This window comes from Triturus cristatus, chromosome 10 (assembly GCF_964204655.1).
Source record: "Triturus cristatus chromosome 10, aTriCri1.1, whole genome shotgun sequence".
In the NCBI taxonomy this organism is placed as follows: Eukaryota; Metazoa; Chordata; class Amphibia; order Caudata; family Salamandridae; genus Triturus; species Triturus cristatus.
In genome coordinates this window covers 50,989,436-51,222,793 of record NC_140593.1, presented here as the reverse complement: position 1 = coordinate 51,222,793, position 233,358 = coordinate 50,989,436, and the positions used below count along the sequence as shown (strand labels likewise).

The window sequence follows — 233,358 nt, the reverse complement described above, 5'->3', positions numbered from 1 at the left end:
GAACCATCTGAGCCCTGCTGACGCCGTCGCAGCTCCTGAGAATCTGAAACCACCTGTGCCTGCTGAGGGACTCGCGGCGCTCCTATCCAGAAAGATCGGCGGAGAGTGCCAAGTGAACCCAAATCCCCCAGCTCGAGGATTGAGAGCTGTGCGAAGGATACTCCGCAGAGACACTGAACTTAAAGACTGTCCCGCTACCCCAATACCCCAATCCCGAGACCGCCGCCGCTTGCGGCATTGATCTACGGCTGTATCACGGATCATAAAGATCCCCTGACCTTCTGATAAAGTATACTGTCTTACTAAGAACTACTGTGTGGTGTCCCTCTGTCAGAGAGTGTAAGTTCAGCGTGTACGATCCTAGGAAAGAGTCCCTTCCCGGAAGGGCCGCCCCGCCAGTGCTCGGCCTAACTCTGGGAGAGGTGGGTCAACGGGTGGTCAGGAACGTATTCCGAAGCCCCCCGGAGAACGCCCCTTCCAACACGGTCCATTTTGAGATCTGAGTCCATGATGGTTCCCAGGTTGCGTGTGTGGTCCGTGGGGGTGGGTGGGCTTAAAAGGGCAGGGGCACACCAGGTGTAATTCCAGGCGTTGGTGTTTTGGAGCATGATGAGTACTTACGTTTTGTTGTTGTTTAGTTGTAGGCAGCTGTTTGTCATCCATTTGGCGAGGGCTTCTATGCCTTCAAAATAGTTGTGTCTGGCGGTGTTGTGTTAGTTGGATGGGTAGAGGAGGAGTTGGGTGTCGTCTGCGTATGTTACAATGTTGAGTCCGTTGCTTATGACGATTGGGGCGGGCGGAGCCATGTAGATGTTGAAGTGCGTGGGGCTGAAGGAGGATCCCTGGGGGACTCCGCAGGTGGTTGGTGTAGGGTCCGAGAGGAAAGGGGGGAGTCTGACCCACTGCATTCTGCCGGAGAGGAAGGAGATGATCCAGTTGAGGGCCTTGTCTTGGATCCCTGCGTTGTGGAGTCTGCATATTGGCGTGCGGTGAGAGACAGTGTTGAACGCCGCTGAGAGGTCGAGGAGGATGAGGGCAGCAGTTTTTCCTTTGTCCAGTAGGGTGCGGATGTCATCTGTTCCGGCGAGGAGGGCGGTTTATGTACTGTGGTTTTTCCTGATGCCGGATTGTGAGGAGTCAAGGATGTTGTGCTATTTGATGAATGTTGGAAGTTGGCTGTTGATGGCTTTCTCAATTACTTTCTTGGGAAAGGGGAAATGGATCTGTAGTTTGGGATGTGGGTGGGGTCTGCCTAGGGTTCCTTCAGGAGGGGGTTGATCTCGGCGTGTTTCCAGCCGTTGGGGAACGAGGCGTTTGCCAGGGAGCGTTTCATGGTGTGGCAGAGCATGGGTGCAATGTTGTTGGCGGCCCTGTTGAAAATGTGGTGGGGGCAGGGGTACGTGCTGCCCCCGGAGTGGATTGACTCCATCGTCTTCAGTGTGTCTTCGTGGAGATGGCTGTCCAGTTGTCGATCGCTGACTTCCGGTTGTCGGTGTTGGTTGGTGAGGGTTCAGTGTGTTGGTTGTCTTCGTCAAAGTTGTCGTACATGCTCATGGTTTTGTGTTGGAAAAAGATGCTGAGTTTGTCGCAGAGGTCTTGTGAGGGAGGGATGTCGGTGGACTCGCTGGTGTTTTGGGCTAACTCCTTGGATGATGTTGAATATTCCTTTGCTGTTGTGTGCATGAGTGGAGATTCTGTCTACAATGTCTTTTTTCTGTTTTTCCTGATGAGTTGGTGGTGGCCGTTGGTGGCGGCTCTGAAGTTGTTGTGGTCTTCTGTGGTTTGGTGTTCTTCCATGCCTTTTTGATGCGGCGGCAAGTGCGTCTGGACTCTCGATGTTTGTTGGCAAACCATCTTGCTTCCTTGGGGTGTGTGTTGTACATTTTCTTCTGAAGGGCTATGGTGTTGTCACTGTTGTAGATGCATCTGTGCATGTTTCGTGCTGCGGTGTTGTGGTTGTAGTTTTCCACAATGGTTGGGGTGGAGTCGCTGAGTGATGAGGTTAGCTGTTGAGTGGTGATTCTGGTGCTGTATCTTCATGGGAGTAGGTGCTGGGGCCAATGGATGGTGGGTGTTCGGAAGGTGAAGTGGACACATCGATGGTCAGTCCATGGAAGTTCGGTGGCGTGGCTGAAGCTGATTGAGTTTCCTGTTGTGAAGAGTGGCTCACGGGTGGGTCCTGATGAGTGCGTGGGTTTGGTAACGATCTTGCAGAGTACAATGTGGTGAGGTTTGTCCAGGAGGGATGTGGTGCTGGGGTGCAGTTGTTTGTCGAGGTGGAAGTTGAGGTCTCCCAGTGGGTTGCAGTTGGTGGACACAATGGCATGTGGGGAGATGATGTCAGTGATGGAGTTGGCGAGAGGTCCGCGGGGGCAGCAGCAGTGGCCGAGAAACAGGCATCAAAGGAGGAAAAGTAGGTAGAAAGGGAAAACAGAGTAAGCAGCAGAAAGCCGGAAAGTGCCGAACAATAGATTAGGTATGAGGGTGGAAACAAGTGAAGTAACAAGATGAAAAGAGTGAAAAATGGAGCGGAATGTGTGAGACAGAGGTCCACTGGACTACCAGGGATGAGGCGCAGGTGAACCTGCGGGTGGAGGAGGGCTTCAAACACTCAGACTAGAGAGAGCATGGGCTTGGGGAAGGCCTTATTCAATGGTGGAGCTGCGAGGCTGGGAGAGCAATTTCACTGAAAAATAGTCTGTGGTCTTGCTCGTGTCTCCCCGCAGCGGACGTCAATAAGTAGGGGTCCAATTGCAAAACATTTGCTGTGTGAGGTGCAATGTGTTTACGCATGATGTGGGTACATCAGAGACACAACGCTGCATCATGTGGAGAAGTATAGGGTGCTACTTTGGGTGACCCACTGCGCTGGATCAACACTTAGCAATGTGGTGCCAAAGCTGGCACACTTGTGCAAAAACTGCGTGCAGGATGACGTTTGTGTACAGTAAGGGTGACTGTACATGTACAATCCAAGCCATTGTGTGCGTGAGCTGTGTGCTGGCCAGAATCGAGTGTAATAAATTGGTCCTCCATAAATTGTGGAACCGTAGCTACGCTGCCCCTGTACATAGTTTGTGTGAGAATGAATTTGAGAGGTCAAAAGACACAAAGGACATAGGACATCTCCAGAGTATCATACCCCACAAATCTCTGTGTAACTGTTATCTCATGGCCGTGTAGAAATGGGGCCTTGACATTGTGTCACACAACTCATATGTGCATGTCTGCCAGCAGTAATGTATTGTGTGGGCCGCCTCTGCATTCACAGGTCTTGTGTGAATGGCAGTCAAAGTAGTCACAGCCATGTGGCCAACATGAAAGGCAACACCACAGTTATGTTGCTTTATCAGTTACTGTAATTTCATTATGAATATGTCACGTTTGTTTACGTCTGGTAACAGCACATATTTACATTTGTTGTCTCACAGATGGTCGTCAACGTATTACACAGGGGGACATAGACAGATTCCGGGACCCACACGCCACTGGTGAGTATGGACATTAAATATTGGCATGTTGCGGTGTCATGAATGTCTCTGCAAAATGCTACACGTTGTCGATTAGCAGTATGGGTGTGTATCGCATGTCCCTTGCCTACAATGTGGAGATGCATTGTGTAAGTCAGATTTGTGTACAAATTGGTAGGTGAAGGTGGGGCAATGCATCTGATTCACAGTTGTGACTTTGCCCATCAACAGTCAGTGATACACATTTCAGTTGAGGGGCATAATTTCAAGCCACTAACGCCGCCACTGCGTCACTTTCACTGAAGTTGTGTTGGCAATAGGGTCCTCGGCTTATTGCCGATGTTGAGTTACGCTGCCTTGTCAATAAGGCACACTTTCATGCTGTGTTTATCGTCAAAGGGGCGTGCAGTGGGTGTTGCGTTGTGCACAAGGAGGCAGTGCTTTTCAGGGCGTGCAAGCTCACAGACATGTTGGCACAGTGATTTATTAGGTATGCTGCATAGCAGCTTCACAGAAGTGGCAGTGCGTAGCTGAGAGCCAAATATCAATGGCATGTTACACAAACAAATATCAAAGATGTGTATGTTAATTGCGATTGCATCTTTGTGCGCTGCAGTGGTGTCAGGCTGTGTCCGGGGGTACATTCCATGCTTGACTCTGGATCATGTGTGCAAACTCCTCTGTCACAATTGGTGACATCACTCCACACGCATTTTCAACACATGCTTTAGCTCTGCATTATTTGCTGATCCATATATTTAACAATGCAGGGCTCTACAACACTATCTGTGAGTAAGCATTAGCCATAACAATCACACAACCCTCATGACCCCAGGGTGCAGTTACAATGTGGATTGCATTATAACAGTTTGCGTTGTACAGGCATGCGTGTTCTTATTTACTACGGAGTGAGATTAGCGGTTACAAGACCTGCATGAGTGACAATTTTGGTGAATTGATGTCTCCGCCTCTCAGTGGCAAAACATCACCTATTGTATAGTAATGGTGGAGTGAGGAACAGTGCATCATGTAAAAGTAAGCGTTCAGACACCAAACATGTTTCCATGTGTGCTGCATGACTGAAAGTGTGAGTAGGGTGTCCCAGTCTTGTTCCTGTGCATGTAGGGTGACCTTACAATAGATTGACAAGCACACCTGCACACAGACACCCTCGCACTCTTGTGCAAGAGTGCCTGTCTTGGCGCTGACTTGATGAATTGCACACAGTTGCTGGGGGACACACAGGGCTGCACATGTGCATTGTACATAAGATGCAGCAGTGTGTCACAGGAGAGGATGAGGGTGGTGCTGTACACGGAGGGCTAATGCCTCCCTCCTCCAATTATTTGTACATGTCACCCTCAGTCTGGGTGTCCAATGGTGCCATGTTTTGACCGTGTCAGTCTCATTTTGTCTTGACAGTACATGTCCCATGCCGTGCACTGTCCTCTCAGTCTCCACAGCATGTAGTCAATGATTCATGCTTCGACATTTGGTTGACCAGGCCAGTCTCTGACTTCACATAGTTACGCTGGTGTGTTGGCTCCCATGTTGATTTGATCTTGGAATACAGATTTCATGATGAACATTGACATAGTCTAAAGGACTGAACATTGACAGTGATTATATTTTACAGACAACATGACACCAGCAGAGCAACATGCCTTCCAGGTGGCCAAGGACCGGTACCTTCATGTCAAGAAGGTTGCCAAAGGTTACAGACAGATGGTGAGGAGGTATTGAAACGAGAGAAAGGCAGTAACATGGAAGGCGTTGCAGGGTTATGAACAAACCGGAAGCCAGCCCATCCCCGTACCCTATGGTGCCAGTGTGGTGTCTCAGCCTGTCATTCTCCCTCAGACCACACCCGCCCAGGTGCCAATACCACCTGCACCTGCACCTGCGGATCACGTGGTGCATTTTAATGACATGTACAGGAGGGCGATCACTGTGAACAATTCCTTGCTCTTGGACATTCGGCGAGAATTGTTGTACCTTAACAGGAACTTGCATGACATTCGGACACACCTTGGACTGGAGTGACTCCTCCCCATGTTGGCCCCCATCCCCCTCTTCTCCCTTCCCACAATGTTTATGTTTTAATTTTAGGTAGTGTTAGGGAAGTTTTGTAAGTTTTAGGTAGAGTAGTTTTAGCATAGGCCTAGTTAGTGGTAGATTTTAACTAATTTGTTTGATTTTTACAAGTTTATGGTATTTGGGGATAAGTTTCATTTGCCCTTGGGTGGGGGGTTGATGTCTAAAATGTTGTTGCGTGTTTAGGATTAGTTAGGGTAGAGTGTTAAGGTAAGTAAAATATTTATAGTCAGTTTAGATTTAGTATTAGTGATTAGTGGTAGTGTAGGAAATTTTAATATTTTATATTGTTCAATAAATAATGTTCTTTTTGATTTCTGCTTGCACTTATGTCAGGGATGATGTGGGGGAGTGGGGCTTGTTCCATTGTATCCAACTCATAACATCACTGGACAAATCCTTCAATGTGTAACTATGGTCATGACCTGTTACTTAGCAGGATGGATTGTGTCAGGATAGCTTAGATGCGAGCACAGTGAACTTGCATGGCTGATAGGTTGGCAAGTATGGTTTACGGCCTAGCCTAGGGACATTTTTTTGTGACGTTCTACATCTTAAGTGTGACGCACAGAGTTGTACTGAGCATTGTTGCACATTTACAACACAACGTAGGGACATTGCATTGTGAGTATATTGAAGTTGCTACAGTTATCCATCATGGAGATGGATGTATGCACCGGCTACCACATATAGCGACAAACACATGCGTATCAGATGCTCCGGGCTCGGAGTCCATCTACATTGCACAGACCGTGGCACACTCGATGCGTGGTGCCAGTGTATCAGCTTGCTTTGCCTTACATGTCCTGTGCATGGACGCTCAATCTCCATGCCATGCATGATGTAGATATTTTGTGTCCATTGATAACGTCACATGGCACAACAGTGTTTGTGATTCACATGAGTTATGTGAGAATGTGTTATTGAGGTTATTCACAAATGTCATTTAGGAGTTGCACTGTCAGTTACACTGACTTAACTTCTACTATCTTCCTTTTATGACTCCCTTAATTAGTTATTGCAAGACCTGGGGTCTCCAGGCCCTAAGGGGGTAACGTGACACGAGCGGCTGGGCACCCAAAGGCCTATGTGTTAAGCGACCATACAACACACACATCCTCTGAAGCAGTAAACGCACACAATAAGGGACGCCACACAGTAAGGTGAATGCAAATTAATCAGATTTATCTAATCAAAGGAGCACACACGGTAATCTTGTAGGGCAATGTATCTTAACTTGTACACATTAACATTTGCATTACAGCATCTCATTACGGTTACCTCCGCAATCCCTGCAGTATGAACTTCCCTAGTGCTTCGGGCCTTGGCCTGCACACGTGGCGCTACTGGTGTCTACGGAGAAACAAAGGCACATGAGCATATCATGGCATTACAGCTCTTCTTGTATACCTTGAACCTTAGGCACCCCTGAGCATAACTTGAGGTTGAAGCGCTGATCGTTTACCTTAAGGACTAGGCACTCCTAGGCATATCGTACGGAGAACGCGTTACCCGCCTGCCTAATACCCTGAGCACTTCCAAGCCTACCCTGAGGATAAAGCGTTATTGGTACATGGAGCGTACTGCACTTCTAGACACCCTTTAGAGACGAGGCGCCGCTCATACACGGAGCGCCTTGCACTTGGGACCTCAACTGGAGAATGGAGCGCTTGAGACCACAACCTGAGGTTACACGCTATTTGGACTTAGCACGCACTGAGCACTTGTGAATACAACATGTGGGGTCAGCGCTCCTTAGACATTGAGTACGGATGCCTACAAATGACGGATCAGCGCTATTGCAACATAGAACGCATTGAGCACTGGTAAATACAAATGAATGATCAGCGCTACTTAGACATAGAACGCATTGAGCACTGGTGGATACAATTGAATGATCAGCGCTACTCCAACATAGAACGCATTGAGTACTGGTGGATACAATTGAATGATCAGCGCTACTCCAACATAGAACACATTGAGTACTGGTAAATACAATTGAATGAGCCGCGCTTCTTAGACATAGAACGCATTGAGCACCGGTGAATACAATTGAATGATCAACGCTACTTCAACATAGAACGCATGGAGCACTGGTGAGTCCTGCGAACGGCAGACCCCAGGAGAGGGTAATCCCACAGAGGGGAGACTCAACAGTACAGAGGGAAATCCCACGGAGGGGGAAAGTCACAGTCTCTGCATGCGGTGTCGCTCCCACTCGGCAGGGGGCGCACCGGGCCTTCCCACGACTCCCGGGAAGCAGGGGGGGGCGAGTCTCAGGCCGCCACTCGGCCGCGCTACCTCCCAGCCCCCGGGGGTTACCTTTGTCTCGTCGCTCGGTTCCGCTCCGGGCCGTTCGTCAGATGTGCGCAACGGCACGGGACACTCGCTCCTCCTTCTCACGCTGCGACGGCAGCGGCGGGGCCCCGGGCTTCTCCGTAGGCCCCGACTTGGAGCTGACACGTCCCTGAGGCCTACGGGCCGCGGCGGTGATCGCGTGGCGGGTCCTCGCACCAGGGGGGGTCACAAGTTAAGCGGGGGCTTGGCCAGCTCCGCGCTTGACGGCAGATCCGTGCAGGGGGTCCCAGGCCGGGTCTGGCAGTGCAGGAGACACAGCGCCAGTACCTGGTCGATCCCCAGCAGTCAGGCAATCAGTCGTTTCATGAAGTTGCAATATTCAGCTTTGGCATGAAATTTCAGGATTCCGCTTTTGCAGTTTCCGTATTCAGTCTTTGTGGCGCAGATGATACTGGTGCCCTTGGGGTTCTGTTCCTTGGGGGGTAGGGGATGAGTTGGCGACTAGGTCCTTCCTAGTCAGGCTGGGCAGAGGTTCCTTGGGTCCTCCTACTGCTGGGCAAGATCAGTAGGTTTCACAGGATCCCTCACTCACTTAAGAGGCAGCACCCAAGCCTTGTCACTCTCAGAGGCATAAGTCCCTGGCTAGGCCCTACTGCCTAAAACTCCTGCATGGATTCTCCAGCTCTGCTTCACCCCAACTGGCCAACTGACTGGATAAAGTTCCCTCCCTCACTTAAGTAGCCCTAGGTCAGGTGACCTCTAGCCAAGGCGGCAAAAGTAAAACCACACCTCCCTTCTAGAAGGTTCCAGCACATTCCAGGAGCTTCCCCATTCTACCTATGGGACAAAAAAGGCGGGCTGGTGTCGCAACATTGTTGTGGGGTTCCAGCCAGCTCCTGGCAGCTAGGGTGCTACTAATAAAGACCACTCTGCAGTAGCAGGGGCCTGTGGCAGCCATCTTGGGAGAAGGGAGCACCTGCACCTTAACACTGATTGGCAATAAAAAGGCGCCCAGAGACCTAGTCCAACATAAAAATGAGGGTGAAAAAAATGAAGCACGATCAAAAATAAATGGGGAGACCACCCTAGGGCTGACAGGTCTAACACACGTCCCCCCCAGCCGAAAGAGGGGAGAGCTACCCAACCTCTAGGGAGTTCTCATCGCTAAGGCGGAAAAACCTGGAGAGACCGTCAGCATTGGCGTGGTCAACTCCGGGCCGGTGTTCCACCCGAAAATCCATCCCCTGTAGGGAAATGGACCACCTCAACAACTTGGGGTTTTCGCCTCTCATCTGCATGAGCCAGCGAAGGGGGCGGTGGTCGGTCTGAATGAGGAAGTGAGTTCCAAAGAGATATGGTCTCAACTTCTTCAGAGCCCAGACAACCGCGAAGGCTTCTCTCTCAATGGTGCTCCATCGCCGTTCCCGAGGGAGGAGTCTCCTGGATATGAAGGCCACTCGTTGATCTTGGCCCTCGGTGTTGAGTTGCGAGAGCACCGCACCTATGCCGTGCTCTGAGGCGTCTGTCTGCACAATGAATTCCTTGCTGAAATCTGGTGTTGCTAGTACTGGAGCGGTACACATCGCATGTTTCAGCGTGTCAAAGGCTTCTTGGCAAGCAGCTGTCCATATGACCTTGCGAGGTTGCTTCTTCGAGGTCAATTCCGTCAAGGGGGTTACGATGGTACCATATCCCTTGACGAACCGGCGGTAATACCCAGTGAGGCCGAGGAAAGCTCGGACCTCTGTTTGGGTCTTGGGGGGCTCCCAAGCCAAGATGGTCTCTATTGTGACCTGGAGGTGTTGCACCTTACCTCCGCCCACCAGGTGTCCCAGGTACACGACAGTTCCCTGTCCAATCTGGCACTTGCTGGCTTTAATGGTTAGGCCAGCGCGCTCCTGGAGGTGTTGCAGATGGTCCTCCCAGGTGCTACTGAAGACAGCTATGTCATCCAGGTAGGCCGCTGAGAAGGACTCCAGACCAGATAGTACCTGATTCACTAACCGCTGAAATGAGGCCGGAGCATTTTTGAGCCCAAAGGGCATCACTCGGAACTGGTAGTGGCCCTCGGGGGTGGAGAACGCTGTCTTCTCCCTTGCTCCTTCGGCCATGGCAATCTGCCAATATCCGGATGTCAGATCAATGGTGCTGAGGTACCGGGCTGCTCCCAGCCGGTCCACCAGCTCGTCTGCACGTGGGATGGGGTGAGCATCTGTCTTCGTGACAGAGTTCAACCCCCGGTAGTCCACACAGAATCAAAGCTCCGGCGTCGTACCCGGTGGGGCCGCTTTCGGCACCAACACCACTGGACTAGCCCACGGGCTGCTGGAAGGTTCTATCACCCCCAGCTCCAGCATTTTTGCCACCTCATGCTGGATGCTATCCTTCACTCGTTCAGAGAGCCGGTAAGACTTGTTCTTCACCGGGGGGCTGTCCCCTGTGTCCACATCATGGGTACACAGATGAGTGATTCCAGGCGTGAGGGAGAACAACGAGGCGAACCGTCCCAGGACATGGCGACAGTCCCTCTGTTGCTCTGGGGTCAAGGATGGGGAGAGGACTACACCTTCCACTGAACCATCCTTCTCTTGTACCGCTAGAAGGTCAGGAAGAGCTTCACTCTCTTCCTCTTCGCTCCCATCCGTCACCATAGGGAGAGCAAGCTCTGATCGCTCATGGTGCGGCTTCAGGCGGTTGACGTGGAACACCCTGAGGGGCTGTCGGGGGGTCTTCAAATCCACTACGTAGGTGGTCTGGCCTCGTCGCTCCACAATCGGCAGATCTCCTCGTGTTTCGCCGCCATCTTGGAGAGGATCTGAGAATCTCTCGTGGCGCCATCGCGCTGAGCGCTCTAGTGCTCAGGCGGAGGTGAGGGGAGTCACTATTTAAGACGAGCATTGGGTCACTGTGTCCGAAGGGAAAGGTGGACTCACTGACCGCGGCGCCTTGTACTTAGCCTGCGCTTAAGCGAGCTTGGTTTGTGAATTTAAGCGTGTTTTTAATATTGTTCCCAATTCTGGTATCTTAGTTAGTTTCATTTATTCTTTCCCCTGTTTTTAACTGGACCTATTGCCCACACTCTTGCACTATAATCTGTGCCCCCACCGCTGCTTTAGCGGGTTGAATCGGCAGATCTCCTCGTGTTTCGCCGCCATCTTGGAGAGGATCTGAGAATCTCTCGTGGCGCCATCGCGCTGAGCGCTCTAGTGCTCAGGCGGAGGTGAGGGGAGTCACTATTTAAACCTCGCATTGGTCGCGCAGCGGTAGCGCCTGACCCGCGCCTGAGTCGGGCCAGAGTCTTGCCCGTCTGCGCCCGTCAGCGCTAAGGAGGCGCGGAGGCGGGAGACTTTGCATTAGGTAAGATCAATTATATACTATCTCAGGGATGTCATCTGCCCTCGTATCGCCGTGTTGCGTACCGCTTTCGGATTGCCATAAGGCTGCACCCCCTGACAATCAGCCTGTGCCCGCTTGCTGTGATCAAAACATGGTTGTGTCTACCACTAAGACTCCGCCTATTACTTCGGTATTGCGAGGCGGTCTCATCAACGCCCGCTCGCTTTGTAAAAATGCTCAAAATATACACGATCTCATCATTGATAATGAGCTCGATTGGCTCTTGATCACAGAAACCTGGCATAAGCCTTGGTGTAATCCTGACTTAGCCATAGCCCTCCCGCAATCCTTTTCTAGCCAGCGTTTGGATAGAACGGAACAACGGGGAGGGGGCCTTGCCATTATGTATCGTAGCTCATTAAAATGCTCTTCACATGAATTGGCTGACATCAAGGGAGCGGAAGCACTAGTATTCTCTTTGGGTATCCATGACTCATTCACATTCTCGGGTGCACTTATTTATCGCCCTCCAGGTCCCCCGAGGGAGTTTTTGGAAACTGCGGGAGAAGTATTAAGTGATTTAGCGCTCAGATTCTCTAAATTTACTATACTGGGTGACTTAAATTTACATCTTGACTCCCCAAAAGCCCCTGGAGTTGATTGTTTTATGGACATCATTAATATACTAGGACTTACCCTTTTGACTCATCAACACACACACTTGGGATGCCACTTATTGGACTGCGTCTGTTCCAACTTCACTGGGCTTGCAGTTAAATCCCCTTGTCCTCAGATCTGGTCTGATCATTTTTTTATTCCGTTTCATATTTCACTAAACCACAAAATTTTGGGTACCACTACAAATAATACCATAACATCTAATTTGATCCACAAACCTAACTGGAAACAACTATCTAGTAGGTCTGATGTGTTGGATGCTTTTGTAACCCGCATCCCAGTGCTAACAGGTAACACCTCTACAGATTACCAAACTTTTTGTGACTGGATAACCATGGCAGGCCATAAATTAGGCCCTACTAGCCTTAAAAATCCTACTTTTACTAAAACTAAAAGGAAAGCCCCCTGGTTTACACTGGATTTGAGAGTAGAAGTAGGTAAACTAAGAATATTGGAACGACGGTGGCGTAGGCATTATGAGGCCACTGCTCGCGATACTTACAAACACGCTAGGAGAAAGTATCATGCAGGCATAAAATCAGCCAAAAAAGCCTATTATCTTCAGGCCATAACGATGGCAGCTCAAGAGCAAAAAGAAATCTTTAAGATAGTTAAAGACTTCATGAATCAATCAGTCCTTCTGCAGGAGATTCCGCCATCTCAAAATCTCTGCAATGAAATCTCAGACTATTTTGAGAACAAAATTCTCGACATTGTGAAAATCTTTCCTCCAGTGTCTTCCACTTTAGGAGATGTAGAAAGAGTGGAGAGGGTGAGATCTCCAATTTGCCTGGATACATTTGCTCCCGTCTCCCTTGAAGATTCCTTTAAAGCTATCCTAGCTAGCAAATCTGGATCCCCTTTTGATCCCTGCCCTTCCTTGGTCCTACAGACCTTAGCAGAAGCTATGAATCCCATTATTAATAGCATCATCAACTCATCCCTAGCCACGGCAGATATTCCTAATGACTGGAAGCTTGCTGCTGTTAAGCCGCTTCAGAAAAAGGCACTTGCCGATCCAACCACCCTTTCCAACTTACGCCCGATCTCCTTGCTCCCGGTGATGTCCAAGCTGACTGAGAAGTTCGTGAATAACCAACTTACGAGCTTCTTGGAAGTAAATAATATTCTACATCCAAATCAGTCAGGGTTCCGGTCAAACCACTCTACCGAGTCTGCCCTGCTGTTCACAGCAGAGACCCTTCGTATGGCCATGGACCGAGGAAAGAAGGCGGTCTTAATTTTACTTGACCTGTCGGCAGCCTTTGATACGGTCTCACATAATATCTTAGTGGACCGTTTGGCTGCCGCAGGAGTGGATGGGACGGTTTTGGCTTGGCTGAGAAATTTTCTTAGGGACAGGCGCCAAATTACAGTGCTGGGCCACTATCAATCTGAAGCTAAGGCCCTCAGTTCCGGAGTCCCCCAGGGATCGAGTCTAAGCCCTATACTTTTTTTTCTGTATATGGTTCCCCTGGTAAAACTGATCGCCTCTTTTCAGATCAGTACAATTTCGTATGCTGATGATACTCAGCTCATCTTAGTACTGGATAGGGAGCGGGCTGGCGCTGAGGAAAATCTTAAAGAGTGCCTAGCAGCAACATTTAAGTGGATGACTGACAATCACCTTAAATGTAATGCTGGAAAGACCAAAATCTTGCCATTTGGAAAGCAAAATTTGTTTCCCCCGAAAATCTGTTGGCCTGATGATGCAGTAGCCCCCCCTAACACCATCACTTCAGCTCGGAATTTAGGCATTACATTTGATAATCAACTGTCCTTCAAACAGCAAGCGGTTGCCGTAGCTGGCACATGTTTCCACATAATAAAAGCTCTGAGAAAGTTTTTTGATTTTCTGCCTTTGTCAGCTAGGAAAACAGTCTCTGTGGCCCTAATCACTTCCAGGCTGGACTATTGTAATAGTTTATATGCTGGAGCAAATAAATCGGTTCTCCACAGATTGCAAATGGTCCAACATGCAGCGGCCCGCCTAGTACTACGCTGGCCCCGTAGGTCATCAGCCTCAGCAGCACTGAATGCGCTTCATTGGCTTCCTATTGCCAAGAGGATTCTTTTTAAGATCCTTTTAATCACCTTCAGGGCTTTCCACCATCAAGGACCCAAATACCTACGGAATGGCTTTAGACGATACCACCCGGTACGCTGCCTAAGGTCTGTGGGTCAGAATTTGCTTGTAATTCCTAGATTCAAGCTAGCAACTAAAGGCGGCAAATCCCTTTTCGTGTTGGGTGCCAAGGCCTGGAACAAGCTCCCCCTCTTTCTGCGTTCTATGTCTCATGAAACCCAGTACAGGAAGGCATTAAAAACCTGGATATTTTCTATGACCGATGCCGCCTGCACAGCAATAGTTTAAGTATGTAGTGTTTAGCGTGAAGTGTGTCCATTCCCCCCAACTCGTCCATCTGGGTTGGGTGAGCGCCAAGATACTCCCTGGAGTGATAGTAGCACTATAGAAATACATTTTACATTACATTACATTACATTACATTACAATGCCATATGGGCCAGTCCACCGGTCCTGGAGGGCACAAAGCTCCCCAGGTTCCATGACCCACACCTTCTGTCCTACGTCCAACTCGACTGTCCGAGCGTTGCGGTCATACCACTCCTTCATCACGGTCTGGCTAGCCTCTAGGTTCTCTGAGGCCGCCTTCCACAGCTTGGCCATCTGGCTGCGGAACGCCAGCATGTAGCTGACAATGTCACAGGGAAGCTTCTGCGAAGTCTTCTCCCACCCCTCCTTAACCAAGCTGAGGGGCCCCCTAACGGGATGGCCATAGAGCAACTCAAACGGGATGAACCCAACTCCCTTCTGCGGTACCTCCCAGTAGGAGAATAGCAAGCAGGGGAGGAGGACGTCCCATTTACGCCTCAAGCCTTCTGGCAGGCTTCGGATCATACCCTTCAATGTCTTATTGAAGCGCTCTACAAGTACGTTAGTCTGGGGGTGGTAAGGAGTGGAGAACGGTAGGTCACCCCACACTCCTTCCACATGGCCTGCATGTAGGCCGACATGAAATTCGTGCCCCTGTCCGACACCACGACCTTGGGGAATCCCACTCGGGTAAAAATCCCCAATAGTGCCCGCGCCACCACCGGTGCAGTGATGGTCCTCAGAGGAATAGCCTCTGGGTACCTAGTGGCGTGGTCCACCAAAACCAGAATGAACCGGTGTCCCGCTGAGGTCGGAGGGTCCAAGGGCCCAATAATATCAATACCGACCCTCTCAAAAGGGGTCCCGACCACCGGGAGCGGTTCCAAAGGGACCTTCAATTTAGTCCCAGTCTTGCCACTTGCCTGACAAGACTTACAGGTCTTGTAAAAGGTGTCTGAGGCAATCCTCATCCTGGGCCAATAAAAATGAGGGACCAACCGTGCAAAGGTTTTGTCCTGGCCCAGATGTCCGGCTAAGGGAATCTCGTGTGCTAACTCCAGCAGGAAGGCCCGGTAACATTGGGGAACCACTATGGCCCTCGAAGATCCATGTACCGGCACCCTGGGCTCACTGTATAGGAGACCATCCTCCCAATACACATGATATCCTCCCATCTCCTGACTGGCCACTTGGGCTGCGGACTGTCGCCGCATGCCTTCAAGCGTGGGGCACGCTCTTTGTGCCTGACAAAATTCCTCCCGGGTAGGCCCTCCTTCCACATGCCAGTCAGCAAGGGTCGGCAAGTCCTCCACGGGAACGACATCCACCTCCGCGGACTCCGGGGGCACCTCTGCGGCCTCCCCATCCATCTCACGGGGCGTGTCCTCTACCACGTTCTTCTTTCCTCTTCTGGCGTTGGGTTGGGCCATGATTCCAGGCTCCAACCCAGGGTGAGTTCCATGCTGGGCAGCCATGGACCGCGTGACTACGCAAGTCCACCCTGGTAATCCCAGAATCTCTGTGTGAGCTCGAAACTCGACATCTTTCCACTTGGTGTGCTCCAGGCCGTTCCCTAGCAAGCACCCCACAGGCAAGGCAGGGCTCACTGCAACTCTTAGTAGGCCTTTGACTCCTCCCCACTCAAATGGAACACGAGCCACTGGATAGTGACTCATACTGCCGTCAGCCAATACGGCCGGATGGAACTCCTCGGGGACTACTTGGTCTGGGGACACCAGCCGCCTCACTACAGTGGTCATGCTGGCACCTGTGTCCCTCAGAGCCTCCACCTCCTCCCCGTTAACTCTCACCCTCTGCTGATATTTAGCAGTGTTCGGGGGCAGGGACACTACGGGGACCACCTCTCTATCCCCGAGTGAAATCAGGGTCAGGCCTGTCCACTCCCCTTCCCTGTCTAAGGGCAACTCCACCCCCAGCGCTATACTACTCACCCCAGGACTTTTCCCACCCGTTGGGGCTGGGGGTCGCTTGCGACACTTGGGATCTCCCTTGTAGTGTCCAATCTCCCCACATTCGTAGCACCGCACAATCCTTGGCTGCTGACTCCTGTCAGGGTAAGTGGGTCTTGTGGAATTGGATGGGGGTGGGGTTCCTACTCCCTTCCCAAACTTATTTGGGGGGCCTTTAGAGAACTCCACCTTTTTATCTCCCCCCTCTTTCTTCTAGGGGAAACCCAGTCCGCCTTTCGAGCCATCTCCCCCGGGGCCCTTGTGAGCCACCCGGGTGCTCACCCAAATATCTGCCTCCTCCGCAAGCTCAGGGGGATCCATCAACTTGCGGTCCACCAGATGTTGACGAAGCTCCGGAAAGCACTTATCCAAGAGGTGCTCCCTTAAAAAAAGATTGTACACCCCTTGGTAGTCCTGCACCTTGCTGCCACGCACCCAACCATCTAGTGCCTTGCGGGCATAGTCAAAAAAATCCACCCACGTCTGTGTGGACAGCTTATGGCTGCCACGGAACTTCTGCCTGTACCTCTCGGGGTTAAGACCAAATTTCTTCAGTAAGGCCTCTTTCATGGGGGCATACCTGACCTGATCCGCCTTGGCCAAATATAGCAGGGTGTCCCTGACATTGGGAGGTATATAACGATATAGGCCACCTCCCCAATTACTCTCGGGTACCCCATGGGCAGTCAAGGCTACCTCGTATGCCTCTAACCATTTAGCAATGTCGTCCCCCACTGTGTAGTTGGCAATGACTTCCTTGGGTAGGTAAAATTTTGACTCGTGAGACTCTTTAGGTATGCTGCCACCATTGTCCTTATTGGACGCATTTAATTGGAGGGCGCGTAACTCCAACTCTTTCAGCTGAAGCTCGTGCGCCAGTTTCTTTTCCTCCATTGCCCATCTCTTGTTTTCTCATTCTCTCTCTCTCTCATGTTTCAATTTGGCCAGCTCCCATTTTAACTGCCTCTCTTCCCTCCTGTCCTCGTACTCCTCTGGAGACGCGCTCCTCCTAGATCCTGTCCTACTACTGGCCCCAGAACGTCTTCCTGGGGGCACCTTTTCAGACATATCCACATTAAGTATGTCTAGTACTTCTTGGGCGCTCTCCTCCTGAGGTGCATCTGGCGCCTCCTGTGTCTCATCCTCTCTCCCTTCTGGGTGGGCCTCTACCCATGCCCTAATGGCGGTACGGAGTTCCGGTCCTTTGGCCCTCCGCACCCCAGGCACCCCCATCCCCTGCCCGAACTCTCTCAGTTGCCTTACAGTGTACCCCTCGAGGTCAGCTAACCGGAATTCCATCGTGACAGGTGGGGACCTAGATACTAAGGAAGAAATTCCTAGGATATGGGTGACGGTTACTAGCTAACCAGGATTCTTTTACACTCTCAGCCTGGACAGTGGAATCAATAAATACAGCAAATAATAGTTGCAGAGCTTTGAAACAACAGGCATTTAATTGTGGCGCCCTCCGCTTCACGGAAGGGTGCTGTATGGTCACAGGTCCTAATATCCCACCGCTCGCCACCAATGTAAGACCTGGGGTCTCCAGGCCCTAAGGGGGTAACGTGACACGAGCGGCTGGGCACCCAAAGGCCTATGTGTTAAGCGACCATACAACACACACATCCTCTGAAGCAGTAAACGCACACAATAAGGGACGCCACACAGTAAGGTGAATGCAAATTAATCAGATTTATCTAATCAAAGGAGCACACACGGTAATCTTGTAGGGCAATGTATCTTAACTTGTACACATTAACATTTGCATTACAGCATCTCATTACGGTTACCTCCGCAATCCCTGCAGTATGAACTTCCCTAGTGCTGCGGGCCGGGGCCTGCACACATGGCGCTACTGGTGTCTACGGAGAAACAAAGGCACATGAGCATATCGTGGCATTACAGCTCTTCTTGTATACCTTGAACCTTAGGCACCCCTGAGCATAACTTGAGGTTGAAGCGCTGATCGTTTACCTTAAGGACTAGGCACTCCTAGGCATATCGTATGGAGAACGCGTTACCCGCCTGCCTAATACCCTGAGCACTTCCAAGCCTACCCTGTGGATAAAGCGTTATTGGTACACGGAGCGTACTGCACTTCTGGACACCCTTTAGAGATGAGGCGCCGCTCATACACGGAGCGCCTTGCACTTGGGACCTCAACTGGAGAATGTAGCGCTTGAGACCACAACCTGAGGTTACACGCTATTTGGACTTAGCACGCACTGAGCACTTGTGAATACAACATGTGGGGTCAGAGCTCCTTAGACATAGAACGCATTGGGTACGGATGCCTACAAATGACGGATCAGCGCTACTGCAACATAGAATGCATTGAGCACTGGTAAATACAAATGAATGATCAGCGCTACTTAGACATAGAACGCATTGAGCACTGGTGAATACAAATGAATGATCAGCGCTACTTAGACGTAGAACGCATTGAGCACTGGTGGATACAATTGAATGATCAGCGCTACTCCAACATAGAACGCATTGAGTACTGGTAAATACAATTGAATGAGCCGCGCTTCTTAGACATAGAACGCATTGAGCACCAGTGAATACAATTGAATGATCAACGCTACTTCAACATAGAACGCATGGAGCACTGGTGAGTCCTGCGAACGGCAGACCCCAGGAGAGGGTAATCCCACGGAGGGGAGACTCAACAGTACGGAGGGAAATCCTACGAAGGGGGAAAGTCACAGTGTCGCTCCCACTCGGCAGGGGGCGCACCGGGCCTTCCCACGACTCCCGGGGAGCAGGGGGGGGGGCGAGTCTCATGCCGCCACTCGGCCGCGCTACCTCCCAGCCCCCGGGGGTTACCTTTGTCTCGTCGCTCGGTTCCGCTCCGGGCCCTTCGTCAGATGCGCGCAACGGCGCGGGACACTCACGGACACTCGCTCCTCCTCCTCACGCTGCGACGGCAGCGGCGGGGCCCCGGGCTTCTCCGCAGGCCCCGACTTGGCACTGACACGTCCCTGAGGCCTACGGGCCGCGGCGGTGATCGCGTTGCGGGTCCTCGCACCAGGGGGGGGTCACAAGTTAAGCGGGGGCTCGGCCAGCTCCGCGCTCGACGGCAGATCCGTACAGGGGGTCCCAGGCCGTGTCTGGCAGCGCAGGAGACACAGCGCCAGTACCTGGTCGATCCCCAGCAGTCAGGCAATCAGTCGTTTCATGAAGTTGCAATATTCAGCTTTGGCATGAAGTTTCAGGATTCCGCTTTTGCAGTTTCCGTATTCGGTCTTTGCGGCGCAGATGATACTGGCGCCCTTGGGGTTCTGTTCCTTGGGGGGTAGGGGATGAGTTGGCGACTAGGTCCTTCCTAGTCAGGCTGGGCAGAGGTTCCCTGTGTCCTCCTACTGCTGGGCAAGATCAGTGGGTTTCACAGGATCCCTCACTCACTTAAGAGGCAGCACCTAAGCCCTGTCACTCTCAGAGGAATAAGTCCCTGGCTAGGCCCTACTGCCTAAAACTCCTGCATGGATTCTCCAGCTCTGCTTCACCCCAACTGGCCAACTGACTGGAAAAAGTTCCCTCCCTCACTTAAGTAGCCCTAGGTCAGGTGACCTCTAGCCAAGGGGGAAAAAGTAAAACCACACCTCCCTTCTAGAAGGTTCCAGCACATTCCAGGAGCTTCCCCATTCTACCTATGGGACAAAAAAGGCGGGCTGGTGTCGCAACATTGTTGTGGGGTTCCAGCCAGCTCCTGGCAGCTAGGGTGCTACTAATAAAAACCACTCTGCAGTAGCAGGGGCCTGTGGCAGCCATCTTGGGAGAAGGGAGCACCTGCACCTTAACACTGATTGGCAATGAAAAGGCGCCCGGAGACCTAGTCCAACATAAAAATGAGGGTGGAAAAAATGAGGCACGATCAAAAATAAATGGGGAGACCACCCTCGGGCTGGCAGGTCTAACAGTTATGTTATGCTTTTGTAACAGATGACGTTTTGTTGCAGGCACACTGTTCTGCTGCACACAAGTGGTGACATGTTGCATTGCTCCCTGTACCGACGGGTCATAGCCACTCGTCCCAGCTGTTACTTTTGGCATCGGCTCATAGTGATGACACCCTTGAAATGTTGCCACTGAATCAGACTATATGCTAAGTACAGTTCAGTTCAACAGACATCCGTAGACACATTGGCCAATATGCTCACAGTGGGCACAGCATGAGGGGGCTCCGAGTTTGTTTGGCATTGTTTGTGCACAGGTAGGGGCTGACTGACGCTTTGCACTTTGGCTACAGTCACTATTGTAAACTCCACTTCAGTGAAGCAGACTTTGTTGTTCCATATATGTATGTTAGACATGTGCCCTTAGGTCTCCTCATCAATGTGAATCTGGTGTGCGACATCTAGGGATGTGATATGCAATGCGCAACATCACAACAAGCTTTGTCCACCACGTCGAGTGTAAGTAGATATGCCAGGAGATTATGGTTTGCAATCGTTCAGGGTGACACTACTTGTGTATTGCAACAGACGTGTACATTTTATCACACATGCCTATTTCCTCAATGGACGTGGGTCAAAGTTGGTATATTGCTTGATTGTAGTATCTGATCAATGAGGGCACAGCCATTTTACACATACACGCTCATCTCACTGCCGATCCGTGTCAGGTAACACATGTACATTGCTTGCATTTCCCTTGGTGGACCTTCTTGTGGATTCACAGTCCATAAATTATTTCTTGAGTTCAATACTTGATTGGTCATGTAAACACGCATCTGTGTGAATTGGATAATTTTATTTACAGTATAAGGGGGAAGACTGGAACAGTACTTGCCCATACAACCCAACATTGCCTGGATGACCGTTAGAGGGGCAGACAGAGTCCTTTGGGAGTGACAGATCTAAGGGAAGAGGCGGAGTTTGCAGTGTCATTGTCAAGAAAAAAACAGATATGGGAGTCCATGTGTAGGTCCAAGGTGAGTGTTGGGGGACATTGGAAGACAATTGAAGAGGAAGTACAGTGGCATGATAGTAAGAACAGAACCAGGGTAAAACAGGCCTTTTGGCGTCAATGTTTGCTCTGCTTTCTCCTTACCAGTATGGCACAATCGTCCTCATCTTCGTCCTCTGATGTGTCATGTGGCTCACATGTGGGTGGTGGTATGGTGGGTGCAGCACTGTGAGGCACGGACACATCAGGGGGCGGAGCTGAGGATGTGGAGGCGCCAGCAGCAGCAACAATTGGCGCCAGACCTTGGGGCAGCACTGAGGTGACGAGCAGATGCAGGGCCTGGTAGATCCCAGCTACATTGCGCTAGTGTGCAGCCGTGGCAGCCATCTGTTCTTCCCTCCGCTCCCTGCTCTCCATTATCCGGGCAAGTCAGGACAAATCTGTGCTGACACTACTGGAGCCACCCTGCTGAGTCAGTTTGTCTAGTCTCTGAATCATGACTCCAGCAATGTCATCCACGGAGCGTTGGAGAGCATTGAGTGGGATGTGGATGTCTGTCATCCTCTGCATGTGGTCCCGGATGGGACTCAGACACCCACGTATGTCATCCATTTTGGCTGCCAGGCTCTCAAACCCCACCCGTACCTGGTCACGCGTCTCCCGCTGGACATCAAGCACATGGCGGTGAAAAGCCTGATATGGGTCATCAAGGTCCTGGGAGGCAGCTGTGGTGGAAGGTGCTTGCTGCTGGGTGGCTTGTGCAGGGGGTGGGGTTGGCACAATGCTGCTGGGTTGCCCTGCTCCTGTAGATTGTGTGCCAAGGGAGTCCAGCATCTGTAGGAATTCCTCCTGGTTGATGGTGGGGTAATCGTCCAAGTCATCGGTGAGGAGTGGGTCATGCTGCTGTCCAGGAGGTGTTGTCTCTCCCTCTGCAATTTGTATGGGAGATACAGTTTAACAGTGTGTTACATGTAGGAGCATGCATTTGTTGACTTTACAAGCAGACTGCGGGAGACTGTACATTCTGACTGTTTTGCACGAGATGCATATTTTTTGCAGGATGGTGATTATTTCAAGGACATCACGGACATGAGGTTGTACTTGTACATGGTCATCTCACATTTTACCAATTTGACAAATATGTTTTGACAGTGTCTACACACAAACGCTACCTGTTGTGTCCTCTGTTCAGTTGTGTGAGTGATGCAGTGCGTAACACATAGTAGTCAATGTTGATGTACTCAGATTTGTATGTGTGTGCACTGCATTGTGTGATTGTGGCACCTGCTGCTTTTGTTTTACTGCCCCTTGTCCCTTTCAGGCAATGAGCCTTTGACTTCTGTGAATGTACAATGCAGGGATGTTGAAAGCTGTGGTGATTATGTGCCTTGGTCAGAGTTGTGACACTTGTGCATAGTAGGTCATCAAATGTCTTGTTCACATCAGGGGTTGTGTGTACAGAAGGATGTGTCAGAGTGTGACCTGCTCCTTTAAGGAGGTGGTCCACACTCCGCCACATCAGTGAGGTGTCCTGCACCATGTAAATATGTTTGTCCTGCTGGCATGCTATTCATAATGCCCTGTCACTTGCCTTGTCTGTGTGGCTCACAGACCTGCAGCTTTGCAGGGTACCGCACATGTGCATGTGTTTTGTGTGAGATTAGTTATGTGTGAGGAGGGACCCCTTTTGGCACATTGGCAATGAAAGCCTACTTGCTTTTTCAACGGGGCTGCACTATGTAGGACCCATGTGCATCTATGTAGCTTTGGCTATTGTGATTTGTCTTGTGTGCATTCCGTCAGTCATGTTTAATGTTGCATGTCTTGCTTACTGCACTTCTGTCGGATTACACATTCTGAGTGTGGTGCCGCATGTATTGCAATTGTTGTTACTGTCTGATCAGACAGTGTCAACACCCATTACCCGCAACTTTGACCCCACATGTGGTGTGTGTGTGGCAGAAGCAGCCCATATAGGTCGTGCTGCCGGGCGGTGACGTGGGGTGGGGGTAGTAAACACCGGAATACGGATGAATGCAGGTAAGTAGACATTTAAATAAATAAAATGAATTTTGTTGCGCGCCCTGCATCGCATTTGGCTGACATGGATGATACATGCTGTCCTGGTTCCGGATATTAAATGCCTGGCTTTGCGTGTAGGTGATAACTAACATGACTGGATGTTTGTTCACTGACACAGTTGAGTTACCAAACAGATGTGTTTACATGCACATGATTGTGTGATGGCCAACCTAAATGATGACAGAGGTGGAATGCTGTTTTCAGTATGGCAGATGTGTACACTTCGGGGTGGATGAGTGAAATTTGGCCTTATGATTGAGTGTGCCATTTGTGGATTTTTAATTGTTTGTGGCAACTTTGCTATCCTTGGTTGTTGTCATACTTTGGTTGGCATACTTCTTTACGGGGACATTGTGGTTGTGTGAGTTTGTCACAACAACAAGTAAAGCACCCTTGATGGCCATGCACAACCTTACACACAAGTCAGACACATGCGCAATGTTACAGGTGTGCTGAGCTTGTTGTTGCATGCTTACTCGTGCACGTGATCTGTCACATTCACACTGCATGCTCATTTGTGCGTCTGGGAGATGCAGCCTTGTGCTGATGAATTGGATATGAGTTTTGATGATGCTAGGGGTGCATTTTGCCAGCCTTCTGCATCTCTAGATGATGTTGCACTTTGCTATTTGATGTTGCCCTTATTTTGTGGTCTGATGTTGTACCTGGACTGTGTTTGGCTAACTTTTCGGTGCACATTTCAAAGTCTGTGTGCCCGGCAATATGTGTCTAGCAATGTTTTGGTTGAGTCAGGTAATATGTGTCCATGCCACCATGCACAGGGCTATCTGGGACCTGATCCACTCTGGTGGGAAGCTTTGGCCGGAAACCCCAAATAAGGACAGGGGATGTGCCAGCCTGCCAACCCCACCCCTCAGGTGGGGGAGGCGAGGTGAAGCACACCTCCGGTCTCTCGCCATCTTGAAGATGGGAAGCCCTACCCTATCAGGACTATGCTCCTGCCCCCGTCCCACAGGAGAGAGGCAGGATAGGGGGTGTACCCACCCCAGGACAGGGACCCATTGGTCCCTGCCCTTCACCTACCTGTAACACCCCTAAATCTAGTATTTAGGGGCACCCTGAACCTTCCTTCCCCAGATTCCAGATTCCAAAATACAAAGAAGAGCTAGAAGAAAGAAGACCTGCCCTGCAGCTGCTAAGAAGAGGAAGACACAAACTGCTTTGGCCCCAGCCCTACCGGCCTTTCGACCCTCGAGCCTGCTCCTGCTCCAACCCGGCATCTCTTGTGGCCAGCAACCTCACAAACCCCGGAGGACCTGGCTACCTTTTGACTCTAAGCCCCTGGGACTCCCATGAGTAGAGGCTCTACTCAAAATCTACTTCTAATCCCTGGCAGCAGCCCGGAACCGCGAACCCAGCACACTCTGCACCAGCCAAGCCTGGCCAGTGCCGGAGTGAACAAAGACCACGAGGACGACCCCCCGGCGACTGTGACCCCGAGTCCGGCACCCAAGGACCTCCCTCGACACTCCTGAAGAAGCCTGCAGCCTCAGAACAAGGTGCCCCCCAACCGCGATCAACAGAGGGTAAGATTTCCCGACACCAAAAGGCACCCCTACACCCGGCGCCCTGCGGCCACCTGTGCCCAATCCCGGGGTACCTACCTATCCTCCAACTACCCAACTTACCTCTTGAAGTGGTGGTGGCACCTGAAGAATCCTTGTCCCCGAGCTTGCAGTCTTTTTCTAAACCGGAGATTTCCCATTGCAATCAATTAAGTGCCCGAAGGCTCAAAAGCACCCTGCACCCAGCCGCCCGAGTGGCCCTGGCAGTGCAACCTCTACACCTATCTACTTCCCCACTTGCCCTGAGTAAGTGACCAGGAGCCCAGCTCGCCCAGCCGCGTGGCCTGCTAGTCAGCAGCCACCAACCAAGACAACCCTATCCCAAATAGGATAACATTGGGCATAACTCCCTCTGCACCCGGTCGCCTTTGTGCCGCTGGGAGTAAACAAACTGTACCTACCTGACCCTGGGAGACCCCTGAGTCTATGCCCAGAACCTTAACTCTGCCAGTCGGGTACTTACCTTTAAACAGATAACTCAATTTTCTCCATAGGGTAACATTGACTGGCTTTTTCTGAAATTTCTTCCAAGTGTGGACTTTTCAAATCTTAAAATATTCACCAAAAATCAGCCGAGTAACGAAAACGAAAATACTCACCTGCTCTTAGGTGAGCTCCCAGCGCTGGATGTTGGTGCCCAGCACTGACTCTGAAAACTACTTACAACTGTACTTACCAGTAACACAAATTTCTTCCATAGGAAATCTTTGACTGTTTTTCTGTGAAATTTCTTCTAAGTGTCAATTTCTGCAATCTTTAAATATTCTTTAAAAATCGTATAATATCTGAAAACGTAATTACTTACCTGTTTTGGATAAAGGTCCCAGTACTGAGTCTAGGCACCCAGTACTGGATTACAAAAGTAACGAGAACATTCTATACCTGCAACTTGAATTTTCTGCCATAGGGAATCATTGACTGTTTTCTATGAAATAAGTGTCAACTTTTAAAATAGCAAAATATTCACAGTAATTAAGTCGACTTTTATCACTTGATTCCAAGTACTGACCCAGGACTGAATCTAGGATCCAGTCCTGGAATTCCAAAAGTAATCCTAAAAGTAATCTGTGGCAAATAACTTGAAACTTCCATTGAACTCAATGCATTATTGTGTTTAGAATTGTGTTGCCTATTGCAACCACTTGTAACCATTTACAAAAGTCAATTGCAAATTGCAAAAGTATTTATATAAAGCATCTCATTCTGAGAAAGTGTATTTTAATTCCAATTGTTGGTTCTAAAATAAAACAAGCATATATTTATTATATATAAACCATTGGCCTAGAGTTCAGTTCTTGAGTGTGTGAGACCATTTGCTAACTGAGTGTGTACAACAAATGCTTTACACTGTCCTCTGATACTGCCTTACTGCTCGACCAAGCTACCACTTTAGAGAGTAAGGCTATATCTAACTTTAACCTCTGCCAAACCTCTGGGGACAGTGGACACTGTACCTATTTGTGAACAGTATATACAGAGCCACTTTCTCACATCTACCTACTGCGGTTTTCTACCTCCTAACCGATCTCCGTGTTGCACTCTCATTCTTGGGAGTGTGCTTATCCCCTACGCTACTCTCTCTCCCCATTAGATGGCTTCCCTCCACATGAGCTCCATGTTGCTTCCCTCCCTACACCCTCCATGTTGCTTCTCCCCTACCCCTGCTGCTGTGTTGCTCCTGCACCCTATCCTCTGTGATTATGTCCCACTCCATCCGTATAGTCTGCAGACCCCTCATTTTCCACTTTGCAGCCTCTCACCTGCTCTTCTCCCTTTGCGCCTGACTCACAGAGAAGCTGAAGACGTTTGGATCAGCTTCTCCAGGGAGCAAAGGAGCTGTAAGACTTTTGGATCCACTTTGCTGGAGAAAGAATACTGCAGCTCCACTTCTAAAGAGGCGCGGTGACAGCAAGAGCCCCAGGACCTTCAATAACAGCCTGGGGTGTCACAGTAGAGGAGGTCGAGCCCACAGGTTTTACGTTCACTCCTCCCTCTGACATGTAACACCCGCTGTGCTCCTGTCCTCTCAGAGACACCACGGAGTGAGTGCCACAGAGGAGTCCCTGCTTCTTTCTGCTCAACATGTTTTATATTTGACTCCAAGAACTCTGCACTTATACATCACAATGTTCAGTATTGTCTACGAGACAACTTTTAGCTCTCCACAGGCAAAAGCTTATTGTGGACCACAGTGTTTTAAGTGAGAAGAAAAGGGTGGGTGGGGTTCTAAAACGGGCATGGCCTACGTAATTAAGGGTGTGGTGTAAAATGTGGACTATAACCTTGTTCTTTACACAGCATGCTGCCTGATGAGCAATGCCATACTCCGCCCCGGGATGAATCCACGCTGGTCTTCATGGACCAGTTCCTTCACTATGCCAGTCACTCTCCCTGCATAGTATTTTGCTAACTACATTCAGCATTGTGAGAGGTCGGAAGGCTGCCGGGTCCGTCGCACCTCCCCCCCCCCCCCCCCCGGGTTTGGGCACCATGCAAATTACCCCACCCGTGAATGTCTGAGGCATTATTCCAGTCTGTCCCGCTTCTCTTTACATCTCCAATAGTGGCCCTGCCAGCTGTTCCATGTACGTCTGGGAAGTGACGGATTCCATGTAGAGTTTTACCAGTGTATTTCTTTACTTCCTCTTATGTGAAATCTGCTTCAATTTCAACACTGACCTGCTGTTCCATTCTGGGCGGTCCCGACCCTCCAGGTTTTCTGCTATGTCCCCTTCCATCGGCTCCACTCCCCCACGTATACTTCTCAGGGATGGTCTTTAAGCGTGTCGTTTATCAATCTCTGTGTAGTAGCTACTGTCCTATCCCTCCTACGCAGCACTACTATGAGGTCCCTGGCTGTTTCTCGTTTGAGCAGCCATGCAAGCATTCTGCTGGGAATGTCCCTGCACTCGTTGTCTGTATTCCCTGCGTGTAAATTTATCCATCCTGTCCCATGTATTATCCAGCTGTCTCCGCACCCTGAGCTCATGGTCTTCATTGTCCTGTCCCATAGACCTCCTCTGCTGTAACGCCATCAGTTCTGCATCCAAACTCTTTAATTCCACTTGTAACTGTCTCCGTACACCACATACCTTGCCCATGCACTCTCCCCGGACCACCGCATTTAATGCTTCCCATTCCGTGCCCTGACTGGTAGCTGTGCCCTAGTTCCCCTTGATTTACTCGGTGATTTTATCCACTAACTCTTGTCGAAAGTGTGTGTCCGTCAACATGTCCGGTTGCATTCTCAAAGTTCTACATCCCCGTTCCGCTTCTATTCCCCCCATTCTAACAGTAGCAGGGAATGGTCAGATAAATGCCTCTCCAAGAAACCCACTCTATGCGATTCCACCTGTATGTGTGCCATACCGAGCGCTCTGTCCAGCCTACTATATGTGCTGTTGGTTGCAGAGTGACATGAATAGTACCTTCTTGTCGGATAGCATTCCCTCCATATATCTTTGCAAGCTTTGCATTACCTCATTGAGTGTGTTCACCATACCTGGTTTAGTCCGAGCACAGGGGAGCGATCTATCCATGTTGGCATTCAATGCACAATTGAAGTCTCCCACCCAAAGCAGTCTTTCTTACATGTTTTCTGAGATCATATGTTGCAGTCGAGGGAAGAACTCCCTGTCGTCCACATTGGTCACGTATGTATTGAGTATAGTCATGTCTGTTCTGTCGAGTACTCCCTGCACCAATATACATCTACCCTGCGTGTCCGCCTCAGAGTACACCAGGCAAAATGGGACCCCAAGAGCCACCCAAATTACCACTCCTCGTGCATAGGAGGAAAATGTAGACGAGTAGAAGTGTCCCCTCCATTTTTTCTGTAGCTTCTGCGCTTCTTCCTCTGTGAGGTGGGTTTCCTGAATACAAGCTATGCTTACTCCCATGCGTTTCAGGTATGAGTGTATTCTATGCCTCTTCACATAAGTACCCATGCCCCTGACGTTCCAAGAGACTATCTTGTATCGTTGTGTCATAGCTGTGCAACTCTCGCCCTATTCGTCCCGCCTATGCGGGGGTCCTCCTCGACTTGCTCCCCTGTGTCTCCCAATGCTCCGGCTTCCCTCAGCCCCGTAGGTTTTGCATCGCACCTTTCTGAATAAATTATAGTTTTTCTTAACATGTATACCCCCCATCCTTACCCTTCCCGGACAATCATGTGAACACAATAACTAGAACTTTTACGATCGCCCATCCCTTGGGGCACCAAGTGCCCAGCACCCCCCATGTGTCCTCCTGTGTTAAAGAGGAAAGAAGTTCCTCTTACACCTGCTATCTCCTATAGCCTCCTCCCTCGTGCAGAGGCAAAGTGTTCGGTTGTTTCCCCCTCCCTCAAGAGGAGTCTCGGTGTCCACACCGGATCTTACCTCAGCTGCCCTACGCCAATCCCAAACATTTTCACAATCACATATGTCCCCCCGATTACCTTCAGCGTGTACGTCTACTTTCTGTTGTCCCACAGGTCACCGATGCTCCCATGCCTCGACCTGTGACATTCGAGCCCCCCTCCCCATTGACTCATTTTGTACCTCCTGTGTTTTCTTAGTTCTAAATTTCTGAAACAGAGTTCAACTTTCTTCCTCTCGGTCTTCCAAATGCGGCGTCGCTTGCGTCAAGTTTTCAACGTTGTCTTTATGTTCCATACCGCTCTCCGCTTCCCCTGGTTGCACCGCCAGCAGCGACCCATCTTCCTGGACCACTTTCTGGGGATCTCCACATTCTCTCCAGTTGATGTTTTAGGGGACACACTACAGTTCTCAACCCTTCATGCTTCTCCTTTAAGCTTCCGGTCTGTTTTCTGTTTGCCCCTTTCCCTTCTTGGCAACTTATCCCAGGTTTCAAACCAGGCCCATACCTCCTCAGGCTTCTCGAAAAAATGTGTTTTGCCTGTGCTACTACTCGGAGCTTGGCCGGGAACATGAGCATGTATTGTAGCCCCATTGCCTTGAGTTTCTGTTTGACTTCCACAAATGACTTGCGTTGCACCTGTACTCTGTGTGTAATCCGGGAATATCGTGATGTTTTGATTTTCAAACTCTAGGGTACCAGCTTCTCGGGCCGCTCTCAGGATACAGTCCTGGATAATTAAAGATGCGTCCAATTATGGCCCATGGGCGCCCCCGGTGGGGCCTTCTCACCAACGCTCTATGTGCCCTTACACCGCAAACATCTGTGACAATCCATTCGGCCTCAAGGTGGTACATATCCAATGTTCCACAAAGGATTCCATGGACCATCCTTTCGCTCTTTCCGGAAACCCGAGGAAGCGTAAATTATTCTGTCTGGATCTACCCTCGGTGTCTTCTGCCTGATTTTCCAGTATTGCTGTACGGTTTGTGAGTTTCCCCAGCTGTTCCTTGAGGACATTGACCTCTTGCGAGACCTCCTCAATCCTGTGCTCATGTACTGTGACCTTCTCCGAAACTTTACAAAGATCCTCAATGAGCAGGCCCACCTCTAAGGCGCAGCATGTGTCCTGTAGTGCTGCCCTGTATTGCTGCCAGTAACTCTGCCATTGAGAGCTCCTGAGCGCTCTCCGCTTCCTGGGTCTGTCTCATAACTCCCGGCTGCGATGCCCCCGGTTGCGCATATTGCGTTATGGTGTTGCTTTGTTGCCCCACGTTTGTTTTATCCTTCCCCATCTTGCACATCTGGGATATTTGTACCCTATTTATCCCCCTGATTTAGGCCTCGTAGTTTCACAGGTCGTACTTCTCCTCGTCTGCTAATTATGCCCTGTGCAACACGTTGTTGGGCCCTACCAAGTCTCAGAGGGCTGCCTTTCTCACGTCCTCCTGCACTTCTTGTCAGTACGCAGGCTTTTTTCCCCCCAGAGTTTCTCAGCTCTCCCCCAGTTCTCCGTTGTTTTCTGAGGGCGTACGCACCCCCTTACTGCTTTTTCTTTGCTACCTCCTGCTCTCCACAGGTACAAGGAGACTCCATACATTGTACTCCACTTTAGCCCTACAACACAACTGTACATCAGGCCAGGATGAAGCAATGTCGGTTCCATGCTGCTCGCCCCTGCAGGGCTTTGTGATCCGGTCCTACCGCATCTCGCTAGCTGCTGACCTTCTCGCACGTCCTCCACCTCGAAGTCTCCTACAGCCAGGGACTGGAGCCCTCCTCGCCCTCGAGGCCGCAGTGTCTCACCCTGGGAGCTCTTGCATCCTCGGGGCCGGCCCCCAGCGAAGGCGGATCAGGCGAGGAGGCTTCTCCCCAAAGGAGACGGACCTCTCTACACCCTCGTTGTCGGTTCCTTCTGCAGCTCGGCGTCCGCTTCTCCGCTCCTCCTCACGCCGGGCTTTCCTCTCCGGGGGAAGCCTCAGGCTACACCTCCGTTTGCTGCTACTTAGCCGACTCTGTCGCAGGATATCGCGATGGAAATCCCGTTCTTATTTTCTACAGCGTGTTTGTTACATTGCAAGGATTATCCAGGATTATATGTTCCGGCGGCGGAGCTCTGCCTCAATGGCGTCCGATCGGCCATCTTGCCAGGCCACGCCCCCCTACTTGACAACATATATTGGTGCAAAATGTTTATGTTAGAACTTAGAAAATGTTGATATAGATGCCTAATAATATGTGCTTTCGCGAAGCTTAACATTCTGTGTTGTCTTCACCTATCCTTCAAGTCTACACCACTGTTTACTTTCAGTGAGGTCAAATGGAATATTTGACCTCACTGAAAGTGCAGGTCTACACAGACCCACCTAACACTACCTTATCTCACCTACCCTGCAAACATACACATTACCAGTTAACACTGCATGTCGCCTCCGCTGCCCTGTTAACGGCATTTCGGAAGGCCTTAATGTAAGAGTCACTTAAAGCTTCATGGTGACAGACGTACGTTTGCTATATGCCGAACTCTGGCGCGCACCCTTTTAATACACTCAAATACTCGGACTCTGTACAGACTCATCACCTATTACTAAAATATATGTTGAAAGCACTTTTTTTAAAATCTGAACCACTCCTTCATTTTTTAGAAGCCTAGCTTATACTGCATGTGATACTATTTTTAAAAATTGACTTACATATTCACAGTGCTTTCCGTCAGAAGATGGGACCTCATAGCGCTATAAATACACAAGTCATTGTTCCCCTCTGCACCAGCTAGGATTCAGTTCTCTGGTTATACGCACACAGAAACCACATCACTTCAGCCAACCTAAAAGAGTAAATGAGCCACTGATCAGCTTAACTTGCATTTATTTTTCCTTTCAGCTAATTTATGTCAGTTATTTGAGGTGAGAAAAATTAGGTAACAGAATACGTTGTTCTTTTTGGCCACTCTTGACCTCGCTTGCACACTCACTGACACTGACCTTCTTCTATGGCCTCAACATTAAAGATCCCACAGTTTTTTTATGCATTTCAAGGACTGAGTGTAAATGAGAGTGCCTGGAAGCTGCCGCATAAACGAGGAAGCGCTACCAGGCACCCTGCAGAGGCATTTACAACCCCAGGGAATACATCCAGGGCCCCAGGGGGCGCCCTAGAGTTTGACCTCTGCATTAATACCACTGACGGGTTTGACTTGGTCCAGAAATTGATGAACACCTCTTCAATCCATGACGAACAGTCGATCTTGAGAAAGTGGCCGCATTTTGGCCCCTTGGCGTTAAAGCCGACTGAACAGAAGGAATCCTTTTCCTGGCCATGAAACTGTCCCTGTCACGAGGCCCCTGTAGAGTTCCTGCACTGCTGGAGTCCGGAGTCTGAGGTGTTTTATGAATAGATAATACATTCATAATAAATCCATTCCACCAATGCAGAACGGCCATTCTGAGCCATGCTTGCTGCAGATGGACTCTGACTGAGCACGTGGCATCCATTCGATTCCCCGTGATTGGCGCCCCTGTATTTTCTATTGTTTTAATAACTCCATGGTTATGACGGCTGGAAGGAATCATTTGTTTCTTTTTTGCCTCTGCTTAAAACTTTGTTTCACAATCTCCAAAGTGCACTCAAGTCCACCAATGTGGCTTTAGAAGAAGGATCAGATGTTCCGCCACCAGTCCTGGCAAGAGGTGGAGAGCAGCCAACGTCAGAGGGCTCTGCCGGGCCTTTGGCCCATCAGATGTCCCGCTGCCAGTCCTGGCAAGAGGTGGAGAGCAGCCAACACCGGAGGGCTCGGCCGGGCCTTTGGCCATCAGATGTCCCGCCACCAGTCCTGGCAAGAGGTGGAGAGCAGCCAACACCGGAGGGCTCGGCCGGGCCTTTGGCCATCAGATGTCCCGCCGCCAGTCCTGGCAAGAGGTGGAGAGCAGCCAACGTCAGAGGGCTCTGCCGGGCCTTTGGCCCATCAGATGTCCCGCTGCCAGTCCTGGCAAGAAGTGGAGAGCAGCCAACGCCGGAGGGCTCTGCCGGGCCTTTGGTCATCAGATGTCCCGCTGCCAGTCCTGGCAAGAGGTGGAGAGCAGCCAACGCCGGAGGGCTCTGCTGTGCCTTTGGCCCATCAGATGTCCCGCCACCAGTCCTGGCAAGAGGTGGAGAGCAGCCAACGCCGGAGGGCTCTGTTGGGCCTTTGGTCATCAGATGTCCCGCCACTAGAAATGGCAAGAGGTGGAGAGCAGCCAACACCGGAGGGCTCGGCCGGGCCTTTGGCCCATCAGATGTCCCGCTGCCAGTCCTGGCAAGAGGTGGAGAGCAGCCAACGCCGGAGGGCTCTGCCGGGCCTTTGGTCATCAGATGTCCCGCTGCCAGTCCTGGCAAGAGGTGGAGAGCAGCCAACGCCGGAGGGCTCTGTTGGGCCTTTGGTCATCAGATGTCCCGCCACTAGTCCTGGCAAGAGGTGGAGAGCAGCCAACACCGGAGGGCTCGGCCGGGCCTTTGGCCATCAGATGTCCCGCCGCCAGTCCTGGCAAGAGGTGGAGAGCAGCCAACACCGGAGGGCTCTGCCGGGCCTTTGGCCCATCAGATGTCCCGCTGCCAGTCCTGGCAAGAGGTGGAGAGCAGCCAACGCCGGAGGGCTCTGCCGGGCCTTTGGTCATCAGATGTCCCGCTGCCAGTCCTGGCAAGAGGTGGAGAGCAGCCAACGCCGGAGGGCTCTGCTGTGCCTTTGGCCCATCAGATGTCCCGCCACCAGTCCTGGCAAGAGGTGGAGAGCAGCCAACGCCGGAGGGCTCTGTTGGGCCTTTGGTCATCAGATGTCCCGCCACTAGTCCTGGCAAGAGGTGGAGAGCAGCCAACACCGGAGGGCTCGGCCGGGCCTTTGGTCATCAGATGTCCCGCCACTAGTCCTGGCAAGAGGTGGAGAGCAGCCAACACCGGAGGGCTCGGCCGGGCCTTTGGTCATCAGATGTCCCGCTGCCAGTCCTGGCAAGAGGTGGAGAGCAGCCAACGCCGGAGGGCTCTGCCGGGCCTTTGGTCATCAGATGTCCCGCTGCCAGTCCTGGCAAGAGGTGGAGAGCAGCCAACGCTGGAGGGCTCTGTTGGGCCTTTGGTCATCAGATGTCCCGCTGCCAGTCCTGGAAAGAGGTGGAGAGCAGCCAACGCCGGAGGGCTCTGCTGTGCCTTTGGCCCATCAGATGTCCCTCTGCCAGTCCTGGAAAGAGGTGGAGATCAGCCAACGCTGGAGGGCTCTGTTGGGCCTTTGGTCATCAGATGTCCCGCCGCCAGTCCTTGGCAAGAGGTGGAGAGCAGCCAACGCCGGAGGGCTCTGCCGGGCCTTTGGCCATCAGATGTCCCGCTGCCAGTCCTGGCAAGAGGTGGAGAGCAGCCAACGCCGGAGGGCTCGGCCGGGCCTTTGGTCATCAGATGTCCCGCCACCAGTCCTGGCAAGAGGTGGAGAGCAGCCAACGCCGGAGGGCTCTGCCGGGCCTTTGGCCATCAGATGTCCCGCTGCCAGTCCTGGCAAGAGGTGGAGAGCAGCCAACGCCGGAGGGCTCTGCTGTGCCTTTGGCCCATCAGATGTCCCGCTGCCAGTCCTGGAAAGAGGTGGAGAGCAGCCAACGCCGGAGGGCTCGGCAGGGCCTTTGGCCATCAGATGTCCCGCTGCCAGTCCTGGCAAGAGGTGGAGAGCAGCCAACGCCGGAGGGCTCTGCTGTGCCTTTGGCCCATCAGATGTCCCGCCACCAGTCCTGGCAAGAGGTGGAGAGCAGCCAACGCCGGAGGGCTCTGTTGGGCCTTTGGTCATCAGATGTCCCGCCACTAGAAATGGCAAGAGGTGGAGAGCAGCCAACACCGGAGGGCTCGGCCGGGCCTTTGGCCCATCAGATGTCCCGCTGCCAGTCCTGGCAAGAGGTGGAGAGCAGCCAACGCCGGAGGGCTCTGCCGGGCCTTTGGTCATCAGATGTCCCGCTGCCAGTCCTGGCAAGAGGTGGAGAGCAGCCAACGCCGGAGGGCTCTGTTGGGCCTTTGGTCATCAGATGTCCCGCCACTAGTCCTGGCAAGAGGTGGAGAGCAGCCAACACCGGAGGGCTCGGCCGGGCCTTTGGCCATCAGATGTCCCGCCGCCAGTCCTGGCAAGAGGTGGAGAGCAGCCAACACCGGAGGGCTCTGCCGGGCCTTTGGCCCATCAGATGTCCCGCTGCCAGTCCTGGCAAGAGGTGGAGAGCAGCCAACGCCGGAGGGCTCTGCCGGGCCTTTGGTCATCAGATGTCCCGCTGCCAGTCCTGGCAAGAGGTGGAGAGCAGCCAACGCCGGAGGGCTCGGCCGGGCCTTTGGTCATCACATGTCCCGCCACCAGTCCTGGCAAGAGGTGGAGAGCAGCCAACGCCGGAGGGCTCTGCCGGGCCTTTGGCCATCAGATGTCCCGCTGCCAGTCCTGGCAAGAGGTGGAGAGCAGCCAACGCCGGAGGGCTCGGCCGGGCCTTTGGTCATCAGATGTCCCGCCGCCAGTCCTTGGCAAGAGGTGGAGAGCAGCCAACGCCGGAGGGCTCTGCTGTGCCTTTGGCCCATCAGATGTCCCGCTGCCAGTCCTGGAAAGAGGTGGAGAGCAGCCAACGCCGGAGGGCTCGGCAGGGCCTTTGGCCATCAGATGTCCCGCTGCCAGTCCTGGCAAGAGGTGGAGAGCAGCCAACGCTGGAGGGCTCTGTTGGGCCTTTGGTCATCAGATGTCCCGCCGCCAGTCCTGGCAAGAGGTGGAGAGCAGCCAACGCCGGAGGGCTCGGCCGGGCCTTTGGCCATCAGATGTCCCGCCACCAGTCCTGGCAAGAGGTGGAGAGCAGCCAACGCCGGAGGGCTCGGCCGGGCCTTTGGCCATCAGATGTCCCGCCACCAGTCCTGGCAAGAGGTGGAGAGCAGCCAAAGACGGAGGGCTCGGCCGGGCCTTTGGCCATCAGATATCCCGCCACCAGTCCTGGCAAGAGGTGGAGAGCAGCCAACGCCGGAGGGCTCGGCCGGGCCTTTGGCCATCAGATGTCCCGCCACCAGTCCTGGCAAGAGGTGGAGAGCAGCCAACGCCGGAGGGCTCGGCCGGGCCTTTGGCCATCAGATGTCCCGCCACCAGTCCTGGCAAGAGGTGGAGAGCAGCCAACGCCGGAGGGCTCGGCCGGGCCTTTGGCCATCAGATGTCCCGCCACCAGTCCTGGCAAGAGGTGGAGAGCAGCCAACGACGGAGGGCTCGGCCGGGCCTTTGGCCATCAGAAGTCCCGCTGCCGGTTCTGGCAAGAGGTGGAGAGCAGCCAACGCCGGAGGGCTAGGCCGGGCCTTTGGCCATCAGATGTCCCGCCACCAATCCTGGCAAGAGGTGGAGAGCAGCCAACGCCGGAGGGCTCGGCCGGGCCTTTGGCCATCAGATGTCCCGCCGCCAATCCTGGCAAGAGGTGGAGAGCAGCCAACGCCGGAGGGCTCTGCTGTGCCTTTGGCCATCAGATGTCCCGCTACCAGTCCTGGCAAGAGGTGGAGAGCAGCCAACGCCGGAGGACTCGGCCGGGCCTTTGGCCATCAGATGTCCCGCTACCAGTCCTGGCAAGAGGTGGAGAGCAGCCAACGTCAGAGGGCTCTGCCGGGCCTTTGGCCCATCAGATGTCCCGCTGCCAGCCTGGCAAGAGGTGGAGAGCAGCCAACGCCGGAGGGCTCGGCCGGGCCTTTGGCCATCAGATGTCCCGCTGCCGGTTCTGGCAATAGGTGGAGAGCAGCCAACGCCGGAGGGCTCGGCCGTGCCTTTGGCCATCAGATGTCCCGCTGCCGGTTCTGGCAAGAGGTGGAGATCAGCCAATGCTGGAGGGCTCTGTTGGGCCTTTGGTCATCAGATGTCCCGCCGCCAGTCCTTGGCAAGAGTTGGAGAGCAGCCAACGCCGGAGGGCTCTGCTGTGCCTTTGGCCCATCAGATGTCCCTCTGCCAGTCCTGGCAAGAGGTGGAGAGCAGTCAACGCCGGAGGGCTCTGCTGTGCCTTTGGCCCATCAGATGTCCCGCTGCCAGTCCTGGCAAGAGGTGGAGAGCAGCCAACGCTGGAGGGCTCTGTTGGGCCTTTGGTCATCAGATGTCCCGCCGCCAGTCCTTGGCAAGAGGTGGAGAGCAGCCAACGCCGGAGGGCTCTGCTGTGCCTTTGGCCCATCAGATGTCCCTCTGCCAGTCCTGGCAAGAGGTGGAGAGCAGTCAACGCCGGAGGGCTCTGCTGTGCCTTTGGCCCATCAGATGTCCCTCTGCCAGTCCTGGCAAGAGGTGGAGAGCAGTCAACGCCGGAGGGCTCTGCTGTGCCTTTGGCCCATCAGATGAACGTCAATGATCTGAATGAAACAAGAGTCAAATTCTTCAATTGTCCCTTTCTTGAAGTCTTGAATGGGGCAATCTTCAATATTCGTACGAACTGCTGCTCAAAATGTCAGGACTACCTAAACAATATCACTCTCCCTAACCATACAGCCCAAGAGAGCTCATCAATAAAGGGCCCGATCACAGAAAAGGAGGTATTGTTAGCGGTCAATAAATTGAAGCCAGGTAAAGCTCCAGGGCCAAACGGGTTCAATGCAAAAAATTTCAAAACATTCTCCTCGTCTCTGCTGTCACCACTAATGAAGCTATTTACCCACTTTTCAGAAACTGGTCAAGTCACTGGCACACCAGCGGAAGCAACAATTATCTTCATTCTCAAACAAGGTAAAGATACCCTTTTACCTAAAAATTACAGGCCGATATCACAAATAAACATTGATTGCAAAATGTATGCATCAATCCTGTCAGATAGAATCCAACAACACATCTCAAAACTAATACATCCATCTCAGGTCGGTTTCTTAAAACACAAGCTGTCTAGTGACAATACACGCCTGTTATGTCATACCATAGAAAAAGCTAGACTCCTTGACTCCCCCACGGTGGCCATCACACTGGACGCGGACAAAGCCTTTGATAAGGTGGATTGGAGATACCTAAAGGACGTCTTAGAAAAATGTAACTTGAGTGACAACCTGATCAAAATGATAATGGCCCTCTACCACAATCCTTCCCCTAAAGTCAGAGCTGGTGGCATAGTTTCCACCACTTTCAACCTAAATCAGGTGACACACCAGGGCTTCCCTCTCTCGCCCCTCCTTTTCCTCCTAGCTTTTGAACTTTGGAAAATAAGGACATTATTTTATTAGCATCCCTTTTGGTGACTACAACGCAAAACTCAGCGCTTACGCAGACGATGTATTAATTGTCTCTCAAGAAGCCTCAACTGCAATCCCAGCACTTACGAATGCCATACACCACTTCTCAGAAATATCCGGATATTCCCTAAACAAAGACAAAGCCAAGGTAAAGCACCTCAGCCGCTACGGTGATAAAAGTATTCTAGGCTCGTCAGGACTAGCCTGGCAACCGGAGGCTATCAAGTATCTAGGTCTTGAATTCACAAATGATCTGATCACCACTCTACATACTAATGAAAAACTATTAACCAACAAAATAGGCTCTCTCCTCGATACATGGTCTCCCACATTTTTATCATGGCGGGGTAGAGCAGAGACCCTAAAGATGATGCTAACTCCTCTCGTCAATTATCTCATTACTTTGCTGCCCATGAGCCCATCAGAAGAATTCTTAAAAAAAACACTAATAAATCTTTAAGCAAGTTCCTATGGCAGGGAAAGAAGCGCAGAATTTCTATGAAAAAGCTCAAACTGGCCAAAAATAAAGGGGGCATCTCCCTACCCATCTTCAGAAACTATCAAACAGCCTTTCTTTGCAAGCAGGGTGCAAACTTGTTTATTGATAACTGTTAGAAATGGGGGCCTCCAGTTGGCAGCGGCTGGCGCCGGTGTCAACTAGTGACCCTTCTTCCTAAGTCAGAGTAAGGGGGCTACACCCTTTGATAACTCCTGCTCAACCCTGTTGTAACGTAGCATAAGCAGATAGGTCTATCTTAGAGGCAGTATGTGAAGCATTTATGACCGTACACAACAACGCTGGAAAGACGCTACAAAACGGACACCACAAGCAAGTATAGAAAAATAGTTATCTTTATATAGGTTAAGCACGAAACGGAGAAATGCTCAAAGAACCACAATTACAGATTCATTCAGGGCGATGGAAGCACTCGTGCGTGCGGGTGGAACGGGCTTAGTTCGGGATTGGGGCCTAGGCGGCCCGGTTTTGCACAATGTACCTGGGATATAAAGGGGGGCACAGCGCACAGCTTCACGGGGAAGGTGCGGGATGACAGGCGGACTCTCAGCAGCCACAACTCCTCGACTGCAGCAGTGTGCGGCGTGCACTCACGCTAATCCTAGGACGGGGTTAGAAGGTGGTGCCCAGCGGCACACACAGAGGATGGTAAGGTTCGTGACGTAGGGGCTAGTGTGGGCACTCAGGGGCACAGCTCTTCAGCTGCAGCGTCCCGTGATAGCAATAGCGATGGATTCTGTAGTAAAAAAAGGGCGGGCACTCAGCGGAACAGCTCCACAGCAGCGGCGGCCCAAGATAGCGATAGTACTGATTTTCGTAGTATCCTCGTGGTAGGACCAATGCGGGCACTTGGCAGCACGACTCCTCAGCGGCAGCAGCTCACACTAGCGACAGCAATAGTTTTCGTGGCAAGGCCAAGGCTGGCACTCAGCAGCACAGCTTCTCAGCTGCAGCGGCCCACAATGGTGATAGCAGTGGTTTTCGTAGCAAGTCAGATGCGGGCACTCAGCGGCACAGCTACTCAGCTGCAGCGGCCCACAACGGCGACAACAATGGATTTCGTAGCAAGGCAAAGGCGGGCACTCAGTGGCACAGCCCTTCTGCTGTAGCGGCCCACAATGGCGATAGCAATAGTTTCCGTAACAAGTCAAATGCGGGCACTCAGCGGCACAGCTCGTCAACTGCAGTGGCCCACAATGGCGATAGCAATAGTTTCTGTAGCAAGTCAAAAGCGGGCACTCAGCGGCACAGCTCCTCAGCTGCAGAGGCCCACAATGGCGATAGCAATAGTTTCTGTAGCAAGTCAAATGCGGGCACTCAGCGGCACAGCTCCTGAGCTGCAGCAGCCCACAATGGCGATAGCAATAGTTTCTGTAGCAAGTCAAATGCGGCGTTCCGCACAGTAGAACTAGAGACCCTGGATTTCTCGACAGAGGCCTCACCTGCAAGTAGGATTCCCTTCAAGAGGAATCCGAGCTGCTGACGAATGAAGTCTAATGTCCTTGAGACTTCGGCAGGAGGCAAGCTCAAATCAGGCCCTTGGGTAGTTGCTTCAGTAGATGGATGAAAGTTTCAAAAGTCCTTTTCCTCTTGTTACGCGGACAGAGGTTTGTCTTCGCATCCCGAAGTTACACACCTCGGAGGGGTTTCAGCTCAGATCTTTATACCCCAAAAGTCTTTGTCCTTGAGAAAGTCACAATTCACTCGACCCGGCCAGAACCAGTTCGGTGTCGACTTGGGTCACTTTATTTACGAGGCGGCATCCTCCCTTTCAGGGAGAGGGGGCCCACCATCAGACGCCCAGTGGGAGGTGGAGCCATCATTCACCTTGCCAGGCACAGCCCTGCTCAGATCAAAGGGGTCACCCCTCCCCATACTTCGGCAGATTCCTCCATTCGACCCAGTTTGGCCTCAGCCTGCCCTGACCCTCTAAACCAGAAGGCCAATACACATACCAAGAAAATACACAGGAAGGTTTAGACAAAAAGATACCTGCTTTCCAAAAGTGGTAGTTGCACACCCAGAATATAAAGACAATCACCACTACCAGATGCATGTTAATATTTGAAGCTCAAGCATACCAAATTCGAATATCCGAAAATGCTTCCCCGCTACCATTTTCTTTTTTTTTTTTTGAAAAAAGTTTTATTGTGCAGAGAAAAGGTTACAAGCACGGGCCTACAACCGCCAGGGCCGGCCGCTAGTAGTTAAAGTGGTCAAACAGATCAAAAAACAATGACTGGCCCACAGGGGCTCCGTTATATTACAGTAGATCAGACTGCACATAAGGGAAGTCAGGATACACACTTTTAATATAAATAACAACAAAAATAAAGAAAAACAAAAAGCAAGGCGAAACGACTTGAAATGGGCGTCGAACCACAGCCGGGGGAGTCCACACCCGACCACCCGAGGGCGGTCAGTAAGAGGAGGCCTGAGAGGGAGGGGGGGGAGCCACGGGAGAACCAAATCTGTACTCCGAAGTACGAGATAAGCAAGGAACCCTCAAGGATCAGGGGGACAAGGCAACCCCAGACGTATCCACCAGGGGGGGAGCACAGATAGACCCGCGATACACGTTCCACTGCCCCCAAATTCTACCCCATGCCCCCGGTTTACCACGAGCCACATACACAGTTTTCTCCCTGAACATGCACCAGTCCATGTTCTCCTTCCATACGGACACGGTGGGAGGCCGTTGGGAACCCCAAAGCTGCGCTATATCTCGCTTTGCGATCATGTTCCCCAGGGCCGCCCACCGAGCCTGAGCCGCATTATAGTCATTGGGCTCCCATACATTCAGAACACAGCGACGCACCTCCGGCAGCAGAGCGACCCCGGTGACTCGTCTCATAACATCATGCACCTGGCGCCAATATGCCGCCACCTCGCGGCATTCCCATAGAATGTGGAGAAAGGTGGCACTGAGCCCGCAGCCACGCTTACAGAGTCCGTCGTCAGAGAACCCCATCGAAACCAAGCGGGGGCCCGTCACATAAACACGATGGAGAATCTTAAGCTGGACCAGACGGAGACGGGCCGGGATGGCCACCTCCTTAGGGGATGACAGTGCAGTCTGCCAGTCCTCGTCGTCCAACTCCACCCCATCTCCCGTCCATGCCTCCCGAAGACGCACCAAGAGGTCAGCCCGATTATTTATCCGTTTTTTGTAAATCAAGGAGATAGTACTGTCGGGGACGTGACCATCGAGTATGCGGTCCTCGAGAGGCGAAGAAGCAGGGACCGTGGTCCCCTCCCCAGAGACCGAGAGCAGGGCGTGCCGAACCTGTGCATAACGGAAGAACTCTCTTTCACTAAGCTCGTGCTCGCTCTGGAGCGCCGCGAAGGATTTAACCGCACCTTTAACCCATAGGTCCCCCACTCTGCTGATGCCAATCGTGTCCCAGTGCTCGAAGCCTTTCGTTGTCCAGAGGCTTCCCAAGCGTTCTGAGGCGAATAAAGGAGTGGCACACGTTAAACGCTCACTCCAGCCCATCGCTACGTTCGCCGCCTTCCAGACACGTACCGCAATCCTAGTAGGGCCCGTAAGGGTCCTACCAGCTGATCGAGAGTAAAGCGCTTTGTTATAGTTACCGCCGGGAAGCAGGAATTTATCCATCTCATATGTCGGGTTCAAACCAGGAGCGTAGGTAGCATGGTTAATGGCAGACAGCTGGGAGGCCCAATAGTACCGTCTAATATCAGGAAGCGCGATGCCCCCGTCATACCAGGGGAGAGTCAGCTTTGCCAAGGCGATACGCGCTCGCCCGTCCCAAACCAGTCTCCTCTGCAAACTCTCCACTTCCCTAAAGTAGGCTGCCGGAATGACATCGAAGGAGTTCTGGAGTGCATAAAGAAATCTGGGAAGGGACATCATTTTAAACAGCGCCGCGCGACCAAGTGGAGACAAGGGCAACTTACACCACCGAGCCGTATCCGCCCTCAAACGCCGGAGTGGAGACAGGAGATTCTGCTCATAGCAGACCGCCGGATCCAACGAAACGTACACCCCCAGGTATTTGAAGCCGGACTGAGATATTTGGAGCGGAAGCCGAGGCGGCAAGAGAGGAAGGCCACCAGAGATAGGATACACACAAGATTTGGACCAATTAATTATCAGACCCGAATTTTTCCCGAAGGAAGTAAGGACATCAAAGAGAACATTGAGCGACTTCCGCGGCGAGGTGAGATACAAGAGAATATCATCCGCGTACAATGAGACCCGATCCTCGAAGCCCGGGGCCCACCGGAGCCCCCTAATCGAGGGCTCCCAACGGAGCCAGGCAGCGAGCGGTTCCAAGGCGAGAGCAAAGAGCAGCGGGGACAACGGGCACCCCTGCCTAGTTCCCCTCCCGAGAGCGAAAGGCCGAGAAACCCGCCCATTGACAACAACCTGGGCCATTGGTCCAGCATAAAGAAGCTTCACCCAGCTAAGAAATCCCTCCCCAAAGCCAAACTTCGCCAAGACGGCCCAAAGGAATGGTCACTCAATGGTGTCAAAGGCCATCGTGGCGTCTAAGGAAACCAACACGGCCGGTTCAGAGAAGTACTCTGCCCTAGCGAGGACGCCGTGCAGACGCCATAAGTTGTGAGCGGTATTACGATGAGGGATGAAGCCGCATTGATCCGGATGTATCAAGTCACATATAACGCTCAGCAAGCGATTAGCGAGGACCTTAGCAAGGATTTTGGGTTCGGCATTTAGTAGGGAAATAGGCCTATATGAGGCACAGCGGTCACGTGGCTTACCATCCTTGGGAATCACCACTATAGTAGCCAGACGCTGGTCGTCGGGAAGGGAACCCCTCTCGAGCGACTCCTGAAACATATGACGGAGGAAAGGCGCGATTTTATCCGGGCGTAATTTATACAGTTCAATCGGCAGGCCGTTGGGGCCCATAGCCTTGCCCGAGCGAAGGGAGCGAATCGCAGTAGCAATCTCGTCGACAGACAAAGGGGCATCCATCAGCTCGCGGTCCTCGACGGATAAGCCGGGCAGGGCAATATCCCGCAGCAGAAGACGAGAGTCGTCCTCATCTCTATCAGACACCGGGGAGTACACAGCCCGGAGGTGGTCAGCAAAACACTCCACAATCTCACCAGGTTCAGTCACACACACTCCATCCGAAGCCCGAAGCTCCGGGACCACACGATTCACTCTCTCCTTCTTGTCCAACCAGGCAATCAGCTTACCCGCCTTGTCTCCGGCATCATACAACCTACCCTGCTGCTCCCTATACATGGTCTTGGCAGCGTCAGTAACAAGAGACTTGTATTCAAACTGCTTCAAGCTGAGGGCATGCAGCCCATCCGGAGTGACACCCGCCTCCAAGGCTGCCTCCAGCCCCGATATTTCAGTCTCCAGCGTCACCACCGCCTCTCTCTTAACCCTCTTAGCCTCCACTATCTGGGACAGGGCATGCCCGCGGAGCACTGCTTTAAAAGCTTCCCACAGGGACACTGAGGACAACACCGACCCCTCATTCTCAAGAAAATATTGATCAATCGACTTAATCAGGCTATCACGGATCTTGGGGTCTCGCAGGTACCAAGGGTCAATAGGAGCGATCCGCCCAGCGGACCGCGTCCCAGTGTCAAAAAGCAACCACAGTGGGGAATGATCAGAGATACCCCGGGCCAGGTGTTTAACCTCTCGAATCCGGGCAGCCTGGGCCGCGGGCATAAGAAAATAATCCAATCTGGAGAGACTCCCATGGGCCCCAGAGTGAAATGTGTACTGACACTGTGTCGGATGCATTAACCTCCAACAATCCACCAGACCGAAGGTCTCCAGGAGTCCGCCGAGCCACGCCTGGGCAGCAGGGAGGGCCCTGGGCGGGTGGCGATCCAGGTCACCCGAGACAACCGAATTAAAGTCCCCACCCATAAGCAAAAGACTGTCAGGAAGCCCAAGCAGCATACGACCCAAGTCTGAGAAGGTGGAGTTCTGAAGGCCCGGGGGAACATAGACAGAGATCAAGGAAAGGGACTGCCCCTCCCACCTCCCAGTCAGAGCCACATAGCGCCCTCTATAGTCTGGGACTACCCTGGTGATCTCTAACGGAAGTGAAGATCGCAGGAGAATGCCTACCCCTCTAGAACCAGTGGTGAAACCAGAATGGGCCACGAGTCGGTATCCCCCCCTGTTCATGGCATGACAAACATTACCAACCAGATGCGTCTCCTGTAAGAACACCACATCAGGAGTCAGACGACGCAAATATTGCAGCACAACACCCCGTTTGATACGGTCCCCCAATCCGTTGACGTTCCAAGACATCAATCTCAACCCGTCCCCCCCCATCCCCTCCAGTAGATCAAAGGTCCCCTAGCAAATAGCGCAACACCCGAAACTGAACCATAGCCATTACCTCGCCTTGAAAACAAAAAACACAAATCCAAACAACCCCACCCACCCGCCAACCCCCCCCCGGAATCCAACACCCCCCACCCTGCACCCCTGCGGTCCAAAAAACCACCCCAACTTGCAGTGTGCCTGTCGCCCTACAAACCCCATTCTACGAAAAGACCCCGGAGGAGGAAAGGGACCCGTCCCCGCCCGCCCCCCACATAGATCATAATGAAACAAAATGCACAAAAGAAGTAGAACCCAGCCGAACAATACAAAATGGCAAAGTCAAGGACCAAAAGTCACTCCGAAGGAGACCCGCCACCCTCGGTACCGGCAGAGGGCCCAGTCCGGTCACCCCGGTCCGGCAGCGAATCCAGCCAGTCACTCACAGTCGCAGGAGAGTCAAAAAAGGTAGTCCGATCTTCATATTCCACTCGGAGCCTAGCAGGAAAAAGCATAGAGTACTTGAGACCGAGGTCCCGGAGACGACGCTTCACCCCCTGGAAGCCCATCCGCTGTTTCTGGACAAGTTGGGTGAAGTCCGGGAAAAAGTTAATGGACGAGTTCTCATATCGGACCGGGCCATGGACCCGTGAGGCCTGCAGAATCGCATCTCGGTCTCTGTAATGAAAAAGTGTCGCAACAATAGGCCTCGGGGGGGCCCCCGGTCGCGGCCGACCACCTGGAACTCGATGGGCCCGCTCCACGGCAAAGAACTTACTCAGGCCAGCGGGGGCAAGCTGTTCGAGGATGAGCTCTTCGACCACGAGATCAACCGGGCGGTTGTCGGAGGTCTCCGGAACGCCGATGACGCGGATGTTATTGCGTCGAGCCCGTCCCTCGAAGTCCTCCAGCCGCCGGGCCATCAGATCGTTGGCCGACTTGAGATCGCCGAGAGTAGTCTGCAGGTCCGACACGTCCGTACCAAGGGAGGTCGTCCGCACATCCAGCGATTGAACCCTCTCGTTGGTCTTAGAGAGATCCGCCCGGATTAGCGTAACATCAATGGCCACCGTGTCGATTTTACGGGCCAAGGCCTCGTACTGCGTAGCGATGGTCTCCCTGATGCCATTAATGGCGCCCATGATGTCCTGCAGGGACAGATCCGGAGAAACGGACGGGCCACCACTGGCATCATCCGGGGGGACACTGGCCGTCCCGGGGGATCCTTTACCCTGGGTGTAGCGGTCCATGTTGTTCGTCTGGACCGGTCCCCCACGTAGGGATGTCTTGGTCTTACGCCTCTCGGGGTCTCCCCTGCCTCCCATGAGAACCACGTTCGCCGAAGGGGACCACCGAGGAAGCGTCGAGGGGGCACAGGCCAAGCAGACGCGGGCCGCACCAGAGGCCACAATGTGGCGGAGCGAAGGGACTACCGTCGATGGGCACACTGGTAGCAGGCGAAGACACAGGCATCAAGCGAAGGCAAAGTGAAAGCCCAGTCGCACCAAGCAATTCCACTGTCCAGCCCCTCAGAGATACAAAAGTGAAACCGAAAGTGATGGGACGGCCACTGGCACAACCCCGCTGCCGTTGTTGTTCAACTACGCCCCGGCTCCACAGATCACCTTCGCACCGGGCACAGCCATCGGTTGGGCCTCAAAAGTTCAAACCACCATAACTCAGGATTGCCTGGTCCGATTTGGTTTCCGAAAGGAGTTTAGTGTTCAGCCAACATTCGTCTTCCAGATTCCATCAACCACGTCAGGATAAAGTCAGGATAAATTCCGAGGAGCAGCGAGGGTCCGGGGAGCCCTGTGCTCACGCGACCATCTTGGATGCGCGCTAGGCTCCTCCCCCCCGCTACCATTTTCAACCGTGCAAAACCGGTTCAATCTTACTAACTTGGATTTCTACAAATTCCTCCAGCTCAAAGTAGGGCTTGCAAAGTTGAACCTATCGGGTGTCTGCCATTCTATCACTGCCCTCTTGTGCCACCTATCCAAGGTAGGACACCTAGTCTGACATATATATATAAAATCCTCATGCCGAACCAAAGCAAATCTCTATCTCGTAACCAACAGAAATGGGAATCCGAACCTACCAAGACAAACATTGCCTTCAACTGGTCCATCATTAACAAATCCCCCTTTTCACATAAAATCTCATGAATATGATCACAAACTAAATTCATGTTAATTAACAGGACTTAACGGACTCCCGCAAGACTCTTCAAGATCAGCCTTACTAAAACTCCCACCTGCTGGTGCTGCGACAAACTTGAGGGCTCCCTTGAATACATGCTATTCGGTTGCCCCCTTTTGCAAGACTATTGGGCTAAGATTTTTGATTACATCACATATACTCTAAAGATTCTCCCGCAAGAGAGTTCTTATACATTTTACTGGGCCCTTTGGATCCCCAACTCAGGAACGACAATGATCGGTTCCTCTTGGATTTAATGCTTACTCTAGCATGCAAGCAAATCCTAAACAATTGGAAAAACTTCAAAGTGGCCTCCTTTTTTGAAATGGCAGGAGTGGCTCTCTTTCCTTAGGGGTGCTGATAACATGGCTCTCCAAATATCCCACCGGAGAGCTTCACAACACTCAATCTGGAATGCACTAGATACAAGTGACTTTACATACAAACCTCCATCAACCACTTTATGGCTACTCCCAACTACCTCTGTATGATGTGTATACTTCTCCAATACATCTCAGTGCTCCTCTATGCTAGGCCATACAACCTCTATCACCAACACCCCCGCATACTTGTGTGACAAAATCTTTCTATTCACCCCTGTGCATTCCGTATGGTCATAGATGTCAAGGTGTATAATTCTGCTTACTTTTATTCTACATGTTTCCAATCATCAAGATTATAAATCTGCTTTAATGCAATGTTCGTATGCAATTTGAATGCATGGTACTACTCCCAGTACCATATGTATTGTAATGTCATGTTACAATTACGTGTCTATGCTATATCCTCGATGCATTACACTTTTCGATCAATATTGCAGAATGTTCACTGCATCATCTTATGCACAGCCTACATCCCCTCCCTTTGTTGCATCCATCCTTTCCTACTGTGTATTTATTTTGTTCACCACCGTCTACCTCTGGCTGCAAAAACATAATAAAATACTTTGAACCAAATAAAAGTGTGTCCGCAGCGTGTTCAGGATCACAGTAAATAGCGGTATTCAATTTCATCACAGACAGTGCATTTCGGGAAGAGCCCTTCATTAGGGGTAACTGTAATGTACGGTTTAAGAATACTATCAGAGCGTGTCGTGGGAAAACGATCAAGAAAAGATGTTTTAAAATGAATTAAAATGAATGGCCGAAGACCAAACCGAAATGTGCTAAATATGCGAAAGACGCAATTGTGAAAGAGCCCAATACAGATGGGTGAACAATAGTGCCACTGCGGCAACTTGGCTGTGAACCAGATAAAGCAACCAGCGAGGCTGTGAAGATAATAAATAATATATCTAATACTCTTCCACAGTAACAAGGGAAAGAACTCAACTGCGCATGCACACTGAGCAGCAATAAGGCACCATGTAAAGGTCTGCCACAGAGTCAAACGGAGGACCCCTGCCCACCCGCATCAGACGCACTTCTCCGCTTTGCATGTGTTTCAAGTCGTCCTTTACTATGCTGGAGTCAGCACCAATCAAGTATGACTGCACGCTTGGAGAAGGTGGCACCAGGAAAGGTCCTAATGCGAGGAAGTCTAAGCCCAGAACCCTGGCACAGCCAACTTCACCATGTGTTCAACATCTAAACCCTGGTACGAAGCTAGGCCTGAAGGCCCTTGAAGTAACAGCTATCGCAGAGTATTTGCTGCACATTCCACTGCATGGGATATTCTGTTGAAGACTCTAGCCCTATAGGTGTGAAGGCATGTGCCTCCATTCTACACCACCACCAAGTTTAACACCAAGCAATCACACCAGATCACACATCACATGCTATTGGTAAAAGAAGAAGCATTACAATCTCATTCTAAACTCAAAGTACAACATTAAAATTAATGTTCTGGAGCATCTGGACTGGAATCATGGGAGACTACACAAAGGTGAAGGAGAACAGGCAAAGAGAATCCAGTCACTGAGCCTGAAACTTCTCGAAAAGTCTTGCACTTAAAAATGGGAATCGGAGAATGGCTCCACTATTATCAGTTGAAGGAAAAGGAATAGGTCACTTACCCTGTAAGCATCTGTTTGTGGCATGTAGTGCTGTAGATTGACATACTTTGCATACTCCTGCCATCTAGTGTCAGAAGTGGATGTGTGCAAGTTGTTTTTCTTTGAAGAAGTCTTTGAGTCACGAGGCAGAGCTGTAGTGTAGTTCCTATATCCCCGATAGGCTCTGCCCATTGGAATAATATACACTATAGTTTTGACATAGGACTGAGGTCAGTATATCTCTATCGAGTACATTAAACTTAATTACTTGTGTGTGCCAGCTAACTCAGAGGTCACTAGAAACTTCTCGAATATACAAGAAGGGATTAGTTTCCGACAACCACATAAACATAATCAAACACTAGGAGGAGTACACCCAGGAGGTACTTCAGTGCCTCAGTAAAAAAAAGAGAGGTGCACCAAAAGGACAGATTTGTCCTTTTTAGAAGACCCCTCACTCACCAACCTAGTTGGTGACATGCTTCATCATCGGGGTCCCACCCGGATAGCCGAATGCCATCCGGGTGTGCTGCGACACCTGATTTCAGTGGAGCTGGTATTTTCTTTTGTTGTGTGCAAGTGAAAAGAAGTGATTTAAAAATTGGCCAGTTTTAACTCTGTGTATAAAACTCTTTATTCTGGAGCAACTGGACAATGTTAAAAATTCAGGGGATACCATACAAGGTTAGATTGGCCTGAGTTATCTAAAGGTGAAGTGAAAGATAAAAGTGGTCTACATGTTTCAACTCGTGGAGGAATCTCCAGGTTTTCGTCAGGACCAATATTAATAACCAGGGCGGTCTACACACGCGAAGGTGTACCCTACCCTTGGTTAATGTGAAACCCCATCATGTACTCACAGTGGGGATAGATCCTTTATTGAAATTCTAGAAAGGAAAAAGCCTGTGAAGACCAAAAAGAAAAGTATACGCAAAGCATGATCAATTCTATACATGACATTAATATAAGGCTCCTCTCATTCAGCATCCGGTGTTTCAAGAAGTAACAAGTGACTCTTAAAACAGTCATGCTAGCTGTGCCATTCAGAATCAGTGGCACCATAGAGCTCAAATTAAGTCCAAGCTAGTATTTTCAACAGGGCTGGAATCCGCCCGTGATAAATAAATACAACTCACTCAAACAGATGTGTGTGCTCGTGCACTCTCACAGAAAATACTGGGGTGCACACATCCAACGACGAGTGGTCACGTAACTAGCAAAGCAGAAGTTGCACTCGTCATTCATCAAATACACACTGACTGTTTTAAATTGCTTACATGTGGGTGTCTGCGTACTCACTCGACTCAGTGAGTGTATGTAGAAAACATAAAAGAGCATACTCAGTGGAAAATATGTGAGACACAAGCGAGGTGAAGAAAAAACAGGGGCGAAGCCGGGGGTGCAAGCCTTACTTGCGGCGCTAGGTTAGCGTGCCTCATGGGTGCCGGGGTCAAGGAGCTCGTTCCTATCACAATCTACCGATGAGAACGAGGGTGGTGAGAAAGAAGGCAACCGCATAAACATGACAACTTTTTTTCCCTTCGAGTCGGAACAATCTCAGAACCGTCAGTCAATCGTGCAAGCTTCGTTTCTACAGAGAGGTACAAAAGGGGGTGGTGATGGACGGAGCATCAGAACCAATCAAACACTCACACCCAGTCAACAGATCTGGGTTTGATCCATCACCGTTCTTTAGCCCACTCTGCCACCCCAGTTTAGACATGCCCATATGCAAATCAGTCTGACCCTGCCTCATGGGAACAGTCCAGCCCGAACTGCCAAGTCATGCCTTCCAGGACCGGAAACAAGCTTCCTAGGACCGGTTTAGACAAAAAGATAATGTGGCAGACTGTCGGTGTTGACAATTAAGTGCAGGTGCCAAGTACTGGAAACCATCAGCTCAAATTAAACACTGCAGACCGGGGACAGGAACCTGGGGAGAGTGGGGACAGAGTTACAGGAGTCGGTGCAGCACCTGCCAATGTAGTGCCCAGCTACGCAATGTTCTTTTGATTAATGTAGTGGGTCGTACTGAGTGCAACTGAATGATTAATGTAGTTCCTTTTTTCCAAAGATGAGCACTGGACTACCACCCCGAGAAGTCTCGGACTGCTCGTCCTCACTACCCTGAGAATCAAGTGGAGAAAGGGTTGTACTTAGTCCAGTTTGCAGATCCATAGCAGGGTGAATCCCGGGACATCATAATGTGCGTTCCAGTAGTCCCTGCTTGCCCGCGACCCTAGGGAAGGGTCAGACATAACCTATGTTTCGAAGCACTATAGTACTGGCATTGAATCGCAAACCATGATTTCTTGCCTTCACTGGGGTAAGAAGGATAAATACAAAGCCCTCGGAGAATGAATGGTGTGTGTAATGCTAAAGGAGGAATACGAGGGTACACAAGTATGTAGGCATCAATTGAGACAACAGATTTGCATGGCCTGACTGGTTTCTAATTTGCTCTTTAAAGTTTCATTAGAAATCTGATTGAGAAATATATGGGCAAACAAACAGGTTCTCCCCAGTATAGATCTAAATCTTCTCAGTCACAAGTTATGTTGACATGTGGGCCCCAGTAAACTAAAGTTATTGCCCCTTGTAGCAAGACAGGCTATCCAATAAGACTGCTCCAGGAGAGTCAGGAATGTGAAACCATCAGTATGTCTCTGTTGCACTATGTACCTAAACTCTGATTGTTATCACTGGGTGTTGCAAGTCTCAGGAATGAAGAAGTCAGGTCTCCGTCTCACTGATGTTGTGAAACTTTTTAAGTATGTTATCAATATAATTTAAAAATAATAAAAAAATCCAGGAGTCTTTATTATAATCAAACACCCGCCTTCCGAAACTGTCTATTTTCCTTGCAGATTCCTTATCGTCCTCTTGCCTCACCTTTTCCGAGGGTGGGGTAAATCTTTCATAAGGCTTTTTATGGCTGTTATAATTTCCTAGTACCTTCGGCGAAGGCAAACATATGATCAACCAAGAAATGGTGAGATTAACTGAACACCTTTATCAAGGCAAGTCACAGGGTAGAGCAACAAGCAACGCATCAAGTCAGCTCGCCATCCACCATCCGAAGCCCCCTTCTATTCTCCATCTGCCTTTCCCAGCAGTCGAGAATGTTCTATGTAATGCGCACACACTATAATGCAGGTAGCATTGGGTCTGACTCCAAGCGGCAGTACTGACAACATGGACACAATCAAGTGAGAGATCTCAGCATCTGGATGTCATCAGCCTTCCTGAAGAAGCAACCATGTGTGAGAAAGTGCCCTCTTTCTGCATGGTTGCCCCCACTTTCTGCCGTATTGCTGGTGTGCTTTGACTGAGTGTGCCCTGGGCTCCTGCTAATTAGGTACCCAGGGCCTATGTTCTTTCCCTAAAACTGCATTGAAGCCTAAACTCAATTGGCATCTCTGGCCACAGGTCAGCCCCTGGTAATTGGTACCACAGGTACCCAGGGCACTGTGACCAGAGAAGGACTCTAAGGGCTGCAGCACTTATTGTGCCACCATTAGAGGTCCTGTACCCTTACACTCACACACAGCCTGTATGCAGGCTGCGTGTTTTGGTGCAGAATTAAGTGAAGAGTCGACATGGCACACAACTCTGTGTGCCATGCCTACAACCCACTGCCCTACCAAAGGGGATGATGGACGGAGCGTTTGAGCAAATCAAACACTCACCCCCGATCAACTGATCTGGGTTTAATCCATTATCATTCTTTAGCACACTCCACCACCCCAGTTCAGACATGACCTTATGCAGATCAGTCTGACCCTGTGCCTCATGGGAACAGTCCAGCCCGAACTGCCAAGCCATGTCTTCCCTGGACCGGAAACAAGCATACTGAAACCGGTTATGAACCCGAAACCGGGCCATGTCTGAACTGGGGTGGTAGAGTGAGCTAAAGAATGATGATGGATTAAACCCAGATCAGTTGACTGGGTGTGTGTGTTTGATTTGCTCAAACGCTCCATTCAGCATCCCCTTTGGTATCTCTACAACCCACTGCCCTGGCACCCCTCTAGCTGGGTGTACTATACCAGTGGTGAGGGTACAGGTGCATGAGCCCTGTACCCCTACAGTGTCACAATGTATAAGAATGGACTTAAAAGTGCAGTGCTGCCATTAAAGAGTATATGGTGCTGGGTGTTTGTCATTACGAACTCCACAGCACCATAATGGCTACACTGAAAATAGAGAAGCTTGGTTTCAAACTTCTCAGCACATTAAACCCACACTGATGCCAGTGTGGGATTTAATGGAAAATGTACACAGAGGGCATCTTAGAGATGCCCCCTGAAAACAAACCCACCACTAGTGTCCAGGCTGAGTGGCTGCTTTCAGCTGCCACCACAAGACATGTTTCTGGACCCCTGGGTCGAAAGCATGCTGCTCTCTGGGGACTGAAACAATGCACATCCTGGGACGAGGTGCCAAGCCTCCTCCCCCACGATGGGCAGGGTTCACGAAGGGGAAGCTTCAAAGGCTTGCCGCCTTTGTGAGCTTCTCTAGGCCACTTACTGCTTTCAGCAACTGCTTCTGACCCCCACTTTGGACGGGAGAACCGGCGGGAAAAACAAGTGCAGAAGAGAGGTGTGCCCACCTATGCCAACCCCACCCCTCAGGTGGGAGAGGCGAGGTGAAGCACAACTCTCAGTCCCAGCCATCTTGCAGATGGGGGGGACTCAGCCAACCAGGGACAGGCTCATGCCCCCCTCCCAATAGAGGGTGGCATAATAGGGGGTGTACCCACCCCAGAGAAGGGACCCATTTGTCCCTGCCTTTTATCTACCTGTAACACCCCTAAATCTAGTATTTAGGAGCACCCCTGAACCTAGCTTCCTCAGACAAGAAGAAACTACAAGAAGAAGAAGGACCGAACAGCCTTGCAGCAGCTAACAAGGGGAAGTCTCCCACTGACTTGGCCCCAGCCCTACCGTCATGTCTCCTCCTCGAACCTGCTCCTGCGAAATCCGGTGTGTCCTACAGCCAGCAACCTTGAAAACCCCAGAGGACCTGCCTGCCTTCAAGAACAATGACTTTATCACCTGTGAACACCGGATTTGTCCATCTGCAACCTCTGGCCGAACACCACGATTCCACCCCACTCTGCACCCGCCGTCCACAGCCCGAGCTCGAGTGGGCAAACACCACGAGGAAGTTACCCTGGCGATCCTGACCCCAGATCCGGTGACCCCTGACCTGCCTCAAGCCTCCAGCCGACGCCTGCAGTCTAAATCCAGAAGGACCCCCCAACCGGGAGCTGGCAAGAAGATGCGACCCCAAAAGGCACCCCTGTACCTGACGCCCCACGACCTTGGGTGCCCAAACCAACAGTGTCTAACCAACCCCTAACTTCACAATTTACCTCTCGAAGTGGTGGTCGCACCCAGAAGACCTTCGTCCCCAAGCCTGCAGTGCCTTTGCAAACCGGAGGTTCCCCATTGAAACCAACAGGGCACCAAACTTTGAAACAGCACCCTGCACCTGGCCACCCTAGTGCCGCTGAGGGTGCACCTTTGGTGCTACTTTGTTTCCCATTTGCCCAGAGCTAAAGTCCAGGAGCTTTGCTCCCACAACCAAGTGGCCTGCTTGCCAGCAGCCACCAACCAAGGCCCCCTATCCCCCACTGGATAACGTTGTGCCTCAGCACTCTGCACCAGGCCGCCCTAGTGCAGCTGAGGGTGTAACTAGAGTGCATCCTTGACCCTGGGGGACCCCGAGTCTACCCCCAGAACCTCAATTCCCACTACCAAATACCTACCTCAAAACCGATATCACTATTTTCCTGCATAGGATAAAATTGACTGTTTTTCTGTGAAACGTTTCTAAGTGTGGAGTTTGAAAACTTAAAGAAATTCTTTAAAATGTTACTGTTTAACAAAAAGAAAAGTAATCCAAAAGTAACTTACCTGTAATCTTACTGAAAGTCTCATTCAAAGTATATGTACTGTATGCTGAAAAGCATTGCATTATCAGTAACACTACTGTAATTAAATCAAAGTACATTTATAATTGCAATCCAAACTGTGTTACAATCTGTATATTTACTGCAAAGTACTTATCACTTACCTATGCCAGGCATGCTTGATTCTAGGAAATAAAATCCCTAAAAGAATATTTTTGATACAAAAACAATTGGTCTTAAGTTCAGTCTTTGAGTGTGTGAATTCATTTGCTTACTGGGTGTGTACAACACATGCTTAACGCTGTCCTCTGATACTGTCTTACTGCTCGACCACACTACCACAAATAGAGAGTGAGGTGCTATCTAACGTTACCTCTGCCCACCTCTGGGGATCCACAGGACTCTGTGCACACTATACCTCACTTTGGTATAGTATATACAGAGCCAGCTTCCTACACCATGGATGGCCAAAGGGGCAGATTTGGCCAAGAAAACTCATCTTGCATAACAGAACTAATCAGCAACCTTGATAACAAAATTCTCGTGGAATTTCTAAGGGGATCCCGGTTTCCATTCTCCTCACTTCAGTGTCTGGATCTCTAGGCGCCAGCCACAGGAATGCAAGAAAAACACTTTTACTGCTTGGTGAAGCTGTTCTAGCCCTCCTTCTTATGCCATACTAAACCATGGGCATCGTAAATGGACCCAACTGGCTACACCACTCAGTAACACACACTACCATGCCATGCATGTGGCATGTGCTCACTGTAGATGTACATATACTCAAAGTGCACACAGGATGTCAGTGCCACATTCTGGGTTTTCTCTGGCACGCTATAGTGTTATTTACTGCCAATGGTCTAGGTGTGGGGCCTAGCAGCGGACATACCATTCACCAGTTTCTAGAGCTTATCAAGGGTACCTAATATAGCACTATCTCACATGCACATCGTGTTTCTTTCTAGGTTCGCATCCTCACATTGCATGCGGTCTCAAAACACGTCCTTTATTTTTCTAAAACCCTGCATGGAAAAGTGACGCTGACTTAAGACTTCCAACAGATGCCTTTCCTTGTTTTCACAAATACTTCCTTAGTTTCCAAAGTCAAAACAAGCTTTATTCGGTGCAAAATATACCACCATAAAAGCATTCTAATAAAAAACAACCATCACAGTTTAAAAAGGAAGAAAAGAATATACAATCAAATTTAAAAGAGCAAAAATTCATATTCAATAGATGCATCAAGATACAATACACATTTGCATGATATATAGTGCAGATGGGCAAAAAGACCTATGTCTTTTATATCTAAAAAGTGCTAGTGTATATCTCGGTATAGGGTACAGTACAAAATAATCAGAATATCCTGGATCATATAGGTACAAAAAGTGCATTGTACTAAAAATATGTCCCAATGGACAATACATAGAATAACTACATGATCTTATGGCAAATAAATATTAGATATCCCGGTATAATACACAGGACATAATGATCAAGGAAACCTGCATCATGTAGAAACATAAAGTGCATTGTGCTAATATAAATCCTAGTTTCCATCATCTGGAGCCCTCTTCTCTCGGAGTAGCCTACTCTAAGTCACAGGCATGTTTTCCTGCTCTCACCTCATTTTAAATATCTCACTATTGTCTCCTTGTTTCAAACTCTTCCCCTTCAATACCTAAATCTCCTGTAGCCTGTCTGTCAATCCCACCCATCATCTGCATGAAATCACATTCCTCCCATGAATTACGACATCTAAACCTAACTTCAATCTACGACAAACCAACTACAGCAAATGCATGGAATGGTCTGCTTGAATTCACAAGACTAATCCAAGTAACCAGCAATAACCACTGGATTAACCACAGACTACGGTGCAGCGTGCTTCCTGTCATTAAGCACTTCAGCGCCTCATCAGGGGTAGTAAGTGCCACATAAGTGCAATTACACTGCAATACAACAATGGTACAGTCCACTAGGATATGATGCACTTCTCTCATTTTTCTCTGGCCAATGAAGTAGCAAACATTAGGTGAGATGGATTTCACTGGCATGGGTGGACCATTCATAGAGCTGCTGTCACTTCCAGCAGAATTGTGGCTGATGGTGTAACATCACTACATAGTGCAAAGTGGATGAACTGCTTACAGAAGTCTGCATTCATATTGCACGTGCACCAACAAGCACTATAATGACATCCCAGAGTACAAGGTAGGCTGTACAAATCCAACGAGTTGGAACAAATAAGTGGGAAAGATAAGTGTAATCCTGATTATTAGTCGTCTACCTGTTACAGCAGAACTATTTATCTGCCACTAGGTATTACATCTCAGAACCCAATGGCAGCTTTAGATGTGTGCAGTCACATAAGCGATGGCCAGTGTGGTGTGCTGGCTACTGGACCAGCGGGAACTCACAATGATCAACGAGAGAGATGATGCTTGTAAAACTCCATGGGTCATTTTAGAGAGGTCAGGAACCAGCTGTTAGGGAAGCAAAACAAACCAGAAGGATTTCCCCCTTGCCTGATCCGGTTAAGGGGGCCTGGGATATGATCAGCATTTTATGACGAACAGTGATAAATTTGGCTAAAAGACACAATAGGTAGAGCAGGCAGGCTTGGCCTAGGTCACAAGCGATGAGCGTTCTCTTCTGGTGGCCAGTTGCCTGGTATTGTTTCACATCACAGTTGCAAATCTGACAGGAAGACACACAAGAGGTGGGCAGAATGTTGAGCATTAAGGGTGCAAGGCAGAGTCTGAGGCTAATGGTCCCTTGCTCTAAGAGAACGCTTCTATGACTAACTGCCCATGTGATTTTTAAGGCGCTCGGATTGTCCGAGATAATATTTTTAAAACTCCGTGTTTACTATTTTATTTGCTTTTTCTTTTTATATTTCCCCTGGTTTTAGGGCTGCTCGCACACCCGCACTCATCCCAGCTTACCTGCACCATAATCTGTTCGACCACCGCGTTTTGCGGGTCCTCTGCCCCGACTCGTGTTTGGCGGCCATTTTGGAACGGGGAACTACGCTTAGTGCTCGTTGTGGGGTAGGTGTGGCTCAGGGTCACAAGGGCCTAGACCACTATAAAAAAGCAGGCAAATTGTGTATTCTCCCTTGCTCTAAGAGAACGCTTCTATGACTAACTGCCCATGTGATTTTTAAGGCGCTCGGATTGTCCGAGATAATATTTTTAAAACTCCGTGTTTACTATTTTATTTGCTTTTTCTTTTTATATTTCCCCTGGTTTTAGGGCTGCTCGCACACCCGCACTCATCCCAGCTTACCTGCACCATAATCTGTTCGACCACCGCGTTTTGCGGGTCCTCTGCCCCGACTCGTGTTTGGCGGCCATTTTGGAACGGGGAACTACGCTTAGTGCTCGTTGTGGGGTAGGTGTGGCTCAGGGTCACAAGGGCCTAGACCACTATAAAATAACAGCCACGCTGCGCGCAGCGGGTACGCGCTGCGGGGCGCCGGATTTCCGCCGGAGTTTACGCCAGAGTTAGCCCGTCTGCGCCCGTCCGCGTCCTGGAGGCGCCTGAGGCGACGGACGAGTCGCGGCTTTCCGGCTCGAGTTAGCTGGCCCATGCAACACCATGCTACACTACTCGGGGTCGGAACTTTGGTCCTGGCGGTACACAAATGGTTTCTGCCGGTCGGTGTTCCCTGCTCGCCACAAGGGTAAGCATTGCTGCCCTGAGTGTGGCTGGCGCCCACAGAAATTTTTGGGCGATGCGCCACTGAAGGCGGCGTTTTGTACTAAACATCTGGGCCTACTGCTCAACACTCGATCGTTGGGCCGGCACGCTTTGGATGTTTTTGATCTGCTAGAGTCAGAAAAACCCCTGTTTCTAATGCTCACCGAGACGTGGCTCGGCGCGGCGTCTAACCCTGATATTGCCACTGCTATCCCGCCCGAGTATAACATCTTCAGGCAGGATAGGCCGAAGGGGCGGGGAGGTGGCGTGGCTTTAATAGTCAACAAAATGGTCACTTGCACCATTATTCCATCGGAGGTGATCAAGGATTGCGAATCCCTTGCCTTTGCCCTTGTCCTTTCACCTCACCAATCGATTAAGGGTCTCCTAGTCTATCGGCCGCCGGGGCCCTTGGGCTCTTTTTTTGAAGAGTTCCAGTCGGTGACCTCTTCTTTGCTCTTTACATCAGAACATTGCATCGTCGCCGGGGACTTCAACGTCCATATGGACGTGGAAACGGATCCCGATGCTATGAAAATGTTGGAGGTCACAGCCCCTATGGGCCTTGTTCCTTATTATGTTGGGCCGACCCATGAGAAGGGACATACCCTGGATTTGACATTCTCTACGATACCTATAGAGATGTTGGCTCCCACCCAGGTGCTTTGGTCTGACCACAGGCTGGTGAGATTTTATCTCTCAGAGGCTGGGAAGCCTGCCGGTGTCCCCCGGCAGTCTTTAGTGGGATTCAGGCCACTCCACCGGATTACTCCTGAACTGTTGGCACAGTCTTGTGCCGATCACCCCTGTGCCTTAACTGGGAACTTAGAGGAGGATGTGGAGCGTTTGCAGGTCTGGCTCTCAGAGAGGCTCAATGAGCTTGCTCCTCTGAGACCCCCCCGCAAACCCGGAAAAGGTGCTTCTGCCCCTTGGTTCACGGAAGCATTGGCAACCTCGCGTCGACAATGCAAGGTAGCGGAAAGAGCCTGGCGCGTGAAATACGACGCGACGGCGAAACTCACCTACAGGTCTCTGGCGAAAGCGTACCATCGGAACATCCTCGCGGAGAAGAAGGCTTATTTTGCTAGAAGAATTGAAGCCGCTTCCAACTCCTGTAAGGAGCTTTTCGCCATTGTGCGGGAGTTTACAGCCTCTCGCACAGCGCCTGCCCAGACCCCCCCTCCTGCGCCTTGGGTCAGGGCGATTGCGGACTTTTTCACCTCTAAGATCCAGCGGATTCAGGATTCCTTCCGTGTGTTGGATCCTGAGGTACCAGGTCGGGTGGAGAATGCCGCTGCTACCCGACTGAGTGCCGGTGTGGCTTTGGCAGCTTTTCCGCCTCTTTCGCTGTCAGCTTCTCTTGACCTGATGGGAGGACTAAAGTCAGGTTCCCCTCGGGATGCCTGCCCCGCAAAATTCCTGGCTAAAATGGCAGCTGTCATTAATCCACTTGTGAACCCCCTGTTGAACTGTTCTCTTGCACAGGGTGTGGTTCCCCAGTCCTGGAAGCAGGCTATGATTATCCCCCTGCTTAAAAAGCCTGGTCTGGATGTAGAGGTGTTAGCGAATTATAGACCTATTTCGCTCCTGCCGGCTCTGGCGAAGGTCATTGAAAAGCACGTGCATAGGGTGCTTGCCGATTACTTGGAAGCCCACGATCTACTGCACCCTACCCAGTCGGGTTTTCGCGCCAATCTTAGCACCGAAACAGCCCTCTTGGAAGTCTCGGAGGCGGTAAAGGAGGTGTTGGATTCGGGTGGGAGAGCGATGCTGGTGTTGTTAGACTTGTCGGCGGCCTTTGACACCGTCCCCCATGAGGGTCTGCTTGCTAGACTCTCAGAGATTGGTCTTTGTGGGACGGTGCTCCGGTGGTTTCAATCTTTTCTGGCAGGTCGTCGACAATCGGTCTGGGCTTCTGCTTGCTCCGCCGATATGTCGCCATTGGGTGTCGGAGTTCCTCAGGGCTCTGTCCTGAGCCCGACTCTTTTTAATATCTTTATGACCCCTCTGGCGGCCCTGGCGGAGTCCTTCGGGGCCCAGATCGTCTCTTACGCTGATGACACCCAGCTCCTCTTCACCTGTGAGAGGGGTGCGGACTTCGATGGAGGTAGGATCCAGGGTTGCCTTGAGGCTGTGTTTCAGTGGTTCCATCATAACAGCCTCAAGTGCAACTCGGATAAATCTGAGGTCCTCTTCTTTGGGTGCAGCTCGGACCCGGACTGGAAAGTGTGGTGGCCTGAGAACATGTTTCCACCAGCTAGTTCCTCCCAGGTAGCAAAAAACCTTGGGATTAAGATCGACAATGGCCTCACACTACGTTCGCAGGTAATCGGTCTCACAGGGACCTGCTTCGGCGTACTCCGGATGCTTCGCAAGTTCCTTCCTTTGCTATCGGAGGAACATAGGAAGATCACGGTGCAGGCGATGATAGGCTCGAGAATAGATTATTCCAACGTTCTCTATCTCGGCCTGCCTGAATACCTGCTTCAACGACTACAGGTCGTTCAGAATTCGGCAGCACGTGCTATTTTTGGACTACCTCGTTGCGCCAGAGCTTCGGGCCTCTTGGAATCTCTCCATTGGCTTCCTGTCCGGAAGCGGATAGTCTTTAAATCTCTCACCCTGGCACACAAAGCCTTGTACAGATCGGGAGCAAAATATCTCCAGGATAGGTTGTCTTTTTACCGTCCGGCCAGATCGCTCAGGTCGGAAGCCTTGTTTTTTGCTGTAGTGCCCCGCGCGAAGAGAGCTCGTATCGGCGGCCGCTCCTTCAAATGCTTAGCGCCTCAGCTGTGGAATAAATTGCCTGTGGCCCTGCGTAGCACTCCAAACTTGTTGGCTTTTAGGAAGGGGCTTAAAACCTGGCTTTTCACTTCTTAGTTTCAGGTTCTATTAGGTTTCCTCTTCTGTATCTTTCTGTTTATTTTTGTTGTTGTGTTCTATGATTAGTGTGCATTCTAAAGCGTCGGGACACTCTTTGGAGTAGCTGTACGCTATACAAAAACCTGCATAACATAACATAACATAATGATTTGCTTGTAGGTAGACTGTGGTTGTGGCAGACAAACGCTTCCTGCCTTAGCACTGTTAGCATCACTGTCTGAGACATTTGGAAGCGTTTGGGTGAACTGCATCGATTAGGGGTGTATTGGGTCCCTACAGAGCTGGAATAGCTCTTTGAAGCTTTCCACGCCCTGCTTTATCCTTAAAGGATCAACTATAGAGGAGGACGATGAGCAGATGAAAGTAGATTAATCAGAAGCGGAAGCCCCGGGAGGAAGTAAAGAAGAATTGTACCTCTTCAAGGTAAGAGGAGTTTGTTTTGTGAGAACGGGTTCAGGGAGGGGAGTATACTTATGTGGTTTAGGTAGAGAACAGACTGTATTTTTGGGCGGTGATCCGTATTAGAATGGGAGACTTATCTTATTTGCTTCATTGTTGGGGTGTTTTTAGGGTATATGATACTAAATGGAGGAAGTTGATACCTTTTTAGTACCAACAGCAATGCCCTATATTTTTCAGGATTAGAGCCTTCAGTCAAGATCAGCTTCCTGCAAATTAGCAAATTATACTGATCTGCACTGTACCTATATTCTCCTTGCAATGTGTACTGGTCCCCACCCTGGGACTTCCCTCTTGACAAAGATCTTGGCTTGTTGCTTTGCTTACAGTATGTTGAAAATGTGTCCTTTTTTAGATTTGGGTCAACAAATAGTTTCTCCATATGACCACCTTGTGTAAAAGAATGGCACAAGTACACCGAGGAACAGATAGCTGAGGCTGCATTGTGTCATAGTCTTTTGATATACTTTGAGCAGAGGGTTTCTTCAGCAGCGGCCGGTGCAGGTACGCGCTGTGGGGCGGTGGGGAGGGGCAGGGGGAATGTCAACAGATGGCGGCATAGAGCAAATTAAATTAATAACTCATATTCTGTCGTCTGTCGGCATTCCCCGCAGCGCCACGCCCCGCCCCGCCGCGTTTAACTGCACCAGCCACTGCAAGGTCTCTTGCATGCCAGAATTAGTGCTTGCATGCTTTAATGGCTGTGCCTCAAGGCACGTGGCTTCAATGATCATACAGGAACCCACACTCCAGACAGATGACCCAATTATACACTATGTGCACAGCACCTTTGTCTATGGGAGTCTGGGCCAGGCGAGCACTGTGAGAAAGTGGCTCTGTATATACTGTTCCTTAATAGGTACAGGGTGTACAGGGTCCACAGTCCCCAAGGGTTTGACAGAGGCTAAAGTTAGATATAACCTTACTCTCTAAAGTGGTAGCTTGGTCGAGCAGTAAGGCAGTATCAGAGGACAGTGTAAAGCATTTGTTGTACACACTCAGTCAGCAAATGGTCTCACACACTCAATAACTGAACTCTAGGCCAATGGTTTATATATAAAAAAAATATATGCTTGTTTTATTTTAGAACCAACAATTGGATTCAAAATATACTTTCTCAGAATGAGATATTTTGTATGAATACATTTGCAATATGCAATTGACTTTTGTAAACAGTTAAAAGTGGTTGCAATAGGCAACTCTATTTTAAACACAACAATGCATTGAGCTCAATGGAAATTTCAAGTTATTTGCAACAGATTACTTTTAGGATTACTTTTGGAATTCCAGGACTGGATCCTAGATTCAGTCCTGGGTCAGTACTTAGAATCAAGTGATGAAAGTCGACTTAATTACTGTCATGATTTTTAAACAATATTTAGCTATTTTAAAAGTTGACAGAAAATATTTCACAGAAAAACAGTCAATGATTTCCTATGGAAGAAAATTGGGTTACGGGTAAGTACAGTTGTAAGTATTTTTCAGAGTCAGTGCTGGGCACCAAGATCCAGCACTGAGAGCTCACCTAAGAGCAGGTGAGTAATTTCGTTTTCGTTACTCGGCTGATTTTTGGTGAATATTTTAAGATTTGAAAAGTCCACACTTAGAAGAAATTTCAGGAAAAAAGCCAGTCAATGTTACCCTATGAGGAAAATAAGAGTTATCGGTTTAAGGGTAAGTACTTGACTGGCAGAGTTGAGGTTCTGGGCATAGACTCAGGGGTCCCCCAGGGTCAGGTAGGTACAGTTGGTTCACCCTCAGCGACTCTGGGGCGGCCGGGTGCAGAGAGAGTTAGGCCCAATGTTATCCTAAGAGGGATAGGGGGGGCCTTGGTTGGTGGCTGCTGACTGGCAAGCCACGCGGCTGTGGGAGCTGGGCTCCTGGTCACTTACTCAGGGCAAGTGGGGAAGTAGGTAGGTGTAGAGGTTGCACTGCCAGGGCCACTCGGGAGGCTGGGTGCAGGGTGCTTTTGAGCCTTCGGGCGCTCAATTGATTTCAATGGGAAATCTCCGGTTTAGAAAAAGACTGCAAGCTCGGGGACGAGGATTCTTTAGGTGCCACCACCACTTCGAGAGGTAAGTTGGGTAGTTGGAGGATAGGTAGGTACCCCGGCATTGGGCACAGGGGGCCGCGGGGCACCGCGTGCAGGGGTGCCTTTTGGTGTCGGGAAATCTTACCCTCTGTTGATCGCGGTAGGGGGGGCACCTTGTTCTGAGGCTGCAGGCTTCTTCAGGAGTGTCGAGGGAGGTCCTTGGGTGCCGGACTCGGGGTCACAGTCGCCGGGGGGTCGTCCTCGTGGTCTTTGTTCACTCTGGCACTGGCCAGGCTTGGCTGGTGCAGAGTGTGCTGGGTTCGCGGTTCCGGGCTGCTGCCAGGGATTAGAGGTAGGTTTTGAGTAGAGACTCTACTCATGGGAGTCCCAGGGGCTTAGAGCCAAAAGGTAGCCAGGTCCTCCGGGGTTTGTGAGGTTGCGGGCCACAAGAGATGCCAGGTTGGAGCAGGAGCAGGTTTGAGGGTCAACAGGCCGGTAGGGCTGGGGCCAAGGCAGTTGGTGTCTTCCTCTTCTTAACAGCTGCAGGGCAGGTCTTCTTTCTTCTTGCTCTTCTTTGTAGTTTGGAATCTGGAATCTGGGGAAGGAAGGTTCAGGGTGCCCCTAAATACTAGATTTAGGGGCGTTACAGGTAGGTGAAGGGCAGGGACCAATGGGTCCCTGTCCTGGGGTGGGTACACCCCCTATCCTGCCTCTCTCCTGTGGGAGGGGGGCAATAGCCTAGTCCTGATAGGGTAGGGCTTCCCATCTTCAAGATGGCGAGAGCCCGGAGATGTGTTTCACCTCGCCTCCCCCACCTGAGGGGTGGGGTTGGCAGGCTGGCACATCCCCTGTCCTTATTTGGGGTTTCCGGCCAAAGCTTACCGCCAGAGTGGGGGGTTGCAGTGGCCTGGGGAAGCTCACAGAGGCGGCATGCCTTTGAAGCTTCCCCCTGCCCATCCTGGGGGAGTAGATTTAGCACCTCGCCCAGGATGTGCATTGTTGCATGCCCAGGAGAGCAGGGGCTCTCCCACCCAGGGGTCCAGCAACAAGTCTGCTGTGTGGCAGCCTAGGCAGCCTCAGAGCAGACGTGGATTGTAGGTTAGGTTTAAGGGGGCATCTCTAATATGCCCTCTGGGGTGCTTGGTACATTAAATCCCACACTGGCATCGGTGTGGGTTTAATGTGCTGAGAAGTTTGATACCAAACTTCTCAGTCTTCAGTGTTGCCATTATGGTGCTGTGGAGTTCGTGTTTGACGAGCTCTCAGCACCATGTACTCTTAAATGGCAGCACTGCACTTACAGTGCTCAGGAATGGACCTGGGTCCTGTAGGAGCACAGGGCTCTTGCTCCTGTGCCCACACCATTGGCATAGGGCACCCAGCTAGAGGGGTGGCTGATGTATGCCATGGCAGTGTAGGTGATGGGCATGGCACACAGGGACATGTCATGTCGACTTGGTTTTTGTCTTGCACCCAAACACTCAGCCTGCAAAGGCAGTGTGTGTGTGTGTGTAAGGGTACAGGGCCTCTAAGGGTGGCACACTGAGTGCTGCAGCCCTTAGAGGCCTTCCCTAGTCACAAGCCCTGGGTACCCAGGGTACCATTTACCAGGGGCTGACATGTGGCCAGGGTTTGCCAATTTGGGTTTTGTTTGTTCTAGGAAAGGAACATAGGCCCTGGGCACCTGATTGGCAGGAGTCCAGGGCACACTCAGTCAAAGTACATTCAGCAACTCAGCAAAAAGTGGGGGCATACCATGCAAGAAAGATGGCACTTTCTCACAAGCACTTGTTCAGGGAAAGTGAAAGGTGGGAAAGCGCAGAGAATGGTACATTCATCTCACTGAGGGAGGTGTCTAGCGCCGGAACTGCCACAACTAAGCCTTTGCACCACACATACATTTTGCACATGCCCAAACTGCATGTGCAAAATATATTTTGTAGGCATGTAAACTAATTTTGCGAATTCTTTCATGTGCACAGTGCAGTTTGTCTTCTGCTGTACACGTAAGGGCTGTAAAAATGTGGATCGGGCAGAATGTGCGAGTGAGTTATAAACTACCAACTCAGGCAGGCACTAGTTCCAGCAGTCGCCAGCATGTCCAGCAGTGAACCGTGACTGATTTACAGTATATTCAACACAAAAATAAAACAAAAAGGTGACTCAGACGTCTTCTTGAACTGCTCTTCAATTCTTCCAATTAACAACATGTACTAATCAAGTACTCCAGGCCTGATCAACCAAAGGTAAACTTGCACTTTTGTATAGGTTTAGGACTGTTAGCTTATCACACAGGTATTATACTAGTAGTATCTTTACGACTGCGGAGTCTCTGTACATAAAAAGATAGGACTAAAGAAATACAAATAAATCTAAAATTAAATGAAACATTTTAAAAGGAAAGATCATTTTAAGGAAAATCCAAAATTACATTCAACCTGGGTGGAGTTTTGGACTAATGAGATGTTTCTGGGTTCAGGGATGGGTAATGTTTAGGGGAGATGAGTTTTTTTTTTTTTTTTTTAAAGGTCAAGAATGGCTGCAGTTCAGGCATAGAAAGAGTTTTCTAGGGTTCAGGAATGGGTGGTGTTTAAGGGTGGTCATTGGTTTTTAGGTATCAGAAATAGGTGGAGTTTAGAGGTGGTGAGGGGTTTTTAGGTTTCCCAGATGAGTGGAGGGGTGCGAGGTGTTTTAGGGTTCAGGGATAGGTGAAGTATAGGGTGTTGAGGGGTTTTAGGTATGGGTACAGTTTAGGGGTGGTGAGGCTTTTAGGGGTTATGGATAGGTGGTGTTTAAGGGCAGTGAGGGTTTTTTTTAGGGTTCGGAGAAGGGTGGAGTTTGAGTGCGGTGAGAGGTTTTAAGGGATCAGGTTTTGGTGGGTTTTAGGCATAGAAAGGGGTTTTTAGGGTTCAGGAATGGGTGAGTTTAGGGTTGAGGGGTTTTACAGTTCAGGGATGGGTAAAGTATAGGGATATAAAGGGTTTTTGGGGGTCAGCAATGGGTGTAGATTAGGTTTAGTGAGTTTTTTAGGCTTCTGGGATGGATAGAGTTTAAGAGTAGTGAGGGGGTTTCAAGGATGGGTGAAATGTAGATGTGGTAAGCAGTTTAGGGGGACAGGTATTGATGATGTTTAGTGATTGTGCTGTGTCAGGGATGGATGGTATTTAGGGGGGTCTGCAAATTAAAAGCACCCAAAGTAACAAGTTGATTATATAAAAGATATAAATCTGAAATAATGTACCCTGAAGTAAAAACCTCCGACAAGACTATTCTGAAAGTAAGACCTGCAACCACTGCATTTACAACGAAAAAATAAGCATTAAAAAGCTAATTTCAAACAAAAAGACATTCCATGAATTGGTTTCTAAGAAATGGTAAACGCCATTCATCGTACAAATTTCCATTAAACAGTTTAGGTGAAATGGTTTCTTGGTAATGGTATTCCATAAAATCGTTTTTCTATAAAATCAAATACAACGAGTCTCTTGCCTTTACATGTTGTTTGCTGGAGATCGCGTTGCACGATACAAATTGGATACCTAAACTGAATTTTCAATCTAGAATTTCTTAAAGTATAACATAAATAGCAACCTAAAAACAATCTACGAGAGGTTTAGACTTCTCTCTGCTTATTCTGGAGGAAGAGTCATGTTTAAAACAAGTCACCTTCCGAAGACAGGTAGATTGTGTGACCAACCAGATAAAATAATCACAAACACACATTTTCTGTTTAACTTCAAGGATGATCTGTAAAAAGGTCTGAAATATTTTGTTCAGGGCGAAAGGAGTCAAGGTCTGTGGTTCAGCTCTTCCTACATGTTTTATGATTGAAACAAACAGGATTTGTTCATGTGGAGCAAAAATGATAGAGACAATGTTGATAATATTATTGGATGTCCCTATTTTATATCTTATGACCAATTTACACACCATTTGGTGATGTACTGCGATAAATGCAATTTTAACGTTTCCATTAATAGAGTAAATACAATATGCATCTTTATCAATTCTTATGTGAATTTGATGTCTGCAGGTGGCACTATGATAAAATGTTTTTTTGTTTATACTTTGGTTATTAAGGGCTGGGCCTGTGTGTAGGTGTGTACATCTTACTCTGGCTTTTTAATGCTGTACCTTTAAATAATGAAACAATAAAGGCTGCATATGAGGTCCTTGGATCGAGAATGATTCCTGTCTTTACGCAAAGGTAAAACACCATTTTTCCCCCTGAAGTCTCCCTTGGCCCCTGTGAACAGTAATGAAACCCCAACACTTTGGGGCTCTTCATTTACTTAATCATGACTCAGAAATTCAGATTCAATTTCAGATGGTATTTATCATCAATGTCAGCATTTTAAAATACCGATTCCTTGACACAAAAGACCAATACAAAAGATATAGAAAATGTTACAAAAACACAACATAAAAACATGCAGAAGCTCCAGGGCTCCTGGAAGCAGAGCATCTTTACACAGAGGCAGAGGTGGCTATGCTGAAATCGAGAATTCCTTGCCTGGACCTGCCCCAGAAAGGCCAGCAGGGTTGAATAAGGGTCAGTCATTTATGAGGCAACTTTGTTAACAAAATGACTCATGAAACAGGTGAACACTCAGTCTGCATAAGAGACAACAAAGTAAATAAATATTTCATACATATTACAAGTAATACTGAAAATATCATTAGATAATTAAAATATTCGTCTTGCCTTTCCTTTCGAACTTGTAAACTCTGAGGTATGACAAAAGAAGATGAAATAATACCTTTAAAAATAAGAGGATACAGAAAAAAAAAGTTCATGATTCATGTTGAAATGCTAAATCACAGCATGAAACAGAAGCACACACAAGCATGCGAACCCCCTAAAAAGGTCAATGTAAAGTGTATATTAGAGAAGCACTATCACAAGAGGCTCTCACACAGTCATACAGAACAGGTAGCAGGAGAGAACCCCTGCTTATCACACAGCTAAAGCACAAGCTTCACTCACACAAACTACATTTGATCTCACAAATGCACACAGTAGAGTGTGGGTTGTGCAAGCTTCACTCTAAGAAAACAAGTACAGGTAGCATTGATACAAGCTTCAGTCACAGGTAGAACAGGTACAGCACAGGCAGCAGTTCAAGCTTCACTGACATACTTAGACACACAGTGGGCTCCTGCAGTACAAGCAACGTATGAGAACAAGTACATTTTCAGTAAGAATGGTTCTGTACTGTAGAAGTACTGGAAGAACTGTGTGCAGCCCCCAGCCTGAAGCACCTAGTAGCAGGTCTTTAAAACAATCTTTGAACTTGTGTGAGAAGAGAGCGGGGGAGCTGCCAAGCCACACTTCCATCTTTCATAAGCCTGGAGGTGCCCAGAGATTAACTCCGCTCATGTGTAACGGGGGGTATGAGGTACATGTGTCACTCTTTCAGGGGAGCCATTACTATAGGTCATTGTTACTTCCTGCTCTAACATGGGATCTTGAATAGAGGCAGGGACTTTAGAAAGATAACTGAGCAGTACTGAAGATATGGGATAAAGAGGCAAGAACTTAGTGTTCATAGGAACAAAGTGTTCATGTTTTGATCCGTTTTGGTCACAAATGCATGAAAATTTAGATAATGTAAAGAGTAGAAAGTACAACATCGTTTTAGAATTCACAATAAAAAATATTTCTAAATCATGAAGCCTTACGGCCCAATTTCAGAAAAGGTGCTCTAGCAGTGAGCAAATCACAAACCATCCACCAACTGTTTCAAGTCGAACGATTGAAGCCGATGACATCACGCCACTCTGAAACACTCAAGAAGACCACATGAAAATTACATTTGAGCCGCAGGGACGAAACATGTTTTTGGAGGACCACACAATCCCAGTTCATCAGTCCAAAGAAAAAAGGCAGGGGTGTGAATATACACAGCAAATGAAAGGAACACTAGCTTGGTGAAAGAAAACCCTCAAAGTTTCTTGGGTGAATGCATGAAGACTGCTTGCTGGTAGTCTGCGAAGAACCGAAGCATCGCCTCCTCAGTGCCACTTCCACCCTTGATCCACTTTGTCCAAGAGATAAGGAACCGTGGAAAGTTCATGAATGCCAACAGAAGCACTTGGAAACAACGTGTACACATTTAAAGATCAGGGAAATCACTGGCAAACACCTTCAGGGGTATATCCTGCACCAGTACTTCGGAAGGGACACTTTTACCCCGAATCTTCTATTCCAGCAATATTCCTGGAAGCTTGGAAGAGGCCTGCAATTTGAGAGGCTTTAAACCCGGGCTAATGCTTCTAGAGAGTCCCAAGTCCATTATGAGGTACAGCGGGCCTACAGATTTTGGGGACATGGGTATCCAAGCATCTCTGCTGATTTATGTCTTTATGGAGACTACCTTCTGGTTCTAATACATTTCTTCCCTCTTCATCGGTTGCTTATGTGTCTGATGACACAACAACCAAGCACATGTAGAATATTACCCCAACCAAACCATAAAAAATGCAAAATACTGAAGTACCGCCAATTGAAGAGGACAAGAAGGCAATAAGCAGCAACCACAGTCGCCCCTAACAGATGCCAACTAACACCTGTAAGCACAGACCACGTAAAGCCACATCAGCTATCAACACCTTCTGGTGTTTGGAACGCTCTATGATCTGCATCCCCAACATCTACTTCTCATGAATGGGCTTGGAAGGGGCTTCATGAGATGAACAAAAAGGAAACGTGTTCATGCATGCTTGACAATGAGAGAAACTAAGGGCGCTGCAGACACGGTTGCCCAAACAATAGCTAGACTTGACGCCCATATGCGGTACACACCAACAAGAGGAGAAGGAGAGGGCAATGTTATGCTCTACAAGTTTTTTGGCCAATGCCTCCACGCTCCTCAGCATGCACACAGTGCATGGTGACGGTCAGGTGTAAGACTAACATGACCAGGCGGTTGGTACATGGTATAACCATGATTCGCTGCATGTCGAGAACGTACCCCAGATGGAGTGGGAAATCCAGTGTTGCCAACAGCCTATCTGCAATCAGATCATTGATTAGGAGGAGTGACGTACAACAGTAGCAAGCATTAAATTCAGTGGTGTCAATTGTCTGCATTTCAGGATTTAGTGTGATTATTGATAGGCTAGCACCCTTGATGTGTAGCACCAGAAAAATTCTTCGACAATATTTTGCCCTAGACTCATTTTATCCAATCTCCAGGAGCATTTCAAATTATGGTCGCTCAGGAGGATTCCGCAAAGACATCTTCAGCAGTGCATGTTAAACCTCCAGATTGAAAGGTTTTTCTGCACTGACTCCTGCAACTGAACATATAGCATTTTAAGTTGATCTCTATTAAAAAAATAAAAAACAAACAATATCAGCTGACTGAACAATCCTGCATGGACGATGGCAGCTTTCCTGTGGACTGCCCTGTTACATGTTGGGTTTTACTCATTCTCTGGAATGGGAAGTCAGACTGAACATGATCCCTTTGACTCAAGGCACTCAAGCATTGACACCCTCCAAGATTGGCACAATGTGCCCGTGCTGAGGGGTCAGAGGCAGCAGGACAACATCATTTCAAGCCGCGGCACCGCACACGATCAGGCCAACAGCTTCACGTACACCCCACTGATAGCCTGAGGTTTCCTGGTCTTCTTTCTGCCGACTCCATCTCTAGTGACAAAGGACCAGGCTGGCAGCAGAGACGGACACTTATCAATTATTGTGAACTTCAGAGAAGGGAGAGGAGCGACAGGAGATCAGCATGCTGCTCCTAAGGCAGCTCTGAGGGCTCTCAGAGAGGGGGGAACACGGACGCCCCACCGTTTCATAGACAAGATGTTTCACGTGGTTTTATATGTCAAAGTCCTGCAACTGGCCTGAAGTTGTGAAAAGATGTCAAAATACACATGGAAAAGACAGATGACTTAATTGACTACTTGTTATGCAAATGACATGTAAATGAGTCACATGAAAACCTCCCTGATTATGAGATACACCCAACAGCTGAAGGGTAAGACTCTTTTACTATTGTCCTGCTATAGCCACACAACACCGGCTAGGTCAAGGGCACAGCAATGAAAGCTTGTCTTTGAAATGAATGATGGAACCAACTCTTTGGTCTCTAGTATCCAAATGTTTGAAGTTATTCACCTCCAGAAATGAGAAGTAGTGAGGTGCTGCCAATGGGAGTTACAAACGGCGAAAACATCACCGAGACATGTTCTGGCATCCCACCTTATTTACTGAAGTGGCATTTATGTATCTCTGGCTGGCTTGAGAGTAACAGTGTCTTGCTGGCCCCTTTGCTAAAAGGACATTTCACTCTCAATTACAGTTCACATATCAGTGAGCTGCGAATATGGCATCCTGGACTAATGCCTCTCCTGCTTGGTTTTATTTGCACCTTCTAACAGGGGGCTCGTGAAAGCCGCAATTCACAAATAAAGACATCATGAAGGCTGTTTCTACATGTCTTACGGATGTACGAGTGTGGGATTGACCTTCTCCGTGCCGCGCCATTGGCTTCTGAGCGTCAGTAGAGTATAGTACAGCATCAGGTGCACGTACAACTGCTGTCAAAGTGATTTATGAAATATGGCCACTGATAACACTGAAAATAACTAGACCTCACTCAGCGATGAGGGTGAGGTAAACAACATCCAGTTTGCTAAGTTCTTTCTCAAGCCCCAGGAGACCAGGTTTAATTCCATAGGGCTGAATTTATCTCCTGTGATCCTAATCCTCACTTGAAGGGTGACAGGAGTTTTGTGATTAGGGATCACCAGGGGCTTATTAACTATAAATGTACCAACTTACAGTAAATGAAACAGATGCAACACATTTGTTTTCATATTAATCCATTTCTGGATTTACATTGAGGGGTCTCCGCCTACAACAGACCTTCACTTGTGGGCAAGTGGTCTGTCTCATGCTGTAATGAGCTCACCTCTGAGGTCACAGACACCACACTGTTGCACACACTGAGAGGCACAGCACACAGGCAACGTTCACGACTATCACAGAATCCTCTAGGAACACGAATCACTGCAGCAGTGGCTGACTTCACAAGGTCTAGAGTGGAAACAGATCCATTTGTTAAAGGACTTTGGCATCTCGTAGAAAAGTATATTCTGTCGCATCCATCTCTTACTCCAAAGAAGGGCTTTTAAGGTGCCGCACCCAATGAGCCCCTCTATGAAGAGTGAGGCACTCAGTACAGGCTGGTCTTCTTCATGATGCGTAAAAACTCCTGCTCATTCACCTCGCCATCTCCATCCCGGTCAGCCTCATCGATCATCTCCTGTGAGACACCAGAGGGAACAGGGAAAGGATGAGTAAGGTAATTGGGCTTGAAAGAGAACAGGTACCTAAATCATGCTAAAGTACTTTTGACAATTAAAACAAAAGTACTTTTGACAATTAAAACAATCAGCACAACTGAATGCATAAAGGAAGGAGATTGAAAGGAGAGAAAGAAGCAGATGATGCAACTGGGAGTCATCTCTGTGCCCATATCCAGGGTGAAGGGGGCGAAAGAGTGCCACAAAAGTGCATCAAGTGAAACAAAACATGAATTACAATGTATAACTTGATGATTGGAATTTCTGTTCAGGCTTCCACTTATTTTAGTTACATGTAGAAGACAGCAGTGTCTAGTATCATTCCATAACCTATACATCTATCATGCTAGTGGGCACTAAAAATGACAATCAAGACTCAAGGGAAGTCCCAAAGTCCATCGCTCCCTCATTCCTCTGACATCAAACCCTGTTCTCATGCCGCACACATACACCTGCTCCCCCTCTCCCAGCAACAGACACCCTACCGCCCATCCTGTTCTTGTCCTAGGCAACTGCTTCTCCCGACGCCTCTTCTCCGGCTGCATTATGTAGTGTCAAGACCAAAATGGTGACCACACTGTATCTCTAGTGCACACTCCTACTACACCACGTTCAAGCTACTTTGTATCACCCACAAAGCGATACATGGAATGGGACCGCTCTGCATCAGGAATAAAATCACCAAACACAACAAGGGAACCTCCGCTCTAAAGGGGCATCTCGCCTCAAAATCCCAAGATACAAGAAAAAAAAAAAAAATGAGTGGCACATGCTTCTCTGTTCAAGCAGCCAAACTATGGAACTCTTTGTAGGAGTGTAGGATCTGCTTCTTATGGTAACCCCCACTTTATGCTGATGCATCACTGTTTGACTTAGACTGACTGGGATCCTGCTGTCCAGGACCCCAGTCTAGCTGCCTTCTCCTCTAAATTGATTGCATGTACTTTAGGTACACGCCAGATTGGATTCTGGGGTACCCTTATCAGTCCCTAGTATATGGTATACTATGTACCCAGGGCATATGTACCTCTGAGGCCTCCCAGGGGCTGCAGCATGTATTATGCTTAGGCTGTCCGGAATTCGGTTTAAACCGAATATTACCGACAGTACACTACCGGACGAAAATCAGCGGACTCGGTTTAAACCGAGTGTCACTGATTTTCGTTGCTGTTGCACCACTTGGCCACTTGATGGAGCCAAAGCGTTAGATCCAAAGCCCCAATTTAGGCCCGAGAACAGAACAGTTTACCATTAACCGTAAACGGACAAGGACACTCCATCTGCACGTAATGGAAGCAGTCGGCAGGAGAGTCTTGGCTCCGAGTGTATGCGCCGTCCCAACGGAGAGGAAGTAATATTACATTTTAATATGTCTTCATTTGATCGTTATTACTCTGCCTCCCGGGAGAGTAGGCTGTCTCATGGATCGTGGTTTTTTCCAACCTAGCGGGCTGGGAACATGGCTCTAATCAGATGGTGAATTAACATGCTGGGCACAAGCCGCCCTGCCTTGCAGTCCATTGACAAATGACAAAAATAAACTAGACTTGTTTTTCGCTGAATAACAAACATTAAAATAGAGCGTAGATAGGACGTAGGTACAGTCTCGTGCGTCATTACGTCTGCGCTGCATACTTTGGAAAGCTCTGGCCGGGTCTCCCTTCTGCGGGTATCTTTGCTGCGGGTCCTGAGCTCTGGTCCCGTGTCCGGCAGGAAGCTGTGGGGGCCGAGGCGCAGGATGGGCAGCACAGTGAGCGCCGAAGATAAAGCCGTGGCAGAGCGGTCGAAGATGATTGACATGAATCTGCGGGAGGACGCGGTGCGGGAGGTCAAGCTGCTGTGTAAGGGGCCGGGGGTGGAGGGGGCGAGTCGGGCGGTTTTAAAAAGACCTACTTTCAGTGCTGCAGGAGTGAGGGCTGGAAAGCAGGGGCGCAATGGAATTGGGCTTAAAGAGCTGTCTGTGTGTGTGTGCGCCCGGGCTGAGACAGCTTCCCACACACACAGACAGCTTTGAGATTATCGCAGCCGCACCCGGGTATTTCACAGGTCTTTACAAGACCATTTACATGTTAACGAGGCTTTGTTTATTTTTTCTCCCCTTCATCTCCACATGGCGAAAGGGACAAATCTTTTGTTTGGCACTGGTAACCTTTACCGACTGTCCTGCTGCGTGGATATTTCTTTTTTTATGCAGTGCAGGAGAAAAGAAGTTTGTTTATTCCTGTCACCTTTCCTGACCCCTGCAGCAGTTTATCACATCAGGCTGTGACACCGTTTGACTAATGGAGTAGGTAAGAGAATTTGTCACTATTTGTTTTTCGGTTTAAAATGTGCACAGGACCAGCAGGACACATACTTCGTGTACGCTTCATTTAAACAGTTTTTATCATTATCATGGCCGATGCAGGATAAAATAAGACAACACAACATGCCCAGATAACGCTGGTGATCCTGCTGGAGAGCAATCGTTTGTCTGTCCGTAGTTTTTAAATGCAGATGAACTGTATTTTATGTGGAAGCTCAGTGGGTTACTGCCTTTGACACAGAGATCCTTGTGTTACTTGCAGTTCAGAAGTTACAATCCTAAGATAGGACAGTGACCAATGAACTGTCAAAGAGCTGCATACAAACATGAATGGTGTAGTTAGAAATTTGCTTATTTTTGTTTTGTAATATAGTTAGAACTTCCTCAGTCTTTCATTATTCTAATGTTGCTAAAATGAGTATGTTTGGGCAGACATACATTTTTATCAGTAAAGCTGACCCCCATGGAATACTCTTAAATCCTAAAGTTGTGTTTCCCCACACCAAACCCTCTTAAAATATATTGCCCACCAGTATGGATGATGTGATTCATACACCTTGTAATCCTCATTGGCTTATGTGACATTCCCTGTAGACTGATTTACATACTTGTATGACTCATTGTCTCTGTATAATGTGTGCGTGGTGTAAAGTACTGACACACACTACACTGACATGAGTAGCGCTGTACAACAAATGAAATGCATATGAGAGAGGGGCTACGTAAAGATGAGGGGCACTGTTGGAGGGTGGCAGTGAGGGAATCTGAGGAGGAGGTAGTGGGAGGGGCTATGGAGCGATGAGGGGCACTGTTGGAGGGCGGCAGTGAGGGAATCTGAGGAAGAGGTCATGGGGTGCAGGGGGGGGGAGCTAGGGAGAGACAAGCAGCATTGGTGGAGGGTGGTAGAGAGGGAATCCGAGGAGGAGGTCACGAGAAGGAGGGGCTATGGGGAGATCAGGGGCACTTGTGGAGTGTGGCAGTGAGGGAATCCGAGGAAGAGGTCAATAGGGGGGGCATGGATGGATGAGGGGCACTGTTGGAAGGTGGTAGTAAAGGTATTTACGGAGAAAGAGGTTATTGGTGTGGCGCCAAAAAAGACTTTCGCATCAGCGCTAAACCCGGCCCTGTCATGGCCTTTCTGTTTTTGTTTAATTAGCAGTCTGGTCATACAGGCTACTGTGGAACATACTTTAAAGTGCGTGCTAATTATATTTACTGCTTTATTCAATGTTTTAAGTTTGAAGGTGATTTTACTATTGTTTTTACCGGGAAAAATGAAAGTGGAGCCCGATGGTGCCTGATATAGGCTGGGGCCCAAGGTCAGCTGTGAGATAAGGTGCACTGGAGAGGAGTAGTGGATAATCAAACAATATTTAACCAATTAGATTTTGCTTCGGGGTTGTGCAAAAAAATTATGCAACCCTGATGCAAAATCAGGGCCTTAACAGACAAGAGAATGGGGAGCCGAGGTGTGAATGGCCAAAGGGCCAGAGCAACACCAGGCACCCTGCCTGGCTCACACAGGGGGGGGGGGGGGGGGTGGGGGGGGGGGAGGAGAGAGGAGCTATTGTGTTCTGCCGTCTGTCTTACTACAGCCGCACCCGAGTACTTCACGGGTCTGATTTTTTGCTTAGTGATGATGCAAAAGGCAAGAAATGTGAGGATCTTCGGGTGCATATTGATAGTGATGTAAAAAAAAGTACATTGTACTGCATTCTTAGATTCCTACAGGAAAACATGACTGCTGTAGTGGACATAATCAAAAAACTCGAGTCAGAAAACACCCTGGTCTACCAAGTGTTCAGCATAATTGGTGTAGATGTCAAACATCTCCTCGAGAGTAGGCTTGGCGACACTTTTAGTGACTTTGGCACTGCAACATGTTCCCTGTTAGAATGCTTGCCACTTGGTAAGCAGAGAAGTGTTGAGGACCAATTCAGGAAATTTTATTTTACAATGCATGAGAAATGGCTAGCTATGATGCATAGAAATGTCCCTTCACCAACCATGGCGTTTGAAGCCAATGAAGCCTCACTTTGGTACTCTGCGCAAGTGTTAGATCCCTTCCGTAAAGGGGAATTTTCTCCAGACTTTGCGAAGTACAGCTTCATTTTTGACCGCTTTAACACCTCTGAGGGCATATGCACCCAGTTCAACGCATATGTCGCAGAACCTGGCCCAGAGAATGTCAACCTTGAGGTGCGCCAGTATTGGCATGGAAAGCTACGTCAGTGGCCAGAGTTGGCAAATTGTGTACTGTCTGTTTTAGCGTTGCCAGTCTCAAGTGCCAATGTCGAGAGGGCCTTTTCCCAAATAAAAGTGTACATGGGTAGGAAAGAGAGAGCGCGAATAACCAACGATTCACTGAAAAAATATTGTATGGTGTACTACAATAAATTCGACTTGTAAAAATGTATTTTAACCTCATATACACTGTACATAGACTGTCTATATACCATGCACCAATTAAGAAAGCAAACAATAAAAAAAGCAAAGCGTCCCATAAACACCGGTAAAACACCGTTTCAGTTGTTTTTTTTGGGGCGAAAATGAGTAACCACTGAAAAGCACTGTTTTTTTGAGGTTTTGAAATCACTGGAAAACACTGAAAAAACACCACCAGAATTCACCAAAAATAGATACTGAAAACAGGAAAGCCTAATTATGCTGTAGGTAGTGGAGACAGGGTTTTGTCTGCATACATTGCTATATTAGCATAAGTGTTTTAGATGTTAACGCCATCTTGCCACTTTGCTGCTTTTGCACACGGCACTATAGGTAGCTGTTATTACAAGTAAAACTGCTTGCTTGCTTTTTCTTCACATGAGAACAGTCTGTTTTTCACATCCCTAGACGTGCTCCGCGACCTTAGTCTGAACACTGTGTGCAGAAGCCGTCAAGGTCAAATAACAATGTATGCTGTTGAATTCAGGTTGATCGGCCCACGCTCTAGACACAACCAGCACATAGCTGCAAATATCTGAAACTCGGGTGCCTTTAATATTGCATTTGCATGCATGATTCAGACACACTTGGAGAAAACCTTTCCAGACACAGAGCCGTGCTGATCCTGTGATGTGATTCACCTAAGCTGATCTTTGAGGCATGGGGTTCCCCATTCAAACCTAGAGACCTTCTATTAGTATATAAAACTAGTTTACTAGCCAGGGGAGGGTGGTTCACAAGGTATTATAGGACCTGTTTCCACTATCATTTTATCATGATTTCTCCCTTCATTTTCTATGGAATTGTAACAATGCTGATGGTTTTATTTCTAATCATTTGTCTGCTTATGTTAGCCAAAGTACTGCACCTTAGAGCACGTAGTTAAAAATAAACATTTTAAACTTTCCGTGTCTATGATTACTCACGTTGTGGACTGATATGAGAATAACAACGAAAAGGTGTTTCTGAATCCCCCCATTCCTGAGAGTATTCCAAGTCTCTTGTTCTGGTTTGTCTAATCATTGGTAGCTTCGATATGATACGGAGAACGAATGAGACACTGGTGCTAGTCGGGATAGGGGTTCTGGGTACTGAGGTGAGTTTTTTGGTACACCACAATTCACTGAGGTCCTGGTTTCCTGTGCATAGTTCTGTGGATGAGTAGAATTCCCGCAACAATGCCACCCCTGAGAGACCATTCAAACTGACACCACATGTCTGCCACTGCAGCCTGTGTAAGGTGGTGCATGCACCCCTTACTTAGATATAGATTCACTATATCTATTCTAAATCACTGCACATATAAACCTATCAGTCACCCCTATGGCAGGCCTTATCAATCCTGAAGGAGGGGTGCTGGGTTTTATGTGAGTGTGCTCCTGCATGAGCAGAGTCCCTATACAGCCTTCGGAACCTATTTTCTGAGGTTGCTTGTGATACAGCCAACCATATATATGTAAGTGCATTCTAACCTCGCTGTAAATCCTAACTTTAAAACAGCTGCTTAGAAACAGGTCGTGTTTGGTGTCCAACACCTTGGAATCATACCTCCACACCAGTAACCGGTGTGGGAGGTATGACTCCTCCCTTCTAGAACCACTACTGTGGGTCACCGGGCTACCCGGTACCAGCTTTCTCGACCTGGGCATCACAAAATGGATGCTGCCAGCCACAGACACGAGTCAGCCCTCCTGCTACTGAGCCCGAGCTCGAGCAGGGGAAGGCTTGACAATAGGTTTCCTGTCACAGGGAGGTGTGACCACCTCCAAGACAGGATTTAGTGTATTGGGGCTGGGTGGGTGCACTCAGTGTTTGAAGTCTGCACTGGGGGCACATTTGGTGTCCGTGTGCATAGTCCAGTTCAAACCGGTTGCAGGAGCCATTTGCTCCTGCTCTGGCGCGAAACTGGACAAAGGACATGGGTGTAGCCACCCCTCTGTCCTGACCCTCCCATAGGTGGGTCCCCTGAGTTTGTCCCACCCCTTCCTTGGGTATAAAGTAGGAACCCCTGACTACAGGACTTTAGATTTTACCTGGACTAAACTCTGCTACAGAAACCAAGTACTTCGACGATCCACACTACGCTGGATGACTGAAGAATCTCCCTTGGAGTAAAGGAGTTACTCCCCTGGAAGGCAGGCACCTTTAACGCATTTGACTGGTTTACATCTCCCGAGCTCCTGAGGACTCCGAAGATTTCTGCAACAAAGGAGGTGAGTTCCCGAGTGTCGATCTGTTCTCTCAGCAATCCTGAGACCCGTATCCTTCGTGGGGATTGTGCAACCCGAACCCCTGTGCACCGTGTGCTTTTACAGCAGCATATGCTTTTTGGGGATCCCTGAGGCTGTGCTTTGGGCTACGTGTAGTCCTGACCCCAAGCAGTATTTCCACCGAAGATTTCCAGCCTACACTCCACGAGTGTTCTGTGGGCTGGTATTTCGTGAATCAGCTCGAGGACCCTTCGCGATCCCTGGTCCGTTGGCCTGTGGGTCCCTGTGAAGGTAACTTTGACTTTACTTGGGTTTTCCTGGTTGCTCCAGACGTGCCCTGACTCTCCATTGCTTGGAGAGTCCCCAGGACCGTGCTGGTCCTCACAGTAGCTTGTTTCCTCTGCCCGCGTGGGTTGCAGTTGCCAAGGCTTGTTGGTGTTCGATCCGGACACTGACCCCCCCCCCAGCACTCGACATCCTTTGTAGGACAGCTCACCTCCGGACTTTAGTCATCGTTGATGTCTCCTGGTCCCCGTGGCTGCAGAGTCAAGCATCCTATCTTCTCACCTGAAGCACCCGACATTGGTGGGCATTCGTCTACTGAGCCCCTGGTCACCCTGAAGTGACCCAGACACTGTCCCCTCTCCTTTCAGGTTCTTCTCACCTCAGATCCAGGCTTGGATCCCACCGGACACTTTTCATCTTCACGGCAGCAGCAATTGTTTGCACCACGCCATTGAAAATGACAAAGGTTTCCAACACCACTTGACCCCTATACACCCGGCTCTTCTGGGATAGGTAACACGGGTATCTCGGTACTCTCAAGGGTGCTGGCCTTAGAACCTTCTATGTTCCATGGGGTTTGCTTAAAGTCCTCTCTGAAGTGTCCTTAAACTCTAAAATTCCAACTGCGACTTTCCCATAGAGTTGTGCGGAGCTCGCGCCTGTGTTCACACACTACACCCGTCCTCCGTGGGTCCCCTGTGTCACTACTTTGGGTGGTTCCTTGGGTTCCCAGTGATTCTACGTGCTCTAGGCACTGTGTCTAGTTAAGTCGTGGTTGTTATACCACTTTCCTAGTATATGGTTCGGTCTCCCCCAGGAGCCCGCTGTGTATTGTGCTATTTACTGTCATTCTAGTAATTTAATATTGTGTGCTCTGTGCTCTAATCTCATAAAGAGGTTAGTAGAGAGTGTTTAGTAATAAATACATATGTTTTATATATTGCTTGTGTGGTTCTCCTTTCATTTGGTCATTCAGGAGGTTCTGATCTGGTAAAACAAGCTGCATTACATTCCTTCCTCCACAACTACCACTAGGATAGCTTTCTATAAAGGTTGTCTTTAACCTAATCATCAATAAGGGTTGTTTGGACTGGTACAAGGTGCCCACTTTAATTAGTGGTCAGCATATACCAGGCCAACTTCTCACACTCTTTACCCCCCAACATAAGATCCACCGATCTTCAGAAAACTACTCAAGAATTGGCTCTTCCCCACATAAGCACCATACGCAAACAAATTTACAGCATATCCCTCTGTATATAAGCATTTATTTTCACTATAGATATGTACCCATCTTTGTGTACTGCTTTGTATAAACATGTAGAATAATTATGCTCCTAAAAAAAAATATATATATATATATATATATCTATCTATCTTTGGTCTACATGCACTTGCTTCCATTATGCATCTATGTACCTTCAATGTACTAGAATTTGTGTGTCTGTTACTTTTCTCCTGAAAAAGCACATCCAATGCACTACCCTATTTCTCATCCTGTACCTCTATCAACATCTTGAATCTACATATACTTACCTCCTGTATGCATCTATATACTTTCAATGTACTTCTGGATCTATATATTTATCACTTTCTTCTAATTTAGCATTTCTAATGCACTACCCTGTTTTTCAGCCTATACTTTTTAGGTCTCACTGAGTCAGCGCGCATGCGCTGCTCGGAGAGACTTTAGTAGGTGAGTTTTCAAAGTGCTGCTGGCTGGTGACAAGCTTGCGTTCACGCGCGAACCGCCAGCCTTCAGCAGCACTTTGAAAACTCACCTACTTAAGTCTCTCCGAGCAGCGCATGCGCGCTGACTCAGCGAGACCTAAAAATGGCATGTCTTGTTAGTAAATGAACTCAAATGAAGTCTGAAAAGCCAATACGCGTTAAGCTGCTGATCTGTCGAGACGCCAGTGCACCCAGTTATCTGCTGCCACCCCAGGGGAAGAGCTCTCCCAACTTTCTCCTCTGGCTTGGGAACTGAGGACAGCTACACACCATCAAGCTGCTCCCTTGCATCTTTCTGAGCCGGGACTTTTGGTTTATTTCTACATTTTCCTCTCACCGTCTTATTTCCACTCTCATGGACTCTGGCGCTCCCCCTCCTGGTCCTACTAGGGAAATTATTATCCGACTGCGAGTCAAGAAGAAATCCTCGCTACTGCGCGGTCCCTAATAAAGAAAACCTTGTCGTGGCTCGCGCTCACCTTGCTTACTTAGCCACAAGGCCAGTCACCGTTGTCCAGGCCTTTGTATTCTGTACACATCTGAGCTCCGTAAACAGCCACACCAAGAAGCAGGAGCAGCAAGCACACTTTCCAACACAGGAACTAAGACTGAACTTCAGGAACTCAGACGTTTTAGCCACACTGTTTTTAAATAAATCGTTTTTATGAGGTGCTACGTTTTGGAAAACCAACATTATTTTTAAGCAATGAGAAAACACCTAAGTTCAGATTGTCAACGAATCGATCTTGAGAAAATAAAAGATGCCAGGGCACCCGATATTCACATTGCACCACTTTGATGGTATTCGCCCTGCCACACACTGGCTGGACGCAATCGGTCGCCAGACTGTCTGAAGAGCATTCTGAAGATGCCAAAAGCATCCATCAGCTCACATGGCGTCCCTAGATCTGGTCCAGTGACTTCCTTTAAGGGGCGTTACCCCAACAGCGCATCGCCTGGCCCTAGGAGTCCTGAGTCAGTCCTCTGATGTCACAGGCTTCCCTCGTCCTGCCAGGGTATCCACCCCAGCCCCCACTCTGGTTCTGCAGACAAGAAGACAGAGGGATTTCCGGTCCTGCTGCAAATTATTCATGTCTTTCACAGCTACACATTTGGAATTTTGGATGATTATTGATCGGACTAAGGGCCAGCTGCCAATCTATGCTTACGTTGGCCTGCGGCGAGGACAGCCCATCTGCCTGGCATAAGAAAGTGTTATCGAAAAGGGATTTATTTGAATGTGTCGTATTTCAGGTGGTGGTGTAATCAGTCTCTTTAAATCTGACCAACAGTCCATTTTCAACTAAACGAATAATAATTGATTGGTTTTCCATTCTTTCCCAAATTTAAATCAAAGATCGAGGGCAGATTCGTCCGACCGCCCTTCAACACTTCTCGTTGTTTGTGAACGTATAGCTCTTTAGCACTTTAAAACAGCATTGGCATGGCCAATAGGTCTCGCTTTTGGGATCCTATAAGTATTTAGTTATGCAGCACAATATCCTTGGTGCAACAACATCAACTGTTGCATGACTAAACACTTCTAAGGTACCAAAGGCAAGACCTATTGTCTATGCCAATGCTTGTCTCAATATATCTTCTAGCCCAACTTTCTAACTCATCTCAAACTTCTTTCTACTACTCTTTCCAATGCACTAACCTATCTCTCTCCCTATACATCTATCAAAATATCCTCTACATCCACTCTCTCATTTATCCCAAACCCCATACTACTACTATGATCCCCAAAATAACCCCTTCTAGACTCTCTCCTACCCCTCCTTGCATCATCTGACACCTCTTTTACTATACCGATCCCCCCAACAAACCTTTCTAAACTCCTCCCTCTGACTCTTCCCCTCCAAAACCCATTTTTACTCCTCCAAAAGCCTCCTCCTACTGCTATGACCTATAAAAACAGACTAACATGTTCACTTCTCAAATTCCACATTCCACTATACTAATTCACCACTAATCCTTTATGGGTTCCGGGGTAGCGTGCTACTCGCAAATAAAGCGTTTCAACACCCCATCAGGGTTAGAAGCGCTATATAAATGAAAACCTTTTTCCCTTTTCTACCCCTCCCCATCCCTTCTCAATCCAAATAACTGACTAACATATCCACCACTCAAATTAATTTAATGTTTCACCACACTAATACAACACTAATCCTTATGGGCTCCAGAGTAGCGTGCTGCTCGCCAAAAAAACGCTTCAAAACCCATCAGGGGTAACAGGTGCTATATGAATGCAAACCTTTCTTCCCCTTCTATCCCTCCGCTATCCTTCTCACTCCAAATAACTGAGTAATATCCACCACTCAAATTATTTTCATATTTTACCATACTAATTCACCACTAATCCTTTATGGGTTTCCGGAGTAGCGTGCTACAACACCCCTTATGGGGTAACCAGCGCTATAAAAATACAAACTTTCTTTTCCTCTTCTATCCTTCTGCTATCCTTTCGAATCCAAATAACTGACTAACCTATCTACCACTTAAAATGTACTTGCATGTTTCACTATACTAATTCAACACTAATCTTCTATGGGTCCCGGAGTAGCATGCTACTGACCGAAAAAGCGCTTTGATGCCTCGTCAGGGGTAGTAAGTGCTATATAAATGCAATTACAATACAATACAACATATATAGATTACAATTCATCTCCCTTCCTGTGATTACACACATGCCCCGGTCTGCTGTTTCTGGACAAGGTAGCTTTGACACCACACTAGTGGTAGCATCATTCAAAATAGATGTCAAGACAATCACATTTTATCTAAGAACTATGTTTATGTATTTCTTCTGGCATGATAGTTTCAGTGTACATATTAATGCACCCATGAACAGATGTTTCCTGGGGAGCACACACACTTTATCTCTGCATGCACATGTGGAAAATTGTCACGTTACACACCTGCAGCTCCTCATCCGTCAGGTTTTCCCCAAGTTCTTTGGCCACACGCTTTAAGTTTTTGAAGGAAATTTTGCCAGTGTCGTCGTCATCAAATAACCTGAAGGCTTTGAGAATCTCCTCCTTGGAATCCTTTTCTGCCTGGAAAACAGACAAGACATTCAGGAAAGATGCAGAGATACAGAACGGAAGGGCGAGGGGCAGAGGAATGGCATGAACAGGTAAGGTACACAAATGACAGGATGCAAAGGATGATGCATCATAGAAGTTGTACTTAGGGCACTGGACAAAGGAGAAAACATGGAGGGCATCCACCAGGGGACGCATACTGACTGCATCAAGACAGGACACATTGCACACAGAGGTCGAGGGTGTTGCTGTCCGGTTTGAGATGCTTTAGAGTCCATAATATCTGCGATCTATGAACAATCAAGAGTTCATCTGCTGTGTCTCTGTACTATATTGATCAAAGTCAACCAAGCCTAAAATCCCTATGAAAGCTTACGATTTAAAGTGCCTTGAGACAGCAGAGAACTAAGTCTGCATGGAAACAGAGGAACGTGCCCAGTCGAGGTTCAAGATCAAAGTAGAATACATGGGCAATTAAATCAATTCCACACCAAAGGTCCTACATTAAAAATATAATTATTCAGTTTATATAGTTCTTTTCTCACCAAAACACACCGTACAGAATTAAAAAGGTACAAAAAAATACAAACTAAATATAGAAGAAAATTTGAAAAAATGGACAAACAAAGGCCTTTAGGATTTATTTTGATAAGCCAAATACACAAGATTTTAGAAATGTTGTCCAAAAGAGCACAAGCGTTGCCGGAAAGCAATTTTTTTTAACAGGCTTTACTTAAGCCTTCAACAAAGCTGCTCATAACTGGTAGACACAGTACAAGCTAACAGATTAGATTAGAAGTTCATTTACAATGAGAATGGTTTAAATTAAGGCCACGGTTTTCTTGCTATTCGCTGCATTTTGCGCCTGAAAACACTTCACTGGTTTTTTGTGTGTCGGGATTGAACATAGGACCCTTTGCCGGTAACAATCTATAAGATTGAATCAACATCAAAGCTACAGTTCGAGAGTCCACGGCTTAGTCCTTCCTCCCTTGTAAGTTTTAAATTAATAATTAGAAAAGGTCAGAGAGATTTCACATACTAGAGTGAGGAATTTAATTTGAAACCGGTTGATTTATACAGTTAATAAATACATACTGAATATGCCTCCAAATTATTTAAGGAGAACACTTGCGAGAAAGATGTCGCCTTTGCAAGAAATAATCAGGAACTTTTAGATGTTTTATGCAATTGTCTTAATCTGTTAACGGAGATCCAGGATACAGACAGCTGAGAATTTGTTTTATATTTGGTGGCATTCACTGCTCCTTGGAAGCTCTGAAATATCCTTCAAGTAACATAGATTTAACAAGGACTGGTTGAATTGTGTAGTTTTTAGATGCAGCTATTCCAGGTTTTCCCCCCTCTTTATGATGGACTTATTGTATAGATCTGAAAGGCGACTAACTGTGATTTTGGTTTCTGTAATTTCTGGGCCTGTTCTTGATCTGTTTTCATATGACATCACCAGACTAGACAGAATTGATAGGCCGGGTGGTGGGATCGCTTGTATACATCAGAGCTATCTAACAGTGACCAACGCCAATACCCCCGCACCATCCTCCTGTGAATACCTTTGCTTAAACATCTCTAATAATAACAAACAAATATGTTCTTTACACACATTCTACCACCCTCCAGGAGTTAACATCACATTCATAGAACACCTCATGGATATTCTAGCTACAAATGATGCCCAAAAAATATGCAAATATTCCTGGGTGACTTCAACCTTCACTGGGATGATCAGAATGAGCCAGAGCTCAACAGCATCAAAGCTTTCCTCTCAGACCTTAATCTTAACCAAATCTGTAACAGCCCTACTCATGACAAAGGCACAACCCTCGACCTAGTAGTCTCCAAAGTTGACTCCACTCAGCTCAACTCGATCCTCCCCTGTGATTGGTCTGACCATCATATCATTACATTCCAAGTTATGGACTCAGTTAAGCGACTTTCGACACAACCCCTGAGAACAAAGATCTGGAAGAGAAATCTGAATAACGTTGGCTCCGACCTACTAGCATCCTCTAATCTAAACATCCTATGTCCCCCGGAAGACCTAGCCGATGTACAAGGTCTGACCAAGCACTACCTCCACTCCATGAACAGCCTACTAGACAAAATAGCCCCTATACAATTGAAAAGAACCACCACAAAAGACTCAAAACCTTGGTATGATGGTAGGCTAAATGAAGACAGACATTCACTTAGAGTAATTGAACCACGATGGAGATCTGCACCTTCAGCTGACCACCTTAAACTACTAAGAACCACCAGAAACTCCTACTTTAAAAATATCAGAAGATCTAAAACCGACTTCTTCAGTAATCAACTAGACCAAGCCAAGAACTGTCCCAAAAAACTTTTCGCTCTAATCAAAGCCCAAACCAAGAATGCACCCACCCACCCCAAGGCTATCTCTGACACTCTACCCAACTGTGAGGAATTTGCCTCCTTTTTCACTATGAAATCAGAATCCATAAAAACCGACCTACTCGATGGCCTTTTATCCCTCACGGGCATGCAAAAGAACTCCTCACTGCCCCAGACAGGTGACCCAGTGAAATGCTCCACAAACTTCAATCTTAAAAACAACGCAACCTAGTCCTCCTTCAACATTTACAGTGAAGATACTGTACTTAAGACGCTAACCGCTTTGAATCTCTCCAGCCCCTTCACAGACCCGCTAACCACTTAAAAGACTTCATTCCACTGTTACTACCTCTCTGGACCAATATTATAAATACTTCCCTCCTTCAAGGAACCATGCCAGAAATCCTGAAAACAGGTCAGGTATCCCCTATCCTAAAGAAACCAACAGCTGACCAATCAGACTTAAATAACTATGGCCCGATATCCAATATCCCCTCTCTAGCCAAGCTCTTGGAAATATGTGTTCATACGCAGCTTAGCTACTACATCGAACAATTCAACCTGCTCAACCAATACCAATCAGGCTTCCAGGCAGGTCACAGTACTGAATCAGCCATGACACACAATTGATGACGCTCTAAACATCCTAGACCAAAACAAAGCCTGTTTACGAATATTACTCGACCTGTCATCGGCATTTGACACCGTCAAACACGACAACTTGGTAGAGCTCCTGAAACACAGAATGGGATTATCTGGATCTGTGCTTGCCTGGTTTACCTCTTTCCTCTAAAATAGATCTCAAAGATTCAAGGCCAATCAATCCTTGTCTAACCCCGTTCCAGTCACATTAGGAGTACCGTAAGGCTCTTCCCTTTCACCCACACTTTTCAACCTTTTCATGGAACCATTCACCAAACTTCTCAGTCTCTCCAAGATCCATTGCCATATGTATACAGACGACACCCAACTCTACATCAAGATCCATTCACTGGAGGACATCAAATCTCTCAACACAACGCTACAAAAAACTCAAACATGGCTGGCCGAAAACCATTTGAAACTAAACTCCCTCAAAACAGAGTTCCTCTTAATCACCATCCCCCCCCAACAAATCATCCAACATCCTTGACTGGATGAAACACCTAACAGCACTCAAAGGGCATCCTCTCTTGGTCGAATCAGCGAAATCGCTAGGCATGACACTGGACAGAAACCTAAAGATGCATAAGCATATCAGCGTCTCCTCAAAAGGAGCAAACTTCCACATGAACACCATGCAAAAGTGTGTTGATTTCACACACAATAGTCACACGCATGTGAAAACTCCCAAGAACATGATGGAGCAGAAGTGTTTTCCTCAACTTGCCACGTGGGTTATGTTATTTCTTTCAAAGCGTCTGTGAAACTGGAAACTCTGAGCACCTCTGCCAATAAACGGATGGGCGGAACCAGTCCTTTTCCTTGGACTCTTAGCATCAGGATAACACTTACTGATAGCGGTTGACGGGCAGAAACAATACCCAGATATACATGTGGCATACTCCACAAGAGCTGCTTACATGATTCTTTTACTAGGCAAAATATTTGTAGTTTATGTATTACAAAAATGTGAAGTTTGACAGCGGACAGCTCTTCGGTGGAAGATAACTTCGACAGAAAGTTCAGCCATCGAACGCTCAGATTTTTGGCACGAGCCAATGGGGCCGGTGAACGCTAAGGGAATTCAGAAAGCTCAGATTCGGAAGAATTCGCTTTAACAAACTCTCAGTCAGACGTACACGACTGTCAGGATTCAGCTGAAATGTTCCACGCATCATTACTAATACATGCCCTCACTTCCGAATCTATTCCTGCTTTGGTTGTTCGCACTGGACCGTCACGTGCTCTCTGCACATTTCAGCAACAGCAGAATGTTGTGAAGGAAACACCTGTCAACAAAAGGAACACACAAAGGACTGCGCAGATTGAAGACAAGGAGCTGAGCCCTCCCCACATCCCAGCTGGGGCATGATTCAAAGGAAGCCACTCGTCTCACAGAGCCTTCTTTCGCTATCGCCCAAGTCAATGTCACCGACAAAAAAGAGAGAAGTCATGAAAGCAGTACCGGTGTTTTGGTCCAAGAAGGGGCATCCTACTTTGGTAGTCGTTCCTTGAAAGAATGCACGAGAAAACAAGCGCGGTAACGCAAAGTCAGCCGCGTGTTTACTTTCGCATTGGGCTTTCACTTAAAGTAAAGCCCGATGCGAAAGCAAACACGTGGCTGACTTTGCCAAAGCTGAGTGAGAAAAAAAAAGTGCCTAGGGGGCTAATGAAGGAGAGAGTGTCACGTCGTCAGTAAAAGATCAAATCCGGGTGGGCGTGGCCAAAAGGAGACAAGGCAGCAACAAGGAGGGACTAACAGGCCTCCTTTACAATGAGAAGCCAGCGTTTTGCATTCAAAATGACGCGAACCAATCAAAAAGATGGGCGGGGCTTCAACTCCGCCTCCGAGAGCTTTGGAATCTGTATTGATTCCATGAAGCTCTCGTATGACGAGAGCAACGCATGCGCGCTGCTTTCGCCAGCCGAGACCTAAAAACAAAACGTTCAAGCGTCTAAATTGGTGAAAAATGCCAGAGAAGATTAAAACAGTGGCGAATACCAAATACAGAACAGTTTAAACAGTACAAAGAACTGATGTCAGTAATATAAATAGAGAAAGGGTGAGGAGGACTAAACTAAATGAAAACACTGCTAGATGAAGTGTGGGAAAGGAATTCTTCTTTATTTTATCACACCTGTAGAGTGCCACTACAATCCAACTGTTTTAAGAGCAGAACAGCATATGAAAAAAAGCACAATACGCTGCAAAATCTCAAAGACATGTAGAAAATCTGAATACATGACAGGTGAGTGCGTATATACAAGCAAGCAGTACATGGGAATATCTGAATTTTCACATATATCCAGAGAGCGCAGGAGACCAAGATAAACTGCAACCACTTCATGGCTTGACTGGGTGGAAACCAGGTTGGTATTACTTGTTTTTTTGTGTCTCAAGTGCAATGTCCAGACACATACATGAATCAAATCATCATGCAAAGCAACTTAAAGGCAAACACAGCAGAATTCTATTCACAAAGAAACAGCAGAATGGCAACGCTTCATTTAGAAGAACAAGCAGACGTTTTTCTGCTGAGTATCTCTGGGCGTTTCCTGGTAAAGGAGAGGGTTACGTAGAATATGCAGGAGAAAGATGTAACCTCTTAAAAGAAGGAGAGGAAAGTTAGAAAACACCCAGGCTTTAATACAACATTAAAGGAAGAAGAACTACCTGTGTAAAAATGGGAAGGGAAACAAGATAATAAAGCTGGAAAAGAGGGGTGTAGGTGAAGAAGACGCAGGGCAGAGCCTTAAGGAACTCCACAGAGAAGTGGAAACCGAATACACATGGCTAGACCGATGTGAAATCAAGTTCGAGCGGCAACAAAGATTCCCAGAGAGGAGAGTACAGCAATAAATATAGGATGGCCCACTGAGTCAAAGAAGGAATGTGGTCAAGAAGACCAAAAATGGTGGATTACTAAGCATGACAGGGCTGAGATTATGAAAAGAGGCTCGGGAACGGGTTCCAGATGAGACACGTAACTGGACAAAGGACACAGTGAGGTTTAGGACATGAAAATAGAGGCAAGACTAGTCTAATTAGGAAAGAAAGAGGCAACAATGACAAAGTCAACAGAGAGAAAAAGGTCTTCGGTGGTTTCTGTAAGAAGAGAGGAATGAGAGGCCGAATAAAAGGAATCAGTGCAGACTGCAGACTAAAAAAACAGATCAGTGTCAAGGGTCTGTAGGAAGAAGTAGATGGATTTGTGAAACCCCACTAACTAAATGCTCTGCCATATTTAAAATGTTGCAAACTTTGTGTATTTCACATGCGTTGCGTATATTGTATTTCGTTAAAATGGTTATAAGCAGCTAAAAGTAGAATTTGCAAGAGAAAAAGCAGCAAAAACAAACTGAAAACGAATTTCCAGGTACTATGCAGTTACAGGACAATTTATCAGTAAAGACATCTTAGCAAGATGGCTCTGCACCCAGGAGCATATTGGCAAAGTTTGAAATTATTACATGTTCATGAATTGCAAAAGTTGTGTGCACTCAATATAGTTATAGAGGTGGCAAGAGGGTCAGATGGAGAGGTGAGAAGACAAACCTTAAACCGGAAGAAAACAAATTACTGATTTTGTAACCAAATACAAGGCTTTGAGAAGAAAAACACTCATATACTAAGAGAGACAGAAGAAGAAAGAAGTAAAAAAGTAAAGTGTGGCATGTCTTGGCCATGGTGTGGTGGAATACACATTTGGGGACACGTGTACAAATATAAATGAGAGATATGATGCACTTGAAGTAGAGTTTCAGGGTGTGTTTAAGCAAGAATTGGGGAACTTCAAATGGTATTGACACAAAATCATGACTTTCAGAAAGTGAGATTAATAAGGCAGAAACCAAAGAATGTTGCTTAAAACTAAAAACGAAAATGTTAAAGAAATATTTTACGATTTTTTGCACAGTATAGAACCATTAGAATATTCAAGCTTGGTTTCACCAAGAGCGAGTTAATTAAAAAGTTCAGACGTCCTAAGGCACTTAGTGGATCTTTGTGACTATAATAACGCTATTGCGACCAACAGTTTCCCTCTTCCGAATTAACAAGAATGGTTAGAGCCGGTTGCTGGTGAAATGGTGTTTTCCACAACAGATTTAACAAGTGCATACCATCAGGTGGAACTGGACAAGAACCCCAGGCACTTTACAGAGTTTACATTCCAGTAGAAAGGAATGCAATTTTGCCTAGCAAGAGCCTCAGCAGTTTTCCAAAGACAAGTTTGTAACATTCTGAAGTAGGCCAAAGAGTTCCAATTCAATATTTTGGAATTTCTCAAAATATCAAGGAACATGATGGTAACTTAAGGAGAGTTATTATTCATCCTGCAAGAGTTGGTCAACCCAGAGAAATTTAATTTTGGGCACAAAGAAATTGAATATTTGGGACACAAGATATAAAAACTGGGCCTAATACCAAAGTATGACCATGTGAGAGCTATTGTGGATGCCCCATCACCTGTTAATAAGGAACATTTATGGTCATTTTAGTCCTTACTGGGTACTATGCTAGATATATTGAGATTATACTTCAAGTGAGTTTGAACCATTGAGGAGACTGCTTAAAAAATGCTGCGCTTGTGTGTGCGCATGAGCAACAGCATGTGTCGATAGAATCAAAGGAGAAATTGTTCATTAAGGCACCATTCTTGAAATCATTCATCGTTGTGAGAAGATGGGTGCTGGTAGTAAACACAAGAAGATACAGTGTGGGTGCTGTGCTGTCCCAGAAAGAGGATTAGGAGGAATGTGTGTGGCTTATGGTTTGCAGCCCTAACACCCAGGCGAGGAAAATTAATCTTATTGAAATGGAGTTGGTGACATGCACCTGGGCAGCAGAACATTTGAGGACAAATTTATGGGGAACTAAGTATTTACTTAGGACAGATCATAAACCCCTGGTGAATTTATTATCCGCAGGTAGGTGTAGGTCATTGACCCTAAAATTGGTGACACTGGCGTCAAAGTTACAAGCATGTCATTCTGTGGAGTATGTGCCAGGAAGATTCAATGTTCAAGCCAGTGTTTTTTTGTAAAAGAATACGTTCCGGGGCCCAAGGTTTTGCTCAGAAGGCTGCAGCTGGCACTATTGAATGCGTGCAGAGTACTAAGGCTGCGTAGCCTTGATGCAACCTCAAGCCTCTTCGATCCACCACCAGATACTTCCTGTTCCCTTATCTCCCTCTAACAGGTTCCCGATTTCTCCCCTTGTCTTCCTTCTTCTGTGTGTATCTCCCTCTCTTGCTCTGGGTCAACATCTGAGGAGGGAAAATAAGGTGCCGAGAGGCCAGAGTACAACCATGGCTCAAATCGAGCTCCGATTCAAGCTGATGGGTTGACCAGGTTGCCTCTGGCCGAAAATCAAGAAGTGGGAAGGAATCTTGAAGAAGAGTGTGAGGTTGAGGCTGTTGCGACACACAAGGAATTGGGGGAAAGTGGTGAAGTGCCAGGTGGAATGTTGACAGGGAGAGTAGCACGAGGCAATGATTTGTGCAGAGATGTTATTATTGAGAAAGTATATGTTGGAAGGTTGGCCTTCTGAATGGTGGTCACTAGGTGACTCTGATGCCTACAGTAAGGTAAGAGAGGAGCTGATGCTGAAGATAATGTGCTGACCAGTGAGAGAAAAACTGAGCCATCTGCTTGTTTAAGAGGGGAGATAATCGAGTTGACACATGGAAGTCATTGTGGTGAGTCAAGTATTAAATGGAAGGCAAGCAAGAAAATGTGATTGGCTAGTATGGATGCCAAGATTGAGAGCTGGGTGGTGGATTGTCACAACTTTGTGCAAAGAATGATATGGTTGTTCTAGGATGTAGTGCACCAATGTGTCCATATGCGCTTGTCCTAATCTATTATTATTGAGGTGCTGATGATAGGGAGTGTGACCACAAAAATATTCATACATTTTTTTAGGATGTTTTTTACTGAAAGGACATTCCTGAAGTGCTGGCATAAGATAACAGAGTATAGTTTACACCCGAGAAGCAGCAATTGTTGTGTTTGAGTGGAATTACACATTTGCATGCGGCTTTGTCCGCCGAGAAGCAAAGAGGCCCATCAAGTGGTTTAATTGGATTGTGAAAGAGCCAATATAACTGATAATGATGAAAGTCAGTATTGTGTAGGAGGAAAACGTTGCAGGCAACACTGCGGTCATATGAAGTGATTGTGAATGCTGTATCAGGGAAATCGCCTTTTGGGTTGATGAGCGGCACGGAACCAAATACTAAGCTCGTACTTTTATGGCAGGAAAGGAAACAGGAGTTTGCAGTTGACCAGGAAATGAGAGATAGGGCGAAAAGGTACCAAGATAAGATGGTGGAGCAATTGAATACGAGACAAAGGGGAAGAAACAGACTATCTACAGTGGTGTCTGTAGATCAGTGGGTGAGGGTTAGGGAAATGAGAGATAGGGCGAAAAGGTACCAAGATAAGATGGTGGAGCAATTGAATACGAGACAAAGGGGAAGAAACAGACTATCTACAGTGGTGTCTGTAGATCAGTGGGTGAGGGTTAGGAAACCTGGTGTTATTGCCAAAGGGTGTGCGGTTTGATGGGAAATCCAGAAAGCGGTGGAAATCAGATCAGCTGTGAGGGTGCAGGAAGGGAGAGTGTGGAATTTGTTCAGGGCCTCTGTGTATCAGGATGTCAGAGGAAGACTGTCAGCAGTAACAAAAGGATAATACATTCCTGGCTCTCGAAGATAAGGTTTTGTTTTTTCAATGACACATAGAATGCTGGCGAGCCAGAGTGTGAAGCAGGGGCACTGCAGGATGAAGATGGTGTGCAACCTAGTGTTGGTAGAAGTAGAGGAGTGAGGGGACGCAGGATCCCTCTCAGGTACAAGGATTATGTACTGGGTTGATCGCTGTGTTTACATAAGAACAGTAAAGAACTAATTGACATGTGCTTATCGTCTGAAAATGTATTTTATAGGCTTCAACGGTATAGCATGGTTGTTTATGCAGTTCTTTTCGATTTGTTTCAGTACCCCTGACGAAGAACTTAAATGGTTCGAAATGCATTGGGTTGTTTTACAAGTGCCAGTTCGAAGGAATGTTGAAAGCACATGTCTATGTTTAAGCGCATTGCAGCATCAGACATTTGAAAATGCAAAATAAAACATTCTAACTATACATCGCTGTCTCTGGAGTGACTATAAAAGCTTGGAAAATATGGATTAATTGACATCTACATACTATTGGATTACTATCGATTACTACGGAGTACTTTGGTTAAAATTGAACACATTTTCAGAGGAGAGTTTCCTCAGTTAGCTGTGCAGTAGCTGGGGGCGGAACGGTCGCCTTCCTTGGCAGTTTGAATCCTCTACTTGCCCCATTGCCCAAAATAGCCAGTGGTGTCAGATATCAACCGCGGCATCAGGTTACAGCGATGGCAGCAACAAATGAGAATTCTGATCAAGTTGTGTGGGTGCGACCACACAGACACACTTTGGGAGGCTAGAAGTTATTTCCCTCACATTAAGGCGTCCAGGCCTACGGAGAGGTCAATGGAGTCAAGCGGCTTGACACGCTGAGAAAATGAGACTTCATGGTATAGTCAGTCCTTTCACAGCAGGCGCTGCAAAGGAGCGCTGGGAAACAAGCCTACAATCTAGATGAAACTGCCAGTGCCTGGATACCCTACAGGGGGACAAGTAGCACTCTACAAATCTATTGACAGAAAGAGCATTGGATGGGAAAGGACACTGATTCTGGATAACTGGGAAATCTGTTGGCATGACTGCCACCCACTAGACCAGCTCACACAAGGGGTCACGCTACTGCCATTTAATGCTAAACCAAGGAATACGTCAGATTCATGGTGACCACAGAATGTGTCTTGAGCGGCACAGTGGGAGAAGGAGGAGTTGGAGTGCTACCTCGATCGGCTGCCAGTGGTTAGGCTGTTTGCAAGCATCCTCCCATCATCTGTTGTGTGCTTTATGTAACCCATCCAGACTTTCCACCCCCCAAGGTAACATAATTAGAACATTACAGTAATGCTCAATACAAACCCAATAAATGAGATGTAAGGTTGTCTAAAATTAGTAGAATGATGCAACTAGAGCATGACTTATATATGCGCGTGTGCCTCGCCTCTCAACTTGATGTATCTATTACCAGGGCCACAGGAAGCATCGCTTTCCTCGACTGTCCATACAGATATGAAAGGCTGTTCACTCGTAATAAATTGGATACCTTATTCCAAAGGCCGCATTCCATTGCTAAGTATCAGGAATTTGCACCATCTTGAGCTGAGAGCAGAATTTGTGGCATTACAATTTAAAAGTAGGACTCCAGAAATTCACTGCACAAACAAAGACTCTGCAGCTGGATCAATGAGACAGGACATATGTGCAGATGTTTTGATGGGACAGTAAAGATAACAGATTGACTGGAAGAGGAATGCTTGTATTTCGGCATCCGTCAATCAAAGTGAGAAGGTTTGCCACCTCTGCCATAGCTCCCTTGTTTCCATTAAGAGTATACAGTTCCTTATAGTACAAAAAAAAATAAAGAACGTGTGCTGTTGGCTGTAAACATGGGAGGCGGACTGGGAGTCCGATTCCACAGAACAGGAGCCCTCATACACCCAGATTGGTATCATCCTTCATCATAGGGCATGCTCCTCGCCCGAGGCAGCAGAGATCGGATAGCTCGTCTTGAGGAGTCTTCACTACGAAACTCACGCTAAGTCAGCGTTAACACAGCTCCCACTTGAGGAGGCATTACCCCTACCCAAATTGGGTAGGAACTTAGAAATCAGCACATGAAGGGACCGAACTATACCAATCCGGGTAACCTGTGATCAGATAATCCCTGGAATTACACAACCCCAGATTCCAACCCCTGTGTAAATTAGGGCAAATAGGTCCTGAAGAATTGCCAACAGATCAGTAGTGAATTACAAATGGCAAGAAACATGTTGACCCTCAGAGCTATCATAGATCATTGTCTCTCTTGATAGCCATCAGGTTTTTAAACAGACAAGTCGAGTCACCCATTAAAATTCCATTTTGAGTACTACTTGGTCTGTTTTAGTACGCACTTTTCACGCACATACACATTTTGGCACCAAAATACACGAGCAGCCCTACACCCACACTTCGCATACGACACTGGAACAAAAGATCTCCAGTAAAGAGCCCCCCTCGTGGGTGTCCGTCCGGCACTGCAGCGCCGGTCGGACGAGGAGCATGCCCTATGATGAAGCATGACACCCAATTGGGTGTGTGAGGGCACCTGTTCTTGAGGAATCGGAATTCCAAGTCTACAAACGAGTGCATATCTCTCTTTCTGCACCATAAGGAACTGCATATCATGTGTTGAAATACTTGAGTTCATTAAGAGCACGTATGCAGGACCTATATGCCCTCCAGGTCCCTCTCTTTGAAAAAAGGCGCTGCCGTTTCTGCCAAAAGGTTTTCGTACAGTGTCTATGGCAAGAAATTCAATAATAACATCTACAACATTATATACCACTCTGGTGCTCCACCACAATTAATGCTGTGGCGTGTCCAATGATGGGCTTCCCAGCTGCACTCACCATCTTCTGGGTCATCAGGGCCATGAAGTCGCCGAAGCTGATCTTGCCCGTTCCTTCCTTGTCAATGTCAGAAATCATCTTCTTAATCTCTTCCTTTTTGGGCTCAAATCCCAGGGCCCTCATCGCAACCTGTAGAAGGACATACAACTATCAGCGTACACAAGGAAAGTAACAGGAATGTGAAATACTCATATGTGAAGAACAAGAGAGCAACATCTGTAAACGGGCAATGGGGTAAACAAGGTGAGGGGGCTCAAAGCATCTTACTGGGTCAGTGGGCAAAGGCTCCTACTGAGCAAGAGGAGACAAAACCTGCAACAGGTTGAGACTTTCTTCATGCCCAGTGCCTCCTATAAGAAGGAAAGCAAAGTTGAGATAATTTGAAACACAGAACTCATGGCAGCGATTTAAGTGGGATGAAAAATTGTGGCCGGTCACTCAAAGGGGCGTGGCCAAAGAAACTAGGAATACTCTATGTAATCAAGGGTGTGGCTTAAAATGTAAACTAAAATTCTGTGCATTACACAGCCTGTCACCTGACCAGCATTTGAGTGCCTTTTAAATGTGTCAAGGCATGTCACAGAACAACAAACATAAATACCTAAAACAAGTGAGCCCTATTGGCACCGCCAATTGTTGTTAGCTGTATCAGATTAATTAATAACGTGATTTTGTTGTGAATAATTAGAATTGAAATATTTGACTGAATTAAACATTACTAAGCTCCATTGAAGGCGGAATAGCCTTTGGAAAGGGAGACACTGGTGTTCTCCCCTTTATGCTACTCTCTTCTGTAGTCACTCACACTATTAGACATCTATGCCCTTTCTCTCTACACTTCTGAAACCCTACATCTGCATATCTCACACTCTCCAACAACTACCACTGGCACCTATGCGAGTATCGCTCATTGCACTCTACAAACAGGGCAAGGATTGGATGTGCCTGTAGACTGCACACTTTTATGCCTCACTTATGGGCACTGAGGGAAACTCACACTACTATCTGCTTTAACTTCAGAGTTCCGAATCATGTGCTATCATAAACACGCACCCACGACATGAAATCACTCAAACACCTAAAAGCAACTAAGTTGATAGTAAACATTATAAAAGTCATACGTTGCATGACAAAACTACAGAAACACAACAGCTTGAAAAAAATACTCACAGTGAATGCAAGATAAAGTAAAGCACTATAATGGAAACAGGGATTATATCGCGGACAAAGGACACCTGAAGAGTTTTTACAGTCATTGTTGCAAAATCAAATGGTCTTTTTGCCAGTAAATTTAAGAACATGATTACGCAGCCCGATATGGATGGATTCAAAGTTGTTTTTTAGGTCTCACCTGAGCCAGAGCATGCGCTGCTCTGGCGAGACATTTAGTGAGTGGGCTTTTAAAAGTCTGACCACAGCTTTGTGTGGCATACAGTGTGCTGTTACACGCACAGGCACGAGCAGAGGCACCATCTGGCTTTCCACTCGCTCGCCCAAGTGCGCGCGCGCCTCGTTTCAATGCCTCTCCCTCTCCCCCACCACAGAGCGCGTCTTGCAGCTTGTTTATTTCGTTTTAGCGCAAGCGCGCACAACTCCCGGGCTTGTCTTCGCTTATTATCAAATCTTCATTTTAAAATCATTTTTCAATTTCTAATCCTATGATTGGTTACATGTTTCTACCTTCTTTGCCTGCTTTTGTATGGAGCACTAGGTGACTTGCAGTAATTGAGTTTTTGATGCGCTGTATAAAATACTGTAAGTTTTCCTTTTAATGTGCATGGTCTGGTTATACCAAATCATTTGCATGCGTTCCATCAAAGGGCAGCGAGACCACAGCATGTATGGTTCACTTCAAAGCTCGATGTGCCTCGTGGACTTGTGAGAATCACCGCACCAAGCAGCAGTGTCACAACGTGCTATTCTAATTTGAATACATTAGATTAGAATGATGTTGATTTTAACTGGGAAACACTTATCGTGCTGTAGAAAATGCTACTAAACCATTGGCGGTGTTGAAATGTTGACGATAGCATTGCAGAATTTTGAAGCAAATAGTTACATGGAAATGTTTTAATGCCAGTGGCTCTGTTGTGGTTTCACTGACTCATGCATAGGTTTGTTAATACTCAATACCAGGTTTGCTGGCACCCTTCACTGTCGATATCGAGCACTGCACTGATTTATACTATTTTTCTATCTACAATTAGCCACTTTTCTGACCTGTTGTATTAACTAAAATGTAGTGTTACACTCAATTACACCACAGGGCTTTTTGCCACAGTTTAATATAAATGTGTTTTCTACATCTACTCTATCAACTAATCAATTAGTTGCAATGCAGACTAAAGAAACACAAATGTTTTTATACAAGTGGAAAAAATGTCAAATAAATCATTTCGTATGGAACATTACTCTGCTAATTCTGCACACGCAGGTTTCTGTAAGACATGGAGGGTAGGCCTATGATTAAGCTACACTAAATATCAGTGCCTCATTAAAAAGCTGTAAATCCATCATTTCAGATAAATGGTTTGTAAGAGGGTCGTCATGTGCACTGGCCACCTTAGATGGTTTGAATACTGCGCTGAAGATCACACTGGCAGTCCCCCTGGGATTTAAAATCAGACCTTTCAAGCCAATGAAGTGTTTGCTTGAAAACTGGGGAACACGGAAAGTAGAAGAACATTCATATAAAGCAATTACTGAATATATATAGTTTTCCAAAGCATCCCAAGTTCACCGAACTACTGATTTTATCCTTGGAGGTGCTTTAAAAACCTTACACTGCTTTAACCAAATAATTTACTTTACAAGGATATGTTTACATGGATGTAGAAACGATGTATGGTTAGCTGCAGGAATAAACTTTTTTTAAAAATATATACTTGAAGAAGCAATTACCTATGAAATACAAGCATGTACTTTTGATATAGTTCGAAATGGCTCCTTGCTGTTATTGTTTTATGTACATTTTTTCACCTCTGGAAAACAACCTGCATATGCTATGTATGTATGGTTGCTTCAGCCTGAAATTAAATAACATTCTGGTACTCCATTGCTTCAGTGCGATTCACTGAATAACACCTCAATAAACGCAGTAAATGAATTCAGACACAAAAATAGCATGTATTTCATGTGTCCTCAAACCGGTCAAGCTTACAACATAGGTCAAAGGTTCAAAAGAAACCACTGCTTATGCTGTTTTTGAAGATACCGTGCACTGTCAGTGACTGCCTGCTAACAAATGAGATTATTTTATCAGCAGTGTATTTTTACTTTATGAACTGCTTTTATTTGCACACCGCGCACACACAGGTTCTTCCCTTAATGAGAAGTAGCTCTCACACCAACAATATTACATTACAATGGAGAAAAACTGATATAGTGTTTGCACTGTACTGTGCAATATGGTGGGAAATTACATGCACCCTTCCCTCATCTCTCCACTGCCGCTCTCAAGAGTAACGCTTGAGCGACCACCAAGAGACTAAAATACTTTACCATTAATAATTTAGACCCTCCCGCTCTCTATCATTTATCATGCAGAGCCTCTTTAGTAAAATTAATTCATGGAAAGGTAGATCAATTGTAAATAAAACAAGCATTGGCATAGCCAATAGGTATCGCCTTTGGGACCTTATAAGTATTTAGTTATGCAGCACAATATTATTGGTACAACAGCATCAACTGTTGCATGGCTAAACACTTATAAGGTCCCAAAGGCGAGACCTATTGGCTATGCCAATGCTTGTTTTAATTATTGGGGGGGTTGTAGCGTCTGAGACCAGATTCTTTTTTATCTTCAGTGTTGCAATTAATCGCTTATAAGGTTTTGCAATATCTGTCTGTGTGATTTTTTTTAAATTTTAACATTTGTCTATTTTTTTAAATGCAAGAATCTTCTGGTGTTCCCATTTACAGCAGGCGCAGAAATATGTAGAAACATCATGCTCTTTTCATGCCCAAGACCAACTCCTCGGTTCATTTTCCCATTGCTTGTGATGTTTGAGGTCTTTCCTCTGACATCAGCCCGAAGCTATATGTGACCCATACATACTATAGACACTTCTGATTGCTTCAACAGTGCTTTCCAAAAGGGAAATCACTCCCCGCACATGGCTGGTAATTTAATAGCGAGCAGCATGGCACAGGAGCTTTGAGGCAATGGCCCAGGAAGACCATGATAAAATACCAATAAAGATTAGGAAGACAAGGAAGATAATGGACACCTTTAATCACTTGGGTTAGGCTCAGGGCCAGCTGTAGAGTCACGATAAAAGTGGTTACAGTGAGGGTGTACTTTAACTGTTGGGTTATAGTGTTCTGCTGTCGCAGTAGACTTACGGTTATTTTGGGGTATGACTGGTTATTCTTAGCAATACGTTTCTGTGTAAGGGTTTGGCATATGTTTAGGATAAGTGATGGGATCATCATTAGTGTGGGTTAGTTAGGATTACCGCTACCACTACTGTTGTGGTTACTGTTTGCATTAATACTGGTTAGGATTATGTCAAATACAGAGCTGCTACAACCTTTACTCCCGGTAACTTTTTGACTGTAGGAATGATGCTGCGAGTTATTAGGACTGATATTAATAAATTCACAAGGTTTCAACAGTCCAATAGTTGAGCTTTCAATGAGTGCATCACTGATGATGGGGTAAACGCTGTAATAGTTTGCAACATTATTTTCTTCCAGCAGGACCTTGCCTTGAGTTCCTTAACATCGATGGCACCGGCACCATCCGTGTCGAACAGATCGAAGGCTTCGCGGATCTCCTGCTTCTGCTCTTCTGCCAGCTCAGGCTTTGGGCCAGCCTTTTTTCTTTGAGTTGCTCCACCGAGTGAGGTTTTCTTGTAATTGGAAGCCTTGAAAAACATTCAGATGAGAAATCAGATGATGTTAAAACATAACTTCATTATAAATATTATACGGTAGCTCTGAAGAAAACAAGATCAGAAAATGCTCGTCACCTGGATCTCCTTTCTAGATTTGCTTCTTTGCATGCTACCACTTTACCCCTCAAATGTAAACCACCTGTCTGTGTACATCCCACCCCACTTATGCGGAGTTCACCAGCTGAATCTTCCTCTACCAAATGAATTCCAACGCCTACTAATTATGTCAGATGTTTTAACTTAAATAGATGGTTGAAAGTTGTAAAATGCCAGAGAAGGACTTAAAATGTTTTCCCCATTCATACGCAAATTAATTTGGACCCAAATATGGCTAAACAAAGATTTGGCATAAAATACATTACTATTAGTAAAACATCCTGGATAAACAGGTGCTTTCTTAACGCCGTTCTATTATTCCCTCAGTCCAAAGCAGTAATATCAGACCTCTGTACTCCCTCATGGATGCCACACGTTATCACTATTTTGAGGCAACCACAAGCTGAACAGACCACATTTTTATCCACCACACAGCAATCCATATGCAGTGTGCCCCCCCTATTTATGTGCAAAGTCCCTTCTGGCCACCATCAGGGTCAGATTAAAGAATAGGCTAGTACATTTTGGCACGTTTGAGACTCTCCATCTTACCAGTGCTTTTACGGGTACAGATATATCCAAGAATAAACATGAGGTGACTATGTCAATTATCTCACTTACAATGCTGCACATGTTGCTGATAAAAATGCCGCTTGACGAATGGAGAGCTAGTGCCCTCACTTCAATCAAAAAACCACCACCTGCGCTGGGTACCTCTTGCCTTTGTGTCATAATATTTGCTGGTGTTCTGGTCTCGTAACTTAATCCCACCACGAGTGTCACAGGTTCAATGACTGCAGCCTTGGATGGTCAGAGCGGTGCGCATAAATGTAGCAATGGTGACACACGCAACAATGAGCGACTATCTTCAAATGCAGGGAAGTAGTCCCACACTACTCTCATTAACCTCAGTGACATTGGGCAAGAGGTACAATAATTAGGAATTGTGAATTCCAAATTGCGATTTTTACCGAATCACAATTAAAAAAATTGTTTTTTTTTAAATAACAACCAAAAAATTCGCAATTCCTAATGCAAGAAACCTTAAAAACTAATAATTGGCGAATACTACTGGATCACAATTCGACCAACCTCATAAATATTAATGATGTAGGTTGCAGTTTGCAACCCATTAGGAATCATAGTGTTCTAAGGGATGGTGGCCTACTGGGGTCAGCAGACCACCATGTCTGTTATTGCTTTTAAATTAAGCATTTTCTTTTAATGCGGCCCGTTTTCCTTAATTCCCAATTAGGTTTTATTTTTTATACGCAGGTAGTGGCCCATGGAATCACTGCCTGATCTTAAAAAATATTGTGGTAAACAATCTCCCATGAGGACGTCCTTCTCAATTGCGAATGCTTACCACACTACCTTTCCGTAGTATGTAAAAAAAAAAAAAATGCTTTTTATGCAACTGAAATTCAGTCGCAAAACATCAATACCAATGCGATTCAATATTTCGAAGGGATGCCCTATGCATGCCCCTTCCAAAAATCTAATCGCAAAACCAAATTGCGATTTGGTAAGAGGTTACTGAATCTCAATTTGGCTTTTGTACATTTCAAAAATGCTTTTTTGCTGTCACAAACGGCAGGATTCTGGGAATCGCACTGTTGTAACCTCCCCAAAAAACAAAAAGAACATCTATTTGTACATGAGGCCCTAAATTCCTCACATTGCAATATTTGTGCATGTTCTCCATATACGCCAAAGGAGTGTAAAGCAAGTCCTGCTAAGATCAGAGAAAGCACATTATGCCGAAATAGTAACTATTATAGAAGCTTATGCTACTAATTTCTAGGAGGAAGGTAAGCTCTTCTCAATCAGGCTCTTTAACTGCACTGCCCTAATTTTTTTTCATCACAACTTTTATTGGGTTTTTGCCAGCAACATGGCCCAGCCACATACATATACAATATATCACGTGATGGACAGTTTAACTTCATCTCCAACAAGGTGACTAGCAAAAGAAAGGAGAAATAAAGAAGAAAAGAAAGAAAATCTCAGAGAACATAAACAAGTGCACAGCAAACTCCTTGTACTACCGGCCAACCCCGAAACAGCATCCAAATACTTATACGGATGCAAGTTATAGGATCCAAGGATCACCTCATGCGTTCTGACGTTATTGTCTAATTTTAGCATCCAATGGCAACTCAGAAGTGTGTATAGGTTCTAAAATCATACTCCAATAATCGGCCCATCTCTGCCAGATTTCAGGATATTTTTGGGGGCAATTCCGTGCCTGAAATACTGTAACCTCAAGTCCCATGCAAAAGTCCATGCCCGCTTCCAAACACCCAGAAGCAGCAGTTCAGCAACTCTCCATTGTCGTGCAAGGTCTCTCTTGGCGAGGATAGGGTAGACAAATAACAAATTGAGCTTATATCTGTTGCCACCTATACCTTCTGTACTATGCAGGAGGACCTATTTCGGGGCAAGCGGGATATCCCATACACGCACCTCAGGCCCCTCTTGGGGAGAGGATGTAGCCTTACGGCTGGAGCGGTCGACCTCGAAGCTGGGGAACCTGGTTCAAGTCTCGGCAACGATGCTCAACATCCTGTGATTCTGGGCAAATCACCTAATCTCCCCGTGTCTAACAAAAATGAATGTGTCCTTGTGTAACGAAACTGGTGCTCATGTAAAGCGCTCTGATACCCGATATCGTCGGGTCTACTTGGCGCTATATAAAACTCTATTAAAAAAAAAGAAAAAAGGACACAACACCTCACCAGAAGTTCGCATAAATATATCCTAAAAGTAGAGACTCCCCATAAAGTGTACCAGTCGCAAAGACATATCTCCCCTTCGCATCCACCCAGGTCTTTAGGGACTGAAAGGGGACCCTACGATGACTATGAAGAGCCACACCCCGCAACCCCCTCACAAAACCAGAGTGGTATGTTTGTGTGAACCCAAATCGGGTTAGACATGGGACTTAAGACCCGGGAAGGTGTGTCTCTTGCACTAGGAGAATGTCTGCCTGTAGTCATTTGGCCTGGCAGGGCACGGGCCCGCGTTTTACTTTGTCTAGGACGCCGCGAACATTCCAAGTTATAACACGGAGTAGTTCGGCAGGACCTACGGAATCTGCTTCAGCCATTTGGGCCAGAACTCGAACTGACTTGGTTATCTACGGACGTGGTTGCAGCCAGGTAAGCACTAGGCCTGTGCAGAAAAAGTTCAAACAGAACTGTATTACAGAACCTCCCTACCCTCCCCTGAGTAACATTGAAGTATCTGTCGCAGACGGGGCCGAGCACCAACCCCAACGGGGCCGAGAGCCAGGCTCGTCCAATGGATCCCTATATCCCAGCACAACCAATTAATTGTATCTCCGGAAAGCCTAAGACTGAGGCAAACCAGAGGTGTAGCCAGTAGTAACAGGCCGTCATCATGAGCTGGTATGAAATGCGATGACCACATCATCTAAAGCCGCAGCCGCCACAGAGGCCACAGCATGCGAAAATCTAAGCCCCTAGGCCTTACACATCTCTAACTGTTCATCAGTTTGAGACGCAGAGTGCCATGAAGAGCTGGACCTGTGACAGCGCTTCTCCTTGGGTTTAGTTTGTTGTCAGTGGCGATTGCTGGAAGACGAATCCAAGTCCAGGCATGGAGGAATATGTGGCATGACGGAAACAGACTCATTTGTCCATGCAAGAAGCATGTACTGAATGTTAAACTCGTGAAGGGGTCTCCCCACTGCAACACATGATTGGCACTGTTGCTGGACCATCTTAGTGTAGTCCGGAAATATCATGATGCTGTGAGACTCGAATAAGAAGCGTTTCTTGCTTTCGAATATAAGGATAGCGTCCCAGTCATGAAAATTGAGAATTCTAGCTATGACAGGCCAAGGCTGTGCTACTGAGGGGTCTTCTTGACCAGGGCCCTGTGAAGAAAGGGAGTCGGTGGTAGTAGTATAGTGATCCAGTGGGCAAGAGTACTTGTCCATACACTCTCCCTCGCAACCCTCTGGGAAGGCCACGAAACAGAGGTTGTTGTGGCAGGTACAGCCTTTCACATATTCCACTCGTGCCGACAGCTCCTAGGCCACCGTCGTAAGTGTGTTAACTTTTTGTTGCAGTGAAGTCACGATGTCTTCAACGTTGGAAACTCTAGGCTCAGCCTCTGTGATACGCTCTACCGCCTTCCGGAGATCTTTTTGCAGCAGAGTTACATCGGAACCAACTGCTCCAATCTTCGCATCCAACCTGGATAGTGTAATAGCAGCCAGAAGCACTGCATTATCAGGGCCCCCCAGTGTCAGTCACCACAGACCCAGCCCCGTGAACTTATCCATCGTGCTCTGTTTCGCTGTAGAGTTGGAAGGCTTATTCTTCATCATCATGGGATCGCTGCAGGCAATCGATCTGTGGACCCTAGTCTTGTGGCCGTCGCAGGGCCACCAAATCCGCAGGGCCACCAAATCACCAGACCCTCCTGCTACACAAGTCTTAGGGGTAGCTCGGGCAGTCAAATCAAGCACGAGGCCTCACTACCCAAGAAGAGCCGGGGTGCCCCAGCAATCTAAAGAGGGTTCGGTTACAGTCCTACAAATTTGATGGGGAAGACTAGGGGGAGGGGGCGCCAGATCACAAGCCGCACCGAAACCTGGCCCGGCCGCCTTAGCAGTAAGGAGCCTGCTCGCACCCCTACCTCCTAATGAGGGTCCTCACCTCGGCGTGGGTGCTCCTGTAGCAGCCTGTGAGGCTATGTCTCTTCAATGTGGGGCTGGATGTAGACGTCCAGTCCTCAATGTGTGCTGCGACCGTCGGCCGGGTGGCCCCAGGAACCCAGCGGGTCATATGGTTTCACAAGGGCAACACTGCACTAGTAATATGGGAGGTCGGGCTCAGACCTCCACATGCGGCCCTCTGTGCATGTCACAGCAGCTCCCCACAGTCACTCCCCAGGCGGGCTCCTATTGCTGCAATGCTGCCGTAATCCCGGCAAAGCGCCGCCAGGCAGGCCCACCAGGCCGCTGCATCACTCCTTTTTGCACAGGGCAGGCCCTGTTCTCCTCGGCGGCCCAGCCGACCGCTACAGCTCCAGCCCCCACCGGGGAGTCGATGCAAAATTAAGGTGGGAGGGCCCTCATATGCCACCGCGGCCAGTCACAGCCCCCGATACCACCAAGCCCAGGCAAGCTGTCCACCACAGGGCAGGCTATATCGCACCTCCACGACCCGGGATTGCTGCCTCACTAATTCTCCGTTTGCACTGACCGTTGGGCTGCATAAGGGAAAATTTGGCTGCGATTCACGCAGGGTGAGATAGGATTTGGATATTGACTGTCGGAGCTCGCATAGAGCGAGTCCGCCATGTTGGACAGCTAGGCCACTGCTCTAAATTTTTTGACATGTTAAGGTTTTTCTTTTTAAAAGAAATGACTGTTCGGTGAAACATCCTCATCACCAAGCAAGTACAACTGTACAGTGTACAGAGAGTACTTGTAGCTCTGTGTTCATCTGCCACCGCTAAGAGGTGACCAAAGTATGGTCTGTTTTGACAGAAATATTACCAACAACAGACACTTTAAATGCTAAAATTAAAGAATGTTAGGGGTCCCTCCCACTACCTGAATACAAACTTTAACTGAAAGGAAAGATATCCCTCTTGTGTTCATTTAAATCGGAAATGGATGGAATATAGATACTGTGGGCATTGAACGGTCATGTCATGTTCTCACTATTATTAAAAGTGGCATTTTCCACCAATACATGCCGACTGTGGAGCAACTGTTGTTTACTCATATCTTTTTTACCATGAACATATTGCCTGCTTTTATTTCCACATAAAGTCTCTAGTTGGGGAATGAGGAGGGGGACTTGGCTATAATTTAATGTCGTACTTGATGTGGTCTGTGTAAAATGAGTTTCTATCTAAAATGATTTAAATGGCCTCACCCTCCAAAACTCTGGAGTATGGCATGTCATTACGAACATTGTTTGCAACTGAGGAATTTTTCGTCAGAGTGAGGAGGTTACTCTAACTTGGACATTCAAAGATACGGGAGATATGCAAGTACCCTTTACAAGTTGGGCAGTACGTTGAAATCCATGTGTTGCAGCAAGCCCTTAAGATTCTGATTAACAGTATTAAAAAAGCTGGCCAGGGTAGTCAAAAGACATTCATAAATGATACCATGTATTATTCATTGTGCCATCTGTCTACAGAGTTACATGATCATGTCCTCTGGCATGGGGACATGTGATGTTATTTCCTATGATGTCACAACAGAGTCTATTGTGCTAAGGACCATAGACAAAAAATCTCCGATTGGACAACCCCGTTCAGTAACCAGCTAAGTGGATTATGATCAGGGATCCTGGAGTTATAAGATGTTGCGGGGTGGATTTTCTGTGTCATAATGGATTTGCTACATAATCCATCATCTTCTGCATAATTTTCAGATTTTAAGAAAATAAAAGTTTATTACTAGCTCAAACAGATCAAAAGTTACTAAAAACATGTTGACACTTATTTCTACACAGTGGAAGACCCTTCACAAAACTCAACTGGTCACCATTCAATTTCTTACTGCTTTGAGTGTTAAATTGTTACTAATGAGGTGGACCCATTGCCCAGTACTAATATGTGTAAAAAATGACAAAATAATTCAGTAACACTTTTATAAAAATGTGCGGCATGCCATCGCAAAATGTTCCTTTTCTTACTGCATAATTTAGTTAACCCGGCTCCATAATTTGATCCTCCCTGTCGCATAATTCTAGAGGCCCTGACAATTTATATAAAAAATACCGCAAAGAGATCTGAGGAAAGCTGCAGGTTTACTGAAAACCATAACCAGCCTGTCTCTCTCTCTCAGCTCTTCATACACCACACTGCTAAGCACTGCATCCCATAACATGATAACCGCCCCTCGAGCACCTCCATCTCACTTCTAGGCGCTTCGTCCCATGACACTATCACCCCACCTCGGTGGTCAAGGACGACATGGAACCACTACCCACTTAGGATCAAAAAATAAAGACAACACCTTTCCAACCACACACCCTACACGCTGTAGCTTGCTGCCCGTGTGAGCAAGTGCTTGAGCGCCTAACATATGGGTAGCAAGCGCTATATAAATGTTATAATAAAATACTGCATATCTCGTGTTATAAAGCTATGCTATGGTGGCTCCGTAACCGTAAAAACCCTGCCTCCTTCTGCCAGAGTGTTGACAAGCTTGAAGGGAGCCCCATCTCTGCCAGCAACTATGTGAAGGGAGTTAGACTCATCGCAGAAGCTTAGAAGGTGAACAAGCGGCCCATACTCTTCTCTGTGAGCGGTGACAGCCCTGACTCAGAGGCGCCTCGGAAGCTGTGGTGTCACCGCTGTGTGTCTGCTGCTCTAAGTGCCACAGGGGCCATGAGAGAGGTCTGTCAGTCAGAGGGACCTTCTCCATGAGCTCCTGGGGCAGGGGACGCTCTTGAGCCTGCGGCACGCGGTCGCCCTCACTCCGGGCCCTAAGGTGGGTCACTGCTGCCTGGCGGCGGTGACTCTGTGCCCGGTGCCCCCGCCGCACTCACTCACCATCCTCCGCCTCAATTGCTGCCCTCGGTGCAGGGTGAATCACAGCCCTTCTTCTATGTCACCGCCCCTGTCTGACGGTTAGAGAGCTGATTGGCTCTCTAGGACTACCTCCGATAGGTTCTCCACAGGCTATCGTCATTGTGTCCCCGTGGAATCACAAGTGTTATCAATAGTATTACAAATACAAGGGTTTGATGGTATTTCCAAATGTACTAACCATATAATTAACGCTGAAATTTGCCCTTAGGCACTCCGAATACGCGGAACCTTCCCGAGTCAACAGTCGTGGTATTCACAGCCTCACTGCCTGGCTTTCCTACTGTGTTATGAAAAGTGTCGAACGTGGCAGCCATCTTAGAGTCAGTCGCCTCTTCCGAAACTTAGAAACAGCTGCAACAAAAGACCTTCGCCTGGCGATTGATTTTTGACTGACTTCAGGAGAGGGTTCCTCAAAGACCACCCTCACCTGCACTCCGTTTTAACCCGTGTACAGCCTACGAAATACTACTAATAACGGTGCGGACCACAAGAAATTAAAACCGAGGCGTGATACGCAAACATACAGGGCAAGGTGCACACCAACTTCAACTGTGGTTCTACGACGTAATTGGATGACCTGTGGCGCGTGGGGCGGTCCTAGGAAACGTGCGATCGGAATGGTCAGTGAAGTTGGAGCGGGCCAATGTGCGTTGAGTCTGGATATGCCCGACTGTCAGGCGATGCTAGACCTGGATAAGAACAACAGGAGAACCGGGGAGAGGAAGGGACAGGGGCCGGGAGAAGAGGTGCTGGGACGGGCAGCCGAGACGGGGATCCGAGGTCGCAGGTGAGGCGAGGGAAGAACCACATCTTTGTTAAGTCATAATGATCCCAAGTGCAGTGCTGGTTGCACGACCACTCACCCCGTAGGCCCCCTGTGAGGCCGCGGATCCTCTATAACTTTTAATGTGACGCCGCCCCAGTCTGCTGCATCTATGGCTGCCAATATTTCAGTTTGCCTATGTGTGCATTTTCATGTCCTATGCGTGCTTGTGTGTGACATTTTCATGTTCTATGCGTGCTTGTGTGTCACATGTTCATGTTTTATGCGTGCTTGTGTGTGACTTTCATGTTTTGTGCTTGGCATTGTTTTAAGTCCGAGCAGGACTTGGAACAAGAACGCTTTCAAATGCAAAGCTGTACACAGAACTGCAATTGTGTATTGTATTAGAATTGTTTACAGGTTTGTATTACATGTAAAACAGTTTAAAATACAGTGAGATTGCTTTCGGTTACTCTTGGATTACTTTTCAGTTATTTTAGGTTTTGAGGTGCATTACAGAGATATCACACTCTAGCTGTTTTCATTTACAAGTAAGTACGACAATTCTTAAATTAAAACACAGTTTCTTTCTTTTCATACAAAGCAGTAGCTCAACATGTTTTTTTGGGACCAAAACTCGAAACATTGGTTCCTATGGGAAAAATAATGTTATCAGTTCTCAGGTAAGTAAACTACTTGCAAGTAGGATTTTTGGGGGTTAGGACCAAATTTCCCTAAGGTCCAGTTGGGCACTCAAGTCGCACCACCAGCGGCACTAGGGCGGCCTAGTGCAGAGTGCAGGGGACCAATGTTAGCCAATGGAGCAAGGGGTGCCTTCGGTCAGGGACTGCTTACGAGCAGGCCACTTGGTTGTGGAAGCAAAATCCTGGGGTTAGGATCAGCACTGCAGGGGCCAACAATCAGCACAGGAGCTGCACCACCAGTGGCACAGGGGCGACAGAGTGCCAAGGCGACATCGGTGACCCTGTGGATTGCAACAGAGATCTTCGTTTTGGCAACGATGCTGCAGGCACAGAGACTTCCCGAAGGCAACCACTGGCTAGAGAGGTAAGTTGGGATCTTGGGGGATGTCTGGACAATGTCGGTTGGGCCATCCAAGGCCGTCGGGTGGATGGGTGTCTTTTGTCATTGGGTTCGGGTTCTTCTAACCAGCTCTGGTTGGGGGGGACCCTTCAGGTTGAGGTTGCAGGTGTCTGCTTGAAGCTTGAGGAAGGTCAAAGATCACCAGATCCCAAGTAAGGATCGCTGGGGAGATCTCCTCATAGTGTTTGGCCACTCTAATGTGGGCGTCTGGTGCAGAGTGGTACATAATTGTGTAGCTGCCTGGATCCGGATTCTGTGGTTGAGTCTTTGAGCAAATCCGATGCTCTCTAGAGACAGTCTGTAAAATGGCTACAGGGCAGGTCCTTTGGCCGACTTCTGGCTGCTGGACACGCCAGGGTTTTGCTGTGGTCGGATCGGAGTTGGGACAGGCTGGTATTTTATTTATTTATTTTGAAGGTTTTATATAGCGCTGGCTAGACCCAGAGGAATCAGAGCGCTTTACAAGATAAGGATAGTATAAGGCACATAGGGTATAAAAGCATATGAAAGGTAGAGCAACACAAATTTGAAATATACAAAGTAAAAACAACATGAGCATTAAGCAAATCAAGATAAATCCAACAGGGGCAGGAGCTATACATTTCAAGTAATTAGGTAAATGGTGAACAGGAGACCGGGCATATATTACTGAACAAATATAGTATGTTGATAAGAGATCAGGAGTAGGACACAGGTTAGGATCCCCAATAATAATTGAGGAGGTGGGTTTTGAGGTCTTTTTTGAAACTGGAATAGGAGGGATTACAGCGCAGGTTTTTTGGGAGGGCATTCCAGATAATAGGGACATTGTCAGAGAAGGAGCGATATTGTGTGGCTTTCTTTTTATGCAGAGGTGGTATTAGGAGGAGGGTGTTGGTGCTTCTCAGAGGTCGAGTGGAGCCCGCAATGTCGAGTTTATTTGAGAGGCACTGCGGAGTGTTTTGGTGTAAGACTTTGAGTAATGCAGGCGGTTTTATAGGCAGATCTGCCTTCGATAGGGAGCTATTTAAGAGATTTGAGAGCCGGGGATATATAATTGAAGCGTTTGCAGTCCGTGATGAGCCTGGCAGCAAGGTTGAGCACAGCTTTGATTGGAGCAAGGTGTACCTTGGGGATTCCGTTAAGGATGGCGTTACCATAGTCAATACGTGACAGAACAAGAGACTGAACTATAAGTTTAAAATCATCGGTGGGTATGAATGGTTTGATTTTCTTGAGGTGACGGAGAGTGAAGAGGGCTCCGTTGGCAGAGTTTTTGATGTGAACATTAAGGGTTAGAGTGTTGTCGATAGAGATGCCAAGAGATTTGACGGAGTTGGACCAGGTGAGTGAGCAATTGAGTGCATTGAGGTCAGAGATCCATGATTGAACGGGGAGAGGGTTATTTTTGTGGGGAAGAGAATGATTTCGGTTTTATTAGGGTTGAGTTTGAGATGATTGGAATGGAACCAGGTTTGTATCTTGGCAAGGGTGTTGTTCAGGTGTAAGATGTCAGCATGAGTTTTAATCTTGTAATAGATTTGGGTGTCATTGGCGTAGAGGTGGTAATTTATGCCTGCTTGGTTAAGAATGAGGGTGATGGGTTCCATAAAGAGGTTAAAGAGGGATGGAGAGAGAATAGAGCCTTGGGGGAATCCAAGGGAGACGGGAGTGGGGTTAGAGAGACCGTTTTGAATTTTGATTTGGTGAGTTCGGTGTTGTAGATAAGCGGTGCCATTAAGGCCGAAACGGGTCCTAAGCACATTAAGTAGGGCTGAATGGTTGACTGCATCAAATGCTGCGGAGAGATCAAGAAGGATAAGAAGGCAGGTCTCGCCATTGTCAAGTGATTGATGGATGTCATCTATGACATTGAGCATTGCCGTTTTGGTGCTGCAGCCTTTTCTAAAGCCAGATTGAAGGGGTCGAGTAGGTTGAAGTTTTCAATGTGTTTGTCTAGTTGTAGTATGTGAGAAAGTGGCTCTGTATATACTGTTCCCAAATAGGTACAGGGTGTACAGAGTCCACAGTCACCAAAGGTTTGACAGAGGCTAAAGTTAGATATAACCTTACTCTCTAAAGTGGTAGCTTGGTCGAGCAGTAAGGCAGTATCAGAGGACAGTGTAAAGCATTTGTTGTACACACTCAGTCAGCAAATGGTCTCACACACTCAATAACTGAACTCTAGGCCAATGGTTTATATATAAAAAATATATGCTTGTTTTATTTTAGAACCAACACTTGGAGTTAAAATATACTTTCTCAACAGTAGATGTTTCATATAAATACTTTTGCAATATGCAATAGATTTTAGTAAACAGTTATAAGTAGTTGCAGTAGGCAACTCTATTTTTAAACACAACAATACATTGAGCTCAATGGTAAATTCAAGTTATTTGCACCAGATTACTTTTTAGATTACTTTTCGAATTCCAGGACTGGATCCTAGATTCAGTCTTGGGCCAGTTCTCAGAATCAAGTGATGAAAGTCGACTTAAGTACTGTAATGATTTTTAACTAATATTTAGCTATTTTAAAAGTTGACACTTAGAAAATATTTCAGAGAAAACAGTCAATGATTCCCTATGGAAGAAAATGCAGGTTACAGGTACAGTATGTTCTTGTTACTTTTGTAATCCAGTACTGGGTGCCTAGACTCAGTACTGGGACCTTTATCCAAAACAGGTAAGCAATTACGTTTTCAGATATTATACGATTTTTGAGGAATATTTAAAGATTGCAGAAATCGACACTTGAAAGAAATTTCACAGAAAAACAGTCAATGGTTTCCTATGGAAGAAAATTGGGTTACTGGTAAGTACAGTTGTGGGTATTTTTCAGAGTCAGTGCTGGGCACCAAGATCCAGCACTGGGAGCTCACCTAAGAGCAGGTGAGTAAATTCGTTTTTGTCACTCGGCTGATTTTTGGTGAATATTTGAAGATTTGAAAAGTCCACACTTGGAAGAAATTTCAGGAAAAAGCCAGTCAATGTTACCCTATGAGGAAAATAGAGTTTGCGGTTTAAGGGTAAGTACTCGACTGGCAGAGTTGAGGTTCTGGGCACAGACTCGGGGGTCTCCCAGGGTCAGGTAGGTACAGTTGGTTCACCCTCAGCGGCTCTAGGGCGGCCGGGTGCAGAGAGAGTTAGGCCCAATGTTATCCTATGAGGGATAGGGGGCCCTTGTTTGGTGGCTGCTAACTGGCAAGCCACGTGGCTGTGGGAGCTGGGCTCCTGGTCACTTTCTCGGGGCAAGTGGGGAAGTAGGAAGGAGTAGAGCTTTCACTGCCAGGGCCACTCGGGCGGCTGGGTGCAGAGTGCTTTTGAGCCTTCAGGCGCTCAATGGATTTCAATGGGAAATCTCCGGTTAGGAAAAAGACTGCAAGCTCTGGGACGAGGACTCTTCAGGTGCCACCACCACTTCGAGAGGTAAGTTGGGTAGTTGGAGGATAGGTAGGTACCCCGGGATTGGGCACAGGGGGCCGTGGGGCGCCACGTGCAGGGGTGCCTTTAGGTGTCGGGAAATCTTACCCTCTGTTGATCGCGGTTGGGGGGCACCTGGTTCTGAAGCTGCAGGCTTCTTCAGGAATGTCGAGGGAGGTCCTTGGGTGCCGGACACGGGGTCACAGTTGCCGTGGGGTCGTCCTCAGGGTCTTTGTTCACTCCGGCACTGGCCAGGCTCGGCTGGTGCAGAGTGTGCTGGGTTCGCGGTTCCGTGCTGCTGCTAGGGGTTAGAGATAGGTTTTGAGTAGAGCCTCTACTCATGGGAGTCCCAGGGGCTTAGAGCCAAGAGGTAGCCAGGTCCTCCGGGGTTTGTGAGGTTGCTGGCCACAAGAGATGCCGGGTTGGAGCAGGTTCGAGGGTCGACAGGCCGGTAGGGCTGGGGCCAAAGCAGTTGGTGTCTTCTTCTCTTTTTAGCAGCTGCAGGGCATGTCTTCTTTCTTCTTGCTCTTCTTTGTAGTTTGGAATCTGGAATCTTGGGAAGGAAGGTTCAGGGTGCCCCTAGTTACTAGATTTAGGGGCGTTACAGGTAGGTGAAGGGCAGGGGCCAATGGGTCCCTGTCCTGGGGTGGGTACACCCCCTATCCTGCCTCTCTCCTGTGGGAGGGGGGCAGTAGCCTAGTCCTGATTGGGCAGGGCTTCCCATCTTCAAGATGGCGAGAGCCCGGAGATGTGCTTCACCTCGCCTCCCCCACCTGAGGGGTGGGGTTGGCAGGCTGGCACATCCCCTGTCCTTATTTGGGGTTTCCGGCCAAGCTTCCCGCCAGAGTGGGGGGTTGCAGTGGCCTGGGGAAGCTCACAGAGGTGGAATGCCTTTGAAGCTTCCCCCTGCCCATCCTGGGGGAGGAGATTTAGCACCTCGCCCAGGATGTGCATTGTTGCAGACCCAGGAGAGCAGGGCCTCTCCTACCCAGGGGTCCAGCAACATGTCTGCTGTGTGGCAGCCTAGGCAGCCTCAGAACAGACGTGGATTGTAGGTTTAGGTTTCAGGGGGCCTCTCTAAGATGCCCTCTGTGGTGGTTTGTACATTAAATCACACACTGGCATCAGTGTGGATTTAATGTGCTAAGCAGTTTGATACCAAACTTCTCAGTCTTCAGTGCTGCCATTATGGTGCTGTGGAGATCGTGTTTGACAAGCTCCCAGCACCATATACTCTTAGCTGGCAGCACTGCACTTACAGGACCCAGGAATGGACCTGGGTACTGTAGGGGCACAGGGCTCCTGCCTCTGTGTCCACACCACTGGCATAGGGCACCCAGCTAGAGGGGTGGCTGATGTATGCCAGGGCAGTGTAGGTTGTGGGCATGGCACACAGGGATGTGTGCCATGTCGACTCTCTGTTTTGTCTTGAATCCAGACACTCAGCCTGCAAGAGCAGTGTGTGTGTGTTAGGGTACATGGCCTCTAAGGGTGGCACAATGAGTGCTGCAGCCCTTAGAGGCCTTCCCTGGTCACAAGGCCCTGGGTACCATTTACCAGGGGCTGACATGTGGCCAGGGTTTGCCAATTTGGGTTCTGGCTGTTAGGCAGTTTTTAGGGAAGGAACACAGGCCCTGGGCACCTGATTGGCAGGAGCCCAGGGCACAACAAGGAAAAGTGCATCAGCTATTAGGCAAAAAGGGGGGGGGGTTACTGCAACAGAAACCCACTTTCTTACATAGTAGGACACATTTTTCAAGGACCTTTGAGAGAAGGGGGAGGAGATTATTTAGGTAATTGGGGTCAGCATTGGGGTTTTTGATTATGGGCGACATTTGCCCAAGTTGAAGGGAGGTGGGGACACAGCCTGTGGAGAGAGAGGTGTTGATGATTTTGGTCCAGAATGGGGTGATGATGTGCTTAAGGGCAGGGACAAGGTTGGAGGGTATTGGGTCTTTTGTGTGGGAGGACGGTTTAAGATTGCCAATTATATTGAGGACTTCAAGCTCAGTGACGGGGAGGAAGTTGAGCAAGGAGGCATTGTTCTTAAGTTGAGATTTAGGGGAGTTGGTTACTGGAGATGTGGTAGGTGAGGGGCCTGTGGAGTGGTGGGGGGGTAGGGAAATGGGTGGACGAAGAGGTTCGCTGGGGAGCGGTAGGATAGTGGGCAGAGGAGAGACAGTGTGTTGGAAACGGGTAGCGTGGTGCAGAGCGGGTGGGCCAAACTCTGGAGGAAATGTGCAAAGCATCCACGCAGTACACACAGGCGACACACAAGGCACACTACAAAAAGAGACACTACACCGGTTTAGGTAAAAATAACTTTTGTATTGTCCAAACACAGTATGTCAGGTAATCTCTACACTGCGCCAACTGGCGCTCGGTTCAAATTTACAGGGGGGGGGGGAATTATATACCGGGCAGGGCCAATCGGGCCCCTGCCGGAATCATTGCGACATAGAAGACAGTAAAAATAAGTCCATCAGCCTCAATCCTGCAATAGAATACCTCAGGGCATAACATTAGGCGAAGGTCCGGAACACCTGTAATAAAAACATCCAGACATTCCCTTATGCATCACCAATAGGAGTGACCCCTGGGCCTGAGGCTGAAAGTAAGGTAGGTAGTGCATCAACACCTCAAACCCTGGCATCTCAACCCAGCGCGGCACATAGCAAGTAAACAGCGCTTAAAGTCCAGGACATGCGAACATAGCACTGCACATAACAATTGGCTGGTGTAAAACAGTACATTTATCATAGCGCTACACAAAGCACGGCAGTAGCGCGTTAAAACAGTGCATCCACCTTAGCGCTGCACGAAGCAAGGCATTAGCGCTCAGAGCATGGCAAATAAACATAGCGCTGCACACAGCAATGCATTAGCGCGTTAAAACATAGCCTTTAACCTGGCGCCGCCCATATGACTTCAATAACGCTGTCACTAGGGCATTTCAACATAGCGCTTAAACATGGCCTGTAAATGTGGCGTTGCACATAGCACAGCATGAGGCCCAAGACCAAAGCTCTGACCCTGGCATTTGATTATAGCCTTCAGCATTTCATTCGGTCAGGGCATCCAAAGGGGGGCCTTAAGCATGTCCCCTCCTTACAGTCACCGTCCGGGCAGTCGGTATGAGGCCCAATTCATGCCTCCTCCGGGGTGTTCACTTAGCCCATCTGTAGGTAAGCCGGCCCTCCGGGGCTTTAAGTAAGTACTCCAACCCGTTGCAGCTGCCCGCTGTCAGGTGGGGCAGCTGTGCAGGGAACCAATGCAGCACTCCCATTAGCAGCACTCCCATTGCAGCACTCCCGGCAATGTACCCCGTTGCCCCCGCCTCCACCACCAGTCCCACACGGAGCCCCTCACTCACCGGACACAGACTGGGGGGCTACTGACGTCTTCACCCGGGCGGTGGGGGCAGGCGCCGACAATGCGCCTCGGGCCCCTAAACTTCCGCCTCTCTGCTGCGAACGCGGGGCTCTCTTCAGCGCAGGAGAGCCCCGTCGGCAGCCGCAGCGCCTCGCTGGACTTCACCCGGGCCCCCTCCTGGGACCCGGGACTTCGAGGCAGCACTCGGGGCTCTCCTCCACCTTCGGGGAGCCCCCACCACGGAGCGACGTCTCCGTCGAGCTCCGGACCTCTTCCTGGCTTCGAGGGGGACGCAGCCGATGACGCGGCCAGCGCCCCGGTTGCTGGGCAACGCGCGCTCACGCGGCCCAGGTCCAGCGCCTCCTCCAACTCACGATCCCCGACTGCACCTTGGGCGGCGGCGGTGATTCCGGCGGCGACAAAGTGCGGGGTAGGCACCCGCTGGGCATAAGAACCGCGGGGTAGGCTCCCGCCGGTTTCAGACAGGAAACAGGCGGCAATACGCGGGGTGGGCACCCGCTATAAGTGTAAATATTCAACGGCGGTACCCACGCAGGGTAGGCTCCTGTTATGAGTTTAAATATTCAAAGGCGGCACACACGCGGGGTGGGCTCCCGCTGGGCTCCTAATTAGGCTGGCACACGGGGTAGGCTCCCGGTATAGCTTTCAGCGCCCAGCTCTCCCTGGCCACACGCTCACCTCCTTTGGGCCACGATGTATAGCGCTTTGCAGGCGCTAGGCGGTCCCACCAGCTTTAGGGGCAGTGCACAGTCACTTCGAAGATAGCGCTCACCAAATATAGCGCTCTCCTTCCAGGGGCAGCTTGGGTATAGCGCTCTCCTTCCAGGGGCAGCTTGGATATAGCGCTCTCTCTCTGCGAGCAGCTTGTAAATAGCGCTCTCTGGTTCCTGCCCCTTGATTGAGGGTTTCTTGAGGGGGGGAAGTTGCGTTGGTGGCTGAAGGCGGACTAATTAGTCTCTGCCTGTCGTCCCTGGGTTCTCCTCTCGCCGGGCCAGATCAGTGGGTAGTTCAGGATCCCTCACTCACTTGAAAGGCAGCACCTAAGCCCTGTCACTTTCAGAGGCATAGGTCCCTGACTAAACCCTACCGCCTAAAACTCCTGCGAAGGCTTCTCCAGGTCTGCGTTGCCCCAACTATCGCTTTCCCTCGCCCTGTGGACAGTAGAGGGGGGTAGATAGGCTCAGGGCCCAGCACACAGGCCCATGTGGCGGTAACCCCTGGCAGCAGGTCCCCTCTCTCTCAGGTCCACCCTCTGACTGAGCACATGGCAGCCCAGCTCCGCCCTTTATACGCCCCTCACCCCACCTTCCAGACAGTGCCAGAAGCTTCTAGAAGCGTCTGGGGAAACTGGCTCTAACTGGCCTAGGGGGATGGGTAGAGCACCCTGGGTGCCAGGCTTCCCTCCAAAAGCTGGGGCTGCTGGGAAATAACCACTAGACTGTCAACCTGGCCCAGTCAAACGGCGCAACCACACAGCTTTGGCATCCATTTTAAGTTACATTTTTAAAATGGGGAAACTCAGTCTGCACACATTCAATCTTTGCATTTATTTATCATGCGATTTCCCAGAAAAGCGAAAAATGTCTGGGGAAAAAGGGCCAAGTCCAACACCGTGTCAGCTGGAAGGGGGGGATGTGGAGTAGGCGTTAGAGGTGAGGACAAGATTGCATTTGGAGTTGGAGGATAGTTGTGTGGGAAGGAAGGATTGATCAATTTTGGCAATTATTTCCGAGAAGAAGTGGGCAATTTCTTCACAACTGTCTGAGGAGGCTGTCATATTTGGCGGTGCGGGGGAAGTTTGGTTTCGGATGATTTTGAAGAGTTCCCTGGGTCTGTTTTTGGCATGATCAAGTTGAGTGCGGAAGAAGGATGCCTTTTCCTTGAGGATGTGTTTTTGTACGTGGAGCTAGCATGTCTGAGAAGTGCAAGATGGGAGGGTGAGGGATGGTGTCTCCAGGTTCTTTCTGACAGTCCGAGTGCCTGTCTTTCATTATTTATCTATGTATTAAACCAAGAGTTTGAGGGGGTGTTTCTTTGGTTTTTGAGTTTAAGCGGGCCAGTTGGTCAAGAATACCTGTAACAGTATTGTTAAAGAGTTCAGTGAGCTCATTCACAATTTGTGAGGGGGGAATGAGAAGAATTTGAGCTTGGAGTTTCGATTGGAGAACACCTGGGAGGATACCTTTTAGGTTTCTGGTCAATTTCTTAGATCTGGTAGTTTTAGAGGCAGGGAGGTTTGCTGAGGTAGCAATGGTGAACAGTATAAGGTGATGGTCGGACCAGTCAATGGGGATGATATTGGTAACGGAGGTCAGATCTTCGTTGGACAGAATGATGTCAAGTATGGATCCTTTAGTGTGAGTTGGAGATTGGCAGAGTTGTTTGAGTTCATTGATTTCAAGAAGTATAGTGAGGTGGGAGATGGTGGGATCATTTGTATCATTCCAATGGAGGTTAAGGTCCCCAAGAAAGAGATTTTTTGAGCTGGATAATGCTGATTGCGTCAGTAGATCGGATAAGTCCTCAATGAAGGGCTGTGTTGGTTCCGGGGGGCGATAGATGTTGTGTAGACGAATTGGGAGGGAGATTTGAGTTGACAGTTCTCCTTCCAGGTATTCGCAGGAGGAATAGCCTGGGTTGGTGACAAGGGAAATCTGAAGTTCATTTTTGAAGATAATGGCTAGCCCACCCCCAACTCTGTTAGGTCTGTCTTTTCTAAGAATAGAGTATCCCGGGGGGAGAGTAGGTCAGGTATGCTCGTTGAGTGGTCATTTAGCCAGGTTTCTGTGAGGAATGCAATATCAATGGATTCACTCAGGATAGTTTCCGAGATTTCCGTGGCGTGTAGGACCGCGGAGCGACAGTTAACGAGCATGCACTTCAGTGGTGTGGGGTTGGGTATGGAAGGTGGGCAAGAGTGGATCAACGTGAGTTAGGGCGGTGGTGCGGGGGAGGAGGGGGTTCTATTTGTCCCTGTGATAACAGCGATGAGGGCATAGGGGAGTGGAGGGTTGGTGGTTGGCAGATTAGGAAGGGAATAGTTACATAGTTCGGCGAGGTCGGACGGGGAGAGATGGTTCGAGGTGCGGAGAGGTCTATACGTACGGCAGCGGAGAGGGAGCGATCTCCAAAGGTTGTGTTTGTTATTGGGGATGTTTGAGGGCGGGAGGATGGTGGTTTTATGGTGAGGAAGGGTTCTAGTGCTGTGGAAGAAAAAATCTTTTCTGAGTCGGGCAAATTCCGTAGTTAAATTAGATAGGTCATGTTCAATGTTGTGTAGGATCTGGGCAATTAAGGAGAGGGGAGGTTTTGGGAGGGCGCGGTCTGTGTTATTTGCTGAGGGTGGACTAATGTGTGAGTGGGGAGATGTGGTAGATGGTGTGGGGTGAGGGGTGACGGGGCTGGGAGGAGTGAGGGGTTCGGTAGTCAGAGTAGGTAGGTCGAGTACGATGTTGTGTAGGCTCGGGGCAATCCGGGTACAGGGAAGGAATGAAGGGGCGTAGGAGGAGGGAGGAGAATGGTCTGGGGATAGGGAGTGGTCAGGATTAGTTGCGGATGGTGGCCTGCTGTGTGAGGCGGGAGATAGGGTAGTTGGTATGGAGTGAAGGGTGGCGGAGCTGTTAAGTGTGAGTGGAGGGGTTAGGTTATACAGGGGGCACAAACCTTCAGGTGATGTGGTCAGAGAGGATAAAAGGGCATGGAGCGAGTGAGAAATGGATGTATTGGTGTGATGGGGATGTGTGTTAGGGGTTGGGGTGAGGTGGTGTGAGGGGGATGGGTGTTTATTGGGGGTTGGGGTGAGGGGTTGGGAGGTGGGGTAGGTTGAGCCTGAGGGGGGAGGATAGAGAAGATGGGGAGGAGCAGAGGGTGTACGGGATTGGTAGGAGTAGGGGGTGAGGAGTTGTGTTAGGTGATTGAGGGGAAAGGACGGAGGAGTACGTAAGGGGGTGGGTCGGGGAGAGGGAGGTTTGGAGGTCAGGGGGAGGGCGGGTCATGGGAGGGGAATGATAAGTAGGTGACAGGGATTTGGGGCTACCGTTATTCAAGGAGGGGTCCGAGGAGTAAGGGGTTAGGGGGAGAGAGGGAGATAAGTGGGGGATGAGAAGTAGGTAATTGGGGATGGGTGAAGTCGTTATCAGTAGGGGGCGTCCAGGGAGGGAGATGATGAGGTACATTTTTGGAGGCTCGTGTTAACTGGTTGGTTGAGAGTGGAGGTAGAGTGGGGGGGGAAGGGGGAGGAAGAGGCTTGAGGGGTTCTGTTCGTTTGGGGAGGAGGAGTGTTAGGCGCTGAATGGTTAAGGAGGAGAGACATAGTGCTAAAGTGGTGTTCAAAGATAGAAAGGTGGGATGGCGTGGCTTGTTTGATGATGTTACCTGTTTTGAAGATGGAGATATCAATATCACCATGAAAGGCTAGGGAGGGAGCGGTGGATATTTTGAATCCATATGGTATTTTGGTTGATTTAGAGATAGGGAGGTGTTGGAGGAAGATGCTCTTCCATTTGGAAGGGCGTTTGGAGTAAAAGATGTAGTTGGTAATATGGGGGAGGTGAGGCTGAGGTAGTTATCAACAATGAGTGTTTCAGGGTTGCGGATGAGGAGTTTGTTTGAAGTTTTTCCTTGCGTGTTTGGAGAGATTTGGGGGGTAGAAAATGGTCCAGGAGTTGGGGCCGTGTTTAGAGAGGGTATGGTCCTAGAGGTGATGGTCAGTGCTATCTTGCAGCCAGGCCCCTCAGAGAAGTGTTGAGGGAGCTCCGTTTAGATCTGGTCCTTCAGGAGCGGGCCGATCCGGTTGCAGTTGGAGTGGTGAAAGAAGAGGTCTCTCCCCTCAGAGCTGGAGATAAAGACCGATTGGGAGGGGTGCAGGGAAGAGGCTCCGCGACAAGCCCACGCGATGGACCGGACTGCCGCTTCCGGATGTCTACGGCACGGCAGCGGAAAAGCGATTGGCACCTCCGAGCCGGCTCCAGAGTGCGCCCATCAAGGAGGGCTCCCCACAGGGCCCGACTCAGTGTCAGCAGCCGGCAGTTGTGGGAGACAGCAATCCGTTACCAACGAGGCAATGGGCCCCCACAGCTAGGAGGACTCCTCGAGGCCCGTCTCTCCCACGAGACTGCGGCTGCCCCCAAACAGGAAAGAGGGCATCTCCAGGGGCATCTCCGGGGCCAGAATCGCTCTCCTTGGGCCTTCCCTTGAGGGAGGAACACGCCTGGGCCCGATTCAACACCCCGCGACCCACAGTCGTGCAAGGCATCAATCCGGGGCCTGATCCACTCTCCCAAGGCCGGCAGCCGAGGGAGGCCGCAATCCCGGGCCAGAGAGATCCGTCTCCTCCAGGAAAACAGCGGCACCCCCAGGCAGCGGATCCCTGCAAAAGAATGACCCCAGCAATGTGGACTCCGGCAGAAAGACTGCGTGGGAACAACATGGTCAGCGTCGGACCCAGGCAAGTCTCTGGTCCGGTGGCAGAGGGTGGCGGGCGACGTCGCGCCTGCCGAAGCGAGGGCAGCCCAGGGGGATCCCTGGCGCAGATGCAGTCCGCCAGCCAGCGCTCGGAAGCAGAGAGGTCCGGGAACGCTGCAGTGTGACCGATGACGGGGGCCGCGGTTCAAGCCTCTCCGTGCTGTGATTCCGGAGAATCCAGGATGCAGGTAAGGAATAATCTAGATTAGCAATTTGAACAGGTAGCTTGGTTTGATTGGCTCGATTGCCAGGGTTTACCCGGGATTTACGCCGATGGCGATCCCAAACCTCAGGAGCCCACAGGAAGAGCTCCTTCTCCGTCGGCCATTTTGTATTGTCAATCAATCAATCAGCCGGTAGGGCTGGGGCCAAAGCAGTTGGTGTCCTCTTCTTCCTAGGTCAGCACAGCTCTTCAGTCCTTCTTTCTTCCTCGAATCTGAAGAGGCATGGTTCAGGGTCGCCCTTAAATACCGAAATTTCAGGGCGTTAAAAGGGTGTGCAGGTCGGGACCAATGTGTCCCTTCCTTCGGGTGGGTACACCCCCTCCCCCCCCTAATATGCCACCCACCAGTGGGAGTGGGTTATGAACCTCTTCCTAACTGGTTGGATCCCCTCATCTTCAAGATGGAGGGGACTGAGATGTGTGCTTCACCTAGCCTCCCCCACCTGAGGGGTGGGGTTGGCAAAGCTGGGTACACCTCTCCTCCTAGCTTGGTTTTCCCACCGATTCTCCTGCCAAATTGGGGGCAGAACTGAATGGAGCCAGTTGGCAGGGACAGCTTGCAAAGGCGGCAGGCCATTGAAGCTTCCCTTTCATGGACCCACTTGATCCTGGGGGATGAGGCACGACACCTCTGCCCAGGATGGGCTTTGTTTCTGAACCCAGAGAGCGGAAGTCCTCTACCCAGGTGTCCAGAAACCTGTTTGGTGGTGGCAAATTGCAGGCAGCCATTCGGGAACCACACCAGGGCTGGTCGTTTTTTAGGGGGCATCTCTAAGAGGCCCTCTGAGTACATTTTACACTAAATACCACACTGGCATCAGTGTGGGTTTAATGTGCTGAGAAGGTTGCTACCAAACTTCCCAGTTTTTAGTAAAGCCATTATAGAGCTGTGTAGTTCCGAATGCCCAACTCCCAGACCATATACGCTTTATTGCTTTACTACACTTACAATGTCTAAGAATGGACTTAGACACTGTAGGGGTACAGGGCTCCTGCCACTGTACTCTCACATGAGGGCTAGTGCACCCTGCTAGAGGGGTGACTTACCTGGGCCACAGACAGTGGGATGCAGGCATGGCACAATGGGATGTGTGCCATGTCCCTTTGTGCCATGTCAACTCTTCACTTTTCTCTGCACATAAAACCTGCAATGGCAGTGTATGGGTGTTAAGGTATAGAGAGCAATGGATGGTACAATTGGTGCTGCAGCCCTTAGAGGCCTTCCATGGTCACAGTGCCCTTGGTACCTGTGATACCTTTTACAAGGGGCTTGCCTGTGGACAGAGATGTGCCAATTGGGGTACAAAGGTACAGTTTTGGGAAAGAACACAGGCCCTGGGAACCTGATTGGCAGGGACCCAGGGCACACCAAGACAAAGTGCATCATGTGTCAGGCAAAAAGTGGGGGGTAACAATGCAAAAAGAGGTACTTTTCTACACAGGCTGATTTCATACCCCCAAACTCTCATTCCCACTCGCTTCTTTCACACATGAACATTAATTCACTCATTTATACCTTCATACCCATTCCAACCACTGCTCACAGACACTAGCAATCACAGCGGGAAAGGAACTTCGATTTCAGCCGTTGTGTTGTGGGCTGGGATCTTGCTTAAACCAGGAGACATACGTTTCCGTGAAATTTATAGTTTAAATCCACCTTCTTCGGGACCACCTATAATTACAACTCAAAAATGGTGGATCAGGTGGGGGTATCTCATGAGTCCTTGGCACTGAACCTCTTTACTAGGTAAATAAAATACATTCCGTTTGTCGGGGTAGTTTGGGCCATACGAGTGAATACTCTGTAGCAATAACTTGTCTTAGCAGCAAGAGATTGTAACCAGCATGCTCATACATTCTTGTGAAGGGGACATGGTATTGCTTATAGGCGGTTCAAAATCGCACTGCGTCCCACCTTCCCAATGTTTTCGTTTTACAATGCTGTGGCTTTCATCCAGACGTACTCGGCGGGTGGCTCCAAATACATGGAAGCCAGCAGAGGCAGAAGGGCAGAGAGTACAGAGGGGGGTGAAAAGATGGTAGCGTAGTGCATGGAGCAGACCTGCCTCACTTACCCTGTCTTAGAAGCCACCCTGTGTCCTCGGTGCTTTACATTCTGCTGCCACCTCAGTGCTCCTTGATGCTCTCTGCTGTGCCAAACAGTGGGCATGGCTGAATCTGGACCACAAGAGCAGGCAGGGTGCAAGGATTGAACTCCCCTGTACAATGAAAACCCCCTGCATCGTTCGCTCAGCGGGAGGCTCTCAAATGCTGGCAGTTCGCAAAGTGAGCAGAAATCACCACTGACGAGGTTCACGTTCTTTTGCTGCCTTTACTTTCAGTTTTGTGATCAACACAAAATGAAACCCCTGTCAAACAAATAACAATTTTTATGGCATGATTAATGAAAACACTTTGCAATCCAGTAGACGTAGACTAATAAAATGTGCTCAAAACAAGTGAGCAAAATTAAAATCAATGGATGGACATATATAAAGGGTTAAAAGGAAGTTTTGACTGAAAGTTAAACTTGTTCAAAATATACTAATCTCATAAAGTGACATTGCTACCATGCTGTTACTGTGGTGTGCAACTATACCCAGGGGAGCGTAAAAGACTGTGTATTTTTGTAAAATAAATAGTAATAAAATCATAGTGTGAATCAGTTCAATAAAAAGGCTTGTATTCGATACATGGTCAGAGCCCGGGTATAAACTGGTGCTTTTCAATCTTATATTAATTGAACATATGGTACAATATTGACAAGAACTTAACCAGGCTGATGTTCAAAATGGTATTTTGTGGCCTCCGAGCTCTGATGGCCTGTTTACAGGGCTCAGAAGGTTAAACCGCTTGCGGAGCAGCCGTCTATGATGCTCTAGTAACACGGGTCACACACATATAATATGGAGCTGGGTTTCCTGCTCTTTGTTACAAAGTCTGCATTTTGTCTCTGGCGGCTGAGTCTGCTACTTTGGGAGAGGGTCCAATGTTTGGAGAGCCCTCAGGCTGAATGCCAAAAGCCTACTTTTTACATGTCTTTGGCTCCCAGGTAGGGCTGCTTCCCCGGGTGATTATATGAAGATAAAGCCATCCAGGCATGGCACTGCAGAGACCAGATTTCTTTATCAACAGTTGTGCCCAGGACCAGAGTGCTTACATTCTCCACTTCCCTGAACTTGTTCTGCCCAACTCCCAAACGCCATAGCTCACGGAGCAGTAGATCATTCAGATATGCATCCATATATCGAGCATTGGCAGCTATACCTCTAGCATTCTTTAACTAGTTCCATAGTGTAAAGTTGCATGTGTTTGCACTTCTACACTAACGCTTCAAGCAGAAGTCCTTGAAAATGATACTTTGGGTCACAATTGAGGTATAATTCACAATACATGTTTTCTAACCATGTTGAACATTGCTAATACATTGATATCATTTCCTTCTGTTTTGTACTAAACATGTCAATTGGTAAGTGGTTGCATGCCAAGTATGGTGTGGTACTATACATGTGAATTGGTAAGTGGTAGCATACCAAGTATTGTGTGGTACTCTACATGTGAATTGGGAAGTGGTTGCATACCAAGTATTGCTTGGTACTATACATGTGAATTGGCATACCAAGTATTGCATGGCACTGAACATGTGAGTTGGCAAGTGGTCGCATGCCAGGTATTGCTTGGTACTCCATATGTGAACTGGGAAGTGGCGGAATACCAAATATTGTGTGGTACTAAACATGTGAATTTGTAAGTGGTCACATACCAAGTATTGTGTAGTTTTGTTTGGACCCCCTCTCTAACTCAACCCCCCCCCTCCCCCCCGCCCTACCCCCCCACCCCCCAACCCTACCCCCCCACCCCCCAACCCCACTGCCCATAAGCATCTGCATTACTTCCACAAATGAGAGACCACCAAACTAGAACTTCTCAAAGTGCAATATCTGGAAATTGTAAATCCTCTGCCTCGAGTGATCAAGCTGCGCTCGAGTGCTGTGAGGGCATGAGCCTCCAATAGATGTCAGGACTTTCTTCTCCGGTATCGCCCCTTGATGAGGCTTTCATCTTCTATTTTGAACGTTGATGTTTGAGCTCTTCTTGGTACTTTCTCTGGCATTGCTTTGCATTTGTTGACCTTTTCTTCTGGTCTCTGTCCATCGCAGGATTTGTCCAGGTATCTGGGCCAGTGCAGTATTCCGTTACATACATCCAATGATGATGAACTAGAGGTGCAATATTCTGCTTTCAATACTACCTGCCCCTTTCTGCTGGGCGGTGATGTATGTAGGACAGCAATACATTATATGTAGGACAGCAATACATTAAGTGCTAATTCACCTTAATGCTCACATGCCCTCCTGGGTGGAGTCTGGGAGTCCAGCAACGATGTGGAATAACTTCAGAGGGTTCCACTTCATTCCCATCCTGCGAATTAGTCTTCTGAAGCAGAAGAGCAAATCACATCAATACAGAACGTAAAATTGCCCTAACAGGGAACTGCAGGGGTCTGTGACGTACTGTAAATGAAAGACCATTACATGTCTTTTACAACAACGGTTTGCACAAGTGTAAAATAGGATCTACTGTTAATTATTGAACAGGAGGTCATATGTTTGCTATGCACAGCCTCAACGCGAGCGCATGGAGGAAGGAAGGGAACATATTAGCAATGTATAGCATTTAAATAGATTGGGTGCCCAGTACTAAAGATTAGATTAAAGCAAACTGGATTTGGAGGGAGGTGCTTTAATAAAATGCATGCAGACCTACATCCATTGCAATTTTAAATGTAAACATTTTGCTCACTGAACCTTCAAACAAAACATGATATTTGATGGGGACACATTTACAGCTCAGCATTTCACATCCAAGCCATTGGAAACGCTCCACTCCTAGCAGACTCGCTGCAGGTCCTGAATGGTTCAGAAGCAAAATGATTGTGTGCCGATGGCCATCAAAGGGTGCAGACTTGCGCCCACTGAAGAGTGGCGCAACCAGGATCGCCGGACGGATTACTGCGAGTAATGGGCGTTGGAGTTAAAAAAAAAAATACAAACAAATTTAAATACAAATTCTTTCATAAAGTAGAACACACTCCAGATTATGTCCAGCTGGGGCTCAGAGTAGAGTCACCTGATAGTTTTAAGCTCGCAACCACTCCCTCAATAAAGCCAACTGCACACATTTTGTGAAAATAATCCTTCATAATCACTTTGTTGAAATAATCCTTCATATTCACTTTGTTGAAATAATCCTTCATATTCACTCAGTTGAAATCATTTTTCCATGGCAGACGTCTGAGTAGACAAATATGTGACCCCCCCTCAACGTTTCCGAAGCCTTATCAACTAATAAGTATCCATTTTTTAGGGGACGAGTTTGTGCTCTGGGAGAATACTAATTTGTTGATCATTTCCTTCCTTTTTACAGAAGTGGTAGATTACGCCTGGGTTACCCGCTAAGACATGGCAACACGTCTCAGACCGGTACGTTTAGCTATTAGACAGTTCTGCTTGTTACATTGTCAGTATTTTCATTGCCCTTTTGTTTTTACGAGTCGCACAGAAGTCTTTCTGACTAGCCAGTGTTTTGAATCTACAGAAACTGTGTGTTTTGGGAAATATGTATTCCAAATCTTGTAGGAAACAATTAATGTTGGTAGAAGATACACTATCTTTGTTAACAAGTGGGTATTAACAAATTTTACATTTAAATACACTGTATTTTACACATTTAACATTTTAGGCACAGGGGCAGTAATTGATTTGCTCTGAATCGTACAAATGTCAGTCAAATGCCAAAGCCAGTTTCTGAACTCCAGCACCAGGTTTCAAAGTCAGCAGCTTTAGCCACTAGATTATGACTCCTCCCCTGTAAGGGAGGTGCCGCTGAGACCCTGGGGAGTTCCTAGCCAGTGTGTCCTCCATCTAACATAAGTATTCATTCCTTCAAGATGGAAATGCTTTTTTCATTCCTGGTATATCCTCAAGTAGAAGTCCGTAAATCTCAGACTGTAGTTGGAGGTGAACCCCGATTAACTTCAGATTCAAACCCATAGTATTCTTCCATGTCTTCACTAGTCTCTGAGGTTTGTTTCCAGTTTCCAACACCTAGATACACTGTAAGGGAGATCTTGCTTTTCATCAGAGCAATAGCCTGTGGTAAATGGCAACATTGCATGTATCTGGCTGTGCAGAATGAATAGCAGCAGGGCTGTCCTTGTTGGTACAGTCTCCCATGGAAACGTGGCTATTTTCTGAAGCTCTTTCTTCTCTCCTACTAGGCCAGCAAGAAATGCACAGTGATCGGAGGCTCGGGGTTCCTGGGACAGCATATGGTGGAGCGGCTGCTGGAGAAAGGCTACTCTGTCAATGTTTTTGATATTCGCAAGGGGTTTGAGAATGAGCGGGTGCAGTTCTTCCTAGGAGATCTGTGCAGTAAGCAGGTAGGATAACTTGGACTCCTCTGCATTAAACAAGTGCAACTAGAGCACAATTTTATCACTGGGATTCTCCAGTTACATCTTGTTTATTTAGCATCCAATCTGCAAGTTTGTTTGTTGTGCTTTGTTTTGTGAAGCGGGCCTTGGTTGAATTGAGTGGATGTTGGGTGGTTTTGAGGTTCTCACTTGTACTTCCTAGACAACTTCTCAGTGTGGGGACCTCGTGGAGTGAGAAGTTTCCTCCGTGTTCCAGGCTCTTATCATAGAGAGGCTTTGTGGCATCTTGGACTTGCTGCCACATAAGTTATAGAGAGCCTTTTTGTAAGCACCACATAGCTTTGTCTGCCCACACAGAGCACTGGAAAGGATCAGACCGATTTGTACAGTATTAGATAAAATGTTTATTGTGATATTGCATATTGTACCTTGCTTAGATAATGTTCAAAATAATCTTGTACTTAAGATTCTAAAGCTCTTGAGCATGAAGTGATGAACATCTCAAACCTTTTGTATCCACCGTTTGTCTAGAAGACAACCATCTTCTAAGATGTATGACCATACAAATAAGAAGTTATGGCTAGCAGGATTGTTGGAAAGTGTTTACGTTTCTTTGAGATGTTAGTAGTTCTTCTCCAGCTTGGAAGAATGTTCCATCATACTTTTTTTACTTGGCACTTAAACTATTGAACACTCTTCCTCTCCATCTGCACCTCAGTCCTTCAGAAGAGATTTTTTTAAACAACTTAAAACCTGGCTATTCCAACCACTCTGCCTGGCTTGCATCAGTGGTTCTATTTCTCAAGCTCTGGGAAGCCCGTACTTGGGCAGCCATGTGCTTTACAAATCTTTAAAATAGAAAATTGAAATAATGTGGAGCTCAGAGGAGCCTTGAAAGTGGTAGCACTGGTAGAGATAGTTGTTGATTTAGGCTCTTGTCTTGGAGACGGCGTTATGCTGTGTCGGAAATGTTGCTAGATACTTGGCCAGTTGAGGGGACTTTTGTGTCTTTGGCCTGTTTCTATGGGTAGCGGGTAAGCTGTGGAGGCTGTCCTCTAATCTCTTGCTAGGTTTGGCCTGCTGGTGGGGTTGTTGGGTAGCAGTACCATTGTCAATGCACCTGTCCCGTAGGTGGATTCTTGGTCTGTGGTTGTGATTCAGGCATGCATTTGATCTGTTCCATGATGGGTGGGCAGCAGTGGGGGCTGTAGGCCAGGATCCTGTCTCACAGATAGATTTGTTGTGAATCTCGGCATTAAAGTGTGCTGTGTTTCAGTCCATTGTCTGTGGTACAAAGAGTCTGTTTCATAAGTAGTTTGGTACAGCTGTGTACTCTTCATTTTTTTTCCACTTATAAGTCGCACATGATTTCTTTGTGCGCATCTTATCTTTTCCAGAATTATTGCATGTTATGGTCCACTGGTTATTTCTTTATAATTATGAATTATTTCTGCAGTAGTTGCACTGCAGCAAGTGTGGCGTGTGATGGTCTCACATCTAGTTTCTTGGTGCAGAACTTACTATTGGGTAGCTGCTAAGGTTGTGTGCTATGTGGATTGGTCTCCTCTCTCAGCTCACTCCTTGGTTGTGGGGCCATTTGGTGAAGAAGTTGAGCAGTAGTATATTCAGTGCTATGGGCATTGTGATCTAGGCTCTGGCCCAGATCGTTTCTTGATGTGTGCCCTTTGTTTCTGGGTAAGTTGGCAGTAGTAGTTTGTGTGGTCTGTGTTCCAACCCTGTAGGTGGTGTTGTGATGAATCTGGTCAGTTCAGGGCTAGTTTGGCATTAGTAAGCCTGCACTCGTGTTACCTGTAGTTAGTGTGTGGGCCCTGTTCCTTGTCTTCCTGGGGTTGTTTGGTAGTAGTGGTTGCTGTTTTTTATTCTTTTGGGCTTTAATTTAGGCAGTTCTCTCACACACACTTTCTTTTGTAAGAAGGACCTCTGGTGGAGGTATTTGGGCAGTAGTATTGTCTCTGCTATGTGCATCATGATGTAGGCTCTTGCCTCAGATCTTTTCGTAAAGTGTGCCCTTTGTTTCAGTGTAAGTTGGCAGTAGTAGTTTGTGTGGTCCTTGCACCGGTCTTGTAGATGACGTTGTGATGTATACAATCAGCTGCAGGGGTTGTTGGTAATATTATGACTTGACTTGTGTGCCAGCTCTAGTTAGTGTGCAGAGCTTGTTCCTGGTGTAACTGGCCAATAGTAGATGCGTTGCGTCAGCCTCTTGCCTTACAGGTGGTTTCTTTGTATGTTGGCCCTGTTCTGGTTGTTAAGCTGTGGTAGTTGCTATACTTTGTGTGCTACTTTATGCTGTTCTCTCACAGGTAGTTTCTCCATTCGTAGGACCTGTTGCCAGCCCTGCAGGGTGTGACCACCGTCTTCCACTGTGCTTCTCCTGCCCCATCCAGTGACAACCGGGACCTCTTCTACAAGGTGAATTATGTTGGCACTAGAACCGTCCTTGGAGCCTGCAAGGAGGCGGGTGTGCAGGTAAGAAGTGAACAGGCGTCCCCAAAAAAGTGGAAAGGAGAAGAAGGTTTGTCGGATATCATATGTCGCCCATGAGTGGTGATTGCAGATCTTGTGGATTCCCTTACCACAGCCTCCTGCCTTATATGGGGGGTTTTGCTGTACATACCTTGTCTGAGTGATTGTAGTATATAAACTCCAAGGAACCTGTGGTTGTGGGGTTCAGGTGGCAGTCTCTTCGTGATTCACCCTTTATTTCGACGTCCTTATGAAATGACTGTGGCTTCTGTCTAGTGAAGTTACGTGCATTTGTAACTGCCCCACTTCACTCCAAAAAGAATGATTAGTTTGGCTTGTTACTACATATCTGTTTAAAATGGCTGCATGAATCCTGGAGTATTGTTTTTAAAGTAAAAATCAAATATGCAGGTGGTAAAAAGTTCAAGGAGAAAGACCAAGACGGTTCTCTTGAGTGTCCAAAGGCTCCTGTATCCATAATATTTGCATGGATGACGTTCCTTGACACTTGCCGCATATGTCTGCCAGACTGTCCTCTAGGTCTTGTGGTAAATTGTAAGGATTTCATGCTATTGCCGGGAGCATCTATTGCCGGTGCTCTGCATGGGAAAACCTGTGTCATGTCTCTGTTATGGAAAGAGCCAACAGCATCACCGTCCTCTATTGCACCAGTGACGACGCCGACGCTCCATAGCATACATCTCCAGTATCGGGAAGTGTTCCTCCACCTCATGCCGCTTGACTCTTCCCGTGACAATCTATAGCTCTGTACCAGGTGTCCCAGTGAAGAGAAGAGCTCTGACAGCCTGGCATTGCTTCTGTTCACCAGCGCCACTCCTGAAGCTCTGTACCATGTATCCCAGTGAAGAGAAGAGCTTCTACAGCTTGCCACTACTCCAGTCCACGAGTGAGACTGCTGCTGAAGCTCTGTACCATGTATCCCAGTGAAGAGAAGAGCTTCTACAGGTTGCCACTACTCCAGTCGAGGAGTGAGACTGCTGCTGAAGCTCTGTACCATGTATCCCAGTGAAGAGAAGAGCTTCTACAGCTTGCCACTACTCCAGTCCACGAGTGAGACTGCTGCTGAAGCTCTGTACCATGTATCCCAGTGAAGAGAAGAGCTTCTACAGGTTGCCACTACTCCAGTCGAGGAGTGAGACTGCTGCTGAAGCTCTGTACCATGTATCCCAGTGAAGAGAAGAGCTTCTACAGCTTGCCACTACTCCAGTCCACGAGTGAGACTGCTGCTGAAGCTCTGTACCATGTATCCCAGTGAAGAGAAGAGCTTCTACAGGTTGTCACTACTCCAGTCCATGAGTGAGACTGCTGCTGAAGCTCTGTACCATGTATCCCAGTGAAGAGAAGAGCTTCTACAGCTTGCCACTACTCCAGTCCACGAGTGAGACTGCTGCTGAAGCTCTGTACCATGTATCCCAGTGAAGAGAAGAGCTTTTACAGGTTGCCACTACTCCAGTCCACGAGTGAGACTGCTGCTGAAGCTCTGTACCATGTATCCCAGTGAAGAGAAGAGCTTCTACAGCTTGCCACTACTCCAGTCCACGAGTGAGACTGCTGCTGAAGCTCTGTACCATGTATCCCAGTGAAGAGAAGAGCTTCTACAGCTTGCCACTACTCCAGTCCACGAGTGAGACTGCTGCTGAAGCTCTGTACCATGTATCCCAGTGAAGAGAAGAGCTTCTACAGCTTGCCACTACTCCAGGCCACGAGTGAGACTGCTGCTGAAGCTCTGTACCATGTATCCCAGTGAAGAGAAGAGCTTCTACAGCTTGCCACTACTCCAGTCCACGAGTGAGACTGCTGCTGAAGCTCTGTACCATGTATCCCAGTGAAGAGAAGAGCTTTTACAGGTTGCCACTACTCCAGTCCACGAGTGAGATTGCTGCTGAAGCTCTGTACCATGTATCCCAGTGAAGAGAAGAGCTTCTACAGCTTGCCACTACTCCAGTCCACGAGTGAGACTGCTGCTGAAGCTCTGTACCATGTATCCCAGTGAAGAGAAGAGCTTCTACAGCTTGCCACTACTCCAGTCCACGAGTGAGACTGCTGCTGAAGCTCTGTACCATGTATCCCAGTGAAGAGAAGAGCTTCTACAGCTTGCCACTACTCCAGTCCACGAGTGAGACTGCTGCTGAAGCTCTGTACCATGTATCCCAGTGAAGAGAAGAGCTTTTACAGGTTGCCACTACTCCAGTCCACAAGTGAGACTGCTGCTGAAGCTCTGTACCATGTATCCCAGTGAAGAGACGAGCTTCTACAGCTTGCCACTACTCCAATCCACGAGTGAGACTGCTGCTGAAGCTCTGTACCATGTATCCCAGTGAAGAGAAGAGCTTCTACAGCTTGCCACTACTCCAGGCCACGAGTGAGACTGCTGCTGAAGCTCTGTACCATGTATCCCAGTGAAGAGAAGAGCTTCTACGGGTTGCCACTACTCCAGTCCATGAGTGAGACTGCTGCTGAAGCTCTGTACCATGTATCCCAGTGAAGAGAAGAGCTTCTACAGCTTGCCACTACTCCAGTCCACGAGTGAGACTGCTGCTGAAGCTCTGTACCATGTATCCCAGTGAAGAGAAGAGCTTCTACAGGTTGCCACTACTCCAGTCCATGAGTGAGACTGCTGCTGAAGCTCTGTACCATGTATCCCAGTGAAGAGAAGAGCTTCTACAGCTTGCCACTACTCCAGTCCACGAGTGAGACTGCTGCTGAAGCTCTGTACCATGTATCCCAGTGAAGAGAAGAGCTTCTACAGGTTGCCACTACTCCAGTCCATGAGTGAGACTGCTGCTGAAGCTCTGTACCATGTATCCCAGTGAAGAGAAGAGCTTCTACAGGTTGCCAGTACTCCAGTCCACGAGTGAGACTGCTGCTGAAGCTCTGTACAAAAGCTTCAACAGCCTGCCCCAGCTCGGGTTCACCAGTGATACTGTTGAAGCTCTGCACCACATGTCTCGGTGAAGAGGAGAGCTTCCATAGCCTGCCATTGCTTCAGTTCACCAGTGACACTCCTGAAAAGAAAATAACTGAAGTTAAAATTAAATTGTCTAAAGCTCACACTTAGCCTGGGGTGTTTATGTGCTAACCCTCCAGACGAACATTGCATATAATGGCATCAGAGTGAACCAGGGGAGGTAACTTACTTGTTGAATAGCCAAGTTTTTAGATTTTTCCTGAACGTAAGTAAATTTGACTTTTTCTTTAGTTCTGGAGGTAACGAGTTCCATAAACTGGCCGTACATGTTACAGAGCGCTTTCCACCCCATTTAGCTCTTTTGAATTTGGGGACTGCCAAGTTTCCACTAAGTGAAGAGATCTGGCTGGAATATAGTGTTGAAAAGGTTGTGCCAGATGAGCAGGACCCGTATCGGGTAAAGACCTGAAAGCTATGCAAAGAGCTTTAAAATTGATGCACTTTCTGATGGGAAGCCAATGTAATTGAACCAAGGTTTGTGATGCAGACCTGTGTTTGGGAATGCCCAGAAGCAGTTGTGCTGCCACGTTTCGAAGTGTCTGTAACTTGTTCAAGAAGCGTTTTGGGATGTCAGTAAACAATGCATCGCAGTAGTCCAGTCTAGAGGCGATGAGAGCCATGACTACTGTTTTCTGAAAGGCTAATGGAATGTAAGGAAGAGCTTTCCTAAGAAGTTTCAGGATCAAAAAACAAGAAGATGTGATGGGGTTAATACAACCTTCAAAAGAGAGTTGGTTGTCGAAAAACACCACCAAGTTTTTCACCTTTTAAGCTTGGGATCTGGAGGGTTCCAAGTTCATGAGGCCACCAGTTGGGGGACCAGAAGGGGGCTTAATGCCGAACAACAAGAGCTCATTTTTAGAGGAATTTTACTTCAGACAATTGTCCCTCGTCTAATGTGAAGCATGTAATTTGGCTGCAGTTGTATCCGGATTACTAGCTATCAACACAATTATCTGGGTAACGTGGGTGTAGGAGAGCAGAGCAAAACCATAGAACTTATTCAAACCGGCCATCAGGGTTGCATATAGATTTAAAAAGGTTGGGGTTAGAGAAGACCCCTGAGGTACCCTGCATGGCAAAGAAAAGGATGGTGATGTGAAGTCGCCTGTACAATGTATCCTAATGCATAGGAGAGTGTCTACAGATTGCCACTACTCCACTCCAGTCCTCGAGTGAGACTGCTGCTAAAGCTCTGTAGCACGTCTCCCAGTGCGGACGAACACTTCTACAACTTGCCACTACTCCAGTCCACGACTGAGACCGCTGCTAAAGCTCGGTACCACCTATCCCAGTGCGGACGAACACTTCGACAGCTTGACGCTACTCCAGTCCACGAATGAGACCGTTGCTAAAGCTCGGTACCACCTATCCCAGTGTGGATGAATGCTTCGACAGCTTGACGCTACTCCAGTCCACGAATGAGACCGCTGCTAAAACTCTGTTCCTTGTAGCTCTGTGAGGACCAACTCTTCTACAGCTTGCCCTTACTCCAGTCCACGAGTGAGACTGCTGCTAAAACTCTGTACCATGTATTCCAGTGCGGACGAATGCTTCTACAGCTTGACACTACTCCAGTCCAATAGTGAGACTGCTACTAAAGCTCTGTACATGTTTTCCAGTGTGGTCAAACACTTCTACAGCTTGACACTACTTCAAATCATCAGAACCACTGCTAAAACTGAACTCTGATCCCAGTGTCAGGGAGTGGGCCTGTAGTCTCCACTGCTTCAGTGTTATAGCAGCACTGGTTAAGTTCCACAGAATGACTCTGCTGTAGAGTCCTAACATTACTTAAGTGCACATGGGACAGTTCTAACGCTGTTTCCCCATCCTAGCCACACGATCTGCACCTCATGTGTGTTGCATATCTACCAGAGTGTGTGCCTCTTAATTGTATTTGATGTGAAGTATTCTATCTGTAAAGTTCCAACAACTGCTGGGTTGAAACGTGTGCTTCAGAAAGCGAATACATGAACAAAGGTCTCTCTTGGCCTTGGGTAGGGCTGGGCCCCTGCCGGGCCCCTGCAGTGTTTGGACCTGACCATAAGGGTTGATCTGACAAATCAGATGCTCTTCAGCTAATGTTTTTCCGATTTGGTGGCACCGATATGGGATCTATGAGAAACCTTCTGCGAAATAGTCTGTTATTAGTTCCTCCAACATTTGGTTTAATTTTATGATTTTATTCCTTTGTTGTAACTTTAAATCAATACAAAGTCAACCCAGGAAAACAACATCTTAGAATTGGGATATGGTATTATATCACATTGTAGTCTGATCTTTGTTAACTAATGTGTTAAATTTGCTTTATTTTATCACCTTTATGCTCGCCACTTCATTGAACGCAATGCTATTTCACATGACCTTGATCTATATTTTTCCGTTGCGTTTGTAACCCTGTGTATTTCCTTTCAATTTCTGATTTGGATCCTAATATTTCCCTACTTTGTTTATCATTCTTAATTCTCACCTTTCTTATTTGTCTTTTTCGACCAGATCCCCATTCCACTCGATCAGTTGTATTTCTGTTATCTTCTACTGTTTGTTTATTTATTTTATTTTTTTGTGTTTGGTTCCCCATATATGCAGCAGTACATGCTTAATGCCGCCTTTTCTTTTCAATGACAGAAATTGGTGCTGACCAGCAGTGCTAGCGTCGTTTTTGAGGGCACAGACATCAAGAATGGAACCGAGGCCCTGCCTTACGCCAAGAAACCCATTGACTACTACACAGAGACCAAGATCCTGCAGGAGAAGGTAATGCTGACGGCAGATGGGGAGGGAGGTCCTGTGAAGAGTGTTTCTTCTTTGTAGTATGCTTCAAAGAGAAGCAATCTGCTGATTGGTCTATCCTTCCTGGGGCGTCTGGTTTCTTTGCTCTGAGTAGTTGAGTACTTTTGCATATAGGAGAGCTGAACACAGGTCTTCCGGACGTTGGAAGTACAGCTGATGTTACAATTCACACTTTGCTTGTCAATGAACCCTCCAACGTAGTTGATAGTCTTTTTCCATGGCGGAAGTCGCAGTGCTTTCAGCATGAGCGGAGCTTCCAAATCATTACATGTTGTTGGTGTGGTACTTTTCCACGCAGATATGACCATGACCTTACACTGTGAGAGTGGATACGCTATGTAATGGATTACTTGTAGAGATCGTTGGTGTTAGCTTGGATGAGGTGTCAGGAGTTCATTTGAGTACATTTCTGTTGACGACTGTCGGTTGAGGTGTTGCTTTTTTTGTTACAATTTTTTTTTTTGTCCTTAGATCCATATCCAGTCTTTACAATTCTCTGAGGTCTATTTTCACTAATCATAGCCATTTTTATGTCTGCTTAGCAGATATCAAGTAAATCTTTAATTTTTAATCTTTAATGGGCACCCAGTCGGTCTTACCAGAATCACAGACTCCTCAATCACTGAAAATCCATGTCATGTATTCAGAAATTAACCAAAGTCTCTTGATTGTTCACTCCGTTCTGCCAGTATGATTGGTTTGCCAGAATACCTCATTGCGGCGCGCAGGAACAAGTGTATTAGGATTTCTCATGGTGTCTAGTTTATCTACTTGTTATCAAAGACAATTATTGTGTAAGTTGTACACAAATTGGTCGCACACTGCTCGTCACACCAGCAAGTTGCCCCAAAGGACTGTGGTAAATGAAGTGGCGACGGCGGGTACGCCTATGCCACGATGTGTAAAGAGAACACGGGACATGTATCGGGTCTAGAGATCATCAGTTCAACAAGTACTTACTTGCACCCACTGGGGTGAACCACTCAAGAACTTCATGTACCAGCTTCCCTTGGGGCGACCCGGAGGAGGAGTTAGCGGAGTGCGGTCCATTACGGTTAATTATTGTGTAAGTGCCTGGATGCATTCTATCATGCTGGTACATAGCCCACCCCATATAAGTGAATTGATGCGTGATGGAACTCTGGAGTCAGGAGGGACCCAGCCCAACTTGTGCGCTTTTAAGATTGAACTAGTTTGAGATCCATGTAATGTGTGTTAAACGCAGAGCGTGTCCTTTTTTTCGAAAAAGCAGGGATGTTGATACATTTAAGGTGCAGGAGGGGCTAATGGCATGGAAGGACTTATTTTTTTTTTTTTTTACAAGAAGTAAAGGACCTGAGGCAAAGCCTGTGACTATTTTGAATAATGAGATCTGGAATAGTGCAAAGCCCTGTTGTGTATGGACTAGGCGGGCCTGGTGTCTACAAGAGTAAGTCGGTAAGTGTAGGAGAGTAGGATCTGCTTCTTATGGTTACCCCCACTTTTTGCTGATGTTTCACTGTTTTTCGACTTTAGTCTGGTTTGGACGCTGCTATTCAGGGCCCCAGCCTAGCTGCTTCCTCTCTAAATTGATTGCATGTACTTTAGTTACACTCCAGAATGGATTCTGGGATACCCTTAGAAGTCCCTAGTATATGGTATACTATGTACCCAGAGCATAGGTACCCCAGAGGCCTACCAGGGTCTGCAGCATGTATTATGCCACCCCTGGGAAGCCTTCCAAAATGACACCACAGGTCTGCTACTGCAGCCTGGGTAAGGTGGTGTATGCACCCCTTACTGAGATATAGGTTACCTATATCTCTCCCTATCACTGCACATGTAAACCTATCAGTCACCCCTATGGCAGGCCTTAACAACCCTGAAGGCAGAGTGCTGGGTTTCATGTGAGAGGGTGCCCATGCATGAACAGAGCCTCTCTGTAGCTTTCGGAACATTTATTCATGGGTTGTTTATGATGCAGCCAAACCATATACTCTTAAGTGCATTATAACCAAACTGTAAAAGCTAACTTTGGAATGGCTGCATGGAAACATGTTGTGTTTTGTGTCAAACACCTTGGAATCATACCCCCACACCAGTAACTGGTGTGGGAGTATGATCCCACCCTTCTAGAGGGAGAGACATGACAGCACCGGTATACCCGGTACCAGCTTAACAGACCCTGTCATCACAAAATGGATGCTGCCAGCCACAGACGCGAGTCTGCCCTTCTGCTGCTGGACGAAACTCCGTCAGGGGAGGCCTGGACAATAGGTTTCCTGTCACAGGGAGGTGGGACCACCTCCCAGACAGGCTTTAGTGTATTGGGGCTGGGTAGGTGCAGTCCAAGAGTGCTTTGAAGTCTGCAGTGGGGGCACATTTGGTGTCCCTGTGCATAGTCCAGCTCAAACCGGTCTCTGGCGCGAAACTGGAAAAAGTAAATGGGTGTAGCCACCCCTCTTTCCTGACCCTCCCATAGTTGGGTCCCTAGAATTTGTCCCACCCCTTCCTTGGGTATAAGATAGGAACCCCTGGCTACAGGACTTTAGATTTACCTGGACGAAACTCTGATACATAATCCTGGAACTTTGATAATCTACAAGGCGCTAGATGACTGAAGGATCTCCCTTGGGGTAAAGGAGTTACTCCCCTGCAAGGCAGGCACCTAAGACACATGTGACCGGTTTGCATCTCTGAAGCTCCCACCGGACTCAGAAGAATTTGCAACACAGGAGGTGGGTTTCCAGACTTCCCAGAGGCCGACCCGAGCTCCCAGCAAAGCTGAGACCCATAGCCCTCGTGGGGACCGTGGAACCGGAGCCCCTGGACACCATGCACATTTGCAAGTGTATATGCTTCTCATCAATCCTTGAGGCTGTGCTTTGGGCTACTTGTAGTCCACACCCCGAGCAGTGTCTCCACCGCAGATTACTGGCCTACACTCACCGAGTGTCCCGTGGGTTGGTATTGTGGGATTCCTCTCGAGGTCCCTTCGCGATCCCTGGTCCGTCGACTGGTGGGTCCCTGTGAAGGCAACTCTAGCTTTTATTGGGCTTACCTGATTGCTCCAGATGTGCCCTGACTCTCCCATCGCTTGGGGAGTCTCCAGGACCTTGCTGGTCCGCACCGAAGCATCTTTTCTCTTCCTGCGTGGGTTGCTGTTGCCAAGGCTTGTTGGGTTCAATCCGAGCACCGACACCGCAGCACTCGACATCCTTCATGGGACAGCGCGAATCCAGTTCCTGGTCATCGTCGACACCTCCTGGTCCTCGTGGCTGCAGAGTCCAGCCTCCTCTTCTCACCTGAAACACCCGACATCGGTGGGCATTTGTCTATCGTGCCCCTGGTCACTGGCAAGTGACCCAGTCTCTGTCCCGTCTGCTTTCAGGTTCTTCTGATCTTCGATCCAGGCTTGGATCACACCGGACCCTTTTCTTCTTCCCAGCAAAAGGACTTTGCAGCAGATCGCCATTGAAATCAACGACTATTCCCGACCCCATTTGACACCTTTGCACCCGGCTTCCCTGGGTGAGGTAACTCGAGTACTCCAGTGCTCCCGTGGGTGTTGGCCCTAGAACCCCCTAGGTCTAAAGGGGTTTGCTCAAAGTCCTCTCCTAAGTGTCCTTAACTTCTAAGATTCCAACCGCGACTTTCCCATAGAATAGTACCCGGTTCGCGCCTGTGTTCTTACACTGCACGCGTCCCCCGTGGGTCTCCTGTGTCACTACCTTGGGTGGTTCCTTGGGGTCCCAGCGATTCTACGTGCTCTAGGCACAGTCTAGTCAAGTCGTGGTTCTTGTACCACTTTCTTAATATATGGTTTGTTTCCCCCCCCCCCCCCCCCCCGGTGCCCATTGTATATTGTGCTATTTACTGTTGTTTTAGAACTGTATTATTGTGTATCTTGGACTCTAATCTCATAAAGAGATTAGTAGTGAGTGTTTAGAAATAAATATGTATGTTTGATATATACCTTGTGTGGTTCTCCTTTCATTTGGTCATTCAAGAGGTTATAATCTGGTAATCCAAGCTGCTTTACACTCCTTCAATACTTAGCCTGAAGGCTGCTCTCCATAGCTACCACTAGGATAGCTTTCAATAAAGGTTGTCTTTAACGTATCATCAATAAGGGTTGTTTGGACTGGTGCAAGGTGCCCACTATAACTAGTGGACAGCATATACCAGGCCAACTTCTCACAGTAAGGATCAGAAGAGGTTCAGAGGAGTATTACTGACTTTTTTCCTGGAGGGAGGGGTGAAGTGACTGCATCCAATGAGAAGACTGCCACAGTAACGCAGTTCGCTGAGGACTGAACTGTTGGTGAAAGTCTTGACCGGTGTAATTCCATTTGGGGATGAGTCTTGCAGACCTTGAGAAAGATGGCCGCTGACAGCAGTCAGGGGGGTGACCGTGCAAGGATGAAATTGATAGTTCAAGCAGCCTTCAAGGAGTTTGGCCAATAGGTCAGTGAGGGAAAGGGGCAGTACAGTGTGATTTTGTGATCACTGTAGTAAAAGATCATTAAGGAGAATTTCTATCTGTTAGAAACACCTAGTACTTCGTCCTACTTAATTTTCCACCTAATTTGCAAGAAGTATCCTTGCAAGAATATGCTAGATTGTCTCCTTAATCAGTAGTATGTGCTGTACTCTCAGGATAATACTGTTTAGTATGCACGCCTGGCATCACATATCTATAGATTTCAACAAACCTGGAAACCATTGCATTCTGCTGTCCGCAAATATGAATGTTTTTTTATTGAAAGCCTGTATTTTGAGTATTTCTGGCTCTCTGGGTGCTGAGTTGGTGAAGCCAGTATGACTCACCATGGCCAGGATGCTCTTGCTTGTATGCCTTCCATAAGTGTAGAGCGTTCCTCTTGCTTGCGTAGTTCACTCAAAAGTAGAAGCTGGAAGCAAGAACCTTTTAATATATTAGTTTATTTCTTTTTCAAACCATACTGAAAGTGAACAGAGTTACTGTTATGGATTTTAAAGATCTTGTGACCTGTGTTTACTTATCTATGTGGGGATTCGTATTGACCAGGAGTAGTGTGAGAATATACGTTGGGACACATTTTAATCCCTTTTTTGTTTTCCTGTTCAAACGCAACCATGCCCCTTCTGATTTTTGCATTTTTTAACGTTGTTCCAGATGCGTCACTTTTACATACGTGATTCTCGAATGACTTTTAGTGGGTATACCTTTTTGCGTTGGTAGAGTCATTGTGTTATTGCACTGTTTCTTTTGTGAAATTTTTGTACAACACATTTTTCTTCAGTACATCTATTGTCTACAGTGTAACTAGTGTCTCTGAAGTGCATGTGCAATATCCCCTCTGTAACGCACATCTGCTCTGCTGTGGATATCCATTTGGTGATGTTAAAGTGTTATCGTTTTAAGGTGATTACAACAGTAGTGTTCAATGATTACAACAGTAGTGTTCAATGATTACAACAGTAGTGCTCAATGATTTAGTCAACATTTTTCTATTGTTTATTATGTGACCTTGGCTCTGAAGACATTTTGTTTGTCTGCAAAAAAAAAAAAAGGTCTCGTCCAGTAGTTACAAACTCCGCTGGTACCACTTTGTTTTTTTATTATTTAGCCTACAGGCTACATTTGCATCTAATATGCTGTTTTTATTGAACAGTTAACTAGCCTGTACTTAACTGTCTTGTTTTTGTCCTGCTAAAAAAGATAGTTAAAACATTTTGTTATCCAAGCCCCACTTCTTTTGGCTGTTTAAAATTGGGAATTTTCCAGTGGTGATGCCACTGGAACAAGTCTGCATTTGTAGCTTATCTGTTTCATCTGGAAAAGCTGAACAGTCTGGGGCTGAGTTAGCTGAACTTTTTTGGTTTGTATGTACCTGTGTCAAATCTCCATTGAGACCAAGTATGGTTAAAAGCAGTGCTGTGGGGCCGACGGAAGACTGGAGAAGACCGAACCGCGAGCTGCACTGGTGGAACCATAGTGGAGAAAAGAGGGATGTTCACATGAACACTGAAATCAAGGCCTTGTTCAGATCTGTGTGTTTTATCACGGTGGGCAGAATGTCATTTCACTCTTTTTCCTCCGCAGGAAGTGCTGAGTGCCAACAATCCAGAGCACAACTTCCTAACCATTGCAATTCGCCCTCATGGCATATTCGGCCCGCGAGACCCCCAGCTAGTCCCTATCCTTGTGGAGACGGCAAAGAGCGGCAAAATGAAGTTCATGATTGGGTAAGGACATGGCTCCTGTTTTTTTTCGTGAAGGTCTCAAAACGTGCCAACTCCTTCAAACCTAAGTTGTCTGTAGTATCCGAAGCACAGTTAATGTATGTCGAACTTTGCTATCCAGGAGAAAACGATAACCTCTGGCCTTACATAATCTGTGCTAAAGAAACAATTGATGGACGGAATGCTGGACGATGCAAACATTCACCCCCAGTCACAAGGATCTGGGTTTAATCCATCATTATTTTGCTCACCACACCACCCCAGTTTGGACCCAGCCATACGCAAATCAGTCTTCACCCTGTTCCTTGTGGGAAAAGTCCAGCCCGAACTGCCAAGCCAGATCCTCCCTGGACCGGAAACAAGCATCCTGGGACTGGTTTCAGAGCATCACCCTTCATCAGCCAGGCTAGCTTGAGGGAGGACCTGGCTTGGCAGTTCGTGCTGGACTATTCCCTTGAGGCACAGGGTCAAGACTGATTTGCATATGGCCAGGTCTAAACTGGGGTGCCATGGTGAGCAAAAGAATTATGGATTTACCCAGGTCTCTTGACTGGGGGTGAATGTTTGGATTTGTTCTGCATTCCGTCAATCAATTCTGTCTTTTGCATAAATAATCTGTATCATTTGTTACTGTAGGTTGGTTGCCTGGGTTAGTCCAATTTTAAAGGTTTACATATGAGAAAGGCCAAATGCTGCCTATGTGAAGAATTCCTTCCTTCCTTCCTGTCTGTCTTATGTTAGGCTGGTGTAATGCATACAGACAAACAGTTGATTCTCAAAGGGAATCTTAACTCTTTACTTGTAGATGTACTATTCGCAAAGGGTTTGGGTTTTCTGTTGTCCCTGATCACACAACTCAGCAATAGTAGGTCTGGAAAGCTGCACCAGTCACAGCTTCCCAGGTCTGTTACTGAGTGAGCCGTGTGACTTTTGTAATGGCTACTAGTTTCCCAATGCAGAATTTTACATACTACAGTTTCACACTGTTGAAAGGCAGCTGGATGTGCAAATGATCTTTTTTTTTTTCTTCTTTTTTCTCAATGTTGGAAATTAATTTCAATGTGGAGAAACCCCTCCCCCTACACCCCGTCCAGGCATTGGGCTGATTCATTCTGTTTACTGCCCTGTAACAGTGATTACTCCAACCATTTGCTGGAGTAAAGCTATGGCTGGTTCCAGTTTGAGAACGGTTTGGATAGGAGGTTGTGAATGCCAGCTAACTCGCAAGCTTGTGGGTGTTCCTAAAGTTCCAAAGCCAGCCAGTCCTTGGAGTTTCCACCTCCCACCCCTTCTATGAGGTGTACTACTTAGTAGTTGTGCATACTTGTGGTGTACAGTTATGCAGAAGTAACTTGGTTTACCGCTGCTATGTCACCTTCTGTCTGTACCTGGCAACTGTAAATCCTGCCCTTGCACTCCTAAACCTCGTTAAGAGCCACAACGGCCTTGTGAACTGGGTCTAAAGCCTTCCTATTTACAGCCGATACTGACGATGCTTAGCTGATCGTTGATGTAAAGTGGCACATCATGCTGGCACCACTCCACATTCTTTATCCTTTGCATCTAACTGATAATGAGAGCAAATCACTGCATGACACACCCCAGGGCACAGGGGACTGGAGCGGTGTGCAAGACGACAACCCAATGAGTGAAGACTAGCCATCCACTCCCTGCATCTCACATGCTGGGCAGGCAGAGCAGACCTCATAACTGAACTTATGAGGTTGGGTCCTCAATGTTTTGTAGGTGAAATTTGAATAATAACATCTTGTACCAGGCACCCCATTTGCTGTGGTTTCCCTGACCAACAAACCTTCTCCTCCGTCTGCTGTGGTAATTGTGTAGTAAAGGGTGTCCATCTGTTGTAGTAGAATAATAGCTTTATTCTGTAGCACAATGATGGGCACCATGTGGCACCTCCATGTCTCATGCCAACGAAACCAGGATCTGTGCTCGCTCACGTCTCCAGGGGAAACCCAGCTCCCCTTTACTTCCTGATTCTGATCTATTCTATGTGACTGCTTCCCACCACAAAATGACATCACTGCAGGAATTCACAGCTGGGTGTGCTCACTGTGTGAGTTGTTGATTTTACTAGACTTTCGTGACAAATGTTTTACTCTTACAGCAATGGGAAGAATTTAGTCGACTTTACCTACGTGGAAAATGTAGTCCATGGGCACATACTGGCTGCTGAGCATCTCCAAAAAGACTCGCCATTGTGTGGAAAGGTAATTATCTTGTTTGCTTCATAAGAACAATAGTTATGTAGTCAGGATGTCATTTTCAGTGACTGAAATGACTAAGTGTGCAACTCTTCTTCTGAGTGAACCATGCATTGTCCCTTCAGCCTAAGCCTTGAACCCAGTCTTAAGCGCTTTATCCCTCTTTCCCTTCAAAATGTGCGCTCTTCTTTCCTGTCCAAGCGTGCACCTTTCCTTTCTAATCAACAATGAGATTCACCTCCCAGGCACAAGCCTGTGCTCCCCCTTACCCTCCAACCTTCTGAGCACCATGCTGTGCCTCCCATGCCAAGCATGACTCTCCTTCCTGAGAGGGAGCCTCTACCTTCTGTCTCTTTCCGGCCAGACCTGTACTTTTCTCTCTCCAGGCCCACGCTTGTGTCTTCTGTTTCTGTGGGCCCCAAGCAAGCAATAGATATCCTGCCTCAAATCAATCTTTCATAGATTCGCATGCTTGAATCGTTCCCCCGTTGTCGAGATGGGAGTCCATAATCAAGCAGTGCTAAATACATTTCATAAGCTATAATGGCCCTAAGCCATCTTATCTGTAGCCTATCTATTCCTTTTTTTTTTAAAAAAGGACCCAATGTTGGAACACAGCCAATCGGCTATCAGCACCCTCTAGAACACTGCAACAGAGGCAGATTCCCTTAGATTTTCACTATTCAGTTTTTCTCAGCTTCCAGAAGTTTCTTCAATTTAGACCTCATGTCTGCCAAGAGGGGTCTTTTCCGCCCATGTAAGACCTGTAACAAGAAAAGAGTCCATGTGGCTGATCCACATAAAGAGGACATTTATTGCCTTCACCCTAAGCATGAGGTGAGAGAATGCAAGATCTGTCGCACCTTTTCATCTAAAACCTTCAAAGACCGAGAGGGAAGGTTGTTGCTGTGGTTTCAAACCACTAAGGTTCAGACGATTTCATCTGATGAGGCGAGTGAGAAATCCTCCACATCTCGTAAAAGGGACAGATCTAAGGACAGTTCCTCAGGAGAAGGCAGGGAACACCATAAACCTTCCCAGGACTCCCAAGAGCTCTAAAACAGAAAAAGAGTTAAGTACTCCTCAGAAACCTGCATAGTCTGTGCTCTCTACGCCATCTAAGAAGGACAAAGATCGCCCAAGAACCTCCTCGTCAGATCCTGTGAGGCGAAAATTGCGTTGACGACTATAAATGCAACGATGGCAATCTTGGTTCCTGTGTCATCTACGAGGATCTTACTCTACAAGAGCCCATCAACAGTAAAACCTCCATCCTTGTCGAAGACTGTCAATGCCCTCCCATCAATGAAGGTTCTGTCGGCGAAGATCCAGTTGACGACTATCTCGCCGACTAGTTTCCTGTCAATGACTACCACATTGGTTGCTTTTCTGTTATCAAAACATTATTGCACCGTCGTCGAGAGCATCAATGCCGGCACCGCTGCTGACGACTCAGACGATGGAATTTGCATTGCCGGTTACGTCTGCGCCGTCGACGAGGGTTGCTCAGGTTACCAGGGTGACCCAGACTTTTCAGCATCCAGTCATGCTGCAATACAGTAAAGTTTCTCCTTTAATCCCATCGCATCTACTGGAGGGCTATGTTGATAATGAGGATGGCGATGGTGATGGTCTTTATGGTGTAGCTCACAGCCCATCGGAGCTGCATGTAAAATGTCAGGGCGACGAGGATGAAGACTACCACGATGAGTTGCAATATTATCATCAGGACTATATGGCTCCACATCATCAATACCATACATATGGTTATCATCCAGACCCGCGTCTCACAGAATTGGCCCATCTGCCACCGCCTCTTATACGGGACTTGCAGGCTATGCTTGCGGATTACAGGGAGCGTTTTCCACCGCAGAAGGATGAGCCCAACAGGCCGGTACCTCGGTCACATCCACCAGTTTCACCAGTTGTTCAACCACCAACCACGCCTGTAATTGTTCCTTACCCGGTGCCAACTGACCCTGGCATAGGGGACACGTCTTCTTCGGATGAAAAAAGAGTAGAGTGAGTTGCCTGCTCCAATCTCTGCTTCGGATGCTTGGGAGGATTGTCATACCAACACCATCCCCCCTCTGCCGCACCTGCCATCAGATTCTCCTCCTGAAGATATTGGAGGATTCCATACATTAATGGAGAGGGCAGCCAAGAGATTTCATTTGCCTATGACGGTCAAACAGACCGAATGTTTCTTATATGATTTTAAAGAGGACACCAGAAAATCGATACGTTCCATTCCAGTTATAGATTATATTATATATAAGGTTCCCTCTGCCAGGGTCATGGGGGAATTCCCTTTTAATGCGACGGTCTGGGATATATGCTTACGCTTCCCCCCCCCCCCAATCCCATTAATTCCCAGGGTACCGACAAAGGTGAAGACGGAAGGCTGTAGTTTGATCCTAATAGCGCCATGATGGCCCAGCTGACAGCACAACCACGATGTACTACCTTAAATGGAAGCGGTTTTGCTTTTGGTGCCAACGAAACAATTTGCACCTGCTTCAAGGGCCCCCAGAACGGATTTTGCCATATCTCCTTTCTTTGGCAAAGTCAGGTCTCCCTTTCTCTTTGGTGAAGGTTAACCTGGCTGTGAATTCCCGCTACAGGAAGTCTCCTTAAGTTCCCGCTCTCTGTACTTCTAGTCTGGTAAAGCAATTTATGAGGGGCCTCTTCCGGGCTTTTCCCTCTGTGCATGCACCCCCTCTGGAATGGAAGCTCAACTTGGTCCTCACACAACTAATGAGGCAGCCTTTTGAACCAATTCACAAAGCAGAGCTAAAGTTTCTCACCTGGAAGGTAGCCCTCCTGCTAGCTTTCACTTCTGCAAGGAGGGTTAGCGAAATCCAAGCCTTTACACTCAAGGAACCATTTCTTCATTTCGCTGAGAACTACGTGGCTCTCTGAATGAATTCGACTTTTATTCCCCAAGTCCTGACACAATTCCACCACAATGAACCAGTGATACTTCAGCCTTTTGTCACAAATCCAGCTAGTCAAGCAGAGCAAGCCTTACACGCGCTGGATGTTAAAAGATGATTTAAATTCTACCTGCATAAGACCAAGCACAAGAGAAAGACTGATCAGCACTGGCAGCTTACGGACAGGGCCGAGAAGGAACAGCAGTAACTAAGGCTGCTGTCGCCAGATGGGTCTCCTCGGCGATGACAAGGCTAACAAGTCCTCAACAAGAAGAACTAAGGCACACTCCACCAGGGCAGTTTCTACATCGGCAGCGCTGTTCGCTGGAGTAACACTAGGAAAGATTTGCCGTGCTGCGGCATGAAAAAGTGTCCACACTTTTACGCAGCACTACTGCAATCTACGCAACGTGAAGATGCAGCCATGGGCCAAGCGGTACTGTTATCGCTTTAATTAAGGTGGGCCTCTTTTCTGGTAAAAGAGGAATTTAATTTTAAGTAAAGTGGCATAGCTTTGTTTACTTTCGTTTGCTAATGTTTTTCGTTGGATAAGTCTAGCAATTAAGGAGTGACTTAATTGTTTTATTTTTTGTTCTTTTAAACACTTCATTGGGTGCATCCTGAGTATAACAGCATGTTAAGACTTCAGGTTTTGTTTATAGAAAATTTTTCTAAAGCTGTCTAGAAATGAAAGGGTATGTGTATGGTTACAAATGTCTCTGTTCTATCGAAATAACTTGTGGGATTTATGGGTTGCCTGTATCCCTCCTTCCTCTTACAGTATAATTTTTGGGTACTGGTTGCTACTCTGATTCAAACGTGAATCTATGAAAGATACCCCAATACTTGATAAGAAAATATGTTCCTTACCTGTAACTGCGGTTATCCAGTATTGGTATCTTTCATAGATTCACATGCAATCCACCTTACTTCCTGCAGAGGTAGTTCTCTTTAGTTTATGGGATTCTTACTTCCCACTTGTGCTTAGAAAATCTGAGACAATTTGCCTCTGCTGAGAGTATTCTAGAGGGTGCGGACAGCTAATACGCCGCATTCAACATTTAGTACTTTTTGAAAAAGGTCATAGATAGCTGTTGTATCTTCAGCCTACTTATGACAGTGTGAGGGTATGTTAAACTTTGCACATACTCGTTTGCAAGAAAAAGAAGTAAAATGCATCTTGAGGTTTTTGTGGCATGGAAAGGAGTTACCCTTTTCTGGAGGAGCGGGAGTTGTTCTGCTGAAGTTTAGAAAAATTGTGGACTTCCCCCTTACTTTTCCTTGGATGCCAGTGCCTGCTTATCCTGTTATGAAATAGACTAGTTTAGTTTGTGTGCTTCCTCACTACTCATGACCATGTGTGATGTTTGCTCATTGTGATCTCTTCATTACGTTAACTGCATTCTCTCTCTCTCCTACAGGCATATCACATCACAAATGATGAGCCCATTCCATTCTGGACTTTCCTCTCCCGTATTCTTGTGGGCTTGAACTACGATGCCCCAAAGTACTGCATCCCCTACTGGCTGGCATATTATCTGGCACTCTTCCTGTCGCTCATAGTGCTGCTACTTAGTCCACTTGTCCGGATCAAGCCAACCTTCTCCCCCATGCGTGTGGCTCTAGCAGGGACGTTTCACTATTACAGTTGTGAGGCAGCCAAGAAGGACATGGGCTACCGTCCAGTGGTCGGACTGGAGGAGGCTTTGGAAAAGACCATCCAAAGCTATCCACAGCTGCGTCGGAGTGTGTAGGCGCAAGCAGGGCCTGCGGGCTATTAAGAGGGACATAGGCTACCAGCCAGTGCTCTGCTTGGAAGAGTCCGTAGAGAAGAACTTTCAATATCCTGGATGTGACTGAGCGCGTAGGACCGAGCCGACCTGCTGAACCTTGTTCACGGCAACAAAGGCTGATGCTTGCCTGACTGGATTGAAAAAGCAACCTATGAGAGGAAACCTTTACAAACTCACGTACCCTACCATGCACTGCTGGTGATTGACCTCTTATGCCAGCTACATGGTGCTATGTTTTGCATGGCATCTCACACCTGCTACTTGTACATTTTGTCTGGTTCCTGAAATGATTGAAAAAGGAAGGTGGTGATGGATTTTGCAAAGCAGCATCTGCACCATGTGTTCTCCTAAAAGTGTTCATGAAAGGGGACCTTTGTGCGTTGTGGCTGGTTGTTGTGACAGATGAATGGTGAGATTTTGTGAAGTGACTGCCTGAGTGAAGCAGTGATAATGGTCAGTTGTCTTTTAAGATTTTGAGATGAGTTGTATGAACTGTTGGGTGTGGTTGGCTCTTGAGCTGGAGTAGGTGTGAATAGTTTGGCGTGGCTGAGTGTGTTGAAGTAGAGAAATAATGATTGTGTGCCTGAGCATGTAGATAGTTGGCTATGCTAATGTGAGTGCAGGAGTTTATCAGTGTGATTGGGTGTGCCCATGTGACTTCATAAGAGGGACAGTCTGATTGTTTTGTTGTGCTATGGTAAAATTGTGTATGAATATTTGAGTACTGGAACTTTCCCATTTTTGCAGGGGAGTGGATTGTGTTTAAATTGTGCTGTGGAAAATGTTTACAAACTCTTGACTGGCACTGTGGAAGCCCTTTTGGACTTTCGAACCTGGACGTTGATTGTTAGCCGTTGATGGATGAGGGCTCTTGATTGCGTCGTGAAAAGCCAACATTGTGAAAGGTTTCTGGACCAGAAAATAATTCCTTTTACTATCCAGATTTTATACTTCACTTTTAGTCCTTAACTGTAGAACTCTGTACTGCCCACTACCATCCCTGCTGGTTGCTGTTCTCCCGTTTTGTTCTTGCTCATATAAACATTCCATCATCTCTTCTTTTCTGACTGTTCTTTGTGTTATAAATCTTTCCTTGGGTAATCTCATTGGAGTTGTGCGCTGGAATAAAGATCTAGCTCTTTATTTGAGATTCCTGTGGAGAGATGAGTTATTGTCATTCCTTTCCCACGTCTTTGGTTTGCTCTGTAAATTGGTTATTGTTAATTTCCCATGTCTTTGGTATGCTCTATGGTCTGCCGAAGTCATCCTTCTTTCTTAGCACTGACTGCTCATAAAACATTCCCCATGAATGACATTAGCTACATTTAAGGTGGAATCTGATTGTCTCACTTGGATGTTCGGGAGAGTGTCCTGCCCTCTTTCCTCATCACATGAAGGAGGGGCTTGTCATTTGGGCAGAGACCTTCTGACAGCAGAAGCTTCAGCAACCACAGTAGGCTAAATGCTCGTCACCAGTTCTTGCCCCTAGACACCACTGTTCCCTATTAGAGATTCACCCTTTCTGGAACCTCCTGTAACTGATGCTGAGCGAGCTGTCTTCAACCAAGCTGTCTGCTTTTCTTTGCAGGGTTCAGTTTGAAAAACATAGTGGTGAAGTAGATACACAGCATGTGTCTAGAGTACAGCTAGTTGTCACCTTAATGCGCAGCTCTGAAAGTCTGAGCTTTGGGCAGTTTGAGAGAAAGGTTGGTGTGCCCACCCCCAGCCCCCACTCACAGGGTTGGTGTGCCCACCCCCAGCCCCCACTCACAGATTCAACCCCATCCTCATTATTGCTCCAAGTTTCATCTTTGATCATATCGGATCTCAGTGGATTGACCATTTACGTTCCCAAAGATGTGTTCCTTGGAAGGAGTTTGAGGGGAGACAATCCTTCCTGTCCACTCTCTTTACCACCCATGTTTCGCCCATGAAGTGGACCTCCCTTACGGAGACACAAGAGCATCTGCAGCTTACACTTTGGTTGGGGTTGTAAGTACTGCCTACACTTGGGTTTATTACACATTATATTTCCCTCTGTACTGAAAGGTACAAACGGAATGTTGTGTTTAGCAAGCCTTCTTTGTCTCACGTCGACTATGCCCCTGGATACTGATAGAGGTCAGTGTGTATTCAGAATTCTCTCCAACATTTCTAATGTCTGAATTATTCTAATATTTCTGCTCAGTAGAACTTGCACTCAATATAACGTTTCTCTTTTTCTTGATCAGCATTCAGTATTGGGCTACTGAGTCCCAGGTCGTTAAGTTTTTAAACCCACAGTTGTTTGTGTTCTTTGCTGTACTGTTAATTTTCCTTTTCTCCATGGTTGTGGCCATTAGGCTGCCCTGTAATCAAACGCAATGAAAAATGTCCTAGCTATCGTAATGGAAAGTTTCAATTCTATTATGAACTCTGAGGCAAGGATTATGCCTTCTTTCTTCACTTTATTAAACAGCAGCCAAAACAACACATAACAAACTACCTTTCCCATGAAACCTAAGGAAAAGGTAGTAAGAAAAAATTGTCTAATCAGCCGCAGACTTGGATCCTCCAATCAGGGGCGACATGGACCAACATATTCTGACTCCACTGGCTTTCCATCCTCTTTCGAAGCGCGAAGTCAGCTGGTAGCTCACATTCATGAGTCCTGTTTGTTTGTTTCTGATCCTGCAAGAAAAACCAGGAAATTATTATCTAGCCAACCCCTGCAACGTCAAAGCCTGTGAAAACAAAAATTAGTGAGGCATAGCACAATCACATAAATAGTTTTGTTCCAAACCATACAGTGTTAAAACTGTTTTACTTACTCTCATATGGGGAGGGCAATGTTCAACTGAAGTGTGGAGAAGTGTGGCTCACTGGTTAGAGGAGGCAGACCTGGAAGCAGAGGTCAGCCCGGGACCAGGGTTCAATTCCCGGCTTGGCTGGGTCTTGAGTCCATAAATGTCCATGGACTCGATAATTCTCGCTCCAGTGCCTACTCGACTCATGGGTTCACACTCTGCGACTCTGGGCAATAGCTTGCTTAATCTCCACATGGGCCCCTCGCGGCGGGATGCCTGGCTTTCACCTTGCGGATGCCCTGCCGGGTTATCTCACAGGGGAATACCAGGACGGGTTCCCTAAGCAAGCGCTTAGAGACCGCTTGGTGATTTGCGCTATATAAATTCCTGTACATTTACATTTACATTTACCCAGGGTGGGATAATCCTCGCCTCCGAGTCCTTAATAGAATTGAAACTTTCCGTTACGATAGCTCAGACATTTTTGATTCTATGTCAGGACTGGAGGTGAGGATTATGCTAGTTCAAAGCTTACTCACAACGAGGTAGGCCATATCCAACACAGGCTTGAAGTAGAACCTTTTAAATGTGGAGTCCGAAGACCAGTCCGCTGCGTTGAGGATGTCCTCCAAACAGGCTCCTAAGCCAAAAGCCTTAGAGGCCATAACCCCTTGAGTTGAATGGGCTCCAAAATCTCTAAGGTTAATTCCTGCCTCCTGCATAACCCACCTAACCCATCTGGCTATTGTGGGAGAAGAAACTGCTTTAAACTGTTTGCGTAATTCAATAAGGAGCTGCCGCTCTACTGGGGGACAGTCAACACACAGTTTCGGGGATTCCAAAAATTCTGGGTAACTGATGACTCTCGTGTGACACTTTGTCTGTGGAGAGTGCAAGTCACCCCATTAGGAGTGAACATCTTGCACGTGATATATAAAGCTCTCACGTCAGAGACACGGTGGCAGGAAATGAGGCAGAGCAGCATGGGTAGTTTGGCCGTCAACTCTTTCCGTGAATTATGTTGCCAGGACAGGAACAGGTTAAGAACTTTGTTAACATCCCAAAGGGCTGAATACCGGGGTTCCGGAGGAAGGGACGATCTAATGCCTCGTAAGAGTCTGCAGACTAGGGGATGTTCACCAACCGCCACATTGTTCAGCGGTATGTGACCAGATGAAATAGCTGATCGAAAAGTATTAACTGATCTGTAAACTAGTCCTTCCGAGGCTAAATGAGCCAGGAAATTCAGTATATGAACAACTCCTGCGTCCACGAGATTAAGACCCCATCGCATACACCAACGGGACCATCTGCCCCATGCGGATCTGTACCACTTGACCGTACTGTCTGCTCACACTCTGGACATGCACTCTTTTTTTTGTTAAAGTATTTTTTATTGAATGCAAAAGGCACATCGACAGACATAGCTCTGCGCCTACAACCCGGGGTCCGGCTACAATGTTGCAAATATCAACCCAACAGCACAGGTTATCCCACATCCCGGAGGCCGGGCATCACCGTGTGCAGCCGGTACAGCTCCTGCAGCATTCCAATTCGCTTTCACAATTAGTCATTGTCTTTGGAGTAACCCCCTGCTGGACATGAACTCTTCAGCCTTATCAGAAATGCCTGGGATTTCCCAACGTCTCCTGTAATCCGCCATACCATGAGCCACAACGAGTTCTTCAGAATCAGAGGATGAGTAACTCGGTCGGGGTTCAGGAAGAGAGACGGAAACCGGGGGAGTAGGATTGGAGAATCCCAAGAAAGTTCCAGAAGAACTGGATACCAAACTTGCGACCTCCACAGGGGAGTGATCTTTACCATCTCTGCCCGTTGTCTACTGACGTGGGCTATTGCCCTCGTTATCATTGCTAATGGAGGGAACGCATAACCCTGTTCCAGACTCCATGCTTGGAGAAAGGCATCTGTGGCCACTGCCAACGGATCCGGTCTCCAGCTGAAGAAACGCGGAAGCTGATTGTCTAATCTTGAATTAACAGGTCCATTAAAAAGGGACTGAAAGACCTCCTGATCGAGTTTCCAGAGACTGGAATCTCTGAAATTGCGGGATTGGAAATCCGCTACCAGGTTCTCTACCTCGGGGAGATACTCCACCGTGACTGACACCTGATGATTCAGGCAGTACTGCCAAAAGCTGGCGGCTAAATCTGAGAGGGCTTTGGATCTTGTGCCCCCTAAATGATTGATATAGCTGACGGCTGAAATATTGTCCATCTTTAAAAGAACTGAGAACTGGACTCAGTGTTGTCCAATAGCGAACGGCGAAAGAGCCCTGTAGAAGCTCCAGGCAATTGATATGAAACCTCCGTTCTTGAGGAAACCACAATCCTGTGGAAAATTCGCCACATCTGGCCCCCCCAACCTTGCCTGCTGGCATCAGACTCTATCACTAGGTCTGAGGTGGACCCGAATATTGCCCAGACGTTCCAGGCTTCCATGTGCTCTAACCACTATGTGATCTCCTCCCGGGCTTCTTCCGACAGAGGGACTTTGTAAGAGTAGGGACGTCCCCTCCGTAAGTGAGCCGCTGTGAGGCACTGGAGCGCTCGATAATGTAGAGGGCCCAGGAAGATGGCCTGGCTGGAAAGGGAGAGAAACCCACAATCCGGGCCTATTGTCTGAGAGAGAACTGTGATTTGGTGAGCGAATGCCTTAATTTGTGACAAAATTTGGAAATCTATCTGGGTGGAAGACTGATAGTTGACGAGGTGGAGTCTATAATGAAGCCTAGAAAGGTAAGGGTCTGAGAGGGCGTTAGGATGGATTTCGACTTGTTCGCCACGAAGCCTAGACCCTGTAGAAGATCCACTGCTGTTTTGTGGTGGCAAGAGAGCTGGTGAGGGCAAGTGTCCATGAGGAGCATGTCGTCCACATAGACAATCATTTGGATACCCCGGGCCCTCAGGAACTCCACTGCTGATCTGAGGACCTTGGTGGAGCACCAGGGGGCCGAGGAGAGGCCGAATGGAAGGGCGGTAAACTCATAAGTCTGTTGACTCCACATAAATTGGAGGGAGCGACGATTGGGAGGAAAGATTGGGATAACCAGGTAGGCATCTTTCAAATCCAGCCATACCATCCAGTCCAGAGGTCGCAGGACATCTCTAAGGAGGTGAATCCCCCTCCATTATGAAATGGCGGTAAACCACCCACTCGTTGAATTCGCCTCCACCTGTTTTGTCTACTAAAAAGATGTTGCTGACGAACCCCCGTGGATGAGGGGTTGTCCGGGCGATAGCCCCTTTGGCTAGCAGGGAAGAAACGTCTGACTGTACGAGGCTGAACTCTTGCTGAGAGAACTGAATGGGACGTGGTCTCAGTTCTTGAAAGGGTTCGTCTATATAATCTATATGGAAACCTTGAACCGTGTGGAGTACCCAAGAGTCCCCTGTGATGGAAATCCAGGCCTGGAAAAAATCCCCGGCCGCCCCCCTACACTTAAGTGGGAAGAAGGGAGAACACTCACCGGGACTAGAGGAGGACGCTGCTCCACGATATCGACGGCCCTTGCCTCGACAGCCTCTAGTGGGATAGAAATTCCCAAATCTTGTCTGGTTTTAGTACTGATATCTGGGGCCTTATCCCCTTGGAGGGGGGGTGGCTGGAAGGGTGGCCGGTCGAGCTGCCCCTGTCTCGACCGGCCCTACGGAAAACCTGGGGGAAAACCTATCTGATTGATGACTGTGCCTTGTTAAGGGAGGTGAAAGTGTTCACAAACTTTCCCAACTCCTTGACAAACGGCTCGTCAAAGTCCCCCTTAGACCACTGCCCCCGCCTCTGAATCGGCAATGTCCCCTAACTTGGGGGCCACCTTGATGAGGAGAGATCCTCGCCGTTCAGTGGAAAGGGCACAATTGGTATTGCTCAAAAATACTACGCCCCTTTGTGCCCAACATGAGAGTGCCTCCAGTGAGATTATGGATCCTGACACCTTGGCCTCTTCGTCCATATCTAGAATTTTTGTGAGGGGTCCTAAGGTGTATAGTAACTTGTCCATTCCGGTGAGCGAGGATGAATAATGTCCTTGGGGTCTACCATGTCAGAGGTGTTCTGGGAGGGGCGGAAGGGAAGCCAATGTCTAGAAGAGCCTGGTTCAGAGTTGGGGGTCACCTGCATCATTAGGGGAAGTGCCATCTGGGGTCACTGGCTTCTCCATCAGTGGAAGGGACAGTTGTGTAGCTAGAAAGGCTTGTTTGAGCCTATCAAACGTGTTAAGGTTAACCCCCGCGTCCATGGGTCGTTTGGGTGGAGGAGGGATGGTATCAGCAGGGGGGGTAGTGTCTGGGGGAACAGTCAGGGGTACCTGCGCCATAGGCAAAGCTGTTAGGCGAGCTAGGGCCTGATCGATCTTCTTGGACAGTCTATCCTCTAGGGGTGTCATAGCTTCCCCCACAGCCCTATAAATCATCCTCATAGTCCATTTCCATCACTGCGTGGGACTAACTGGGTTAAGTACTCAAAAGGTCTGGATGACAGACCTGCAGCCTTTATAAGGGTGCTTAATACTGGCTGGGTGTCAGCCAACTGATATAAGTGAGGAGGCCTCACAGATTTTTCAGGCACAGCCCTGGGGAGACGCAGCCTGGACCAAAACAATATATAAATAAATAAACCCCCGGTGACCTGGGTAGCTTCCCCACAAGTGCAGTGCACTAAATACAGACCCTGAATACAGCAGGGCGTATGACACACTTTTATCGACTCTGCTGCTTGAGTTCTTTTTGTCAAAAAGCAGCAGAGCGCAACTTTAATGAGAAAGATCGTACACCGTTAGGCGTCTCCCCTCAGGCCACAGAAAACCGCTCAGGAAACTACGGCGCGCTGCTCAATCCCCCTCAGGGATTCAACCGCGCGCTGCACATTCTGCACGGTCCTCTGCGCCTCCTGGCGGTGGGAGGACTGTGCCGAGCTGACAGATCCAGGCAGACCACGTAGGAGCGGAAACGCTCCAGCGGCTAAATAAAACTTCAAAGGGAAGCGCAGAACGAATGCACACGAAAAACAGCAGAAAAAACACCGCGCCATCAACCTCACACAGGGAAAATTAATTAAAGCAAAACTGGGAAATAAGAAACACAGAGCGTAGAACAACCAGAATAGATCAAAGCAAAGCTTGAGTTCATAAGCAATTATATCGGACATATAAGAGTCATTCGCATATAGATGCCACGGTTATAAACCACACAAACACAATATGAGAAGAAACAAGAAGAACACTTCTCTCGGCTGCGCAGCAGCGAAGAAAGAGGATGGAAAGTCAGTGGAGTCAGAATATGTTGGTCCATGTGGCCCCTGATTGGAGCATTCAAGTCTGCGGCTGATTGGACAATTTTTTCTTACTACCTTTTCCCTAGGTTTCATGGGAAAGGTAGTTTATGTGTTGTTTTGGCAGCTGTTTAATAAAGTGAAGAGAGAAGGCATAATCCTCGCCTCCAGCCCTGACATAGAATTGGTATTTTGGTGCAAACTACAGAATCCATTGATCCCTTTTGCAATCTGTGGTGCTGCTCCTTTCCTCATACATTTTATAATGTCAGAACAAGATGCTTAAATACTTTGCACCATTGTGCTTTCTAGTCCTGCGATTTTAAACTAACCTGTGACCCATCAGATAAATAAAAGTTGGTTTTTTAACATGGATTTTAGTGTACTGAGTTATGGGGATCAATAGATTTGCAATATGTACTTTAAATTTACCTTGATTTAATAATCTGTTAACTAAAATTGGATCATGGTACATCTTTATCCAGGTTTCTTTCTCAAACTGCCCACAGTATCCTTAATTGTGCATAATGTCAAATTCTAATGTCTTTCATATCCAATAAGTTCAGAAGCAATATGCATGATTTCACATTTGAAAGGCATGTTAAACCTACCATTTTGTACATGTAAGTGCAACAGTCTACTCTACAGCCTGCAGAAATGTCTGCCATCTACACCAAGAAAATCCCTAGTCCATAACTGAATTCAGCAAAGACGTGACCTATGAACCAGGTGAGTGCCTTAAATAGAATCCCCCAAAGCAGGACTGGGATTAGTTTGATAGTGAATGTTCAAAAGCAGGGATGAACCCAGACTGGTTATAAAGCGAAATAAATCGGTATCACGTAAATCCCGTGGCCTGGTGGGGCAGGGACAACCGGGAGACAATTCTCTCCTGCCCAGTGTTACAACAAGACTGAAGCTGGAAAGGAATGGAAGTAGATTTAACAGCACACCAGTGCTGAAATATGGAAAACTTAAAATAAGACCCGCATAATTAGGACTGCAGATCCGGGCTTACCATGTTGATTGGTGTGTTCTTTATAAATACTGACGGAAAACAATCCGGTTCCTGTTTCTGTAGCGGGAAGCGTGTCTTCACTGAATGACCGTGTCGACCAGCACGACTACCAGACCAATAGCTGTACATTGACCGCTTTCTGTCAAAAGTCAAGTTTTCCCTATGACGCTTCTAAAGGTGTAGATTTGTACATGGAACTTCTTGTGTTGCCATTGAATTTCTACATGTGCTTTTACTGCAATGTGATTTCTTCCGGATCAGCAGTGTTGAGGTATGTGTGGCTGGTTACAGCCCTGAAACCTTACAGTCATCTATGGTAAGTTTAGATTAATTGATTCATAAAATGTGTTCATGTACTAGTTACAGCTTCATTTTATCACAGCAAGCATTCATAGAGGTAATCCAGTAAGAAAGTACAACAAAGAAAAAACCACACCCCAGATTACTGCCTATAAGAAAGAGAATGTTATCCATCTCCAGACCTTTAAACATAGCTAGGGTACAAAAGAACAGAAAAAGGCCCCATGGGGGCTATTTAACTGCACATTGGGAGAACGTCTGAAAAATTGTCTGCTAAAATATCTTCACGACAACCTACTTGCAGAGGTGGTGGTATTTTGTTCATGGCTGCAAAAAGAATACTACACAGACGTTGACAGAACTCGTAGTGACGCAAAGTGCTGTAAAAGCTCCTCCTTGAACCCACAAGTGAAAGTCCCTTGAACCCACAAGTGAAAGTCCCTTGAACCCACAAGTGAAAGTCCCTTGAACCCACAAGTGAAAGTCCCTTGAACCCACAAGTGAAAGGCCCTTGAACCCGTGAATAATAAGGCGTTGGAAAGTTAGACGAGCATAAAAGGACATTTTCTCCTTCATATTTTGTGTTTAGAAATTCCTCACCTGACATTTTGCCTAAAGTAGGTGAGACGAGGCTACCAAACTATTGCAGTTTGGAACTACATACTTGAGCTGATGTCTAGATGTAAGAGATTTTTTCTTGAAGCAGTTTTCTGCATCAAGCAGATTTCCTGTGACATGCACCCCAGCAATGGAAGAGGGTCTGCTAAACCCAGTGCCCAAGCTCTGGTTACTCTAGCGTTTGACTTTCCTCCACAGAAGTCACCAAAAAAGTTATTGACCACACACCCAAAGCCTGTGTGGCTCCTGCTGAAATCCTGGTCAATCAGGGTGCTGCTGCTCTGCCTCAAATTCAAAAACCCTTTCTTTTCCTCGTCTTGAGGACCACCTGGGGGGGGGGGGAGCTGACTGCTCTGGGATACCCAGCTCATATATTCATATATGGCTAATATTTAAAAACTCCATACCTAACATTTGAAAAATCTTTTATGGTTAAAATTCTGTTCCTGAGCTGTCTGCCCATGAACAACAATTCATTTAGCAAACTTTGTCATGAAATCTGAGCTCCTACTATAGCAAGGTAGTGTTTTGTCTTCTAGTTGTAATCCTTATAATTCCATGTTTCTTTACTGTAAACCAACACACAAAACACTGCTGTAATTGGCTGGCATCTATAAAGTGTGTGGTGTAACACTGCTTTTGGACAGTTGTAGAGATTGGATAATGCTCCTAAAATGTTTTCAAACTGGCAGACTTTATTAAATGCCTGTCTCGTGTGCAACAACTGTTCGGCCATGACAATGGGCTCGGCTCAACAATGGGAGAGTCTTTCTCCTACTCAGTACTGTGTACTGGGCTATGTGTCCTCTTCCGGACCTTTCTGCGAATGCAACAAAAACTGATCTTTCAAAATGGACAATGGACATCTCGGTATTCTAGACTACTTCCAAAACCTATCTTACAATGCTTGGATATACGTGGTGCAGGCTAGCGCCTAGATCGCGACCCCTGTAGGTTCTTTAGATAATCATAAGGCCTCAGCTTACTATCTCTCTTGGTGCCCGCCTAGAGATTCTCAGTGACTCCTAGTTAATAAATTAGAAAAGGAATCCACCAGCTAGATGGATGGATAGATAGAAAAATCTGTTAGAAATGGGGGTTTCTGGTTGCCAGAGTATACACCCTATACACGCAGGGGACCACCACTCTTGTCAGGGTAAGTGTAGTACACACTAAATGTTTACCTGTGCTCACCCTCTTGTAGCTTGGCACAGAGCAGTCAGAATTCACTAAAGAGGCAGTGTGTAAAGTATTTTTGCACACTCATTCAGAAACACAGTGAAAACACCACAAAACTACTCCACACCAGTTTAGAAAAATAGCCAATGTGTATCTGGGTAAAACAAGACCAAAACAACAAAAATCCACCATACACCAGTCAAGTTATGAATTTTAAAAGAATAAATCAAGTATAGCTCTTAGAAAACAATAGCTCCAATGGGGCTAACCGGTCACGCTTGAAGTTGACAAATCCACAAAGTCAGTCTGACTTCGATGGAGCGAGGGCTGGCGTCTGGAGTCACTGGCATCGGAAAGCAAAGACCATGCAAGACGCGGTGAGATGAGGCATCAAGGAGGCAAATGCGGCACTAGTTCCTTACTGTTTTGCAGGTCATTGGCACATCAGCACTCGAGTACCGTGAAATGCACGAAGGAGGTGATGCTTTCTCTGAAGTAAGTGAGGCGGTGGTTCCTGGCGGCAGTACGGAGCTGCTGACGCCCAGGGACATTGCGGGGCGCAGGGGGGGTGATGCGGTGGTTGCCAAGATGACCCTCTGTTCCTTACTGCTGGGTGGCATTGATGAGATGTAACGGGTCAAGCCGTGAGGCATCAGTTTTGCGGCGTAGAGGTCGAACCACTGGGCCAAAGCTGTGGTGCCGGAGTCGGAGTGGTGCGTCCCGGACGTTGGTGGCACGGTGCTTGGGACTTCCACAGTGGCAGTTCTTCAAAGGCGCTGCAGCATCATCGGAGACTGCATTGTAAGCCGTTGCTTCGAGTGGGGACCATAACTTCAGTGCAGGCAGAGGCATGGCGTCAAAGTTGCAGACAGGCACCGGTTCCGAAGTCTCTCAACCTCGGTTTCTTCTTGTAGCACTCACCCTCACTTCTAAGTACCCAGAAACTGGAATTGGCACCACTTGGCAAGTAGGACTCCTCTGCAGAGGAGCACAAGTGCTGCAGGGGAAGTCTTTGAAGCCCCTGAGACTTCTAACAAGAGGCAAGATCAACTCAAGCCCTCTGAGAAACTTTGTAAAGCAGAATGCAGAGAGCAAAATCCAGTCCTCTCACTTCAGGACACAAGCAGCAGGCCAACACAGCAAAGCAAAAGGCAAAGTGACAGTCCCTCTTGGCAGCACAACAACTTTTCTTCCTGGCAGAATGTCTTCAGTCCAGGAGTGTTCTGAGTATATGGTGTTAGAGGTACAATACTTATACCCATTTCACCCTTTGAAGTAGGCAAACTTCAAAGGAAGGTATTTTTAGTGCACAGGTCTGTCCTTTCCTGTCCTGACTGCAGATATACTACAGGGGGTGGAGACTTATTTGTGTGGTGACAGGCACAGCCCTATCCAGGTGCAGGTGTCAGCTCCTCCCACCACTTTAGCACAGGAAGGCCCATCAGCCTGGTGATGGGCCATCATGATATCCAGAGCACACCTCAGCTCCCTATGTGTGAATGTCTAGAGCAAATAAACAAAAAGCCCAACTGTTACCCTGACCCAGACATGTATTCAGAGGCAGGCAGAGGCACAGAATGGTTAAAGTAAGAAAATGTCAACTTTCTAAAAGTGGTATTTTCAGACCTGCATTTTAAATAGCAATTTACTAAAAGATGTGTTTTTAAATTGCGAGCCTAGAGATTCCAAATTCCAGTTTTCTATCCGCTCTCAATGAGAAATTACACTTAAAAGACGTTTCAAGGTAATCCCTATGTTGATCTATAGGAGAGATGGGCCTTGATGTAGTGAAAAACGATTTTTACCTTGTCTCACAAGCAGGACATATAGAACACTAAAGTACGTATCCTACCTTTTAATTACACTGCATCCTACCCATGGAGCTACCATGGACCTACCTTAGAGGTAACTTGTATGTAATAAAAGGGAAGGTTTTGGCCTGGCAGATGGGGAAACTTGCCAGGTCGAAATGGCCATTTAAAACTACACACACAGGCCTGCAGTGGCAGGCCTGAGACATGCTTACTGGGCTACTTATGTGGGTGGCACAACCAGTGCTGCTGGCCCACTAGTAGCATTTGATTTACAGGCCCAGGGCACACACAGTGCACTGTACTAGGGACGTATTAATAAATCAAATATGCCAATCATGGCGAGCTGAACCTTACCATGTTTTAGATGAGAGAACATATGATCCTTAGCACTGTTTAGCAGTGGTAAAGTGCCCAGAGTCTTAAAGCCAACAAAAGGAAGTTCAGAAAAATAGGCAGAGGAAGGCAAAAAGTTTGGGGATAACCCTGCAAAAAGGGCCAGGTCCAACAATAACAGTTAAGTAATCTTAAGCCAGTTTTTGGTGCTCCAGGCATTCTATATTGTATCACAATCCTGGCTGGTGTGTCAGGTTAGTAAACATGTATCTGATTTAGTTCAAATTTGGGTTTCCCTCCCCCCCCCCACGCCCCCCCCCTCACCCCTGCCCAACCCCCCTCACCCCCCCCCCCCCCCATTCATTCAAGGCAAAAAAGGAGCCAGAACACAAAAACTCTTATGTTAGATGCATATGAGCTGTAGATCATATGCTATGCATAGATAGCCATCTAGTGTAGGGTGCGATTAGAAGAAGTTTTTCCAGTCGTGAGGTAGGTGACTCCTTTCGGTGATAGTGCCCATGGGCATCGACTCCATTGTTAGATTGTGTTTTTCCGCCATCGGGTTCGGATGTTAGTCGATGTGCTCCAGTTTGGCATCGTTCCTTCGGGTTCCCATGGTGCGCAAGACACTCTACCTTGACGGTATTGTTTCCGATCGCGTATTGCATTCTTCGCGTGTCTTGTTTACTGATTAAAAAAAACCTCTATCGATTGGAGAGCACGTGGTAGGCCATCGGGTCTAACCGCATCGGTTCGACTCGAAGTCGATGGAACGAACTCCATTTAAATTCTGCCCTCGGTGCTACGCAAAGTACCCGCGCACCGACTCACGCAAAGTGTGTAACCTGTGCTTGTCCCCTGAGCACAGTGAACAGGACTGCGATGCGTACAGGGCTTTCTGCTCCGAAAAGATGCCTCGCGACTGTCGGGCTCGACATCGCGGCATGCAGAGCCAGCACACAGTCTCTATTCTGGACCTCTTCGGACCTGAATGGGAGGAAGAGGCCAGCAATGCTATTGGGGCCAAGGAGAAACTGGAACTGATCTTCATTTCCGAGTACATCTCCGACCAGGATGAAAACATCCCACATGGACAGCGTAATGTAAGCACAGATTCCCCCTCGCCCCGAAATCCACCTCAACCAAAAAAGGCGGCTCCGGACCAACCCGCGCCCTCAGGCTCCGGTGAGCACTGAGACCACGCTTCTGACGCCTCGCCTTCTGGCTCAGCACCAAAGCCTACAAAAAAGCCTTGTGAATTCTAAAAGCCTCATGCCAATTCGGGCCCGAGCCGAAAACCTCTGGATCGAAGCTTAAGTCCGGCTCCGACCCACAACACTCGGCACCGAAACACACTTCTGATCCGAAAACACCAACCCCAAAGCCGTCGGCACCGAAATCTTCAGCGTCAAACAGCCTAATGCACCGAAGTCACCAAAAAAGCACTGTTTTGACTATCCGCTCGATAAACCCGAAACAGAAAGAGTTGTACATTCATCCCACTACTGGACAGATTACCACCAAAGTGACTTTAAAAAGGAGAACTGATGCAGAAGAGGATTATCACATTCCTTTAAAGAAGAGAACAGTTGGCACTAACCCTTCCCCTCCTCCTCTTCATATTCCATCATCCCCTTCTCCTCAGTCTCTACCTGTGCCAACTTCACCTGAGCATTCACCACCGCATACACCGGACAATCAGGATGATGGGGATGACAATGGGAATGGGGATGATGATGATATTCAGCCAGTGCCTACAGACCCATGGGAGGACTACAGCACTGACTCGCCACCAGGCAATGAGCCTGATTTGTACCCTACCAAGCCCTCTCCACCAGATGACCGTGTAGGATACATTGAATTGCTGGGTAGAGCTGCTAATTATCATGGGGTGCAGCTCCAAAAAGAGTTCCTCGATGAGGATTTCCTCTTTGAAGCCCTTAGCAATACACAAAAATCATCACACACGTTACCCATGCTCAAAGGAATGATTAGGCATGTCGACGATTTATTTAATGATCCGGTCAGGGCACGTATCCTTACCCCTGGGGTAGAAAAAAAATATATGTCCGCACCATCTGACCCAGGGTACATAAAAGGACAATTACCATTGGATCCATTAGTGGTATCCAACGCACGTAAAAGAGCCAACTCCCAAACTACAGGAGATGCTCCACCCCCCAGATAAAGAATCTAAGCTCCTTGATGCTTCAGGGAAAAGGGTGGCCTCTCGGGCAGCAAACGTCTGGCGCAGATCTAACACACAAGCATTGCTAGCCAGATACTACCGTGCCGTACACACTGGGACGATATGGAACAATGACTCCAATTTCTACCACCTAAAGCTCAAGACCTAGTGAGGGAAGGTCAACGGATTACGAATAATCAAAATAGATGCTCCCTAGAAGCTGCAGACACAGCTGCTAGAGCGGTAAACACCAGTGTCCTTTTAAGAAGGCACGCCTGGCTACGTATATCTGGGTTCAAACCAGAGGTCCAAACCTCCATACTAAATACACCTTTCGATAAGGAGCACCTCTTTGACCCACTGGTAGATTCTTCATTAGAAAAAAAGAAAAAGGACACCAAAGTGGCCAAATCCATGGGAGCCCTTCAGTCAACACAAGGCCGTGGTTGCCTTCGGCATTCATTCTATCGAGCAGGGTCCTAAACTGCTTCCTCAGACACTACATCCACCTACAATGGTAATAACCAACCCTCTGGCTTTAAATATTACTTTAGAGGGGGTTACAGAGGAAACAACGGCAGAGGTAGAGGTTCAAACACACAAACCTCCCTCCTCCAATACAAAACAGTGACTTGCCTTTACTTCCCCCGACCACTTACCACCGGTCGGGGGAAAACTGTCAGATTTCCTACCAACTTGGCAGTCAATAACAACAGACAAATGAGTTCTAGAGATTATCCGTACTGGTTACTGCCTGGAGTTCATCAACACTCCTCCAAACATTCCTCCAAAGTCACACAAACTTTCACAGGATCACATACTCCTCCTCAAACGAGGTACAGTCGTTACTTCTGAAGGGAGCTATAGAACCCATACCAATACATCACCAAGGGTCGGGCGTGTACTCCTTTTACTTCCTAATATCCAAAAAAGACGGCTCAGTCAGACCCGTACCACTACATCACCAAGGGTTGGGCGCGTACTCCTTTTACTTCCTAATACCCAAAAAAGACGGCTCACTCAGACCAATATTAGATCTCCGGGAGCAACATTTTTAAATACAGTCAGACCTTTTCCACTTGGTAACACTTCAACAGATACTGCCTCTTTTGCAAAAGGACAACTTTCTGTCTACTCTAGACTTAAAGGACGCCTACCTTCGTATTGCAATCCAGCCTGTTCATTGCAAATTTCTCAGGTTTGTGTTAGCGGGCCAACATTCAGTTCAAGGTACGTCAAATTTGGAGTCACCACTGCCCCCATAGTCTTCACAAAGTGTCTGGCGGTAGTAGCTGCTCACCTGAGAAGACAAAGCATCCATGTTTTCCCATACTTGGACGACTGGCTCATCAAGACCAGCACGCACCAACAATGTCTCAAACATACTTCCAAAACCATTCACTTGCTACATCAACTAGGGTTCACAGTCAACGTGCTAAAATCACATCTTCAACCAGCCAAGACTCAGAACTATCTATGAGCCACTTTAGATACTCAAAATGCTCTCGCGTTTCCTAGAGCAGCCAGAATTTGCAACATTCAGGCTTTAGTTCACCAGTTTCAACCCAATCAATCACTTCCAGCTCGGGTTTATATGCATCTGCTGGGGATGATGGCATCTTGCATCATGATCATTCCCCATGCCAGGTTGCATATGCGTCCACTTCAGGAATGGTAAGACAATCAGTGGAACCAGTGAAACGGTCTATTAACTGATCCAGTGTTGGTAAGTGGCTGTACTCCTTGCTTTCTGCAATGGTGGAACACAAATTTATCAAAAGGTCGGCCGTTCCTAGGCCCGGTTCCACAGATCGTATTGACAGTGGACGCATCCCTCACTGGCTGGGGAGCTCATCTACAACAGCACACAGTGCAAGGCTTGAGGAGCCAACACCAGAGGTTGCTTCACATCAATCAGTTAGAGCTGCTTGCAATATTCCTAGCACTCAAGGCGTTTCAATCTCACCTAAAGGGAAAAGCTGTCCTAATTCGTACAGACAACATGACAGCCATGTATTACATACAAAAACAGGGGGGACAACACTCTCTCCAACTGTCCAGCTTGGCCCAACACATCTGGAGGTGGGCCATTCACCACAAAATGTATCTCCTAGCAGAACATCTCCCAGGAGTCAACAACCAGATTGCAGATCTCCTCAGCAGGCAGAGACCGCAAATACACGAATGGGAACTCCACCCTCAGGTCCTCCTGCCATACTTTCAACATTGGGGAGTCCCTCACATAGACCTGTTTGCCACATACCAAAATGCAAAATGCCCAAACTTTGCATCCAGGTAGCCACACCCATTGTCCAAAGGCAATGCACTATGGATGAATTGGTCAGGGATATTTACTTACGCTTTTCCGCCTCTCACACGCATTCCATTAGTGGTTCAGAAACTCAAACAAGCGTCCCTGACATTAATCCTAGTTGCTCCCACATGGGCACGGCAACCGTGGTTCACAACACTATTGGAACTCTCACTAGTTCCTCACCAAAAATTACATCTTACACCCAATCTTTTCACACAGAGCCATGGAGACATAATACATCCAGACCCCAGTCAACTCAATCTGGCGATCTGGCTCCTGAAGTCTTAGAGTTTGGTTATCTTAATCTACCGCCAGACTGCATGAATATTATCAAAGAGGCTAGACGTCCTACTACAAGAGCCTGCTATGCAGCAAAGGGGAAGCAGTTTGTAATATACTGTTATAATAACCACATCAACCTGCTTAATGCTTCTGTATAAAACATTATATGTTATTTGTTACATCTACAGGGGTCCAATTTAGTGTAAACTTCCATGCGCTTACACCTGGCTGCAATAGCTGCATACCTACAGAATAGGCAACAGATACCTCTTTTCAGAGTGCCTGTTATCAAAGCCTTTATGGCGGCACTCAAAAGAGTCATTCCCCCAAGACTTCCACCTGCTCCAGTATGGAATCTCAACATTGTCCTCACCGGACTAATGGGTCCATCCTTTGAGCCACTGCACAAATGTGAACTGCAATTTCTCAGATAGAAACTGCTTTCCTTGTGGTTATAGCATCACTAAGAAGAGTGAGTGAGCTTCAGGCATTAACTACAGAAGAACCTTTTTACAAATGCACCAAAATAAAGTGGTTCTTCGGACTAATCCTAAATTCCCTCCTAAAGTCATTTCTGCCTTTCACATCAATCAATCTGTTGAGTTATCTGTGTTCTTCCATCAACCAGATTTGGTGGCAGAACGTGCCCTACACACATTAGATTAAAGAGACCATTGCTGTATTACATAGAAAGGACAAAACCTTTCCGTAACACAAATCAACTTTTTGTCGCTTTTGCTCCACCACACAAAGGCAATGCCAGGAATTGCAAGGTGGATAATCAAGGGCATTCAAATATGCTACGCAAAAGCAAAATGAACATTAACAGTTCCACCTAGTGCACACACTACACGCAAACTGAGGGCTTCTATGGCATTCTTAGGAAATATATCCATAGATGACCTATGCAAAGCTGCAACATGGTCTATACTTCACAAAACACTATTGTGTAGATGTGTTAGCAAGACAACAAGCTAGAGTGGGCCAGGCAGTTTTACATACACTATTTCAGACCACTGCAACAGATACAGGTTAGCCACCGCTTTGGGAGATAACTGCTATATAGTCTATGCATAGCATATGATCTACAGCTCATATGCCTTGAACGGAAAATGCTACTTACCCAGTATGCATCTGTTCTTGGCATATAGAGCTGTAGAGTCATATGCGCCCACCCACCTCCCCGGGTACCTATACCTGTTGCAGTAACATCTTATTTAGATGCATGCATTCATGGACATCTACTTTTACTACTCCTACTATCTACATTATCACCCTCCGCTGGAAAACAACCTAACAATGGAGTCGATGCCGATGCGCACTATCACCAAAAGGAGGAGTCACCTACCTTGTGACTGGACAGACTTCTTTAAAGAAGAACAAACACTAGATGACGATCTATGCATAGCATATGACTCTACAGCTCTATATGCCAAGAACAAATGCATACTGGGTAAGCAGCATTTTCCTTTCACACCATCAATTAGGTTTGAACGTATGTGATTCCAAATCACTCTTTTTTTATGTTTTTTAATTTTTTTTAGGCAATTGCATTTTTGCTGTATATAACTGTTTAATGTATCTAAACCATCCATTAAATAATATAGATTCTGAATTCTTCCACTATTTTATTATCATTGTCAGCCTAGAGCTGTAGCCAAAGATAAAGCACCTCCAGTAGATGTTGCTGAATTAATTCATGTCCTCTCCAAACATCACCAGACCTGGATCCTAGATATTACCAAACTGGAGATTAAACCTTGCACGATGATGGAAAGCACCAGAAGGCAAGCCTTCTCCATATGTGCTCCCGGGATCTGGAACAGCATCCCTATTCACATTTGGGCTGGGCGTAATTCAGTGTAGCATAATCGCGTGACGTTACTTAAAAACTCCACAAGATTATGCTTAAATTATGTATAAAGACTAAATCTGCATTTAGCAATATTTTCTTTAGCAAAAAAATGCCTTTTGCTCTAAGAAATGGAGCTAAATGCAACAGAACACGACTAGCTAACGTGAGCGGCTGCTTGTGCTCGCTAAATGTGCTCTTGGGGTAGGATTTTCCCAATTTACTACCAGCATTTAGCGATAATTTCTTAACACAAAATACACCCTTGCGTCCATGTGAAAGATGGAATTCATAAGGAGGCAATTCAAAAGGAATGTCCTATACAACAAGGCCACATTTACTATTTTTGTTGAAAACATTGGAGACGTTTGCTTTATGGGACTCCTAGATCAATGCAAAATCCGTCCCATATGGCATGTTTCGGTTTAAAGGATTGTTAAACTTGTCAAGGCCTTGATGCGACATAGGGGATATTCCGTGACACTTTGGCAGTCGATGCCCCATGATAAAAGAGATCAAGGAATGTGCCATTATAACTGATGGGCACACCAATCAAAGGGATACTGCCCCCTCCCACATGCAAGAACAGGTTCAGTACAATTAGGCCTTGAAATGATTCCCCATTCAGCGAGGATGTTACCCACCACCAACCAGGCACTGGAAAAGATAGCAGGTCAGATCAGCAGAGTGCAGGAGCCCGCTTATCGCGGACAGAAGTGATAATGATGGGAGGCTGCAGGGCAGCATTGCGTGGTGGTGGTGCAGCAGGCAGAGAAGGTGGATACGGAGGACTTGTCCCACTAGTAGGTGGTAAGATAGCAGAAGAGAATGCTCTGGCAGGGTGTCCAGATCTGGGTCCAGAAGCAGGAGCGATGCTGTCTCTATTAGGAGCAGCTCATTTGAAGTGAGATGAGAGGATCCTGGTCATCAGGCCACGGCATAGGATGGCTGTGCTGGTGATGTGCAGGACTTGTTTGGGTCCACACCATCAAGGCTGCAGTGCAGTCTTCCACTGGTGTACATCCAGTCACCGGGCTGGAGAGAATGGCAGGCTTCGGTTGGACACTGAGATAAGTTTGCTTGATCCTGAGAATGGAAACTGTAGAGCAATTGTAGAAGGTTTCTGCAAAACTGCATCATCGTTCAACAGTAAATCCAATTTAGCAGCTGAGACTAGTGGTTTTGAAGGCAGCATTAAGGGTTGGCCCAAGACTGTTTCACATGGGCTGTATTTGATCTTCTTGGAGGGAACTGCTCGGATGGACCATGGTACTAGTGGCCGAACATCTGTCCGTTTATGTTGAGTCTCTGCCTATAGCTTAGGTGTCTTGTTCTTACGGGAATCATTGATCCTCTCTACTTTGTGCTTTTACTTTGGGTGACATGCACAATGGAAATGCTGGTCTATTCCTAAAGCCTCGTCAACTGCCTGGTGTGCCGCTGACAGAAACTGTGTTTCGTGGTCACTTGTGATGCGGTATGGTACTTTGAACCCTGGACAAAATTCTGCAGTCATGAAGTGGGCGGGTGGACACATGCCAAGAGTTTAGGTTCCGATTGAAAGTCCTTTAGGGAATATTTAGCAATTGAGTACATCAAATTATGCCTATAAGCAATGTCCAGGGGCACTGAGGATGGTTTTGGGCAAAGGGACAACAGGATGTGACTAAAGGCTGTGCCCGCTGGGATATATCTAGGGTCATATGGGGCCAATGGACACTGGGTCCAAAGTAAATTATTTCAAAGCCAAAGATTCACTAAAACATGTTAAATGGAAGCCTGGATTTTTACTCCGGTCAAAGAACCAGAGCTTTGGAGCTCTCGAGGGTAGAGGGTGCAAGTCAAGGCTGAGCCCTGTGGCCTCTGCGGGCAGTTGACGTGGTCCCAGGCATGGTTAAAGGCCAGACCCTGTGCCTAGAGTGTGCAGGGCATGATCAGAGGCTGAGCTACAAGGCTCTTGGGGTGAGGCATGGCCGAATGTCTCCAAATTTGATGTTGAGTCACCCCCTCTGTCTAGTGTCTTGTGGGCAGTGGGATTGGTGCACCTTGTGCCCAGTACATGACTGGGATGGCCATAGGCTGTGCTCTGTAGATTCTTGGAGTAATAGGGTACAACACATTCACTGCAAAAATGCATATTAGAAAATACGAAGGCTTCATACTTAGGACAGTGACTTACTAAAGATAAAGAACATAAACATTGCCGGAGGAGCCATCCTAATCCATAACCTAGAAACCACCACAGTGCGCGAGTTATGGTGAGCTGTGCACCCATTACCTGCTTTTACACCCTCCTGTCCCTTCTGCACTACTCGTGACCTTAGATGTGGCTTTCCATCATTCATAAACTCACTGATGCCCACTACACACTGTGAAATGGAGATGTAAGGGTGGGCTGCCACTGGCCGGTACATGCTTCCCATGCTCTCATTTGTATTATAGACCACAAAGGCTAGTAATGTATGCACACGGCAGCTTACAGCCACAGGTATCACCTGTACGAGAAACACTGCAATGCCATGTGCAGACACGGTGCGGGGTATGCAGTGTGGTAGAAGCATGTGCCCCACGCCTCCAAGTCATGCCTTGTGGGTACTAACATGTGGCCCTGTAGCAACTCACGCTTGTTTTAGCTGGTTCATACTGAGATGGTCTCCTACTGATTGTCTCCTGTTTAGTGGTTGTTACTGGTCTGGCGCCATATTGATTCTAGAGTGAAACTGATCCAGCGTTAATTTCACGGTAAATTCTCAACGCAAAACATCATTTACCTCTAGTTTACCGCTTTAAAGGTGATGGACCCTGGCCACCGTGTATCACCTTTAGGAGACTTTACATAAACATGAAAAATCAAAATGCAATTAATATTTAAGCCAATAAAGAGAGCTGCGTATTGTTTTAAAGGGTTTTATTTTCTAGTCAAAAGTTAAGTTTCTCTAATTCTTTATTCATTAATCAATTTTCAATCAGGTTACAGAATTGAAAAATAGGAATAATAGAATTAATACAGAACATATTATAGGTTGCGTACTAAGCATTCCATAAAGGAAGGGAAACCCCTAATTCTATGTCAGTCAGAACTCTTTAAAGAGTTTCAGGAAAAATATAATTCAAGAGTGAGTTTTGCAAGCCTAATAAATAATTAATAATTGGCAAAAATCTCCCAGAAAGAGAAATAAATGCATGAGACAAATGCATCTTTTCAAAACCAGTTAGTCAAAGCATACAACTTAAAGTTTTAGCATCAAAATCTGTCCTGATCTCTCAGCTGCTCTTTCTCTGCACTCGTCTGTTCATCTCTGCTCCTCTGTGTCTCACACAGAGAAGCTGCCCTCCCTTCACAAGACCACAGAAGCTGTGATCTGCCAAAAACGCAAGGCCAGCCTACACCTCCCTAAAATATGTGAACAAAGCCCCCTCCTCCCTATGTGTCTCCTTGGACGCAATCTCCACCCAGTCTGCACCCATGACGTTCATGTACCTAACCTGAATGGTGTCTGGTCAGATCTGCTCCCGCTCCTTCTCTGGATTTAACCCAGATCTCTTGACTGGGGGAGAATGTCTGCATTGTCAGTATTCCGTCCATCAATTGTTTGTTGTAACGCTTTTCGCCCTAAGTGGGATGGGTATTCCCAGACGTGGGACCCGTGCTCACTACGCCACTGGAGTCAAGCTATCCTGGCTGATGACGGCTGATAGCCAGAAACCGGTCCTAGGATGCTTGATTCCGGTCCAGGGAAGACATGGCTTCGCAGTTCGGGCTGGACTGTTCCCATGAGGCACAGGGTCAAGACTGATTTGCATATGGCCATGTCTAAACTGGGGTGGCGTAGTGGGCAAAAGAACGATGGATTTAACCCAGATCTCTTGACTGGGGGAGAATGTCTGCATTGTCAGTATTCCGTCCATCAATTGTTTGTTGTAACGCTTTTCGTCCTAAGTGGGATGGGTATTCCCAGACGTGATACCCGCGCTCACTACGCCACTGGAGTCAAGCTATCCTGGCTGATGACGGCTGATAGCCAGAAACCGGTCCTAGGATGCTTGATTCCGGTCCAGGGAAGACATGGCTTGGCAGTTCGGGCTGGACTGTTCCCATGAGGCACAGGGTCAAGACTGATTTGCATATGGCCATGTCTAAACTGGGGTGGCGTAGTGGGCAAAAGAACAATTTAATTAACCCAGATCTCTTGACTGGGGGAGAATGTCTGCATTGTCAGTATTCCGTCCATCAATTGTTTGTTGTCCCGCTCCTTCTCCTGACACGCCCCCTAAGGGGTTATTATTTATACCCTCATTTTTTGGCTGACTAAACTAACAATATTGCAGTTTCAGTAGAAACTCGCACTGTGATTGGTTGGCACGGGTGACATAGGGATCTTAGCATCCTGTTCTCATCGCAAGTTGGCCTGGTATATGCTGTCCACTAGTTCTAATGGGCACCTTGCACCATTCCAAACGACCCTTATTGATGATTAGGTTTACTATCTACCTTTATTGAAAGCTATCCTAGTGGTAGCTATGGAGAGCAGCCTTCAGGCTAAGTCTCGAAGGAATGTGAAGCAGCTCGGTTTATCAGATTATAACCTCTTGAATGACCAAATGAAAGGAGAACCACACAAGGTATATATAAAATATATGTATTTATTTCTAAACACTCTCTACTAACCTCTTTATGAGATTAGAGAACAAGGCACACAATATTACAGTACTAGAACGACAGTAAATAGCACAATACACAGCGGGCTCCAGGGGGAGACCGAACCATATACTAAGAAAGTGGTATAACAACCATGACTTGACTAGACACAGTGCCTAGAGCACGTAGAATCGCTGGGACCCCAAGGAACCACCCAAGGTAGTGACACAGTGGGACCCACGGGAGACGTGTGCAGTGTTAGAACACAACCGCCAGCTCCGTACAACTCTATGAGAAACTCACGGTTGGAATTTTAAAGATTAAGGACACTTAGGAGAGGACTTCAAGCAAACCCTTTGGAACATAGAAGGTTCTAAGGCCAGCACCCTTGAGAGTACTGAGGTACCCGTGTTACCTATCCTAGGAGAGCCGGGTGCATAGGGGTCAAGTGGTGTAGGAAACGCTTGTTGATTTCAATGGCGTGTTGCAAAGCAGTGCTGCTGGCAGGATGATGAGAAGTGATCCAAGCCTGGATCAGAGCTGAGAAGAACCTGAAAGCAGAGGGGGCAGAGTCTGGGTCACTTCAGGGTGACCAGGGGCTCGGTAGACGAATACCCACGGATGTCGGGTGTTTCAGGTGAGATGAGGTGAAGCTTGACTCTGCATCCACAGGGACCAGGAGATGTCGACGACAACCAAAGTCTGTAGGTGAGCTGTCCCACAAAGGATGTCGAGTGCTGGTGGGTCAGTGTCTGGATTGAACACAACAAGCCTTGGCAACTGCAACCCATACGGTCAGAGAAAAGATGCTTCAGTGAAGACCAGTAAGGTCCTGGGGACTCCACAAAGCAATGGAGAGTCAGGGCACGTCTGGAGCAACCAGGAAAGTCAACTGAAAGTTAAAGTTGCCTTCACAGGGACCCAAAGGTTGACGGACCAGGGATCGCGAAGGGACCTCAAGAGGAATCACAAAATACCAGCCCATGGAACACTTGTGGAGTGTAGGCCAGTAATCTTCAGTGGAAACACTGCTTGGGGTCAGGACTACAAGCAGCCCAAAGCACAGCCTCAGGGATTGCCAAAAAGCATATGCTGCTGCAAATGTGCAGGGTGTCCAGGGGTACGGGTTGCACAGTCCCCATGAGGGCTGTGGGTCTCAGGTTTGCTGAGAGCACTAGTCAACCTCAGGAAAGCTTGGAAACCCACCTTCTGTGTTGTAAAATCTTCAGAGTCCTTCAGGAGCTGCGTAGATGCAAACCAGTCAGATGCATTTCAGGTGCCTGCCTTGCAGGGGAGTAATTATTTTACTCCAGGGGAGATTCTTCAGTCATCCAACGAAGTGTAGATAGTCGAAGTACTTGGTTTCTGTAGCAGAGTTTCGTCCAGGTAAATCTAAAGTCCTGTAGCCAGGGGTTCCTACTTTATACCCAAGGAAGGGGTGGGACAAACTCTGGGAACCCACCTATCGGTGGATCAGGACAGAGGGGTGGCTACACCCATGTCCATTGTCCAGTTTCGCACCAGAGCAGGAGCAAAAGGCTCCTGCAACCGGTTTGAGCTGGACTATGCACAGGGACACCAACGGTGCCCCCAGTGCAGACATCAAAGCACTCTCAGAGTGCACCCACCCAGCCCCAATACACTAAAGCCTGTCTGGGAGGTGGTCACACCTCCCTGTGACAGGAAACCTATTGTCCAGCCGTCCCCTGCTGGAGTTTCGTCCAGCAGCAGGAGGGCAGACTCGTGTCTGGCAGCATCCATCTTGTGATCCCAGGGTCGAGAAAGCTGGTACCGGGTGTACCGGTGTTGTCATATTTCTCCCTCTAGTAGGGTGGAATCATACCTCCCACACCAGTTACTAGTGTGGAAGTATGATTCCAAGGTGTTTGACACCAAACACGACATGTTTCCATGCAGCCATTTTAAAGTTAGCATTTACCGTGAGGGTATAATGCACTTAAGAGTATATGGTAGGCAGCATCACAAACAACCCTGGAATAGAGGTTTCGAATGCTGCAGTGGGGCTCTGCTCATGCAGGTACACCTTCTCACATAAAACCCAGCACCCTGCCTTCAGGATTGATAAGGCCTGCCATAGGGGTGACTGATGGGTTTATATGTGCAGTGATATGGAGTAAATATAGTGAACCTATAATGTAAGTAAGGGATGCATGCACCACCTTACACAGGCTGCTGGAGCAGACCTGTTGTGTCATTTTGAATGTTCTCCCAGGGGTGGCATAATACATGCTGCAGCCCCTGAGAGGCCTCTGGGGTACCTATGCCCCAGGTACATAGTATACCATATACTAGGGACTTATAAGGGTACCCTAGAATCCAATCTGTGTTGTACCTAAAGTACATGCAATCAATTTAGAGAGAAAGCAGCTAGGCTGGGGTCCTGGATATCAGGATGCCAGCCAGTCTAAGTCGAAAACAGTGAAACATCAGCAAACAGTGGGGGTAACTATAAGAAGCAGATCCTACTCTCCTACACACCCCCCCCCCCAAACGTAAGGACATTAAACTAAACTTGACCAGTTGAGTCTTCATTTTCTAAGTGGAAATATCTGGAGAGTCCATCTGCATTGGCATGGTTACTCCCAGGTCTATGTTCCACTGTATAGTCCAACCCCTGTAGGGAAATGGACCACCTCAAAAGTTTGGGGTTTTTGCCCTTCATCTGTTTTAGCCATAGGAGGAGCTTATGGTCTGTCTGAACAATGAAGTGAGTGCCAAACAAGTATGGCCTCAGCTTCTTCAGAGTCCATAACACAGCAAAGGCGTCCCTCTCAATAGCAGACCAACGTTTCTCTCTGGGGTCAGCCTTCTGCTAATAAAAGCTACTGGCTGGTCCTGACCCTCATCATTCAATTGTGATAACACAGCCCCAGCCCCCAACACAGATGCATCTGTTTGTACAATGAATTTTTGGAAATAGTCCGGACTTTGCAGAATGGCAGCAGTGCACATGGCCTGCTTAAGGTCATCAAATGCCTTTTGACAGCTAACTGTCCACTGAACTTTTTTTGGCATTCTTTTAGACGTTAAGTCATTCAAAGGGGTCACTATGGATCCATAACCTTTGACAAATCTCCTATAGTACCCAGTCAGGCCCAAGAAATCTCTGACCTGAGTCTGGGTGGTTGGAGCAACCTAGTCCATGATGGTCTGGATTTTGCACTGCAATGGTTGAACCTGGCCTCCACCCCAAGGTGGCCCAGGTACACAACCTGACTCTGCCCCATCTGGCACTTGGTGGCCTTGATAGTTAGGCCTGCTTTCTGCAGGGCCTCCAAAACATTTCTCAGGTGGACCAGGTGATCCTCCCAGGTGCAGCTAAAGATAGCAATATCATCTAGATAAGCTGCACTATAGGCTTCCAGGCCTGTAAGGACTTTATTCACCAACCTTTGAACAGTGGCAGGTGCATTCTTCAAACCAAAGGGCATCACCACAAATTGGTAGTACCCACTAGGGGTAGAACATGCAGTTTTTGGCTTTGCAGCATCATCTAGTCTGATCTGCCAGGAGCCAGCTGTTAGGTCAAATGTGCTCAGAAACTTGGCTGAGGCCAAAGTATCTATAAGCTCATCTGCCCTAGGGATTGGATGGGCATCAGTCCTAGTGACTGCATTGAAACCTCTGTAGTCTACACAAAACCTAATCTCTCTCTTACCGTCTTTGGTGTGAGGTTTGGGTACCAAGACTACTGGACTAGCCCAAGGGCTATCTGAGGGCCCAATCACACCCAACTCCAACATCTTCTGGACTTCAGTCCTGATGCAGTCCCTGACATGGTCGGGTTGCCTGTAAATCTTATTTTTAACAGTCAGACTGTCCACTTCATGAGTGCACCAGGTAGTCTGACTTGGAATCAGTGAAAACATGTCTAAACTGATTGAGAAATTTTCTGCAATCAGTTTGCTGCTGGACAGTGAGGCTGCCTGCCAAGGCTACACCATCAACTGAACCATCATCAGGGTTCTGTGAGAGCAGGCCAGGGAGTGGACCACTCTCTTCCTCCTGTCCCTCATCAGTAGCCATGAGCAAGCCCATGTCAGCCCTGTCATCATATGGTTTGACTCTGTTGACATGGAGAACCCTATGGGGGCTCCTGTGAATTCAAAGGTCCACCAAGTAGGCGACCTCTCCCTTATGCTCAATTATGGTATGGGGGCCACTCCACTTGTCTTGGAGGGCTGCTGGAGCCACAGGCTCCAACACCCATACTTTCTGCCCTGACTGATAAACAGTCAGTATAGCCTTTTGGTCATGCCAGGCCTTTTGCAACGCCTGGCTAGCCTCAAGGTTTTTAGTTGCCTTCTTCATGTACTCAGCCATCCTGGAGCGGAGACCAAGTACATAGTCCACAATATCCAGTTTAGGGGGCTTGAGAGGTAACTCCCATCCCTCCTTCACTAGACACAATGGACCCCTAACTGGATGTCCAAACAGAAGTTCAAATGGGCTGTAACCAACCCCCTTCTGTGGAGCCTCTCTGTAGGCAAAGAGAAGTCAGGGCAAAAGTATGCCCCATCTGTGCCTAAGCTTTTTTGAGAGACCTTTAATCATGCCCTTGAGGGTTTTCTTGAACCTTTCAACCAACCTATTGCATTGTGGGTAATAAGGGGTGGTAAATTTGTAATTTACTCCACACTCCTTACACATAGCAGTCAAGTAACTAGACATGAAGTTTCTATCTCTGTCTGATACTACCTCCTTAGGGAAACCCACTCTGGAAAAGATTCCCAGGAGGGCTCTTGCCAACACAGGAGCTGTAGTGGTTCTAAGGGGAATTGCTTCTGGATATCTAGTGGCATGGTCCACCACCACCAGTATAAATCTGTGCCCAGAGGCTGTCTGAGGATCCATGGGACCAACTATATCAATCCCAACCCTCTCAAAGGGAACCCCCACCACAGGTAGTGGTATCAGGGGGGGGCTTTGTGGTACCACCTGCCTTACCACTGCCTTGACAGGTGACACAGGAGCGACAAAACTCCTTGGTGTCTTCAGACATGTGAGGCCAATGAAAGTGAGGGACAATTCTGTCCCAAGTCTTGTTTTGGCCTAGGTGACCTGCTAAAGGGATGTCATGTGCTAGTGTCAATAGGAAGTCCCTAAACTTCAGAGGTATAACCAACCTTCTGATGGCACCAGGCTTGGGGTCTCTACTCTCTGAGTAAAGGAGTCCCTCATCCCAGTAGATCCTATGGGACCCACTAGCACTCCCAGCAGCCTCAGCAGCAGCTTGCTGTCTGAGGGGTTCAAGGGAGAGGCAGCTCAGCTGCTCCTGGCTCAGATCTGCCCTGGACGGGCCCCCTGTCCCCAAGAACTCAACCTGATCAGGTTCAAGCTCATCTGCGACATTTCCTTTTTCAGGACTAAAATCATCTCCCTCAAGAGACGGATCTGTATTCTGAGTCAGGGGGGAAGACACTGCCTTACCCCTACTGCTCCTTTTCTTGGAAGGCGCCTGGTCCATTTTTCCAGGATCCAGGGCCTGTTCAGTGTTAGGCATTTTTGCCTGTGACCTGGTCATAGCAAACACATCTGCAGGGATTCCCAACATTTCTGCATGAGTCCTGAGTTCTACTTCAGCCCAAGCAGAAGTTTCCAAATTATTGCCCAACAAGCATTCAACAGGGAGGTCTGCACTTACCACAACCTTCTTAGGGCCAGTAACACCTCCCCAGGTGAAATTAACTACTGCGAAGGAATGGTCTGTCCTGACATTGCTAGCATTGGTCAGTTGGTACATCTCACCAAGTATGATTTGCTCAGGAACCACAAGACCTTTTGTCACGATTGTGACACTTGCTCCTGTGTCCCTGAATGCCAAGGCCTCGTTTCCCTTTATCAAAGGCTGCTGTCTGTATTTACCCAGATTACTGGGACTGACAAATATGGAGGCAATATCCATGCCTCCAACACAGATCAGTACAGCCTGAGTAGGAACTCGGACTAGGCCTGAGTCTATCTCAGATCCCAGGGTTAACCCTACTACACCCTTATTCTGAGTACCACCACTTTGAGCTGAACTAGGGGGAACGGTTTCCTATGGGGCAATGGTGGCTGGAGTTGAGTCCTTGGACTTGTTACAATCACTTGTCCAATGGGTCTTCTGTTTACAGATTTGACACCATGGTTTCTTCTTGCCTTTTCCCTTGTTGGATTGTGACTCTCCACCAGATGCAGATTGTTGGGGCCCTTGAGAAGACTCCTGGTCTTTACCCTTCCCCCCACCCTTATCAGAGTTTTTAGAGCCTTGCTTCTTGGAGCCACCACCTTGGTTCTGAACCTTCTGCCTCACCCTGGTTCTGACTCATTTGTCTGCCTTCTGGCCCAATTCTTGGGGAGAGGTCAGATCAGAGTCCACCAGGCACTGATGCTACAATTGATTTTGACAATTATTAAGGATCTGCTCCCTCATAATTAAATTGTACAATCCTTTTAAATCACACACTTTACTGCCAAGTAACCAGCCTTCCAGAGCCTTAGTAGCACAATCTGCAAAGTGAACCCAACCTTGAGTCTGTGCCTTATGGGTATCTCTGAACTTAATCCTGTATTGCTCAGTGGTTAGGCCAAACCCATCAATCAGAGCACTCTTCAAGACTTTGTAATTCTCAGCATCCTCTTCTCTAACAGTGAGGAGCTTGTCTCTACTTTTGTCTGCATATATGAGCCACACGATTGCTGCCCACGGCTCCTGAGGGACCCTCTGTACTTTACAGGCCCTCTCAAGTGCAGTTATCCATGTGTGGATGTCATCCCCACTCTAGTAGGAGGGACAATCTTCTTCAGGTTCCTATGGTCATGAGTATTTTCTCTACCTCTAGGGACACTGTTGCTGCCACCATTGGGCTCTAGCCCCAACTTTTTAGAAGCTCTCTGAAGCTCCAGGGATTCCCTGTCTAAGGCTAATTGCTCTCTCTTGATTGTGAGCTTAGCTCTCTCAAAGTCAAGCAGTTGGCACTTCTTATCATAAGAGGATTCTCTTTTGTGAGAAGCTGAGGTCCCTACAGAAGTACCAGGATGATTAGATTCCTGAGAACGAGATCTTGATCTTCTTGGTAAACTGTTAACCCTTCCAGGTGGGGTAAAGAGAGGGCCACTGAAGCCTTCTCCCTAACTTTCAGGAAGATTTGGATTGTCCAGGTTAGAATCATCTTGATCCTCCTGGCCGGCATCAGAGTCTAGGTAATAGAGGTTTTCACCTCCTGCCGTTTCCTCTTCTGCTGTCCCACCAACTAGCCTGCCTCATCAGACCCTGGGGTCTTTCTGAGGTCATCTAAAAGCAAAGCCTCTATGAGGTGTTGAGTGTGTGGATTATTCCCTGTCTTCAGTTTCCTAGTTGTACACATACTCTTCAATTCTTGGAATGGGATATAGTCATACTTAGTGGTCAGAGCCCCACTGGCTTCTGCCCTAGAAGACATACTAGTGTTATGTGGTGTGGCACCTACCTAACCTAGTGGGAACTACTAAACTCTCTTGAGTTGGAGAAAGGGTGTGCCAGACCCTTGACTTACCCAACTCTAAGTTCAGTAGAACTTACTTTATCCTAGTCTTGATTATATGTACCTATGTATCTATAGTGGTTTTCAGTTAGTCACTCAATAAGATTATCTGGTAAAGCAATAGCAAGCTTGAATCCCATCGCTGCCACCAATGTGAGAAGTTGGCCTGGTATATGCTGTCCACTAGTTATAGTGGGCACTTTGCACCAGTCCAAACAACCCTTATTGATGATTAGGTTAAAGATAACCTTTATTGAAAGCTATCCTAGTGGTAGCTATGGAGAGCAGCCTTCAGGCTAAGTCTCGAAGGAATGTAAAGCAGCTTGGTTTACCAGATTATAACCTCTTGAATGACCAAATGAAAGGAGAACCACACAAGTTATATATAAAATATATGTATTTTTTTCTAAACGCTCTCTACTAACCTCTTTATGAGATTAGAGAACAAGGCACACAATATTACAGTACTAGAACTGTTGTAAATTGAAACAACAATGTGATTAAGCATTTACTAAAGACATTAATTCCCTTCCTCTAGATCATGTTTTCTCTGTTATGTTGACCGAAGTTCGGACTCCATTTTGTATTGTCATGCTTCCACGTGTTCTCCACGAGAAGAGTCCAACCTCTGTGTTAGTTGCTCTTGTAATCTGCCTAGTAACAGTCTATAAATAGCTCTTTTGTCCATCTGGTACATGCCCAGACTTGACCACATCTGTTATCAGTTAGCCTTGCTTGACCATGTTTTCGCGGGCTCAAGGAGTGTGTTAGCTCCGCCCGCATATTGATTCAGTATCGAAAATGACCATAAATGGTAATGTTCTTCGGCCTCATGTTGTATCCACCCACTTATGAGCCCCTCTATTGTGTATAAAAGGGGACCATGTACGTAAGTTCTTTGTGCTACTCTATGCAATACTGAAGAGTGTTGTGTGGATTGTAGGACCACCCTTAAGGGTTAATAAATGCTGTCTTTATACTTTGCAGTTTCCGTGCCAACTTCCTTATAGATTCCATTACAGGAGAGCGAACCCTTGTGTCCTGCGGGCCTAGCTGGGGCCTGTACTCATCAATTGGCGCCCGTCACGTGGGGCTCATCGGCGACTCGGATGCTCGAAGGACTGGTCGCGACGAAGGTGAGGAATTTGGCCAGGGACGTGATCACTGCCAGCGGCGTCTTAGCCCTGGCATCCCGAGGGTTTTTTCTTCCTTCCCTTCCGAGCTGACCGTCTGGGTGGCGCCGGTCCTCGACTGAGACCTCTTCTGTCGGTCCTGCCGTGAAAGCCGTTTGGGCGATTTTGGAGCTTGGCAGTTGGAATCTGGACTCTTGATTGGTAAGAACCGTTGTACGGTACTTGCTCCGAGTTTTTTTGAAGCCTGGTCTGGCTATTTGAGTTTGATTTGTGATGACTAGTCATATTTTGTATTTGTCTTTGTGAAAATATATGCGTTGCAACACATATAGGCAGGTAATGTGGAGAGATTTCTCCGGAGCTGTGTAACCCTGAACGGCGCAACGATTAAGTGCCATTTTCTTTATAATATTGCATATTTTGCATTATTTCTGAGCATGCCTGCTTTTAGCGAACTCCGTAAGTGGTGTTGCTGCTTTGGAAACCGGTTGAACCTCGAGGAATCTGCTCCGGCTCCCCCAGAGGGGACTCCTAATAGGGATATGTATGTGAAGCATGGTCTTTCTTCTATAATGTACAGCACAGTATGGAGGAAATATACTAAAAAAGATCCTGAGTTGCGATGGCCTTTGTATGGATCGTTTGATATACGTAAGATTGAGTATGTGGAACAGTGTATGTGTAAACGGCGTGCTCGGCAGGATATGTTTGAGTGTGTGCGGTTGTGGGTGAAGGAAGTGCGTGAGCGAGAGAAGCGTGAGAAAGCGCTGTTTGATAAAGAACAACGGAAGAATGATCATGTGCGAGCACAGGAAGCGAGGCGTCGGGAGGACAAAGAACAAACGGAGAGACAAGAGAAAGAGCGTAGGCTGCAAGTCTCGGGTCAATATGCTGTTCGGCAGCCACTTTATCCTGTCCTTAATAATATTGATGATGATTTTTATTTACTAGATCGCTCTCCGCCCCCTTATGTGGGCGCATCTGCTCCGAGGCCACAAGATTCTGACCCGGTTCCGGGTAAGGTAGATACGCGGTCCATGCTGTCGGCTGAGCAAATGGCTGAGCTTCGGCAAGTTTCCTTCCGTGCACTTAAGGGCAAGGTGTCCCTGGATGAATTGTTCCATACTTGGGGGCCGTGGCAGGAGAGAGAGAGATTGTATTTTTTGGGTCACTTTGCTGATGAAGTGACTGCTGCTTACCGGAAATATTCCAGTGTTTTTGAGCCTGATGATGTGACACTGGATGCTAAAGCATTGCATAATGGTGTTTTCTCTCCCTCTAAGGCTCCTGACACGGCTCGGCGGCTGTTCGCTTTGCGGGACGCGGTGCTGGCCCTTAAAGGAAAAGCGCGCCAACAAGCAGGGGAGGTGAAGCAGTCGGATCCGTGTACAGCAGAAGGCCACTCATCCACCTCCCAGTCAGATAAGGATGGCATAGTGCATGTTAAACCAATGCGGGAGGCGGCGCCTTTGTATGTTCCTCCTAAAGGAGCGGGGACTAGCTCGGACATTACCTCCGCCGATGCTAAGGGATATTTTGTGTATAATTGGGTTTATACTCCTTGGCATAGAGCTGATGTTATGGCCTTAAAGAATGCGTTGCCTGATCCCCGCAAGAATCCAGCGGCCTTCTACGAAGAAGTCGAGGGGGCCTTGAATTCTTGCGTTATGACCTTAGCAGATATAGACCTGTTCTTTGGCCTTATTCTACCACCGGATATGTGGCGATCTGTCCGAAAGGTAGATGATATAGTTGCCTTTAAGGCTCGGTGGTCTGACCTTGAGGATGAGGATAGGGAACGGAAGCCCGCGCAGAAACCACCCCAGAGTATCTTAGACCTCCCTGCTGCTATTCTGACTAAGTTGAAGACAATTATCCCCCCTAAAAAGATTGACTGGAATATGTTAGCTTCATGTAAACAGAAAGTTGACGAGTCAGTTGCGGACTTCTTTACGCGTTTCGAGGAGACGTTTCATGATTTTAGTGGCCAGTCGCTTACTGATGATACGGGTCGCCACCTCTTTGCGGATAAATATGTGGCTAATCTGCTGCCGGCAGTTGCGACCCGTTTGAAAGCGAGTGAAAGTTCTTGGTCTTCCGCAACACCGACGGCCCTCCTGACTATCGCCCAGTATTATGAGCGTCAGGAGCAAGAAGCAAAGGGCCAGGAGGAAAAGAAATCGAAGGATTTAAAAACAAAGGTGATGTTGGCACAAGTATATGGCCCGCCCCGACGGGGTAGTAATAGAGGTAGGGGAGGATTTTATGGTCCTCCCTCGGACCGATCTGATTTGAATAGGAACCAATGTGCGTATTGTAAGCAATCGGGTCATTGGGCTAGGGACTGCCCGGTGTTGCATGCTTCGCGTCAGGGGCATACTCAGGGTGGCCCGCGAGGTAGAGGGGGTTTCTCGAACTTTAGAGGGAGTTCTAACGAACAGGCTCGTTTTGACTCTGCTGGGCAGCACCGAGATAGATCAAATGTTTTCGATCGCCAGCATCAGTATCAAGTGTCGGGGATTGACCGATCGGGGTACCATGACTCTCAGCATGCATAGGAATGCGTTGGATGGGGGTTAGAATCAGTTGAGGTGCCGGTCGATCAGAAGGGTCCTTATGTATCGGCTGAGGTTTTGGGCTCTACTGATCAGTTCCTAGTGGATACAGGAGCGACACGTAGTGCGCTGTCTAAGCAATTGGTTCCGGGGGCTCCCCCATCCGGCTTAATGGTCACATCGGTAGGGTTTGACGGTACACTCTCCCGAAGCCCTCTTTCGCAGCCCCTCATGTTTAAGGTTGATTCTTTTTCTGCACCCTGTCCGTTTCTGCTTGCCCCGTACACACCGGACAACATTATGGGCCTTGATATGTTAAAGCATTTTCGGGCTACGATCCGCTGCTCCCCTGCTGGTGTGCGGGTAATATTGAATGACAATTACCCCCGGTCTGAACGGATGTGTGCGATGTCAGAGGATGCGCTGTTAGCTACCCTCCCTCGTGCTTTGTGGGCAACGTCGGATACTGATGTGGGACAAATGGTGATTCCACCGGTCCACATTAGTGTCCAGGAGGGGGCGGTGTTACCACGCCTCCCACAGTACCGTATTTCCCAGGAGGGCGAGGAGGCTCTCATACAGATAGTGCAGGATTTGATGGCGGTAGGGGTAGTGGAGGAAGTTCCCTACAACATCTGTAACAGTCCGATTCTTCCCATACTGAAAAAGGACACGGATGCCAGAGTTTATCGGTTTATAATTGATTTGAGAGAAGTAAACAAGATCGTGATACCTCAGTACCCAGTGGTTTCCGATATCACGACGTTGCTTACTTTGGTCCCGCCTACGGCGACTATGTTCTCAGTGATCGATTTGAAGAATGCCTTCTTTTCCATTCCCATTCACCCTGATAGCCGATATCTTTTTGGGTTTACATTAAATAATAGATCTTATCGTTTTTGTAGGATCCCCCAGGGCTACACAGAAAGCCCTAGCATTTACAGTCAGGCTTTGAAAAGACAATTGGATTCCTTTGTTCTGCTCGAGGGGGTCGCCCTCATTCAATATGTCGATGACATCTTGCTGGCGGCTGACACCCTGGAGTTGTGTGAAAAAAGTACGTTATCCTTACTTTCCTTTTTAGCATCCCACAATCATAAGGTATCTAGGAAGAAGTTGCAATTCTGTAGACCAAAGGTGACTTATTTGGGTCACCTTTTGTCTAAGGAGGGACGTGCACTCACACCGGATCGTATCCAAGTAATTTTGGACACACCGAGACCGTCCACGCAGAAGGACGTGCGTGCATTTTTGGGTCTTGTTTCTTTTTGTAGACAATGGATATTGGGGTTCTCACATATAGCTAAACCATTGTTAGTCCTCTTGACAAAGGACACGCCTATCCCAATCCCTTGGTCAGATGAGTGTGATACTGCTTTTCAGCAACTACGACAGGCCCTTTGTTCAGCACCAGTGTTAGGGACCCCTGATTATGCAAAACCCTTTTCATTGTATGTGCATGAGAAAGATGGATGTGCATTGTCAGTTTTAGTGCAGATGCACGGCGATAAGCAGCGCCCTTGTGCATACTTTTCGGCTGTACTTGATCCTGTCGCCCGAGCATTACCAGGGTGTTTTCGCTCGGTTGCGGCGACAGCTGTGTCAATACGCCAAAGTGAGGGAATTGTGTTATCTCATAAGCTGTTAGTATTAGTCCCCCATGCTGTCGATGCCCTGCTTAATCAAACGAAGACGCAGCATTTGACCAGTGCCCGCTTAACGGGATATGAGTTGACGCTTTTGGCTCCTCATATTACGTTGAAAAGGTGCGTAACGTTAAACCCGGCAACATTGTTGCCATACCCCGAAACCCAGCCTGAGGCGCGGAGAGCACATGATTGTATTCTCGTGACTGAGGAACAAACAAAGGGTCGTATTGATCTCCAGGATACGCCCTTTCCAGATGTAGATGGGGAACTGTGGGTGGACGGATCATGTCTGAAGCTACCAGATGGTACGACTTCAGCAGCGTATGCAATTACCACGTTGCAAACGATAGTGGAGACTGCACGCATACCACAGAAATCAGCTCAAGCAGCGGAACTGATAGCATTAACACGAGCATGTGAGCTCAGTACAGGATTATGTGTGAATGTCTATACAGATAGCCGCTATGCCTTCGGAGTAGCGCATGACTTCGGCCTACTCTGGAAGGAGAGAGGGTTTTTAACGTCACATGGAGTACAGATAATGCATGGAGAGTTAGTTCACAACCTTTTAACTGCATTGACATACCCAAAGAAAATTGCCATTGTTAAGTGTAGCGCCCATAGGAAAGTAGTTGACAAAGTTGGAGAAGGGAATGCGTTAGCAGATCGAGTAGCACGGGAGACTGCGATGCAGCCCGGTGCTACTGCCATGTATGTAGTAAAGTCACAGGTGGAAAGATGGCATGATGCGAAGGAGGAAGTGCGGGAAATGCAAAGGGCCGCTTCTGACAAAGAGCGGGAACAATGGGCTAGTGAGGGAGAACTGGATGACGAGGGCTGCTGGAGAAATAAGCAGATGGATAGATGGAAATTACCCACGGCTTTTGTACAACCTATGGTTCAGATGGCACATGGGCTAGCACATGTTGGAGCTTCCGCAATTGTAAAATTGCTTACCCAAGTCTGGGAGCATCCAGAGATTGCTAGCACGGCAAAGAGGGTGGTGCAGACTTGTATGATCTGCTTGAGGTATAACCCAGGAAAGGGTACTCGAACTCCAGCAGGAGGATTCGTGACACCCACTGCACCCTTCGAGGTTTTGCAGATGGATTACATCCAGCTTGAGCGCTGTAACAATTTGAAGTATGTTCTAGTAGTGGTTTGCGCCTTCAGTAAATGGGTTGAAGCGTACCCTACGAAAGACAATACTGCAATGACTACTGCGAAGCTGCTGTTGAAAGAGTTCTTCCCTCGATATGGCGTCTGTAGACTTCTGTGGAGTGATAATGGGCCTCACTTTGTAGCGGATGTTATAAAGTATGTCTTGAAGGGCCTGGGCATCACCCAGAAGTTTCACGCGGTATTCCACCCTCAGTCTGCGGGACTAGTCGAGAAGTATAATGGTACACTGAAGCTCAAGATCGCTAAAATTCAAGCTTCGACGTCTTTGACTTGGCCAGATGCTCTACCACTGGCGTTATTGTCAATTAGATCGGTACCACACTCTCGAACGGGCCTTACACCGTACGAGATTGTCTTTGGACGCCCAATGAATATTTGGGGTCCACCAAAACCTAAAGCTGTGTATGATGTACCTTGTGTAATGATGAACGATTATCTGGCACAGTTAACGGATAACTTGGTTTCTATTCATCAACAGGTCCGAGAGGCGCTCCCTGATCGGTCCACCGGTGAAGGACATGGTCTCCGACCTGGTGACCACGTGATGGTGAAAATATTTGACAGAACAAACAGCTTGGAACCGAGATGGGTGGGTCCTGAGCAGGTCCTCCTCACAACGAGGACGGCTGTGCGAGTCTCCAACAGAAAGAATTGGATCCATTCCCTGCACTGTAGGAAGGTGCCGCCCGGATTGGTGGAACCTGCCGTGCTGACCGATCAACGAGAAATCTTGGCTGCAGAGACAGGCCGTGCTGCGGAGCCAAACGCCACTGAGGAGCTCTTTCCGGACCACGCGACTCCTGGAGGAAGGCGATATCATCTTCGACCAAGGAAGTGAGTTCTCCAGTACCGGGACATACTGTCAGAACGGCCCTTGGGTTAGTGAAACGGAGAGCCGATGAGGCAAGGGGGGAGGATCAGCCCTGCATTAGTGTAGCGACACCCGTCTTGGCCCGCTGGTGAAGAAATCGACCGCTGCCCAAGGGGAAGAGTTCTGACAGACTTTTAGTTTCAGGAAGATATTGGGTTTTTTATTTTTTGACATGGAGAAAAAGAAAATCTTTTGTGCATTAGGGTTCATGTTGACAGTAGCTATTGTTGGGATAACCACATGGTTTGTGGAGGATGTAACTCCCGCTCGGAAAATACTTGTGTTGCCAACTCCGGTGCCTGAGGAGCACTACTTTTATACCTTACCGTATCAAGAGTTGAAGCATCGACAGTCTTATTTGAATAACACTTTCATCCAGATGCTGCATCATACCCACGTTGCTACGAACGCTACGAACTGTTGGATATGTGGGATGATGCCAGCCCATCAGAAGAAAGGAGGAACGCCATTTATACCACTTCCTTTCTCTCATAATGGCTCTTGTAGAGCATGGTATACTTTGCTTTTTGCCACTCGGAAACCGACAGTGGGACGATTGCTCTTCAGACTCAATAAAGAAGGTCACCAAGATAAGAATGGGTATCCGCAAGCGAATGGGACAATTTGGGAGTGGGAAGAGTACCGACCAGACAATGAATCCATTCCCTACATCTTCACGAACACAAGAGACACTGTGGGAAAGGACAAATTTGTGATTCAAGTAGCACAAGCCCAAGCGGACCTGTGTGTCCAGAGTGTGGGTTTTATTCCTGTTGGTGTTAGTGATTGTATTACTGTTCTGAACATTGATGGGTTGAACAATAGTACCTTTTTAGCCTCCCATAATACGTACTTTGTGTGTGGAAATAAAGGTTATTACCGTCTACCGGCTGGGTGGTCTGGGGTATGCTATGTATCATTTCTATTACCTCCTGTATTCCTAGCACCCGCATCTTATCATAAGGATCTGAAATTATTGAATAATGTGACTGTAAATAGGTATAAACGTACTTTATCAATTGATGATGTAGATCAGACTGATACCAGTCTGCAACAGTATATTGATTTTAACTTAGGATTGTTTTTCTTTGTTGGAGCTGCCCTGAACAGTAGGAAGATCCGAAAATTAACAAGAGTGGTAGAGGCTGTGACAAATCAGACTGCTGCTGCTCTTGGGAATCTTACGGAGGAATTGCAAATTACTAGAATTGTTGCATTGCAGAATCGTATGGTATTAGACGTTATGCTAGCTGACAGAGGAGGAGCATGTAAAATTATTGGAAGTAGCTGTTGTGTGTTTATCCCTGATCATACGCCATCAGTTTATAATGCCATCAACAAGCTACATAAAATTGCAGCTGAAATCCATACAGAAAACGGCACTTGGTCCTTTTCTGGATGGTTTTGGGCATTAATTACTGCCTGGGGATGGAAGGTTTTAACTGGTCTCTGCATTATTGTAGCAGTTCTGTTTTCGTGCTGTATCTGTGTTCAATGTGGTCCCTTGCTCTGCTCCCTATGCGTATCATTCTGTATCCCTGATAAGAAAGCTATTGCCGATGTTGCTCACCAGAAACGTCTAGCTAAAGAAGTTGAAGAAATGATGACAATTGACATATATGATGATTATTCTAACAAACCGGATGTCTTCAGTAAATGCTGAAAGGGTCGTCTGTTGTAAATTGAAACAACGATGTGATTAAGCATTTACTAAAGACATTAATTCCCTTCCTCTAGATCATGTTTTCTCTGTTATGTTGACCGAAGTTCGGACTCCATTTTGTATTGTCATGCTTCCACGTGTTCTCCACGAGAAGAGTCCAACCTCTGTGTTAGTTGCTCTTGTAATCTGCCTAGTAACAGTCTATAAATAGCTCTTTTGTCCATCTGGTACATGCCCAGACTTGACCACATCTGTTATCAGTTAGCCTTGCTTGACCATGTTTTCGCGGGCTCAAGGAGTGTGTTAGCTCCGCCCGCATATTGATTCAGTATCGAAAATGACCATAAATGGTAATGTTCTTCGGCCTCATGTTGTATCCACCCACTTATGAGCCCCTCTATTGTGTATAAAAGGGGACCATGTACGTAAGTTCTTTGTGCTACTCTATGCAATACTGAAGAGTGTTGTGTGGATTGTAGGACCACCCTTAAGGGTTAATAAATGCTGTCTTTATACTTTGCAGTTTCCGTGCCAACTTCCTTATAGATTCCATTACAGGAGAGCGAACCCTTGTGTCCTGCGGGCCTAGCTGGGGCCTGTACTCATCAGAACGACAGTAAATAGAACAATATACAGCGGGCTCCAGGGGGAGACCGAACCATATACTAAGAAAGTGGTATAACATCCACGACTTGACTAGACACAGTGCCTAGAGCACGTAGAATCGCTGGGACCCCAAGGAACCACCCAAGGTAGTGACACAGTGGACCCACGGGGATGCGTGCAATGTGAGAACACAGCCGTGAACTCCGTACAACTCTAAGGGTAAGTCGCAGTTGGAATTTTAAAGATTAAGGACACTTAGGAGAGGACTTCAAGCAAACCCTTTGGAAAATAGAAGGTTCTAAAGCCAGCACCCTTGAGAGTACCGAGGTACCCGTGTTACCTATCCCAGGAGAGCCAGGTGCATAGGGCTCAAGTGGTGTCAGAAACGCTCGTTGATTTCAATGGCGTGTTGCAAAGAAGTGCTGCTGCCGGGAAGATGAGAAGTGTCCAGTGTGATCCAAACCTGGATCGGAGCTGAGAAGAACCTGAAAGCAAAGGGGACAGAGTCTGGGTCACTTCAGGGTGACCAGGGGCTCGGAATACGAATGCCCACGGATGTCGGGTGTTTCAGGTGAGATGAGGTGAAGCTTGACTCTGCAGCCACAGGGACCTGGAGATGTCGACGACAACCAAAGTCTGCAAGTGAGCTGTCCCACGAAGTATGTCGAGTGCTGGGGGGGTCAGTGTCTGGATTGGAGACCAACAAGCCTTGGCAACTGCTACCCATACGGTGAGAGAAAAGATGCTTCGGTGAGGACCAGCAAGGTCCTGGGGACTCCCCAAGCAATGAAGAGTCAGGGCACATCTGGATCAACCAGGAAAGCCCACTGAAAGTTAAAGTTGTCTTCACAGGGACCCACAGGTTGACAGACCAGGGATCGCGAAGGGACCTCGAGAGGAATCATGAAATACCAGCCCACGAAACACTTGTGGAGTGTAGGCTGGTAATGTTCAGTGAAAAGCACAGCCTCAGGGATTGCCAAAAAGTATATGCTGCTGCAAATGTGCACGGTTCCCACGAGGGCTACGGGTCTCAGGTTTGCTGAGAGCACTAATCAACCTCGGGGAAGCTTGGGAATCCACCTCCTGTGTTGCAAAATCTTCGGAGTCCTTCAGGAGCTGCGTAGATGCAAACCAGTCAGATGCATTTCAGGTGCCTGCCTTGCAGGGCAGTAACTCCTTTACTCCAAGGGAGATTCTTCAGTCATCCAACGAAGTGTAGATAGTCGAAGTGCTTGGTTTCTCTAGCAGAGTTTTGTCCAGGTAAATCTAAAGTCTTGTAGCCAGGGGTTCCTACTTTATATGCACGCAACCTGGGCTTCATCCTGGACTCCTCCCTCATGATGACCAAGAAAGTCAACGCCGTCTCGTCATCCTGTTTCAACACTCTGCGCATGCTCCGAAAGATCTTCCGGTGGATCCCCATCGAAACCAGCAAGACGGTCACCCAGGCCCTCGTCACCAGCCGACTGGACTACGGGAACACCCTCTACGCGGGAACCACAGCCAAACTCCAGAGAAGACTCCAGCGCATACAGAACGCTTCTGCACGACTCATCCTGGACATCCCCCGCCGCAGCCACATCTCCACCCTTCTGAAAGACCTGCACTGGCTCCCCGTCAGCAAGAGGATCACGTTCAGACTCCTCAGCCACGCTCACAAAGCTCTCCACGACACGGGCCCCAAATACCTCAACAGCCGCCTCACATTCTACACACCCACTCGCCAGCTCCGTTCCGCCAGCCTCGCCCTCGCCACCGTCCCACGCATCCGCAAAGCCACCGCCGGAGGAAGATCCTTCTCCTACCTGGCGGCCAAGACATGGAACTCCCTCCCTACCCACCTACGGCTGACCCAGGACCACCTCTCCTTCAGGAAACAGCTCAAGACCTGGCTGTTCGAGCAATAGCGGCTCCCCCCCCCCTCCCAGCGCCTTGAGACCCTTGCGGGTGAGTAGTGCGCTTACAAATCTGTTGATTGATTGATTGATACCCAAGGAACTGGGAGGTGGTCACACCTCACTGTGACAGGAAACCTATTGTCCAGCCGTCCCCTGCTGGAGTTTCATTCAGCAGCAGGAGGGCGACTCGTGTCTGTGACTGGCAGCATCCATCCTGTGATGCCAGGGTCGAGAAAGCTGGTACCGGGTGTACTGGTGTTGTCATATTTCTCCCTCCAGTAGGGTGGAATCATACCTCCCACACCAGTTACTGGTGTGGAGGTATGATTCCAAGGTGTTTGACACTAAACACGACATGTTTCCATGCAGCTGTTTTAAAGTTAGCATTTACCGTGAGGTTATAATGCACTTAAGTATATGGTAGGCTGCATCACAAACAATCCCGGAATAGAGGTTCCGAAAGTGGCAGAGGGGCTCTGCTCATGCAGGTGCACCCTCTGACATAAAACCCAGCCCCCTGCCTTGAGGATTGATAAGGCTTGCCATGGGGGTGGCTGATAGGTTTATATGTGCAGTGATATGGAGTAGATATAGTAAACCTATAATGTAAGTAAGGGATGCATGCACCACCTTACACAGGCTACTGGAGCAGACCTGTTGTGTCATTTTGAATGGTCTCCCAGGGGTGGGATAATACCTGCTACAGCCCCTGAGAGGCCTCTGGGGTACCTATGCCCTAGGTATATAGTATACCATATACTAGGGACGTATAAGGGTACCCCAGAATCCAAACTGAAGTGTACCTAAAGTACATGCAATCAATTTAGGGAGAAAGCAGCTAAGCTGGGGTCCTGGATAGCAGGATCCCAGCCAGACTAAGTCGAAAACAGTGAAACATCAGCAAAAAGTGGGGGTAACTAGAAGAAGCAGACCCTACTCTCCGACAATAACGTATCAATAAGAACATTTTTTGCAACAAAATGTATCAATCGATTTCCGGCTCGCTTTCACATCGCACACAGGGATGAAACTTTACCACAAACACTGGTACGTTGGCACGGTGACAAGAGTGTGCAGATCATTGTGGCCTTGACCTCTGTGTCTTCACTTGAGGCACCTGGCAGTTCATGCAGCTGGCACATTCTTCTGCGCATGCGTCTCTCATTCAGCACACTGCTAACAATTCTCAGCCATGCTGGATTCATAGGCAGCCATTTTAGTGTGGGCCCAAAATGTAAACTAAAGTAAAACAAACACAAAAGAATATTAATTTATGAAGTAAAACCCATTATGTTCACCTCCCACTATTCTAATACCCAGTATTAATTATTACCTTGTGAAAGCTATTAATTGAAAGCAGCTTTTCTATTATTAGTGCACAACATGCAAAATGTGCAATGTACAACACAGCATAAACATGCACCAGTGCAAATGTTCAAAGCGCAAACAGTTAATACATGTTCATAGCAACAAGCTCTAATATTTTAGGTAGCTTTACATGCGAAATGTGTTTGCCCCACATGTAGTGTTGGTGCATGGTTGATTAATTAATACACATTACAAGAAAGATGTGTTATGAACTGAACATGCATTGCCTAAATATGCAGCAAAGCCATGGTCTCTTGAGACGGGAGCAGAAGAACAAATGTCTTTCATGGAGAGGGGATGGGAGGAAACATTCCATTCCTTATCTCAAGGTTAGTGAACTGCTGCTTAAAGCAAACTGAAGTGACGTGCTTCTCTACACTACAAAATACCTGTTATTTCAGCACAATTATGTGCTACTTAAAAAGTTTTTTTTTTAAACATTTCTTAAATTAAATGTATGTTCTATACTGAGGATAAATCAAAACTAAACACATTTTTACCAGCCTTGGATTAATTAATTGAACATGGGTTTTAAATGAAAGCATTTCAGTCTGAAATCATTTTGACCAGGCCTCATTTCATGTTTCATGTGTTTTCACTTGCACCAAAATCTGCGTGCCATTTTAAAATGCAGTCTGTCTGTAACACAAAAATAAAGCAATTCCTGAATCTAGATGAAATCTGAGCTACATCAGTACCCGCTGGGTTTAGCTCGTTTACTGGTTACTGGTCTGGTTGTCACCTGAGGCTTGAGCCGGGTCGACGTTTTTAGTAAGCGCAACACAGGCTTTTTAACCTTTTCTTATTCTCTATTTTAACATTGTATTGAGTGTGTATTTGGTCATTTCATCTTGCACAGACCTTTCTGCCCCTCGGGGGTCCGTACGCCAGTAGAGTCGACCGCCATTTCCAGAGGGAGGCGGGTTGAAGGTCTAGTTTTTCGCTCCTTCAGGCTATTTTAGCCGGAAGCTGGAGTGAACGCGTGCAGCGGGCGCGCCAAAGGCGCGCCCAAGGCAAGCCAGTCTGCGCCCGTCCGCACACGATCCGCGACCAGCGCCAGTCCAAATGTTGGCCCTGCAGCTATAGAAAGGATACGGCGGACATACTCAAGTCCTCTGCTACATGAATTAAATAGTAAGCTACATAATTCTGGCTGTATCGGTCTATTCCCGAACACACTTCCTGTTATAGACCAGTTAATTTGTCCTAACTGTAGCTCTAGAATTTCTTTATATCACCATCATGCTTCAGTGTATACACAGTCCCGGCCCAAAATAATTAGGGGAGATTATGAAAACAAGATGTTTAAATGCCTCCTGTTAAACACCAGATCTTTAGTCAAACACAGCTTGGAATGCGCGCAGTTCTTGGAAAATGAAGAGCTCAAGATCGCTTTCATTACTGAGACCTGGATGAATGAGGCATCAGGTCCAGATTTGGTAAATGCCACACCTCCGGGGTTTAGTTGTCATACACTTAACAGGGTAAACAAGAAAGGAGGGGGGCTGGCAATAATCTTTCATGAATCTTTAAACGCTATGTTTAAGGGTTCGCTAAGGCCAGAATGTGAAACATTGGACTTTTGGTTCTATCTCTCTTATCACCATACGTTCAAAGGTACTTTGGTTTATCGGCCTCCTGGTCCTAAATCTCAGTTCTTCACCCAAGCTAGTAGCTGGGTCGAGAATGAACTCGGCACAAGGTCCTACACGATTTTAGGGGATTTCAATTTTCATTTAGAAATAGAGGGAGATCCAGACACTAGTACATTAATTGATCTCATGAACACAATTGATCTGAAACAGTTGGTCTCGGGGCCCACACACAATGCGGGTCATACCCTGGATGGAATCTTTTCTAACAACGAACAAGTTAACTTTATCGATACATATCCTGTCATTTGGTCAGACCATAACGCAGTGATATTTTCGGTTACCTCTCCCTCTCCTAACCCAATACAAGGCAAGACCAAACATCAGGTAAACTGCCCCTGGAGTAAGGTAAGAGAACAGGACTTAAATAACTTGCTAGCTGATACCCTTCCTATCCTCCCTACTAATTTAGATGAGGCCGCTATATGCTATTTTAATTGGGTTGAAGCCGCCAGCAACAAACTGGCCCCCTCAAAAAAATACAGTAACACTAGGAGACGACCAACGTCCCCTTGGTACTCGCCGGAACTAAGAGAAAAAAAACTCTGTTGCAAACTTATCGAAAGAAACTGGCGAAGGAACTATGATGAAGCAGAGAAAACATTATACAAAGAATGTCTTCATGAATATAAGAAACTGGTGTTCAAAACGAAACAAGAATTCTTTGCTCTTAAAATCAATGAGGCAAAAAACTTGTCTAAAAGAATTATTTAAAACAGTAATGATGCTGGCTCACCCAGTTCCACCCCCTATAAAATTCTCCCAAGAGCTTTGCGATAAGATAGCTAATCACCTCTTTGACAAGGTCAATGTGATATTTTCTACCTTTTCACATTCATCTAAAAATTCCCTACTGAGCTTGTCAGATCAGAATAACTTGAAATCCTCTTCGTATCAGTTACTTAATTTTACCCCTATCACAGTTCCAGAAGTTGGAAAATTGTTGGCTAAAATTAGATCAGGATCTCCTTTGGACCCCTGTCCCTCCTCAGTGTTGAAACTTGCACACGAACCAGTTACGGCACTTTTAGTATCCATCATCAATGCTATGTTTGAAAAAGGCCACTTCCCTTTAGATTGGAAATCAGCATCCATTCTTCCACTTCTAAAAAAACCTCAGCTGGACACCAATGATCCTAATAACTTTAGACCCATATCTAGGCTTCCGCTGCCCGCTAAAATTGCGGAAAAAATTATGACACCCAACTCAGTCGTTTTTTGGAGGAAGGCCGGTTGTTGGATCCCACTCAATACGGCTTCCGGGCAGGACACAGCACGGAATCGGCGCTTCTTAAATCTACGGAAGAGATCAGAGCCACACTGGACCAAGGAGGAAAAGCGGCTCTGATCATGTTGGCTCTATCAGCAGCCTTTGATACGGTCCATCATGGGCTGCTGATGGACCGCCTAGAGGAAATTGGAGTTCGAGGCAAGGCCTGGAACCTGATTAAATCCTTCTTGGAAGATAGAGTACAAACGGTTCCTCTGGGAGATTTCTCCGCTAAACCCTTCTCTTTCCCCTGTGGGGTTCCACAGGGTTCTTCCATCAGTCCAACACTTTTTAATGTTTACGTAAAACAGCTGGCCCCTTTGGTAGAATCCTTCGGGTTCTATCTTACTTCTTATGCAGATGATACCCAGATTGTGGTGTCTCTGCTCCCGGGGGGACAGCAGAATATTATCTCTGGGTTTAAAGATTGCATGACGGAGGTTGGTAATTGGATGGCTCAAAATTGCCTCAAGTTGAATTCCAGCAAAACTGAGGTGGTTCTTTTTGGTAATGATCTAAACTTCTGGACCCCAGAATGGTGGCCAGATTCACTGGGACCACTTCCGTCGCCCAGTAGGAATGTTAAAAACCTAGGGATAATGTTAGATAACCATCTGTCTTATAAAGATCAAGTTAATGCGGTGGTTTCGGCTGATTTCAGGGATTCCAAAATATGCTGCCATCTCATCCGAAATCAAAAAACTACACTGGCTTCCAGTGAAAAAACGTATACTGTTTAAAGCCATGTGTATAGTGCACAGGTCACTTCAGGGTAAGGGGCCTTCATACCTGACTAAGCACATTCGGTGGTACACACCCAGAAGAGCATTACGTTCCGCTGAGGCCAAATTGGCCACAACCCCTCTAGTTAAAAAAATGAACTGGGGAGGACGAAGCTTTTTGGTGGGAGCAACTAAGGCCTGGAACGCCTTACCACGACACCTCAGAGACATTTCAAATCACCTTAGCTTCAGGAAGGCATTGAAAACCTGGCTATTTGCGCTTTAATTGGTATAGTTGATATCCGACTCAATCGAAGGAGGACTTCAGCCATAGTGCCAGGACACCTGCGGGTAACAGTTGCGCTTTACAAATTCTATAACATAACATAACATAACATTAGTGAATGGCTTCACACTGGTCCTACATTGGTTTATGCTGGTTTTTGCTCATGCCTACTAGATACTACTGGTATGGCCCTATACTAGGTAAACTGGCTTTAGCTTGTGTTTACTGGTTATCACTGCTATGGCGTGTAGTATTCATTCATTGGCTTTAACTGGTTCTTAGTGAGATGGCTTTGTATAGGATCAGTAATGGTTTGTGCTGGTTTTAGCTCCGTACCATTACTCAAGCCCTGATTGATTGATTAGCTCAAGTTTGCTGGTCATTGCTGGTGTGACCTCATACTGGTTTAATACTGATTTTTCGCTCATGTTTACCTGCCCGGCGCCATATTATTTCATTCCTATTTTGGCTTACATTTTTGCTGGATATCTGTGGTGTGGTTCCATATCTCAATGAATCGATCAATCATGGTTCTTAAAGAGCGCAGCTAATCACCCGGTAGGGTCTCTGAGTGCTTAGGTTGGGTTCTGCAGTTCAGTAGAAGAGCCAGGTCTTGAGGCCCTTCCTGAATTGAGGCAGCGATGGTGATTGCCTTTAAGTGAGCGGCAGGGTGTTCCTGGTCTTGAGGTCCTTCCTGAATTGAGGCACTGAGGTTGATTGCCTTTGGGTGAGAGGAAGGGTGTTCCTGGTCTCGAGGTTCTTCCTGAATTGGGGCAGTGATGGTGATTGCCTTTGGGTGAGAGGCAGGGTGTTCCTGGTCTTGAGGTCCTTCCTGAATTGGGGCAGTGATGGTGATTGCCTTTGGGTGAGAGGCAGGGTGTTCCAGGTCTTTCAGTTCCTTCCTGAATTGAGGCAGTGATGGTGATTGCCTTTGGGTGAGAGGAAGGGTGTTCCAGGTCTTTCAGTTCCTTCCTGAATTGGGGCAGTGATGGTGATTGCCTTTGGGTGAGAGGCAGGGTGTTCCAGGTCTTTCAGTTCCTTCCTGAATTGAGGCAGTGATGGTGATTGCCTTTGGGTGAGAGGAAGGGTGTTCCAGGTCTTTCAGTTCCTTCCTGAATTGGGGCAGTGATGGTGATTGCCTTTGGGTGAGAGGAAGGGTGTTCCAGGTCTTGAGGTCCTTCCTGAATTGAGGCACTGAGGGTGATTGCCTTTGGGTGAGAGGAAGGGTGTTCCAGGTCTTTCAGTTCCTTCCTGAATTGGGGCAGTGATGGTGATTGCCTTTGGGTGAGAGGCAGGGTGTTCCAGGTCTTGAGGTCCTTCCTGGATTGAGGCACTGAGGGTGATTGCCTTTGGGTGAGAGGCAGGGTGTTGTGAGAGGCAGGGTGTTCCTGGTCTCGAGGTCCTTCCTGAATTGGGGCAGTGATGGTGATTGCCTTTGGGTGAGAGGAGGGTGTTCCAGGTCTTTCAGTTCCTTCCTGAATTGAGGCAGTGATGGTGATTGCCTTTGGGTGAGAGGAAGGGTGTTCCAGGTCTTGAGGTCCTTCCTGAATTGGGGCAGTGATGGTGATTGCCTTTGGGTGAGAGGCAGGGTGTTCCTGGTCTTGAGGTCCTTCCTGAATTGGGGCAGTGATGGTGATTGCCTTTGGGTGAGAGGCAGGGTGTTCCAGGTCTTTCAGTTCCTTCCTGAATTGAGGCAGTGATGGTGATTGCCTTTGGGTGAGAGGAAGGGTGTTCCAGGTCTTGAGGTCCTTCCTGAATTGAGGCACTGAGGGTGATTGCCTGTGGGTGAGAGGAAGGGTGTTCCAGGTCTTTCAGTTCCTTCCTGAATTGGGGCAGTGATGGTGATTGCCTTTGGGTGAGAGGCAGGGTGTTCCAGGTCTTGAGGTCCATCCTGGATTGAGGCACTGAGGGTGATTGCCTTTGGGTGAGAGGCAGGGTGTTGTGAGAGGCAGGGTGTTCCTGGTCTTGAGGTCCTTCCTGGATTGAGGCAGTGATGGTGATTGCCTTTGGGTGAGAGGAAGGGTGTTCCAGGTCTTGAGGTCCTTCCTGGATTGAGGCACTGAGGGTGATTGCCTTTGGGTGAGAGGCAGGGTGTTGTGAGAGGCAGGGTGTTCCTGGTCTTGAGGTCCTTCCTGAATTGAGGCACTGAGGGTGATTGCCTATGGGTGAGAGGAAGGGTGTTCCAGGTCTTGAGGTCCTTCCTGAATTGGGGCAGTGAGGCCTGAGATGTAGAGGAAGACAGTTCCAGGTATTTACGGTGTTTCTGTCCAATGTGTGTTCAGACTGCTTTTACCGATTCATACTGGTTTCCCAGGATTAGTTCTTTCACAGATTCACGTGCTTCCTACTAGTTCTATTAACTGCATGGGAGTCCCTGGCACATTTTGCTCAGTAGAAATAAAGACCTGTCTTTCATCCCATATTCTGTAACCATGATCCACTCTCTGCTCTGGGCTGCATATTACCACGCAGAGGAGAATACACCTTCTCAAACAGAAATCAGCACAAGGCAGGATTGCCAAAAACCGCGGCGTTTGGCAAAGTTGCTGCGACAAATCTTTAAAGTGTTTGTATGTTGGAACAACGCATGCCTTTACCACGCATGCTGTTACTATGCAGTCTTTACAACAAATGCGTCTTTATCATGCATTCCTTTACCATGCACATCGTTACAACGACATGCCTTAGGGAAAGTGCTGGACTTTGGAGCGGTATAATTTACTGTTCGGACTCCATCATGCACAACAGTAGGAGAAGCGTTGGACTTTAAAGTCCAATGCCAATTTCCCTAAGGCATGTCATTGTAACGACATGCGTGGTAAAGGAATGTGTGGTAAAGGAATGCGTGGTAAAAGAATGCGTGGTAAAGACGCAGCTGTTGTAACGGCCGCATTGTAACTGCAGCGCGTGTTCAGCCATTATGTTAAAGGCTGTTTCCCCTTTAAAGCAGGTCATTTAGTGTAAAGAAAAAACAGTTCTCTTCACCCAGTCGTCCATCACTAATGATCACCCACATCTGTTTGATGACATCTGTTCTGGTTTGCAGCCCTATTGTGACATCGTTCGATGGAAGCCCCTTTAAATCTTCCATTACAATCCTCCTCCTGTTGTTGCTGGAATAATTACTTCCATGAGAGGCGCTGACCCTCGCAGACACACCATCCAATCAAACGGCTGTATACAAATCCCTCCCATCATCCAGTTGTCGTGTGTCTCGTTGGACACGCACCTTCTTGGGTCCCGAGTGAGTAGCGGCTGCAGCGTATTGTGGGATACGCAGTTTCTGTGTTTGCAGTAGGGGTGGGCGGAATTTGCGAAATCCACTTTCGCAAATTATAGCGAAAATGTTAAAAATTATCGCAAACACGCGGAAATATCGCGAAGATGCAGAAGTTTTTTTCCCGCATGTTCGCGAGATTTTCGGCATTGTTGCGGCTCGCCAACTTACCCATGTGGTTGCTCGCGGGCGCAGCCATCTTGTTTTCAGTTGTCTCGCGGTGCATGATCGCGAGAAGAAAGACGTGATCGCGCGACACATGACGTCAATGCGGGCGCGAACTGTCGCGAGACAGCGCAAATGGCTAAAAACAATACAACATCTCATGGAGAACGCGACCGGATCAAGAAAACTTGTCGGCGAACGCAGGGATTCAGGTAAGGCGATCGCGCGAGAATGTATTATTTTACAGCGCGAGCAAGAAACAAATTATCGCCAAGCTGCGGAATGCGGAAATTTTGACATTTTAGCTCAGGCCTAGTTTGCAGGTGGCCTGCGACAGAATACGCTGCAGTTCTCTGAAGCAGAGCTCTACAGTCTGGGGAGCAGTGGTGCTTGAGCAATCTTCACAGTGGGGGTTGGGGGGGGGAGGGGGGGGGTGCTGCTGCCATCAATTTCACATCACTGAACTCATAGGGGCTGTGAAAAATCTAAGCATCCCACAAAGAACAAGTGGGGCACAGTTTTAAAAAAGTGCTTTCATTTGTGGTTTCCGAACTGCAGATATATTTTGAAATATTTGCACATTTTATTTATATCTATTGGAATTTTGTTCTCTGTAGGAATAAATGAGATTCTCCGGCCTTTCCTTACTTTGCAATCAGAGGTAAAAAAAGAAAACATAAATCTCCAGGTTAAAATAATAAGCAGCAATTTGTCAGAGGAAATAATGTGACAATTGACCTCTGTTTTTGTATGGACAGCAAATGTGACAAGATAAAAACACACTTTAAAGGCATCTTTAATACTCATTCACCTTGGGAACTCCAGCATGGGTAGTTTGGGGTTGCTGCAGCACCCCTGCATTTTTACTTCCAGTGCCTATGTAGATGAGACGCACAGACTCTCGGTCGGAGATAGGGGGTCGCGCATGCGCACTGCTCCTCTTGTAGGTGCCAAGTGGCAGAAGACGCTGGTGCACTGGCAGGTGGTAGGGCACCTTCTCACACAAGACACAAGAGAGGAAGGGCAGGTAAGAGATCCTGGGTGGCTCTTAAAAGCTATTTGTTGCTTCCATCGGTTAATTGGATCCGCAGGGTTACTGATAAACGCCCTAATTGAGCAGTGCTAGGCTCGGTGGACTGAGGGCTTTTATGCATGTTTGGGCAGCGGCCAGCATGGAAGGCAAGAAGACGCAGAAGAGGAAGGCCTAAGGTCTGGTTCTCCCTCTTCCGGGGCGGAGGTGCATGAGTTCATTGGATGGCGTAAGTGGTCTGAGACTCCTGGTAGCCCTGCACTGCGAACAGCCCCTCAGGTGCAGGGCCTGATAGAGGAAGGTGTAGCAAAGCGCTTAACTAAACCTAAAGATAAGATGAAGAGAAAAGCACCCGACAGATCACCTGAGTCTGACTCTTCCATGGAGGGGCGCAGCCCTACCTCGTCGGGTAAATTCATCGCTAAAGAGGGCGTGGCACAGATATTTCAACACATCAGAGATCGTCTGGGCTTTGAGGTGGCTCCACAGCGGGAGGAGGAAGAGGGGCTACTCCGTGAGTATTCGAAGCGTCCTCTGCTAGCCCAACCACTCCATAAAAGAATAAGGGAGTTGAGATTCAGGCAATGGAAGAGCGTTGACCAATGCTCTGTGCCAAGGTTTTTACAGACAACCTACGCGTGATTGGAAGGGGAAGAGCTTTCAAGGTGGATGTGATCTTGCGCCCCCTAATTGGCAGGACAGCTATCAATCCTGATGGCTGCACTCCTGAGGCTGCTGATCGAAAGGTGGATAGCACGCTGAAACAAATCGTCTGTAGCTAGTAATATGTCTTGAAAAGCTGCGCCTTATGCCTGTGCACCTCCCAATGATTGGTGCAGGATTTCAAAAACCTTTCGGAGACAATACAGGAGGAGACAGATTGTTCAGAGATCATTCTGCAGATGGAGCAGAAAGCTATATTTGTAGCCGATGTATCATCGAATGTCATCAGAAAACAGCTTCAACTTCCGGAGCAGCCATCCTGGCCTGACGTCATCTGAAAAACAGATTTGCCTGAAATATCTTCATTTCTCAAGGTTCCATCTGAAGATAAGATGATTTTTAGAGAACAACTTGATGCCTTGTTCAAAAGATCTCTTAGGATAGGAAGCATATTCTTCCTAAGGCGTCTTTATCCAAGAACTCCAGGTCTTGGAATAGGAAACACAAGGAATACAATAGAAGACAATGCGGAACCTGTCGATCTCGCAGAGAGCGATTCCAGCCCAGGCTACTGCCAGTCAGTCTGGGATGGCTAAGCAGCATTCCTGACAATGACTCTCCTCCGGAGAGAGGAGATCCAGTGGAGGACGATTGTTAAAATTCTGTGGGATCCGGGAGGGAAACATAATGGACCAATGACTTCCGAGCACTCTAAAGAATGGAGACTCGATCTAATTCAATTCAATAGCACCAAGTTTAGTCAATATCCCTATTAATGTTAATGTTAAACCATTTATAAAGCGCACAGCTGCCCCAGCAAAGGGGCGTCCCGGCGCTGACAGCAGTTTCCAGAGGAGTTCCGGTTAGGCCATGGGGAAAAGAAAAGTCTTGATAGCTTTCCGGAAGGATGTCAACGAGTCTAAGCTGCGGATTTTCAGAGTAAGAGAGTTCCACAGCTTAGCAGCACGGAAACGAAAGGACCTGCCATCTGCTCTGGTTCGCTTAACACGTGGGACAGACGCCAGAACCAGTTCGGAAGATCGCAGTAGGCGGGCCGGAACATAGGGAGTAATCAGGCCCGACAGAATCTCAGGTGTGGAAGACTTTAAAATTTTAAAGGTAAGACATAAAGATTTGAATTCAACTCTTTTTAGGATCGGGAGCCAGTGAAGGCGGCGGACCGCGTCCGTACCAGAGCACGTTCTTGAGAGTCCAAGTAAAGTTCGTGCGGCAGTGTTTTGAACACGCTGCAGACGGTTCAATTCCGCTTTATTGACTCCTAGCAGCAGGGAGTTCGCATAATCAAGTCTAGCTAAGATAGTGGCCTGGACTATAAGTTGGCGTGTGGTCGCGTTAAAAAACCCCAGAATGGGCTTTAGACCACGCGGAAGGCCAAAACAGGTGCCTGCAGTTTTTTTGGTGTGATCTTGGAAACCCAGGGTGGACTCGAGCCAAAGACCAAGGTTCTTTACCACCTGCTTGGGGGTGGGGGCCGTGCCAAAGGAGGAAGGCCACCACTGAGTGTTCCAAAGTTCCTTGTCCTTCTCCACCAGTAACGCCTCGGATTTACTGGCGTTGAGCTGAAGACACTTCTCCGTCAGCCAGCCACCGCCTCAAGTCCTTTACGGAACTGGGGGGAACCGTTGGCCTGATCATCAGAGAGGGCCACCACCATCTGGGTGTCGTCCGCATATGAAACCAAACTAAGACCATGGTCGCGTGCGACTACTGCCAGAGGATGAACATAGAGGTTAAACAGAGCTGGACTTAAGGCCGAGCCCTGCGGGACTCCCTGCTTGATATGCTGGATGGAAGAAGCAAAAGGGGGAGCATACACCTGGAAAGATCTATCTGACAGGAAAGAGCAGAACCATTCCAGAGCTAGATCTTTTACTCCAGCTTCCTCAAGCCGGCGCAGTAAGATCTTATGAGAGACCGTGTCAAATGCGGCACTCAAATCGAGCAAAATGAGTGCCGCAGTTTGACCTTCATCTAGAATGGACCGCAAATGCTCACTAACCGCCAGGAGAGCTGTTTTGGTGCTGTGGCCAGCGTGGAAGCCATTCTGAGACCGGTCCAGGATCTTACTGTTGTTTAGAAAGTCCGAGAGGACTTTATTGACGTGGGCCTCCGCCACTTTAGCAACCCAGGGCAAGAGAGAGATTGGACGAAAGTTTTCGGGTTTAGTTGGATCCAGTAATGGTTTCTTGAGCAATGGGAGCACTTTAGCTTGCTTCCAGGGGTGTTTACACACAGTCCGCATGGCCGCCAAGGAGTCAGAGTACCAATGATTGGAACCAGAGTCACGGCCCTTGGACCATTTAGCGGGAATAAGAGAGTCTAGTGCCGCACAAATCCACTCACAAATAGTCTTATAGGCTTGTTCTGGGTTGGTATCAAGGCTAGGAGTACGGGAGGCCAGGAGGGCCAACAGATCATCCAGCCTGAGTTTGTTTATTACCACCCGGCAGACCCATTGAAAAGACATTTTTTGAGGTTGGGGGTTCAGACTTTGCTCAACAAGAAAGCTCTTGCACCGGTTCCTCCTGGGTGAGAGAAGGTACATATTCCATTATTTTTTGGTCAGAAAGGTGTCTGACGAATAATGACTGATATTTAATCTCAGGAATGTAAATTTGTAGATCAAGACCATCCATTTCAGGGTGGTCATGCTACAACCGTTGATGCCACTGGTTTCAGAAGATTTCCTCACAAACATGCTTGGCAGGATGACTACCTGCATACTCCGAGCCATCCGAACCCTCAGCCGTTTCTAAGGTTTGACCTGGGCCCGGATCAATTCCAGGTCAGTGTGTCACCGTTTGTCCTCAAACCATCCCCTCGTGTGTTCACAAGGGTGCGGGACCTCTGATGGCTCTCTCACACCTGCAAGGGGCAACGATCCTTCCCTGTCCGGACCAGGAGAGCACACATGGACCAGACACTGGAGGAATTGAGGGAGCACAGACTCCTTAGAGACTGTGCAAGTCTCACCTTGTCCCAGGATCAGACGTTCATTGGGGTGAGGTTCAGGTGAGGAAATATGAATTTTGTGATCAGTTATGTCCCCTATCGTAGACCCCAACGGCTCCATGTGCATGCTATAAGTACATGTATGTTCCCTCCTGCTCCAGTTTTGAAGACGCAAATATATGTGCGTCCACCGTCAACATGTCCTCTTTCAGATCCGCCATGAATGGGTCAGATATTCCATTCCTAAGTATGAAAGGCCACCGACTTTATGTGGTTCACTTTCCACATTTTACAGATTCAGGCGAGTAGGCCCTGAATTCTGTCATCAAGCCTTTTCCTGCCTTCTGCCTCTGAAAGCTCCAGTCTGAGCCTGCATCTGTATCCATGAACTTTGCCCTACTCCCTGCGCGGCTAACGGTGCCTGATCCAGCCTGTCGCCTGCCAAAAACTGTATTTCACCTTCAAGATTATCTACTCCGCTCCTCATCCGATGCATTCCTGTCTAGTAGTTTAGGTAAACATTCCTCCAGCTACCGTGCAAAGGGCCAGGCCTCGCTGTCCTCATGCAAGTAATTCATAGCCCCGTTACCATGGAATATTCCTACCCCCTCGCATCTAGTGTAGACACTTAGACGCTTGTACACGCACTAACAGTCAGTATAGAATAGATTCTATCCTAGAGACCTCTCCTTTTGGATAACACAGTTCTTTAAACATAGGATATTAGATATGATTTGGGATTAGGTTGACATGACCCCCAGACTTCTGTCTCCACATGTAGAGCTAAATGTCAAGTCCCCTTCACCCTCTAGTTGCACGTCAATCACACGTCATGCGGCTGCGCGCGCATCTCTGCCAAATATTTCTGCTGACATTGCAAGATTCTCTTATGGATCCACCTACTTGTGACATCATGTATGATGACGTTTATTAAATTACGCCCATACATCCGCCTCTATTAGTTACGTATGCACCTTTTATCTGTACTATCAGCTGTTACACCTCTTGCATCTGTTTCACTGTAATGTATTTTCTATAAAACTACCTATCTGTCAATAATGTATGCGCTTCCTTCCTGAACTTTCGTGGTGATGGAATATAAAGCCTGCAATTCGAATTGCATTCCTTTGTATAGGAATAAAGCCTTTTTAAACCTCTAATACCACGGATTCTGCCTCTTATATTTATTGAGTTATTCTTAATAGACTTTACCGCATAAAAATAGTACCGGTAATGAAATATTTACCACATAAATTGGCGCCCGAACAGGGACACTTTCTCATCTCACGCGCCGGCGGTGCGTTGCAGGCCCGGTCTCCTGCCACAGCTGAACGGACAAAAACGCGTACCTGCAGGATTTCCTGTATCTCCCTCCGGCCAAGCGGGGACGACTGAGGCTGCGATCAACACCCAGACGAGGCGGTGAGAAGTGCGAAGTATCCCGACCAGAGCCTAGCTGAGAGAGCAAGATCCGAGGTATACAGAGGCCCACCAAGTTCCGAAGTTCCGAGTCGAGTCGAGTCCAGTCCGGTCCAGTTTCAGTTCCGTTCCGAGGCCTTCCGTTCCGAGCTACCCGGTGAGTACCATTACCGGGGAGGCATTTAACGTGCACATAGTCTGTGCCGGTCAAGACGGGTTTGGGTACACAAATCCGGTCTGCACTGTTTCAGCAATGTATCTGTACTGTTTAGCAGTATATATAGTATGTTTTGCATATAAATAAGTATAAATAAGTATTATCTAGTGTCGGTATTATGTCAGTAACTAGTTTTCTATTAGTTATCATTGTTCGTAAAACTGTTAAGTGTTAAATGTTTTAATACGTTCTATATATTGTGGTATGAATGACTGTTCATTATTGTGTTTTCTTGTATAAAGTGTGTTCTAGTAATAAGGTCTAAAAATGCCGCTCTTTTCGAAACTAAGACAGATCAAAACTAGAAAAGGTGTACTCGAAGAAGCTGTTCCCATCCCACCTAGGGACACTCCAGGGTACTTTATGTATCATAAGCATGGCCTAGATGTCGTATTATTTCTTGATTTATGGGTGGACTACACCAAAGAGTTACCGGAGAGTCAGAGATGGCCCGCAGCGGGGACCTGGGATGCAGATTGCATCATGAGAGTAGAAGAAGAATTATGGAAAAAGAAAGCCAGACAGTCACAGAAAGATGCCATTGAATTATGGCGTAAAGAATCATATAGACGTACAGAAAAAGCGCTCAGACAGGAAGAGAAAGGTAGAGAGAATTCAAATAAAACCCGAGAAAATCTATTACTTGAGGAAGGTACCCGAGTAAAATCAGAACAAGTAGATAGACAAAGAAACACTCTTATGAATGGTATGTATCCTCTTCTGGCCGAAGGGTTACCTAAGGCTACCCCGGAAATACCAAAAGACTTAACTCCTCCATTGCTCCCGATAAAAGCACATCCCAAAACACATCCCAAAACAGCAAAGGACGTTTTCCTTTCCTCCTATTTAGATGACGTAGCTCCCGAGTATGCTAATGCCATACCACCCATACCGCTTGCCGATGGTGTTCAACACCAAGAGCATTCGTCTGTATCCCCGCAACTACAAACTCCTACACAAGTTCCCACAGGTCCGTCCGTTTCTACAGTTTTTCCCGCATCTACAATCTCTATCCTACGTCCAACGAATCCTTTCGTGCCTAGCACCTCAGACGGTGCTACAGGAGGTGCGACAGACATGTTTGCCACCCCGCCGCGAAATAAACAGACCCTTAGAGATTTAGCACTCCAACGTACACCCCAACTAGCGACATCCGACATGTTTAAAGAACAGCTTGTGGATTGTAGATACGACCCAGTACCAGGTAGACAGGACAAATTGCTCATATCATCACTACGTATACGACGAGCTACATTATATTTAATGACGATACCAGGAATGGGTGAACACCTAGACGAAATATATCGCTTTGTCCAAACAGGGCGAGGTCCAGAAAGTATTAACGAAGCTATGGAATACCAGAAAGTGGATTTCCAAAGACAACTACTACGTTTTTTCATAAATTGTGTAATTAGGAATCAAGACAGGCCTGGGGCAGATCACGATACCATGCAAAGACTTGCCAAATGGGGTCAGAACATATCAGAAGAGAAACATGATAGACAGGCGTGTATAATCGCCATGGGTCGAAAGATCCGCAAGGAAATAGAACGAATACATAAAGAAAGACGAGAAACAGACAGAGTAGAATCAGAAGAAGAGGAGGAGCAAGAATCAGAGCAATTAGAAACGATAGCTTATGTAGGTAGAGGAAGACCCCATAATAATACCAGAGGTTTTAACGACCCGATACGTCCAATACGTCCAGAATATAATAGACATTTTCCAAACCCTATGTTAAATACAAAATCCCCTGAACACCTATTCCAAGCCGCTGATAAATTACTCCGAGATCGAAGGGGGTACCACATGCTCGATTCCATGGACGAACAAGAATTAGCCAGGTCAGCAGTACAATGGGCTGACAGTCCCGGCGAATACAATGATGATGTACTTGCACACACGTTTCTGAATCTTGACCCATACGAACAGCGTTTAGCTAGTATATACATGATTCAACACCTCCTTATATTAAAAAAGCCAAGACTCCGATCCTGGACCCTTACCTGACATATTGACAGAACTACTCACGAATACATGGAGAGGGTCAGGTACTGATTTGATTAAGGAAATTCTAGAATCCCGAAACCAATATTTAACTTTCGTATGCCCAGAACACGTTCCAGTTCCCATCATGGGAAGAAGAATGTATCACATAGATAGACAGAATCCGTTACGCGAAGTACACCCAATCAGAGGTGACGGTAATAACTTTACACGCGTGTTTGTGTACACGCCTATAACTAAACTGGAATTATTAGAAATGAAGAAAGTAGTACCCAGCCATGACAAGGATCCAGCAGGTTTCCACCGTGAGATAAAAGACATGTTACTCATGGGAGAGTATACCTACCCCGACATTATGAAAATATTAAAAGTCCTATTACCCGCCGGTGTTTATGAGAAACTAAAAGAAAAGGAATGGGAGGTGGGAGACCAAAAGATAGATTGGACAGCATTAGAAAACGAAGAGAGGGCCCGAGCTGCAGGAGCAGGGCTTGGGGAAAAGACTACAGCACTAGCAGGGCTACTAGTGCAGGTACTGCCACGTTTATTAACTACGAAAAAGGAAGACTGGGGTGCAATATCAGCCTGTAAACAAAAACCAGATGAAGACACTAGTGATTTCTATTCCCGATTTGAAAAATGTTTTGGTATAAATAGTGGCATAAAAGCAAGTAGCGAGTCATATCCACATCTGTTTGTGACAAAATTAGTTGAAAATTCTCTGCTACAAGTCAAGAATAGAGTATTGAAATTCGAAAGTACCTGGCAAGGTAATACCCCATCACAGATGTTACAGATGTTACAATATCACCACAATAGAATTAGAGAAGAACAAGAACATGAACAAAGACGTATGAAAGATACGAAAATGAAAATGCTTGTTGCACAGTCAGTTCCAGTTGATGGTCATCAAAAGGGTGATTCCGCAGGTCCAACGAAAGGGACATGCAACTATTGTAAACAACAAGGTCATTATATACACGATTGTCCAGTGCTGAAACATAATATTGCTACAAGTAGAACTCAGGAGAGACCACGTCCACCTAGACAGGATCAGAATCAACAACAAATACCTCAGCATGCACAACCTAGGTTAGCTCCGCAACAACTAGCTCCGCAACGAGGAGCTCCACAACAGACCGTAGCGCCACCACAAGCGCAGCCTATTGCTGCAACACAAGCAACAACACAACAGATGTATCAGTATGCACAAGCAGATTATCCCGATTATCAGCGATACACATGAAATAGCCTAGAGAGGGAAGTTGGCTTACCCCTTATTGAGGTTCCTATAGACCAAGAGGGACCTTATGTACATAGTGAACTATTAGGGGAAGACAGAAAGTTTTTACTTGATACAGGGGCAAGCAGAACAACTATAAGACGCAGTGAAGTTCCAGGGGCACCCCTCTCAGGCTCACAGAATATTTCCCTTGGATTCTCAGGAAAACCTATAATTAATGACGTAACACAACCTCTTCCACTCACGGTTGGTCCATTGACACGTACTACAGATTTATTGCTTACTAAATCATGTCCAGAAAACTTGTTAGGCATAAAAACATTGAAAGCTCTAGGAGCCATAATATGTTGTTCTCCGGAAGGAGTACGACTATTTTTACGTGACTTTAAAGGTCACTACGTGTCCAGAGACATGGATCACCGACTGCAGAATTTACCTACACATTTATGGGCACAAGGCCCCACTGATGTTGGTTGCATGAACATTACACCATATCGAGTTACACTGAAAACAGGAATAGTACTACCACGAATGCGACAATACAAGTTACCACCAGATGCTGTAGTGGCTTTACTGCAAATCATTGACGAGCTCATTGCACAAGGAGTGGTTGTCGAAACCGACTCCAATGTATGTAATTCCCCAATAATTCCGATTCTTAAAAGAACGGATCCAAAAGCACCACCAGTATATCGATTAGTTATTGATCTACGCGAATTGAACAAATGCATTGTACCACAATACCGTTTGGTCCCAGATATCTCTTCATTACTAACAGCTATTGACTCAGAAGCAACGTTCTTCACTGTAATTGATCTCAAGAATGCGTTTTTTAGCGTCCCAATAGATCCGGAAAGTCAATATCTGTTCGGATTCAGTTTAAATGGACGAAGTTTTAAATTCACACGCGCACCTCAAGGATTTACAGAAAGCCCCAGCATCTATAGCCAAGCACTGAAACGAGAACTTGACAGTATCCACATGCCAGTTAACACTGCCTTGCTTCAATATGTCGATGATCTGTTGATCACTGCCCGAAGCGAACCTGAATGTGAAACAGTGTCACTGACGGTTTTGAAATTTCTGGCAGACAAGGGGCACAAGGTGTCCCCTTCTAAGCTGCAATTCTGTGTCCAGCGAGTTGTTTACCTTGGGCACTCGCTGTCCAAGGAGGGAAGGCAGCTTACACCCGACCGCATCCAGTTAATTGCTAACATGCCACCACCCAAGACACAAAAGGAGGTGCGGGCTTTTATAGGCCTCACTTCATACTGTAGGCAGTGGATCCCTCAATATGCATTTCTAGCAAAGCCACTCATCCAGTTGACAACACAGGAGGCAGCCACATCGACTGTCCTCCCTTGGACTCAAGAACATACATACGCCTTTGAAAGCTTAAAGAAAGCTTTATGCCAAGCACCTGTTTTAGCAACACCATGTTACAGTAAACAGTTTACACGCTTTGTTACAGAACGCGAAGGTACTGCCTTGTCAGTACTCACTCAGGAACAAGCAGGATCACACAAACCATGTGCTTATTTCTCTAGTACATTAGATCCAGTAGCTCAGGCTCTTCCTGCGTGCCTGAAATCGGTGGCAGCAACAGCTTTAGCAATCAGACAAAGCGATGCCATAGTGTTAGGACACCAATTGACAGTACAAGTACCACACGCAGTAGAGGTTCTTTTGAACCGCACACAAACACAACACTTGACTATAGCGAGACTCACCGGTTACGAATTGACATTGTTTCAGCCACATATAGAAATCAGACGTTGTAATACGTTAAATCCTGCCACACTGTTACCAGTAGGCGGAACAGATCCATTGGCACATGATTGTGTTGAAGTCATTGCTATCACGACGAAACCCAGACAAGACTTGACAGATATCCCTTTGTCAGATCCAGACTTGACATTGTATGTAGATGGGTCATGTATGAGAACAAGTACAGGAGAGTTAGTGGCCGCTTACGCAGTCACAACAGACACTGAAGTCATTGAAACAAATTGTATTAACACTTTGTCAGCTCAAGCAGCAGAGCTCATCGCTCTGACACAAGCCTGTATTCAAGCCAAGAATAAGAAAGTCAACATATACACAGATTCACGTTATGCATTCGGAGTCGTCCATGACTTCGGCGTACTGTGGCGAGAGAGAGGTTATTTAACTTCTCACGGTGCCCACATCCAACACGGACCCCTCATTCAAGCCCTATTAGACGCGATTCATCTGCCTACTGCAATATCGGTTATGAAATGCAAAGCCCATACCAAAGTTACCGATATCATTTCTCAGGGTAATGACCTAGCTGACAGAACAGCTAAACAGACTGCTCAGAATCAGACTCACACAACTGACACGACAAAGACAATAGTTCCGACACCAACACATTGCATGACAGTTAAGGATCCCGCCCTTGATGTAATTGACATACAGACACATGCTACACCAGAAGAAATAAAGAAATGGACTGAATTAGGAGGGATCCAAACGGATCAAGGATGGATGACGAAGGAAAAATCTATATGGTTTCTTCCCGACTCAATGGTTCAAGTCATCATTAACACTATACATAGTCCAGCGCACCTAGGAGAAAAAGCTATGCTAGACAGCATTCAACACATCTGGTTTAACAAACATTTGCGAGCAGCAGCTAAACAAAAAGTTCGTACCTGTATGATATGTTGTCAGTTTAATCCAGGTAAAAGCATCCCCGTAGAGCAGGGTGGATTTCAAACTCCCGATCATGCTTTCGAAGTCCTCCAGATGGATTATATCCAGATGGAACGATGTCGAGGATTCAAATATGTCCTCGTAGTTGTCTGTGCTCTTTCCCGTTGGACAGAAGCCTACACGGTTTCAGATTACACTGCCCCGACTACTGCCAAACAGTTAGTTCGAGAATTCTTCCCACGATACGGTTTACCACGTGTTGTCTACTCAGATAACGGCCAGCCGTTCTCATCCGAATTAATGAAACACGTTTCCCTTCTGTTAGGCTACCAATGGAAATTCCACTGTGTCCGACATCCCGAGGCAGCAGGTCTCGTGGAACGTCATAATCAAACTCTGAAAATTAGATTGTCCAAAATATGTAGAGAAAAAGGTGTCGATTGGATAGTAGCCTTACCAGTTGCGCTCTTTTACATGAGAATGGTAGCACATTCTCGAACAGGGCTATCCCCGTACGAGGTGATCTTCGGTAGACCACCAAATATGTGGGGGACGCCTATACCTCGCAAAATCACTGATGTTGACTGTAATATGCTGACAGATTACCTGGCTTCCTTGATGTCTGCACTACAATCTTGTCGTTCACAGGTAACCGCAGCTTTTCCCGATAATACTGAGGTGAAGCCCCATGACGTGGTTCCTGGTGACCTGGTTCTGGTCAGGAATTTTGACCGGAAGACCCAACTGGAGCCTAGGTGGAAGTCGCCAAAGTTGGTTCTGCTAACTACAAGGACAGCCGTGAAGATCGAGGGACGGAAAGGGTGGTTGCACTCGAGTCATATCAAGAAATTTTATGGACTACCATCCAGTGTGAATACTCAACCCTGTATTCCCTCACAGACAGACTCAAAGCTCCCCTTGGTTGAGCAGTCAAAACCAGAACTTTACAAACTAAAATTAAGGTCTAGTAAGTCAGACAATTTGATTGTTTAAGTCCTCTCCAAGGTGAATCGGTTGAATTTGTCTCTGACATGTATCCTCTAGACCGGAATAGAGAAAGAAATCATCAGATGCAGCTTAAGAAGCATGCGTATTGTAAATCATTTCGTAGTCACTGCACAGTAACATTATTAATTTTGTTTTTTCTAAGTCTTCTGATCATCATTGTCAGCATACTATTGCACATGTATTACCCTATTTTTAAGCGTGTTTACAATGTAACTGCAGAACATTCTTTTAGCGAATTACCTCCTCATGAGTTGTCCTATAGATTTGCGCTGCGCAACAACACATTCATTAGTATGTTACATCATTCCCATCAAACCAGCAATGCCACAAATTGTTGGATATGTGGCCGACTCCCTCCCTATCAGAACTATAAGGGAGTTTTGCCCCTCTTTCCCTATCCGTTCACACACAATGGCTCCTGTGGAGCATGGTTTAGTTTGATTAATTCCCTAGATTCAAATTCCGTAGTTTATCAAGACAACTGGGTATGGGGAAACCTGAACTTAGTTTTGCTTAAAGTCTGCTACCCTAACAAGGAGGGACTTCCCAGAAGAACAGGAACTGATCTAGAAAATGAAGTATATGGATTAGGTAATTTTACACTTAACCTTATGATCCTGAACGTTGAATCTGAAGCTACACCAATCTTGCCCGCCATGTCAGTATCCCCAGTAAAAGGGGAATTATGTGTAAGAAAGAATGGTTCCATACACATGGGCCATAGTAAATGCACCACTGTAATAAAATTCAGTGATCAAGGCAAGTCTACATTTAAAGCTTCCCGTCATTCCTACTTTATATGTGGCCAGACCGCATATATACGTCTACCTCTAGATTGGGATGGTACCTGTTACATAGCATTCCTTCTACCACCTGTTTTCCTAGCTCCTCCTGATTATCATAGAAATACCCATTTAGTACACAATAGACAGCAGAGAGATCTCCCGATTGTCGATTACACTGAAACGGCATGGGAACAATACACAGATTTCAATAAAGGTTTCTTTCCCTATATAGGTACAGTCACTAATAGTAAGCTGATACGTAGATTAACCAGAACCCTTGAAGCAGTAGTGAACGAAACTATTTCCGCCTTAGGCAATTTAACAGAAGAGCAGTCTGCTATGCGGATTGTTGTGCTTCAAAATCGTCTTGTCCTTGACGTCATCCTGGCCGATAGGGGCGGAGCTTGTAGGGTCATCGGATCAAGTTGCTGCATTTTCATACCAGAAAATTCGCCGTCAGTATATAAAGCCATAACTCGCCTTCATAAGATTGTAAGCCAGATACACCAGAGTCCAGGCACCTGGACTTGGTCCGGTTGGTTCTGGGGCGTGTTGTCAGCCTGGGGATGGAGAATGCTATCCTTCCTAGGTATTGGCTTTCTCATACTATTCAGTTGCTGCTTATGTCTACAATGTGGGCCAGCGATTTGTGGTCTGTGTGCCACATCGTGTATCCCACATCCAAGTGTTCGTTCGAGATCCCGGAAGAAGAAAGAAGAACAAATGATGCTATATGAACAGATCGATGGATTGATGAAGATCGATATCTCCTGAGGGTCCGTAGGGGACAAGGAGGGAATGAGGAAATATGAATTTTGTGATCAGTTATGTCCCCTATCGTAGACCCCAACGGCTCCATGTGCATGCTATAAGTACATGTATGTTCCCTCCTGCTCCAGTTTTGAAGACGCAAATATATGTGCGTCCACCGTCAACATGTCCTCTTTCAGATCCGCCATGAATGGGTCAGATATTCCATTCCTAAGTATGAAAGGCCACCGACTTTATGTGGTTCACTTTCCACATTTTACAGATTCAGGCGAGTAGGCCCTGAATTCTGTCATCAAGCCTTTTCCTGCCTTCTGCCTCTGAAAGCTCCAGTCTGAGCCTGCATCTGTATCCATGAACTTTGCCCTACTCCCTGCGCGGCTAACGGTGCCTGATCCAGCCTGTTGCCTGCCAAAAACTGTATTTCACCTTCAAGATTATCTACTCCGCTCCTCATCCGATGCATTCCTGTCTAGTAGTTTAGGTAAACATTCCTCCAGCTACCGTGCAAAGGGCCAGGCCTCGCTGTCCTCATGCAAGTAATTCATAGCCCCGTTACCATGGAATATTCCTACCCCCTCGCATCTAGTGTAGACACTTAGACGCTTGTACACGCACTAACAGTCAGTATAGAATAGATTCTATCCTAGAGACCTCTCCTTTTGGATAACACAGTTCTTTAAACATAGGATATTAGATATGATTTGGGATTAGGTTGACATGACCCCCAGACTTCTGTCTCCACATGTAGAGCTAAATGTCAAGTCCCCTTCACCCTCTAGTTGCACGTCAATCACACGTCATGCGGCTGCGCGCGCATCTCTGCCAAATATTTCTGCTGACATTGCAAGATTCTCTTATGGATCCACCTACTTGTGACATCATGTATGATGACGTTTATTAAATTACGCCCATACATCCGCCTCTATTAGTTACGTATGCACCTTTTATCTGTACTATCAGCTGTTACACCTCTTGCATCTGTTTCACTGTAATGTATTTTCTATAAAACTACCTATCTGTCAATAATGTATGCGCTTCCTTCCTGAACTTTCGTGGTGATGGAATAGAAAGCCTGCAATTTGAATTGCATTCCTTTGTATAGGAATAAAGCCTTTTTAAACCTCTAATACCACGGATTCTGCCTCTTATATTTATTGAGTTATTCTTAATAGACTTTACCGCATAAAAATAGTACCGGTAATGAAATATTTACCACACAGGTGGATGTGGGACAGGGAACTCTTCTAGAGAAAAGAGGAGGAAAAATCCCTTCTCGTCTCATATACCCTGATTAAAGAAGAGAATTCAGCTCTAGCCGCTTTGTTACAGGTTCAAGGAGACATGGTGGCAACAACTTTTCTTGTGCCTCGGGCGAGGTTTCACCTGAGATATATTCTGGTTCATTGGTTTCCAGTGCCACCACTGGCAGTTCCACTGTCTGCCAAGATCAAGGCGCTAGCACGGTGGATGGTCCCTGCGGACATTCTGAAAGGAGCGCCATTAACCGCAGAAGCGCTAGTGATTGTGACGACAGATGCCAGCGCTTCAGGCTGCGGAGCGCGATGGAGTCCCGGCAGGCTCCGGGTCAATGCATGGCGGAACGTCAATCCAGATCTTCCAGTGGAAGGAGCTTCAGGCATGGGGTGCATTCAGCCCCAAGGCCCTTCTCCCAGCTGCTACAAAACACAGCAGTTGTCAACAACACCTCAAAGACTTACCTCCAGAAGCAAGGAGGGACAAGGGCTCGCTCTGTGTTCCAGATAACGATGAGATACGTGAACAGGAGTTTGCCAGAGAAGTCGGTCCATTCTAACCAGGCCTCCAGAAGGAAACCTACGCCGTCATCTTCTGAGAGGCGCTGGCGTTCTTCCTGCCTGGGGTTGGCATTTCGTTCTGCAGGCCCGGGGGTCTCCTCCGTTCGAGCCCTTGGAGACCATGGGTCTTAGGCTGGTGACATTAAAAACACGTGTTCTTGTTGATATTACTATGGCAGGAGGATTGGGGGGTTGGGATCTCTGCCTCTCAGTGTCCATTCTTATGGGTGTTTGCGGATAACTTGCCCCACGTTAAGGCATCCTTCACTCCCATGGGTTCGTCTCTGTTTTAAACTGAACATGAAATTGTCAAACGAACGTTACTTCGGCAACTGGTGCCATAAAAGTATGGGATAAAAATATCATACATATAAAATTACCAAAATGATAACACTTTCGCAAAATCAATAAATAACATCATTCCAGTATAAAACATTCTTCGTTTACATTATCCGCCATCACACAGTACAGATGGAGGAGCCATTCTTAGGACTCCGAGGGCTTTACCCCATAAACAACGCACCCTCAGCTGTCACGGGGGGTCATGACCCTTCTTCTCATAGGCCATATTCCTCCCAGAAATGAGCGCGCGCTCAGTGGGCGAGGATCGGATCTCTAGATTCTGAGAGCGAGACTTACAAACGCCGAAAGATTCTCTGCTTCCGTCTCCCTCTTCTCTTCCGGGGGTTCTCAGCCCAGAGCCCTAGCGCCGGGGTCACGTCTCCGTGCTCCAGTGGCGTAACGAAAGTGGAGGGCGGAGGCCCCCCCTGCAATGTACCTGGAGGGGCCCCACTTCGGATTTAAACCGGAGCTCTCAGGCCTGGGTACCATGCAGAGGGGGGCCCTGCAGCTCGGAGGCCCCCCGCACCGCGGTGGCTGCTTGGGGGCCTGTGTTACGCGCCTGCCGTGGTCCTGCTCTCAAACGAGCGCTCTTGATCTAACTGGAGGGGACAGCGGCAGAGAGAGCTCCGGGCACTGACAGCTTGGTACCCGTGAGTCTGCCAGGAAGGGGCGGGGTGGGTTAGGCCTACAACTGCTTCAGCTCACAAAGAGTCTGCAACCCTCCTCCATCCGGAGGAGAGGGCAGGTCGACGAGCGGGATGTCAAGAACACGAGCGGAGGCACAGGGCGCTCCCCTGGTGGAGATCTGCAGAGCAGACACGGGGGCGCCCCTCTGTGTTTGTTACAGTTCAGAGGCCAAGAACACGAGCGGTGGCACAGGGCGCCCCCCTGGCAGAGATCTGCAGAGCAGACACGGGGGCGCCCCTCTGTGTTTGTTACAGTACAGAGGTCAAGAACACGAGCGGGTGGCACAGGGCGCTCCCCTGGTAGATACCTGCAGAGCAGACACGGGGGCGCCCCTCTGTGTTTGTTACAGTACAGAGGGCAAGAACACGAGCGGTGGCACAGGGCGCTCCCCTGGTGGAGATCTGCAGAGCAGACACGGGGGCGCCCCTGTGTGTTTGTTACAGTGCAGAGGTCAAGAACACGAGCGGTGGCACAGGGCGCTCCCCTGGTGGAGATCTGCAGAGCAGACACGGGGGCGCCCCTCTGTGTTTGTTACAGTACAGAGGTCAAGAACAGGAGCGGAGGCACAGGGCGCCCCCCTGGTAGAGATCTGCAGAGCAGACACGGGGGCGCCCCTCTGTGTTTATTACAGTTCAGAGGCCAAGAACACGAGCGGTGGCACAGGGCGCCCCCGTGGTAGAGATCTGAGGAGCAGACACGGGGCGCCCCCTCTGTGTTTGTTACAGTACAGAGGTCAAGAACACGAGCGGTGGCACAGGGCGCTCCCCTGGTACAGATCTGCAGAGCAGATACGGGGGCGCCCCTCTGTGTTTGTTACAGTACAGAGAGCTGCAGCAGACGGGGGTTAAGTATGTGCTTTGGTTCAAAGTTGTATCATCTGCTGTGAACAGAGGCGAAACTAATAATCAATTAACATGTCTGCTATGGGTCTCTGCTGTCCTGGTCTTATTGCCGCTTTTTATATCTCTTGAAAGTAATTGATCAGGAAAAAGGAAGCACGGAGGGTAATGCTTCAATTACTTAATGGTAATTACATTACTCCAATTACATCCTTTCCTTTGATCAATTAGAATTGATGTTTGGCCTCCGACCCTGATCATAGGAGGCCAGGAAGAGAGCTCGAGTCCACAAAAATATGTTGATGGGAGGGGATTTACATACATCGTTTTGATTGGAGGGCGCGTCTGCGACGTCAGCGCCTCTCCTGAAAGTCATAGATCTGTCAAAGAGAAGCACTTGGACTGATGCAATGAACAAGTAACTGAAGCATTTCTGAAAGCGGACCAGAGCTCCATCAACAGTTCCGGCTGCTGCCAGAAGGTGGCAGCGTTATACTTCTTTTCCAGAACCAACAGATGTGACCATATATCCATGGAGCCCAGTACAGATGTGTTCCTGCAATACTCCCCGTGGCTGCAGAACAAGTGAGAGCAGACGCTGCAAACTCCACTTCCGGTGCCAGGGGGCGCTCATGTTACACCGAGAGGTGTGTGCAGGGCCTTCCCGGGCTTCTCATCTCCGGAGCCTGTGGGAACGCCCTCGTCACTGTGGTTTGTTTGTTTTCCAGGCTCATCCCGTGAAGTCCATGGTCTCATACACCCACCATGTTTACGGCGAGACGAATGCAATAAATATCCCCCATTATTTTTATTTATTTACATTTACATTTACATTTATTTATTTGTGTGGTTTTATTTAGCGCTATCATGGCCCATAGGCATCCGAGCGCTTTACGATAAAGCAGAACGTACCAATAACAAATAGAAAATAAACATGTAACCTTAAAGGTGAAGAGAACAACTGGTTAGCCACATTCGCTGTAAAAGACACCAATGACTGGCAGGTGGGACATCTCTTTAACATGAAAGCACCAATCACCAGCTCTGGTGCAAGGAGCAAGTTGGATTAGTGCAACAGCGGCTCGTGGGCCTCAGGAAACTATTTTCTCCCTTGACAGAATTATAAAATGTGAGACAGCTGCGGTCTGTAACCTTACAGGTGAGCTCTGAAATCTTACAGGTGAGCTCTGAAACCTTACATGTGCGCTCTGGGACCTTACAGGTGCACTCTGGGACCTTACAGGCGCACTGTGTAATCTTACAGGCGCGCTCTGGGACCTTACAGGTACGCTCTGAAACCTTACAGATGCGCTCTGAAACCTTACAGATGCGCTCTGAAACCTTACAGGTGAGCTCTGAAGCCTTACAGGTGAGCTCTGAAACCTTACAGGTGCGCTCTGAAACCTTACAGGTGCCCTCTGGGACCTTACAGGTGCACTGTGTAATCTTGCATGTGAGCTCTGGGACCTTACAGGTGCACTGTGTGGACCTTACAGGTGCACTGTGTAATCTTACAGGTGCGATCTGGGACCTTATAGGCGGTCTCTGCAACCTTACAGGTGCACTGTGTAACCTTACAGGTGCACTCTGAACCCTTACAGGTGCGCTGTGGGACCATACAGGTGCACTGTGTAATCTTGCAGGTGAGCTCTGGGACCCTACAGGTGCACTGTGTAATCTTACAGGTGCACTCTGGGACCTTACAGGTGGTCTCTGCAACCGTACAGGTGCACTCTGAAACCTTACAGATGCGCTCTGAAACATTACAGGTGCTCTCTGTAACCTTACAGGTGCGGTCTGTAACCTTACAGGTGCGCTCTGGGACTTTACAGGTGCACTCTGGAACCTTTCTAGGTGCATTGTGTAATCTTACAGGTGCGCTCTGTAACCTTAAAGGTGCTATCTGTAACCCTAAAGGTGCGCTCTGGGACCTTACAAGTGCACTGTGTAATCTTACAGGTGCACTGTGTAATCCTACAGGTGCGCTCTGGGACCCTACAGGTGCGCTCTGAAACCTAACAGGTGCGCTCTGAGACCTTACAGGTGGTCTCTGGAACCTTCTTAGGTGCACTGTGTAATCTTACAGGTGCGCTCTGTAACCTTACAGGTGCTATCTGTAACCTTACAGGTGCGCTCTGGGACCTTACAAGTGCACAGCGCCAGCCCCCCTGCCCCTGTAACTATAAGAGAATCCAGACGTTGGACTTATTCTAGTACCGCGCTGTACAGCCTAAATACTATTGAGTATAATTCCTGGTGTATATGTATTTTACCTGATAAAAAGCCTGTTAATGACATGATGACGTGTCCCAGCTGTAGAAGAAAAATACCGATGCATATCCCACAGCTGGCTAAAAATACACAGACACTGTCCAAAGGAAATAGAGGGTGTGGAGAAAATAATTTTTTCAAATGCCTATTATTGAATGCAAGGTCATTAGTCAAACATAGCGTTGAATGTGCATCCCTAATTGAGAATGAAGCGATTAAGATCGCTTTTATTACGGAGACATGGACAGATGAGGCCTCCGGCCCAGATCTGGTGAAAGTTACACCCCTGGGTTATCTTTGCCACACGTTAAATAGATAAATTAAGAAGGGAGGTAGATTAGCAATAACCGATCACGATTCCTGAAGCGTGACCTTCAATAGTTCATCTAATCTGGAGTGCGAAGCACTAGATTTTTCTTTTTATCTTTCGCACCACTATACGTTTAAAGGCACTCTTGTGAATAGGCCTCCTGGTCCTAAAAGCCGGTTTATAACACAAGCCGGCAGCTGGGTGGAAAATGAATTAAGTACAAGTTCCTACACGATATTAGGGGATTTCAACTTCCACCTAGAAGCTGAAATTGATCCAGATACCCGAAAGCTAGTAGACCTTATGAACACCATTTATTTAAAGCAACTGGTCATTGGTGCCACACACAAGGTAGGCCATACCCTTGATGGAATATTTTCAAATAATGAACCAGTCACTTTTACGGACATTCTCCCGGTGGTCTGGTCGGATCATAAGGTAGTGATATTTATGGTGACACCTTCCACGCAGGGTACCAAAAAAAACAGGATGAAACAGATGGTTAGTCGACCTTGGAAAAAGGTGAAGGCTGACGAATTAAACAACTTGCTAGTGGCCACCTCCCCATATCTTCCACTTGATTTAGATGAAGCCACTCTGAAATATTCTAATTGGCTAGAAGCAGCAAGCAACAAGTTGGCTACAACAAAAATCCTCTGCAATACTAGAGATCGACCGACCTCACACTGACACTCTCAAGAACTTAGAGAGAAAAAACTCCTCTGTAAACATCTTGGAAGAACTTGTTGAAGGAAGTATGATGAAACTGATACAAAAACTACATAAACACAGTTTGAAGCAATATAAACTATTGCTCCATAAAACAAAACAAGAGTTTTTTGCAATTAAAATTAACGCTGCAAAAAACTCCACCAAAGAACTGTTTAAAACAGTCACAGCCTTAGCTCACCCAGCCTCCTCCCCTATAAAAGCATGTCAAGAACTCTGTGACAAGATAGCTAAATTCCTCTTTGATAAGGTTGAAGCTATCTTTTCCACATTTTCACACCCTCTAAACTTGACATCTTCATCTGGGTTGGCAGACCTGAAAAGTTCAAATAGCACAGTGGTTCAGTTTCCCAATTTCACACCAATTGCAGTCTCCGAGGTTGAAAAACTTTTGGAGAAAGCCAGATCAGGTTCACCAATGGATCCATGTCCTCCATCAGTATTGAAACTAGCTCCTGAACCAGTCTCGGCAATTCTAACAACTTTCATAAACACCATGTTTGGAAAAGGTTATTTTCCCTAAGCAGGGAAATCAGCATCGGTCCTTCCTCTTTTGAAAAAAACAAATTTGGATCCCAATGATTCAAAGAATTTCAGACCCATATCCAGGCTCCCACAACCTGCAAAAATTGCTGAAAATATATTGAATACTCAACTTAGTCAATTTCTGGAAGAAGGTCACGTGCTGGACCCTACACAGTATGGCTTCCGGGGGGACATAGTACCGAGTCTGCGCTTCTCAAGTCTACCGAGGAAATTAGATCTATATTGGACCAAGGAGGAAAAGCTGCAATGGTCATGTTGGACCTCTCCGCGGCTTTTGATACGGTCCATCATGGGTTATTGATGGACCGGCTGCAAGAGATTGGCGTTAACGGGACAGCTTGGAAACGTATTAAGTCATTCCTAGCTGATAGAGTACAAACCGTAACTCTGGGAGATTTTTCTGCCACATCGTTCTCCCTCCCCTGTGGTGTCCCTCAGGGGTCCTCCATTAGCCCGACACTTTTCAATGTTTATGTAAAACAACTGGCCCCTTTGGTAGAATCCTTTGGGTTCCACCTCACCTCTTATCCTGATGATACCCAGATTGTGGCCTCCCTACTTCCAGGGGGACTTCAGAGTACAGCATCTGGGTTTAAGGACTGCATGACTGCGGTGGGCAGCGGGATGGCTCAAAACTGCCTCAAATTAAATTCCAGCAAAACGGAGGTGGTTCTTTTTGGAAATGATCTAAACTTCTGGACCCCAGCATGGTGGCCAGACTCACTGGGACCCCTCCCGACTCCTAGTGGGAAAGTAAAAAATGTAGGATTCATTATTGACAATAAGTTGTCTTTTAAAGATCAAGTTAATGCTGTAGTCTCTGCTACATCGTATACATTGAGGTCATGAAAAAAGATTCTGCCTCTACTACCTAAAGAAAGCCAAAAAATAGTCGTTTCAGCCTTGGCCATATCGAGATTGGACTATTGCAATAGCCTATACCTAAATATCCAGGATGGGCTATTGAAAAAACTCCAATTATTGCAGAATGCAGCTGCCAGACTGATTTCTGGCATTCGAAAATACGCCGCAATCTCGGCTGAGATTAAAAGGCTACATTGGTTACCAGTAAAAAAACGAATTCTGTTTAAGTCCATGTGCGTTGTGCATAGGTCCCTTCATGGAAGTGGACCCTCTCATTTGATAAGGCACATTCGATGGTATACACCCAGAAGAATGTTGCGGTCATCAGAGGCAAAACTAGTTTCAGTCCCTATCGCAAAAAAAGCTAATTGGGGGGGACAAAGCTTTCTAGTGGGAGCAGCCAAGGCATGGAACACTCTCCCACTACACCTTAGAAGCACAACTAAACACCTGGATTTTTAGGAAGGCCCTGAAAACATGGCTATTTACGCTCTAAAGACCTGTTGTACCTACCCAGCTCAGACCAATGATGGACTTCATACAATAGCGCCAGGACACCTTCGGGTAACAGTCGTGCTCTACAAATGTCAAGTCAAGTCAAAGTCCACTTTATTCGATTAATTAAAATCATAAAAGTATTCTACAACAAATATCTTACATTCATATGATTTAAGAACAAATTAAAACAGTATTTAACAGTTGGTAGATTTAAAAAGCAAGTTAAAAAGGCATTATTTACACAAAATTCATTACAATTTGCACTCAACACTACAATAAACATGGATTCAAGTAACTATCCTCATCTGTGATTCCAATCTTAGCCTTGTTCTCTTACATCTAACAGATGCAGCCAAAAAGCTAGCAGTGCAATACATGATTACAGGGGAGAGCAACATCTGTAAGTATAACAACGCAGGCTTGTACTGCATAAAACCCAGCTCCTTCAAAATTGATTTTAAATATCGGGTACGAGGTTCATGGTAAAAAGAACAAAAGAACAGAAAATGGGCATTATCCTGGGTAGAGAAACCATCGCATTTGCATGGGGACGATTCCTCGAGCTTGCACCAATCTTTCTCGTCCTGCAGCACCATATAGATTTGATTAAAACGGAATTTGGATAGTAGCCACCTATGAAAAGAATTAGTGACCACTGATAAATAAGGAGCCAACTCAAGAGATGGGGTTATCAATACATGAGCCCTCACAGAGGGTTTACATAAATCATCCGCTTCACGCTCGGCCATACGTATTATAGTGAAATAGGTCTTCACCCACAGCAAATCAGCTTTACACAGGGATTCTGGGCTGTTAAAGATTTCGGGGCGTCCCAAAAGTGCGGCCATAGATTCAATATAAGACAGCCACTGAATATCCCTCCTGTGATCTAGTATAAGACAATCTTTGATTATCCGATGGTTAAGGCTGAGGTTCGGGTTAAGCCAGAGCTTAATCCACATCAAGAGTGGAGCTAGATTGATTATATCTAGAATGTAGCCCAGACCCAGCTCAAGATGTACAGAGTGAGTGGCAGTTGACTGGGGTAGTCCCAACAGAGAACGAAGAAATTTATTTTCCTCTATCTGAATGCATTTAGAATTGACATAACCCCAGACTGCTGCCCCGTATCTAGCGATCGCGACTGTCTTGGCTTTGTAGACGGCCAGAATAGCCTCCATTGGTTTCCCCCCCAATCTCTTAGTAAACCCCAGGATTGCAGCATATGAACTTCTCACCGCATTCGCTTTAGAAGTTAACTGCGGTGTCCAAGTTCCCCTTTGGTCAAAAATCACTCCCAAGTATGTAAAGACTTTCACACTTGTGATCACCTCTCCATCGCAAAAGAAGGTTTTTTCTTTACGTTTACCACATCCTACTGACATGGTGTGTGATTTGTTTTTGTTAATCACCAGGTCAAGACTGGACATAAAATTACCGAAGGAGTCGAGTAGCTTTTGCAGGGCAACTGGGGTCCTGGCTATTAGCACCGCATCATCGGCATAGAGGAGCACCGGAATTGGTGCACCCCCCATGCTCGGGATATCCTTTGTGGCAGCCGTTAGGTCGTCCTCCAAAGAGTTCACGTAAAGCGTGAACAACATTGGCGCCAGGATACATCCCTGACGGACCCCTCTAGTTGATCTAAAACTCTCGGTACACTTTCCGTCGGTGGTCATTCTGATGCGGGCCCTCAGGTCTTTATGGAGCTCCGCCAGAAAGTGTACCAAGGAACTATCGAGGCCCATCTTCAGGAGCATTGCCCACAGCTTAGATCTATTAACAAGATCAAAGGCTGTGGACAAGTCCATGAAGCCAAGGAATAAACTTCCCCCTTTTGCTCTGGTGTATTTGGAGAGTATGAGGTGGAGGTTGAGGCATTGGTCCTCAGTACTCCTTCCTGACCTATATCCGAATTGTGCCTCAGACAGGATGTTGTTCCCCTTGGCCCACGCGGATATTCTCGCCAGGACAACCTTTCCTAGGATTTTTACCGAGGAGTCCAGCAACGATATTGGTCTGTAGCATTTTGGGTCTCCTCTCTGCCCTTTTTTAAATATTGGCACAATTGTAGCTAAAGACCAGGTCTGAGGGAATCCCACTGCAGCAGAGGCATTAAAAACTTTTGTTAAAATATTGGCCCAAAACAGCGGATTTGCCCTGAACATATCCGCTGGCACTCCATCGGGGCCCGGGGCCTTGCGTCCTGCTGTCTCCTCTATAGCTCTAAGTACCTCACTAGTATCAAATCTCACAGGCTCCAGGGGGATCTCATTAGTAGGGATTGTGAAAGGTTCCAGCTCCCTATTACTATCATAAATTTTTCCAAAATGTCGAAGCCAGTCCTCCTCTGATATGTTTAGTTCCAGCACTGAGTTTTGGTCGCCTGAAAGTAAGGGGGAGTTAATAATTGTCCAAAACTCAGCGCTGTTTTTTAGGGTGGCTTTATCCATTAAATCTTCCCAGGCTTTACTCTTTAGTTCATTTTTACGCAATTTAGTGGCCGTGTTAAAATCCTTTCTTAGTCGCGCCACTAACGCTTTGTCCCTTGGGCGAATATTGAGGGCTTTCTTAAGGCGGTTATGTGCTTTGCTACAATTTTTGTCAAACCAGCCTTTCACCGGTTTATGTTTGCCCCCCTGACCTTTAGCTGTGAGGCAAATGGACACAAACCGGCAAATACCTTCAAAGGAAGATATAACCTCCTTGCTCCCAGTTAACGGGTTGGCACACACATTTAGCTCTTCAGAAACTGAGGAGGATAGAGTTAGGAAAAAGTTGTCCGGTACGACCATCTCCCATTTAATTCTTCTCCCCTGATCCTTGTCCTTTACAGGCAATATAGACCGATGGATGACAGCTAATTTTGACAAGAAGGAGCTATTCGCTAGCGCCAACCCCACAGGATTATGGTCACTCATAGGCATAGCAATTGCATTATATGAAATCACATAATTCAGAAAACCTCTTGAGACAAAAATAAAATCAATTATCGAATCGCTAGCCCTTCCCGTATAAGTGGCAACCCGTGTACTTTTATTGTAGAATTCTGGTTCATACAGCTCATTTTCCCGTAATACATTTTCAAGCACCAAACCCTTCTGTGTATGTTCTAGGTGAGGGGGGGACACGCTATCTGGCCCATCTTCATCCACTAAGGCACAATGTGAGCACAAGTGAACATTAAAATCGCCCATTAAAATAAATCGACACAAAGTGGATTGTTTGTCTCTGTAAAGACTTAAAAAGTCTAATAACCATGTAAAATGCACAGATTCTGGATGACCGTTCGGAGCATTGTAGCAGTTAACAAGGAGCAATTTACAACCATCCTCTAATATTAGCTCCAATACGAGGAAACTATGGGAGGCACAGTCTATCGGGTTAATTTTGCCCTTGATGTTCACCGATACCAGCGTCAAAAGACCTCCTTTGTTCCGGCCTGCGGGGGAAGGCAAAGCAGGTACAAAATAAGATGTGAAACCGTCCAACCAGTAATCACACTCCATATCCCAAGTCTCTTGCATGGCAATGATGTCGTGGTGCTTTACAAAATTTTCCCAATTTGGGTCTCCCTTCTTAGACCGCAACCCAGCAATGTTCCAGGATAACAGTCTGACCGTGTCCCCTTTATCAATTGTGATCTCTGGTAAACTGTTATTGACCATATCTGAAGAAGGTACATGGACCGTTGGTGTTGGGTCCACTGTGACATCGTCCACTGTACCCTCTCCATCACCCCGTCAATCGCAAAGATCGAGACCTGAGAGAGCATTGAATCTGTTATTGGTTGTAATGGGGGGACCAAAGGTAAAGAGGTTATCGCGTCCTTGAAACAAGCTTTGAGGAGCCAATCTGGGCCCCACCGGGGTAAATGGATTTAGTCTTTGTCTGGGCAGAGCGGCTAAATTGTCATGGTTGTAGAAATACCCTAACGGGCGCACTCGAATACCATTGCTGTCCTCCATCAGAGATGCTGCCCGTAGGAGGACTGTGGCCACATGTTGTGGGTATTTAAAATTCACGACCACACAATCCCCTCTACATGTTTTCCTTGAGGGGCCAATCCAATTCACTCTCCTAGTCGTGATAATGTCTCCAGCAAATTT

At 47.5% G+C, this 233,358-nt stretch overlaps 2 protein-coding genes across 5 annotated transcripts; one reads left to right on the top strand and one right to left on the bottom strand.

The window, feature by feature from the left end:
* Window positions 1-68,696: 68,696 nt before the first annotated feature.
* Window positions 68,697-111,181, bottom strand: CETN2 (centrin 2). 4 transcript variants are annotated; one of them, XM_085630396.1, is made up of 5 exons: window positions 111,076-111,181; window positions 103,023-103,181; window positions 98,314-98,442; window positions 85,605-85,742; window positions 68,697-73,667 (listed from the first exon to the last, which is right to left on the bottom strand). In XM_085630396.1, exons 1-5 carry the CDS (start codon window positions 111,076-111,078, stop codon window positions 73,578-73,580), a joined length of 519 nt encoding a protein of 172 aa, XP_085486522.1. In that variant the 5' UTR covers window positions 111,079-111,181; the 3' UTR covers window positions 68,697-73,577. The 4 variants fall into 4 exon arrangements, with proteins under 4 accessions (XP_085486522.1, XP_085486521.1, XP_085486518.1 ...); XM_085630395.1 differs by lacking the exon at window positions 111,076-111,181 and adding an exon at window positions 110,859-110,980; XM_085630392.1 differs by lacking the exon at window positions 111,076-111,181 and adding an exon at window positions 110,599-110,745.
* Window positions 111,182-111,523: 342 nt separating this feature from the next.
* On the top strand, window positions 111,524-154,175 carry NSDHL (NAD(P) dependent 3-beta-hydroxysteroid dehydrogenase NSDHL). Its single transcript, XM_085630391.1, has 8 exons — window positions 111,524-111,684; window positions 130,675-130,730; window positions 131,528-131,689; window positions 134,027-134,173; window positions 139,791-139,919; window positions 146,023-146,165; window positions 148,291-148,393; window positions 152,745-154,175. Exons 2-8 carry the CDS (start codon window positions 130,710-130,712, stop codon window positions 153,075-153,077), a joined length of 1,038 nt encoding a protein of 345 aa, XP_085486517.1. The 5' UTR covers window positions 111,524-111,684; window positions 130,675-130,709; the 3' UTR covers window positions 153,078-154,175.
* Window positions 154,176-233,358: the final 79,183 nt, after the last annotated feature.

What these genes read in the sequence shown, in the direction of transcription:
- CETN2 (XM_085630392.1), bottom strand. Translation starts at nt 110,730, where the DNA reads ATGGAGAAGGTCCCTCTGACTGACAGACCTCTCTCATGGCCCCTGTGG. An exon ending in TCGATGTTAAGGAACTCAAG is followed by an intron (nt 98,443 to 103,022) that starts GCAAGGTCCTGC and finishes GTCCTTCTACAG; the next exon opens with GTTGCGATGAGGGCCCTGGG. An exon ending in TGACGGATGAGGAGCTGCAG is followed by an intron (nt 73,668 to 85,604) that starts GTGTGTAACGTG and finishes GGTGTCTCACAG; the next exon opens with GAGATGATCGATGAGGCTGA.
- NSDHL (XM_085630391.1), top strand. Translation starts at nt 130,710, where the DNA reads ATGGCAACACGTCTCAGACCG. An exon ending in TGGCAACACGTCTCAGACCG is followed by an intron (nt 130,731 to 131,527) that starts GTACGTTTAGCT and finishes CTCTCCTACTAG; the next exon opens with GCCAGCAAGAAATGCACAGT. An exon ending in ACTCGCCATTGTGTGGAAAG is followed by an intron (nt 148,394 to 152,744) that starts GTAATTATCTTG and finishes TCTCTCCTACAG; the next exon opens with GCATATCACATCACAAATGA.